Source organism: Uranotaenia lowii, chromosome 2 (assembly GCF_029784155.1).
Source record: "Uranotaenia lowii strain MFRU-FL chromosome 2, ASM2978415v1, whole genome shotgun sequence".
NCBI lineage: Eukaryota > Metazoa > Arthropoda > Insecta > Diptera > Culicidae > Uranotaenia > Uranotaenia lowii.
In genome coordinates, this window is record NC_073692.1 from 80960367 (window position 1) to 81202038 (window position 241672).

General features: G+C 33.7%; 1 protein-coding gene across 11 annotated transcripts; it reads right to left on the reverse strand.

The window, feature by feature from the left end:
* Positions 1–1005: 1005 nt before the first annotated feature.
* LOC129748107 (protein NDRG3) lies at positions 1006–215124 on the reverse strand. 11 transcript variants are annotated; one of them, XM_055742584.1, is made up of 11 exons: positions 199951–201050; positions 126202–126404; positions 91352–91435; positions 56687–56880; positions 43371–43491; positions 43053–43194; positions 38929–39108; positions 38748–38868; positions 38390–38502; positions 30472–30556; positions 1006–11977 (listed from the first exon to the last, which is right to left on the reverse strand). In XM_055742584.1, the coding sequence occupies exons 2-11, from the start codon at positions 126402–126404 to the stop codon at positions 11709–11711; spliced, it is 1512 nt and encodes a 503-aa protein (XP_055598559.1). In that variant the 5' UTR covers positions 199951–201050; the 3' UTR covers positions 1006–11708. The 11 variants fall into 11 exon arrangements, with proteins under 11 accessions (XP_055598559.1, XP_055598560.1, XP_055598566.1 ...); XM_055742585.1 differs by lacking the exon at positions 199951–201050 and adding an exon at positions 185083–185420; XM_055742593.1 differs by having other exon boundaries at positions 11960–12099; positions 199951–201020.
* Between the last annotated feature and the right edge of the window lie 26548 nt (positions 215125–241672).

Below are 241672 nucleotides of genomic sequence, written 5' to 3' on the forward strand. Positions count from 1 at the left end.
TCGGACTCGAAAAAGATACACAAATCCGACTCGAAAAAGATAACCGCCGCCATGTTTGCCACGATATTATTCAAGAAATTAAATTTCGTTGCCTACCTGAAGGCGTTTTAACTATAAGGATATAAAAAGTTTTTTTGATAAATTTCGAAATTTTTGATTAGTTTCGCAATAATAAATGATTTTTTGCCAAAGTATGGTTAGTTTGCAAAAATTCTTTGAACATGTACCTAATTAAAAATTTTATGTTTCAATTATTATATTCTGTAGAATCATTGATCCATTTCTCACCACCCTTTCGGTATGGTGCAAAATTCTGTCCACAGGTTTTAGGTGGCTGTTTCAGTTTTTTGCAAAAAATATAATCAAAATAGTTTTTTTTATCTTATTATGCCTTTTTGATAAAACGTAAATCGGATCACTGAATCGTCGTAAACTTCCAATTTGGTTCTTAGATGATTGGTATCGCTGAAAATGCTTAACTGGTGCGTCTTGTACAGTTTTCCCCTATCTACTCCCTATCTTATCAAAAGATAATGAAGGATGGAAACAATTAATGAATGAATTGATCCTGTGCGTGTGTATATAAGTCACGGCAATTTTTTTTATTTTCTTGTATCTGGGATGAATTATCAAATAGGTTGAAAATACCATAAAATGTAATTCATTTTTTGCTTGAATTTTTTTTATGTAGTATCATTTAGCCCGAGCGCTCTATTCTTTATATCAGGGACGGGAAAGCAATCATGTCATCTCTGGTGCAATGCACATTTCAGCAAATTTTCGGCACATGTTTAGCTCCGATCGGCAATGAAATTTTTCAACCTTTTCTTAGGGTGTAGATTCACTTCTTATTTTAGACAATTCCCGGAAAAACAAACATTATAAATCTATTTTTAGTCTAGTGATTGAAAAGATGCACAATAATTTACCGTATAGGGTAGGGTAGCCGAGCTGTTAATAAGCAAACCAGGAAATTTCGGATCAATCAAGCCCACACACGCCCAATTTGATTCAATAGTTTTATTGTTATTCTCTTTTTTACTTATCATTTATTGATGTCGATAACAGAATGCCCGAATCATTAACTTAATGATCCATTAGTTGATTTTTGGTTTTAAAGAGTTTTATGATCTCGTTACAGTTGCGTTTTTTTTGTTTTTGTTTTTAGCAGTGGATGTTATTGTTTGTTGAATTTATTTATTTCAACACTTTTTCAATATACAGATGTTTGCTGTTTATTTATTGATTTTGCATACATTTACTTAGCCTTCTTTGTTTTTTTTTTGTTCTTCTGCAGTGTTTTGAACCGTTGCGTTCCTAAGTTTTCGGTTTCGGCAAGTTTTCGTTAATTGTTCCATTCTGTCAGCGACTGACCAATAAGCAATACATCTTGTTTGTTTTTGCTGGTGTTAATTAGTAGCATTTACTAGCCTAAATGTAATGCGCGCGCCTCGGCCTCCATGTTTCCTTTTTTTCCTCTATGTATGATATTCTCACTTTTCCTTCTGCTCTACTCCGCTTTACCTTTGACACAGCAAATCATTCACCGGGGCCTTTATGGGTGTTTTTGTTTTTCTGTTTTACCTTTCCTGGGATTTGCTTCATTCAGTGTGAGTATGCTAATTCTTTATCGCTCTCATTGTTACTTTCTTCGATTTCTCGAGCTTTAATGTGTGATTAATGTGCGTTTTTTTGCTTGTTGCTGTTGTTGTCTTCAATGCAGAGCAAATGATAGTAAAAGTTATCTCGAGAGGCATTGTTGATCAAGTTGTTCTCGATTTGGTTTAGTCTTCGATTATCCGCGTTTGCAGCGTGCAATGAAGGGGTTTAAATAGTACACAACTATTTCACACTTGAAAAAACGGGTGGTGTGTTTTATGTTTTATTGTTATCGATTGGTTTTCAATACAAAAAAAAGCCTACACAATAAGAGTAATTGCTTTTACAAATGACGATATGAATAAGAGGGGCGCCGCGTTTCGAAAATCAAAAACTGATTTGCAAAAATACGAAATGCAAAACTTGCATGCTCATGTGCAGCATGTTATCGAATGCATGTGGGTTGGTTTATTTTCCCGTGTGTTTTACTTCATTTTTAAATATCCGTTTCAACGATCAGGCACTCAAGTGAGAAATCAAATTTGTTTGAATTCCTTCCAGGTGAAGGTGATTTTAAGATTTCTTTCTGTTCTGTTGTATGGAGAGTAACTATGATCGGGTGATAATAATCCGTTTCACAAATCAATGAGTGTCAAAAGTCGTGCGAAAGAACTTTATTGTTAGTTTCCTCCTCTCGTGTTTGGTTTTGAATGTTCGGGATTTTTAAGTATGTTTTTGTTTATACTAGTCGTAGTTAATTTCTCAACTTGTCCATTTTATCACATTGTTTAAGAAGTTTTTTTTCGTTTATAAACTATATTATCAACTTTTTTCTTCTATTTGTTGGAGACATTCCGTTTAAAGTTTAGTAAACTTGTCTATTTAATACTTGTTCTTGTTTATCTTTTAACAGATGCTAAAACATTAAAAAGTCTCGAGAAGAATTTCGATGTGAAACAAAGGAAAAAGGCAAACGCTGTAACATGTTTTTTTTTGGTTAAATTTTTGTTGTTGCTTTTCAAATATCTTTTCACTGTCGAGCTAAGTAGCATTTCTAAGCAAAATTAGGGACCATCTTGGGCTACCTCGGTAATTATTGTTCTGATTTAGAAACTATCATATTGTTCACTGCCTTTAGCTGAGTTTTTTGTTGTTGTTATTTTCACTGGATCTAGCTTCTAGGGAATGTAGCCACTAGAAATGGTGATGAAACTTGGCTAATTTATACTGTTGTTGTTTTAGGTTTCGGTTGGGCTGTATATTTCTTCCTTCTATTGAACTGGATTCTGGGCTTAGGGTTACTACAGCAGAAGCTTTCTAGTTCTATGGATACATCTCTACACAGTTAGATAATATGTTAAGTACCTACTACTTTTCAAGGTATCATTGTTTATGAAAAAAATTAAAACGCCTTTAATTTTTTTAAATAAAGAGCAAATGAAAAAAAAGTTCTCTTAAATTAAGTTTAACTATTAATTTTGATTTTCCAACACCGAAAAATTATTTAGTGTTCAGATTTCTGAACTAGGATAAAATTTTTCAAGATTTTATGTCTGAATTCAAATTTCAAAAAAAGGGCTTCATTATTCTAATCTTTTCAATCAAAGCTCTTCATTGTTAATTCTCGAAAGAAGGTACTCAACTTACTTAACATAAGCTGATAATGACAAAAATGACCCACAATTACAACAGTTCTAGCATCAACTTCTCACAGATTTCAAAATTCGTCTGCTTTTTTTCTGTTCTAAAAAAGAGAATTTCATATCAATTACATATTGTACCTACAGAATCAGAGTTCAAATTTAGAATTTCAATACATTAAACTTCAAGTTCTCAGCAATATGTTCTGAGATCTCGATGCTGAGTTTATAAAGAAAAAAGAAATATGAGTTTTTCTGACTCAGAAATTCTGAGTGCTGGACAAGGCGTTAGAAATTCTGTTTTAAGTGAAATCTCATAATAACACTCCAATCTGCGTGTTACATTTGAAATTTGAACCCTTGCTTTGTTTTGATTGAAAAAATTGGAACTCCTCACTTAAATTTGAGTTTATAAAAAAGAAATATGAGTTAATTTTAACTTCTGTGCTGGGCTAGACGTTAAAAATTTGTTTGAAATCTTACAATCACACCCCAAACTCCTTGTTTCATTTAAAAGGAACTCCTCATTTTGAATTTGTAGACACGAATGCCATAATGCTGGTAAAGTGTCAAAAATAAAACCTAAAAAAAAATTGAATTTGGATTTTTGAAATATTTAATTTTTATTCACTTTATAACATTCTGCTTTAAAATATGAAGTGATTCCCCTAATTTTTTTTCGGGAATTTAACAGCAAGGCGACATTCATCTCTAAGGCCCTTCCTTTATTTCTGAGCAGGGGTGCCAGGTGGATTTGACAAAAATCAGGACACCGCTATGAAAAAAATCAGGATTCTTCAGGACACCACTAAATTGATGAAATTATCATGTATCTCTGCTTAGATTGCATAACTAAAGGCGAAATAAAGGTGCTGAAGATGTCTCAAATTATGCAACTAAAGCGAGAAGAACCTTGGATGGCCTGATGTCAATATCGAAAAACACTATTTAAATATCATTTAACCCAAAGATTAAAATGGTTCAACTGTTTTATTAAATATTTGTTTGATTTTCTTACCATTTAACAATGAGTTTAGTTATAGTTTAGATATTTTTTGAAAAATCAGGACAAATCAGGACATTTCAGAGGACATTTTTAAAAAATCAGGACAATTCAAGCGTTTTTCAAAAATCAGGACGGCTTCTCGAAAATCAGGACAAATCCTGAAAAATCAGGACACCTGACACCCCTGTTTCTGAGTCCTGAGCAAAGGTGCCAAGTGGTTTTATCAAAAATCAGGACAGCACGATTAAAAAAATCAGGATTTTTTAGCACACCACTAAATTGATGAAAATATCATGCAGCTCTGCTTGAATAGCATAACTAAAGGCGAAATACAGGTGCTGAAAACGCCTCAAATTAGGCAACTGAAGCGAGAAGAATCTTGGCTGGCCTGCGGTTAATATCGGAAAACATCATTTGTACCAAATATCATCATCGGTTAAACTGGTTAATCTATTTTATGAAAGATTTGTTTGATGTTCTTATCATTTAGCAATAAATTTAGTAATAATTTAGATATTTTTTAAAAGTCAGGACAAATCAGGACATTTTAAGGACCATTTTTCTAAAATCAGGACATTTCAAGTGATTTTGAAAACTCAGGACAGCCTCTCGAAAATCAGGACAAATCCTGAAAAATCAGGACACCTGACACCCATGGTCCTGATCAGTGTTTTCAAACGCGTGATTTGATTTACAGGAGAAAAAACTTAGAAGATAAATTACAATCGAGAATTTCCAGAAAAACTCGAACTTTTAAGTTAAAACTCCCAAATTTTCAATTTTTAATCAGGTATCGTAGATATAAAAAAAAATCGTTATTCGAAAATTATAATCGGTTCGGAACTGTTATACGAATCAAGTAGTTAGTCACTGATCGATTTTAAGTATGACAGCTCACTCTAGCGGTCGCTAGCGCAAACACAATTGCCTTAAGAAATTAAATTTTCAAGTTATCATTCGAGATTCGATATAATTTCGATATTTTGGAATACCTAATTTCTAATTTTACGTTTTTGAATTTATATAGGAAATTTCAACCTTCTTTTTGGACTTTTAATTTGCGATGTAGAGTTCTGAATTTTGTTTCTGATATCTGAAGTTTTTAAATGAAACGATTTTCAAAAAATCTCTATCACGAAATTAGTTTTTTAGAGTCAGAGAAAATTTTAAGTAAATAACATATTGTACCTACATAATCAGAGCTCGGATTCAGAATTTCAAAGCACTGAAATCAAAGTTCTTAGCTATATGTTCTGAATTCTCGGCGCTGAGTTTATAAAAAAGAAATATGAGTTTATTGTAGCTCTGAGAGCTGGACTAGACGTTAGAAAATCCTGTTTTAAATGAATATTTTCATTTCAAATTCTGACCCTTGCTCTGTTTTGATTTTAAAAAAAATGGAACTCCTCACCTCTTTTTAAATTTGGATTTTTGTAATATTTTGCTTTCAGGAATATACCACTTTATAACATTCTTCCTTAAAATATGGGGTGATTTCATTTATTTCCGCTTCCTGAGCAGTGCTTTTAGTGTAAATTTTCAAACATTTATAATGATTTGATTTACAGGAGAAAAAACTTTTGAGATACGTAAAATATTGATAAATAATGAGAATTAAATCTAAAATTTCGTGTTTTATTTGAACTTTTACGTTTAAATATCTAGATTTTTAGTTTTTAATCAAGTATATTATAGATAACAAAAAATCGCCAAAATCTAGAATCGGTTCGGAATTGTTATACGAATCGAGTAGCTAGTCAACTGCTCGATTTTGAGTATGACAGCTCACTCTAGCGGCCGCTAGTGCAAACACAATTTTCTTTATTTCAATTTTCGAGCTACCATTCGAGTATCGATATATTTTCGATATTTTGGATAACTGAATTCCTATTTCCACGTTGTTAAATTTATTAGAAAATTTTTGGCCTAATTTTTGGACTCTTGATTCGGGTTCTCAAATTTTGAATCATGTTTCTGATATCTGAAGTTTTATACGAATAGTAAGTTGAAAATTCTCTGCCATAAAATTTGTCTCTCAAGTCAAATAGCAGAAGGGGGATTTCAATTAAGGCCCTCAGAATCTGAGAAAGATGAGCGCCAAAATCATCGATTTAGAGTTAAGCTAATAAATCGTTTCTTCTTATCTCAATTTAAATCTGCTGCAAAACTCAGATTTAAATTTTTAACATCATTTCGATTGAATTAAAACTGTTCGTATTAAAAAAATAGATGAAAAATCGAGCATCCCGACAACTTTGAAGCGTGTTTTCTCGAAACTATCATTTGGGCACTAATCTTCCTCTGATTCTGTGGACCTCAATTTGAATTTTTGGAAATTCTGATTCTAAGTTTGGTACTCTACTTTGAAAAACCTTGAATCCCCAATTCCTAATTTTAATGAAAAACTTTATTTCTGAGGTGAAACCCTTAATTATCCATATTTTTTAATTTAAAAACAATTTTTGAGCTACCATTGGAGTCTCGATATATTTTCGATATTTGGCAAACTTAATTCCTAATTTAACGTTGTTGAATTTATATAGAAAATTTCACATTCCTTTTGCAAACTTAATTCGGGATCTAAAATTATGAATTCTGATTCTGATATCTGAAGTTTTTATACGAAAGGTTTGTTGAAAATTCTCTACCGTGGCATTTTTCTGTAAAGTCAAATAGCAGAACGTGGAATTCAATTGAGGCCTTCAAAAGGAGAGGGAGATCAGAGCCTAAATCATTGATTTTGAAAGTTTACCAATCGATTCTTCTTATCTTATTATACCTCTGGTGAAAAACTCAGATTTGAATTTTTTTAACACCTTTTCGATTTTAAAATCTGCTGGTATTCAGAAAATATATGAAAAATCGAGCACCTAGACAACTTTTTAGCGAGTTTTCTCGAAACTATCATTTGGGCCCTTATCTTTCTCTCTATTTGATTCTGAGGGCCTCAATTGGAATCCTCCGAAACTGATTTTAAACTAAGAGACCGCGAATCCTCAATTCCAAAATTAAATGAAAAATATTAAGCTCTTAACTAACCTTTAATTATGCATTTTTTCGAACTAATATTTTCATCTTACAAATTTTTCGGCAAAGTGGATTTCAAAATCTGAATTTAAAATTTTAATCTGTACTCAGATTTACAGATCTTCTTTTGGATTGTGAAATCCAAACTTGGATTTAATTTACAAATGCGGTTGATTTTTTTAAAATTGGAAACTTAAGGTCTCAATCTAAATCTTATTCCTATTTTTTTTTTGTTTTTGGAGCTATCCATTGTCCAAGCTATTCCGAAATAAGGATTCTTTATTCAGGATTTGAAGTTTAAATTCTATATATTTTCATAGTTTTTATATTTGTATGTAAAATTCTGAAATTGGATTTGAATTCTCATTTCTTGATTCTACATTATTAATTGTAGACACTGTTGCTAAAGAACTTCCTTCTGAAATTGTAACTCTAGTGAGTTATTCTTAAATGCGAATCCTCAATTCAGAACTGAGTGTTTCATTTATGTTTTTTGAATTTAGATGTTTGAATTTTCATTTTATGTTTTTAAATATGATGTTTTTTTTAAATTTAGTTTCTGAACTCTGATTTTGAACTTCGCTTTAAACATTTATTTCTTCACTCAGAATTCAAATTTTTAAACTTAGTTTTTAATTTGAGCACTAAATAATTTATGCTGAATTGTGTATCTGGATTTTTAATACTTAGTAACCATACTAATTTTTTTGTTTTTGAAACTTATTTCTTTCCGATTAAGGCACAGAAAACGCCTTTCCGCCTTTTCGAAATCTGGGCACTTGCATTTTTTGAACTAATATTTTCATATTGCAAATCATTCTGCAATTTGGAATAACAAATCAGAATTAAAAATTTTAATCTGTATTCAGATTTACAGATCCTCATTTCCAGGAAATACATTATTTATCATAAAAACTGTTGCTAAAGAACTTTATTTTGAAATTTTAACTCTAGTGAGTTATTCTGAAATGAGGATCCTGAATTCAGAATTGGATGTTTCATTTCTGTTTTCTGAGTTTTTTAATTTGAATTTTTATACAATGTTGATGTCTGATGTTTTTTTTCAATTATTTTCCTGAACTTTAATTTTGAACTTCTCATTAAATATTTATTTCTTCACTCAGAACTCAGTTCTAAACTTATAAAAATACTAAACTTATACATCAATCATTTTAAATTTGAGCACCTCTAAAACTTATGAATACTTAGTTCCATACTAATTTTTTGGTTTTAAAACTTATTTCTTTCCGATTCAGGCACAGAAAACGCCTTTCCGCCTTTTCGAAATCTGGGCACTTGAAAATTTGATTTGTAACTTTTAAACGGTGCTATGTCATCTGTTTCAAATCAATTTTCAACGTATTTTTTGGATGTCGGCATTTGAAATTTTACACACTTTTTGGAAGATTTTTTATTCGAGTTAATACGTCAAAAACTCAAATAACTGAGTTTTTTTTTCCAAACTCTGATTCTGAAATTATTTAGCGAAAATCCCTAAATTAAAATTTTTTTGCCAATTTCTGAAATCAGAAAATTTACAAACCACCGGAATTTGAAAAACAAATTTTGATCGATACCCTGAAAAGCCTCTCGTCAAGCATATGATTCTGGATAAGATTCATTTTTCTGTTTGTTTGTTTGTTAGCTCTTCTAGTTCACTATGTACTAAATAGTTTCCCCGTTGTCGTCTCGCTGTCGTTTTTTTTTTGTTACAATTTCTTATTACATTACCCAACACTAACTACATACTCTCAACAACATACTTTTTTATGGTACAGATTTTCTGGTTCCCGGTTTGTTTTGTTTTCTGTTTTATCCTTTTTGAATTTGTTTCTCCTTTGTTGGTAGGAATTAAGCGTAATCCTGATTTTTTTTCTTAACAAAAACGGATAAACTTCGATTTTCGGAAAGCAAACTAAGAGTGTTGTGGTTTCCGTTTTTGTTTTTTTTTGTTTACAACATTATTGGGGGTGCGCACACACGCTTTGCTTTATGGCAGTTTAGTCGGACAATTGAACTTATTTCGGTTACAATTATAGGTTTTCATATAAGTACAGGACAAGGTTAGTTTTACAATTAGGTTTTTTAAAGAGTTGACTTAACTTCTGGGGATTAATTGAACAAGTTTTCTCCGAGGGGTTGTGTGTATTGGTCACTAATTTCTCGTTCTAAAGCCTAGTCCACACTAGGCAACTTGGACTGCAATTTCGGTTGCTGAGACTTGTTTATGTTTACATCTTGGTTGCTGAAGGTCTCCCATACTAGTCGGGAGACATGAGACGAGACGAGTGCAAATGTAAACATAAACAAGTCTCAGCAACCGAAATCGCAGTCCAAGTTGCCTAGTGTGGACTAGGATTAAGGTGTTTCATAATAATTGTTTTGTTGTTGTGTGTTTTTAAATCAATGTGCTTCAGTGTTGTTTGGGGTGATGTTGGGTGCCATTCTCCTAATAAATAACAACAGGTGCGCCTCTATTCGTTTTCTTTGGTATTTCATCTCTGTCTCTGAGTGGAATTAGCTCTGGTTTTGCCCTCCGGGTGTCAGCGTGTAGGTGTAAATTTTTGTTTAAAGATAAACTTTGCCCTGTGGAGAGGAGGTTTTCGTCGCAAGCAATCTTCTAAGTAGTTCGTTAGGTTCAGCCTTGTTTTAAGCTTAGCTTTGTTTTTTTTTCTTTGCAATAAACGAATAAATTTCACTTTATTATTTATAATTTGTTTCACTATTTATGAAGAGAGTTATCATCGATTTCAAAAGATATGCATTATGCTTTACAAAATGATTTGATCTTTGATCATATTCACTTAATTTCCCTTCCTTTTCTGAACTTCTGTGCCTTGCCATTGTTGATTTACTTTTCAAGTTTTACTCGACCCAGTCCACTTTTTAATGTAGTTACGAATTCCTACAAATAATGATATTTTAACAATCAGTCGGTATTGTTTGACGAATTTTATTTCCTCTTGTTTCCAAATTAGATTTTTGATTATAATCTTTCTTTCCAACTTTTGAATTGCTCTGCTGTTCGGGGATTTTTTTGTAGTATCACGGTTTTGCTTATAGTTTTACATTGATTTTGACACTGTCGCCGGTTTTGTGTAGCGAGAGGTTTGGACAATTTGAATTTTAGTAATACAAATTAATAAAACCTATAAATTTATCAAAACTTTCAAGAAGCCTTTTAAGAGGAGTCACTCGAGCAGAACAAATTGGTTGCTGAGGTTCGATACGAGTAGTTCATTAACTGCTCGAAGCGATGTTTAACAGCACTCTCTAGCGGTGGCTAGTCGAAGCACGCGGAGCTGTGTAAAACCACAGTTGATAGACTGTGGTTTTCGAGCTGTCTACTATGATGCATTTTTCGAGCAGAAAGTTCATACAAAATTTAATTTTTCACCGTAATAAATAATACATTTCTGAAAACCCATAAATCTTGAAGATTTTACAAGTGTTATTCGAATTTGATTTAAGATGATTGAATGGGTTGGTCAATAGATTATACCTTATTTCGTTCAAAGGACTTTCAGTAAATATAACAAAAATTCTAATCATCAAAAATTAATTCGAATATCTTAACATTGATGAGAAAAATTCGAAAAGTTTTTGAATTCCATTTGTAAATATCAGTAAAGATATAAACAAAACCAATACCATGACTAGAAATTTACAGACATTTTTGACATGTCGCTTAGAATTCACATATAGGTTCTTTAAAACACCTAGAAGTATCTTAACGGTGAGTTAGAAAGTGTTAAGCGAACGTTTTCGACCTTCTAGGAAGAAGTTGCATCAAAAGCGCTTAGAAGTTCCGTTATCGATAATTTAACCTTTCAAAAATCGATGGAAGCTCCACAGTAATTTTTACGTGACAAGAGTCACCTGAAGCTACCGTTAAACATTTGAACATGTGAACTTCGGAGTTTCATCTTGTAGTAAAAATGCGACTTTTGGTTGCTTAGGAATCCAGTGTCTCGTCAGAAGGGTTGCCAACTTTTTTTTTCTTCATTCAATACGAACTGAACCCCGTTTAATCTGCTCGAGTGAATTCTCCAAAAAATACCTTTCGAGGCTTACGGTAGTTTTAGTAAACAAATTAAGCTTCCATAACTTGTTTCTCACTTTCCTGTCTACATTCGTATCGAAATAATAGCATTCAACAGTACCTTCTCGACCCTATAGCGACGTTTCGTCCACACCTCCTCTTCCTCCTCCTGTACCTGCTGCCACTCACTTCTCGCTTTGTTACAATAGTGATAGTTATTTCGGACGGTCTCCGCCACCGCCTCCACCCTTAGATCCCGGCCACAGGTCCCGCACATTATCGGTGAAACCGCCACCTCTTCCAGGACCCTGACCGTAATCTGCTCCTCTATTCCTACTCCCTCTCCTAGACCTCGCTCTACTACTCCGGAACCTCGCTTCGATATGTCTCTTTTCTAGCATGCCACATTCTCGGGCAGTGGGTTCTCCGTTATCCGGATGGCGGCACCGGTCGTTGCGCTCACCGGCAGATCGTCGTTGTTGTTATCCGAGACACTTCCTAGGGTTCCCCCGACGATGATGACGTTGTTTCCGTTGAGCTTATCGAACTCTTGATTGTTGTTGTTGTTGGACGTTTCGTTGGCATTGTTGTTGTTGTTGTTGATGGTGTAGTTAGTTGTTGAAGTAGTAGTAAGGTTTTTTGCATGCGGTGAAAATGTTGGTGCTGCCTCAACACCATTAGTACGATTAATAGCTGTAGCTGAATAAAGCGAGGTGCGTGTCTTTGATGGGATGATGGTTCGCAAATGAGCTAGTCGGTATAATTTGACGGTATTTATATTTTCTCTGCATTTGGTAGAAAATATACACTGATTACATTTAATTAATATGATTCCGCACAATGTGACATTGCAGTAAGTTTTTCTTGTACGTATTCTGTCTGATTGAGGTTAGTTTTTCGTTCTGATATATTTTTCTATCGAAGAGTTCTCACTTCAGAACTCGCAAAGCACACAATTCAATTTTCAATCTAGAAATATGCTTACGAATGAGACAGAGCTAAAATGAGCATTCGAGAAATCAAAAAATTCAAAAAACGTACAATCGAAAGTAAGAAACAGTTGGCGTAAAACAACCAAATATATAACACAGAAAATATCACATCTAATCTTCGCGGGCGAAACGGTTTTGTTATTAATTTGGATCAATCTCACGACCCTCGGCATCTGGGCGTCATGCTAATCAATGGATATTTTCGACTATTGCTTAGCCTAATCATTGGAAGCTTCCGAAACAATTTGTTCGATCGATCATCCCGAAGCGGTGAGAATTGTATCTTACTTTAAAGTACAAAAGAAATGAAAATGAACTAAATATTGGTACGTACGGTAAACAAACTATACAAGCCAAACTGTTCGAAACGGAAGAAAATCAAGTTCGAAGGAACCGAAAGCAAATCTAGTGCAAGCACTGTTTGATTGCGAGGGGGTGTTTATGAAATCTACCTGTTGAGTTGATACACGATGACCTATTAGAATAGTTTTGATGAAGATTGAGGTGATTCCTAATTTGTGCTCTTGTTGGTGAAAATGAACATGAATTTACATTGGAAAAATTTTGATTATTTATAAAAACGTTGAACATGTTAAAAATGATAGCACTAATTTTACCACAAAAATTTACGCTTCTCTGAGACATTTTGACATTTTGTTTAACCAGGAGTACAGTGTCAATTTAACACTATTGGATGGTTTGCAACTTTCTCCAGGGGTTCTAAGAACGAATTCAGAAAATCCTAATTTTGTAAAATAGCTCTTGATTCTCAGTTTACCGGACACACTTATATGATTTCGAGCACATAAACGCATTCGTAAACTGAAAAATGTTCGGTAAGCGATCGTTATTCGGGATTCAAGGATGTCCTATGATGCCCTTCATTTTGAAATTTACATTCATTCCTTACGCGGTAAGTTTAAGTCTTGTATTTTCACCTAATTTATTGTTTTTACTACTCTGTGAATTGTAGCGTCAAAAACTGATCTTGGGATATCCCAAAAAGATTCTGAAAATAAAACAACAAAACAAAATCAAAAAGTAACCTAGGCAACTACCTAGTTTCGATCATAACAAGCAGAAACGATCGTCAAATGTTGATAAAGTTTCCTAAATATATTTGTTCGCTTAAAGATCTCCCATAGATTAGGTTGCCTGATTGCCGGGTTTGTTCGAATATTTTATTCAAAATTTAGGAACAGTCTGACCTGGCTCGGTTGCCCGGGTTTCATTGAAATTGCCCGTATTTATTTTTTTTGGAAGCCTAAAAAACACGATTTAAATAAAATCTGTTGATAAAATTTGATGGAAATTTTATTTTTAATTTTTTTCTTGATTTTGTTGAGTAATTTATGGTTTTGACAAAATTCGCCCGGATATTGCTCGGATTTTCGGCTGCAATTTTGAATTCAAAAGCCCGGATTGAGTCAGATTTTTATATCAAATTGCCCGAATTTGTCCGGTCCGGAAACGTGCTGAAAAAATCTGGCAACCTTAATCATAGAGCAATACTATGTACCCCTTCGTCAAAGCGCACCTGAGGCCTCTGTTTATAATTTCATCTGGTCCTGCAACTACGCTATATATGGGAGACCAAGTCCGCGCGTATGCGCTTATCGGTCGTACTCATTTACAAGTCAACTCCAGCGTATAATCCCGTCTCTTGTTTCGATTCAGGATTTAGAACTTTCAACAACGACTTGAGTGTGGAATCCCGAGGGGCCCGTTTTCAGGGTTCTCTCGAGACTGATTCACCATTGACATCATCGAAGCCTAGCTACCTAGAGGGCCAGTTGTACAAGCGATTGCTATCGCTGATGATGAGAAGGTTGTCTTTGCATTCTATTCTGGCTGTGAGAGCCAGAGGCATATCTAGGATGCCACATTGAGGTCAGACCTTTATTCGTGATTCGAGGCCTCCTCTTCTTCCCCAATTATCGTGTGCTGCGCCTCTATTGGAATTCACTATTAGAGACAAGACAGTTTACTGGTGACCTCAAACAATAACACCAGCCGTGAGATCCGGAGGAGTATGATAAGCAGAATTTGTGCCTCCTGTGGACTCCACAAGCAAGTGCGATCGAGAAGACTTAGCCCTCAAACAAAATGTAACCGCTCATTAGACCGGTTGTTCTCTGCGGATACCAGACATGGATATTGAGGAGGACCTGCGAACACTCGGAATATTCGAGCGATGAGTGTTAAGAACCATTTTTGGCGGCGTGCTGGAGAACGGAGTGTGGAGGCGAAGGATGAACCACGAGCTCGCGAGACTCTACGGTGAACCGAATATCCAGAAGGTGGCGAAGGCTAGACGGATACGCTGGATAGGACATGTTGCGAGAATGCCAGACGACTTTTCTGCAAAACAGGTGTTCGCTCCGGTGTAAACGAGACGAGCAGGGCTCAATGAGCGTGTTAATCAGACCAATTGGAGCGTGATCTGGCGAAGGTGGGATGCCTAAGAAATTGGAGAGTGGTTGGAGTGTTGAAATGGAAGATTCAACCCAGGGTTCAGTGGTGGAATAGAGTTAATTATTTATTCACTATATTAGTAAGGTTTTACATAGCTACACTCTACACTAGCGATTCCTCCTCCTCCCCACAATTCGCTGATTGGGAATGTTGAATAGCATCGTCGATTGTCGAGCTTTTCCGCAACACAAACAACTCCTTCCAGCCGTAGGAAATCAGCAGACGTATGCTAAACGCAGCATAGTTGAATACCGTAAGCTGAATTCTAAGCTGTTCCTCCCTAACCCTATCCCCCGAAGTAGACGTCATCCAGCTTGGCCCTGGAGTCGGCAGTAAGGTGAGGCTGGCAACTGACTGTCACCCAAACAACCTTCTTCAAAGTGCCAGAATGACATTCCAGCAGTTAAGCTCGAGCACACGCATGCTGACCATGCTCATCCACCAGCTCGACCATTCGATCTCAGCACTGACCAATCCTGATTTCGGATCACGGGAGTCCTTCTTTCGATCGTAATGAACTTACGCTGCTAGCCGCAGCATGGGTCGTAACGGCATCGAGAGTAGCTCTCGGAAACAACTTGTCCGGCCTGGAACATATCGCGCCCTCTTCGCTGCCTATCCTTCGTGCTAGTACCTCTGCATTAACTGGGCCCCCTTCGCCGGGTGGCTCCTCTGGTTGGTGGACTCCTCTGTGCTGAACCCTTCTCGATCCAGCCCTTTTTCCACTTCCAGACGTACCTGGGTCCATAACATGTTTAGATGGCAGCTTCAACGCAGGGTTCAGAGGTGGAAAAGAGTTAATTTATTCACTATGTCAGTAAAATCCTGACATTCATACATACATACACTCTTCATTAGCGATTCCTAGTTCCACCAGCGATCGTCGGAACGTGAATTTCCCAATCCTGAGCATCAACATGGAGGAATATTGTTCATCAGGTTAAGACGTTAGACATAAAACCATGAAAATAAAATAAAAATTAGAGACCAGACCTCTCCTCTAACGACTTGAGGTCTTGGCTCCGCTTGTGTTGGCTCGAAGCCCTCTCCATGGGCCAAATCGTTTGGTTTGTCATGCCAAGTCCAAAGGCGACAAGCATATTCGTGAGTACCCCTTCGTACTTTCTACAGATGAACGCTAAGTGCTTTGGATTTTTGACTTGTACAGATAAACGCTAAATGCTCTGAATTTTCGACTGTGTCACAACAAGTTGAACAGAGTGGCGAAGGCCGATGTCCAAAATAGTGGCGGTTCAACATGATCAGTAAGTTTTCGGTTCACCCAAAAACCGACATTAGGACTTCAGCATCTGGTACGTAAACAGGATACAGTTGGAGGGCTACTAGAGAATGTAGTACAACGAGGTCGATGAAGGATTCTCCGACAAGCAGTACGGTTACAGAAATGAAGAAACACAGTAGATTCTATTCGCTTTGTCATTGCGACAACAGGCAGAACCAGGCTTATTAAAAAGAAGAGGGAACGTTTCTGCGTGAGAAGTGAGGAATATCTTCAACAGCAGACCGATGAGAGAATGGAATAGGGATGGAAGTCACAGTGGTTGTTCTACAAGGGGTTGATTCGGATCTATGATAGTAGATGCAGCGTCTGCAGCGTCTACTTAGATGCCTTAAGTACAGTGACTCTACGTAAGATAAATAATATTTAAAACGAGAACGGCCGGATGCATGACCTCTGATTTGTTAAGGAAGGGTTCAGAATACCGACGATAGATTTACCTCCCGCTCCACTCGTCAAAGCTGGCCTATATCAGCCCTAGTGGTTTAACTCGGTGCCGCTAGGTTATATTCTCGCATCGAAAAAACGTCTTTCTTTGAAGATTTCAAGAAAATCTATTGATTTCGAAGCTTTCTTGTGCGTTCTGGAATCCATCCAATGGGAAGCCGAGCTCGATCTTTCGAATATCCTTAACTACATCATCGATCGCCATGTGCCGAAACATAACGCAGGTGCTAATCTACGGGCTCCGTGGGTCACTAAAGAACTGCGGCAAGTGATGACAGCTAAAAAACATGCCCTTCGAAATTATAACAAGTACAAGTCACTCTACGCTCAGGGCGAATACCTTAACTCGGCATAAAAGAAGAAGCGCTGCTACCAGAATTATTATTGGCTAAAGCGGAACTTCAAAACCAGTCCGAATTTTTTTTAAAAGCATGTCAATATCAGCGGAAAGAAACAAGGCTTCCGTCCCACATGTTTCTACACAACAACACAGCTGATTCCGACCCCGAAATTTGTGAGCTCTTCGCCGGGAAATTCTCAAGCTTTTTTTATAACTGGGGACATTTCTTCAGAGCCACTTTTGCTGACTCCCATCAAACATATTTTTCAATCATCGCTGGATAATGCAATTTTTCCCTCCCCGTGTTTCCTGTCCACAAAAAAGGGGACAAGGATGTTAGAAACTACCGTGGGATATCAGCTCTATGCGCGATATCCAAACTCTTTGAACTGGTCGTTAAAACAGGATCCTTGTTTTCTCTTCTGTTCGACAATTTGCATTGGCATTCAGATATTCTGGCACTTAAAAACAACTTTGCACTTGGTTTTGAGTATATTATCAATTATCAAGTATATTATCAAGATTTCCGCAATCAATTTATATTAATCAGAATGCCAATTTCATACCGATTTTTCTGGAGTAATTACTCAAGCGCTACGATACTTCGGTATAAAATTGGCTTTCTGATTAATATGGTATGTTTATTGTGGAAATCTTGAGTTAATATACACATAATCCAGTGCAAAGTTGCATTTAAGTGCAGGAAAACCTGAGAAAATGCAAATTGAATAAAAGTTCGAAAAACAGCTATCTTTGAAAATTCGTCAAAAATTCTGAGTTTCGTAATTAGACAATCTAAAAATGCAAGAATGTGACGAATTACGTAAACTTTTCAATCCTTTTTTCAAAATTTATCTGGAGTGACTTGAACAAATTTTACTGTTCATTGATTGAAAATTACGGGTTTTGCACCGTTTTTTACATTTTTTGAGGTCAGGTTCTTTATTTTCTAATTAGCATTTCAGTCTTTAAGAAGTAAATTACAGAATTTTACAATTTGCCCGACGTTTCGGCCTTTGATCTTGGCCTTCTTCAAGGGATAACTAAAAAAAAATTATTTTTGGATAATTTTTGTTTTATAAACTTTACAAATATTTTTTCATTTTTCTTGTGTTGTACTTACTTTGCATTATACTGATGAAATAGGTAACGTACACAAAAATTAATCATCCAACAGAAAAAAAAAACATGGAACTATCATCATAACATATTTATTTTTTTCCAGCTATTTTATTTGGAAAGCTGATAAAATTTCAATGCATTTTGATGTGCTATTTTTTAATTTCCGTTGACAAATAACAGAGTTATGTAGCTTTTAAAAATGGTTATTTTTTATTGACAAAAAAATCTAACCGAAGCTAACTCAAAAAATAAAAATGTTAGGAATCTGAAAAATTACATGTGTTTTTAAGTCGCAAAAATGAACCAAATTTTCAATTTTGGGGAAAATCTGAAGACCCCCGGCGCAAACCCGTCAGATAATTAAAAAAATTCCCCAGTATACACTCAGGAACAGGGTTGGCATCAGTCAACTGTGACTGTTGAGCGTCTTGGTCCGTCAAACTCAATTGACTGTTCCTTAAACGCTAGTCACTTCGTTTGCCAGTCACTCATTCCCCAGTCATTTGAAGCTAAAAGAATTTCCTAGTCAAGCAATCGCATTTATTATTATTGTTACTCCTGCCAGCAAGCCGAAGACGACCGAAGACGAAAAAGAAACGCATTTATTATTATTGTTGCTCCTGCCAGCAAGCCCGTTTTAGGTTTTTTATTGCTATTGTTGATCTCTGCCAGCAAGTCGTTCAATTTGTAGTACCTGTCGGCAGCAGCCGATCGAAGTGTAAAGAGCTTTGCCAGTCACTCTCAGGAGAAATTTGACCATGTGTAGGAGCTTCGCCAGTCGCATGACAGAGAAATGTTGATTGTTGTCGTGCTTTATCCGCCATGCGATTTGTGAGGCTCCGTCAATTGAGTACGGTGCCGGTCGTTTGATGAAACAAAACTAGTCGTTTCAAGCGTAACAGGCGAAATTTGCCAACCCTGCTCAGGAACATATACAGTATAATGCAAAGTAAGTACAACACAAGAAAAAAGAAAAATATTTGTAAAGTTCATAAAACAAAAATTATCAAAAATAAAATATTTTAGTTATTCCTTGAAGAAGGCCAAGATCAAAGGCCGAAACGTCGGGCAAATTGTAAAATTCTGTAATTTGCTTCCTAAAGACTGAAATTCCAATTAGAAAATAAAGAACCAAACAACATCAGTCGTTAAAAATTACCAAAAAAAAGAGGTCATGTGCTTAAAAAAATATGTCTGACTAACATATTTGAGTTACAGTTCAGAGACTGTAACGGGGAAAGCTTCTGGAACGAATAAATAATAGCGTTATTGCTTGGAGGAGAAACCACAGAAGTTCATGAAATTTATTCCAGCATTCTTTAATTATAAGTTTATTTATCTTTGAATATAAGCAGTACACAAGAAATATTTTTAACCTTCTACCTTCAGATAGAACACAAGTTTTATTTTGACACACCTTAAGCTTAAAGACTCATCAAACCTGAATATCGACGATCAGAACCGAAATCAACTAAAAGGTACCCACCCCGTAAAAAGCAATGCTACGAAATGGAATGCAGTGATTTGGCGAAAACTCAAACATGAACATGTCATCTAGAAATAAGAAAACAGCGTTTTGGAAATGAAACGTTTTTCGTATGCGTAAAACTATATTTATTTACTTTTATCTTTTATATATATTTAGAAGATTGAGTTAACGTAATGCTGGAAACTTAGGATGTTGAGTAAAACTATAAACATAATAAACAAATGACAACAAACTTTTACAGATGAGTGCTTGAGTCGTAACTGAAATTTTCTTAAACTAAAAATAACCGGGGATAACAAAATTCCGTGGTCCCATGGGTTAACAAAACATGTCCCCATTCTTGGTCCAATCTGGTACACGAAACAATTTTTATTTGGTAAACGAATGACTGACTTACTGCTAACACAAGATTTTAAATACTAGAACTAAACTACAATAATGGTGAACCTAACTCACAGAGAACTTCATTGAAATCATTTGCCAATTTATGTTTTTCTACTGTTAATGTTATCCTCGACTGGGAACACGAGAGAAAAAAACGATTGCAGCTTGTTCCTTATTTTTGGTTTATGACTTTTTATCTGAGGCTGGAATATTTTTAGGAGCTTGAGTTTCATCCGATTGGCAGATGTGGTGGAAATTGAGAAAGTAAAATTTAATACATAAATATAATCAGAAGAACAAAACATACGCTAAAGGCACTTTTCATTATAAACGATTTGGACTGAAGCATTGACTAAAACATCTTAACTACGCGCGGGATTTGATGATTTGAATCGATTACGAAATCTCTAGTTTGGTTTTGATGGTTTTTCAGTAAGATTAAGCTAAAAAGGATCTACAAAGGTTGGAAGTATCACTATCGGTTAGATTATTGGGAGACATAGCGCTTTATGTTACTACATTTTAATAACTAGTATTTATGTGCCAAAGCTGGAATAATCCTGCGCTCGGATGGGGTAAAACTATAGTTGGCGACCGTGACAATCTTTGCTCATACGAAACTCACAAAGCAAACTGCAGCCCATTCATTCAAAATCTTGTTCAACCATCAGATATTGAGTTTCTGTTTCCGGGCGAGAGGCGAATGTATGATGGCACATAACGATTTTGAGGCATCTTCCAAAAGTATTTTTTGAGTTTAACTGTTATCTGTGCATGTGTGCGGGTTTTTTGTTGTTGTCCTTTTCGAACGAAAGGCTGTAAGTAAGTTTCCGAATGTTGTGCGTTTGTTTGTTTCTTTGTGTGATGTGCAATCTACATGATTACGTCTGATTTTCCTCTCAAGCACTTCTCAAACACTCTTCCAGTCACTCTTTTTTGTTTTCGTTTTCAGCGGATTGGGGGCAGGTTTGCATTGCACAATGTAGTTCAGCTAGTAAGTCAAACTTTCTACGGTGCTCGAGCGGGACAGCTTGCTAATTTTGTGCAAAGCACCAACAGCTAAATAAATAAAAAAAACGAAAAAGAAAATGATAATTGGAAAAAAAAGGTTGATGGAATACAAATAATTTGTGAAAGCAGATTAAAGATTAGTGAGGTTAGTAGGTTTGCAAGCAAACAAGGATGAGTTAAAATAACTTAATTTTCAAAACTGTATTTTTGATTGACGAGTTTAACGTGGAAACAGGATGCAGGATTGAACCCAAACAAACAGACTTGAAAGTACCCTACCCTTTTTTCTTAGTGGAAAGTTCACCAGATCTCTATTAATTTTTTTTTGAGTGGAATCAAATTTTGTTGAATTACGTAACCTCAAACAGTAGACAATATTATAAGAAAACATAAGCGAATTTAAGCCCCATATTTTCCAATTTATATCTTGATTGCAGAATATATCAATAAGGAAAATTATTGTTTACAAAAATCAATTGGTTGATTTTAAACTCTGACCTCAGAGTAAGGAAATCAAAACTGAAACCCAGAACTCTGAATGCTTCCAAACTCCATACACAGATTTCCGAATTTCGGACTGAATATTCATAGGTCAGCACTAAGAATTCATAATTAAGCTCTCAGAACTCAAAACTGTAAACTCAGAACTCAAATTAAAAAATTACAACTCAGAAAAGAGATACTTATAAAAAAAACTCAGAACTGCGAGCCAAATACTGAGAACTGGGAACTTTAAACTCAGTGCTCATTAAGGGGTTCTCAAATATTAGAACTGATATCCGATCTTTTAGCTTGGAGTTCAGAGCTCCAAACTCAGTTTTCAAAACTTAGTACTCAAAACTGAGAAATCTGAAGTAAGGATTCAGAATTAGGAACTCAGAACTCGTTGCCTAAAATTCAGAACTAAAATCCAAGAAAGGATAACACTGAACTCAGGAATAAGACTTAGATCTCAAAGCTAAAAACCAAAATAAGATATCTTAGAACTCAAAACGTGTGCTGACAGCCTAAAATTCAGAGCTGAAAACTTAGCACTCAGAACTCAGAATATGTGACTCCAAACTTCGCACTCAGATCTTGGAGCTCAAAACTTTGAACTAAGAACTATGAATAGGCTCAGAGCTCAGAACTCAGAACGCAGAGAAAAAATTAGAAATTGCATCTTAGTGCTTATCAATTGAAACTCAGATTTAAGAACTCAGAACTCACCGCTCAAGTCTGAGAACACAGAACTCAGAAAGGAAAACTCAGAACTTAGACAAAAATTAAATCTTAAAACTGAGATCTGAGATCTGAGTACTTAGAACTCAGAATTGAGAACACCGGAATCAGAAAAGAACGTTCATTATTATAAAATAGGATCCTGAAATTCGAAATTTGAAATTCGATATTCAAAATGTGAAATTCGAAATTAGAAATTTGAAATTCGATATTCAAAATTTGAAATTTTAAATTCGTAATTCGAAATTTAAAACTCGTACCTAATTCGAACTTTAAAATAAGAAATTCGAAATTTAAAATTCTTAATTCCAAATTTGAAATTCAAAATTCGAAATTCGGAATTCCAAATCCGAAAGTTAAAATTCGAAATTCGGAATTCAAAATTCTAAATTCGAAATTCGAAATTCGGAATTTGAAATTCGAAATTTGAAGTTCGAAATTCGAAATTCGAAATTCGAAGTTCGAAGTTCGAAATTCGAAATTCGAAATTCGAAATTCAAAATTCAAAATTCAAAACTCGAAATTCGAAATTCGAGATTCGAAATGAGCAATTTGAAATGTGAAATTTGAAATTTGAAATTTGAAATTTGAAATTTGAAATTTGAAATTTGAAATTTGAAATTTGAAATTTGAAATTTGAAATTTGAAATTTGAAATTTGAAATTTGAAATTTGAAATTTGAAATTTGAAATTTGAAATTTGAAATTTGAAATTTGAAATTTGAAATTTGAAATTTGAAATTTGAAATTTGAAATTTGAAATTTGAAATTTGAAATTTGAAATTCGAAATTTGAAATTTGAAATTTGAAATTTGAAATTTGAAATTTGAAATTTGAAATTTGAAATTTGAAATTTGAAATTTGAAATTTGAAATTTGAAATTTGAAATTTGAAATTTGAAATTTGAAATTTGAAATTTGAAATTTGAAATTTGAAATTTGAAATTTGAAATTTGAAATTTGAAATTTGAAATTTGAAATTTGAAATTTGAAATTTGAAATTTGAAATTTGAAATTTGAAATTTGAAATTTGAAATTTGAAATTTGAAATTTGAAATTTGAAATTTGAAATTTGAAATTTGAAATTTGAAATTCGAAATTTGAAATTTGAAATTTGAAATTTGAAATTTGAAATTTGAAATTTGAAATTTGAAATTTGAAATTTGAAATTTGAAATTTGAAATTTGAAATTTGAAATTTGAAATTTGAAATTTGAAATTTGAAATTTGAAATTTGAAATTTGAAATTTGAAATTTGAAATTTGAAATTTGAAATTTGAAATTTGAAATTTGAAATTTGAAATTTGAAATTTGAAATTTGAAATTTGAAATTTCAAATTTCAAATTTCAAATTTCAAATTTCAAATTTCAAATTTCAAATTTCAAATTTCAAATTTCAAATTTCAAATTTCAAATTTCAAATTTGAAATTTGAAATTTGAAATTTGAAATTTGAAATTTGAAATTTGAAATTTGAAATTTGAAATTTGAAATTTGAAATTCGAAATTTGAAATTTGAAATTTGAAATTTGAAATTTGAAATTTGAAATTTGAAATTTGAAATTTGAAATTTGAAATTTGAAATTTGAAATTTGAAATTTGAAATTTGAAATTTGAAATTTGAAATTTGAAATTTGAAATTTGAAATTTGAAATTTGAAATTTGAAATTTGAAATTTGAAATTTGAAATTTGAAATTTGAAATTTGAAATTTGAAATTTGAAATTTGAAATTTGAAATTTGAAATTTGAAATTTGAAATTTGAAATTTGAAATTTGAAATTTGAAATTTGAAATTTGAAATTTGAAATTTGAAATTTGAAATTTGAAATTTGAAATTTGAAATTTGAAATTTGAAATTTGAAATTTGAAATTTGAAATTTGAAATTTGAAATTTGAAATTTGAAATTTGAAATTCGAAATTTGAAATTTGAAATTTGAAATTTGAAATTTGAAATTTGAAATTTGAAATTTGAAATTTGAAATTTGAAATTTGAAATTTGAAATTTGAAATTTGAAATTTGAAATTTGAAATTTGAAATTTGAAATTTGAAATTTGAAATTTGAAATTTGAAATTTGAAATTTGAAATTTGAAATTTGAAATTTGAAATTTGAAATTTGAAATTTGAAATTTGAAATTTGAAATTTGAAATTCGAAATTTGAAATTTGAAATTTGAAATTTGAAATTTGAAATTTGAAATTTGAAATTTGAAATTTGAAATTTGAAATTTGAAATTTGAAATTTGAAATTTGAAATTTGAAATTTGAAATTTGAAATTTGAAATTTGAAATTTGAAATTTGAAATTTGAAATTTGAAATTTGAAATTTGAAATTTGAAATTTGAAATTTGAAATTTGAAATTTGAAATTTGAAATTTGAAATTTGAAATTTGAAATTTGAAATTTGAAATTTGAAAATTTGAAATTTGAAATTTGAAATTTGAAATTTGAAATTTGAAATTTGAAATTTGAAATTTGAAATTTGAAATTTGAAATTTGAAATTTGAAATTTGAAATTTGAAATTTGAAATTTGAAATTTGAAATTTGAAATTTGAAATTTGAAATTTGAAATTTGAAATTTGAAATTTGAAATTTGAAATTTGAAATTTGAAATTTGAAATTTGAAATTTGAAATTTGAAATTTGAAATTTGAAATTTGAAATTTGAAATTTGAAATTTGAAATTTGAAATTTGAAATTTGAAATTTGAAATTTAAAATTTGAAATTTGAAATTTGAAATTTGAAATTTGAAATTTGAAATTTCAAATTTCAAATTTCAAATTTGAAATTTGAAATTTGAAATTTGAAATTTGAAATTTGAAATTTGAAATTTGAAATTTGAAATTTGAAATTTGAAATTTGAAATTTGAAATTTGAAATTTGAAATTTGAAATTTGAAATTTGAAATTTGAAATTTGAAATTTGAAATTTGAAATTTGAAATTTGAAATTTGAAATTTGAAATTTGAAATTTGAAATTTGAAATTTGAAATTTGAAATTTGAAATTTGAAATTTGAAATTTGAAATTTGAAATTTGAAATTTGAAATTTGAAATTTGAAATTTGAAATTTGAAATTTGAAATTTGAAATTTGAAATTTGAAATTTGAAATTTGAAATTTGAAATTTGAAATTTGAAATTTGAAATTTGAAATTTGAAATTTGAAATTTGAAATTTGAAATTTGAAATTTGAAATTTGAAATTTGAAATTTGAAATTTGAAATTTGAAATTTGAAATTTGAAATTTGAAATTTGAAATTTGAAATTTGAAATTTGAAATTTGAAATTTGAAATTTGAAATTTGAAATTTGAAATTTGAAATTTGAAATTTGAAATTTGAAATTTGAAATTTGAAATTTGAAATTTGAAATTTGAAATTTGAAATTTGAAATTTGAAATTTGAAATTTGAAATTTGAAATTTGAAATTTGAAATTTGAAATTTGAAATTTGAAATTTGAAATTTGAAATTTGAAATTTGAAATTTGAAATTTGAAATTTGAAATTTGAAATTTGAAATTTGAAATTTGAAATTTGAAATTTGAAATTTGAAATTTGAAATTTGAAATTTGAAATTTGAAATTTGAAATTTGAAATTTGAAATTTGAAATTTGAAATTTGAAATTTGAAATTTGAAATTTGAAATTTGAAATTTGAAATTTGAAATTTGAAATTTGAAATTTGAAATTTGAAATTTGAAATTTGAAATTTGAAATTTGAAATTTGAAATTTGAAATTTGAAATTTGAAATTTGAAATTTGAAATTTGAAATTTGAAATTTGAAATTTGAAATTTGAAATTTGAAATTTGAAATTTGAAATTTGAAATTTGAAATTTGAAATTTGAAATTTGAAATTTGAAATTTGAAATTTGAAATTTGAAATTTGAAATTTGAAATTTGAAATTTGAAATTTGAAATTTGAAATTTGAAATTTGAAATTTGAAATTTGAAATTTGAAATTTGAAATTTGAAATTTGAAATTTGAAATTTGAAATTTGAAATTTGAAATTTGAAATTTGAAATTTGAAATTTGAAATTTGAAATTTGAAATTTGAAATTTGAAATTTGAAATTTGAAATTTGAAATTTGAAATTTGAAATTTGAAATTTGAAATTTGAAATTTGAAATTTGAAATTTGAAATTTGAAATTTGAAATTTGAAATTTGAAATTTGAAATTTGAAATTTGAAATTTGAAATTTGAAATTTGAAATTTGAAATTTGAAATTTGAAATTTGAAATTTGAAATTTGAAATTTGAAATTTGAAATTTGAAATTTGAAATTTGAAATTTGAAATTTGAAATTTGAAATTTGAAATTTGAAATTTGAAATTTGAAATTTGAAATTTGAAATTTGAAATTTGAAATTTGAAATTTGAAATTTGAAATTTGAAATTTGAAATTTGAAATTTGAAATTTGAAATTTGAAATTTGAAATTTGAAATTTGAAATTTGAAATTTGAAATTTGAAATTTGAAATTTGAAATTTGAAATTTGAAATTTGAAATTTGAAATTTGAAATTTGAAATTTGAAATTTGAAATTTGAAATTTGAAATTTGAAATTTGAAATTTGAAATTTGAAATTTGAAATTTGAAATTTGAAATTTGAAATTTGAAATTTGAAATTTGAAATTTGAAATTTGAAATTTGAAATTTGAAATTTGAAATTTGAAATTTGAAATTTGAAATTTGAAATTTGAAATTTGAAATTTGAAATTTGAAATTTGAAATTTGAAATTTGAAATTTGAAATTTGAAATTTGAAATTTGAAATTTGAAATTTGAAATTTGAAATTTGAAATTTGAAATTTGAAATTTGAAATTTGAAATTTGAAATTTGAAATTTGAAATTTGAAATTTGAAATTTGAAATTTGAAATTTGAAATTTGAAATTTGAAATTTGAAATTTGAAATTTGAAATTTGAAATTTGAAATTTGAAATTTGAAATTTGAAATTTGAAATTTGAAATTTGAAATTTGAAATTTGAAATTTGAAATTTGAAATTTGAAATTTGAAATTTGAAATTTGAAATTTGAAATTTGAAATTTGAAATTTGAAATTTGAAATTTGAAATTTGAAATTTGAAATTTGAAATTTGAAATTTGAAATTTGAAATTTGAAATTTGAAATTTGAAATTTGAAATTTGAAATTTGAAATTTGAAATTTGAAATTTGAAATTTGAAATTTGAAATTTGAAATTTGAAATTTGAAATTTGAAATTTGAAATTTGAAATTTGAAATTTGAAATTTGAAACTTGAAATTTAAAATTTGAAATTTGAAATTCGAAATTCGACATTCGTAATTCGAAATTCGAAATTCGAAATACGAAATTCGAAAATCGAAAATCGAAAATCGAAATTCGAAATTCGAAATTCGAAAATCGAAAATCGAAAATCGAAAATCGAAAATCGAATTTCGAAATTCGAAATTCGAAATTCGAATTTCGAATCGAAATTTGAAATTCGAAATTCGAAATTCGGAATTCAAAATTCGAAATTTGAAACACGGAATTTTGGAAGAGAACTTTTATTTTTCATTTTGAATTTTGATTTCAGAATTTCTAATGAAAGCTTTTATTTCTGTTAATTTTTTCCGCGTTCTGAGTTCTTGATCTTAGTTGCTCAAAGTTCTTGGTTGTGTGACCTGAATTTTCAGTTTTTACCTGTAAGGTCTAAAGCTGAATTCTTATTTCTCACGAAAATAGTTCTATTTCATATGTTAGTTCTTAGTTCCTAAGTCTGAGTTCCGACCTTTGAATTTTGAGATCTGAGTAAACTTATAACATTCAGAGTTCTGATTTCACAATTATAAGTTCTATATTTTGAGTTCTTCTGAGTTCTTAATTCAGAGTTCTGAATTTAAATGTTAAAATTCAGAGTTTCGAGTCCTGCACTCTGATTTAAAAATTCTCAGTTCTTAGTTTTAATTTCTCAGTTTTTAATCAGAATTCTGTGTACTGAGTTTGCGTTAATTAGTTGATGATAGTTTGGATTTTAGAGTTATGAGTCTCTTAGGTTTATTTTCAAATACTTGAGCTGTAAGTTCTCATTTTTCGATTTTTGCTTTTGAGATCATAATCTTAAGCTCTCAGCCCTCAACTTGAGTCAATCAGTACATTTTATGAACAATTATTTTTTGCAATTAAACTCGAAGTTAGATAGTCGAAATTTAAAACTCAAAACTAGGAATAAGAAAGTCGGAATTGGCCGAAATTAAAAAAAAAAACTAGACATTCTAAACTCGATAGTAAAACTCGTGATGTGAAAATTTAAATTCTCAAACTCAAGACTCAAAAAGACAACTTAGATTAGTGAATTGAATTTTGAAACTCGAAACTCTACAATCGTAATTCGAAATTTGAAACACGAAGCTTGAAATTCGAGACTCAAAACTCGAAGTTCGAAATTCGAAACCCAAAACCTTCAAATTGAGATTCAAAACGGAAGCTTGATGTTTTCCTTGGTTTAAGTAAAAAAAAAAACTTTTTTGATAAATGTTTTGTACAACATTTCAATAAATTACAACATCATTAGGCTCTTCTAGAATCGAGTACGCAATTTGCAATTGTTTAACCATAAACACAGCTCGTTCCCAAAATACGTAATCCTTTCCCTCATCGATCTTCCATTTGATTGACGGCCGACCAGTTCTGTGTTCTCTCCCACACCGGAATTGCGAAAGTTAGCTGAACATCAAACAGCATCCACCCCCAGGAGTAGGGACAAATATTTGCCAAACCGGGAGTGCTTATCAAATTCAAATTTCTCTCTGCCCATATCGAGAATTAATCGACTGGGCGTTTAAGATCGAATTTATTGAATTTTAAATTTTAAAATCTATTACCGAACACAAGCTGTTTCAAAAGTCCATATTTTGAGTTATATTTGCAAACCCCAGTAAACGCCATTTACAATTCCAGGAAAAAATTAAAAAAAAAAAAACAAAAAAGACAGGGACGATTTGGTTCTAGATTGAAAAGACCGATATAGTTGCGTTGTTGTTTTTTATATATCAGTTAACATTTTTTGTTCATTTTTTTTTTCGTCGAGCCATCGCTCGATTGAGAGCCAAAAGCTTTCCATTGACTAAAGCTTTTGTGAGTCTTCGACAAAAACAAAACGCAAGCAATTCATTGAAACACTTTGTTTTCGTTGGTTTCCCGCCTTCTATCGGTTTTCCAATTCCGTGGCTGCGCGTTTTTAGGTTTTTGTATTTTGGTTTTCTCTATCGGTGAATTCTTTTTTGGTTTTCCGACACGGGATAAAATACGTCCCGATAGACTGAAAACCGTTTACCACAATTGTTTACCATATTTTGCTTTTTTTCTAGTCTGTTTTCACTAAGCCTATAAATGTTTTGTTTCCGTTTCCGGGACGCTGTGCCCTACAGATCGATTTCAGTTTTCGTTATGTTGGTTTCTAGTTTTTTTTCAACTGTTTTTGCATGTCAAAGTCGATGTGTTAGATATTTGTTGTTTTGCGCCAAGCTTGCCGTTAAGCATTTATCGTAAGATTTTTTTTTGAAAAATGGTTTATTGCATCAAATGCAGTCACCCAAAGGTGAATCAGAGAGGCAATAAAACCGATTGTTTTTTGATTTTCCCTTTGCTTGTTTCGTACAAAATTGGTAAATCAAGAGCGATCATATTAATTTATAATGAAACCAATGCTATCATTTTATTTGTACAAAAAGTATCCTCATTTCGGTTCTAGATTTTGCCAGTTATATTTTCCTAATATTTCAAAAGGTGATAATTTGCCAACAGTCAAATAAAAACGTATGAAATGTACCACCAACATATTTTTTCCTTTGACGAATGAGCTAAATGATGATTTTGTGCTCCAATTTGAGATTTGTTATTTACTTAGCCTAATATTTTAACAAAACATCATGTTAAAAAACGAGGGAAAAACATTAGCGAACGATACGAATCTATACAGATGGGCACTGAGTGATGGTTTTTAATGAGCAAGCATTCGGTTGACTGTTAGCCTACATCGGGGCTGATCTAAACTCCCTAATTAACTATTAATGTGTTGATGAACTTCTCTTCAATGGATTAATGAATGTGGGGGTGTAAGAAATGCGCGCGCAACTTTTCACTAGTTTTTTTTTTATCGGTGAGTTACTGTACTATTCGATTAGTTCCAATTAGCTTTGATTGATTGATTGAGTTCATTAGCAGTGGTATTTTTTGCCTATTTTTGTTTGATTTTTCTAAAATGTAATAAGTACTAGGGAGCTTTGATTTTACTTTGCGTATGTTTTCTAGAACCATTTCTTGTTTGCTTTCAAGTTTGATTTCTGTTTGTTTTTTTTTCTATATATTTGCCGGAGGATTAGTTCGGTTAGTTGTAGGTGTAAAATTTCTAGCACTTACCGTAGCCTTCGCCCTGCAGGAACAATCGGAATGCCTCGGCCAGCTTGCCGGGTTGCTCCTCTAGCACGAGACCGCAGTCGGAGATCTGACGAAAAGGGGAAAAAATGAATTAGAATGTTAGAATTATTTTTAATGTCATGTATTGTTTCAGCATGATTAGACTTGTCTCATCTTGTTTAATTTTGTTTTTAAATTATTTTACTTGTTTCACCTTTTCATCTTGTTTTGAAATATGTATTTTAAATTTGCTTCATCTTGTTCAATATCGAAAAACTGTTTTTTTTTTGTATTCTTGTTTGTTATTTTGTCATATTTAATTTTATATTGTGCGAAAAATGGCGTTTCGTCCAATACCCAAACTGTGGGGGCTTCATGCGATTTTAGTTATTAAAAACATTTTTAACTTAGACAGAAACTTTCATTACTCATATGGTAGAAATATTCATACCACTTCCGGTGATTCGAAGTATTATTACAATATCTATATACATATTTATTTATTCATCTCAAAAGAAACACCCGTAAGTTATAAAAAATGTTTTAAAATGGGAATTTGAATTCAAATATGAGACACTAACCTGAGTGTGCCCTGATTTTACATCTCGATCGAGAATTGACACTTAATTTCATAACGGTTGTTAAAATCAAGCACTGTATGCTTTTATTAAACATGCAAAAAAGGCTTGGAGCAAACTTCTAAGTTTGTGTATTATTGGAGTTTTAATTGAGCATTCAGAACTCTTTCAAAAGATTGTACAGTGGTGCTCTAACATACGAGTTTTTCGAGATACGAGCCGACCAACAAGTGATTTTCGGCTTTTAGTTACGAGCCATATTCGAGATACGAGTTCGGTTCGGTTCGATAGTAATACCAGCGATGTCAACCTTCCCGATTTTGTCTGGATCTTCCAGGCTTTTTGATCTCTTGCTAGATTTTTATTTTTTGAAATCCAGACTTTCAGATTTCTGTCATTTCTTCCAGACAATTCCAGACATTTTGAAATTAACAAAGTTTTTAAGTTTCAAAATTTTAAAATTAATTTGGTTACATAGAAAGATAAGGTGAAGATGGGATGGCGGATTGGATTGTTGTGTCTGAGTAATATTTGGGAGGAACTAGGTAACAAAAAATAAAGGTCATCAACTAGAAAATTCCATCATCTTCAGACTGTTTCAGCCGTTTCCAGACATTTTGCCAGAATCTTCCAGGCACGCAGTCTCGCCATCACGATCAGTTAGCATAGTGCTTCCGTTGTGATAAATTGTTTAGTGGGTGACATTTTGGAGGTTGAAACGGATTAATGGTAGTTCAATTGTTTTGTATGGGGAAATTTGCTTCGAGATACGAGTAATTCAAGATACGAGCAAGGTTGCGGAACGAATTAAACCCGTATGTCGAGGTACCACTGTATTTGGTAAATGCTTTATTAGCTTTTGAGAACCACCTTTAAACAAATAGATGAATCATGAATCCAAGCATTTTCATGGCTATATTAAAAGAATCATTTAACGATTTGCACAAAAATGTCATAGTAAAACCATAATCAAACATTCTAATGCCAATTGGCTTAATCTGTGTTACTTGGTTCTTGTTTTCCGTAATTGTTCCGTCGAAATTTAGTCCGGAGCATCTCCGTATTTTTAAGGTTCGAATTCTTCTCAAATCTGTCAAATATATTGAGTTAATAGACTTTACGTTGAGTTAGTTAAAGTGAATTCATGCAGAGAGTCTTTTGTGGATTATGCAGTGCATTTTTTATTTTTCTGGGAACGGATAAAACATCGAACATTCCGGCTGTTTCAGTAGTTCAAAACATGTTTGATTCAGCGGGTTTCACTACCTTAGGTTAACCCACCTAGTCCTAGATCATCTATTTGTTCATATGTATAGAGCATACATGGTCTTAAGACTGTCCCTTCTTTTGAACAGAACTTCCTTTGCCAGTTTTTCCATTCTACACTACCACTTCAATATTTAACTATATTTATCTGAAATCATCTCAATTTCATATCTTTTATAGTCTTCCACTTAGTAACCAGTTTCAAAGAAAATTACTCATTTAGGTGACAGCTGAATGCTGAGGGATGATGTTGAAAGATCAACTAAATGATCCGGTGCTACCTAAGACGTATGAATTACTTTCATTTGACTGATTAGAAAAATGAACAATCTTCATGTGTGCTTATAGATTACGCATAGCATAGATATCCTATCTTGTATGAGGAAAAAAAAATCTATATTTCCGGTCGTTTATTCAACTTTAGAGGGTCGCTAGATTAGATTCAAATCTACATGTTATTTTAAAACTACATTTCTTTTAGCAAAAATGCAACAATACTTTTTTAAGACAGACATTTATGTGTAAATTGATAATTTGCTCAAAAATGTAAACTTCTAAAATTGGACTATAATACAAGCAAGTCTTTCAAACACCGGAAGGTGATTCAAGCCTAGACAAAACATCATTAAGAGAGAAGAAAGTATATCCTGCTTAAGGGTATGACTAATTGGGGTACTATTATGAACACAAAAAAAGCGTTTTGAGTGCCTGTTTTTCCATACTAGGAATCAAAAGTATTGACTTATACTCTTTATTGATTAGGTGCAAAAAAAATATTTTGCTGAGATTTCAATCTTAACAAGATAAAAAATCTTAAAATCTTGCAGTATAAAAATATGTAGTCCAACAATAGCTTGTCAATCACAAAAATATAAATAAAAAATCAAAATGATAAAATATGGAAAAGAAAAGTGATAGTACTCGAATACAACTTTTAATTAATTTCAATGCGAAGGATAATTAAAGGAAAAAAAATGTAAGAATTGCCGTAATACTTATATTGCACCCTAGTTTTTTTTGGCTTTCTTACAGAAAGGCATAGCGAACGGTCAGTTGGGGATATCATTAATTAAGGGTCCAAGACCCCACTTTATATATACCAATCGACTCAGCTCGACGAGTTACGATGATGTCCGTGAATTTGTATGTTCCATTAAATCGTTCTTACCACATTAACTCCTATTCCAGGTATCACGATTTTGATGAATTTAATATAAAAAAGTTGGATTTTTTTTTCCTGTAGGTCATATCTCAAAACCAAAAAAAAAAAACAAATTGTTTAAAATTTTCTATTCCATAGTAAATATCATGCTTATGTCGGCTCCAAAAAAGGTAGCCATTTGCTCAGCAGCAGTAGCCAGCAATCGCTAAATTAATTACCGAGGCAATCAAAAATTTGACAAAAAGCTCATCAATTAGCCGAGAGAATCGATCCCACGACATCTATTATGAGAGTTCAGAAGGCTAACACCTTGACCACTAGTGGGCGTTGAGAAATGTGGCTCTCAAACTTAAACAGATTGAAATATGTTGATTGTAAATGAACTCGTTGAATATCAGTTCGCTTAATCTCAAAAAAACGTACTGGCCACCTTTTTTTATATTGAGTTTAGTTATTTTTGCTATCGATTTTCTTTAATCATAATCTTTTTTACAGATTAATAATATGTAATTCAGAAATAAGGAATCCATTATTGTGTCATTTATTTCCAAAGATAATTGAAACTCTGTAAGAAAGCCTCCAATCCACTGATAAGTGTATTAAATCGGGTTTTATATTTAGTATTTTGATCTGGTTATCTAAGAATTTGGATTATTACCACCATAAGAAAATTTTCCAACCAATTTTTGAGTTTCACAAGAAAAAACAGGAGAGTGGGATATCAAAATTTGGTTTTTTATTTTAACATCATCACACTAGGCAAAAGTGTATCCTAATCGAATCCTTTTCCCCCTTTCCACCAATTTGCTAGGATTCAGAGGTTACCTCGGTCCTAGAGCACAAAACTATCCTTCTCTCTCTTTTCAAATCTATAATTTGACTACTAGGACGTGGCCGGAGCCGTTATTGGTGTTCAAGGAGAGAACATCAGTTTTGGATATTGTGAGCACATTCACACTATTCTTTTTACCTATGAACAAAATTGATGGTCTCGGTCAATCACGGAGTAGCAACCATAGGCGATGTGGAATACGTTCTACATATCACTTTCGGGTGGTCAATTGATGCGATCGTAGCTTCACGACAGAATCATTGGCCAGTTAGAGACTTGGTGAAAGTTCTGGAGCAACCGTAGCAGAAAACAGTATCCAAAACAAATGTATCAGCTCACGGATTTCACTTAAATCACCTCAGAATGGATGTAAATTATCAATCTACAATCCATTCTGGCTTCTTTACACGAAATGAGCGATGATTTTTGTCCGGTTGTTGTGTTCTAGTCACTGAGAAATGATGAATTTTCTTCAACAAAGTAGATTCAACTACATATTTCTTTGTTTCAACCGTTTTTTTTCTGTAGATGCTTCCAAGATGAGTGTTTCTATAAAACTTTTATTTTGCAATTTACGGGTTACTATGAAAATCAATGTTTGATCATTCAAACTTACTTTTTGACCAGTCGAAATAACAATCAACGTTCAGATATTCAAAATTCACCTCAATATAAAACACTAAGTTCTGATAACGAAACATTCTATCTAGTGACCTTTTTGACATGTTTTTCATTCGGCAACTGCTGATTGCCGTGGGCAAGTTGATAGATTTTCCTGGCACAGCTTGAACAAGTTCCATTAACACTTCAATATCTGGAAGATCTCATCCCGTTTATGTGTATTTCCTTTATTCAAGTTTTTTTTTTCGTTTACTTACGTCTGTGCTCTTTCAAGTATGTCGCGCACTTAAACCAGACGGCGGCAACGCTATTCAAACCGTATGGAGCACATCTCTCAGATTTCCCCTTTTTTGACAGATTTAAGCTTTTTTCTTCAGATTTGAGCTTTCATCTCCTATGCTCTCAAGGCAAAAAAAGCTTAAATCTGAGGAAAAAAGCTTAAAAACGAGATTCACGAACACTTATTTAAAAGATGTTGGTCACACGATACATAGACAAATCGTGTGACCAACATCTTTAAATAAGTGTTCGTGAATCTCGTTTTTAAGCTTTTTTTCCTCAGATTTAAGCTTTTTTTTGCCTTGAGAGCATAGGAGATGAAAGCTCTAATCTGAAGAAAAAAGCTTAAATCTGTCAAAAAAGGGGAAATCTGAGGGGAAATCTGAGAGATGTGCTCCATACGGCAACCTAGTCAAAAGTGAATCGAAAAGAAGTCTCATACTCATACTCATACTACATACTCCCAAAGAAGGTGCATACTCGGATTGCTCGTCTACACTAAGCTATGAATTGATTGCGATGGATTAACGTCCTAACTTGAGGTAGTTTATTTCAGTGATCTTTATTTACCAAATAAATTGTCGGCTTTTTTTAATTGAAGTCTTGGCGTAAAGGTTCCCTCACAATAGCTGTTGCAACCATTAATCGTCTTACGTAAAATTAGCGTGATGAACCTTGTTCGTGATTATCAAGCACAGTAAAGGCAGTTCCGAATGTAGTTTCCCTTCTTCCATAAACTCGTCGATTTAAGCCAACCAAACTTCAAACTACCTATCCTAGAAAGAGGAACTTGCGTAGGACTTCCATTAGAAGTGCCTTGAAGGTAAAACCTTTGGTTTTTTCCGTTACAAGTAATCTTGATAAGCCAGTTGCCTCAGCATAGAGCTAGATCTGGACTTAGGTGTATTTAATTGCCAAGGAACTGATAAAAGCGAAAGCAGTAATTGATCTTCGGTTCAGATGTTAACTCACGGGAAAATTTTCCTCCGGAGTTGAAAAAGTATGACCTAGCTTTGGACAGACAAACAGGCAAACGACAAGTTCCAGCGACTCGAATGGAACTACAAGATTCAGCAGAAGCAGAAGCTGAAGCAGGTGTTGGAGGATCTTTACCTTACAGATACCAAAACTTAACCTTACACTCGAAATACAAGGCAATCAAAAAAGGCAAAAAAAAACTGGCCTGGATGGGCGATAGAATCGAAAAGTTCTTCTCTCTCTTCTTAAGAAAAACTCGTAAGAACTGTCCAAAAATTGTCTGAAATTTTGGCTGCATCTTACTTGCACTATTGCGAAATCATGACTCAAATTCGGCAGTGCTTCCATCGCTGCATGCTCGACTGAATTTGGTAAAAATCCTCAAGAGAGTCCTAAAGATGAATTTTGTCTTACGAGAAACAAAAACATAGCCTGGATAGACGCCGGTCACACTTTCTGAGTCGCTGAATGGAATCCAAAAGAGAAACAATTGGGTCATAGTGAGAACCGAGAAAGGGTCATTGTAGACGGTGTGGAGCCTTTGGATAATATCAGCCAGCTGCATATTAACCAACTTAGTGCCTCATCGTGTCTCGGGACAACGTCGCGTGTGTGGAAAGAATACTTCACCGATGAGAAGTATTCGAGCAGTGCCGTTCCCTATGGGTGGAAATGTGGGGAAGTTATTCGCGGTATATGAAATAAATTCCGACGACGAACGAATAAGTTGAGTTCTCCGGGGATCATCCGAGCCAAAGTGTAAAATCCTGGAGTGTACTCTGCTTGGAGCTGTCGCCTTCTGGGACAAACACGTGTCTCTTAGGGATTACAATTCGCATTGTAAATAGAAACACACATAGAAAACTATGTGCGCTTTCAATTGGAGCGGTCGGCGGATCATGAGCACTTTTATGGATCTACGGATCGATGTTTGTAATCTACGGACTTTCAGCATTCCTTACGGATTATCAAAAATTGTCAGGGAATTATACGGATAAACAAAAGTTCTACCTGACGACCAAAAAAGGTCATCAAGTTCCAAATCAGAACATTCTACGTTTTTCGCAAAACTTACGGATTTGATAGGTTTACTATTTGGCAACGCTGCCTATACCATGTTTTTTCGTGGCACTCTTCCGAAGCACACAAATGGCGTGTTCTTCTCTGTCAATTGGATGCTGCAAAATCGAGGATCGTTACGATTAAACTGACAATTTGAGTTACCTGCCGTGGACACCTGGCCTGGACTCTCTCTCTCTCTCTCTCTGTTTGAATGAACGAAAAGAGCAAATCCCCCAAGCGTTCTTGGAAAGTGGATTGTAGACAGGACCCGGCAACTTTACACGATTTGTCCATGTATCGTGTGACCAACATCTTTTAAATAAGTGTTCGTGAATCTCGTTTTTAAGCTTTTTTTCCTCAGATTTAAGCTTTTTTGGCCTTGAGAGCATAGGAGATGAAGGCTCTAATCTGAAGAAAAAAGCTTAAATCTGTCAAAAAAGGGGAAATCTGAGGGGAAATCTGAGAGATGTGCTCCATACGGTTTGAATAGCGTTGCCGCCGTCTGCCTGCCGTGGAGCACATCTCAGCAATCTCAGCATCAAAGGAAATTGTAATTGTGTCAAATGTCAGAGACCTCAAGAGGACATAAGCGCGTAGGTGGTTTACGTTACTGCACCATGAGTCATGGATCTCAATTAGCAAACTAAAGGGACCTGGTCGTCCGTTGTGCCTTGGACTAAACTTCAATAAGTATTTTCTACTTTGGCGAACAACTCAAAAATACCATTTGATGCGCAGCCATTAGAAACTGTTATCTCCCAAAAATAAAATAGTTGAGTAAAATATTTTTATTTAACCATGTTTTCTATTCTATAGGTCAATTTTTTATTTAAAAGCCAGCAGCGATGTGTATGGAAATCTTATCAAGTGACACCGTTCCCAGAAACATTTTTATCTTCCCTCAAATCTCTCCGATGATTAAGTTTTTAATTAACCTCGTTTGTCGTGCTCCAAGTAAGGCAAGGTACGTAAATCCTCTTGAAACAGAAAATTGGAAAAAAGACACCAGACGAGAGTTAACTTACTACTACCCGCTGACTGAGCGAAAGCCCGCTCTTTTTTCGAGAAAGTAAATTGTAGGAAAAAAGTTAAGCAGCAAAAAAAAAACTATCCCTATCAGTAGAAGAATTGAAACGCAATTACCTTCATCCAATTAGTCTTCTCCGGCATCAGGCGACCGTTGAGTGTCACCGTATCGTCGATGTGTGGCGATAATGCTCCGGTAATGTTCAGAACTGGCATTTTCAGCGACGGTGCTGCAAAGAAAAACATACACAGACACGGATACATATATGGAAGATATAGGACAGGTGTTATCGATTGTCTATCATAGTGGAAAGGTGGGACAACTGAATGGAGGTGACGAAATATGCGATGGGGGAGGGTTGCCATTAATTACTCATCCTGAAGTTTTCCCTCCACCATGCACATTCCATGGGGTGTCAGGACTTGTGTCCCATTGGGTCTCGGGTGACAAAGTTGTGATACGCCCTCGACTTACCGTTTTGAGGAGTGCCAGATGGTGTCCGGGCAATGTTCAGATCCGAGCGTTTGATGTAGGAATCGATCAGCATGGCCAGATTGACGGGATTTATCGACCGTTCGAAGTTGGATTTGTACAGCTAAAATGATGGACATTCGTTAAAAAGTAAATTTAAGAAAAAAATTAAAGTCGAATCTACCTGAACCAGATCCAGATTGCGCTCCTCTGGATTTCGACCGAAGTGGTGCCACATCAGATAATCCAGCACACCCTGGGTCATGCCTTTGGTGCGGAGATTTCGTGTATTCAACAGCTGGTAACCCCACTCGATCCATCCGGCGGCCGTCGAACTGCAGTTGATCAGACACAGGGCGCCAACCTGAAAAAAATGGAAAGTTTGAAAAAAAAACTGAAAACTAGGAACTCATTATTCGAAATCCAGAATACGAAATTTTGGACTTCAGTTTATATAAATTAAAACGTTTACCATATTTACGTTTTTTTCCCAGTTTTGTGCATGTTTGATTTCTGTCGAATTATTGTTTAATTTCTGTCTTATCCTAGTCTCTTTTTTTCTACTCATTTGTCTCTTTTTGATCCATTTTGTTCTTTCTGTATCGATTATGTTTCTTGTTTTTGTTTCTATCACATTATTAGTTCGTTTTTGTCTCTTTATTTTTGTCTCAATTATGTTTTTCTCTTATGTTTCATTACTATCTAATTTTTATTATTTTTCATGTTTGTTTTTTTCTTATATCATTTCAGTCTATTTGTTTCAATTTTGGCTCATTTTTGTCTCTATTTGCCATTATTTTTGTCTTTTTTTTGGCTATTTTTTGTCTCATTTTAGTTTCAATTTCAATTTATTTAATTTAATTTCTCGGTTTTGTCTCATTATTGTCTAATTTTTGTCTCATTTGTTGTCTCATTTCTTATCTCTTCTTTATCTTACTTTTTTTTCTTATTTTTCCTTCATTTCTATCCGATTTTATCTCATTTTGTCTTATTTTAGCTAATTTTTTTTAATTTGTTTTCATTTTTGTTTCACTTTTAATTTGTTTTTTTTTCTCATTTATGTTTTATTTTGTTTCATTTTGCCTAATTTTACCTCATGTTTGTTTTTCATAAAAAATTTTGACAAATTTGTGTCCAATTTTTGTCTTATTTTTGGCTGTTTTTGTCTCACTTAATTTTCAATTTTGTTGGGGCTTGTTTTTTCTCGTTTTTGGCTTATTGTCTTATTTTTTGTAACTTTTTATCTCATTTATGTCTCCTTTTTCTTTCATTTTTATCTTATTCTTGCCACATTAGGTCTGATTCATTCATTTTTTATCTCTTTTTTGTATCATTTTTCTTACATTTATCTTATCCTTGTCTCATTTTGTCTCATTTATGTCTCATTGTTGTTTAAATTTTTTCTAATATTTATTTCATTTTATTTTTTTATTCTAATTTTTGTTTCATTTTCAATTTTCTTTATTAATGTCTCATTAAGTCTCATTCTGCTTCATATTATGTCATTTTTTTCATGTTTGTCTTTTTTATTTGTATTATTTAAGTCCCTGTTTGTCTCATTTTTATCTCATTCTTCTATTATTGTTTTATTTTTTTGTAACGTTTTTAACACATTTTTGTCTCATTCTTCTTATTTTTGTTACTTATTCTTGTCTCTTTCTTAACTCATTTCAGTTTTTATTTTGTTTCATTTCGTTCAATTTTTTCTCGATTTTGTCTCATTATTGTCAAATTTTTTTTCACATTTTTTACTTCTTTAGTATCTTATTTTTTTTCCATTTTCATCTCATTCTTGATTCATTTTGTCTCATTTCTGTCCAATTTTTTGTTTTTATTTTTACTAACTTTTGTTTAATTTTCATTCATTCATTCATTCATTTCTTAGATGTATCATTTTATCTCCTTTTGCCTCATTATATCACATTTTTGTTTCATTTCTTTTTGATTATTTTTTGTCTCATTTTTATTTTATTTTTATCTCATTTTTTTTATTATTGTCTAATTTTTGTCTAATTTTAAGTCACTTTTAAAAGTTAAAACTCGTTTTTACTCTTAATTTACTATTCTCTACAATTCTTGTCTTTATTTATCTAATTTTTGTTTAAATTATGTTTTATTTCGTTTAATTTTCTCTCGTTTTTGTCTAATTTTGGTCTCATTTTCATCTTTTTTTGTCTCATTCTTCTTACATTTTATCGCATTATTGCCTCATTTTGTATTATTTATGTCACATTTTCGATTAATTTTCATTTGCAATTTGTTTAAGTTTAATTTGTGTCTCATTTTGTCTCTTTTTGCATCATTTTATATCATGTGTTTTTTTTCTTTCTTGGTATTTTTTTTGTATTATTTTTGTTTCTTTTTGTCTTAAATCTGTCTATCTCATTTTTACTACATTTTTATCTCATTCTTATCTGATTTCAGTTCCAATTTTGTTTCATTTCGTTTCATTTTTTCTCTTTTTTTGATTATTTTTGTCAAATTTATGTCTCATTTTTTCGACTCTTTTTTATCTCATTTTTCTTTCATTTTTATCTCATTTTTGCCTCAGTTTTGTCTCATTTTGGTTCGATCTTTGTTCAAGTTTTTTCTCAGTTTTGATTTATTTCCAATTTGTTATTGTCTTATTCATTTCTTATTTTGTCTCGTTTTGCCTCATTTCATATGATGTTTTCTTCATTTATGACTTTCTTTTGTGTTATTTTTATCTTTAACTGTTCACTTTTTTTTTCTTTATTTTATTATTGTCAAACTTTTTCTCTTTTTATCGCATTTTTGTTTCATTCATCTCACATTTTTATCTCATTTCTGTCTCTCTCATGGCTCGTTATGGTCTCAATTTTGTTTCATTTCGTTTTATTTTTTCTTATAAATGTCTAACTTCATTTTGTTTTATTTATGTTTTGTTTCAATTTTTTTTAAATTTTGTTTCATTTTCAATTTGTTTTTTTTTCTCATTTATGTATCATTTTGTCTCAATTTGCCTCAATTTATCTCATGTTTGTTTAGTGTTTGTCATTTTTAAATTTCTTTTGTCTCTTTTTGTCTCATATTTATCTAATTTTGTCATTTTTGTCTAGTTTTTGTCTCATATTTAGTCTCTTTTTAAACTCATTTTTCTTCCATTTTTTATCTCATTCTTGTCTCTTTTTAATCTTATTTTAATTTTATTTATGTTTCATTTTTTTTCATTTTTTCTCGTTTTTGTCTGGTAACTGTCTTTTTTTGTTTAATTTTTCACCGCTTTTAATCTTATTTTTGTCTCATTTTTCTTACATCTTCATCTCATTCTTGCCTCATTTAACCATTTATGTCTCATTTTTGTTACATTTTAATATTTCTGTCTCATTTATATTTCATTTTGTCTTATTTCCCTTCATTTCATATCATGTTTGTCATTTTTTGTCTCTATTTGTCTCATTTTTATTTCATTTTTTAAATTTTTATCTAATTAATAATTATTTGCTTCTTTTTCAACTCATTTTTGTCTCATTTTTCTAACATTTTTTATCCCTTTCTTTTCTCTTTATAATCTCATTTTAGTTTCAATAATGTTTCTTATAGTTTCTTTTTTTATTATTTTTGTTTTGTTATGCATGTTTCATTTATGTATCATTTTATGTCTCTTATTTATCTTAGTTGTATTTTTTTTACAATTGTATCTGGTTCCTGCCTCATTTTGTCTCATTTATAACCCATTTTTGTTTAATTTTTTTTCATATTTTTGTTTCATTTTCAATTTATTTTTGTCTTATTCATGTCTTATCTTGTTTCAATTTTTTGCTCATTTTTTATTTGTTTTATTTTTCTCGTTTATGTCTCGTTTTGCCTTATTTTATGTCATGTATGTTTCATGTATGTCTTTGTTTTGTGTTATTTTCGTCTCTTTTTGTCTCATTTTTATCTCATTTCTGTCTAATTTTTGAATCATTCATGTCTCATTGTCGTCTTGATTTTTGTTAAAATTTTTGTCTCATTTTAAAGTGTATTTTTTTGTAAAATTTAAATGCTTGAATATAATGCGTTATAAGTGTTTGCTTCGATTTAATTTGTGCCTTTTATTCCATATTATTTCATTTATTAATTATTCCATGTGCCTTGAACCAAACCACACCGGATGGAAAAATAACGTGCAAAGGTACCGATAAATGAGTTCTAACTTTTAAATTGCCTGACCCTAAAACCCAGCTTCTATTTCCCTCCGTTCTTGATTCCATTGGCACTCTGGAGGGTATTAATTTCGTCCATCAGCTCATGCAAACTAACGTACCCATACTCATAGTTGGACCACGGAAACAAAAAGCTTACCTTATCGGGGTTGGCCAGAGCAAACCGGGCCAGAATGTTGGCTCCGGCTCCAACTCCGAATCCGATGATGGCCTTTAGGTTGAAATGTGACATCACGAAGAGCAGCTGGGCAGCTAATTCATCGAACGTTGGGTACACATAGCTGGGCGGAAAATTTAAACCAGTAGAAAGTGGGTAACAGAGATAAAAAAAAGAATCAGAAATCAGTCACTGAGATGCCATTAGTAAAGCAGAGCGGCTAAAATTCCACCCCAAAAGGTCCTTTTCAGTAGGTAGGAAAAGCAGCCAGCATCCGTCCATAAAATGTGGTGTACTTACTCTTCCGGGAAAGTGGGAGCTCCTTCTTCCTGACCGGGGGCGTTCACGTGGTAGACACAAAAGTTATCTAACAGGGCACGCATCGATGGGAAGTTGAAGAATCCTGCGAAGCTCGATGCATCTTGTTTGCGGAAAAGAGAAAAAGAGACAGAGAGAAAAATAAAAAAAAGGAAATTTTCGAGAGAGTGTTGCTATTTGGTAACTAAATTTAAGTGACAGAATCGCTGAAAGGACAAATTAAATTATAGAACACCCCGCCCTCATCACTTCATCGTCGACATCTTTCAAGATGGTCTCAAGTTCGGTTATCAACAGTTGCCAAGTGCATAAAAGCACCCGGGTAATGGAAGCAAAACAAGAAAAAAATAGCTTCGAGGAAATGTTCCTCCATTTGTACAGTCATGGTGGCGAAAACTTTCAACAATCTAGGTCATTCCCGTGCTGCCGCCTTCTTGAGTCAGTCAGCCTTGAGGAAAAATGGATTTCGTTTCTCCCGGTTACGCTTATGCCGCGTAATTATATTTGAATGTCCTTCAAGCGTCGGAAATATAAAATTAGATTCAGAAATAAAAGCCTAAATTATAAATATCTATAACAGATGTTTTCTTGGCTGATGGAAAATATTTTAACACATTAAGTAACGCGGAGGAATTTAAGCCCAAAAACACCAACATACTACATTCTCTATCTCAGAAATGTCTAGACCAAACTCTACAAACCAAGTATCTTTGAGATATTGGAAGTGTTGTACACAATTGTGTAGTGTTCCTAATCAAATGAATGACATTTGAGTTTTGCTTCTCAGTGGAGCCCACTCGTTTCAAACAAAAGAACGAGATATCTCGTATTTGGTCCGCAATGTGTTAAGTTTCTTCGTGACAATACAGAAAATTAAAGGTTTTTATCTTCTCTAATGCCCGACGAGCCACGCGTCACCCCAGTCTGCTACTCTGGATCCATGGGAGCAGCTAATAATACATTCCACCTCTGACCTTGGTTCCCATCTCGAGCTGTCAATGAGCTTTCCTTGAATATTCATTTCTTTCTTGAGCGACGAAAACTAAACCAATTGGACGCTATCCGACACCTTATTCGTACTAATGGAAAGAATACAAGAAAGCATTAAATTTTGCTCTCATTTTAGCCTGCAAATCGTTGCCAGCGACAATATTTTCCAGTTCTCTCATAAGTGAAAATTCCCATCCGATTTTTGGACATCTGGATGCCCTGCTAGTTGCAGAGAGAACATGACGATGATTTTCTCACTTGTAGCCCGCGCGGGAGCAAAATCTTATCAAAATTTACAAACATAGCAGATTTTCTATCATATCCGATTTAAACTGACTTCAGACGCCATTTTATACGATCTTTTCACTATGCAGTTGAAATTGCGATTGTAAACAACTTAGGTAAATTGCGATTGTAAACGATTGTAAACGACTCAAGTAAATCGCGATTACAAAACATCTTTTTTATTAGAATTCTCATATAAAAGCCTTCTAAGTGCTCAGCTTTGATTATGGATCATTAAAGTATCCAAGCAACCAAAAGTCACATACTTACATGAATGAAGGATTTGAAAGTTACATACTGGCTGACAAGGAGAATCAACTGCCCTATTCCCTTGACTGAACTAAATGTACTCATTAATGAACTTGAAAGTTGCAAAAGTGCTTTATATGTACGTTGTAAGGGACTTAAGTCACTAAAGGGCACAAAAGTGCTCTAAACGGGATTTAAGGACTAAGTCACAAAAACTGCATTGAGGTGCTTTCTTCCTGGCTGGCTGGCTATCTGGTGGGGCGGGTGCGCCTGAAAAATTATACCACCACATCGAATTTTAGTTTCAGTTAGAACAATATTTAGGTCTTGTGGTAGTGTGTTCGATTCTCACTATTAAGATCGGGGTTCGATCCCAAAGCTGGGCAAGTTTTTTTGTTCAACAGTTAATTCTGATGCGATATATGTAGGAAATGTAGGAAAGAAGCAATTGAGCATCTCATTGAACAAATCTTGGAAAACTTTGAAATCCAGTGCGTGGCATCATGGCGGCTCCATGTACTGAACATAGTAAATAATCAGGAGAAGGTGGTATGAACCTGAATAAGCTGAATAAGAAAGCCGCTGGAAGCTGAATAAAAGGTCATGAAGACTTGTTTTGGAACTTGAAAGCATAAATAAGAACTTAAATTTTGAGCTGCATAGAACGTATCAATGATGGGGCTGAGTAAGCTTTGTTGTACCCGTTTTGTGGGACTTTTGGTTGCTTGGGTATCGATAAGAACTTAAATTTTAGGCTTAGTAGAATGCTATACAGCTTCAAATCAGGGCTGAGTAAGCTTTTAAGTTACCGTTCTATCAGGCGCGGTCCTAGCGCTGGCTCTTGGGGGGGGGTGATTTTCCTATTTTCAAAAATCAGTCAATATAAAGGAACGTTAATATCTAGTGAAAAAACAATTATTTGAGTGAGCGGAAGGAGCGGGGAGGGATTGGGGAGGGGGGGGGTGGGTTGTTATGGTTGCAAATGAGTCTACAGTCTAAGCGGCGCAATGCTCCTTTTTCCCTCATGAATTTCACTGAACAACATGTATTTAAAAAAGTATGAAACAAGAGATGAATAATGAAATCTTTATCAATTTACTCATTTCAATATTCGTCTACACAACTTACACATCCTTTTATTTAACAACCAGCAAATCTATAATATCCACCGCGAAAATATGTTGCTATTTTTTTTTATTTGTAAGTATATCTGGTGTTTGAAAATTGTCACTTCAAGAGCTCTGTAAAGATTTTCTCGTTATGAATGTAATTTTTTCAATGAAAATAATACACACGTTGTTGAGAGATGAAAATGTAGGAAAAAACATTCAAGCTATCTTCATTTTTTTTCCTGAGCTTCTAAATATTGGCGCTTTCATATTTTATAATTTTTCGGAAGTATTTTATTTTTCGTCAATAAGGCCGAAAAACTAATTAACAAGCATGACTAACGGACATTAAATTTTTAATTGGGGTATTTTACTGAATCGTGATTTGGAAATTTAGTATTATTATTTTCAAATTTGGAAACACAATATATAAAATAAACACTTTCAATATAAATTTAGTAGAATAAACCGATTATGAAAACACATTATAAAAAAAAGTGATTAATCTTTTTAATTGTTCATGTAGGTACATACCTTCACATAATTCTTCATTTGATAATAATTTTCTGCTATAAAAAAAATGATGAAACGAAGGGTTTATTCCGAATGTTATACTATTTTATTTAGTGAAGAGTCTCAATTATTTGCAATTGAAATGGCCAAGCTTTCGAATTCAGAATATCAAACCTTAAGCTAAATTTTAATTTAACACTAAACATACCGACACTTTGTATATACCTATTCATACCGCGAGCGGTCAAATGACGGTTTTCACTGTTTTCGCTAAAACTTTCTTGTTTCTCAACCGATTTCTTTAAAATTCATAGTTTTGAAAAGCCTATGATGTGACTCAAATATGTTTTTCAGACAGTTTTCAGCTACAATCAAAAATTTTAAAGTTATGTTAAGTCCAAGAAATTTTTTATGAAATAACATGCTTCAGGAAAATTGCTATAAATCTGTTCATCAGTGCTCGAAAAAAATTTCACTTAGTGCATGAGAAAGCTGAAGTTAGAAACTATATGTTGCACATACGGAAATTTTTATCAAATTTTTTTTAAGATCATGCCCACAAAAAATGTAAAAAAGTTGTGTAAAACCCGTACTTTTCAATCAATTAACCGCCAAAGCTGTTCCTGTTACAGTACAAAAATTTCAAAAAATGAATTGGAAAGTTGACGTAATTTGTCACATTTTGGCATCTTTAGATTTAGTAAAATATGAAATACGTAATTTATGACGAATTTTCATAGGTAGCTGTATTTCAAACATTTCATCATTTCGGATTTTTTATACAATTAATACACCTAAATTCTGCTTTGCACTGGATTTTGAGTATGTTATCGTAAGGTTTAGGCAAAAACATTATATGCAAAAGAAAGAAAATTTCATACCGGTTCTAGTGACGTAACTACATTGGCGGTGCGATGCTTGACAAAAATATAATAAATATATTTCTGAAAGTAAAACCAGAAAATTTGAGCGAATGCTCGTTTGTTTTTTCGTTTCCTTTCACCCGTCTTCGTGTGTAAAATAGCTTTGAGATATTACCACCCGTCTGCCAAGCAAGAATATGTGCTGACTTCTCAAAATTCAGAAACTACTTCACTGTTTTATTTATCATATTTTTGCTAAGCATTGTACCGCCAATGCAGTTACACCACTAGAACCGGTATGAAATAAGCTTTCATTTGCATATAGTTTTATCGCCTAAAACTTACGATAACATACTCAAAATCCAGTGCAAAGCTGAGCTTAGGTGTAGGAATTTTCTCAGAAAATCCAAATTGATAAAAAGAACGAAAAACAGCTACCTTTGAAAATTCGTCATAAATTATGTATTTCGTATTTTACAAAATCTAAAGATGCCAATATGTGACAAACTACGTCCCCTTTCCAATTCACTTTTTAAATTTTCTCTACTGTAAAAGGAACAGCTTTGACGGTTGATTGATTGAAAAATACGGGTTTTACACATCTTTTTTACATTTTTTGTGGGCATGATCTTAAAAAAAATTTGATAAAAATTTCGGTATGTGCAACATATAGCCTCTAACTTCAGCTTTCTCAGGCACTAAATGAAATTTTTTTCGAGCACTAAATAACTGATTTATAGCAATTTTCCTGAAGCATGTTTTTTCATAAAATATTTCTTGGACTTAACATAACTTTAAAATTATTGATTGTAGCTGAAAATTGTCTGAGAAACATATTTGAGTCACGTTATAGGCTTTTCAAAACTATGAATTTTAAAGAAATCGGTTGAGAAACAAGAAAGTTTTAGCGAAAACAGTGAAAACCGTCATTTGACCGCTCGCGGTATGAATAGGTATACCTAAGCTTGCCAGATTGCCCGGTTTTATCCGGGTTTGCCCGGATATTTGATGCAAAATTTCGAGAAAGTCCGGTCCGGCCCGGTTGCCCGGATATCGTGAAAAAAGTCCGGATATTGCCCGGATTTTTTCACAATTTTCACAAAAAAACCAAAAAAAAATCAAAGTTTTTGAGTAAGTTTCAGCAAAATCGATTAACGGTATGGACATTTTCAACGGTTGTTTCAAATAATTTCGCTGATTTACTTTTATAAACCTTTAAATATTTAAGTGTTCCAAAAAGTTTTTGGAAGTCTGCAATTACATTAATAAAATATTAATTTAATTTTTTTTTGCATTTTTCCTTTGCTGTTATACATAATAACACCTAAATTTTGCCCGGTTATTGCCCGGTTTTTGGATTTGAAAAATTGAAATCCATGCCCGGATTTTGCCAGGTTTTTTTGAAAAAATGCCCGGTATTGCTAGGCCCGGATGGGAGTGGAAAAAATTCTGGCAACCTTAGGTATACCACATGCGTTATTCGAAAACCACAACACTTAGAAAAATTTAAAAAACGCAAAAATACTTGCATTTTGAAAATAATAATAGTCCTGTCGTTAAATTTGCGAAAATAAAATTATATAAGGTGTAATCATCATTCAAAGTTCAAAAAACGTCATTTGACCGCCTCCGGTACGTTTAGTGTTAAAATTTCAATATTATTGTGTAGATAAGCTGAAAGCACTAAAAGATCTTCTGACTGTTTAGCATGATAGATTGCCTTGTTGCCGAAAAAATAGTGGAATGATAAGGGGATAGTTTTAATCGACAAGGGAAAAATTAAGCGCATGCAAACTGAATTTGGAAGATTTTAACGTCTCAAACTCGATTTTTTTGTCAGATTTTTTTTCCCCCTTCTTAATCTCTGGCATTCATTAATTTTAAAATATAGCAGTAGACCTAAATGAACAACAACAAATATTTAAAATCTTTTCATTATCCATTATTCATTCAACAATACAGATTAGAGGGAAGAATGCCAAAAAGTAACAAATATCCGAAAAAAATAATACATATTTCGTCTAGATAATTATCTTATTTTACAAAATGGGAACAGATACTTACATCTATTATTTTTTCTCATGGTAAATTACTCACAGTCTTCATTAAAATTAATCATTATGTTAAAATCTTTTTTTCTAAATCTTTTTGATATTTTACACTTTTGCTAAAAAGTGCAAATTTTTTTCAATGAACCTTGTATTTTCAAAATTTATACCGGAATCAAGAGCTGATTAAAAATACAAATTTGCATTTTGTGCTCCTAAATATGTCAAAATCAGTTTTCAAGTTCTTTGTACTTCGGAAAATATGGGATTTGTTTCCTTGCGTTATAGTTTTGAATGCAGATTTTGGGTTCTGGAGATGATTTTGAATCTCTATCGCCAAAACCAATTCCTTCATATTTAAACAGATTTTATAAATACATTTTTGTTTCTTTTTGGCTCTAAAAACTCATAGAGAACGCACGTGAGTGATAACACGTGATCTTTTTTTTTTTTCGATTTATTGTTGCTGAAATCTCTTGAGAAAATTTTTTAAAATTTAAACTTTTATTACGAATATTTTATATTCGATTTCTGTTTGGCAGTACTTGAATTTTTTTCATGGTCATCCATAATATGAATGTTTGATGTGAAACATTTCAAACAGAATTGAATAAAATCAGATCTGAAATTTAAGTTTTTGTTTTTTAATTTCATAATGTAGGTTAATCATTTTTAGTTTATAATTCATACTTCAATGGTGGAAAATTGAGGGTGGAAAAAATCGCCAAAGAGAATCTTTACTGTGATTCAGAATCTGAATTCTTATTTTGCAATAAGTCTAGAATTCCTTGTATTAAACACTAGTGAAAGTAGCACTATACTTTAGATTTTAAAATGAGGTTAACATTAGACATCTGATATGACCTTATAAAGTTTAAAAATTCTCAATAAACCAGCTGTAAACAAAAGAAAAATACTTAATTTTAAATTCAAATTTGTATTTTAATTTCAGATATGTATTAGCTTTTTATTCTTTAAGTGAAGTTTTATTAGAATGATTTTTCCTGATTCTGAATTGATAATTTTTTTTTTAAATATTTTGAAATACAAAAAAAAACAAATGGTAAGCTTTTCGCTGTTCAAAACTTCATCAAAAATGAATTTAATGCGGCATCAATACTTGTTGTTTATTACGATTGAATTTTAAATATTGGTGACTATGTATGTATGTATGTATGTATGTATGTAGTTGAACCCACCAGTGGCTGATAGGTCTTTCGACCCGAGGCGGTACGGGAAGTCTCGATCACACATTCAAATATTGTTCATGCTTAACTCAAAAACAATAATTGCAGCACAACCAAGGGGTCCGTTACCACTGGCTTGGGACAGGTTTGACTCATATTACTCACTTCAAACTGTTCGAAACAAATAAAGATACCTGGAAAGGTCCCTAAGAAACCTATTCCAGATTCCAAATTTGCCGAGATACTCCGGCTGGCTTGAACCCACAATCCATTGTATATCAGTTTTCCGCTCGTTTGATGCCCTGTCCAACCCCCCACTAGTCCCCAATAATAGAGTTAAGCTATTTTATTATTAAATATAATGAAATTTAAAACGATCAATGTTCAAGTGGTACTTAGCTGACTTTATTCCTTTCGCCTTGAAGAAATCCAAGCAATCTACAGGAAAAAGCTTCGACGCTGACACTCTTATTTTTCTAATGTACCCGGAAATAATCTCCCTTGCCAGAAAGATAATAAACTTTAAAAAAATCACTAAAGTTTCTCCACCTTCATCACTGATTCAAAATAACTTTCTTTGAATTTTTAATTCAAATCGATAAAAAAATCCTTCCGGATCTAAATAGACATCTTCTTCACTCCACAAATCGACAAAAATGCACGGATTGAACTCGAATTCTGTTACCGGTTTTCCCGAAAATCTATCTACACCAACATCAAGAATTTTCGTTATGTTTAAGTAAATTAATCACTACAATGACTAACTTCGAAAAAAATCCTCATAATGGAAAACAAAACTTTAATTTATAGACCACAGAAGAAAAACGCGGTCGCGGAAAAACAAACGACCGTTCAAAGCAGTTAAACGAGCATGTAGCTGAATTTTAAATATTGGTGACTAAAAGACAAAAAGAAAGATTAGAAAGTTAGATGGTCGTTTCTTAAACCCCTACTGGAAAACTGATCACTCCGATGGATAATTTGACTTAAATTCAAATTTCTTACAATAAAGGTAATTTAACACTTGAAGGCCATAGGTTTTTTTTTTACTTCTTAGAACGACCAAGATCTGTTAATCCATTAAACATGGTAGAAATTTCTAAAAATAAAGAAAATTGACAATCACATGAATCCGTACGTTTATTGTTTAATGATTTTTTTCTATTGTTTTCTTTAAATCTGAGCAAATAAAAAAGAAATTGTATATTGAAGGCAATAAATGTATGATGACAACAGAACAAATATTTCCATTATTTCAGTGTCATAACCATATTCACCCCCCTATATGACTTTTTCAAATTTGTTATTTCATTAAAATTCAAAACAAAATCAAGAATTTAGAAGCTCCGAATTCGAAGCAAATATAAAATTTATTACGATTTGCTCGTGTTAATTTAGGCATATGAAGGAAATTAGTGACAATTTTAAAAAAGTTGTCCCTACATTTCATTAAAAGCACATTCAAAATCAACTCTCAACAACATACTTTTGTTGAGTTACTTATCAACAAAAGTTATTTGGTATAATTCAGTCCAGGGAATCACAAGTTACAGCTACTTGAGTTTGGTGGACCGACTTTTCCCAATATTCAGCCTTTCAAGTGATAAATTAAAATCTTGTTGAATAAACACCCCCACGGAGTGGAAAATTTTGAAAATTTAAAAACACATCAACTAAGAAAAGTTCCAACTTTTTATAAACATTCGAGCTTTTTCGGGTATTTTATAACGGTTTTTTGCCGCTTGGGGGGGGGGGGGGTGATCACCCCGATCACCCCCCCCATAGGACCGTGCATGCGTTCTATGGAGATTTTGATTACTAAATATTTTTATAAAAATAATCATGAATGGTTTCTTGGTATTCCACGATTTATATTCTGAAGAGCTGCAGCCTGCAGCTGAGAAGTTTTGATGAACCAATTATTTTTAATTTTTTTTTCTTGATTTTTGTTCATTCATGGATTCTTGGATAAAATAACACTAATTTTTCCGGCTCGGATACGTGCTCAATAAACTCTAGGAATCTCAAGCTAGCCATATTGCCCGGAATGTATGAACACGGAAGGATCGGCAAAACATGCAAATTTGTCCTAATTTCAAGCGACCAAGGTTGCCGAAATCACATAAAAATCTTTAATTTCGGTGAATTTTGAGGAAATATTCAGCTATTTAGAAAAAATCACAGATTGCACAGAATTTTTTAATTTTGAATTGAATTCCAAAATTATACTTTTTTTGGCCAATACATAGTTTAGATTTTTTGTTTTGAATTAGAAATATGATAAAATGGGTAATTTTAATTGATTTTACCCAACTTAATTATAAAAACACCCAATTTATGAACTTTTAATGAAATAAAAGGAAATAGCATCACAGAAAATCGTCACAGAACTTTTGAGTAAAATCACAAAAAGTCAGATTTTTTTTCTCAAAAATTAAATTTTTTTTTGGCAACCTTGATGGATGCTAGGCCGAATAGTTGTAAGGCCGAATGTTCATCAGGCCGAATGGTTGTTAAGCCGAATAATCGTTAGAGTAAATGGTTGCCTGATCGATAAGATATCTTTAACGTTTGCCTGAATGTTAGGTCAATAGACCAAATGGTCATCAGAACAACTAACTTTTAAGTCTGAATGGTTGCTAGGGCGATAACACATTTTTAATGCTTGCCTGAATGTCAGACCGAATGGTCGTTATGCCGAATGGATGTTCGGTCGAATGGTTCGAGGAAGAATAGTCGTTAGGCCGAATAGCGAATGGTCGCTAGGCCGACTGGTCGTTAGCTCGAATGGTGGTAAGGTAGAATGCTATCTCATTCAAGGCAAGCATCCTAACCCCCAGTTAAAGGTTGATTGGTTAGATACACATTATTTTATTTTTATTTACGTAGTATTCCGTCTCACGACATAACATGACGAACATAATTCCTAAAATTCACTCGGTCCATGGCAACCGTTCTCCAATTTCTCGGGCACCCCACGTTCGCCAGATCACGCTCCACTTGGTCTAACCACCTTGCTCGTTGCGCCCCCGCTCGTCTTGTTCCTACCGGATTCGTGGCGAACACCTGTTTTGCAGGACAGTCGTCCGGCATTCTCGCAACATGTCCCGCCCAGCGTATCCGGCCAGCTTTCACCACCTTCTGGATACTGGGTTCGCCGTAGAGTCGCGCAAGCTCGTAGTTCATCCTTCGCCTCCACACTCCGTTCTCCTGTACGCCGCCAAAGATGGTTCTTAACACTCGTCGCTCGAATACTCCGAGTGTACGCAGGTCCTCCTCGAGCAATATCCATGTCTCGTGCCAGTAGAGAACAACCGGTCTAATGAGCGTCATATACAGGTTACACTTCGTGCGAGGGCTAAGTCTGCTCGACCGCAGTTGCTTGTGGAGTTCATAGAAGGCACGACTTCCGCTGATAATTCGCCGCCGGATCTCACGGCTGGTGTCATTGTCTGCGGTCACCAGTGAGCCGAGATAGACAAAGTCTTCGACTATCTCCAGCTCGTCGTTGTCGATCGTGACCTTGTTATTACTGGACAAGCGGGTTCGGTTGGTCTCGAATCCGCAGGCCAGCATGTACTTCGTCTTGGACGTATTAATCATCAACCCAATCCTTCCTGCTTCGCGTTTCAGTTTGCGGTAGATGTCTTCGACCGCCGCAGATGATCTGCCGACTATATCAATGTCATCGGCAAAGCAGATAAGTTGACTGGATCTGTTGAAAATCGTGCCCCGCATTTCGCCTACCGCTCGTCGAATAACACCTTTTAGCGCCACGTTGAACATCATGCAGGATAGACCATCACCTTGTCGAAGCCCCCTGCGCGATTCGAATGAACTCGACAATTCACCCGAAATCCGCACACAGCACTGCGTTCCATCCATCGTCGCCTTGATCAGTCTAATCAGCTTCCCGGAAAAGCCGTTCTCCCCCATGATTTTCCATAGCTCGTTACGGTCGATCATGTCGTATGCGGCTTTGAAGTCGATGAATAAATGGTGCGTAGGGACTTGGTGTTCCCGGCATTTTTGGAGGATTTGCGTAATGTGAATATCTGGTCCGTCGTAGACCGTCCCTCCATGAAGCCGGCCTGTTGACTTCCAACGAATCTGTTTGCTTGTGGCGTTAGGCGGCGGAGTAGGATTCGGGACAGCACTTTGTAGGCGGCATTGAGGACAGTGATCGCTCGGTAGTTCTTACAATCCAATTTGTCGCCTATGGGGCATATTATTCCCTCCTTCCACTCCTCCGGTAGCTGTTCTATGTCCCAGATCCGGACCATCAACCGGTGTAGGCAATCGGCCAACTTGTCCGGGCCCATTTTGATGAGTTCAGCTGCGATGCCATCCTTCCCAGCCGACTTGTTTCTATTCATCTGGCGAATAGTTAGATTCCTTAACTTTACTCATCGTTGGGAGTAGCTCCTCTACGTCGTTGGCTACGCCGGCGATGTACCTTCCCCCACCGTCTTGATCTCCTGCATGTGCGCCGTTCAGGTGTTCATCGAAGTGCTGCTTCCACCTTTTGATCACCTCACGATAGTCCGTCAGGACGCCCCCGTCCTTATCCCGGCACATTTCGGCTTGCGGCACGAAGCCTTTGCGGGATGCGTTAAGTTTCTGATAGAACTTTTCTTGGGATTGTTGGGATTGTTGGGATGGTTGGTGATTTTACACATTTTGACGGGTGCCTCTTTGCACTACTGCCGCCCGCGCGGCATTCTCTTCGTCCATCACCCTCCTACACTCCTCGTCGAACCAGTCGTTCCGTCGAGTTCGCTCCACATAACCGATGACGTTCTTCTTCGTTAGATTCACATGACATATAGATTGCTGTAATCTGGAGCTCACGCTCACTCGGCCAAATTTCGAAGAGCGACCGTTTGGCCTAACATCCATTCGACCTGATGTACGTTAGGCCCAACAAACACTCGACATAATGACCGTTCGGCCTAACGACCATTTAGCTTAGCATCCATTCGGCCAAATATTTATCCGGCCTAAAATCCATTATCCATTCATCCATTCGGCCTAATATTCATTCGCATTATAGCGCTATATTTGGCCTAGTGACCATTCGGCCTAACATCCACTAGGCTTAATTTTCTTTCAGCATGGTATTCATTCTACCTTACAACCATTCGACCTAACATCCATTTGGCCTAACGACTTTTTAGCATAACGACCATTTGGACTAGCATCTATATTGGCCTCATTGCCATTCGGCCTAACATGCAGACAAGCTTATTGGCCCAAAATCCATTCATCCTAGCGAACATTCGGCTGAACGACCATTCGGCCTAATGACCGTTCGGCATAACATCGATTGGGCCTAGCGACCATTCGGCCTGATGAATATTCGGCCTGATAAACATTCGGCCTTACATCCATTCAGCCATAAAATATTCTGGTCAATAACCTTTGGCCTCTTGTCTTATTAGGCCTGTAAACCTATTCGTTTTAGCGACCTTGGCCTTAAATCTTTCGGCCTGACGGCCTCTGGTGGATTATCCGAGCCCCCCAAAAAATAAATCAAATCAATGACCAACTTTTACGAAAACCACGAATAATTTCGCATTTCGAAGCCGGTTGTTCAAAAGATAGCTTAGAGAAACTAGAAAACACTCTTAATCAGAGTTTGGTAAGTCATCAAAAGAGAAAACATAAAGCTTGGAGTGAAGATACGAGTGCCTACTTACTTCCGGTTCAGAGTGTTTTTAAGTTATTGTGCTTTATTGTTGGTCTTGAAAACCTCTGCAGGAAAAATAAATAGATTATAAATTCTTGCAACCACCGTAGATTTCTAAAGTTAAGGTAACTTATTATTGAATGGTTTACTTTATCCTTAACGCTCTCCCAAACTTAATAAATTAATACATACTGGAGGAAAGTTTGTTTTAGCCGCAATTCAGGGAGAGTACAAGTTAAATTTATTTTGCAGTCATGAATCATTACAAAATCAAACTTAAGATTAGATACGGCATTCGTTAAAAAACGATGCCCAACACATACATTTCACAAATCAATTAACCAATTGCTTGTTTCTGTACTCACAGTTCAGTCCCAGATCGTGGTACGTCACGATGGCCGGTTTCGTTGTATCGCCCTGGACCGCAACCAGGATGTCGCCCTTGTCGGTGGGAACTCGCCGCAGGTCACACTGGCCCACGATCGAACCCCGCTGATTGGGGTACTGCAGCTGAACGGAGCGAAGCTCGATGTCGTCCATTGGGTCCACTGGCATGGCTCTGGAGGAGAAAAAGGGAAATGGGAAGGAAATGAGAATTTCATTAGCGAAAGAGCAGATGAAACGTTTGGATAATGCTGTAGCCTGTGGCTGTTAGAGGTAATTTAGTATTGTTTTTTTTTTTGTACTCCGTTTGTCGGATCGACGCATTTCGGATGACACACTATTCGGGTTACTGGCTTTTGATGGATTGCTTATCGATTTTTGACGAGCTTTTGATGTCTGACTAGATTACTTGCTAACAAAAACATTTCGCGTGAATCAACTCAAACTGAATACGTATTTGAAAATTTAAAATTTCAAATCAATATGAACGCATGTTTCAACTTGTAACTAATATCCATAAACTGCATAACTATTAAATAAAAATCATCATAACTGGTTTAACAGCTAAAAGCCTACGACAGGGGCTGCAAAATTTTCCGCGAAACGATTACCCCCTAGAACGTTACACAATAACCGACTGTTTATTATCCCTCCCGTTTCCCGTTCCTGGGAAACTTTCTCCCATTTTCACTTCCCCGAGCTACTGAGGAACCCTCAAATAGATGTATCCCCCCAAAGTCCAAGCAGGCGAGGCAAGAGCAAAGAACTTTGTTTTCGAAATCGGGTCGCCATAGCTACCAGCCAATGTGGCGACTTGGTGGGTGCAATTTTTTGCCGCCCGTTTGTCTGTTTCCGTGTTTTCGTGAGCTGAACGGCAGGCGGCGCCACCTCAGTCATCCCCCCTTTCTGGGTGTGCTACCGTTGACTGTTTTGTTCGGCTATCGGAAACTACTAGGTATATCGTAAATGGTGTGGATGATTTTTGCCAAGCGGTCGGAAAATTGCGAGATGCTGACGTCATTGTGGAAACCATTGGTCCAATTGTTGATCGAAATCGTACGATCGGACAACTGTTGAGAAATTCAGTTGTTGAAACAAACAGAATCCATAATCATAAAACATATACAAGTATGTTCCATATCGCTTCAAACGCACCACGGGGTCGTCTTCTACCACTAAAACATTCCAACAAACATTTAACCACAACTCCACTTAAAATCATATTTCTATTTAATTACCCCGGAGAATTACCCTGTTCAACACAAATCTCTCAAACCGAGTGCAAGCAAAAATAAATCGAAATTCAATCACATTCTGGAAAGTGGGTACCATGTGGATATTGTACCCCCTAAAGTACCGCCATAGGAATAGGAGTGATGATGCCAATCGTGAAAAGGCAGCGACATGGAACTTATTCGAATGCAGCTCGATAGCTGTTCAAACATGCATATCCCATCACCAAAACCATCATCATCGGAATCGGAATCGGAATAGGAATCGAATCAAATATTCCACCCGATGCAACTTGACAGCAGGTAGTCGACGACGCGTGTTCGATGCATTTTCTATGATGTTTTCTTTTCGATTGGATTTTATAGCAAGGAAAGAAGTTAAAAAAGAAACTCTTCTTGTAGTAAAGCGTTTTTAAATCGTAGGAGCTCAAGTTGTGATACCATTAACAGAGTGGTTTAAAAAAAACCTAGAATCACTCTGCCATATTCAGCTTATGCTCCATGCTGTCCATGAAACAGCATTTTTTGTAGCATTTGATTGAAATTTTGGATGAATTAAGCGTCTGATTTCTAATTTTTTGCCTATTTTCTATCACTTCAAGTTTTAGTTTTCAATAGATAACTGATCAGCTAAAAAAGTTACTTGAAAAACAAAAACTAACAATACACCATTTTAACTCATTTTTCAATCAAAGTTTCAGATTTTGTGTAGATATTATAGGTTAAGAGGTTAGAAGCTTAGGAAATATAAAAAAAATCAATAGAAAATGTTATAATTATTTCTTACTTATACTGACGTATGTTTGCGGGTCTTTTAAATATTGCCGGACCAAATAAAAGAATTCTAGTTTTTACGCTTGTCACAAATGGGCTACTTTTAAAAGCCTCATCCAAATGTTCTAAATTTAATAATGAAACGCTCTTCTACAAACTGAAAACAATACTTCCGGTAATTTCAAGATACTAAATTTTAAAATTTGACCCAGGGAGTTTTGAGATATGGAATTCCGAGTTTCGGTGTTTCCTAGCGTAGATTTTTTCGTGGTCCTCAATTATTTATAGTCAAAATTTTAAAACTTTGTTGAAGATTGTTAAACGTTCAAACCTCCTTTAAGTTTTGAATTTCTTCGAATTTCCCGTATTTTACTGAACAAGAAAAGAAATTAATCAACCTTTTTTACTTCAAAAAGTCAGTTACAGTCTTCAAAAAAGTTAATGACACAAATCATCAAAATTCACATTTATTCGAGGTGCAGAGAATTCAAGAGCTTGTTTTGACTAATTTGGAGGCAATTGTCATATAACTAAGGTTGCCAGAATTTTTTCAGCACGTATCCGGACCGGACAAACCGGGCTATTTTTATCTCAAAACCTGGCAAAATCTGAGCATTTGATTTCAAAATGGTCGGCCAAAATCCTGGCAATATCCGGGAAAATTTGCTCAAAACCTAAAATTTACTCATAAAAAATCAAGGAAAAAAAAGTTGAAACAAATATTTTTCGCCAACATTTATCAACAGATTTTAAATTGTGGTTCAAGTTTTCTATAAATCTTTCATGATTATTTTTATAAAACTTGCTCAGAAATTTTCGATTTGGACGCATAAATAAAAAAAAATTATAACACAATTTGTTTTTTAAAGTGTGATTTAGTGATTTGTGAATGAAAATGAGAATAAACCCGGGCGAAATCCAAGCTTTTCCGATGAAATCCGGGCAACCGGGCCGGACCGAACTTTTTCAAAATTGTATATTAAATATCCGGGCAAACCCGGATAAAACCGGGCAATCTGGCAACCTTACATATAACCTCTTGTTTCCGAGATATTTTTAGAAAATAGGCGAAAATTCCTCGAAATTTTGTTGATCTTTTTTGGCAAATCTCTAGGACATAGCAAAAGTTTTTAAATAAATGTTTTAAATCAATGATAAACTTTCTCGAAAACCGTGAATAATTTTGGATTTTGAGAAAATAGTTAAACTAGTTTTAGTTTTGGATATTTTTTCTATTCAGTAGAATACAGGTATTTTGATTAAATTTGCAGTCTTAAATCATAAAGCTTTGAAACTTTTAAAACATAAGTAAAATAATTTTGCAGTTTTAAACAGAGTTGTTAAATGAATGAAATCTCTAATAACAAATACATTATGAAGGCATTTTCGAGCGATGTCAGTGTTATTTTAAGGTTGCCAGTTTGCCCGGTTTTATCCGGGTTTGCCTCAAGAAACATTTAAAGAAGGTAGTGCCAAGGCACCCCTGCTCAATTATTGGTACAGACGGCACCGTCACAATCTCAAAAAATTACTAGGAAATTTGCCTTTTTCGTTGATAATTCGAAGAATTTGCGAAAAATTTTCCACTTTTCAAACTTTTAATTCTAGAAGCATTTTTGCTCTTCAAGATCGTTACAAAAAACGTGGATTTTCGAGTAATTTTTATACAAAAAAAAAACCATCGAAGTTTGAAAAAATTGTGGATTTTTCTCACTCAAATTTGCAAAACTTTTAAATGAGTTCATAATCTTCCATGAAAATGTTCAAGTCAATGCAGTTTAAGATCCTTATTACTGTAAAATAATCAAAACACAAATTTTTGAACAAAACCACAATCATTTATTGGCATTTTAATAACAATCATTAATTGATGTTAATTGTCCAACATAAGAATTGATTATAGTAAACCGGTTGGATAAAAATCATGAACACTCAATAACTACTAGCTAGACCCTTTTAAAGCTGATTTTTTTTTCATTTTTGCACGCTTTAGCTTCAAGATAACATTGCATTCATTAATAAAATAAGAAAAATACATAATGCAATCTTCAAAGGACCAAAAAAATTCATAAAATAGTGCAATAAAGGCCTTAAAACACAATCAAAATGAAATTGGAATTCATTTTCGTTCTAAAACGTGTTTTTCTTTGAAATTTCTGCCATTCACATATACATTTTCGATACATTCGTTTTTAAGACGTCACAAAAAATCCAATATGGCTCTCGACACTACCTTCTTTGAATATTCCTTGGGTTTGCTAGAATATTTAAAACAAAATTTGTCCGGTCCGGTCCGGTCCGGTTGCCTGGATTTTTTTTGAAAAAAGCTTGGATTTTGTCGGAATTATTCTCTTTATATGTTAAATCTAACAAAAAAAAACAAATTGTGTACTATTCTTGCTGCGTTTTAAAACGAAACTTTTGAGCCATTTTCATAAAAATAGTCATGAAAGGTTTTTGGAAACCTTAAACACAATTTAAAATTTGCTACAAAGGTTCGATGAAAAAAAAAATTACGAGGTTTTTTTGTCTTTAATATTTTTTTTGGAGTTATTTCTCGGTTTTGACAAAATTTGCCCGAATATTGCCCGGATTGACTATGGCAATTTTTCAATAAAAAAAATTCTGGCAACCTAATGTTATCTGTTGAAAGTTCTAAAATTTAATTTTTGTGTTCATGTTTCAAATATCATTGGTTGAACGGGTGATTCAAAATCGGTTTTTGTTCTTCATGTAAGTATATTGGTTCATCAGTTTTCAATGCTTTTTTCCCTCACCCATTTTTTTTATTCTACTGCATTCGGATATGTTTGGTTCTTGGTAGTAAATACTTAAACATATTAAATTTTGAGACAGGTACATTCATTCGAAGATTTTGAAAATTTTGACTTGACTTTTGACTAGCAAGCTTTTTAAGAAATTTAAGCTTTGATAAAATACGGAGTAACTATTTTTAAAATAAATTGCTTGAAGTTTGAAACTCTAGCTTCGGTAGCTGATGTGGAATGTGCATTCCGATTTTTTTTATTTATGATTAATTTTAGCATTAAACAATTCGGCACGATGAGCACGGAAAGGTATTTTTAAAGTCATCTGTTAAGCAATAAAGGTTTTCTTAACAGGATGACTTTTCAATTATGGGTTTTGAAAACGCTGAATTCTCTGCAGCTTCTTGCCCTGAAAACCTAAAAATGACAAAGATGGTTATGGTTATGGTACTGCATTTCGACATTTTCGTACTTTTTATTTTATATCTTCAAAAAAACATGAATTGAAGTCAAGTATTTTTAAAATCTTTCAAGTAAAGTGGTGTAATTAAATCAGTTCGAAAGACCAATCAGCTGTACTCTTACAAGTTTTTACTTTTCATTTATTTCTTCGTTTTTTCATCAACTCTCAATCATTTTTAATAATTTGTTTTTAGAAAAATCAACGTGCCTGATTTTAGTATGGGATTTTGAAACATTTTGCTCAGGAGAAACATAAAAACCCAGTTTTCCATCAATAACTTTGGTTCCCTTCGGTATAATTTTTTTTAATACGGTTTTTCTTAAAGCCCAGATTATTACAAATATTTCATTTGAAGACTGAATTTCGATAAGAGCTAGGGAAGAGAAGTTATTAGGCTTCAGAAATAGGCTTATTTTTTATTTTAAAGGGTGGTGTTCATAGTTAATGAAGCGTAAAAACTTTCTATCTCAAATCTTCGACTTAAAATGTTGAGCTTCACTCTTTTCTTTTTATTTTTCGTAGTTAGGAGTGAAAGAAAACAACGAATTACGAAAAAAAACGATAGCACTAAATAGTCTCAGAATCTAAATCAGAATGTACAGTATATGCGTACAAACGTTTAAAACAAATTTAAAGCAATAAATTTATCCAGCCAGTTTAAGTTTTAGATAAAATTGACCGATCACTTTTTTAACCCTCATCCTTACCTGAAATTTTTTTCCCGTTACAGTCCCTGGAGTATCAATTTGGCAATCCTGACTTAAAACCGCTATATTGTTCTTGTTTCTTAACTGATTTGTTACAAATTTTTAGTTTTCTAAACCTCGAAACGTAACTCAAATGTGTTTCTCAGACAGTATTAATCAAAAAAAAACTTCAGTGTTCCGTTACTCTAAATCTAAAAAAAACTACAAAAATCTTGATTCAAAAATGAAAGACTGTAGATCAGCAACGAAATGCTTGAAAAAAATTCACATTGTGTCGTGAAAAGCTGAAGTTGAAAACTATACAAGGATATATTTTGTTGATTTTTTTTAGATGATATCCACACAAAAATGTAAAAAGCTTGTATAAAAACCTAGGTTTTCAATCAATAAACTGTCTAAATTGTTTCAGTTAGAGAAGAAAACCTTTGAAAAATTGATGTGAAAGTTGAAGGGCTTTGGTATGCTTTTGCATCTTCGTTTTCAAAATACGAAACTCAAAATTTTTATTTTATTTATTTTTTGTTTATTCGGAATATTATTAGACTTAGAAAAACGGAACACTGAGGTTTTGTAGGTGAAAATTGTCTGAGAAACATAGTTGAGTTACATTGCGAGGTTTCTCAAACTATAAATTTTATACAAATCGGTTGAGAAATAAGAGCGATTTTAATCCAGGAGTGTCAAATTGACACTCTAGGTCTGATTAGTGAGTTTTTTTTGGCCTGGGCTTCCAGGGTAGGGGGAAGTGTTCCTAAATGCGCATGTTGGGTAATACGCGCATACAGCCGATAGACGATATGGCTAGAGATTCATCATATATAATCAGTGCAGTACCCTCAAGGTAATACGCTTTTAACACATGGCATCAAAAAATTAAATTGTTTAATTAAGTCGAAAAAATTTAAAAATTCAAACAAGATTTTTGTCAGTTTTGTTATAATATATTGAAGTTTAATTATTGTACGTACAGGTTCTGTGAACAAAAATTTTAATGGTTTTTCTTTCTTATTCAGCTGGAAATTGGAAATTCAACAAATTGAAGCTTTTGGCAAAGTTGTAGGTGATAAGATATTGGAATAAAAGACAGGTTCTGAATGCCCATATCAAGGCAGGTTAAATGCCTATATCAAGAAAAATAGATTATTCTTATAAATTTTTTACTTTCTATCATTTAAACATTAAATCTACACTCAAATCACGATCTTACAGCGAAAAAAGAAGAACTTCATACTGATCCGATAAAAATACAATATGAACAAAATATTACCATGAAATATGGCCATATGCCATACTTAACTATGTTTCATGCAAAAGAACTAGTGATGTAAAAAATTTCACCAAAATTACAGCCTTGACGTATGCTTAACATCCGTTTGAACCATTTTCAATTAAATAATTTCAAAATATTCCAAGTGTAAATGAAATATAGCTTAAAACATAAATATGCGCATTTAGCCCGCCGGTTTCGGAAATCGGCTATTTTGACTTCTTTTATTATAAAATTATTTTTACAAAAACTGTAAGAGATTTTAACAGAAAAACTACTCTTACGTATAGAAAACAGATGTCCGCTCATGTGCATATAGTTTTCAGACTCCTATCTATTGGAATATGGGAGAAAATGAGTGCTTTCCTTAATATGCGCATATAGCCCGCCTCTCCCCTACGTCCATTTGGATTGAAAACTGTTTTCGTGAAAAATTGTGTGCATGTCAGTTTCTAAACATCAGAAATGGAAATTCTGAATGGTGAGACAACAGTTTAAATTGTGTGTTTATAGAGCAGAAGCTAACCTCAAGTTTTGTTTTTCAAAACTCAATTCAGTCCTTCCCGTTTTCTTAATATTTCAATCATTTGAATATCATAAATTTTCGAAAAATTAATGCAAAAACGAGCGTCATGAAGACTTGAAAGCGTCTTTCCTTGAAGACACTCTTAAGCACGCGTATTTCTTTGGCTATTATGTCCTACATTTAAACTGATTTAGGCTCAACAAAATATTTTCTGAAAAAATTTAAAGCTTTGTTATTTGATTTTTTCAAAATTTTTAAAATAAAGATGAAAAAAAAAAATTCATTCGTTAACATATTCGTTAATTTTAATTTTTCCACCTGATTCAAATAATTTAGATAATATGTTATTAGATTTGTTACCAATTAAACAAATCTAATAACATATTATCTAAATTATTTGAATCAGGTGGAAAAATTAAAATTAACGTATCAAATGAACACCACCAATGTATGTTACTTGCGTATTTTATTTATTGAATCTGGTAAGGTTTCAAATGTAGGTCTTTTAAGCCAAAAATAATCAATGAAAAATTGTATTATGAATTTAAAAAAACAAGCCTTGAAAAAAATGAGCAACGCGTGCCACTTACAATTTTTCATAACTCATTTATTTTATTCAAAATAGAATGTTCGAACCAGTTGTGAGAATATAGTGGTCAGATCAGATTGCAGTTTCTAAATTTCAAGTCTCAAAATTATCGGTTGAAAACCGCGAGATTTAAAAATCTAAAAACGGAATTCCTTAAGTTCATTTAAGAAGGTATGTATATCGCAAGAACAACAAAATTTTTCGAACAAATATAGCATATGAAAAGATTGTATTAATCTTACCAAAATGGTAAATAGCTACTAAAGTGGAGGCGAAACATTTACAAAGAAGATTCCAATGATTCGATTTCTCCACAAAAAGCAAAATAAACGATTTAAACTAATTTGAGTAAAACAAAAAAAATCCTCAACTGAGATTTGGACTCCAGTTTTCCGAGATAGCTGTCTGATATCTCACCACGATGCCAACTCAACATTTGATATATTCCACGCTATAGCTCTTTAGGTGGGATTGCTTTTTACGAAGAAAAGGAGAGGCCGGATAGAGTGTCAATTGAAGGACCGCCCATATATCGTAAATCAGTTCACTTTAAGATAGCTCAAATCATTAATGTCGATTTAGCAAATTCTCAACTTTTTGGACACATTTTTACAAATTTAATAAACTGCTATTCGATAAAACTTTGTTTGGGCCAAGCTTTTCGTAAATGAATGATAGAAAATCACTCAATTTTACCAACGCGTTTACGATGGTTATTGAAAATGTCTTACCAGTCGATTTGGATTATCATTTCTATTACGATTTCATGTTAGCTGGGTAGGATCTATATGACACAAACCGTACTTTCTCGAAGCGATAGCTCAGGAACGGTTAGAATAAGATACATGCAATTTTTTGACTTTTCCTAAAATGAGGAGTTCTACAATTCTTCTCCAGAGTCACCCAGATTAAAAAGGACAATTAGCCATGTTAGTCATATTTGCCATCATAGAGATCCGGATTACTTTTTTGATTATAAAACCAAAACTACAGAATAGATTTTCATAAATACAATTTTGAAATCAATCAAACATCTGCTATCAGGCGTTTCTTAGAAGTTTACGTTTTAATTTTAATGGTCTTCAGGAAACGACCGCAAAGTCAAAAAGTCCTTAAAAATAAGCATAAGCTTTGAACTCAGTAATAAACACAATGGTTTTCAAAATAAAAATTAATGATGCTTTTTTCTTATATTTCTGTTTATGAAATATGACATCGGAAACCCATTTTTTTTTTATTTTAAATGAATCTTTAAATCAGCCAAAGTTCAGCAGACATATTAAAATTTTATTATTTCAACCGGGCTGGTCACGATCTCTGTTCAAAAACGCAATTTTTTTTACCAATTTGTCTTTCGGCTCAATTTTCAGGCACCAGAAAAATTACAATATTTTTTTTCCTTTATAAAAAGAAAGTGAATATGTAGAAAATTCCAAAGTATTATAATTTATGAAAATCGGTTCGATAGTTTTGAAGATACAGCAAAAATAGTAATCCGGGTCTATATGACTATAACCGACTAAATTTCCTTTTTTGAATCGCAAAACATTGTTAAATCTGATAATTTTATACTTTTAATTCAATACACAATATTTTGATGGAAGATGAGCAAGTTTCTATGGGTAATTTTCTTCCTATTTTGCGGCGTTAAAAATATTCAAAAAAACATGCTTCAAAATAATAGCTGTAGACAGCTTTGTTACATAAAAAAAAATCATAAAGTTCGGTTGGAACATATATTGAACTTCTTTTGAAGTAAATTTCGAAAATCGTCAATACAAATTCGTGTAATGATGCCATTTATCTTGTAGAAAAATGTGTAAAAACCTTTGAAATTTCTTTAAGATCTCAAACGTAATCAATTTAATACGTTTTAAATTTACTGCTAGAAATACTTTGTATTAGTACCTTCATTGGTACTGTGCATACAGATTCGAGCTAAATTACAATTATTCAATCCAAATGTGTAACACAAACTATCTATTACAGTTTCAAATTCCTCACTGATTGAAGTCATAAAAACGGAAACTTCCCTCTGTCTTCCAAGAAAATGCAACAGAACTACATCATTGAAAATAATTAACATTATGTAAATTTCGTCGAGAAGACGCTGCACGTATCAAGCTTCGTCGCTGTTTCTGCCAATCGTAGAGTTACCGAGCTCATAAATTTTGCATCCACGTTCCCCATTTCTTGGTTAAAAATCTCGCTTTGAAATGCCACCACCACTCTTGGGATGGATTCTCGAGAACGCGAATGGAATTCGGTATCTAGTAATTCACAGAGCAGCGCGCAAAATATAGCTTTCTTATCAATGTTCCACTTTTCCCAACTGCTCTTCTTGTTGGTGTTTGGTGGTGGCTAATGAAACGTCATTATCCAGACCAATGGCCTGTGATCATTGCTGAAGTGCTTTTTAAAATTGATGAGATTTCCACCATCTTGAACTCGTAACCTCTTTTGAGAGCCATCAAACATTTGGGATAAGTTTTTTTGCGGAACAATTAGGAGGCTCATGAATTTAAACCTAATCATGAATTTTGATTGACTTGAGGTGGAGACTTGAAAAGCTAGAATTCACTTACTTGAAAATGTTATCATTATTTGCATCTGAGATATTTTTAATGTCTTCCGACTTCAAAATGATGATCGTTTCTGTAGAAGCTTTCCCATTTGTTCTAAGAAATGATACCACACAGAAAAATGAAGCGACATGGTTTAATGTTGTTGAAGGCTTGAATAAGTATGACATCTGATGCCATAATTTCTCCTGTTTACATGTTTCCTTCATTTTTTTTTTTTTTTTTGGGAAAATCCCCACTCATCATGCTCTGATGTTATCATTGTATGCATCCAGATAGCACAAAAACCTCTCAACAGCAACATTCATTGCGAGAAAACACATCGTCAGTGTGTAGTTTTCAACCCGTCGTTGTTTTTCGCCCATGACAGCCAGTCAACAATAATGACACGGAAATTGTAGGTCGAAATATGACAGGAAAACGGGAACGATGGATGCAAATTTTCTGCATCGCATAGCTATAGCTGGTTGCAACAGAAAAAGTGTCATTGGGAAAATGATTCGTCATTGTTGGTAATTTATGGTGCCTGCTAGTGAAGTATGACGGTTTTAAGCACCCCTTGGAGCTTTTGTGTAGCTTTTGTCAACAGAAGGTTTAATTTCGAAATGAATATTTTCAACTTTAACGAAAACTTACATATTAATTTAAGTTACCTGGCTTCAAGAGAAAAATGTCCATATAAAACATACACCTTATCTGATAACAAGTTTTAGATTGAAATTTCCTCGACAGAGCAGCAATGAGTTGACATATTGACAACGTGCTTTCAATTTTTCTGCCGCTGCTATCGGTCACATGTTTATCTCATAACAGGCACCACGTGAGCCGTCGTCGTCATTGAGAATATGGAGCATGAACCATTTTCCCGTCATTTTCCCAGAAATGATAAACCTGGTGACATTAGAGAGGAAACCGAACACAAGTAGAGCCGGTATCAACCATATTCATATAACGCAACGCTCCCATGTCATTCTGGCTGGAATGACCCAAGGGCATTCCGACACAACTCGGGTTTAAGCCCCGGATCAGGTACGTTACGTTGATGAGTAGCGAATTCTCTGCACCTGGTTCTTCTAGGTGGGCAAAATTTTGGAACTTCAAAAACTCAAGAGGCTCTTTCTCGACTAGGAAAACATATACGCTTCAAGAATGGCGTATTCGTGTAATGCGCGGATAATAAATTGATTTACCCGGCATCGAGGTACAAAGGTAAAAATTTTCAGTGGGTGTGCGTGTTAAAAAATTTTAAAAAATACTTCTGGAAAATGAATTGTAAAAACAGAAATAACTTAAATTTCTTTCACTTGCAAAAGATTCAGTGCAAATCGGAAAAAAATATTCATTATTTAAGTATTCAGAGGTTTTCTTGAAATAAAAAAAATTAAAATGTTTAAGAATTTTGGATTATTTTAATTTGAACCCGTTATATGCAGTAATCTTTCTTCAACATTACCGATTTTTCTGCACTGTGAGGCAGAAAAAAGGCCCCAGCAAACATTTTTGTAACTAAATATATTCTTATACTGTTTTGATATTACGTTCCATATACATGGAAGTTGAAAAAACAGCATTTACCTACCAAAGTGGAGACAATATACATACAAAGTTTTCATTTCTTTCTTCAGCAACAAAAACTGCAATTGGGCGCTATTCGATACCTTATTCGTACTTATCTGAAGAATTCAATGTGCTCATGATTTTGATCTCATAGCCTAAAAATCGTTGCCATTGACAATATTTTTCAGATCCCATTGATTCTCAATGGTCAATATTACTCAATTCCCATCTGATTTTTAGCCATCTCCATGCACTGGAGAGAACATGACGATGATTTTCTCTCTTGAAGCCCGCATGGGAGCAAACTCATTTCAAAATTTACAAACATAGCGGACTTTCCATCATATCCGATTTAAGGGGGGAGTAGGGTCTAACACTTTCAAAAAATCGATTTTTATTTTATTTTCTCAAGAATTTTCAAATTTTCAAGTCAATCGAAGCAAAACTGTAGAAATTATAGGCCTTTATCTCCTCTTATCTAATACTGCATGAATACTACAAGTAGAAACTTCAAACGCGTTTTTCTCGAAAGCACATTTTTAAAGTCAGTGGACAAAAATAGCAAACCCCAACGATGTTCTTTTTTTACTTTGGGAGATTTTACAGATAAAAAATGGCGGATTTTGTCGTGAAAAATCGTAGTTTTTTTTTTCAAACAGCCACAAAAATTTCATAAAATTTTTTTTAAGTTAAATTAAATCGTTGGGGTCCAGAAAAAAAACTATTAAAATTTGAATACATTTGTTTGGACGATAGCTCTAAAAAAAATTCGTGAAAATGGTGTTTTTTTAACCCGTTAGACCCTACTCCCTCCTTAAACTGACTTCAGACGACATTTTATGCGATTTTATCACTATGCAGTTGGAATTGCAACACCATTGTAAACGACTCAATTTTTCATTTCTGATACGATTTCATGTTTGCTGGGGCTTAAACAAAACCTCATTTATTATTTTTGGGGTGCAAAGTGGGTATTCAAATTTTTGGAAATAAGAATTGACGTCAAACCTCATATATATAAAAGATTTTAGAAAATTCTTACTCCTAAGTTTAATACGGAAAGTTGGATATAAATTTTCGAAAAAAATAGGAAAACGAAAATTTTCTTCATTTTACTGTAAAATATGATTCTTCCCATGAAGAAGTATCAAATTATACTAAATTGAAATGAAAAAAAAAGTTCTATTGAAAGAAAAATATTGTTTAAGTTGATATCAAGATATCCTTTGAATAGTTGTTAGAAAGCACGAGGATTTTGAGCCTTGTGCGTTTTATACTTTCGATTAAATGTTCCGGCAATTCAGGACGATTTTTTTTTTAATTTAAAAAGGACATTTTTTAATTTTTAAAAAATCTTTTTTGAACACATAATTAAAAATTTTCAAAGAGAAATATTTGTTTTTTTTTTTATTTAGCAAATAATTTGAATAGACCCGAGTAAAATCCGGGAAGTTTTGAACAATTTTTGAACATCCCAGTCAGATTTGGCTTTTCTGGAGTTCTTTGCTGGATTTTTAGGTAAGCCTGGATAATATCAAGATAATCTGGTTTAAACGATATTCAAAGTATGAAGCGTTTTACAGTGTAAGATTCATGGATATTAGACCGCTGCAAGATTTGTATGGGAATTTCGAATACTCAAATTATACACCTCCCATAACTTTTTTTTGTTTGTTTTCGCTGCCAGAAAAACTAATAAAATTTTTGGAAATCATCAACCCAGTCCTCGCCAGAGATGCAACTGAAAGTTTCCAAAAATATAATCTTGGATGAAAAAGATTTCTTGATTCTTGCAGTACAACTAATATGAACAAAGCTTAAACCTAACTTGTACCCCAGAAAAAAATTCCATGTTATTAATTTTTTTTTATTCAGCCCTTTTGACTGCTTTTTTGAAAGCTGTGTTACCATAGGATGAGAATAAAGAATATAAAAATAACTTCTTTGCATAGCCAGGGAATTTATTGATTTATATAACTTTTGCAATAAGTTTCATGAAATTAATAAAAGCGCTAGCAAGCAAAGTCTGCCATTTTTTAATACTTTTCAATAGATTTAGATTTTTTTTTAAATGTTGAATGGTTACAACTTTTTCCATGAAATGCTTAGCTACTTTTCTTGTTAGCAAAAAATGAAGCGTTGGAATAGTGAAAACCGAAAATTAATGACCAATTTCAATCTTATCTGAATTTTCTGGATGATTTAAAGTTCAAAAATTTCTTCTTCCATGCTAATTTCCATACAAAATTTAAACACGTTGCGCCAACTCAGGAATCAACCAAAACATCTTAAGTTTTTCACGAATGCTTAGTGACTCAAAAGGCATCGAAAAAACATGTGGGAGCAAAAGTCATTTTTTGTAATGGTCTAATGGGTTTGGATGTTTTACTGAAACTATAAGTTTATGATGATTATGTACATTTAAAACATTACTTTTGGTTACTTTATAAACTATTAGCAGACCCGGTCTGCTTTTCAATTCGTTAAAATTGTTTTTATTGAAATAATCTTTCTTTTAAATAAAATTTCATCTCTATCAAATAGCGAACTTTTTTTCATGGTATCTGAGCTTCTAAATTGTATTGAAGGTTGAAAAAGCCACTATTTAGAAAAAAAAAGTAGGAATCTTCAGTAAAATCTAATATACTCATTAAAGCGGGAGGAGTATTAAGATACAGGAAAATTTGTACATAATCAAAAGGTGTACAAAACTTTATGAAAACACTAATACATTGGTTTGAATATGAGAATATGAGAGTTTTCTTTTTTTAAAAACTTATTTGTCAATTCAATCAAACATCCCACTATGTCAAAACGCTTACGTTTATCAATTTTTAACCATTCTTAGAAGATTGTTGAAATTTTGACAATTTTTTATTAATTTTGTATAGTAGCCCCCCCCCCCCCCTTTTGGAATCGGAGGGGTTTGAAAGTATCATTCCAGGTCTTGAAAACGGCTTTATACCATATTTCAAGTTGATCGGTTCAGTATTTTCCGAAAATTGTTCAAATTGTGTCATTTTGTCATTCAGTCCATTTTGTCACATTCGAAAGTATTATATAAACTTTTTTCGCTATCGAAAACTTAACGCTTAGATGTTATATATGCACTCATTTTTTCGTTTACTTCCATATGAAATACCTGGATTTTTATTAGGTATGTTAATGCATGATTTCTGAGAAATAAAGTTCTGACCATGTGATAAAAATAAATTTATTCTGAATCAGATCATAAGATTATAAACCAATTGAACCCTTTTGTTATGAAACCACTGCACAGTAATAGTACTGACACTCACAATTAAAACTGAAAACCGTGAATGCCTTGGCCACTTTTGAGCGATAAGTTGATTTATGAAAAGTGCGAGATTTTCTCCATTACACATCCTGCTTTTTCGAACAGTATGGGCTAGAACTCTGTAGTAAAACAATTGATTTGAGTCAGAAGACCATTCTTGGCAAATATTTCCTTATCTTTCTATTTTTTTTTTATTTTTAGCACTTACAGGCTTGTACATTTTGATAGAAAGGCAGATAGGTAGATTCGATGGAAATTTATTTGAATGATTTAAAAAAAATCAGGTTCGGTGAAGCATTCAGCTTTTTTGACAAGTATCAAAATTTTACAATTGCAGCCATCACATCTTGTATTCAAACAGCAGAAATCTATAGGTATTCAAACTACGGGCTAAATTTGCATTTTTTTTTAAATTTTAATAGATATGGAGATCCTTAATTTTAACGAGTCATTTAAAAAATCCTATGTCAACATTTTAATTAATTCTATAGATGATGATTTTTATGGCAGCAGTTTAATTTTTTAGAGCCAAGCCTATTCGAGCATATGAAACTAACAAGTAAACTATCAATTTTAGACTGTATTAATGGATTCAACAATATGCCATCAATAACATCGTCATGAAAAAATCTAAAGTCATAATGTTTTTAAATGCCAATGCGTCACAATAAAATTGTTTTTATGTCATAAATCACCTTTAATTTATCATCTTCTTTTTTCATCAGTAGACTGAGTCGATTTGGGTTCATTTTTGAATTTCTCAAACCCTGGGGTCTAATGCCATATAAATTATCCATAGGAAATTTTTCGCTGAATAACTTTGTCCAAGACCGTAACTTTGTATCTAATTAGTTAAAAAAGTTATTAGCTGTTTATCAGGGGTATGTCTTTTGGTATTGTTAGACAATAATTTCAATTGACACCAAAGCTGGGTGCCTAGCGATGTATTGCATGACAACTTTTCACGCAATACTTCACAGGACACAAGCAGTGGGGCCAATTGAATTTGTTGTTTATCAATGTCAAAAGACATACCCCTGTTAAATAGCTTATAAAATTTTTGCCTTAAAGAATACGAAGTTTTGGTTTTTGACAAAGTTGTTCATCGGAAAATTTCCTTTAAAGAACTTATAAATTGGCACAAAAACCGTAAGCGGGCTCGGTCCCACAGAAGAAGCAAAACTGATGTTGATATTTCAGTACAAAATATTCAATTTTCCCATACAAACTAAAAGTTAACTCATATTTACTCATGTAAACGTTACTTAAAAATTCTGCAAAAAATCATGGATGAGTTTTGAACCAAAACAAAGCTTTTTAGTTTCCAGGGTTTGAGAAATTCAAAAATGTCTCCAAATCGACTCAGTCTAATGTATCAGATTTTTTTTTGATTATCCCCAAGTTAGCAATTGTTGAAACTGAGAAATGAATGTTATCAATTTGCATTTGTTTTGCTAAAACAACCGAACTTTTAACGCTTTTCCACTGTCCACCTTAAAAAAGGACTTTTTTTATCAAAAAAGTTTAGTTTTTAGAATATTAATTTAATTCGGGAAGATTTATTGAATCACACAAAACGATCACTCCAACACAAAATTTTCCACAAAACAAAATCAAACAATTGTTCACTTATATTGACACTTATTGAAAAAAGTCAAGAAGAAAATAATTTTGACTTATTCGACAATATCTAGCCTAAGCATGGGCAATTTGATTTAAAAAAAATTAGGTTTATTTTTTAATTGTTAGCTTCCTACTCATACTGAGCAAAAACATTCGATTCAAATAAAAAGAATAATCAGTCTGTCCAAGTAAAAGAAATTTAAAATCGTGATGAGTTGCCAACATCTTCTAGAGCTAAATAGATCCAGTTGGAAATGATAAAAAACGTCTAAGAGCAATTTTGTTGCAATAAAGTTTGATAAGAAATTTTAATGCTCTTGATAGAGATTCAAGAAATAAATTCTGCAAATAAAAGAAAAAAATAAAAAAAATCTGTTTAGATTTTCATTTAAAATTTTTACAAGAGTTTGTGGTAAAAGCAGTATTTTTTAGCATAGCAAGAAACTTCACTCTAGCATCGGTTTCTTTTTTACCTTAAGTTAAAAATTGAAAAAAAAAATCAAACGATCTGAACGTTCAATTGTTGAAACATAACACTACTCAAGTACCTGTGACGTCTATGAATGTGCACATTTCTCTTCAAGTTTGACAAAATTTAATCCTTCGTTTCATAAAGTAACAAATTTACGACATTTTATTTAAACTGTTCTAAATATTGCATGAGGCTAAAAAGTCCTCTTTTTATGGAAATAATATTTCTTACTTCAAGATAACGTTCAATTAAAAATATACTTTCTGTGTTTGATGGTAAAAATAAGACTAACTTGAATCTGGAACATATGGAATGTTGAAAAAACCTTATTTTTCAGATTTTTGGTCTTGTCATATTGAGAATTTTTTTTACTCGAAAAAAATATTGTCGTACTCCCAGAAAAGTAATTCACGTAATAAACACAATTTTATGTTTATCACGATGTTCTGGAAACTAGATTTGCAAAGTTTTTATGCTGAAACTATGATTAGTGCAAAAGAAAATAAGAGTAACCATTTATTTCTTATTGTCTTGTGTTGATGCACATTTGTAATAATAAATATTTAATATTTAATATTTAATATTTAAAACCCGAAATATGTGAAAAATAAAATTTATCATTATTTTTCCCTGCATATATTCATCATTGCACACTATTGAAAAAATTTTCGAGAAAAAGTATAGAATCATGAAATGAATGGTTAAACATACATACGAGAACGATTCAATTCACTTTATTTAGTGATAGTGATAGTTGCACAAATTGGAAATTGGAACAAATTTCTCAATGATAACATTTTTTTGCGAATTTTATATGGAAGAAAAATTAACTTAAATTTGCCATAGTTTGTGAGAAAAGCAAATTCGTTCTTTAAAATTATATCTCTTCTAATCAACACGCCCATAAAGGAAACGCAAAATTTCAAGAAAAGCAATCCAAAAAAAGTTCGTGACGTGATGGGCTGTATCTGTAGAAAACGAGCCTTAGCCAAATCAAAGCAAATTGGAACAGGACATACTGTACAGGTGGTGGCACATTTAGCCCTGAAGAAATGGAGATTCGTGCATTCTCTCATATTTTCTTCATTAGGGGCTGTCCATTAATGATGTCTCGCAAAATTTTGAAAAATTTACCCCCCCTCCCCCCTCTGTCACATATTGTCACAAATTCCGTAACTCCCCTTTTGTATTACGTCACGTTTTCCTAACCCCCCCCCCCCCCCGGATTAAAATTTTCAACCCTTTAGAAATTTGATTAAAAATATTGCTTTTTTAAATTCAACGGTTTTATTTAAAGAATTGAAAAAAAGGTTACTCACTTTTAACAAGCCTTTAATCATTGCTTAAAACACATTTCAATCATGAGTCCAAGGATAATGTTAATGATTTTCCATATCAATAGCCGGGAAAGTCGAGGCAGTAGCTGCAGTATCAGCGACGATGTTGAAACCATCCAAATCTAGTTCCTCTTCTTCAATCCATTCGCAATCCAAATCTTCTCCACAGGTTAGAATAGCCAAGCAATCCTGTTCACGTTTTGCCACAGTTTTAGTGGAACAGACTTTCCTGAGTGTTGCAGTGAAAGTGTTCTTGTGAACTTTCTTATGCTCGTAAAACTTACCAAAAGTGATTGCGTGAGTATTATTATTCAATAAATGAATGATGCAAGTATAGTTTTATTGAGTTTAGGATAAAATTATTTGTTATTATTTTGCAGATTTTTTGTAATGATAAGTGATGTCACGCTCAAGCAGACCCCCCTTCCCCCCATGTCACAAATTGTCACAAAAATCGAAACCCCCCCCCCTCCCCCCCTAACGCGTGACATCATTTATGGACGGCCCCTTAGTCTTTCTAATATCGATTTCCTTTGAATGGAGCTCATCAGTTTCCCCTATCTGTAAAGTATCTGCAATTTTTTGAAAGAATGATCTGAGGATGGCGAAATAACCATAATGGATTTTTTTTTAAGAAATCTATTAGGATCAGTCTTGAAAAGCAAAAACTTTGGATTTAGAAATTTGTGCATTTAAATTGAACCTAATGGTTTAGTGACTGGAAGAAATATCCTTGTGATTGTTCTTTCTTTGAGTGGGCCATTTTGAGGTTTGAACATCTCAACATTTCTTACTTGTTGAAAACGGAGCAGCTTATCAATGGCTGAGCAAACCCCAACCCGGTGGCTTAGAACGGAAAAAATGCCTTGAATGATGTGAAGTACGTATCAGATGAAATCAGCTTTTGACTCCCAGGCTGGGAAAAACTGACATCATGTGGATAGGTGGGTACATACATTGGTACGTATGCCTTTCCGAATGATGGTTGTTGATGTGGAAAATCAGATGGAAAACGACAATCATGTTTCAACGGGCTTTAGGCTCTACAGGGAGACTGGAAAATAAGAGAACGAAATCTGTTGACGGCGATTATCGCACATCGTCAGTGCCAGATTGTTGTTTTGGAAGTGACGAATCCGAACGAGTTGCCACGATACGCACCGATGGCAATGGTGATTGAATTTAATTTTAGACTTCTCATCCGTTAAAAATGGATGCTGGTATGAAACCTTGAAATTTTATTAAATTTATCAAAATTGTCAAGGTTTTTGCCCCGCGCACTTCAGTCTAAGACCACAAACTTGTTCGTTACCCCACATTATTTATTTGAGAGTCATCCACGTTGAAGTTTTTTTTCCCTTACAGCAATAATAAATGGTTAACCCTGGTGCCACAAATTCTGTAGTAAAATATGTAACGCTCTCTATGTGTTTCTCCAGAAATATAACAGCAAAAACACAAACAAACCACAATGTTTCTGCTGCAGTCAAGCACTCTGGTCATCATAAAGATCAACCATTATGCATGCACTTCAACCACGAAGATGTCCTGGCAAGGGAAACTTTATCCTGGCAGTTTGCATACAGAGGGCAGGACAAGGAAAAACTGCACCATACACCATATCACAAGACATAAAAAATTATCGCGAAAAAATATTTACCGCATTCTCGAGCGCTGTAAGATATGGAACGTTGATGACGCAGATCGAGCATCTTCTGTGGCACTATGAACAGAACACTACACAGAGCAAATAGAGCATAGAGAACGGTCTCTCGATTCAGAAGCAGGGAACAACTCAGGGGGATTGTCCCCATAGTCGACATTAATAGTATTATGCTGGCAACACAATGCTGGGACCCGTTTTTTATGCAGTTTTCCGTCCCTTCTCCTTGGGGTAAAGTTACAGTAGAATGAACCGTCACCATGGCTTTTGCGGCGGTCCAGAGAAGTAGGTAGATGTAACGACCGACAATTTATGATTTTTAATAAGATTTAACGTGCTGATAAGATCCGTTGAGGGTATCTTTCCGACGATTGCCGGTGGTCGGTGAGATTCGCGTGTGTTGACCCAAGTGTACTTTTAAGTGGAACTATATGGCACTTTAGTTGAAGGGAAGTAAATACCATTAATGTTATCGAAAGTCACTACCGAGACCAAAGTTTTTGGTTAAATCTGTTCAATAATTTGTAAGCATTTTTAATAAAAAGATCTACAAGAAAGAGTTTTTCTAAAATTGTGCAAAAAATTTTCTATGATAATCTGAACATTTCATAAAAATTCTTTTGAAAAATTTTAAAGCAATTTTTAACGACAACCATTATTTAATTATAAGAAAAAAAAATCTCTAATACACATATATTTTCGATCAGATAAAAGCATTACCTTTGTTAGATTTCTCAAATCTGATGTGCCTACCAACAAAAAAAATCCATTAAGGTTATTCTTGCCAGCAGATGATATCTCTTTTGCGAATTTGCAGATAAAGTACAAACAGGCGTCAATGGTGAGCTTCCCTCAAAGAAAATCGATATTGGAAAGAAAAATGTCAAAAAACGCCATGTGCCGGATGCACGATTTTCGATTTCTTCAGGGCTTAATGTGTCACCATCTGTACAGCATATCCTGCCCATTTCGCTTTGATATGGCTCAGGCTTCAGTTTCCAACGACAACTCCAACGAATTTCGAAGCTTTGATACTTACTTTTTATCTGATTTTAGAAATGTTTCAAAGGCGTGAGGCGAATTCGTGATACACGTGTTGAATTTGGAAAGGAATTTTTCAGAACACGAGTTTGGAAAACTCGTTTAAAAATCTGCTTCATTTAGGTATGTAAAAAACATAATTTAAATTTGTAAAATACTCAATTAGAATTTTAGCTTACGTTATATCATCAGATAAAATTTTTAAAATTTCAATCAGTCAGACTGTTTCAGGATCTGAAGATTAAATTCGAATCCCTTATTTGGAATATAAGTGTTAACTTCTGGAATTCAAATCTGTAATTTTTTTTATAAGAGTTTCTGATGTTTCCACTTCTTATTTGTATTCTAAATATAGTTTTGAATCTTAACATTAAGAATATTTCTTCAATATTTCAACGATTTTCTTTGAAATTAAATTTTCAAACGATTGAATGAAAACAATCAATTTTTTTTTCAGAGTCTCAAAAATAAAACTTGAATAAAATTAAAATATCTAAAATTCCATTCTTCAATTTTTTTTGGATTTTTTTATTCATTTAAAACTAAATTTGAATAAACAAAAAAAAACAATGTGATATGTGATATTAGACAGAGTCGATTTGGGGTCATTTTTGAATTTCTCAAACCCTGGGGTCTTAAAAGCTTCGTCTTGGTCCAAAACTTATCCACGATTTTTTGCAGAATTTTTAAGTAACGATTACATGAGTAAATTTGAACTTTTAGGTTTGTATGGGAAAATTGAATATTTTGTACTGAAAAATCAACATCGTTTCTGTTTCTTTTGTGGAGCCGAGCCAGCTGATGGTTTCTGTGCCAATTTATAAAATTCCTAAGGGGAATTTTCCGCTGAACAACTTTGTCGAAGACCGGACTTCGTATCTTTTTAGGCAAAAAAGTTATTAGCAGTTTAATAGGGGTATGTCTTTTCGCATTGATAAACATGAAATTCAATTGACATCACTGCAGGGTGCCTATCGAGATATTGCATGATTACTTTCCATGCTATACTTCACTAGGCTCCAGCAGTGATGTCAATTGAATTAATGGTTCATCAGTGCCAAAAGACATTACCCTGTTAAACACCTTATAACTTTTTTGCGTAATGAGATACAAATTTAAGTTTTTCGACAAAGTTGTTCAGCGGAAAATTTCCCTTAGGAATTTTATTAATTGGCAAAAAACCATCAGCTGGATCGGCTCCACAAAGGAAACAGAAACTATGTTGATTTTTCAGTACAAAATATTCAATTTTCCCATACAAACCTAAAAGTTCAAATTTACTCATGTAAACGTTACTTAAAAATTCTGCAAAAAATCGTCGATGAGTTTTGGACCAAGACGAAGCTTTTAAGACCCCAGGGTTTGGGAAATTCAAAAATGACCCCAAATCGACTCAGTCTAATGTGATATGTTCTCGGATTGAGTTGGTTTCTTAAAAACCTCTAGACGATGCTTGAGTTTCTATCAATTTCTTAAAAAAAAAAGTAATATATGTACTTATATCTTTAAAAAGTTGATTTTGATCAATTTATATCGAATCTAAACACGATTGTGGTCTAAAAAGTTTCCTTTTTGGTCAAAACGAATGACATAATTTATGCAAATTTTTTAAATGGAGTCCAGGTACCCGGGTTTTGATTTGATATTTTGTATGAAAAAAAACGCAAAAATATGTTAGCAAGAGAAGTAGGCATGTTGCTTGAACGTGTAACATGCGTTTTTTTTTTTCAAGCTCCGCAATTCGATTTCAAAAGTTTTTCAATAAAAATTAAAAAGTTTGTACTTTTCATGATTTTATTAAAATTATAAAGTTTACTGTTTTCATGATTTTATTATGTGTGTCACAGTGATAAATTTCATTTTTAAGTTGGCAGTTTTGGGGAATAATTTGCGATTGTTTTAACTGAAAAGTGGTCAAAAAGTTTGTAGTGAACTGTAGTGCATCACGTTGTTCCCTACGTTATCACTAAGGTTGCTTGGATCTTTCTTTAACTGGTAGTCCAAAAAGTTCAGACATTTAGTATCAAATATGTAGCTTCACCGGATCTTCCTGTAACAAGTCAAAAGGTACCAAAATTCATTATACGCTTTAGTAATCTGGATCTTCCGTGACCAAATCGCTCAAAATAAAATCCGATTTTGGCAACAAGGATATTCCGGAACCAAGCCTCAAAATGTATTGAAAATTCTTCGCTTAATTTATTTGTTTGTTCTTTGAATATTCCAATAACCAATAAGTCGATTAAAGGTTTCCTGGAGCTTGTTTGCGATAAAGTCGAGATTTTGGCTTTTACGGATCTTTCGAGCACAAGTCGTAAATAAATCGATAATTCATTGCCTAACTTTGATTCTCTAAAGATCTTGCTAAATCCAGTTAGATATAAAAATCAAGTTTTACTTACTAGGTTCTCCGGATCTTCCGGAATCAAGTGAGGATTAAATCGAAATTTATTCCAATCACTTAGGTTCTCCGGATCTTCCGAAACCAAGTCGCTCATAAACAGAAGAATATTGGCGTCACTAAGGTTTTCCGGATCTTCCGGAATCAAGTGAGGATTAAAATGAAAATTCTTTACCTCATTGGAATTCCGGATCTTCCGGAACCAAATTGATCAAAAGATAAAAGATTAAGGCGTCACCTAGGTTATCCGGATCTTCCGGAACCAAGTGAGGATTCAATCGAAAGTTATTCCCATCACTTAGGTTCTCCGGATCTTCCAGAACCAAGTCGCTCACAAACAGAAGAATATTGGGGTCACTAAGGTTATCCGGATTATCCAGAACCCAGTCGCCCAATATCCGAAGAGCTTGGAATCGATTTTATTCGGGACCAAGACTTTGCTGAAAAAAGGACAGCTTAGTAAATTAATTTTAGTTTTCAACACTATCACGGAGGCTCAACTGCGCCATTGTAGTGAACTTTATTCAAATCACTTTTGAATAGCTTCCAACAGCCGTTCGAGCTGTAAGTAGTTAACAGAATGACGTTGAATTGAAAATTCTTCCCTCTCTCGGGATTACGCACAGGGTGAGATTTGTTTCTCTCTTTCGTTCAGTTACCAAAATTGATCTATCTATCGTCACAGAGACCAGACGTACAAGCTCGAACAAAAAATCGTCAAAAAAGTGTGTAAAACTTCAAATGTTATCACCAAAAAAATAAGTTAGAAATCGACTACAAGCAGTGCCATTTATTGCGCCGTTTAAAAGTCACAAATCAACTTGAAAGTGCCCAGCTTTCGATAAGGCGTAATCATATATAAACTCACAAAAAATCAAAAAGGGTGTTGGGATTTTTTCACAAGTTTCGTGGGCTAGCTTGTACGTCTGTTCTCTGTGCTATCGTGACTCAAAACAAGTCTGTTCAATGCTTCATAACAGATAAGTTTGTTAAATTCTTTTGCATCATGTTGTTCCCTACAAAGTTGTTGGGAAATTTCAAGTGACCTAATGATAAAATTCGGAATTTATCATCGAAGTGGAAAAGTGTTTGTAAAAGTTGAGTTTTTGAGAAGGGAAACTATTGCAGTTCGACCGATTTCTGCGATTGACCGAAAATTCCTTTAAGAAGAGTCCAAAAGCATATCGAAGACCATGAGACTATTTTTTTTGTATAATTATTCACATGTTTCAAACTTTATTTGATTTTCATAATAAGTTATTAATAACCTTCCAAAGCTGTTCAGGTCAATATGACCCAAAGCAAAAATTCAAAGCACCTTTACTTAATCATCATTTGAAAACACTGAAAAACTAAGATATTTTAGACACCAAGTATATTTTTTGAAAATGATAATCAATTAAACGACAAAAAACCAAAATTGTAGTTCAGAACATCGGTTTATTGCCAGTGTTGGATGTATTTTTTTTAAGTATGATTTTATTTCACCGGAAAGTTTGGGATAAAGGTAAATTTTCTCATCGAACTCCCAAAGATTTCTACATCGTCAGAAAGATGTTTTTTTTGACAATTTCAAATTCTTAAGAAACACCTCATTCGACGTCGCGCGCTCGTCCGGGTCGGTTGTGCTTTTTGGTTGGCCCCGTCGTGTGGTGTATTCGGTTGATGGAACAGTGAAAAAAAAAAGCTTTTTGAAGGTGTTGCTATAATTCCCTAAACATAAACGAAACAGCCCAAATCCTATGTAGTGATTTTTAAATGAAGAAGTGAATGAAATGGTTGTGAAAACAGTATAATATAGTAATTTGAACTATTTTCCGGAATTTGCTAATGTTCTCAACGCGCAAGCGTCGGTACGCGAAAAGTACGGCTACGGGTGCCTTCGGTGGTGACATAAATAGTCTCGCAGGGCTGTTGAGTGAGGGTGCCGAAAAATTAATTTATGAACGGCCAAACAACAAATGGCTGAATCAATGGAAACGTTCATGGGGTCAATCAAATATTGTTAAATGGCGCAATATCAGAATTGATCAGTATAAGGCAATTCAACATTTCGTTGAATTCAAGATTTGTTATTTGTGTGGAAAAATCAATATGGTGTTCTTCATTCAATGAATTTTGATGTGAAAATGAGAAAGTGAAAAAATGACCTGAGTATTGACGGGTGGTAAATTTGAGGCCATTAATAGTGTGTGCTAAGCGCGTATAGTGAATTAGGCTAGATCGATATACAATTTCTTAAAACCCATTCGAAAGTGCATGAAAATTCCAATAGATGGGAAAGAAATCATAAAAAGTTAAATGAGGTTGGTTCTGGTGCAAACATTTTACTTATCCCAACATATTGGTTGGAATGGTTGACGAATTTGTAGCAGATCACAGCAAGCGATGAGCGAAGGTGGGAGCTGCCCAACAAAACCTGGTGAGAAAGTTCCTTTTTTCATTCATATTCTCATTTCTCTTTCTCTTTTTGTCTCCATTAATGATTGATTAATCAATTTGTCGAATGACAGTCTACACCGGGCGAAGGGTGCGATATTGTGCTGTCAGTTGCGGGGTGCGAATCTCCACTATTATTCGGTAGACTTGTGTTGGGAGTTGGGTGGAACAGTTCCAGTCTCTCGAGATGCGTGGGAGACTTATGGCTCAATACCGCGTATAATGTTTGCTGAAACTTACAATATTTGACTGCGTACACATCGAATTATAGAACGCACTCGCATTTGAACATTTGAATTTGGAAAAACGTACTTCATATCGTCAATTACGGTTGTTTAATTTTTATTTTATTGTTGATTTGCTTAATTGTTTGAATTTCAATCCCAGTTTTGAGTCTTTTAATTGATTATCATTTATAGGATCACCTGTAAAATCATTTGTTACATAGCGTCTTATCTTCAATCAATTCATTCATTAGAATTCTTTAGAATTTACTGTTCAAAGTAGTATGCAATATACAAGAGTTGATAAAAAAAAATTATCATTTCATTAAAAAAAATATCATAAATCATAAATAATAACAATTCTTCTTACATTCTTTGTTTCGTACAAAAAAATGTAAAAATTTTGTTTCGCTGATTGATTTGATTAATTAATATTTTCGTATTTTTGGTGTTGGGAATCAGGTTCCAGTTTCGTTACTATGCTATCTCATAAGCAGATTTCGTTCAATTCAATCGTTGCCTATTGATATTTATTTGAAAGGTTCTAACTTTGTGTTACGGTTTTCCTAAAATGTTCAGCTCTTTTAAAAAGCACATGGAGGTCCTACTTCACATAATATTTGGTATTAATATTTATTTTACTTTTAGACATTTTCCGGTAAAGTTTTGTTTTTGGTCGGACTGAGGGTAAAGCTGTGGTAAGATGCGTCAAAAAGATAAGGTAGTGTGAAAGGTAAGAATTGGGTTTAATGAAAAGGTAAGATTTATTCATATAATTTCCATATTTCATATAATATTAGACCAACCAATCACTTGCCAACTGGGCAGATATCTAAACGTATGCGTAATACCTGTCATAGATTAATAACATTAAAAATGTTATTAATTTTTATAACGGTTGCGTAAGTGATTGACTTGTTCATCCAAATAACACATACATTTACACATACTGCATTCATTACATAACAGTTCACACGAAGCCATGGTGTCGGGTATGTGGTGATTTGCATTGAAGATCTGCCGAACTTGTTATCTAAAGAATGCAATTCAGCGCATGCGTTGGCGAAACTGCGGTGAATCCGTGCACCCATGGTGGATTATCTACATACATACATACATACATTTCAAATTCTTAAGAAACACCTAAATACTGCAAAGCTGTCAAAAATTAAAAGCAATTAAGGAATAAAATTATTATATGGGAGTTTTTTCGTTCGAAACCTACTACAGATAACCTGGTATAACAAATCTACTAAATTTTTTAATATTGAGGAATTGGAAAAATGCACAAATGTCATCAGAATCGGCCAACATTTGCGGCTACGGGAACGACAACATCTAACAGATTAAATTTCCTTGAAATAGATATTTTACGAACAGCTTTGAGGAGTTTAAAAAGATTCTCTCTAGAGTTTCATCCCACCGAACATGCCTTTCAATATACGAATAATATAAAACACGGCGAACAAAATCTTCAAACAATTTCAATTTAGGAGCTCGATATCGGTAATCGATTCGGTCAATCTGTATGGGAGAGTGGGGAATGCTGGGTTTCTTTTTTCGTTGTTCCATTACTTCTTTATTATAAAAGATACAATGAAAATAAAAAAATGGCATGGTTTTCTACATTTTCAAGGTATCATAAGGTATTTTTTTTTATTAATTTTTAATAAGTTATTTTCCCCAAATTTTGACTGTTTAAAAAAAAGCAATATTTTTTGGATTTTGAAAAATGGTGGGGAAAAGTGGGCCACTAAATTCAAATTGACCAAATAACATGCAAAGCTTATGAGTTTACCCAAAACTGTGATTACATAATTCATTTCGTAATTTTAAAGCAATTTCAGATGATGAAATAAAAAATAGAGCTGTGTATGATCGAATAGATTCCAAAACCTGGCTCGCGAACGTTTTGGCAAAATTTCTTATATAGGATGGACAAAATATTTTTCATAACTCTTCATTTGGTATAAGAAAACTATGCAGATAGGAAAAACGTATTTTAAGTTCTGAATGTGTATAAAACATAAAAATATAGGTGGTTCAAGATGTGTGGCCCACGATTCGCCACAAGCTATGATTTGCAAATTGGTTGTGTTTGTGTGACTTATTGATGTTTCATCAAAACTTCCTTTTCCACGTGAAAGATCATGACAAAACTGAGATCATAAGCGTATGAGAATATTTTTGTAATGAACTTTAGGTTCTCCATCGATGCAAGAAGCGGATGTTTTTTTAATTATGTAAGTAAATTTTTCTAACTTTTTTTTGCTTAATAAATAAAAGAAGCTTATGATGCGTATTTAAGTCAACAACATATAGAAATATATGCTCACGCAAAGCGACGACAATGGAAGTTGGTTTGAGATTTTTATCTCAACACACAGCTGAGATATTAAAAGTGGCCCACGTTTCCCCATGGCCCACGATACCCCAAAAATCGTTTTGAACAGTTGGAAATGATGTGTGCATAAAGAAAAAAAAAATCAAAATAAAATTCAATTTTTCACTTTTTTCATACATTAATTGTTGCATATTTGTTATTCTATGAAAAAAATGGTTAAATAATTAATTTATGCAACAGAAGTATGCAGCTTCTAGAATGGCCAGCAGTTCTTATAAAAATCATGAAATTAACGAAGATTCCCATTGGTTAGACGAGTTAAACTATTTCATTACCGATTTGTCCGATGAGTACATCTTTTAACTACACATTGGATTCACATTTATCACATTCGATGCGAATTCGAAAAATCATTTTATTTTTTTTGGAAAATCAAGACAATTAAGGACATTTTAAAAACCATTTTTCAAATATTAGGAATATTCTAGAAATTTTTGGAAAATCAGGATGGTCTCTCAAAAATCTGGACGAATCCTAAAAATCAGGACACCTGGCACCTCATAAGGTAGCGCTCTAAGAGCAGCGTCTTTTCTCGTAAAGGTACCAAAAACACTGTGTAAGACTCACTCAGATTTTTTCTCAAAAAAATGTGCAATGTGCAACATGTTTTCCCAAATTCAGGGAGCTTAAAAATAAAAAATCAGGGAAAATCAGGCTAACATAAAATGATCAAGCTGAGTGCCTTTTCTGGTCACCAATGTAAAATGTTATGGAGCTGGTACACAGTACCATTCATTTATTCTTACAAATTAGCTACATGCTCACTGTGACTTCAACTTTAAACGCGATATTTTTTATGTGATGCCTTTAATTCATATTTCCTATCAAAGATTGACCAGCTTTAACACGTTGAACTGACGAATATAGCGTTTTTCAAATATGTGATTTAGCAGTTAATTGAAAATCTACTTTTTTGGGCTTGTTTTATTTATATTTTAATATTTGAGATACAAATTTTCCGTGAAAACCAATCAAATCAGGCAAATCAGGCTTATTTTCAAAAATCAGGAAAAAACGAGGCTTATCAGGATAGCCATTCAAAAATCAGGCAAATCCTGAAATATCAGGCACATTGGCATCTCTGTGTGCAATAGATTTTACCGGAGAAGGAAGTTCTCTTTATCAGTGGATGTGAAGGATCTCGCCCACTCTTACCCAGTGATTTTTAAGTTCATTTTCCGCTTCGCTGTGAAATAAATCCGAGGCGTATGTGCTTACTATCTCATTCATATTTACTGAGCGATTTATCTCTTCCAACCAGGGTTTCCAATATTTTTATTTTATTTTTTTTTTCAAAAATCAGGGAACTGGTGAAATAAAAATAAGGCTAAATCAGGCTACGTGAAAGTAAACTTTATTACAGAAGTTCAGCTCAAAGTGTTGATCTTTTTTTTTTGGTCTTCGCTCTTCATTTTTGCTGTAATATGTGTTGCGAGCCCACTTGATTGAATAATTCTACTGAATCAAAGCAATCTAAAGATTCCCTTTTAGCCACATTTACACTTTTTGTTTTCAGCTTCGGTACCTAATCCAGTTCCTTACTATCGATTTTTCATCACATTCGCAAAAATCAGGTAAAATCAGGCATATTTTTAAAAATCAGGGAAACTCAATGGCTTATCAGGTTGTCAGGCTGAGCCTCGAAAAATCAGGCAAATCCTGAAAAATCAGGCAAATTGGCATCTCTGCTCCCAACACAGCTTAGGGGTAGCAGACGGAAAAAATTACATTCTCTTTTACTGGACAAGCCGATCTGAGGAGCTTTGTCATCCAATATGCCGTATAATTTCAAAAATACTATTTTTACAAGAAGTAATTGATAAAAGAGTCTTGAAATATTCTGATAAAACACTTAATGCTCTATGTTTGCAAAAAATCAAATAAAATCGTACAGTTTGTTGGAATCGACCAAATTCATGTCTGTTTTCACAGAAGTAAACCTTGGCTGAAGCCTTCGACACCATTTCTACCATGCCCTCGATTCTTCAGCTTTGAATGACATGGTCAGATTAGACCAAAACAGTTCAACTTGATTTCAGTTGAATTTTTACAAAATCGTATTTTCAGAAGGATCAAAATTTCTGATAACCCTATTTTAATTTTGGCAAATGTAGTTTTTGTTTATTATGTTTATTTAATGTAGATTTTTTCATCATAACATTTCAAGTCTCTAAATTTAGTGTCTTCCGTGCTATAACAATATTTATGAAAATTGGACGGAAAATCTGGCAGTGTTGCTAGATTCTTTTCACGAAGGAAAGAACGATCTGTTTGCGACATTATAACTTATTTCTCGCTACTCTTATGCTTCGCCGTCTTCGGCAAAGTAATAGCCAGTAAATTCTACAGTAAGCTCCATATAAGTATTCGAATTTTACTTTGCATCGCGTGAAAATGTAATATTAAAAAAAAATTGTGGCATTCTGCGAACAAATTTTCGCGTTTTTCCTTACAAAATTTCAAATCAAAACTGCAGTTTGCCGAGATTGGTTCGATTTGCTGCTAGATTAATTCGTTTTGTATAAAGAGTGTCCACGATGAAATTGCCACACTATGAAATAGCTCTAACTTTTTAACCGTTGATTAAAATTTAATCAAAATTTAGGTAGATTTAGTTAGTAGTGCATTGATAACATCCTGCAAGATTTAAAGTCCTGTGATCAAAACTCGCGGAAATGAAGTCGAAAGCACAGCTCGTGCTTGATAAAATCTTACGCATTCACAAGGATCTCTCGCATCGTTCCATCGCTAAAACTAAATTCTAAATGCAGTCTTCGGATGAAATATTTGTCATGGTTTAGGCTTCCAGAAAAACCGTTTTCAAAAGGAATCGGTAGAAGGGTACCAAAGTTATTGATGAAAAAACTGGATTTTCGTGTTCCTCCCGAACAAAATGTTTCAAAATCTCATACAAACTTGGGGCTCGTTGAGCGACCCCTTCCCATGATCCGATCTGGCCCAAATTTGGCATGAGACCTTGCACTAGGCCTAGCATCAATTTAAGTCACAACAAGTTTGAAATTTCTCATAGAAATTATGGCCGGGGAGAGGAAAAGGTGCGGCCGTTTCCGTCTGGACTGTAAATAAAATACGAGTAAAATAGTATAATAAAATTTAATAGTTATTTTTAATCCCTGAAAATTTGATGGCAATCGAATGAAAACTCGAATTTTGCAAATCAATTATGTGTGTGGCAATTTCATCGTGGACACCCTTTAAAGGAATACATCTCAAGTAATCAAATTACTTATTGAAAAAAAACTTGTCAGGCTTTGGCATCGAACCTCAACCTTCGTGGTAATAATCGAACACCCGACCACAAGGCCACGCCTAGCTGAAGATAAAATTCGAAGTTATGATATATCTGCAGGCGCAGCCACTCCGGAGGACTGAGATAAAGGGAAAAGATACGTCAATAATCACATAAATTGGGCAGCCAATGATTGAAATTGTGGTAATTTGTAGTAATTTGTGCGGGAAAATGAGAAGATTTTAGCTAAAATGAGAGAAATCAGTGCTCAGAAAGAAAGAGAGAGAAAATGTGCTATGGGCGATGGGCGCGTTCGCAGTCCCGGTATACGATTTCTCGTGTGTTAAACAGAGAGAGAAATAGCCTTCACTCCAATTTCACTCCGATTAGCTGTCATTCTTATGGAAATCTGTGTAGGAGTAAAGAGCAGGCTTTATTCTTTTTAGCAGGCCCAATCCCAATTTGTTGCAATTTGCGTAGAAGTCGCGGAATGTTGATCATTATCGTTCCAAATGCAAAGAATTCTCTCTCTATTGCAATCTCTCGACCAACCAAACCAGCTAATCAGGTAGTAAGCACCACAATGCCCTTTTTGCTAATTTGGGAATCCAGAATTGAGTACAAAAGTGTACAATTTTGTGCTCTTTTAGTGACTTAAGTCCCTTACAGCGTTCATATAAATCGCTTTTACAACTTTCAAGTTCATTTTTGACTCCATATAATTGACTCCTGGGAATTGACCAAAATAAGTCACCCAAAACGTACAATAAAATTACTTTTGCAGCTTTTAAGTAGATAAATGAGTAGAAAAATATAATTCACTTACGGGAATTGAGCGGTTGATTCCCTTCTTCAGCCCATATGTAAGCTTGAAGGCTTTACTCAAGTGAATATGAGACTTTTGGTTGTTTGGGTGGTATTTTTTTCCCAAGTGATGCTCTACAGTAACTAATCTATCAATTATGAAATGAACTTTTTGTTTGTTCAATCGCTCTTTGACATTTTCAAACAAATTTCCACCTGTCCCTCAATCTCTGATTGTGTGATTTTCCAGGTCCATAATAATCATCATTTTTCCCCATTCTTTCATCAGTATCGTTTAAAATCGCTTTAAGGTACGCAAAGTGTCTCAATTAACATTTCCAGCGAAATCAGCTGATAGGTACGGATTGCATCCCTTTCTCTCTCTCTCTCTCGATTACGATCTTTTCCTATTTGAAAGCATCAAATATTCATTGAGCAATGAGGGCTGGTGTTAAAATGCTAATGCACAGTGGGCAACATTCATGTTCGCTTACATTTTTTTTAAATTTTTGTCTTAATTTTATCTCTTTTCAGGATGAAATCACTTTTTGCCCAATTTAAAAAAAAAGCCAAGAAAAAAAAGTTTTTTTTTAAGTTGACACACTGTTCTGCAGCATTTTTCCAATGCATTTTTAACGAAACATTATCTGCCCTCAATAACGCTGCTGAACTAAACATGGAATGTTGCTTGCTTTCCTGTGTCGAAGGTCGCGGAATCAGGTTGAAGTTGTCTCTAAACTTCAAACAGCTATAAGGGAACCAGTAGCAGTTTTTGTTGTTGTCGATGTGATAAAATAATATCATGTAGGTTGAAATTTGCATATTCAATACTGCGAGTTGTTCGGATATAATTTGCCCAGTAAGTGCAACTATTGCTATACAATTTAATTGATGTAAGAATAGTTTGTTCAAGTTTATTTTTTGTATTGTCATCGAAAGTACTGCATGCGCTATAATAGGAGACAATAAGAGATAATAAATTTGAATACCTAACTCTAATCATGGTAGAAACGGAGAATGAGAGCTTTCGCGGATTTAGTTAATAAAAAAATGCAATTCAATTCAAAACAGAACTCAGCGTTAAAGGCGTCATCACTTTAATGCACTCATCGTTTAAACCAGTCATAATTTTTTTCAGACTACGGACTGGTTGTTATGGATTAGTATTTTTCGTTTTTTGTTGGTTAGTATTTAGTGGCAGTGGATTTCTAAAAAGCTAGCTTACCCCAACAGGCGCGCTTCCTCGGCAGTGTGAGCTGGAGCAGATGGCATTCTGACGTTGGCCGCTTTTCCGGTTCGGTCCCGGTCCCTGGAAAGCAATAACTCAATACATGCAGAGAGGCCATATACAAAACGAAAACGAGAAAAAAAACAGTGTGCCTTACGTATGGGACTTTGGGGAGGGGCGTTCAAGTAGGTACAATATTGATGGGGGATTTTGGGAAGGAAAGTTATGGAAATAGGGAAAAATGACGATGAATGAAGCCGCTCAGAAAATGAACTGCTGAAGAGTAAAGAGAGCCAATTTTTACCACATAAAAGCATAGTTGAAAAGAACGTAACTCGCAGGATAATAACAGACAAGAAATGCCAACCAAAATTTAGCAGTATTTAGCGATATGAATAAGTATTGTTCCCTGAAAAGACAAATTGGAAAATTTTGACAATTTTGACAATTTTGACAATTTTGAAATTTAAAAAAAAATTTAAAATAAGGCCATTTTGACAATTTTGACAATTTTGACAATTTTGACAATTTTGACAATTTTGACAATTTTGACAATTTTGACAATTTTGACAATTTTGACAATTTTGACAATTTTGACAATTTGACGATTTTGACAATTTTGACAATTTTGACAATTTTGACAATTTTGACAATTTTGACAATTTTGACAATTTTGACAATTTTGACAATTTTGACAATTTTGACAATTTTGACAATTTTGACAATTTTGACAATTTTGACAATTTTGACAATTTTGACAATTTTGACAATTTTGACAATTTTGACAATTTCGACAATTTTGACAATTTTGACAATTTTGACCATTTTGACAATTTTGACAATTTTGAGAATTTTGACAATTTTGACAATTTTGACAATTTTGACAATTTTGACAATTTTGACAATTTTGACAATTTTGACAATTTTGACAATTTTGACTTCTTTGACAGTTTTGACAATTTTGACAATTTTGACAATTTTGACAATTTTGACAATTTTGACAATTTTGACAATTTTGACAATTTTGACAATTTTTACAATTTTTACAATTTTTACAATTTTTACAATTTTTACAATTTTTACAATTTTGACAATTTTGACAATTTTGACAATTTTGACAATTTTGACAATTTCGACAATTTTGACAATTTTGACAATTTTGACAATTTTTACAATTTCGACAATTTTGACAATTTTGACAATTTTGACAATTTTGACAATTTTGACAATTTTGACAATTTTGACAATTTTGACAATTTTGACAATTTCGACAATTTTGACAATTTTGACAATTTTGACAATTTTGACAATTTTGACAATTTTGATAATTTTGACAATTTTGACAATTTGACAATTTTGACAATTTTGACAATTTTGACAATTTTGACAATTTTGACAATTTTGACAATTTTGACAATTTTGACAATTTTGACAATTTTGACAATTTTGACAATTTCGACAATTTTGACAATTTTGACAATTTTGACAATTTTGACAATTTGACAATTTTGACAATTTTGACAATTTTGACAATTTTGACAATTTTGACAATTTTGACAATTTTGGCAATTTTGACAATTTTGACAATTTGGGACAATTTTGACAATTTTGACAATTTTGACAATTTTGACAAATTTGACAATTTCGACAATTTAGATAATTTTGACAAATTTGACAATTTTGACATTGTTGACATTTATTTGTTTTTTTTTCTGTTTTTGTTTTTTCACTGTTCTCTGTTCGCATTTCTCTGTTCTCTGTTCTCTTTTCTCTTATCTCTGTTCTTTGTTCTCTGTTCTCTGTTCTCTGTTCCCTGTTCTCTGTTCTCTGTTCTCTGTTCTCTGTTCTCTGTTCTCTGTTCTCTGTTCTCTGTTCTCTGTTCTCTGTTCTCTGTTCTCTGTTCTCTGTTCTCTGTTCTCTGTTCTCTGTTCTCTGTTCTCTGTTCTCTGTTCTCTGTTCTCTGTTCTCTGTTCTCTGTTCTCTGTTCTCTGTTCTCTGTTCTCTGTTCTCTGTTCTCTGTTCTCTGTTCTCTGTTCTCTGTTCTCTGTTCTCTGTTCTCTGTTCTCTGTTCTCTGTTCTCTGTTCTCTGTTCTCTGTTCTCTGTTCTCTGTTAGCTGTTCTCTGTTCTCTGTTCTCTGTTCTCTGTTCCCTGTTCATTGTTCTCCTTCTATGCTCTCCGTTTCTGTTCTCCGTTCTCTGTTCTCTGTTCTCCGCTCTCTTTTCTGTTTTGGGTGTATCTCAATGATTTACATTAAAAATATTTTAAAATTTTTTAAAAGCTTCCCGCTGATTGTAAATTGAAACCCAACAGATGTCAAATGGCAAAAATTCCTAGCTGTAACCAGAAACTCGGAAAGTCCGGGTAACCGGGAAGGGGCACCCCAAAGTCAAACGAAACAAAAATCAGGGGAAGGATCATTTATGGTGATTAGTATGTGTGTATGTGTTTGAATCGTCGGAATGTTGGGCTAGATTGGCTCGATTTGTTTATCAAACTTTTCTCGAGTCACTTTCCTTGATGAAAAGAGAGAATTTCTATTGTTTTGGTCCCGCATGAAATAGGCGCCATTTGCTGTGTGCCATTCATTCCCATAGGAATGGAAATCGTTGGAATGCTGATTTGGATGGGTTTTTTTTTTGGGTTGTTCTTTCCGCTTTTCCCTCTTTTTTGCTGCGCTTTTTTCTTGAATGATAGCAGCCTGTCAAAATAACCTATCCCGGATATCAATTTGGGCTTCTGTCGAAAGCCGAGATTGGATGAACGTTTTGGCGATCAATGATGGATTCAAGAAATGCTAGATTTTCGGAAAGGGTAATAGCTCGTTCAGATCTGGAGGAAGAATTCGGTACAGATGGGCAATTTTGGGACAAATTGATGAAGCACGATGAATGGAATCGTGGCCACTTAAATCGAATGATTTGGAATTCATGTGAATGTTCGTTTTTGGGTAAGTTAAATTGTTGAACCATGTTTGTTAAAACACTTTATGAATAAACAATAATGTTCAGAAAATGTTTGATTCAACATGGAGATTTAAAGGTATTTCCACGAACCTTCTTTCGATTTTGCTGTTCAAATTTGCTTCTAGTCCAGTTCAGTTTCGCTTTTTCTTTTTTTTTTTACCGACTTTGATATTCGATTCGAAAAGAAAAATGCTATTGCCTTAAGAATCCAGCTGGCGAGCGCACTTTTCATTTCATTTTTTTTATTTTCCGACACCAGAATACAAATGCTTGGAACGAACAGTTTTACTGAAATGCTTTTTCCCTCCAGCCATGATGGAAAATAGAGGAAGCTATTTTCGAATATTTCCTAACCGTGTACAGAAATCAAACGTCTAACAACGTCTCGCAAATATGTATGTATGTACATCTAAATTCGATTTCGTTTTACTTTTTGCTGGAAATTTTTCGTTCCTGGCTTGCAGCAATTGATGCAACCCTCGTCTGTTCCGTGGAAAACATCATTGGGGAGCTTTGACCTCGGGTTCGATTCGAAGAAGTTTGATGGAACTTTTCAACTGCAATTTTTCACTGGAATATGGCACGCGGCAAAGCTGGTTGGCAAATTGAACTATGAGCATTCATATTTTTTGCCCAGCCGGAGGTCGGAGAAAAGCTGCTGATGCCGACAAACTCAAACAGGAAACTATTATCCCCCTATTTGAAGTGTAAGTTGGCATGTTGGGTGTTGCGACTTTTGGATCGCAGGTATTGTGGAAATTTATTTTCCTAATACGTGCTGATGAAGAATGGAAAAATTTATCAGGTCAATTTAGCAAGGCAATTTTAGACTGAAATGATGGGCTGAAAATTTGTAATACGGTATTTCATACTTGGAAAAAATGTTAAGAATTTTTTATTTAAAGATAGAAAAATAAATTGTAAAAATAATGAACTTTGAAATGTTGTAATTGACAATTTGTTATTTGACTCGCCTTTGGTTTGCATATCAAATTAATATTCCAACATTGGATAACATTTTTGACATTTTCGTCATTTTTGTCGTTTTTGTCATTTTTGTCATTTTTGTCATTTTTGTCATTTTTGTCATTTTTGTCATTTTTGTCATTTTTGTCATTTTTGTCATTTTAGTCATTTTTGTCATTTTTGTCATTTTTGTCATTTTTGTCATTTTTGTCATTTTTGTCATTTTTGTCATTTTTGTCATTTTTGTCATTTTTGTCATTTTTGTCATTTTTGTCATTTTTGTCATTTTTGTCATTTTTGTCATTTTTGTCATTTTTGTCATTTTTGTCATTTTTGTCATTTTTGTCATTTTTGTCATTTTTGTCATTTGTCATTTTTGTCATTTTTGTCATTTTTGTCATTTTTGTCATTTTTGTCATTTTTGTCATTTTTGTCATTTTTGTCATTTTTGTCATTTTTGTCATTTTTGTCATTTTTGTCATTTTTGTCATTTTTGTCATTTTTGTCATTTTTGTCATTTTTGTCATTTTTGTCATTTTTGTCATTTTTGTCATTTTTGTCATTTTTGTCATTTTTGTCATTTTTGTCATTTTTGTCATTTTTGTCATTTTTGTCATTTTTGTCATTTTTGTCATTTTTGTCATTTTTGTCATTTTTGTCATTTTTGTCATTTTTGTCATTTTTGTCATTTTTGTCATTTTTGTCATTTTTGTCATTTTTGTCATTTTTGTCATTTTTGTCATTTTTGTCATTTTTGTCATTTTTGTCATTTTTGTCATTTTTGTCATTTTTGTCATTTTTGTCATTTTTGTCATTTTTGTCATTTTTGTCATTTTTGTCATTTTTGTCATTTTTGTCATTTTTGTCATTTTTGTCATTTTTGTCATTTTTGTCATTTTTGTCATTTTTGTCATTTTTATCATTTTTGTCATTTTTGTCATTTTTGTCATTTTTGTCATTTTTGTCATTTTTGTCATTTTTGTCATTTTTGTCATTTTTGTCATTTTTGTCATTTTTATCATTTTTGTCATTTTTGTCATTTTTGTCATTTTTGTCATTTTTGTCATTTTTGTCATTTTTGTCATTTTTGTCATTTTTGTCATTTTTGTCATTTTTGTCATTTTTGTCATTTTTGTCATTTTTGTCATTTTTGTCATTTTTGTCATTTTTGTCATTTTTGTCATTTTTGTCATTTTTGTCATTTTTGTCATTTTTGTCATTTTTGTCATTTTTGTCATTTTTGTCATTTTTGTCATTTTTGTCATTTTTGTCATTTTTGTCATTTTTGTCGTTTTTGTCATTTTTGTTATTTTTGTAATTTTTGTCATTTTTGCCATTTCTGCCATTTTTGTCATTTTTGTCATTTTTGTCATTTTTGTCATTTTTGTCATTTTTGTCATTTTTGTCATTTTTGTCATTTTTGTCATTTTTGTCATTTTTGTCATTTTTGTCATTTTTGTCATTTTTGTCATTTTTGTCATTTTTGTCATTTTTGTCATTTTTGTCATTTTTGTCATTTTTGTCATTTTTGTCATTTTTGTCATTTTTGTCATTTTTGTCATTTTTGTCATTTTTGTCATTTTTGTCATTTTTGTCATTTTTGTCATTTTTGTCATTTTTGTCATTTTTGTCATTTTTGTCATTTTTGTCATTCTTGTCATTTTTGTCATTTTTGTCATTTTTATCATTTTTGTCATTTTTGTCATTTTTGTCATGTTTGTCATTTTTGTCATTTTTGTCATTTTTGTCATTTTTGTCATTTTTGTTATTTTTGTCATTTTTGTCATTTTTGTCATTTTTGTCATTTTTGTCATTTTTGTCATTTTTGTCATTTTTGTCATTTTTGTCATTTTTGTTGTCATTTTTGTTGTCATTTTTGTTGTCATTTTTGTTGTCATTTTTGTTGTCATTTTTGTTGTCATTTTTGTTGTCATTTTTGTTGTCATTTTTGTTGTCATTTTTGTTTTCATTTTTGTTGTCATTTTTGTTGTCATTTTTGTTGTCATTTTTGTTGTCATTTTTGTTGTCATTTTTGTTGTCATTTTTGTTGTCATTTTTGTTGTCATTTTTGTCATTTTTGTCATTTATGTCATTTTTGTCATTTTTGTCTTGTTAGTTTTGTCAATTTTATCATTGTTTTAAATTTTTTCGTTGTTGTCAGTTTTTTTCTTTTTTTATTTTTGTCAGTTATGCATTTTTGTTATTTTTGTCATCGTCACAATAATCTTGAAGTATGGTGTGGTGGATGCCATGAAATTATTAAAATTAAATCACAATTCAAATCCTCCTGATGATGTACTTGTTGCAAAACTAAATGTTTGTTTATAAAAAATCAAATTTAAATCTTAGATCTATCCTCGCGTATGTTCACAATAATGTACCCATATCAAGAGCAGAAATATGTTAAAGATTATGATCCTTCTTCTCCGAAAAGGATTTCAATCTCGGATTCGTATCCTTTTTAAGCTACGCTCACCATTCGGGCTAAAATAATTCAGGAAAAGTCGTTTTCCCCGAACAGGTCGTAAGGTTACACAAACTTTTCCAACCAGAACGTTCCTTTCGGTCATCCGAACAGGAGAAAATGTCCCTCCCGGAGACCATTCATTCTTATCTACCAAATTCCATTCGTTAGGCGAAGTTCTATGTGGGTACAACAGATTGGCACATACTATTCCATACATTCATTCAAACACATATCAGTCGGTATGCATATGTAAGGAATTTATTCTACGTTGCTGCTCTTCTCTGGAATCAAGCGTTTGATAAATGCTGCAGCAATGGCGTGCCAGATTCATATCGCACAAAATTAACACTTGATTCTCCAGTCGTCATCGTCGTCTCCTCCGGCTAATCCAACCACTCAACTGAGCAAGAACACTAAGAACAGCAGCACCGGAGACAATGAATGCATCCAGCTTGCGAAAGATAGTGGTGGCGGTGGAAATGACCTCAATTGAGCACATCCCAAGTTTTGATGGCGATGTAAATAATGCGACAATTGTGTGTATGTCATTTGACGATGACGTTAGAGGGAATGACATTAGGAGATTATAGAGCATCTCGAGGTAGCGTGTTTCACGAATGTTCTTACAGTCAAACGATACCTACTTCAGTTTTTTGGCAGCTTTACCCAGTAGCGACATCAGGGGGGCATACGTAGACATTGAGAATAGTTTCTTCAATTTCACCATTTTGAGTCCTATCGATGCTGATGAAGGTTCATAGTAAGTATTGAACCCGGGAGCAGAAAACCAGCGTAAACAAATCAGAACCGAACAAAACAAGTTGATGCACCGAACTGACGCTCGAGGAAGCTGAGAAGGTTTATTACAAAAGTTTCAGATTTCTGATTGAATGGATTGGGAGCAAGCTTGGAAAAAAACCTTATAGACACCGTCGTCCTCCAAAGATGGTTGAGGCACGGCCTTGCCCGCTTCAAGCTCGGGATTATCAATTGAACCAAATTGCCAGCTGATACACAGATCGGTCTGCCTGTCTGTGAAAACAGTAACAGAGAGAGAGAGAGCGAGTCGGGCAGACGCGATGAACTGAGATAAGGCCGAGTTACAGCTGGAAAAAAGCCGATTGGATGATTGTTTTTATTCGGTTGTTGTGGTTTTTGTTGTAATAACAGCAGCTGGAGAGTTGCTCCGTCTTCTATCGGAATTATTGGCTTTGTTCGTGTGTCTCTGGCTATGCCTGTTTGTTGAGAGAATGAACGACGAGCGGAATCGCAATTACCCCGATGTTATGGTTTTGTTTTGTAGGAAAAGTGTGATAAACACTTTCAGCGAAATGGATTCGCTGTGGATGGCCGGTAACCTTCAGACAACCGATCAAGTTCAATTGATGGAAGGCATCGTCGTATATCAAATGATAAAAATCCATCTTTTCACTTTATTATACCTATCAGAAATATAAAATTTCCTTATCACAGTCTGGGAACCTAATGTTGGTCGATTCAAAAGGACAAAACCATGAAAACAATGTCACTTTGATTCTCAACAGAGTCATTCCTATTTTCTGAGTTGCGGAAAACTTAAAGATTAGAAAAAATACCTTCAGGGATGATGACTTTTGGATTGTCGTATCAGTCTGAGATCCAGGACCTTCATCAGAGGAGAAATGGGTTCCAGTTAATTCTGAACATGTTTTTGACAAAATAGGTTTGGAACAACGTAAAATTGAATCAGATAAAGGTCGGACTTGGGCAAGATCGAATCCCGGTCATGGTATACAGAAAAGGTGTTCGGATCAAATAGTGGTCAACCTAAAATCGCAGTACTTTTTCTAACCATTCATATAAAAAAAAACCTGAACACCCCTCATTTTGTGGGTGTATAAAAGTACGTAGAATGATGCTTCTGTTTGGATTTCGACTGTTAGTTATCAAAATGGCGTCCAAGCAAGAGGAGCAAAGAATCAAAATTTTGAGCAGGCGTCGCAACAATCCAAGCTATACGCACACAGAAACCGTTGAATGCGGCGAATCAACCGGCACCAAAGTAATAAAAGTGTACGGGGAACATTTGTCGACAACTAGGAAGCCTGGATCTATCGACTCATAAGATGGTAGTGACTCCAAATCGTAACGAAAAGCAAAACCTTACGGCAAAAACAAGATCTCGGAAGCTGTATACGACATTATTGATTGCGTAGTAATCGACGGCAAAACCTACGGCAAGGTAGACTACAGACAGCTTTCTCGACAAGCGTAGTATACAGCAACCGGAAGGGGAAAGATGGCAGACATTTTCAAGCATATCAAGAAACTTACTAAGCAGAACCTTAAGAAGACCCAAACAATTGTTGGCAACTAGGAGCAGTTCAACGCGAACTAACGTTCTGCGGCGAAGAAACTAGATGTCAGTGGTGTCAAACGAAAGGCTCGGGAAATTGGACGAGGTCGACCGGAATCTTAACTGAGTATTCTTACGTCTTCCAATGGATGATGCTATTCAAAGTTGAGCTATTCCAAAAAAGGAACCACCAAAAAGTGTTTTACTTCTACAAAGACGGAGAATCCAAAGACGATGTCAAAATTCAAGAATTTTACACGTCGACAAGAAAGTGAAGGGTAGCAGAGGTATTTCAAAACATTAAATTGTCAAATTCTCGAATTTTTTGTGTGAAGAGAAAAAATAGCAGTTTCGTAACAAACAATGATTAATGGTGCCCAAGAAGTGCCTTCCAAAACGAATTCTGCCGATCTTGCAGCAGCACACGAGCTTCTTGATGTTTTGGCTGGATTTCATTCAGGACACTACGGCAAAAAAGCCCTGGAGTGGTATGCAGCCAACAACGTCCAATTCTTGCCACGATGAGCACACGCCCTACAATCCAGTGCACCCGATTGAACAAATAGGGCAATCGTAAAGCGGAGTTTTGACAATTTACTGTTTTTAAATATCAATAACACCTTTCTTCTGTCGTGTATAATTTTGGATTTTAGACATCGTCTTTTGAAGCAAATGCTACAAATTTGTTGGTCTGTGTACTAAATTTTTGAGCGCCGTTTCTCTTGCTTGGATGCCATTTGGGCAACGGAAGAGCTATAGTCAAAAAAACACACCTGTGGCATTAGGTGTTGACTACAAAATATGAGTTTTTTTTTTTTTTTGAGGCAATATTCTAAGAATACTTAAATATTATAACGAAAAAATTAAGTACGTAAGTTTTAGATTAGCCTTGTAAGTGTTCACCATCGTTTGAACTTTTTCGGAGAAATGCACAACTCATTGATAATCATGGAAAGTGCTATCGTTTGATCGGAGAGCACAAAAATGTGAAATGAAATTTGGATCTTTGTAGTGGTAGGTCCTTTGCACGAGTATCCAACCTTCTACAACGATTAAAGCTTTTTTTTATCAGATTTAAGCTTTTTTGATCAGATTTAAGCTTTTCAGCTGTTTTTAAGCTTTCATCTCCAATGCTATCAAGGCAAGTAACGCTGTTCAATGAAGTTTGGTCGAAACGGATAGAAACGGGTATAAACAAGTAGAAATGGATTGACAGTTGATCACTTGTCTGTTTCCAATTGATTTCGACCGATTTCAACCAGGTCAAAACGAATTCTGCTGCCGAGCTGGAACGGTTTCGACTTGCTCCAATTTGCTCCATTGAACAACGACCTGACTAGTTTCTACGAAAACATTGGCTTGTCAGTTGACAGAAACTAGTTGAAACCGATTTTCCCCCAGAAGAGAGTGAATAGAGAGGATTGCCTATTTAGCCTGTAAGTTCTGCAGTGTGAAAGAAATATTGGCAAAGTTCTGAACTGTTGAGAATTTTTGGCCGTTTGACCATAAAATCATCTTTCTCGTGTACCATAAAACAACATTTAGTTCGACAATCACAAATAGAAGAATGCATGACATTTCGTATAGTAGGTAGTAGTCGACTATTGCGTAAGTATTTGGTCGCATTCGTTTGATGGCACGAACAATGAAACTGATAAAAGCAGGCTGAGCAACTGTCAGAGAGAAGATCAATTTTAGGTTTACAAATCTGTTTCAGATCCGGCGCTTCCTCGGTATACACTGATGTACCACAAGGGAGTCACTTGAGACCTCTTCTTTTCATGACTGTTACAAACAAGTTTTTCGAATTACTGTAGGACTTGTTCATGGTGATACCGAAAAACCTGTAATTTTAATCAAAATCCCTGTAAATATTACCGAAATTCCTTTTTACATTGCCGAGATATCATTAAATATGATCATAATATACTTGAACTTTTAACCTATTAATATTTTTCGAACAACCTGCCTATTTTATCAAAACACAGTACTCGCTCGTTAATCGGACGCTTTAAATCGGACACGTTCTGTAATACTGGGGAAGTTTGTTTAAAATTCACGAATTGATAAGAATTCTTGTGGCACCGGTATTTAATGGGCAGAACTGTTATTTCATATAGTTTTCTTAAAGTGTTTAGAGCTCTTAAACTAAGGTTGCCAGATATTGGTTTTATTCGGGTTTTCCCGGATGTTGAATACACATTATGGGAACAGTTCGGCTCGGCCCGGTTTCCTGAATTTCATTAAAAAAAAGCCTGGATTTATTTACTTTATTTATTTGGCCAATCAAACAAAAAAAAACAAATTGTGTTGCAATTTTTTTTAATAACGCCTCCAAAACGAAATTTCTCGAGAAAGTTTTATAAAAATAACCATAAAAGGTTTTTTGGAAGTCTAAATATTATTTCATACCTGTGGATGATTTTTGATTTAAACGATTTTTTAATTTTTTTTCTAGATTTTTGATGAGTAGTTTTTGGGTTTGAACAAAATTTGACAGAAATTGCCCGGATTTTTGGTCTTCAACTTTGAAATTAAATGCCCGGATTTTGCCAGGTTTTTATATAAAATTGCCCGAATTTGTCCGGCCCGGGTACGTGCTGAAAAAAAAATCTGGCAACCTTAACTTAAACTCATTCGTATATACCCAGCAAATATTGTTGTAGCTATATTCTGCCGTTTTGATAAACGTTCCACATACGTTATAGAATGATCGTATGAAAGTTGAAAAAATTTATCTACCAAAAAAAAAACATAGATTTCATTTCAGTCTTAAGCGACGAAAACTATACCAATTGGGCGTTATCCGATACCTGAATCGTACCTATCGGAAGAATGCAAGAAAGCGCCAAATTTTGCTCTCATAGCCTTCAGATCGTTACCAGAAACAATATTTTCTGGTTATTTCATTTGTCAATATAACTCAATTCCTATCTGATTTTTAGCCAACTGGATGCACTGCCGGTTGCAGACATGACAATGATTTTCTCATTTGAAGCCCGCGCGGGAGCAAAATCATTTTCAAGTTTACAAACATGGCGGACTTTCTCTCACACCCGATTTAAACTGACTTCAGACGATATTTTATACGATCTTTTCACTATGCAGTTGGAAATGCGATTATACCATTATATACAACTTAAGTTATCATTTCTGATACGATTTCATGTTTGCTGGGTAGTTTTCTTTGCTTTGTCCTCGTTTTCTTTGTCAGTCATCGTTGATATATCAACAATATGATGAAAAATGGCGTTATTTACTTCGCATCTCCAGCCATCGGACGTTTTCTGCAGTTGGGCGCACCTTTCGGTCCCAACAGCGCCCGTTTTAGAGCGAATGCTGTATTTGAAAAGTTATTTAAATAAAAATAAAATCGAAAAACGGTAGAGTTTACTGAAAAACCTGTATATGTATGGGAGAGTGGGGAATCCTGGGCCACTTTTTTTCGTTGTTCCGTAACTTCTTTATTGTGAAAGATAAAATGAAAATAAAAAATGGTATGGTTTTCTACATTTTCAAGTTATCATAAGGTATTTTTTTAATTTTTAATAAGTTATTTTCCCCCAATTCTGACTGTTTGAAAAAAAAAGCAATATTTTTTGGATTTTGAAAAATGGTGGGGAATCGTGGGTCATCAAATCCAAATTGACCAAATAACATGCAAAGTTTATGAGTTGACCCAAAACTGTGATTTCATAATGCACTTCGTTATTTTAAAGTAATTTCTGATGATGAAATAAAAAAGAGAGCTGTGTATGATCGAATAGATTCCAAAACCTGGCTCGCGAACGTTTTGGCAAAATTCCTTATATAGGATGGAAAAATATATTTTATAACTCTTCGTTTGGCATAAGAATATTTTAAAGATAGGGAAAACGTATTTTAAGATCTGAATGTGTGTAAAAACATAAAAATATAGGTGGTTCAAGATGTGTGGCCCACGATTCCCCACAAGCTATGATTTGCAAATTGGTTGCGTTTGTGTGACTTATTGATGTTTCATAAAAAATTCCTTTTCCACTTGAAAGATCATGACAAAGCAAAGATCATAAGCGTATGAGCATATTTTTGTTATGCACTTTAGGTTCCCCATCGATGAAATTAGCGGGTATTTTTTTAATTATGTAAGTAAATTTTTCTAACTTTTTTTAGCTTGATAAATAAAAGAAATACGCATATGATGCGTATTTCAGTCAACAACATATAGGAATGTATGCTCACGCGAAGCGGCGACGATGACAGTAGGTTTGAGATTTTTATCTCAACGCACATCTGAGATATTAAAAGTGGCCCACGTTTCCCCATGGCTCACGATACCCCACTCTCCCCTACTGAAATATCTGTAATTTTACACAGAATTCCGATAATATTCAGCGGAAAGCTGTAAAATATTCGAAAATGTTTACGAAATTCCTAAAATTTTCAGTAATCTCAGATTATGATGTACAGCGCAATGCTCGGTATTATTTGAGCCTGTAGAAGACACTTTAAGCGAAAAATTTCATTTCTGAAAATCACAGATGGACAGTTAAAGCTCTATAAAACATATGGTTTTGCCTTAGGCATCTTCAGGAACGATGAAACGATATTTTCTAGTCATGTCAAATAAAGTAAAAAATCGGAAAATGTTTAAAAAAAAGTCCATATTAGCAACTGGTCCGGTCAAATAGTTTACCAGATTCACAGTTTCCCAGTTACAGTACAAGAAACCTGTGTACTATTATCACTTAAAAAAGCAAAAACATAATGACAAATTTATATCTTGCATTCGTCAAACGAGCTACAGCCTAGTTGAAATATTTTTAAATATTAAGTTATTAATTATATTATTATAATATTAATTTTTTTAAATCAAGAAAACATTTTGAATTTCTTTAAATGTTTATACTCCTTTCCAAATAATGATCCTTTAGAATCCGAGCAGTTACAAACGTGTGTACTTTAAAAACTATTCAGTTCATCGAAAAACTTTTTATGGAGGAAATGAGGGTGTTATTATGATATTTAATGTAAAAATATAAAAAAATATCATTGATTTCAAGAAATACTTCTACTTTATCATAAAATCCCTTTTTTATCATTGCACACTTTTATCAGTATGTATTGATCTATTATTTTTACCACAGATGCAAAACCTTTACAAAATAATCATACTATTCACAAATTCACCATAAAACATCAATTAATTGGAATCTGTTAGGAACCTTTTCATGAGTAGGCATCTCGAAGAATTTGACCTCTTAAATTCGGTTTCAACATAAATTTCTTTGTCCATCAGACCACATCTGTCACATTGCGTAAAAACCGGTTGCACAGATTGGGATCTATAGAACTGCTCATTTTTAGTTATTTACAGGGTGTTTACTAGACAGGCAACACTTTTTGCCTGCCGGAAACGGATTTACTGCATAGTTAAGGGGTCAGCGTTAAGTTATCCCCAACATCTAAAGACTTTTACCATAGATGAGATCAAAGGTTCCACTACGATGCTTGGTTTGAACCTCGTGAGTATCCAAGAGTGGCTTCTAATACTTCTTAACAATTTAAGCAAAAAAAAGTATCTCAAACATACGTAAATTTTAAAATCTGAAAAAATAGGTTCGATAGTCCTTTTTATAACCAACACAACGCTGCTGAATTTTTGCATATTCGAACTCTTGTAACGTAGCTATCATCGAGAAAAAGTGCCCGGATTCTAAATTATCATAGTTCTAATCTCTCCTTTGAAACTGTTTAATTTTCTGTTTTTATTTTTACACACTCTAACTCAAAGTTAACCTCATTTAAACGTCTGAGATATTGTTTGAGGCAAAGTTCAGAATATTTATTTTAGAATTTATTTCATTTTTGGAATAAAGTTATTTGCCTAAAAGTTTATTGAAGTTATTCCCATGGTGTCAATTCCAATTGAAAGTATCATACAACGTTACAAAAATAACAACTCGAAATTTATAGACAGACAACCTATAAACATAAATTGGCCTAGTTCATATGAATAGCTTATTATTTTGATGCAAGGACAAACTTTCCAACCCATCTAAGCCAAGCACAATTTAGTTACTGAAAAGTGAACGATCAAACATGTCATGAAATGGGTCAACAAGTTGGGGATTAAAGATGTACTTCCTCAATAAATGTCAATTCGATTCAGTTTTCCCTCCAGTGTGTCCAGGCTCTGAGGGAATTGAGTTTTAGAGCGATGAGAAAAAACTTAGCTAGTAACAGCTGCCCTAGGGACAGTTGAAGCTGTTATCGCCATTTGGGCTGATGTGTAACCAAAACATAGCATTTTTGCTTTATCTTTGCTTTGGATTAATTCATGAATTGAGTTTTCATTTATTCGTGATGATTTCAAAAATTTTATTTTTCTAATCCATTAGAAATATTAAAACGGATTAGCTAAAAAAAGAATAACAAATACACATGAAAATAAAATTTTTCTACATATGAAAGAAGTTGTTTGAACCAAACAGATTTCCCATATTCACTGTCCTCTAACACCAAAAGCGATTAGATCCTTTCGAATAATCCTGAGCCGCCTTCCTCGTCCCGGGTTAATGGCCAATGGACATTTTTCCAGGCAGCAGAGGCCTACGAAAATAGGCTGCAACAATCTTAGAACATAAATCACTTGCCGCGATAGCAGCCCACAGATACTGTCAACCAAAATCGATAACTTTTTACTACCACCTTACAACATTCAGTCCTGGTGGCGCTCTGTCTGCTACAAATTTTCCACAACCAATACGGACACTTTTTTCCTTTTTTCTGCAGCCCAGATAAAAGCTGATGAAAAATATCGCTTTCCCGGGTAAGGTTCCATAAATAACAATCAATCTGGGAGACGGCTCCTCGCTCCGGTTCCGAGAATCAACCGGACACAGTCCAACTGTGAAATTTTCCAAATCGAGTTTTGGTGACTGTAAATTAGTGACGGCGACGACGACGACGCGTTGAAAATTCAATTGGGTCATGAGCGGAATAAGGGTGAAGTTACTGACCTGTTGACAGTTCGCAATAGATTCTAGAAGGAAAACAAGTTGGGAAAAATTTTAAGCGAATGTTTTTTTTCTATCGAATTAAATTTTCTCAAGGGAAACCAAAAGATTTCGAGGGAGAGTTTGGAAAAAAAAAATTGAAATTTTCCAGATTAACCGGTCAACGATGAAATCCAATCAAACTTGGATGTAATAAAAAGACAATCTATCGGATGGTAATCAGATTAGATCCCAATTTACCATATAAATCACCATTACTCACAGCATTTTTCTTTCTTTTTCCCACAGTATTAAGGAACAAAGCGGAAAACGTATACTGATATACGGTATCCAGATAAATAATTCATAAACCAGACAGCACATTAAATCCACTGCCTTTTGCAGTAGGGACTCATTTCTCTGAAGGCAGTTCTGCTAACCACAGGCTACAGAACAAATTGCTGAGTTTAGAAAGAATAATGAAATAACAAGAAATAAATCGATTGAGTCCATTTAATTGTAGAAAACATCAAAACATGTACCAACTTTTACATCGAAAATATCCTGTCAGTCTTAAATGGGTATCAAAGACTCATCTGCAATTTTTTGTTTAATTTTGAGATTGTATTTGAAGAACATCCCTAAAAAAACGAACAAAAAAAACTGGTATCACGGATACCAGACCGAACATGTGAACTTTTCCCGGGAAAGCAAAAAACAGTCATCACATGGATCATTACGTAACAGATTTCGGAATCGAAATGGAGCGCGTCCACTAGGAGCAGCATATCCGAGCCCATTCTGCACAGATGTTTGGTCTTAATTTGGCAACGACGCTCAATATTACAACTTGGTAAAAAAGTTTTCTCCATTGAATACAACGTTAAAAAATGTTTATTTATTTAAATTTGTTAAAATTATGACCGTAAAATCTGTAACTTAACGTGGGTTCAGTTAAGTTTGCTTACTGATTATTTTTTATCATTTAAACAGTATTTATGTTTTCAGAGCGAATGTGATAAGGAAACGGTACATGATGGTGAAAAAGCAGTTTCATTTTAGTCCTGCTTATAATTCCGTTAACTCTTCTGAATGTGTACCATCGGAAATTCGTTTTCGATATTGAACCCTAAACGTTCCCCTTCCCTCTTCCAAATTAGAATCAAAGCTAACAGTTGAGTCACTGCAAATATAACAGCTCCTTCCTCTACGAATATGGAATAAATAGTGTTCCACTTGGCAAAATCAAATTTATAAGTAAAATGTCTTAATAAATAAACCTATGATTAAAAAAAATCAACAAAAGTAATATGAATGCATTTTGAAGGTATTTTATTCATCAGTTTTCTTTATTAAGGAATATTGAAAATATTGTTTTTTTTTATATTATTGGTGTTTTAATAAACAATGCAAATTGTTTCTTCAACAATTTGTATTCCCTGGTTTTCAAGTAACTTGGTTCTTTGCAAATAAGTATACCATATACAACAATCACTTTCTCTGTTATAAATGGTTTTATAATTCATTGTTGTCAGCCGAGAATGAACTTTTTTTTTTGATTGTTGTATATTGCGCTAAACAACCATGAACACGAAAATCATAAAACCACATAAAATCTTTCACAAAAAATGAAGTTACTGAAAAAGAACTGGAGACTTGTCAATCTAATTAATCTCAATAATGCATGTAAGCACATACTAAGGTAGGAACTGCGGTGAATCCGTGCACCCATGGTGGAAAACCGGCATACATAGGTTCGACCCCCATCTAAATGGTGTCCAGACATTAGGTTTACGAAGTTGTTGAGCTAAAACTAAGGTTAGTGCAAGATAAACTAAGAGTAAACATTTATATCTAGCTGTCTTGTGTGAGGAACAAAAAGGTTTAACCATTTCATGTTGTTGCAAATTTGCAACAATTAATATTATGGCTTAATACTCGAAATGTGTGAAAATTATATTTTTCCATTATTTTTCCCTTCATGTACACATCGTTGCGCACTATTGAGAATTTTTTCAAGAAAAAATAAAAAATCATGAAATGAAGGGTTAAGAAAAATGCCTGAAATTTTATAAAAATTTGAACAGACTTTCAACAGATCAGTTTCGAAAAAAAAATTCTTTCAAAATCTAGAATCAAATTAAGTAACATACCTTTAGAAGTGTTGCTTCTTATAGATTAAATACACATTCCGTTAGGAGGGTATAAGCTTTTTCTTCTCAGTTGCCTCTCACTTAACGATCAAAGGTGGAATTTAAGACAAAGAATTTTCCAGTGAGATCAAACAAGCTAAGTAACGTGATTTATAAATTGGGAAAATTATAGCCAGTCGATTTTAACACAAACTAGTTAAAAATCACAAAAATCCAATTATAAAATTATGGAATTTTTTTTTGCTGAATTTCTTAACCGCTTGTAACTTCATAAGTCACTGAAAAGTTTTAAATCTTAATTAAATGTTATCAAAAAAAATTTCAATGATTTTTTTTTATTTCCATGCCAAGATGATGATCAAATCGACAAAATTCACTATCCAAACTTAATCGTAGGCTGAACGAGATAAGTTTGAAGAAAAAAATAAAAATGATATCCTGATTCACTGCATTTTACAGTTTTGCTGAACATGTTAAAAATTCCAAAGGAAAACAATAAATAAAACCTTTAAACAAATACGTTTGAATATCAATAAAAAATTTCAAACCTTAACTGGTGTGACTAAATGTCCATTGAAAAATGAATATAATAATCTCGAAAGTTTCACCAAACTGCTAAATGTTCTCGGAAATAAGAAACAAAAATCAAGTGCAAAATGAGTCTAGAATGTTTCATGGAAATGCTGATTAAAACCTTTTTCAGCTCTTGTTTTGGGCTTTATTCAATTAATTACAACTTAAATTTCAATTGAGTAGAATAGGAAGTAGTTATCTAAATGCTATTATAGTTACCTTTAAATTCAAGAAAATAATCAGTCATTGATATCTGATAATTAAAAACATACTGTCATCACCTAGTGCTTATTTTTGATAGCAGTGGAAATTTTTCAACTAAATCATAATTAAACTTTTGTGATGGCATGAATTAGTGCCAAGTTTTTTGCTTAACAGATATGTTTTTGATTTTTCTAATGCCCAATTTATTACATTTTTTATCATCCTTTTCTTTGTTCGAAGAGAAAATAAAGATAATGCCTAACTCCAGGCGCAATTATACTGAATTAAAATTTAGAATTTAATTGCTAGACTCCCTGCGAAAGCTGAAAACAATTCTAGACTAATTTTTAAAGTGAACTTTCTTCTATTTTGCATTATTTTCGACAATCATGGGGGATTCTTAACACTTTTATAGACATTTCTCGTTAAACCTCATGATTATTAGGCCAAAGAATGTTTTTTAAAAATGTGTCACCGTTCGAAGTAATTTGAATTAGCTTTCTTCCGTTTCTTGACCAAAATCATGTTGGAGGAATTCTTCTCCATATTTCAAACTTGAAGATACGTCACAAAAGTTTTCGGAGTGTTGACAAACAAAACTTATCATGATACGAAATTTGTCGATTTTTTCCTTCTTCAAATTACTAATTCTAATTTTGTCAAACAACATAAAGTTAATTGAATTTATATTTTCTTCTACGGAGTAAATGAATAAAAAAGTTATATTTGGATCACATCTATTTTACCCATTTGTGCTCCGATTCACCTCCATGGACATATTCACCTCATTTTACGGTCTGTTTTTCAGACAACACATCTGATTTGCTAGGTAACAAACTTAGAGTTATCTCATAAATGAGCAGAATCATGAAATAATCATGACATGTCTTGTTAATGTTAATGTTCATTCATATCTGATTTTCGTATTTCAAAGTCACAAAATTTATGAAATCTTTTCTTTTCAATTATCATATGATATTAAAAAATTATTATACTTGAGGCTTTTAGAGCCAAATGGGTATAAATGCATCAAAGCTGTTTTTAAGAAAACGCGCTTCAAAATTTCCTGTCTTCCAAATATTTTCTAGAAAGTTATCGTAGTTTAAATGGTTTCAGATTAAAGTTACCAGGTTGCCCGGTTTTATTCGAATTTGCCAGGATATTCAAATACAAAATTTGGTGACAGTCCGGTCCGGCCCGGTTGCCCGGATTTCATTGAAAAATGCCCGGATTTTGCCCGGATTTATCCACGTTATTTGGCGAATTAAACAAAAAAAATGAAATTGTGTGGTAGTTTTTTTTTCAAATTTATGCCTCCAAACGAAATTTTTCAACAAGTTTTACAAAAATAATCATGGTAGGTTTTTTGGGAGCCTTAAATACGATTTAAAACCTATCAAAGAGTTTTTATAATTTTTTTTCTTGATTTTTGTTATTACTCAACAAAATTTGCCCGGATATTGTCCGGATTTTTGGTCGTCGTTGATATCAAATGATTGCAGTTTTTGAATACAATAGCCCGGATTAGTAAGGACCGGACACGTGCTGATAAAAATTCTGACAACCTTATTTTAGATAAAAAAAAAAGAAGATAATATCCTTTAATATGTGAAATTAACGCCAGATAAATTTTAAAAATGGAGAATTGGTCAACACAAAATAAGTGATTTTTTCACTGAGTTTTGCCTAAAACGTCTCATTTTGTCTCGTTTTACGGTAGCTTGAACACCTTGGCATTTAACGGCTGCAAAAACTGACTTTTTGCTCCCATATGTTTTTTCGATGCCTTTTGGCTAGACGCTCAGTGTAAATATGTAGACGATTTGGTTGATTCTTGAACTAGCTTAATACGTTTCAATTATGTATTGAAATTTGTATAGGAGAAGAAATTTTGCATATTAAATCAGATGATTTCGTTGATTCCTGAACTAGCTTAATACGTTTCAATTATGTATTGAAATGTGTATGGAAGTAAAAATTTTGCATGTTGAATTATTTAGGAAATTCAATTCTGCCTGAAATGAAGTTTGTCATTTATTATTATTTTTCTCTATTCCTCAGATTCATTTTTAGCTTACATGAGAAGAAGCTAAGTATTACATTAAAAAAGTTTAACTATTTCAAAATTCAAAAGCTAAATCCTAAAGGTTCTAAAGGGTAATGGTTTTATAAATCAACAATATCATTGGTTATGCAATGCAATTTTTTCGAGCTTTTATTTTCATCCTGCGGTTAAACAACTACCAGGTCAGCAGTCAAAAACGTTAAAATAAAAAAAATTGTAATATTTTTTGTGTATCAATAAATATCTTTTCTGGGGTGCAATTAATTTGTTTACAAGAAATATACTTCAAGAAGCAAGGAATATTTCAAATTCAAGGTTATATTTTATTGAACTTTCAGTACATCTCTGGTGATTTTTAAATCTCCTTTCCTCCCATATATAATCAACTCAAAATAGGAGACAACTCGAACAATTATCATTAAAATGGATTCCCGAACACGAAGAAGTTAAGGACGAAGGGGGGTTTTTATACAATTTTAAACATAACTGGGGAACTAATCAAGCATGTTTAAAAAAATGCCATGAAAGGGATTAATTTGAGATTCCTCCCTTTTCCAGCGGGGTGATAGCAAGAGGAAAAAGGAGCTCCCATCCTTTTAAGCATAACTTTTATACTAATCAAGTTAATAAAATTAAATTTGGTATGGGAGATTTTCGGGTACTAGAAATGTTTTATTAATTCTCCCCATTCAGTGGGAAGATAGGAACAGGAAGGGGTGCTCCCTTAAAATATTCAAGCCAATGGAACCTAATTTGAAATTTGATGGTATTCGATAACGAGAAATATTTGTCAAGAGAAATATGATTATTTCTGACACCACCCTTCTTCCAGTGAGTAAATATAAAGGAGGGACTGGCCCCAATACAATTTTGCTGGCATAAATTTAGAACTATAAAGTTAATAGAATCAAATTTGGACTAAGAAGGTATTTGGGTAAGAGATATGTTTTTCTTATTGTTATAGAACGTTTCGCCTTGAAGGGTAGAAGGGTTTTGTTTTTTAAAATTTGGTTGTAAATTTGAAAGGGTTTTTGAGTACCAGCAGTGGGGGATGGGGAGAGGATAGAAAGGCTTCAATAGATTTTTTTTTGGCACAAATCGAGAAAATCAAACGAAGGGAACCAAATTTTAAAGAGAGATTGATTGCGTACGAACAATTTGAGATCCTCCAAGTTTTCAGGATGGAGACAGGATGAAGGAGGCAGCCCAGCAAACATAAAATAGAATTAAAAACGAATACTTCAGTCGTATCGTATAAAATGTCCTCTGAAATCAGTTTAAATCGGATATGATAAGAGTCCGTCATGTTTGTAAATTTTGAAATGACTTCTGCTCCCGCGCCGGCTTTGAGTGGGAAAATCATCGCCATGGCAACAAGCAGTGCATCCAGATGGCTGAAAATCAGTTGGGAATTGAGTGATATTGACCAATGAAAGAACTGGAAAATATTGTCGCAAAATCCTGCGCTCTTTTGCATTCTTCCAAAAGGTACGAATAAGGTGACGGATTACGCCCAATTGGTGTTATTTTCTTCGCTTTGGAATGAATTAAAATTTAAGCATATATATTGCCTCCATTTTGGTAGATATATGCTGTTTTTTTTTCAATTTTCATATGATCATTCTATAATGTATATGAAACGTTTATCAAAACTGCATAAGAATAAATGCTTCAAAAACGTTTGTTGTGAGGTTTTAATTCAAATGTTATTTGGCATAACTCGAAAACTTATCAAACAAATGGAGTAAAATGTTACATGTGACGTAATTTTGATACTAAAATTATTTCTATGGGAAGGTGGAGAATTTATAAACGTGAAACATACAATTTTGCATAATTAAAGAGTCATAAAGCTTTTGAAAACAAAGTAAACAATTAAGGATCTTGAAATCAAGTGCAGTGGTCAAGTTTCAGAAAGTTTGATAAAAATCATCTTGGTAATGAAATTCGATTCTTCAGCTGCAGTTCCCTTTTAGAAATGGTTTCAATAAAAAACCAGCTTCTCGGAAAACATCCTAGCATAGTTTATTCAGCCTGTCGTAAGACGATTCTTATATGGGATTTTGAATTCCAAGAGCAATTCAAGCAACACTCAGTCTACGCTCAGCTACGAAAAAAAATTTACCAAGACAACCATTCTCACTGACGAAGATAGTAAGTTGCTATCGAAATACCAGTATCTGGAATTTTCTTATACCGTGGTTGAATCATAGAGCATCTTTCGATTGCTTTGATTCTGTAACAAGAATCCACATGAAAAAATTTTTAAGTGTCAAGTTTATCATAAGTTTTTTTGCTTATTCAAAGAAAAAGTACAGTTTTATTATTTATGAAATAGAAATCATTCAAACAGTATCCGGGACACAAATTATGAAAAACCCTCAGACTAAGTCATTTCACCGAGGATACAACATAGGTATATTTCATTTCTTTCTGTTGTTGATTTTCCAGACTGTTGGTTTCGTAATCTTTTTCGGCCTGTTTCTTCCGATTCGACTGTTCTGTCAAAACAACTTACAGACATTGTCGTCGTATGTCGCACTGCTAGGCGGAAATAACATTCATGTTTTCATGCACCCATTCCAAATGCAACCGTTAGATAACTGTTTTGGGGCATTTGCAATACAAGAGACTTTAAGTGGTATATTATCTAGTGGGAATGAATATTGATTTAACTAATTCCTGTCGAAGAACTTCGTCTGTAGCCTTTCTCACTGTAGACCACCGCACATTATTATCTGTCAAAGTTTTCGCAAAGAATTTTTTCCTTTGGAATGCCAAAAAGCCACGGAATCCGCTTTACCCAACAAACAACACAGTTGAGTTGCAAATTGTTTCCCGTAATGAATGATTTCGAAAAGCTTTCAAATGAACAGTCCATTGCGGGTAAGACCAGTGAGCCCCATTTGGCAGTAGCCTTAAAATTTCTAAAGTTTCATGCCTAAGGAAAACGAAGCATTTCGAATTGTTCTCAGACATTTAACTTTTCTTATCTCCAGGTTTCTCCTTTTTTCCCGGTGGCTCGTGAGAACCAAAAATGGGCAAACAAGCGAGCAAGCGAGCGCGCGTGCAAGGATCAAATTAATTAGCAAAGCAAATATTGTCGAAATCTCATAAAACTTTTACGCTCGGCTAGAGTCAACCAATCCGACTATCCATCTTTCCAAATAATATCATCAAGCTCGTGCCGGTGTTCTTGTGGTCGGTAGCTCGAAAAGCTCAACGGCAAAGGAAGAATCAAGCCCATCGAAAGCACCTCCAACTCAAGTGGTCTGGACTAACTCTTCACCGGAGTCGGTCGGGGACACAGATTTCTTTCATCCCAGGGCTTTCCCAGGGTTACCAAACAACCTTCCCTCGAGCCACCACGCACCCACATCTCATTCGGAATTTGGGGGGGTTTTCCACAAGGGGGTTGATTCTGGTTGGCGTGACTAAATGAAATTTACTAATTCCATGGAAGCGCAATAATCTTCGCTCGAGAGGATAAAAATACCTGCTTTCCATCCGAAGACGAAGACGACTAAGATGGAAAATGTTCTGTGGAAAATCTTTGCGCTAAACAGTAACTTTGCGTGGTTCTTCAGCCGGTTGTTCGCTCAGGTGAGTTTTCTCTGGCATCTTTGGGGTTTACAAACGTTGATGGATGGAAAGTGCTCTGCCAAAGACGCTGCCTGTACTTGACTTTTAAGGATGATTGGAATTTCAAATGAATTATAATAAATCTTGAAATCCTTCTTCGGAAAAAGTAAAATTAGAATTCAAAATTTTAATAACAAAATCACGTTCCCTGTGAATATTACGTGCCTGTAATACTGTCAAACTTTTCACCAACCATATAACGATTCTCATAACAACAAAATCAACTTAACCCGAGTGATTGCGAAACCCTTTTGAAAAGGCTACACGAATCCGATACGGAAACGATGGATATTGTGTTTAAATTCAATAACGAAGAACCAAAAAGAGAAAAAATCTACATACGTTGCACAGCTGATCACGAGTTGACACCCATAGCACTTGACAAGACGTTAAGTGTTGTCAAATGAAACATCCAGAAAGTGTCACGACTTAGCAGTTCTTCTTATGTTGTTGCAATATTGAAATTTGGATTGGAAAGCTTATACTTTCCCCACAGACTTTTTATTTATTGGGGTTTATCTATAGCTGCGTTAGACTTGATTACCTTTGTTTTTGAAAATTATATAGAGCACACATTCTGAACGAATGTGGTTCCAGTCTTGAAAAAAAAATGTATTTAAAACACACTTTCATTATAAAACATTTAAAGGAGTTAAAGAGTGTTGCCAGAAATTCAAATGGTTGAATCTTTGAAAATCAATCGAAAAGACGTCTTATTTCGATTGATTTTCAAAGATTCATTAGAATTAAGGTTAGATTTTCAGAGAAATTAATTAAAAAATTAATTAAAAAAAATCTTTTTTTTTTATTTGGAAAAAGTCCATAAAAATACTGACTGCACTGTGCCGAATTTGAACCGAAAATCTCCGGCTTTAAAGGCCAATGCATTACCGACTATTGTGAATACGTGTTCATCGTTATTTTAACCGCAAGTGTTCGCTCTAAGCCACACTGGATCTTCAAGCAGAACCCGTTCGGTGGGTGAAACCCAATTAATATGAGAGAACGCACATTATTGCAAATCCGAGACAAAAAAGAAAAATAAACATAAACAAAGCCTGCGTCGCGATGCGTCTTTGTCACAGAGCTTAAATGACAAGAGTAAATATAAAAAGAGTAAAGCTAAAAAGACAAGAGTAAATATGAAGAGGCGCCATCTGATCCTTTAAAACAATATATAGGGGAGAATGAGGATACTTGATCCCTGGGGATACTTGATTCCTTAGCTATATCTCGAAACTGGAATGTCTTACAAAGATCAAATGTTCTAGAAAAATGTGCAAAAATGAGCAGAATAACAATGCTTGTAGTTTAGAAAATTTTAACAAAATAATTGTTTGAGTATTTGAACTTTGTTTGAAAAATTTCACAAAATGTAACTTGAAGATCTTTTTTCATCACTTTAAAATGATCCTTACATGGGAAAATTATGAAAAAACTATTTGTTCCAATGTATCAATCGTTCAAGCGTAAAATGAACTTCATTATGCCATATTTTCGAAGCAATGGAAAACTCTCGACTTTTTTCAGAAAAAGTTTTCTAAAATGTTGATTATGGGTACAATTGATCCACTAGAGTTGGGTACAATTGATCCCCCTTCCAAACGGCATATTCTTCTTCTGAATTGATCGTTATGATTGCTGATTACGAAATTACTAATATTTATCCAAAAACTAATATTTATCAAACAATTATCTGAAGAAAAGAGCAAAAATAATTAATTTTCTCTTAATTATAAAAAAAAAATAGCGCCTTTAAGTATGCAACGTTATTAGCGTTGAGACAAAGTTATAGAATTTTCTTCTTATGTCTGCTATAAATTGTGAAATGAGAACAAACATGACCAAAATAGTCAATTAACATTTTATCTTGGGGTTTTGTTTAAGTTTTATACACGGATTAGGGCTTCCTGAATAAAAGATCAAGTCTCCTTCAATAGAGGATCAAGTCTCCCCTAACTTCAGAAAAATCGCCATTTTTTTACTCCCACGAAAATGCTTTTAGTTCATCAACGGGTTCAAGTATCGTTCTAATTTTTGAAGCATAGAAACTTGAAGTTAAAAGCTGCCAGAAAATGTCAAAGACGGCGAGTTGCTAAATTTTTCCAAAAAGATATGGTGAAAATAAGAAAAGGGGATCAAGTATCCCCACTCTCCCCTATCCTTTAAAACCATGCAATCAGATCTGTCAGATGCAAGCAACACTCATGGTTTTTAGAAACAAAAGGTTCTCCGACTTTCACAGCAAATAACAGCACTTAATGAGTGTGTTTACAAATATAAGAATATATGATCAGTTGTTAAGTGGTTTGTTGGTAAACAAACTTCATGAGTTTCACAGTTGCAAATTCAAAATGGCCAGAATGACTGAATAGGGAAATTGGTATATGGTAACATCTCTTATATATACACACACTTTGGCAACACTGTCACTTTCGTTCCAAATCTTTATTGTAGCATTTCATAAGGGTGGAACGGCCAAATGTAAACAAAGTGAGTTAAAGGTTCATGTTCATGTTTGCTTAAAAATTAACACGGTTTCATCTTAAATTCACTTAAAATTTTCAAAAAAATTATAAAATTCAATTTGGGCGAAACTCTCTGTTGATGCATTTTTGTTGGAACAAAGGTACGCCTACTCAAAATGAGGTAAATTTTTCTTTTCGTGCAGTGCCAATGGGTGTAACTGAGTTGACCGTGTGTGAAAGGGAACCAAAGGGAACAACTTCAAAACAAATTTGGACTTGACTTTAAATTCAAATATTTCAAACGTGTTTTTCTCGTTTCGAGTTAACTGATAGTTTCGCCCTATTGAGATATTTTGCTGGATCTGTTTCAATAATTTATAAACAAACGAAACTGACACATTGTTTGCTCGATTGGAATGACACTGACAGATAAACGAAATTTCCAATCGGCACACGATGCCTCTTTACAGTAGTTTCTTTATCCAGCGAGGTAAAATGCGCCGCAAAACTGTCTAAAGAGATGTCACTTTTGTCATGGTAACTATTTTTACGACGAAAAAACTTGACTACTACCTTTGTAACCTTTTTTATCATCACCTCTTCCTCCACCACATTGGGTGGACCATTAAATTAAGTAAAATTTTCTCTTTTTTTTAATAAGTTTAACTTTGGAAATGAGCCTACCAGGGAAGGTTTGATTGCAGGTACAAATCCTGCACAGTAAAGTCTGTATTTTTTTCGACGTTTTCCTAATAAAAGTTTTTTTTTCAACTCTCTGATAAGCTAACCATTTTTGAAAAACCCATCTTCCCTTATATATAAAAATGGAGGCATAAATATGTGCGAACACCAAATAGGACTCTTGCAGGGTTCATCCGATTTGGATGCAATTTTTTTTGTTGTGTTCGTTTTCGCGCTTAGCAAAACAAAACGGAGAGATAAATTCAAAAATGTTTTTGTGGAATTTGGTAAATGATTTGTAGTCTTTATTCGTATCAAATAAAAGTCATGGCATCCATTTTCCATTGTTTTTTTTTTCATCCAAATTACCCAGAGCAGAAAGACGCCAAAAGCAATCAAGGCTTACTGATGCCTTATTTACGAAATTTTGGCGCCCATTTTCAAAGCTAAAAGTACATTTCATGTGACACCAGTGAAATGGATACTTGGATGTGATTGTTCATCTTCCGTATGGGGTAAAAAAAACGCAATAGGGCTTTTGCTACACACACATACAACAGGTCTGTTGGGCACACATCAGAGGTTTTCATATGCGACAAAAGAAAAATTCAACTAAATTTTTTTTCCATAAATGAATGCTCAATAAATTCTCTAATAAAATTCAAAAGGAAATTTTGAATCATTTGCTAACAAGTGGAAACGATTTTGTGAATATTTTATTGGATATCAGTGTGGAATTAAGCAAAACCAAATGGAAAATAATTCAACAATCATTGTAATTATAAACGATTCCCCCAGATACTTCGTTGAAATATTCGGGTCTATCTTATAAAATTTTGAACCAGGTAAACGAAGTTAAGAGCCTTCGTCACGAATTTGATTTAAAAACTTCAGCAATATTTGTCATGATTTCACTGGAAACGCTCGTATCCTGTACAAAATCTTCATGTTTTCAAGGAATCACACTAGAAATAAAAAAAAATCACAAACAAGTCAAAACATGTTCTAGCATTTGAAAAATGTGTCATACACAAGAAATCTTTCAATAGTTTTCATAAATTCTTTAAAAAGTATCTTTCTTTTGTCGATTAGTATCCATTTCACATGGGGCTATCACATTTGGTTGCCCAACGTCTTATTTGTACTAATTCGCTGTGCAAAAGCCCTATAAGCCGGTAAGGAGTATATTTCCGAAAATAGTCATTTTTGTTTCCAAACCAAGGCAACATGAACATTTGTTCAAGCAGATTTACCCAAAGCTTGCCAGATTGTCCTGTTTTACCCGGACTTGCTCGGGAATGATTTTTAAAAAATTAAAGGACCCGGCCCGGCCGTCCGGCCCGATTGTCCGGATTTCGATAAATGAATCCTGGATTTTGCAAAATCAAACAAAAATCTTTTTTTTTATCAATTTAACGTATTAAAACGATTTTTTTTAACAAGTTTTAACATAATAATCATGAACGGATTCTGGACGCTTAAAATACAATTTTAAACTTGTTGATGTGATTCGATGAAAAAAATGATTCAAGTACATTTCTTTTAGATTTTTGTTGAGAAGTTCCTGAACTTAGCCCAAATTTTCTTGGTATTGTCCGGATTTTGGATTGAAAGTTTTGAAATCAAATACTTTGATATTGTTAGGTATTAAGATAAAGTAGCCCGGAAACGTGCGAAATTTTTTTTTGATAACCTTTACCCCGTTACTTTTTTTGTTAGTTTTCCTGCCATATTGAAGAATGCCATACTATTCAAGGAAAATAATATTCCACGATATGTTTGAAAAAGTTTTTACTCATCAAAAATAGCTAAAAAGATAAAAATGAATTATTCCATTTTGAAATCTTCTGTTCTTTTTATTATACAACAAAAGCGAATGTCTGATTTATAACTTATGACTATAAGATAACCAAAAATTTTTTTAAAAATATTATCAACTTCGTGATGTCATAATAATTTCATCAATGTAAAAAACCAATTAAAAAATTAGGAAACGTTAGATAATTTCCACTTCTTCCTTTCATGCTAAGATGCTTGAAAACTAAACGAAATTAAGGATATAAATAATGTAAACTTTGGAAAACTAAACCTCTAAATTTTATCCAGCACTCAGTACCAGAAGTCAGAAACAGATATCTGATTCAATAACATCTTCGAACACAAAAAGCTTGGGAAATATTAATTCTTGTCTCGAAAAAAAACATGATCCAAGATCCAAAACAGAGAGAATGAAAAATGGTAAAGATTTGAGAAGAAGTTTTTGGAATTTCATTTCTGATTTTGAATTCAAGATCACACTGAAAAAATAGATTCTTTAAGCAATTCATTTAAGGTTGATGTGAGTAAAAACTCGATGAATATATTTAATGTTCCAATTTTGTTTGTTCAGTGCTTAAGCATTCATTTCTTGATAAATATGCTAATTTTAAAATGGTAGTAAAAAAAATTATGCAAATGCATAATAGATAACGAAAATAAAATGGAATAAGGAAATTTGCTCAAAAAAACAAAAAAAAAAAATATAATTCAAGCATAAAAATGGCGAAATTTCATATCATGAGAAGTGTTGTTCAGATTCACAGCAAATAGTGATATGCCATGTCTGCAAATTTGACATTCGATGAATAACATTTGAAACATGATATTGGCAAAAAAAGAAAGACAGTTGAATAAAACTGCTTAAATAACGACCAATTTTAACAAAACATTCTTTGGGCACTTATCTCGAGGTTAACAGATATTTAACATATCAGTGTCTAGGATCCTCTGTAAATGATGAAAATAATATAAAACGGAAGAAAATTATTTTTTAAGTTTATCCTAGAAGATATTCGCTTTGAATTTAAGCTGAGAATCAATCTTCTTCAATAATTTTTGCTTGGGAGGTAGGCAAAAATATTAACATTTCTTTGAATATGATTGGTTGACGGGTTAAAAAAGGAAAACACGGGGAATCGGATTAAACAAAAATAAAATAGAAGGAAGCCTGACTTTACGGGTTAAATTGCTATAAAATATTTGCGGAGCGAAAAACAACGCACTGGCCCACGTTCAAGATTATGTAAGTTGTTAAGGTGACAGAAATATTACAAAAAATTTCCGAAAAACTGTCTCCATTCTCCCCATTTTACGGTACCAATCCAGATAATATTTATTTCTTTCTGCTTTCTTTCTTATTACTTTCTTTCTGCTTATCTACATGTTCATTATTTTTGCGAAATTCAGAGGCTCAACAAAGTTTGCCGGGTCAGCTTGTTTCCAATGAAAAATAGATGAATTAAGTTAAAGTCTTTAAAAGTAGAGTTTACATATGTCTAATGTGAGTGAGGTTACCAGTCTAAGGTTGTCGATATTTTTCCCACACACAACCGAGCCGAGCAAATCCGGGCTATTTTATCTAAAAACCCGGAAAAATCCTGGCATTTGATTTCAAAATTTTCAATACAGTATCCAGGCAATATCCGCTTTAATTTGGTCAAATCCCAGAAATATTTAACCATAATCAAGAAGTAAAACATTTCAATGAATCATTAAAACACATTAGTAGAATTCAAACGCATTTATGTCTCCCAAGAAATCGTTTATGATTATTTTACAAAAATTTGCTCAAAAATTTCGTATTTGGAAGCAAAATCAAATAAAATAATAGCAAAATTTTAAAATTTCTTTATGAAAATAAAACCAGTCAAAATATGGGCTTTTTTCAACGAAATCCGGGCAACTAGGCCGGACTAGACCTTTTCCAAATTTTGTTTAAAATATCTGTTCAGGTCCGGGTAAAACCACGCAACCTGGCAAGCTTGTTTTAGACTTTAAACAACATAAAATCGTGATGTATCGTGAAAAAAGCTTCATTTGAATTGTAAAAACTAAGAAAGAAATGAAGATAGTTTTCTTTTCCAAGATAAAAAAAATCAATTTTCCCATACAAACATAAAAGTACAAATTTACTCAATAAACGTTACTTACCAATTCTGCGAAAAATCATGGATAAGATTTGAACCAAAACAATGCATTAAAGACCCCAGGGTTTGAGAAACTCAAAATTGACCCCAAATCGACTCAGTCCAATGTTCATCGGCTTTCGACTGAGCGAAAATTTGTCTTGTTTCAGATTTTATTTCCCAATTTCATGGTTTTGAACGGTCACAGAATATACGTTACGCTTTAACTAATCAAAGCTGGAGCATTCGTCCCAAAAATTTTAGGAAAAAGATGATTCGCCCGACGAACGTTAGGTTGAATGAATTATCAGGCTGAATAGGCCGCTAGCCTGAAAAGGTCAAACGACCACAGACTGTTCGGTCGGTTAGACCGCATGGTTGTTTGCCAGAATGGACATCACACCGAATGGTCACGAAGCCGAATAAACGATTGGCCAAATGGAAGTTAGACCGTATGGTTTGTAAGACTTAAGGTTATCCAGCCAAAGATTGTTCTGCCGAAGGGACGCAAAACCAATACGATTTTAGGTCGAATAGACAAATGGCTCAATTGAAGCTGGCCTACTAAGATAATCTTCGATGCTAGACTGCTGACTTAAAGCCGAAAGGACTTTAAGGCATGGATGATAGAACGAATCGTCACTAGATATAACCCTCATCCGCATTAGGGTGTCTTTTTGACACCATTGCAAGTTTGAAGGCTTGTAACTTTTTTCAGAAGCTTCAAAATACAAAAATTTGTTCGGGGACCCTAAATGAATTCAAAAGTTCTTCAATATTGCATCTTTACTTTTTTTATGGACGAACCCTGGAAGCATGGACAAAAAAACTCCCTTTTCCGACTTTTGGTGTCATTTTGACACCACAAAAGTAAAATCTTTTTAAGTCGTTTGAATTATTATGAACTTCATATAAAACTTATATCAATAGAAACCTTGTAATGTCAGTGAAATATGTTTAGAGCATTATATACAGCTAAAGTTACAAGTTTTCTCGTTATAAAGCATGAAAGAAAAAAAAATCTGAAAAAACATGCCTCACGAAAACTGCTGTAGTTCATATGTTACACGTCCAAAAAAATATTTGCCTTATGCATATGAAAGCTGAAGTTAATGCCTACATCATGAAGATAAGAAATATATTTTTAAATTTTTTTTAATGAAATGGTCACAAAAAGTTTAAAAAAGTGGTCTAAAAAACCTACTTTTCATTCGATTGCTAGTAAATATTGTTTGAGCGAAAGTAGAGTTCTGAAAAAAATATGACTACAAAATGTATTAAAATTCCAACATTTTGCTGTCTTTAGATTTTTTAAGTAACAAAAATTGAATTTACTGGAATTTTTTAAAGTTCACTACTTTGCGCGATTTTTTTACAAATTGAAATTTCATCTGTTTTTGTGGTCCACCGTCAGGTTGTACCCGGATTTTCAGTGCTTTTACTTTGTTCGGACCAACCAAGAGTATATTCATTGGAAATCACATTTGATCTCCTTTCTAGTGAGGTGCTACAATTCACGCTGTGAGATTTCACAAAAATATGAAAATTATAAACATAAAATCATTCCTGAATTTCTAGAACTACAAGCACCTCGTCCAGCAAAACGTGTTTGTTTGCTCTCCGAGTAGGTACGGTGGGTGCATGGTGATTTGGTCAGAGAGCGGAGCCAACAGACGAAATAACGATGCGTTTCGTGCATTTCTTGGTCTGTCGGTTTCGCTCTCTGCCCGAATCACCACCCACCGTACCTACTCGGAGAGCAAACAAACACGTTTTGCTGGACGAGGTGCTTGTAGTTCTAGAAATTCAGGAATGATTTTACGTTTATAATTTTCATATTTTTGTGAAATCTCACAGCGTGAATTGTAGCACCTCACTAGAATGTAGATTAAATGTGCTTTCCAATGAGTATACTCTTGGTTGGTCCGAACAAAGTAAAAGCACTGATAATCCGGGTACAACCTGACGGTGGACCACAAAAACAGATGAAATTTCAATTTGTAAAAAATTCGCGCAAAGTAGTGAACTTTAAAAAATTCCAGTAAATTCAATTTTTATTGCATCAAAAATCTAAAGACAGCAAAATGTTGGAATTTAAATACATTTTGTAGTCATATTTTTTTCAGAACTCTACTTTCGCTCAAACAATATTTACTAGCAATCGAATGAAAAGTAGGTTTTTTAGACCACTTTTTTGAACTTTTTGTGACCATTTCATTAAAAAAAATTTAAAAAAATATTTCTTGTCTTCATGATATAGGCATTAACTTCAGCTTTCATATGCATAAGGCAAATATTTTTTTGGACGTGTAAAATATGAACTACAGCAGTTTTTGTGAGGCATGTTTTTTCGGATTTTTTTTTTCTTTCATGCTGAATAACGAGAAAACTAGTAACTTTAGCTATATATAATGTTCTAAACATATTTCACTGACATTACAAGGTTTCTTTTGATGTAAGTTTTGTTTAAATCGGTCTAACACGCCAAAAGTTATAACGATTTGAGCTTGTGGTGTCAAATTGACACCACAAGTGCTGATTAGGGTAATGAAATCTAATGCGGATGAGGGATAATGGATGTTAGGCTGGTAGGACAGTGGACAGTAGGCTTAAAATATGTTAGGCCAAATGAATTCTAGATGGAATAGCTGCCCCATAACGTTATTTGGCTGAAAGTAAGCCTTCCAGTCATTCAGCCTAATATACAATTAACCTAGCTCATTCGGCACATTGACCTCCTATTCAGCTGAACATTCTTGGGACGTATAATTGAATGTCCGTATTCCAAATTCCACCGACTTAAGATATAGATATTTTTTAATTTCTTTTTTATTACATTGACTATTTAAATTAGATGTATTTTCTTTCTAACGCTTTTTGTTAGGGTTGGGGTGAAAAAGGGTCCTAACTGAAGATAACTAAACCTCTAGATTTGAATTTTCTGATTGAATCGTTTTGATGATAACTTCAACTTAATGACACTTGGATTCTAAACTTAAGAGTTTCAATCGAAAAGATTCGAATAGAAACTTTAACATTATAGCGTTATTTTCAGGATACTTAAAATTTAGTTCAATCCGAGGATGGTCATCATAACTTTGGACAATACGACTTGCCTAGTTTGGCTTAAGCGGAAAAAATGTGTAATGATGACAGTCAAAAATAGAAGCCGTTCATTCGCGTGAGATAAAAACTGAGACACATCACAACATAACAGCATGCGGGACACTTCCAATTAAAATCAAAAAATAAATCTCAACTTGCATTCTCAAACAAATCACAAGACGATAATAAAACTTTTCCAAAGTTATAATTAGAGTGAAAATGAAACACTGGGGAGGGGGGAAAATGATTATGGGAAAATGGAAAGGAAAAAGTTTCAAAATAATGCCAAACAAGCCACCTCACCTGCTACTAATGATGTACGGCTGCCCATTTCCGTTGGCACCTTCGAGCAGCGACAGCTTGTCCTGGGCCCCAATCGCAGTTCCGATGACCCGTTTTACCGTTTCCATGACCGATTTGGTGGCGCCCTGCGGTTCCGTCGTCTGCTGATAGACGGCCTGTGGCCCACCCCCGAGCGAAACATAACCCCCGTCTGCTTGGGGCATCTGGAGAAAGTTTTTCCAGGGGGAGGTTTAATTTTTTTTCAAATTTGCGGTTTTTTCGTTGATTTTTTTTTTTTTTTTTTGGTAATTTTACCGTTTTGAACAGATGGGGTGATTTCGATTTTTCGTTGTATTGAAGCAGATTTTTTTTTTCATTTCAGGCAGAAATCGTTTGCGTTTTTGTTTTTTTTTGTTTAATGGAGTGATTGTGTTGTTGTTGTTGTTGTTGGTGTGGTTGGTTATAATTTCGATTAGTGGTGGTATTTCATTTCAAACCAATCAGTGGTCAACGAAAGAGAAAAAAGAAAGAGAAAAGTAAAAACAAAATAAATAATTGTGTTTCAAACAGAACTGTCGTTTTCATCAAGCCTCGGAAGAAGGAAACCAAATGGAAATGAAAAACAAACTAAATCGAATAGACATCAAACAGAAAAGCAGAACAAACACTACACCTAAAACATTGATTAAGTACACATGTTATGAATCATACAGCTAAAAAGTTAAAGGGTGAGTTTAGAAAGACACTGATGCAATTATGTAGGAATTTTAAAGTGTTATAAAAATGTAGAATTGATGAATTTATCCTAAATACCTTTTACCTTGAATATTAAAATAAAGTTCTTTCAAAAATTAATTGATTGAAAGGACGAAGTTGCATATATTGTGGATAAAATTTTTTTCAAAAATTGCACTATCTTTAATTTGTGCCAAATTAAGTGGTTTTGCAGATGGAGAATCCTATTTTGATTTATTTGTCTCAACTTGAAAAATTCTTGTTTTGAATACGAATTGTAGAAGAAATTTTCCAAATCGACAAAATTGACAAAATTAACAAAAATGACAAAATTGACATAATCGACAAAATTGCCTAAATTGATAAAATTGACGAAATTGACGAAATTGACAAAATTGGCATAATTGACATAATTGACATAATTAACAAAATTATCAAAATTGACAAAATTGATAATATTGACAAAACTGATAAAATTGACAAAATTGGCAACATTGACAAAATTGACAAAATTGACAAAATTGACAAAATTGACAAAATTGACAAAATTGACAAAATTGACAAAATTGACAAAATTGACAAAATTGACAAAATTGACAAAATTGACAAAATTGACAAAATTGACAAAATTGACAAAATTGACAAAAATGACGAAATTGACAAAATTGACAAAATTGACAAAATTGGCAAAATTGACAAAATTGACAAAATTGACAAAATTGACAAAATTGACAAAATTGACAAAATTGACAAAATTGACAAAATTGACAAAATTGACAAAATTGACAAAATTGACAAAATTGACAAAATTGACAAAATTGACAAAATTGACAAAATTGACAAAATTGACAAAATTGACAAAATTGACAAAATTGACAAAATTGACAAAATTGACAAAATTGACAAAATTGAAAATTGACAAAATTGACAAAATTGACAAAATTGACAAAATTGACAAAATTGACAAAATTGACAAAATTGACAAAATTGACAAAATTGACAAAATTAACAAAATTGACAAAATTGACCAAATTGACAAAATTGACAAAATTGACAAAATTGACAAAATTGACAAAATTGACAAATGTGACAAAATTGACAAAATTGACAAAATTGACAAATTTGACAAATTTAACAAAATTGACAAAATAGACAAAATTGACAAAATTGACAAAATTGACAAAATTGACAAAATTGACAAAATTGACAAAATTGACAAAATTGACAAAATTGACAAAATTGACAAAATTGACAAAATTGACAAAATTGACAAAATTGACAAAATTGACAAAATTGACAAAATTGACAAAATTGAAAAAATTGACAAAATTGACAAAATTGACAAAATTGACAAAATTGACAAAATTGACAAAATTGACAAAATTGACAAAATTGACAAAATTGACAAAATTGACAAAATTGACAAAATTGACAAAATTGACAAAATTGACAAAATTGACAAAATTGACAAAATTGACAAAATTGACAAAATTGACAAAATTGACAAAATTGACAAAATTGAAAAAATTGACAAAATTGACAAAATTGACAAAATGGACAAAATTGACAAAATTGACAAAATGGACAAAATTGACAAAATTGACAAAATTGACAAAATTGACAAAATTGACAAAATTGACAAAATTGACAAAATTGACAAAATTGACAAAATTGACAAAATTGACAAAATTGACAAAATTGACAAAATTGACAAAATTGACAAAATTGACAAAATTGACAAAATTGACAAAATTGACAAAATTGACAAAATTGACAAAATTGACAAAATTGACAAAATTGACAAAATTGACAAAATTGACAAAATTGACAAAATTGACAAAATTGAAAAAATTGACAAAATTGACAAAATTGACAAAATTGACAAAATTGACAAAATTGACAAAATTGACAAAATTGACAAAATTGACAAAATTGACAAAATTGACAAAATTGACAAAATTGACAAAATTGACAAAATTGACAAAATTGACAAAATTGACAAAATTGACAAAATTGACAAAATTGACAAAATTGACAAAATTGACAAAATTGACAAAATTGACAAAATTGACAAAATTGACAAAATTGACAAAATTGACAAAATTGACAAAATTGACAAAATTGACAAAATTGACAAAATTGACAAAATTGACAAAATTGACAAAATTGACAGAATTGACAAAATTGACAGAATTGACAAAATTGACAAAATTGACAAAATTGACAAAATTGACAAAATTGACAAAATTGACAAAATTGACAAAATTGACAAAATTGACAAAATTGACAAAATTGACAAAATTGACAAAATTGACAAAATTGACAAAATTGACAAAATTGACAAAATTGACAAAATTGACAGAATTGACAAAATTGACAAAATTGACAAAATTGACAAAATTGACAAAATTGACAAAATTGACAAAATTGAAAAAATTGACTAAATTGACAAAATTGACAAAATTAACAAAATTGACAAAATTGACAAAATTGACAAAATTGACAAAATTGACAAAATTGACAAAATTGACAAAGTTGACAAAATTGACAAAATTGACAAAATTGACAAAATTGACAAAATTGACAAAATTGACAAAATTGACAAAATTGACAAAATTGACAAAATTGACAAAATTGACAAAATTGACAAAATTGACAAAATTGACAAAATTGACAAAATTGACAAAATTGACAAAATTGACAAAATTGACAAAATTGACTAAATTGACAAAATTGACAAAATTGACAAAATTGACAAAATTGACAAAATTGACAAAATTGTCAAAATTGACAAAATTGACAAAATTGACAAAATTGACAAAATCGACAAAATTGACAAAATTGACAAAATTGACAAAATTGACAAAATTGACAAAATTGACAAAATTGACAAAATTGACAAAATTGACAAAATTGACAAAATTGACAAAATTGACAAAATTGACAAAATTGACAAAATTGACAAAATTGACAAAATTGACAAAATTGACAAAATTGACAAAATTGACAAAATTGACAAAATTGACAAAATTGACAAAATTGACAAAATTGACAAAATTGACAAAATTGACAAAATTGACAAAATTGACAAAATTGACAAAATTGACAAAATTGACAAAATTGACAAAATTGACAAAATTGACAAAATTGACAAAATTGACAAAATTGACAAAATTGACAAAATTGACAAAATTGACAAAATTGACAAAATTGACAAAATTGACAAAATTGACAAAATTGACAAAATTGACAAAATTGACAAAATTGACAAAATTGACAAAATTGACAAAATTGACAAGATTGACAAAAGTTACATAATTAAAAATAAATGCCAAAGCTTTTGACAAAATTGACAAAAAAGGAATGATTAAAAAAAAATTCAAAAAAAAATTAAAAGAAAAAATAACAACTTTGTGCCTACTGACAATTTTTTTTTTTTTGAATACAAATCTTATTTAAAAATCTCATCCAACGCATTTTTTAAAAACGATTAGGGAATCTAGAACCATTTTTAACAATACTTGCGAACAAAGTACATGAGTAAATTTTGATAATTTTTACTTAATGACTTATTTTAAAAAAAAGATTCCAAACAATTTGATGAACAAGCTTTTTTATCAAAAATTATTTAAAAGGCCGGAACAATATTGAAATTTTGTTTTGTCACTTGGAGTTAAAACATCTCAAAGTAGGGGAGGTGGGGTTTTGGGGTGAGGTTGTTGAAAATAAGCCAAATTTTCAATAAATTTTATCAAATTGGATAGTAATTTTCATGCAACAAGCTTGCATACAATCTACATTGCACAAATTCGAAAAAAAACTAGATATTTAAGAACAAACATTTGAAAAAATCTCGAATATATACTGGGACAAAATTCCCATTATCTAAAGTTTGACATTCGTTCATTCAGCAGGTTTAAATTTTTAAAAATTTATCGAATTATTTAAATTTCTTATCGACTGATCCAGTAATGTTGAAAAAGTTTCTTCGTGATTTCAGTTCAAAAAAAATCATGAATTTACTACATTTAGTTTACAACACCGACGTTTTTTTCATGACATGATTTTTCAAGTCTAAAATCGACGAAAAACTTTTTCAACAAATTTATCGAATTTTTCAATAAAAACCTCAAACTTTTTCTTATTTCCCCCTTGGGGATTTTTCGACCTAAAAGTTTCTAGAATTTCTAGTTTCTAAAATTCACAAGATCGCTGTTATAAGGGTTAAATCTCTTGATCATTTTCCTGATTGAGCGTACTGATAGATTTCTAGAATAAGTTTTGGACCTGAAATGATAAAGTGCGTTTTAAATTCGAAAAATAAAGAAATAGTCTAAGATAAGGTTGCCAGTATTTTTTCCACTCCCATCCGGACCTAGTAATTCCGGGCATTTTTTCAAAAAAAAAGCCTGGCAAAATCCGGGCATGGATTTCAATTTTTCAAATCCAAAAACCGGGTAATAACCGGGCAAAATATAAATGTGATTATATATAAAAGCAAAGAAAAAATGCCAAAACAATGAAAATAGTATTTTATTAATGTAATTGCCGATTTCCAGAAACTTTTTGAAACACTTAAATATTGAAAGGTTTATTAAAGTAAATCAGTGAAATTATTTGAAACAACCGTTAAAAATGTCCATACCGTTAATCGATTTTGCTGGAACTTACTCAAATACTTTGATTTTTTTTGGTTTCTTTGTGAAAATTGTGAAAAAATCCGGGCAATATCCGGACTTTTTTCACGATATCCGGGCAACCGGGCCGGACCGGACTTTCTCGAAATTTTGCATCAAATATCCGGGCAAACCCGGATAAAACCGGGCAATCTGGCAAGCTTAGTCTAAGACATTCTAAAAGTTTATCAAACACGTTGTGACAATCTACGATTAATATTTTTATAAATTTTTTTTAAAGACACTTTCAGAATTGTCATTTACTAAAAGACAATTGAATGCATATGCATTATTAAAAATGGAAATTTGAAGTTAAAAGGTAACAAACTGCAAAGAAACACATCAAAATAACATCCTTCACTTATAATAACAGCACAAAGATACAATCAATCGGTTATTATTAAAACTATAAGTTTTCATTTTTTTCTATTTAAAACCACAAAAATGATTTTTGAGGGAGAAATAATATAATTTTGAAAGATTAAAAGGAAGAGCTTTCTTCCCTTAACTTAAAACGGTATTTTGTTTTTGAGAGAAATGGTCATAGAGAATTCGTCATTAAAACAACACGCTTCTTTTTTGGTACTTTAAAATTAAGTTTAACCCTGGTTCAATACATAGTTCGATTCTATGAACTTAATAAAATGAGTTCCCTTTTTCCTCTTGGCGATATGGTTTAAAACGAAGTTCGAACTGCGAACCGAAAACTAAACCCATTTGTGTCATTTTTGCCAAACTGCATTTTGAGTAGCTACGAATAAAGGCATGAAAAAAGCTCAAATTGGAGTTGTCCAACTTAATTTTGAGTATGTCAGTCAGAATTTAGTTTTGAGATTGCTCAGTCAAACTCAAATTTGAGGGATGCCAATGAAGTGCTATTTTGACCGTTGTTAAAACATGAACAACGATTCTATGAACTAAAGTTGAGTTGCATTTTTTCTCCTTTCGATGGTTCAAAACGGAGTTCGAACTGCGAACTAAAACGAATCTCATTTTTCCTTCGGCGAAGAAGCAAATCTGAGATCGATCTAATAAACTAAAAATTGAACCCTCTGTGTGTATGTTGAACTGAAAGCACTTATTGAGCTCGGCTGCCGAACTGCATTTTGAGTAGCTACGTATAAAAATTGGTCGTCAAACTCAGTTTTGAGTACGCCAGTCAGAACTCAGTTTTGCGGGTGCCTAGTCGAACTCAAAGTTAAGAGCTGACACCAGAGTGCTGATTTGAACCAAAACAACTTAATTTTGAGTTTGCAAAAAGGAGCGTGAATGTTTTTGTAAACTTTCTACAGTGTTGCCAGTTATTTTTACAGCAAATTCCCGAATTTTATTTATTGATAACAATAAAATTTTCTTTGCAATTTTTACCTTTTTGTCAAAATTTTGGTTCTTAAGCTTTTTCAACAAAATGTTAAGAGTTATTTTTTATTTGAATGAATCTCAATACATTAAAGCTTGGAAATGGAAAATTGGAGGTTTAAAGCAGACCGAAATATGAGCAATTCATATTCTAAATCGAAAAAGCAAGTATAATAGACTGAAATACATTTCTTGGATCGATTTTTGCTCTAAAATATCTAAACAAATTTCTTTAGATGAAAATATTTGCACGTGAAATACACGAGTCTCAAATGTTAATAGCGTTTAGTTCGGTCTGGTCGAGTTCAGACCAATTATGAGTGAAATTTTTCAAAATTTGCTCGTATAAATTGATCGAAATTCTTTAAAAAATGTTCAAGACCAACCCACTTTCTATAATTTTTTTTAAAGAATAGTGCGTAGAATCTCCTCTAATATGTGTCCTCTATAATTTTTCTTGAAAATTTACCTATAAGACACACCGTGAGGTGTTTAGTTCTGGCACCTCGCAAAAAAATTAATTATTTTATTTATATGATGCATTATTTCACAAGGCCAAAAAAAATTGCCTTAAATTTACAATTAATTGTGAGTAATTTTAGAGAGCTAAGTTTGGCTTTTTAGGTTCAAGAGAATTTTTTTTTCTTTTAAAAAGGGAAAGTGTAGTTCAAAATAATTATTAAGTTTGTGATCAAGAGAATCAGCTTAAGATAATGGAAAGAAAAATTTCAATTCAATTTTAATAAATTAATCTTCTTCAGAATAAAACAAATGTTTAAATATTGATCTTATCATTTCACATGATTTCTGTCAAAAACGAAAATTCGAACAAATTTTCAAAAATGTATAAACCCAAAAGTTTTTTGTTAGTTCATCAGTAATCAAAGATTGATTACTCTTCGACATATTAATTTTTTTTTTTAATTCCTAAAGTTACGGATGAAATTTGACAAAACTTCAAATTCGAACTCAAAACTCTTCAAAAATCGGTTATGCAAAAATTATTTCTTTTCTGTTACACTAGTTTACAAAAGTTACATGAAATCGTGAAGTTTATTAACTGTCAAATATTTCTGATGTAAAATCGGGTGCTGAATCCGAAAATAAAACTCTAAAAAACCTCAGTAGAACAGTTTTTAAGATATGCTGCAAATGTGGAATTTCAGAAAAAAATAGTGTTGTACTTATGTAAAAATATTTTGGATTTCTCGACAGAAAATTGATATTTGTTTTTTGTATGTATGATATGTAAAACAAAAAAAAAGATATGTAAATCCTATGGTTTTTTTATTCAAGAAGTAAAGTTTTGAAGATAAAACTTTTTCTGTGCGGATTTCCTTTGTATCCACAGTAGTTTTTGATCACAACATAGATTTTAACTATTTTCCCATAGGACTAATATTTTTTCTATGGATGTGATCGATTTTTTCTAGCCTATATTTTAAATAATTCAGCTTAAAGTGCACTTAGTTGATTAATATTCCAAGCAACAAATCTATTACCCTCTACTAGCGAATATTTTTACTACTACACCCAGCAATTAGTGCTCTGGCGATATGCGTTCAGGATTAGTTTAAAAACATGCTCGTGTTCAGCTGCAGGTATTCGAATCGGTTGATCGTAGAATTGTAGGTATAGGTATGGTTATGCACTAGAAGTATGGTAGCCGTGGTTTATTCGCTGGAAAGTGTATGTCACTAAGTCACTAGCTCGGCCCAAATTTATAAAAATAATTTGAAAAAAATCAAAAATATTCAAAACAAAAAAAAACATTTTGGATTCAAAAGCCTTTTGTTACCCAGATGAAGTATTCTCTTTAATAAAAAAAATTAGAATTATTAAAAGAAAATCGAGTCAACCTACTGCACGAAAAACTGAGTAGCAGAATGCAATTACATTGAGTGCAAAGCCAGGACCCTCGGGCAAAGGACAACCACTATAATCACAGAAACGCAAGAACACGCGGCCGCCGGTAAAGCTCGGAAGTTAAACACTTGCTGCAGCAGCTTCAGGTATAATGAAATCAACAATCCTAGAGTAGGTGGCAGTAGTGGATGCTCACTTCATCGTCGAGTGGAGTGGAAGAAAAGGACATTAATGGTAAGTGACACGTCGTCGTCGTCGTCGTTAGTTTAGGACTTCCTAGCAAATAGACCAAGAAGCAACAGTTGCACCCATTTTACCCCCAGTCCTCTAAGACTTTTGAGTCCATAAACCCATAGGCACAAAATAGCCGAAGAGGTGTACCCACGTTGGAATTATGCAAATTCAAGTATCGCACTGTGACTTCGAGGAAACCCGACAATAAACATGCAGAACAGAATTGATGGCGAGTGGCAGCTCAATCCGCTTTCTACTGACTCCCACTAAATAGCAACATCGCATCGGTCTCAACGTCACCTTGAGGGCGGTGCATTGGACTGTGACTATCTTGACAATCGTCACATTGAAGCGTGCACGATTAGTTGAGATGATGTTGATGTTTGTTCAGTCGGAAATAAACAGATCTTGTGTTCAATCAGATAAAATTACCAAGAGGTAAAGCGAAGATTGGCTGGAAAAAATAATTTTTTTTTCTCAGGGTTACCAATCTTAGCTGAAAGTTTTTCAATATCTTTCAATCGATTTTACAATATAATACAAACATATACAAAACTCATCCATGATTTTTTTTAGAATTTTCAAGTAACGTTTTCATGAATAAATTTATACTGAACGCACCGTCTTTTCGCTGACATTTGGGATACTGCAACATTCCCGGCCGACTGGATGCAGGGTATCCTCGTAAAGGTCCCAAAGAAAGGAGACCTAACAGAGTGCGGTAACTGGCGTGGCATAACTTTGATCTGTACAACCCTTAAAGTACTCTGCAAAGTGATCCTGAACAGGATCCAGGAGAAAATCGACGCTACACTCCGACGGCAACAAGCTGGATTCCGATCCGGACGATCATGTGTGGACCACATCACAACGCTACGAATAATACTGGAACAAATCAACGAATTCCAGGACTCTCTTCTGCTGGTGTTCGTTGATTTCGAAAAAGCATTTGACCGACTGAACCACGAAAACATCTGGGCTGCTCTTAGACGACGAGGGGTCCCAGAGAAACTAGTCCATCTCATCGAAGCACAGTACGAGGCATTTTCGTGCAAGGTCTTGCACGACGGTGTCTTGTCCGAACCAATCCCGGTAACTGCTGGAGTGAGACAAGGATGTATTTTGTCACCGCTGCTTTTTCTCATCGTAATGGATGAGATCTTGACTGGATCGATTGACTGTAGACCAAACCGAGGATTGCCGTGGAATCCTTCAACCATGGAGCAACTGAACGACCTTGACCTGGCAGACGATATTGTTTTGCTCGCCCAAACACAACAAGACATGCAGAGCAAACTCGACGACCTCACCGAAAGCTCCAAGGCAGCAGGTCTCAAAATCAATGTCGGAAAGACCAAGTCGATGGAAATCAATACAGAAAATCGTTCCAATTTCGTGGTAGCTGGACAACAGGTTGAGACAGTGGAGTGCTTCCAGTATCTTGGTAGCCAGATTACGCCTGATGGTGGTACCAAGAAGGACATCGAAACCCGGATCAGAAAAGCCCGATTTGCGTTTGCGAGTCTCCGAAACATCTGGCGGTCACGCCAGATCTCTCTACGAACTAAGATCCGAATCTTCAACTCAAACGTCAAATCCGTATTGCTGTACGGGTGTGAAACTTGGTGCACATATGCGGTGACGACGCGAAAACTGCAAGTTTTTGTGAATCGCTGCCTGCGGAACATCATCCGCGCTTGGTGGCCTGGCAACTGGATCTCAAACGTTGAACTTCATCGCCGGTGTCATCAAAAGGCGCTAGAAATCGAGATTCGGGAACGTAAGTGGAGATGGATTGGGCACACGCTGCGAAGAGATGAAAACGAGATTTGCAGAGAGGCGCTTGACTGGAATCCAGATGGGCATCGAAGAAGAGGCAGGCCCAAAAGCTCGTGGCGGCGAAGTCTAGCCGCTGAAATCCGCACAGTTGACGAGAACCTTGGCTGGCAGCAAGTGAAGACGCTGGCTCCGGATCGCCAGCAGTGGAGATCTTTTATCTCAGTCCTATGCGCCGGTCAATCGGCGCTGGACCCTTAGGTAGGTAGGTAGGTAGGTTATGTTTGAACAGGAAAATTTAATATTTTGTACCTAAAAAGTCAACACTATTTTTGTTTCTTATGCGGAACCGAGCCTGCTAATTGTTTTTGAGTCTTTGTATAAATTCTTCAAAGTAAATTTCCCACTGAACAACTTTGTCCAAGATCGTAACTTCGTATCTTATTAGGAAAAAAAAAGTTTTTAGCTGTTGTATAAGAGTATGTCTTTTGGCATTGAAAAACAATCAAATCAACTGACATCACTGCTGGAGCCTAGAGAGATATTGCATGACTACTTTTCCAGTAATACTTCGCTATGCACCAGCAGTGATGTCAGTTGAATTGATTGTTTTTCAATGCCAAAAGACATACTCTTATATAAAAGCTTACAACTTTTTTCCCTAATAAGATACGAAGTTAAAGGTGGTTAAAGTATTCGACAAAGTTGATCTGCAGAAATTTTTTAATAAATTGTATAAATTAACACCCATCAGCAGGTTCGGTTCCACAGAAGAAACAAAAATGATGATGCAAAAAATTGTGGGTGATTTTGAACCAAAACGGACCCAGGGTTAACGAAATCCAAAAATGACCCCAAATCTTCTCGGTCCACTGTTTGGGTGATTTAATCCTGATCTAGGACAAGATTCTGATCTTGCTTCCATTTTCGATCCGGCAACTGGTAATAATCCTGACTTCGATCTAGATCCCGATCTCGATCTTGAACTCAATCTTTATCCCGATGTTGATCTTGATCTTATACGTTGATCCCGATTTAGATCCTCATCCTAAATTCGGATCTTGGTCCTGATTACGGATTCTCGTGAAAAAAATAAATGTTAACATCATTGAAATCACACTAAATGGAAAAGCAAGCATTAATATTGATTTTTGTAGTTTTGAGGGATCTACATTTATTCTATCCATATCTTCAGAACGACCTGAATTTTGATCTGCAGAAAAATCAGGATATTGATCTAATCGCACCCGGAAATGGAGTGGAAATAACCTTTTATACGAGCTTGCTCGGATATTTTATACTAAATTTAAGAAAGGTCCTGATGCCCACAATTCTATAAAAAAAATCTTGAGTAAAATATTTTACTTGCAAAATCAAATACAAAACAAAACCGAGTCATTATATTTCTTAATTTTTGCCCTCATTTTGAAGCAAGCACATTTTCTTGATTTTTTGTTCAAAAATTCTTTGGTTATCAATATATTTGGCAGGATATTTTCCGAATATTGAGAATTTTGAAATCATATGCCCAGATTTTGCCAGGCTTTTAGATCAAAACAGCTCGGATTTGCCTGGGCAAGACAGGTGCGTGAAAAGTTCTAGCAACTTTAGGCTAGGACAAGGTTGCCAGTCATTCTTCCGCACGTATCCGGGTCTCCCCGAGGAAGAATGACCTTAATGGGTTAAATTCCTATAACAAAAAAAAGTATCCGGGTCTGGTAAATTCGGGCCATTTCATCATTGCAAAATCTGGCAAAATCATTTTATCATTTTCGTCCCAAAATCCGGGCAATATCTGGGCAAATTTTATCAAAACCCAAGAAGTACTCAACAAAAGAATTTTGTTTTTCATGGAAACAAATAAGCTGATTTTAAATCATGTATCTTGATTCCAGAAAACTTATCTTAATTATTTTGTTCAAATCTTTTCGAAAAAAAAACTTTTTTGATCTTTGCATTCAAGAACTCAATTTAAGTTTTCGTCTGATTTTTCAAAAAAAATTGAATAAATCCTGGCAAAATCCGGGTTTTTTTAAAACTAAATCCAGGCAACCGGGACGGCCCGGGCTTTTCCCAAATTAAGTGTCAAATATCAAGACAAGTTCGGGTAAAATCTGTCAATTTAGCAATCTGGCAAGCTTAGACTAGGTGATTTAATAAGAATTCCTGATACAGTGACAATTTTTCTTTAGTTTGCAATTTGCGTGTTTCAATTTGCACCCTTAACCGTTGCTATAACACAATTCACTGATCGAAAAGGGTTATGTTCAATTTGAAAACTGATCAAATTTTGTAGATTGGCCCCAAAAAACTGTCCTGTGCAAAATTTCAGCTCAATCGGGCTTGATTAAAGGGTCAAAGGGTTTTTGACCCTCAAGTATCATCTATTAGAAAACCTAATAAATTTCGTCATTTTTCAGAAAACCAATGCCGACATTCAATAAAGTAGTTTAATGAAATTTGAGTTTGAAAAATTTATTCACTATATCTAACAAATCAAAAAATAAAAACAAATTTTATCGTATTTTTTTATTTATGCCTCCAAAATGATTTTTTTTGAGAAATTTTTATAAAAATAATCAAAATAGGTTTTTTTGGAAGTCGATTTGAAATCTGTCGACGGGGTTTGATGAAAAAAAATTTTTTAAATTTTTTTTCTTGATTTCGTTATGAATTCCTGGGTTTTGACAAAACTTGCCCGGAAATTTTGTGTCGTCTATTTTGAAATTAAATGGTTTTTATATAAAATTTTCCGGATTCATCCGGGCCGGATACGTGCTGAACAAACCAACCTTAACTAAGACCATGTCCACAAAACATATATGCATCGTTTTGATGTTTTAAACGTTTTTTACGTTTTTTTCCTGGCTTGTGTGAGTATTCTATTTATTGGGGAAAGGCAAAAAACAAATAAAAAAAACTGGGCACCAATTGAAAAATGCATTGTAGCTTGACTACGAATGTCAATTTTTTCCCCTTTGATAAATTATTACAATTTTAAACTTAAGTATGGAAGACTCAAAATGCATGGCCCTCGAGAAAACTTTGAAACATCAGAAAGTGAATCATTTTCAATTCGTACGCAAGACATTCAAAGAAAATGTTACTGACAGTTCGTGAAATTTTTGCAAATAAAACTGAAGTATTTTGATAAACTGCTGGTTGGTAAAGTTCAGTTTAATCTTATTATAGCTCGATCAAATATGCATTTCATCACCATTAGACATTCGGACATACATATACAAAAAAGTATTACAATTTTTTTTATCAGGTTGACTTCGAAGAATAAAAACTGACAGTGTATTTTGGATTCCAAGTCAAAAATTATCGTTTTTTATTCCTGTATCTATGCATTACCATTTAGAATTGCAATTTTATGCAAAAAATGACTAATGACTTCATTTTGCATTTATTTGCCTTCGTTATACGTGTGTTTTTTAGTCTATTAGCAAACAAACTAATAACTTATTTGACCAAAATGTGTCCTCTCTTTACAAAAAACATGTATCTACATATTAAATTTGATGAAAGTTTCCCACGAATCAAAATTTTTTTACTAAATGTTTTATCGAAACATCTATGGTGATTAACTTTTTGAAAAGAAGAAGGGCTCCTAACTTTGTAGGAACAATCCTCAGCCTAAAATTTCTCCACGCCAATAAGACTAGTTTGCAAAATTTAAAAAAAAACCGTAATTTTCATTAACCGGCCCTTATTTCTTATGTAAAATCGGGCGCTAAATCCGGAAATTAAATTCAAATAAAAATCTCAGTCAAACAGTTTTTGAGTTATGCTCCATATATGAAATTGTTGATAAATAAAAAAAAAGTACTAGTACTTAGATTCTAATATTTCGGACTGCATAACAATAATTTTAGTTCTCTTTTTTTTGCATATTGAAGGTGATCGTAAAGCTTAGTTCTTTTAGAAATGGGACAGTTACAAATGCGTGTATCTCAAAAACCATTCGTTTGAACGAAATACTTTCTATGAAGAAAATGAAGGTAATGTTATGATATTTCATGAAAAAATTTGAAAAAAAATATTTACCGTTTTTTGTTTAAAAAATTTCTACTTTATTCTTGGTATCTCCCATTGGCCGGCGCACACTTTTTTCAGTCATGGTATTGATCAGTTTCTTCAACTTATACTTCATAAAATCTATATTTTAGGTGGCTTCACCCTCTTTCTTCAATTTCTGATACTTTTCGGTCCAATACTTCTCTTTGAAAAAAAAAACTGGAAGCATTTTAGTGGAAACAGTTGTTTCGAAATGAACAAATTTGAGTATTTTTGAGCACATTTTTGAAAGTTTTTTTTCGGTATCGGTTTTACAGCTTAAGAGATTTGGAACTATCAAAAAATGGTTGTTTGAGGTTGGATTTCAATGAGTAATCGCTAGGCAACACTTTCAGCTTATCGGAGAAAATTGTTTTGGACATTTCAGCGATCTACCCTTAGTTTTTCGTTTATTGAAAAATAAAAATGCTGGTATGAGACTTGGCTTCCTTGATGACCTTTAACCGTAGTTGCCGATCATGTGCTTCACTCCAATGCTTGATTTGAACTTTCGGGACATTATTGACAGTGTTTGCATATTTATTCACCACAAAAACTCAGTAATTCTTTGAATAATCAACGGTTTTGTCAGCTATCAATTTGATAATGACGAATTTTCAAGGAAACTGTGCAAAATTATTTTTTTCTTTTTCTCTTGCATCGTACATATCTCAAAAACGCGTAAATTTTAAATTTTGAAAAAAATAGGTCGAATAGTACTTTTTATAGGCAACAAAATGCTGTCAAAATTTTTAATATCCAATATCTAGTTAACGAGCTATTAGCAAATGAAAGTGTCCCATTTCTAAAAGAACTAAGCTTTATTGAACATCGATCATCTGAACTACACTTTTGCATACAATCAAGAAATTTAAAATATCTTTTTTATTGCTGGACTTTTCAAAGCAATTCATAATAAACATTTCAAGTGATTGTTTATCAAAATCGGCTGAAAGTTCTAAAAGTTATGGTTACTCTACCATAAAAGTAATATTTGCATGTTTGAATAATTTAACGACCGCAGTGTACTAATCTTAATATAGGAAGAATTAAACATGATCAATCTTACTAGCCAAAAGCTAAAATTGATTATTAGCTAATCAGAAGGTCACATGCCAAATTTGAACAAAATCTGACTAAAAGGAGTTATTGCTTGAGTGAATGTGATGCTAAGGTATTTTGCTCGAAATAAAAAAAACTGATTTTTCATGAAAAACTTTTTTTCTTCATTGACTGATTACTGTTTTTGAATATTTTTCTTAAAGCCTAATTTAAGACAAACATTTTACCAGAAGACTGCAACACGATTGGACTTGAAACAAAGAAGTTAATGCGATTTAAAGATTGTATTTTGGCCGCAAATTATCTTCTTACACGCAATGGGTACATTTTACACATTGCGTGTAAGAAGACAATTTTCGACCGATGTACAATCTTTGAACCACAATAACTTTTTTGTGTTAAGTCCAATCGTATTGCAGTTTTCTGATGAAGTGTTTTGTCCTAATGTAGGCCTATAGAAAATTATTTATAAAAAGCTATCGGTTGGTGTGAAAAAAGTAATCAATGAAAAACCAGTTTTTTATCCTCTCGAGCAAAATACCTTAAAATCGCATTCTCGCTTGCGACTCAAGCAACTCTTCCCCATGGTCAGATCTTTCTGAAATTTGGCATGTAACTTTGTGGTAACCTAATGATCAATTCTGACTTAGAGTAAGCGAGATTTTTCATGTTTATTTCTTCCAAAATTAAGGTGCTAGTCTTAACTACGGTTTGTTAAATTATTCAAAAATGCAAAAAAAAAAAATATTATGATAAAGTAACCTTTACTTCTTCAATTTTCAACCAATTTTAATGAATAACCCCTTAAAATCTTTCTTTTGAATTGATTTTTAAGATCCATAGAAAATAAGGTTTTTTAATGTGTTTCGCTTTATTCATTTTAATTACCATCATTCACTTATATCAACAATACTGTTGATCGTACGCAAAATTGAAGCTCAGATGATCAAAAAAAAATTTATCCACCTTCAATATGCGAAAAAGATATTTTAAATTTTTGTTATGCAATCCAAGATATTAGAATCTAAGTAAAAGTACTTTTATGTTTTTTCCAAAATTAATATTTCAAGCATAACTCAAAAACTTTACTACTGAGATTTTTTTGAATTAGTTTACTTAGTTCAAAAATGCTGTAAGCAAGTGTAATCAGTAACCTGACATAACAAGCCTTTTATAGACACTTGCATTTTGGCAGAATTTGCCTAAATATTGCACTGTTTTTAAGTTGAAAAATTGAAATCCAATACCCGGATTTCGCCCGGTTTTTTGGATAATAATGAACCATTTTTGACTTACCAAGCCAAATCTAGAGGTAAAATTTGACAAAAGTCCTGAATTCCGCGATCACAATTCCCCAAAAATCTGTCTGTTCACTTATCAAATGACCGGAACCTTATTTTGAAAATTAACATGATTTTGAACCACGTTCACCTTTTTTTCGTGATAATGTTTCCACATAGTTTTCTACGATAATTTGGCTGATTTTTATGGCAGCAAATGTTTTAATCTACATTAATAACTGTAGAAGTTATTTTCTATACCGCACAACACTTCCAATATCTGTTAATGAAGTTATGTTTGATAATTTTTTTATATCCTTAGCTGTTTATTTTCTCTAAAACTGGACCAGATATGCAGCAAATTGCAATGAGCTCATATGAAATTCCGTTTGATCAATCAGAATCGCTCAGAAGCTCGCTTGATCTTTGCCTGATCAATTAATGGACACGTTCAATTCACATAAAATTGTTTTAGGATTGGAAGAAATTACTCTGGTATACTTAAATATAACACTCTTGCCGATTGAAGTTTAGTTCAATTGTAGACATGTATTAAAAAAAGAAATCAAGTGACCGTTTGTGAAAATCAATTAAACGGATGTCATGAAAAACGTGTTTACATCTCCCTTTTTCCGAACTTTGACACTGCTTCAACTAAATGACTGACCTCCAGCAGTCGTTGCCACAATTTAGTTCGGTCACAGTAAAATAATCAACAATTGTCATTAAGTCTAAAATGGGGTGATAAACAATCGACTTAATGTCTCGTTTCGATTTCCTCTTCCAGTAAATGAAATTACTGTTTAGTGGGTGCAAAAACACATGTCGCTACTAATTGCTACTGTTTTTGGGGTTTCATGCAGCAAAACTAATGACAAGAGATTTGGGAATTGTTTGAAACATTTTTAGTACAAACAGGAACAAGACAGGATGTTGATAATTTCAAGATGATTTAAGAATGCTTTGTGCTTTCATATAGAAGGGTTATATGTAACCGACGGTTTAATATTGATTTTGTGGAAATAGACTCGGCGTTATCATTTTCATTTGTACCATTTGATATTAGTGATGCCAGGCTCGATGATATCTGTGATATTTAAAGTAAAAGACATGTCTGAAGAGTGCCTCAAAGCGCTCCTAATGCATTTATTTGTCCCAAAACGATGTGCCCTTCTTTCAAGTCACCTTGCTTGAAACCTTTGTCAGCTTCCATCGTCGGTCAATCACAGAAAATATGATTCGACCCTGCAGAACCTACCACAATCAGTCGACACCGGAATGGGCAGGATTAATGCAGATATTACGTGCTTAGGGCCGAGCCGAAGACACAAACAAGTTCCATTAACCGGATAAAACTTGCTTTCTGACTGTGTCGACTCATCGCCATCCAGGCGCTCTCATTGGTGGATCAACTCAACTTCGGATCAACAACAACGCTCTCACAAATCTTCCTATAGCCGCGTGCCGCCGGCTGATGGTTTCATTGAAGTGGCTGACTACCTTTCGTTGTGACTGTTTTGTGGCTGAGGGTAGGATCAATAATGACTGGGATTCATGTTTCCAATGATGATAAAATCTGTCATATTGACATTAAACGAACCTTGATTGCGCGCAACAGCATCTGGCCGGCTGTTCATATGAATGTGGGTTATTTCAGGCTGTAGAAGGTAATTTAAGTTCACTTTTTACATTTGCAATAGTGGATTAAATCGAACGAAAACAAAGCTGTTTCAAAGCTGAATAAAATGTGTTGCTGTTCAATATTTCAATTTGTGTCACATTCGGAGATATACGATTATTGGTAACTATATATAGCAGAACAAAATAACAATCACTTCTAGACGACTGAACTTCAGAATTCCAATAAACAGTCAATAATACGGAGCAATTTTGAAATGGTACGATGGATATGCAGCAAATGCAATGCATATTGATTATTGCCATTGAGGCAACTTGTTGAAAGATTTATTACCCTGCTTATTGCATACTATTAGGCATTATTCGGTTGATACCCCTCATGGGTACAAATGAAACTGATAATGCCTAGAATACTCCAAAAAAATCAATATTGGACGATGGGTTCTATTCTATACTTCTTGAGAGCAAGTCCACAACTTCCCCACATCGACTTAAAACGATAAACTTCTTTTTCTGGTACCTATAAATATGTGTCAAACAAGTCCCGAAGCTCCTGTCATTGATTGTGCGACATGGAAACCCAAAATCTGTAGTAATTAGTAATGACATGTGTTTTGACACCAACCAAACAGTTATTTCCGTTATGGAGGAGAGGAAATCGAAACGAGAGACATTATGTCGATTGTTGATCACCCCATTTGAGACTAAACGACTAGTGCCGAATATTTATTGTGACTTAACATAATTCTGCTGCTAATTGATGGTGGTCATTAATTTTTGATCAAGCATTGTCAAAGGTCAGAAAGAGTGAGACGCTAACACGTTATTCAATACATTCGATAAATTGATTGTCAGCAAACGTCCTACCAACAGCTTCTTAAGTTTAAAATGTAAAGTGAGTGGTTGAATAATTCTACTGATCCAAAAAGAACGGAAATCTTTCACTACTTTAACCCCAATCCGCTCTTGAGTGTCAATATTCACTATTGGAAGTTTGGCGGCTTGTTCCTTCGTTCGAGTGCAAGCTAAAAAAAAATTCTTGGGTACCGCTCAATTAATTCATGAAATCTTTAATTTTGCAAGATTTTTTTTTATGGACGCACCCTGAAAGCTCACACCTTGACCTTGAATGTCGATTTGACACTTCTCGCCTAAAATCGCTTTATGTCTTTTGTTTCTCAACCAATTTATGTTATCTTATTTTAATCGCCGCTGGGATAAATTCAAACAAAAGCCCTGCTCACATTTTCACCAACTATTCAATTTCTTCTACCCAAAGCGCTCTAGCTTTGATCTTTCCACCTATAATACTTTCATGTTCTTTCTAAATATTCAACCTTGAATTTTCACAACTCGCCGAAATGCCAAAAATTAAATATGAATCAACGAATTTATACAAAATTCAAAGTTTTGGAAACCTCGTAATGTAACTCAAATTTAATCGTAATTCAAAGTCAAAGAAAAAAAACTGAAAAACATGCTTCGGAAAAAAGACTGTAGATCACCTACGAAATGCTAAAAAAATTTCACTTACTGTACAAGAAAGCTGAAATTAGAAACTATACGATGCACTCAAGGATATAAATTTTTGAAATTTTTAAGATCATATAAAAAGTTATGTAAAAACCTTACTTTTCAATCGATGATCCGTAAACATTGTTTAAGTCACACCAGATACATTTTTAAAAGAGGATTGGAAAGTTGACGTAGATTGGCACATTTCGGCATCTTTTGATTTTCGCAATACAACCACAGAATTTTTGACGAGTAGTCAAACTTAGCTGTTTTTCAAACTTTTTGTCAATTGTCTTGCGTTAATATACTCAAAATCCAGTCCAAAATTCATTAAGTGTTAGAAAAACCGAAAAAAATCTAATTGTCATAAAGTTGGAAAAACAGCTATGTACCTTTAAAAATTCGGCAAAACTCGGTGTTTCGTATTTTGAAAATCTCAGGATGCCAAAATGTGCCAAATTCTGTCTGTTTTCCAATCTTTTTTTTTCGAAATTTATATAGTGTGATCCAAGCGGTTTTTTTTTTCATTGACTTTGAATATGGGAAAACTGAAGTGTTGAATCTGAATATTATCTGAAAATTATATTTTAATAACATTACTAGATTTCCAGAGTGTCGAATTGACACTACAGAAACTCTAACGGTTTCAAATTTCAAGGAGGAATAAGGGTTAACTCTAATTCAGGAGGAGTTTCAACGAAGATCCATGGAGTGCAACAGTGTCAACGCTCTTGACTAGCGACTAGCGGAAAAAACTCACAAATAAAAAGATCCGATGAGAGAAAAGATGAGTGTACGAGAAAAAAAGAGAGCCGCAAACAAAGTTGAGCTGGCAGCCACACGCGTTCTCTCGAATGAAATTTTCTCTCAACTGTCAAGTTTACCAAATTAACGTCTGTTTCTGCTTGTGCGTTAAAAAATCAAGTAGGTAAATTATATGGCTTTAGATCTTTTGAAATCTGTAGCTTAAACAATATAACTCTCAATGGAAAGATGGATAACGATAAAAATTGTTAAACATTTTTGGCTCCAAAACTATGTAGTTTGCATAACATTGTAAATTTTTTAACTAAAAATTTAAAAAAAAATCACACAGACGAATAGTTGAAAAACAGAGTCATATCCCTAATTTCATGCCTATTTATATGTTGAGTTAAAGCATTGAAAATCAAGGATAAATTAAGGGTAACTTTTCTCTTAAAAGTAAAATTAGACCTACATAAACTTGACACTAGGGTGACCCTTAGCTATACGGAGGTTTTCGAAAGCCAAAATTTCACTGCTTCCACTCCTTATATTTATCTTTTTATCAAGAAATGCGAAAAAGTCTCTATGGTTATTTTAACCGTTTAATAACCTACATGAAGCTAATCGACCTTTGCTGATGCAAATAAACAATCACGAAATGGAACGAAGTCTTTGATTTGGGCTAAACTATTTCAATCACATAAACTTTAAAATCAAGCTACTACACGATGTCTTAAAATGCCTCGATTTGACAGTCCTAAATATCCGGCTTTTTGTCACCGTTTCTACCGTCGTCATTGAAAAACATTAAAAACAATCAGTCGGTTGACAGAACTGTGATGGTTACGGCAGGGTCGCCTGTTTGCCGACAAAGGTAAAAATTTCCTTTGAAAATCCAAAATTTAATCCGGCAACACTGATAAATTTCAAAAATTGGTTTAAAAGAAGATTTTAGGCTTAAAAACAGCATTCTCGAGAACTTTAAACAGTTTTAGACTTAGCGAAAAAAAAAAATATAAAGACCTTTTTTTTTAATTTCCTTTAACGATTTGATATGGGAGATATGAGAAAACTGAAATTAAACAAAATTATCTGGGATTTTTTTTACTATCTGAAAATTTGTGCAAAGGGTCTTCAAATCTTCCCCAAAATTGAAAAAAAAAACCATCGCAGAAACCAAAACATTAAGAAAAGTGGTTTAATTGTTCCCAGGATTGTGATTTTGCCTAAAATTTCTATCAATTTTTTCACGTGTGTCTAAATGCTTCAAAATGTTCTCCAAAGTTGTAACTCAGCTTAAAACCTAAACGCCCATAAGTTTGTGTGGTTGTACGGGATTACCTGAAAAAAAAAACGATTTTTTTTTTTAAATTTTAACTTTTTCCTGTTGAAAACACAGGTTTCAGTGCTGGAACAAAGGTAATTTTTATTCGTTGTGTTCGTCAAGTCCTTGAATAGCTACTTATCTAGCAGCAGTATCTTCTGCTGTCCGGAAAACGTTTGCTTGCCGGAGGATCCGAACCAAACGGTGAGTTTCAACATTTCCATAGGATGTTCCACACAATATGAAAGTCTTTGGAGTTCGCCTTAGCGTTATCGCAATGAGATAACACTTTGGCAGTACTGTTTTATCATTGACGTATTTCTTTCAATTTTGCATTTAAAAAACCTGAACACCCCTCATTTTGAAGGTGTGTGTGTGTAGAATGTTGATTTTGGTATTCACACTTCAGTTGTCAAAATGACGTCCAAGGAGGAAGAGCAGCGTATCAAAATTTTGCTCGCGCATCGCGAAAATCCGAGTTACTCGCACGCAAAGCTGGCAAAATCGCTAAAAGTTGCCAAATCAACCGTTACAAATGTTATTAAAGTGTTTGGGGAACGTTTGTCGACAGCCAGGAAGTCTGGATCGGGGGGAAATCGAAAAGCGGAAGCCGCTGAGACGACAAAGAGATTTGCCGGTAGTTTCAAGCTAAACTCTAACCTCAAATAAGCGGCAAATAAGCTGGGTGTATCGTCTACAACCGTGCATCGAGCGAAAAAACGAGCCGGACTATCGACTTACAAGAAGGTAGTGACTCCAAATCGCGATGATAAACAAATTACGACGGCCAAAGCGCGATCCCGGAAACTGTACACGACGATGCTGACGAAGTTTGACTGCGTGGTAATGGACGACGAAACCTACGTCAAAGCCGACTACAAGCAGCTTCCGGGACAGGAATTTTATACGGCAAAAGGAAGGGGAAAGGTAGCAGATATTTTCAAGTACTTGAAACTGTCAAAGTTCGCGAAGAAATATCTGGTTTGGCAAGCCATCTGTACCTGTGGCTTGAAAAGCAGCATTTTCATAGCTTCCGGGACTGTCAACCAAGAAATTAACGTAAAAGAGTGTTTAAACGAACGTCTGCTGCCTTTCCTGGAGAAACACGGTTGTTCCGTACTGTTTTGGCCGGATTTGGCATCTTGCCATAACGGTAAAAGGGCCATGAAGTGGTACGCCGCCAACAACGTGCAGGTGGTTCCCAAGGACAAGAACCCTCCCAACACGCCAGAGCTCCGCCCAATTGAGAAATACTATGCTATTGTCAAGCGGAACCTAAAAAAGACCAAAAAACTGCTAAGGACGAGCAGCAGTTCAAAGCAAACTGGTTTTCTGCGGCGAAGAAGGTGGACAAGGTGGCTGTACAAAATCTGAAGGCAAGGGTTAAGCATAAGGCCCGGAAATTCGAAATTGGAAAAGCGGAAGCCTAACTGAATATTTTTCCTGAATTTTATGCTAATTAAACTTGAAAAAGAAATTTAATTTGATTTTTCAAATAAACGATTTCATTGATTTACACGCGTTTTCCCTTGACCAAATTTTGAACGAAGTTTTAGTTTTCTACTTTTCCTTACAAACAGAAATAAATTTAATTTTATTAGTTTTGGGACTTTTCTGTTTCATTAACCATAAATCCACCAGCCATTGTATCGATCGCATACCACCATGTATCTGGTGTTCCATGATTCATAAATAACACTAGTTTACAAAATTTTAAAAAAATCGTGAACTTGATTAACTGACCAACATTTTTAATGTAAAATCGTGCGCTGAATCCGATAATGAAATTCAAAAAAATCTCAGTAGAACCGTTTTTGAGTTATGCTCCAAATATGAAATTTCGGAAAAATTAATAAAGTTCTTGTACTTAGATTAAAATATCTCGGACGGCATAACAGTAATTTGAAATCTCTCGTTTGCATATTGAAGGTGAATAAATTTTCTATCGATCATCTGAACACTGTTTTTGCGTTTGACTAACAGTATTGTTGATATTAGTGACTTTATGAGGAAAAAATTTATAAAAAACGTATTTTTTTAGAGAAAATTTTGTTTCTACGAAAGTTTTAAACTCGACGGTAGCATTTAAAAAATCTGATTTTCTTTTGCTTCTAAATGTCAATTTAAAACGAAGATTTCAAGTGGTTATTTATTAAAATAGGTTGAAATTTGAAGAAGTTATGGCTACTTTACCATAACTGTAATTTTTGCAGTTTTTAATAATTTAACGAACCGCAGTACACTTATCATAGTATAGGAAGAATGAAACATGATAAATCTCACTCGCACCAAGTCAAAATTATTTATTAGCTTACCAGAAGGTCTCATGCCAAGTTTCAGGAAGATCTGACCATAGGAAGGGGTTGCTTGAGTCTCAAACGTGAATAAAATTTTGAGGTATTTTGCCCGGAAGGAACGAAAAATACTGGTTTTTCATCAATAACATTTTTCATCACTAGCTGATTGTTTTTTATGGTTAATTTTCTTAAAGCCTAAGTTGAGACAAATATTTCACCCGAAGACTGTAACTCGATTGGATTTGAAACAGAAAAGTTATTTCGGTTCAAAGGCCGCAAATTTTGTCCAACACGCAATGAGTACTTTTTACCCATTGCGATTTATACGACAATTTTCGACCAAAATACAATCTTTGAACCGCAATAACTTTTCTGTTTCAAATCCAATCGAGTTACACTCTTCGGGTGAAATATTTGTCTCAACTTAGGCTTTAAGAAAATTAACCATAAAAAACAATCAGCTAGTGATGAAAAAAGTTATTGATGAAAAACCAGTATTTTTCGTTCCTTCCGGGCAAAATACCTCAAAATTTTATTCACGTTTGAGACTCAAGCAACCCCTTCCTATGGTCAGATCTTCCTGAAACTTGGCATGAGACCTTCTGGTAAGCTAATAAATAATTTTGACTTGGTGCGAGTGAGATTTATCATGTTTCATTCTTCCTATACTATGATAAGTGTACTGCCGGTCGTTAAATTATTAAAAACTGCAAGAAATACAGTTATGGTAAAGTAGCCATAACTTCTTCAAATTTCAACCTATTTTAATAAATAACCACTTGAAATCTTCGTTTTAAATTGACATTTAGAAGCAAAAGAAAATCAGATTTTTTAAATGCTACCATCGAGTTTAAAACTTTCGTAGAAACAAAATTTTCTCTAAAAAAAAGCGTTTTTTATAATTTTTTTCCTCATAAAGTCACTAATATCAACAATACTGTTAGTCAAACGCAAAAACAGTGTTCAGATGATCGATAGAAAATTTATTCACCTTCAATATGCAAAAGAGATATTTCAAATTACTGTTATGCCGTCCGAGATATTTTAATCTAAGTACAAGAACTTTATTAATTTTTCCGAAATTTCATATTTGGAGCATAACTCAAAAACCGTTCTACTGAGATTTTTTTGAATTTCATTTTCGGATTCAGCGCCCGATTTTACATTGGAAATAACCGTCAGTTTACTGAGTTCAAAAATGCTGTAAACTAGTGTAATTGGAACCATTGCTCATCGTCGTTGTAACAAACGAGGGTAAGTATGTAACCATTTCCAGGCCATTGTTCTATTCATTCATGCATAAATTGTCGCGCTATAAAATGCATATTTCAGACCATTTGCCTTCCGTTCAGTTTTACAAATGCGAGACAGATGCATTATGCTTATCTCATCCAGCTTCGAAGTATTTCTTTGTTCGTTCCCCAGCTCAAAGCCATTTCTTTAATTTACTAGATCAGTTTTATTTCAACCAGTGCAACCACAAAGCAAAACCTCGGCTGAAGATTATCTTTATAGGAATCGTTTTTTTCTCTGTGCTGCAAAGTGCAGAGTGCAAACTACTTGATCTTTAAACGAACCGTGTAAAGTCAGTCGGAATAAGCTCTCTCCCTCTAGGTTTGATTCTGTTCTTCATCTTAAGGGGGAGAAGAGCTTTGTCGGGAGTTTCCTTTTTATTGCACCGAAGACGCGTAGCTACCTACTTGAGAGATTCGAGTGAGTCATTCAGACGTCTTCGCCTTGGTCGCGATCTGGTGATGGTTATAAAGTGACAAAAAGTGACTTTCGCCTCCAGGGACAAATACCGCTTGTCGTCTTTCTGTATGTCGCGAACTTGTAAAAAGAAGTGTAAAGCTTTGTGTTCAGGCTGTAGGGCGTAAAAATTATTGACGATGAAATGATTCGTTTGATGGATATTGTCAGCAAGGAAAAAGAATTGAAGACTATATTGATTGGACGAATAAATTTTCAAAATCGAAATATTTGATTTATTTTATGTCGGAATCAAATTTATGTCTGGTTGAAAACTGATACTCAAACGCCATATTTATGAAAGGTCATTATTTTTGTTTTTAATACAGAATTACGTCTTAGCTCAATAGTAGTACAAACATGTGCAGTCCTCCCACCAAGCGGCAAAAAATTAGTTACAAAATACACGCGAATACTCGAATTTCTACAAGAAGGACGGAAGGTTCCTCATTAGCCTTTTTTTTTGTATTTCAAAGTATTTTCAAAATCGAAGGAAAATAATCAACTCAAATCAGAACAAAATATTTTAAGAAAAATTTACTTTGAAGATGAAAAGCTAATAGGGGAGAGGCGGGCTGTATACACATTTTAAGGAAAGTACTCATTTTCTCCAATATTCCAATAGAAAGGAGTCTGAAAACTATATGCACATGAGCGGACATGAGTTTTCTATACGTTAGAGCAATTTTTTCAGTTGAAGTATCTTACAGTTTTTGTGAAAATAATCAATATATCTAAAAATGAATGTGTGTCTGTCTGTCTAATCCCTATAGACTCGGAAACTACTGAACCGATCATCGTGAAACTTGGCATGTGAGGGTTTTTGGGGCCGGAGATGGTTTCTATAATAGTTAAAACCCCAACCGACTTAAGGGAGGGGGAGCTCCCATACAAAATTTGTAGTTTTTCAAAACAAATTAAAGTCATGACATCCATTTTCTCGAGATTTTTTTTTCCTTTGGGAGGTTTATTTTTCGTCTCCATGGTCGAGGCGTCGCAAACATACGTCGCGAGAGGATAGTGACATAGCATACTGATCAGTGGAAATATTTTGGCGCGTATTTCTCATCCAAGCATATTTTCAATGCACGTGTTGGCGATATGAAGCCTTGATGTGATTTTTTTTCTACTTCATTCCTAGCTCATTTGTACAGCACATGATTATGAATGACGCCTAGATGTGATCCAGATTGATATTTTGCCGATCGAATAAAACATATACATTTTTTTTGCCAAAATCTGAAATTGAAAAGTCATGGCATCCATTTTTAGACATTTGCTTTGTTTTTCGTCTCTATGGTCAAGCAAACGTCGTCGCAAGTGGATAGGAACCAAAGCACACTGTTCATTGATCGCTGGAAAGAATTAACAATTAGGTTCTTGTTTCTCAACCAAGTACCTATATTTCCTTATGGTGTTTGAGGCGGCAAAAAGTAAAAAACTGAACTTTATCGGATCGCTTTTTTATTTTTACTAGTTAATAACTTTATATTTAACTAAGATATTCCCAGTTTTTCAACTCATTATCTTGAAAACTGAACGCACCACAGACATCAGACTTTGAAAAATTGAAAAATTTATATGATGAAGAAAAAATTTTAAACCACATATATTTCTATGGAAAACATTATTTTCTCAAATTCAAAGTACACCATATGGAAGCTTCTATTAAAAGCTATCATTTGAACCATTCAAAATTTTTACACACTAAATTGATCTACACACTTAATCTTTTCTCCTGTGGTCGGATCGATTTCGTCCTGTATTTTCAACAGCTGAAATTACAGGACGATTTCAGGACAGCAAAACAGCTCAGGAAAAGAATTGTCCTGTAGGTTCGAAACGAGTATCTCCTGTGAGCTCGAAACGGGTTTCACCCGTTTGTCGTGAATTCTGCTACCCTCTCCCTTAGTTCTAAATTCTTTTATTTTTTTAATTGCTTTCAATGCACTGTTCAGGAAAAAAATACAACAAGAAGAATATATTTCAAGCATTTTATTATATTTCACCTTATTTCACTAGTTTTGCACATCTCAACGCTTTTCACTTTCAAAACACCACAGACGAGACAGTCCTCTGTAAACAAACAAAAAAAAGATTTTCACTACTTTCGTAACCAAAACGCTGAATGGCAATCAAACTTACCTACGCGCCCGGTGAACTATGGAATTTAAAGCCTTGCGCTCCGGGTCCATGTCAGCTAGCTGAGTCGATTGGCCAACCAAAGCTTCCAAAACGGGGGAAAGAATCCTGACCAATGGTAGAGTTTATCCACACAGCCGTGCTGTTCTTCAATGCAATGCGTTCTTCGCAGCCTCAACTTAAATTTCAATTAACACTATTCTATAACCATCAATCAATTAAAATCTGCGCGAGTACCGGCCACCAAAAAATTAACAAATAAAACGACAGTAGGTAACCGCAAAAAACGACAAGCAGAAATGGTTAACGGTTATAACTTTTTTTTGCACTGGTGAAAAAGAGAGAAAAAATCCTTTTTTAAACATGGGAGCAAGAGAAAAAAAATTACAAGAAATGTGTCTCCCGTGATTCTGGAGGACACTGTCTCGAACTTACGGGGATAGTTCAAGTTCCTGTGCACTCGAAGAAGTATCATCCTAAATTTCAGGAGAAATGAAGTATCACGAGATACGGATGAGAATTGGTTTGAATTTCGTGATAATTGAGCTATTCCCTGTGATTCGAAAAATCGTTATCCCGAGCGGAATAAATGCAATCTTAGTGTGTATGATTAAAATGAGTAAATAAAGATTTTTTTCAAAAGTCAAAAACTTTAAAGCCTTGCCAAAAAAAAATCCCCGCATTTCCCCATACTCTTTTTACAATCGAGATCTAGTTTAAAGTCCTAAAAATACAATGAAAGAGATTCCAGGCACCTTAAATCACCGTTTTTTTTAGATATAGTCAAATAAAGCTGCAAATATCATGCAAATGGGTAATTTTTACCCATTTATGAGTATAAATTCAACAAAGTTGATGTTGGTTTGTCAAAAAAAAATGTATCTCATGTTTGATCAATCATTTCACACATTTTTCTTCAAAATTTTCAAAAATAACAAAATAGTCTAAAACACCTAATCGCCTTCTAAAACTTTTTGCCGCCTCATTGTATGGAACTGCCCCATAGTGGCACGTGGGGGCGATACGCAACCTAGATATGTTTTTTTCTTGCTTAATTGTACACAGCACGTGGAAATAAATGACGCCTAGATGTGACACGGATTGGTATGTTATCAATCGAATCAAAACTAATTGAAAGATTTGTAAAAATACTTTATTTGTTGTCCATATAGCATTTGTTGTCTAAAAAATATAAATTTAGTTCTGATGCTAATGAAATAACGGTATGACACTTTGCGAACAATTGAAAAAAAAAAATACTGAAAGTAAAAAACTTTTATACAACTTTGAAACCCATTTCTCCACAAGGTTATTTTTGAATCATATTGATAACAGAACAATGAATGAGATGTTTTCTACAGAGGTAGATCGAAAACGTTTTGTTGAACATGTTAAAATGTACTTAACTGAAAAAGAAGATAAAAAAATCCGATCCAACACATGAACTGATCAAAAGCCTTTTCTTTAAATAAGATAAGATAGGACTGACGTGTGCATAAGTGAAAGGTATTAGTGAAATAAACTGATTTTTATTGACCAAAAGTGAGGGAATTCATTTTCCGAAACAATATTCATTCAAGGAACGCTAGAGCATGTTCAAACCTTCAACTTTTCTCTGTTACAAAAAAAAATAGAAAATTATGTTTTCTTCAAAAAATTGTTAATATGACCCAAATACACAACTGAAACGAGTTTAGAAATGAAAATGGGAGCCATTTATTTTAAATTAACATGAAAAGTGTTTTATGTGTTACATGGCTGCATTGAAGAGACTTTTGATCTGCTTCTTTTTTGAAAAGTGAGACTCTAAAACTGATATACAACTGGAAGGACAATTTTTATGAAAAATTTTTAGTATACTTTTAAAGTGTTCAAAACAATATTCCCTCCTGTCAACTTACACGGTTTGGCAAGGGCAAACGTCGAACTTTTAAGAAATTCATCTTAAAAATTCAATGTGTTGGAAAGACCAGAAGGGGTATTCGGAATGTTGAAACTGAAGCGGGTATTTAAATTCTTAAATATCTTCATAAATGAAGGTCATTTGCTTTGAACAGCATTTGTAAAAGTGGAATAACAAACATAAATTTATACTACTGGAATACTGCAGATATATCAATGAAACTTGATAAAACAAACAAACAGAAATACGTATTAAATCCATTTTGAAGCCATTACTCTGACGCATCTGAAAATAAGCTTTCTATTTACACTTTTTTGAATATTTGACTCTCAAAGAGAAAATAAAAAACGCGGAGAAATGATGCAACTGATATTTTTTGCTTCAATAAATTTATTAAACAAAAGAAATTTGCACTGTATAAAATCGATAATTTTCATACAATGAAAAGTGCTGTTTAGGAAAACTTCAAGCTGTAATGTCTCATGTCCACGAGTTTGGCATATGGCGAAACATTTTTTAACATAATTTTGGCGCAAAAAGGATAGATATTCAAACTGCTTCGAAGGGCGAGGATGGTGAGAAAAGTTGTTTGAAAATGTTTATTAAAAATCCTTTTCATCGTTTTTATTTTTCAAATTTCTATAGCTTATTTTTTCAACTCCAAAAAATACACCATCTAAAACTAATCAGGAGCTGGAAGTGCTCATAATACAGAATATTAGGAATTTACTAATAAAACTGTCCCGATTCACGCTATTGATCGGTTTTCAAAATTCTATCTCCATAAAGTACATTATGCAATAAATTCCAATATGCGAATCTTTTTCTTTCAATTAGAAATTTATGTAAATTCGAGCCGGGTAAATCAGCCTACCTTCTTCAAGCAGTGGGTGACAAAATTGGAGAAGATGGGGGAGCTCCCATGTAAGTTTAAGGTAAAGAGCTTTTCAAAGAAGGGACCATATTTTATAACCGGATTTTTTCGTAAACGATTTTTAAGGAAAAATAGAAAAATCATGAAACGAAGGGTTTATATTGAAAAAGCATGTGAGTTTCGAAAATCATTAATCAAATGGTGAATTAAATGTAAAGCTAAATTTGAACGATTTCTAAACAGGTTTTCATTTCTATTTTCTAATGATGATTCGAACCAAAAACCAAGAAATCTAATCTCGATCAAAAAACGAACACACACATATAGGATCTCAGTGAAACTTCATGTTTCTTTGAAGAGATCTAAATTCTACTTAAGACTAAAGCGTACATCTTTCAAGGATATAATGGCTAGCATCTTATTAATGCTAACACCACCAACCCACAGAAAGAGTACTTTGTATGCCGTGACCGAGACTCGATCTCATGACCTCTGGCTTAGAAGACTTGAACGCTATCCTCAAGGCCACGGTCGGCGATCAGTTTTGTTTCTATTCCCCTTTCGGGTGTTAGGCTCTCAGATATGATCATTTATAAGATTTTGATATTAAATTTTTTCATAATAAGATAATAAATTTCTCGTTGAAATAGATAGAAAGATAATAATTTGAATATGCTCTCCAGCCCTGAAACCATCATTTCGTAAAAAGACTCTTTAACCGTGGTTTTAGTTTGTTTGTTTTTTATCTTAAGAAGTGACAAAAACCTGATTCAACTTTCTAGTGTAAAATAAAATTTAGGTTCTGCGGTAGCGCTAGGGGTTCGAAATTCGTCTAACGGAAAATATCTTACAGCTTCCTAAGAGCAGCATCCCTTCTACTAATGGAATTTTAATATTACAACACCTTTGATGGCGCGGAAATGTTGCCTCTTCACGTGAGATCGCCTTGCGTGTTGTAAGCTACATGCATATGTAGTAAATGAGAGCGCGCGTGGGTTGATTTTTCCCCAATTCATCCCCAAAGTCTATTCACCATGAAAGAAAAAAAGGGATCGAAACACTTTGCTACTGTTGCCGGGATGAAGCCGGGAAATTGAGTTGGCTTTACAAATGTGTCTTTCTGTTAAAGAGCTTTTGTCGTCGTCTACCATTTCTTGGAAAATTTTCCCGTGTGATACCGCAACCTATCGGGTTTCCTTTATAGAGGAAACATTTGTTTTAAAGTTTTTTTTTGCTGTTCTCCATTCTTTTCTGTGAGAAAACTATTTTTCATTCAGCTTTTGTGTGTGAAAAATTTGTTTCCCTTATACAAGCTTACATTTCAGTCGAAGCGATAGCATTTCCGAGCGATTTGCTGCTGAATTCCGCTCCATACGAAGCTCGGTATCGACTAATATGGTTGCACAAACAAACCGGCTGATGATAAGTGAATCATACAGCTTGAGATTTACGTACCTATATATGGACTTCACTCTTATTTGCTGGTGACAGTTAATTAACAGTACCAGCTACCCCGTATCTATAAGTAACTAGCAGCTGTAGTTGTTCTTTGTTGAAACTTCCGATTACGCTCTGAAAGACAAATGATATAGAATATGTCTCTTCGGATTATTTGTCTCATTCATTCATTAATCATTTTATGCGATGTGATAATTGTTTATCCTTAATTGTGAAATTGAGGTTTGGGATACTGTTTCAAAACATTTAAATATGTGTAAAAAATTGTTGTTGTAAAGCTTCAATATTGAAGCTGGAACACCAAGAGCGATACATTTAAATCATCAAATTTTATGAGACCTAGTTAATCAGGGTCCGGAATTCTTCATTAAGCAATAAAAATATAAGTTTTCTCCACTATTAACCTTCCGCTTGTTCATAATCCTTGAAAAGGGACGTCAAACGAGGTGAGACCTCCCCGGCGTGATAAAATAAACGAGTTCTCATCAAGATGGAATAACTTTCTCCTTCCTACTCCTCCTTCTCTCATGCCTGCCTACCCACTTCCGGCTTCCGTTACGCCTATTTTCGCTTCCATCCTGTGAAGTCCTGTCTTTCATACTCATATACCTACCTGAAAACTTTCTCACTCGCAACAAAAGCCGGACTCATTTGCATTAACATTTTCCTCGGTAGTTTTTTTCAGCCGTTTTCATTCCTCCTTGAACAAAATTACATAATTCCCGCAAGATTTTAGGCATCGTGTTCAGTTCAGGCTCACGTTTCCCAAAGTTGACCGAAAATGGTCAAAAATGTATCGGGCGACTGGAAGGGGAGGAATTGCGAATGGTAGACCTTCACCTTGAATTGTGTGTTCGGGTGTGACGGGTCTTATTTCACCTCAAAGTAAAATTAATGAATTTCAACAGGCCCGCTTAGCAATCCTACTTGAGAGGACCGATTCGGGAGGTGTTTGGAGAAGTTGAAATTGAGTTACTCACAGGTCACAGTGCTGTTGGTAGAATAATTTTAAAAAAAAATCGGTACGGCTCTGACTGTATTTATGCAATTGCTCTAGGGCGGTCCTTAGGCCATGTTTTAACTTGAATCTTCTTTTGAAAACTATCAATTCTTTTTTTTTAAACTTGCAACAGCTTCCTTAAAATTTCGAGTCAATATTCAGAGTTGATAAAAAATTAAACTTTGTTGAGCCACCGTACTCCATAATAAATAAAACCAATCCGATTCGGTGGTTTTCAGGAAGTCTGCTGTACAAGCTGGACTAGGTCTTCTCAGACCCAGTACGTGAGAAGTTAAACTAATGAGCTGGAATCGGCCAGCGGAAACCGATCCACGGGGCATTAACCGAGAAATTGTACATTCGATTACGCGATATCCATATTTATTGGAAACCTGCCGTCAGCTGAACGACATTGACTTTTTAAGGTTTCTTAGTTATATCATAGATTTTAGTACTGGAAGGTAATACTTCGTATTGAATTGTTTGCTTACGATATGAGAGCAATTAAAATATTTTTGAACATTCGTCATTAGTGTGCAGTTTGTTTTAGAATTTGAAAAAGATAAAATTTAAAGGATATTTTTTGGTATTTCTGTAATAAAGATGAAACATTTTATGTTTATTTAGTCTACTAACCTATAAATGGTTAAAAAAATAATTTTTATCAGGAAATTATCTTAGTCGTCTTTTCGGTAACAAAACTTGAGTTTGGATTGATTTAACATCATCTGACCAGACACAAAAATTATTCATTAATCATTCGAATATTCCAATAAGACTACATATGTGGTATTTGGTAGGTAGATCATGGGCGTATGACCGGGTGAGGGGGGGGGGGTTTAAAACCCATTTCAAAGGTTCTGGTTTCATATTAACAAAATTTTATTAGTATTTCTGTTTTCATACATCAAATTCGGTATCCTGATTATAATTCTTGGTTTTTGGTTCGAATTATCATTAGAAAATAGAAATGAAAACCTGTTTTGAAATCGTTTAAATTTGGCTTTACATTTACCAAACCATTTTTTAATCTACACGCTGAATAATTTTCAAAATAATTTTACAGTATTTTTCATGTAAACTAAGCATTTGATACATCAAATCGATTCTACGTGTGTCCTGAAGTAACTCCTTCACTTTAACGTAACTAGCGAATGAATTTCACGTAATCTCTACGTGAGTGTATTTCGCACATTTTTTTTCAAGCGCGTGGTTGTAAATTCTTATTTGAAGAAGGAATTGTCATCAAGACTTGTTTACTTGTTGGAAAATTATTGAGGACAACCTGTTTTATAATTTGTCGGGTAAAATGCAGACATTTTCGCATTCCGAGTTTTTTGGCAGAGGGTAAACAAATGAGTTATCTACTGGACCTAAACAAGGTAAGTTTTTTATCATTTAATAATTTTTCTCATATCATTTTTTTTTTAATTTTTCAGTATTTCCCAAATCAACACTGGCAAGAGCTTCTGCAATTGAGGTTTTAACCACAATTTTAGTGTAACGGTAGTGTGCAGGGATAAATTGATAGTGATTATTTTAACAAAATGAAAATAAATATTATTAACAAAGAAATTTAATTTCAATTCCTTTAGGGTTGCGTTGATATGTTAATTTCGTAGCATTTAACGTGAAAATCAATTGGATCAAATTATGAAGTTTTTCACGTATCCACGATGTGCAGATTATTTTGCGTGTAAATAAATTGTTTGTTCAAACATAGAGGCTCGTCATATTTCTGGTACCATTGAAAAACGATTTAGAACATCAATTTTATGTTTTTTCAGGGACCAATAGTATATTGTAGAATGATTGAGTCTTCTCACTCTGTCTTCGATAAAAATAGCTAATTATAGAAAAAACACCTTTGTTACCGTGCTCTTGTTAGTTTGCAACATTTTTACCAAATAATTTTAAGGCTAATTCTATAGATACAATTTTTATTTACTTTTTAATCCATTATTTTTAGCGGTAACATTCGTTAATATTTCTTAAGACAATAAAGTATTAGCAGATTGAAAAAGAAAGAGCATATTTCACGGAGCATAAATGAGAATTGTGATACTTTCAAAATTTAAGGTTTAAGTCCCGATAGAAAATCATTTTATTTTTACTGTCCTCATGTTCAATTAGACTATTGCGCTCTGTTTTCTGAAATTTGAAACAATAATCACAATTCCTTTTTTTTTGCAGAAAACATTGTAAAATGATTAACTTGAACTGTTCACTACGAAAAAACTGAACGTGAATTTTTAGTTGGGGAGAAAAATTTAAAATTTAGCTCAAATTTCAATCGCATTTTTTTCGTTTGCATCTTTTTTCACATGTGACAAATTTGCTCGGAATGACAGTATAGCATATATATATATATATATATATATATATATATATATATATATATATATATATATATATATATATATATATATATATATATATATATATATATATATATATATATATATATATATATATATATATATATATATATATATATATATATATATATATATATATATATATATATATATATATATATAACAAAAACCAAGAAGTTCTGATTTTATTAGAACTTTATTGTTTAAAAAAAGTGATGATATCTCTCGTAAACCGCCGAAAATAAGTAAATTTAATAAAATCATTTGCAATCATGTATTCAATTTGTGTTAAAACCTTTGATAGTGAGATTTTTGAAAATCTTTCCATAAAAAAAAGTTGAACTACAGGTGAGCTGAATTACGTGAATGCATTACTTTTCTTGAATTCCTCCTCTTTTTTTCAAGTTTCGTTTAAACATAACATGATTTGAATATCATTCGTTCTGGGCCAGTGTAGAATAATTTCAGTGATTAGATAGAAGTTAAGCATATGAAAATATCTACGAATTCACATCACATTTTTGAAGTCACAATAATAATAAAAAATAATTCTTTTCATTTATTTCTTCATCCGGATATGTAGGTCTATTTTTTCCTGAGATTCGTGAATATAGTTTAGCGAGATATAGAATAACAAAATCTTTCATTTTGAATTCATTGCACAATGCAATGACCGTTAACTTAGAAAAAAATTTCGACAAAGTTAAACTTTTACATACATAAGAAGACAAAAAATATTCTGGACATGGAACTAGAGCACTTCAGAGCACTGCAATGTATGCACTTAACCCAAAAAACGATATTTTTGAAAAAAAGAAATCCCAAGTTTTCACGCATTTATTTCGTGGAATTTAAATCCTTTTATTACCCCGCTTCTGAAAAAAGTGAATCATGATCGAATGAATGAAATCTGTGCTTATGTTTGTAAGACTCAATTCTTGCCTTGGCGTGTCAGACAGGCTACGAAAATAAACACCCAACTGACATAGCTAGAGCACATGGCAAAGGCATGCAACTGGTGAGACGAGTTGAGGAAGTTGTTTTGAGTTCGATGCTCAATCTCCCGTTAATATTATTTTTCCTTGTTTCTGAGACAATTTCATCTTATTCGATACTGTAGGATGAAAATCCCTAAAAAAAACTCCTTTCAATTTTTGGCTAGAAGTCACCTACCATCGGAATTGCGCGGCAGCAATTCGAGCATGAAATAAGCATGTTCTCAAACCTTTCCAGTCCGTTTAAGTAGTCTTAACTGATCGATTTTCATCATATTTCTGGTGTAATTTTCCAGCTGAGCTAAATAAAACATCGATGGAAGCGCACTCTGTTATCGAAATTGCTCGTTGATTTTCGAGCAGCCAAAAATCGGAATCGAGTGCCCAGTCAGCTCTGACTATACAGACTGGACAATCGATTTCGTTTGTTGGATAATTTCTTCAGCAGTACGGAATATCGATTCCAGAGTGAGCAACGATCGCTTTCAAAAATGCTATCCCAGCTTCGGGGAAAAATTGGCAATTTCCACGGTACAATCGAGCTGAACTGGTAAATTTTTCTTACAGGGAATTTTCAGACAAAAAACATGAAATCGTATCAGAAATGATAACTTAAGTCGTTAATAATGATGTTGGGAATCAACTATCATACGATCATTCTATAATGTTTATGGAACGTATATCAAAACAGCATAAGAATATAGTTACAAAAATGTTTGCTGAGAAGGTTCGCAATACCGACGGTAAGTTGCAGAATTTTCCAGAAAATGTTCGGATTTTAATTAAGGTGCTTGGAATCAGAGGGGTGCAAGTGCCTTAATGAGTTGTGAAGGTGCTCGATTTTTCACATTTTTTTTCGAATTCTAGCAGTTTTAATTCAATCAAAATATTTCAGAGGGGGAATGACCCTGCGTGGTTAAGCTCCTCTTGAAATAAATAAAATTATCTATCAATCAAAAAAATGTTCAAGAAATTTTTAAAAAATCTGAGTTTTGTACCAGATGTACATTGAAACCTGAAGAATTTTTAGGTATACTTAACTCAAAATTGATGATTTTGGCACTTGTACCCCTCTTATCCTGAGGGCCTCAATTCTAAATGTCATGTCAGTGTGATCGGGACAGTCTGTGTAGTTAGTGATGGTTATCCATCAGTTCACATTTGGTGCAATGCACGTTTTATCTCATTTTAGGCATAGAGTTAACACCAATCGGCATATCTATTTTGCAACCTTTTCTTTGTTGTACAAACGTCAAAAATAACCAAACCCACAATTCTTCGTATTGTTTTAAATCTTCTATCAATTTTTTCTCTACACATCTACAGTTGATTATCAAATGTTCATAAAAAACATCTACAAATGATTAAAATAAGAAGACAAAAACAGGGTTAACATAAACGGTTCTCTACAAACTACTGAACCGTTTATTTTTTATTATGAAACATGAAAATTTTTGTTTGAAAAGGTTTGTGATTGAATAAAGGATGTAAAATCTTATAACGATGTCATCACAATGCAATCGAGCTGTCATTTTAACGAATGTTTCATTACCGATTACAAGTTATCATAACAGAAAAGAGTTCTCCAAGCTTCCTCTCCGTTCAAAGATGAAATTTACTTCTAGCGTTCAAAATCGTTTTGCTTCGAGCTCGATTTCCTCTCAGCCTGGCTTAGCTATGCTCGCTCATGAAGTTAAATTTACGGCATATTTATTGAATAATAAGCCCCTGTCGTAGAATCAGTGGTAGAATTGCTACTGTCAGCTTTCAGCTCGCACTGAAAGGACACAACCGATTCGTTTCTGTTCTTTCACAAGTCGATGTCATAAAACTCAGATGAAAATACCTAACAGCAAAATCTAGCTTCTGTTAACGATGTTGGCTGGATTTGATGTGCCTTAAAAAAATAAAATAAAATGCATGTTTTGAGGTGTCGCAGTATTGCGAAAGAAAGTACCCCGAATGCAAAACCAGAATCAAAACTGCAGTCAGCTTCTCGTGTCTCATGTTTGCTGCTGCAGGTTTCGGAAGACTGTCTAGTTAGTTGTGGTGGATACCCAATGACCCGATTGTGGTTTCCAGTTAATCTTCTACCAGTTTTTTTATGAAGAAAATACCGCAACTACGAGCCCTGGCGCAAGAGGCACTAAACCAGTAACGTTAAAATGGAACAATTTATATGTACGAACCTCGGAGAAGATTGAATCTCTGCGGCAGCGGTGTTTTGTACTTGTTAGCCCTTTGCAGGATATCCTGCTGTATCTTTGTTACCTCCTAAAACAGTTAGTTCTTGTTTCCTGTCAAAAACACGTGGCTCCTTCTCGTGGATGAATGAAATTTGGAATGGAATTGCAGAAGCGCGCTTGTTTGTTTTCGGCTGCATCTGGCCCGGTTGAAAACTGCAACGGGCGTTTTCGTTTCGGTTTAGTAATTGGTGGAAAATGACTTGGAGAATGAAAGTTCTGCAAGGAGATTGATCGTTTCCTGACCGTGACAGGTGTCGCGTTTAAGCTGCTCGGCATGAAAAGTTGTTTTCAAGGGTAAATTTAATTTGGAAAATAGGGCGATCAGTATATTCAAGACCACGCAATTCTTTAGACATGTTTCTGACTCATTCTATTTTCTACAGGTATCTGGAAAGTTCTCTCAAAACAAAATTATTTCACAATAACGCCGATTCGATTTGGTTTTCGCCGAATCAACCGATGATGAAGCATACATTCTGGTTCTTCCAGAAAGATGTTGAAATTTCGAATTAGCATTTCGGTCACGTTTCCATTATTGGACTATGAGTCTGTGCTGGATGAAAAGTTGAAAATTAAGGAAACAGCGACCTCGCCAGTTCATGATTGGCAGCCGGGTGCGGCAGCCTTGCTTTAACCAAAAAAAAACCTTGATCTGAAACAGTTTCCCGATAATTCGGAATAAAAGCATTTCGCTCTTTGGTTTTACTTCCGAAAATGACACCTGCGGGGCTCAAGTTTTTCGAAAGCCTCGTCCCAAAAGATTGAGACAGCATAGATAAAAATTCGACTCGAAATCCACTTTGGTTCAGTTGGAGCACATCGTGATGTGTGGTTGATAATTTTGGCATTCAACACTAACTAATCACGGCCATTCAGGGTTTAAAACTAAGTAAGGCTCAAGTTACACGATAATGTTTTCATTATCCAGACAATTTCAACTCGCTCGGTAAATAATAAGTATAGAGCTGCTCGAAATGACTTACGTGGGTTGGTCAATTGTTGTTGCTCATGGACTGGAAATTATTGATAGTATTTATTAGCACCTAGTAGCAGGTAACGCTGCACCTGACTAATACATTCAGTCCCACTTTGGAGCCGGGGTGTTAATTATTAGCTTCAGGTAAGATCAATTTTCAGCTTTTTTGGTGTCATACTTCGACATAAGGAAACTAGAGGGGGTGGTCCTTAATCAAAAATAGAAATTAAATTAGAACGACCAAAACGAAAAGTGCTGATATATTTGGTTTTTTGCGGGCTTTAAACCTTAATTAAGTTTGTAAATTTTACTGGTCAGTCGCTTATAGTTATAGATTATAATTTCTAAAAAAAAAATTATTTATAATGTCAACCCCAGTTGACACGTAAGTGTCACCTCTGGAATCTAGAAGCGAAGCGAACGTGATTGATCGGTGTGGTCGTCTCTAGGTGAGTATGCGCTCCGTAATTTGCGTGTCAGAAAAAAAACCAGATCTCGGAAGCTCTAGGTCTCAGGTGCTACTACGCATTGAAAAAATAATGATTATTGTCGAAAACACGCTGCCAGTATGAAAGTTTTTGAATCTTGACGATTTGATAAATGGCGTTCGAGAAAGAATTAACAAAAATTGAAAACGAAGGAACAGAAAAACATATGTAAGACTTATTAAACAATAATGTTATCACAAAAAAAAACATTTGAAAAACAGTTTGTGTCGAGAGAGAATTGTGAGTTTTCAAAAATTGTGTTAGCGTAAAGTTTTACAAAACCGTTAAGGGCAGCCAAAATGAAGATTTACTTTTGTGGATTAAAATCACTGATTAACGCTGATAGAACTACTAAATAGAGCAAATTAGAAAAAAATCATTTGCTTTAACTTGTGAAAATCAATAAATAACTAACCTACAAAATCAATCCAATTAAAACGAATTATAAAATTTTCTACAGACGTAATTGAAATCCTTGATCAACTTATAAAAAATAATAATTCTGACAACAACTTTTGAACATTTTAAAATGGTTTTGAAACCAATCTGTGAGAGACTCTAAAACTTGATTGTTCCTTTGTAAAAATCACAAAAGTTTAGCCTGACATAACCCCAAATTTTTGAGAACTAATTTTAAATTAATAACATTTTGATGACTTATGTATTCAAGCTACGCTTAGATATTCGTTCGATTTCCAGCAAAAATAAAAATTGCTGGAAACGTTCAGCAATCTATAAGTTTGCTGGAAACCAGGTAACAAGATTCGGTTTCCTAATTTTTCCAGCACTTGAGCCAGATTACTAGAAAATCAGCTATCGATCAGTCTAATTTGGAGTTGTTGTTATTTTTCCTTGCAAGTGGAGAGAATGTTTGCATTTTAAACAAAGACAGCGTCGGTGTTGCAAGGTATTTGAAAAATTATTTTATTATAGGTATTTTATCATTAATCTTTGTTTTCCTTCATATTTTTGCGATAAAGGAACCACATCACGGATGGAAGTTAATCTTCGAGACTTGGAGCACAGATTGGTGCCACTTCACTACCAGATTATTATTTCTATATAATTTCAATAAAATTTAGAAAATAAAAAAAAATCATACTTTATTTTCATTAATTATAGCTTAAGAATAGTTGGTATTTTGGGTAGGGAAATTGAAATTAAAGTAAGAATGAAAAAAATTGCAGGTTGTTTTTGAATTAAATTGCTGATTTCCGTCATTCAAGATAGCTGATTTTCCAGCAATTCAGTTTGCAGATCTGGAAATTTTGCTGGAGAACCAGCGGGTTAAATACCAGCAAAATTTGTTGGTTTCCAGCAATTAAAAATTTTCTTTGTGGTGTAGGACAATTATCTTTTTCTTTCACATTTTTGTTGAATTCAGTTATTCAATGTTTTTGATAACGAAAATTTAATGTCAAAATTGACTGTACACTCAGGTGCTGTGGGCATGTTACTTCAACTTTACACTTCCATAACTTTTAAGTGTAATGAAAGTTTTTACTATCAAACTTCCTATTACACTTACCTTTTTTTAGCACCTTACCTAAGGTACCTAACTTTACCTTAGAACTTACAACTTTCTCAAGATTATCTGACAAGTTTTTACTTCTATTGATTTTAAAACTTGAAATTTAAGATTTATACAAAACGGACGTTTACAAGGGTGAGGAAAAGTCCCCATTGATTGGAAGAGTTTTAATGAAAAGATGGCTTGCAAGAGAACAAGTCCCCATTAATTTGAAGGGTTTTAGTAAAAAGATGGCGTGCAAGAGGACAAGTCTTCAATGATTTGATGAGTTTTAACAAAAAGATGGCTTGCAAGAGGACAAGTCCCCATTAATATTAATAATTTAAATCAGGGGTGAGCAACCCGCGGCCCGCGGGCCGCATGTGGCCTGCGAGACCCTTTTGTGCGGCCCGCGAAGCTTTTTTCAAATTTTTTTTCCATAACTTTTTTCTACAATGGATTGTTGGGAAAATTTATATGACTTGATCAAATATCAAATCAAATCAACTTATCTGCATTTTCCTCACAATCAGTCAGATTGTTAACTTTTTTCTGACATTTTAAGCATTTATGTTGTTCTGTTCAATGCATAATTGCAATATTGTTTATTGGCATAACGTTATATTGGAGTTTTATTTTTATTCAGCATACATTTTTCCTAATTATTTACGACTTTGAAAAGCCAAATCCAGACAAAAATCGGAAGCTACACATGATGAAAGGAATTGCGAGGTCCGTTACAGAAGTCATTATTTTCGTTTCAAGCTAAATAAAGTAGTATGGATAAAAATGTGCTCAGCGGATTTTTTTAAAATAATTTTATACAATTCGGCTAAAAGGCTTTTTCTGTTAGCATTCAAATACTGACAAAAAATTTAAACCAAAACCTTGTGCAATATTTTTTTATTTCTGAATATTAACGAAAATTACGAAAGTTTAATAATAAAGCCTGAGTGAACGATTTTAGATTTTTAATCAACATGAATCAGCCGTCATCAATGTTATCGACAAAATTTATTAGTTCTTGATGAAAACAAAAGATATATAAAATTATGTGATTCGACCCAAAAGGTCATTGCGAATATCTGTGATGCTTTTTTTCAGTAATTGGTAAGAAAATTTATAACAAACATCGATAAATTCAGTTATTTCACTTATAATATAATTAACTCATTCGACATTATCAAAGTAATAAAATAGCTTTCAAAATCCTATCCCAATGATATCTTAAAAAGATTAAAATTACAAAAACCTGGATAAAAATTTCAGAATCAAGAATTAAGTTTGGAGGATAGTTGTTAAAAAATATGTAAAATTGAACATTTTTCTGTGATTTCGACAATTGTTTTCAACATATCAATGCCATGATCCGATACAGAACTTCAATTTAAAAACGGGGTTATTTATCGGTTGTAGAGAAAATATCTAGGCTTTGAGGACAAGTTTTAATTGTGGAAAAAAAATCACAGAAAGTCAATAAGCGATTCAACATCCAACGCTAAGAACACGGTGATTTCTTTGAAAATATATTTTTTATACGATTAGTTATCACTGTGGTAAGCTCCAGAAATTTTTTAAATGGAAGTGATGACAAATAGTACTATCGGTTTTAACAAGAATGTTGTAAGAACGAATGTTCGCCAAGAAGTATTATTGAAACCTTGAGAGAATTTTAAAATGGCAAAGATTCAGTGAAGTACCTTTTAAATATGGGGTATTTAAAAAGTCGTGTTGAATTTTTGTTTTAAAACACGTGAATTCGTTATATTTTTCCAATTTCTGATTTCTTTGTTCCTAAAATTTGTATTCCTAAAATATGACGTAAAGCTCTGCTAATTAATAAAAAATATATTTTATGTGCGGCCCGCCGACAAAATTTCAAAACTAAATTGGCCCGTTGGTTCAAAAGGTTGCTCACCCCTGATTTAAATGAAAAGATGACTTGCTAGAGGAGAAGTCCCCATTAATTTGAAGGGTTTTAATGAAAAGATGGCTTGCAAGAGGACCAGTCCCCATTGATTTGAATAGTTTAAATGAAAAGAGGGCTTGCAAGAGGACAAATCCCAAATCATTTGAAGGGTTTTAATGAAAAGATGGCTTGCAAGAGGACAAGTCCTCATTGATTTGAGGAGTTTTAATAAAAAGATGGCTTGCAAGAGGGCAAGTCCCTATTGATTAAAATAGTTTAAATGAAAAGATGGCTTGCAAGGGGACAAGACCCCATTGATTTGAATAGTTTAAATAAAAAGATGGCTTGCAAGAAGACAAATCTCCATTGATTTGAAGGGTTTTAATTTTTTTTTTCGATTATAGTCGTTTTAACATCTTTATGTCATTCGCGACGTATATCAACGATGAAGTTGGCGGACAAGTCATTGAAAAACTTATCCGGTACAACTGTGATCGATGTTTACTCTTGGGCTCGAACTCACGGACTTCGGCTCAGAAAGCAATTGACTTGCCAACTGAGCTATATCACAAGCCCTGAAGGGTTTTTAATGAAAAGATGGCTTGCAAGAGGACAAGTTCCCATTGAGTTGGATAGTTCAAATGAAAAGATGGCTTGCAAGAGAACAAGTACCCATTGATTTGAAGAGGTTTAATAAAAAGTTGGCTTGCAAGAGGACAAGTCCCTATTGATTTGAAGAGTTTTTATAAAAAGATGGCTTGCAAGAGGACAAGTCTCCAACGATTTGAATAGTTTAAATGAAAAGATGGTTTTCAAGAGGACAAGACCCCATTGATTTGAAGAGGTTTACTAGAAAGATGACTTGCAGGAGTACAAGTTACCATTGCTTTGAAAAGTTTAAATGAAAAGATGGCTTGTCAGAGGACAAGTCCTCATTGATTTGAATAGTTTAAATAAAAAGATGGCTTGCAAGAGGACAAGTCCCCATTGATTTGAAAAGTTTATATGAAAATATGGCTTTAAAATATGATTTTAAAAGTTCGAAAAAAAAAAGTTGGATTGTAAAAGGACAAGCCTCCTAAAATATTTGGAAACTTCAAATGAAACATTTCTCAAAACAGGACAAGTTATTGTTGCTTTTAAAGCCCTCAATTTTTAAAGCTCCGGTTAAAAGATGGATTGACCAGTTTAAGTCACGTGTCACTTACAATTTTTCCTTGATAGGTCATCTCAAAAGGTCCTTTGCCTTATTTGAGATAATGGAAATGACATTAAGAAGCAAAAAAAAACAAATTTTCGTTTACTCGTTTTCAAGAGTTGAGAAGGAGACGAATGTGGTGGATAAAGGCAAGAGGACAGTAGTGAAGAAAAATACTTTTAATATTAGTTAGGTTTACTATTCTTGAAAAGTTATTGAAGAATCTAAATCTAAAATTTCCTGGCATCACGGAATATGCACTTGAATGAACTGCAACACTTGTAAAGCTCCCGTTGATCGAAATCAGCGGAATACATTGAACAGACTTCACTCGGAGAGTTTTGAGTGAGTGTGCGTGTGGAGAAATGTTATAACGGAAAGACAGAAAAAACTATCATTCTTTTGGCGTCTTTCGAGAAGGAAAGTTTGTGCGCGGTTTGGCTTGATGAGTTTCGAAAATCTGTGTATTGGAAATTTCTTTATGGGTCACCACAAATAACAGTGGCGAAAAGCGCCCAAGTTTTGTTTTGAGAAATCTTGAGTGCGATGAGAAAAACTTGGCCTCGCAGCCATATCTCGTAGTTAAAATTTCTAACAAGGATCAAATGTACTATAAAATCGTGCCAAATGGATCGTATGAACTTTTCTGTAATAATTAGATCTTCCATTTCTGGACATTCGGGCAATTAATAACTTATGAACAGTAGAACTTGATTTGAAAGGTACATTTTTTTTAGATAAAATGCGTTACCAAAAACCTACACGACTAAGTCAATTGTTAATATTCTGTTATCATTTTAGTTATGATTTTTCCTCTAACTTTCAAGCAAAAGCAATTCATCAGACATGACAGAAAACTGTTCCCCCACCGATCAGCTGCTTTGGATGGAGTATATTTGGAAGTGATGAAAGAGTAGACCAATGTTTTGCTTTGAAGAAATAAAATGATCTTCAAGATTTAAAATAAAGTTTTTCACTAAAAACTCTTTTGAAATCCTTATGGACATTGGCCTGAAAAAAATTTTTTTTCTAGAAACAGACCAAATTTGATCAAAAAACTAACCAGTTTCTTGTGTGAAAACGGATCAATTTTGATTGGAAAACGGATCAATTTTGGCGTGGAAACGAACCGATTGTTTTGACAGCTCACTGGTCAAAATGTATCGTCATCAGGAATTTTGTGTCACCAGGGCACTGAATTGAATTGATTGAACGAACCGAATTCCGACCGGTTTTTTCGATCCGGGATGAGAAGTAATGTAGAAGAAAAAAAAACTATGGACTTCCTATTTATCGATTTTACTGGACTTTTGACAAAGGTTAAGGTCTCCTGAACGAAGGTGAAGGAAGTCTCCTTTAACGTTCTTAAAAAAATCCATATTTTTCCGATCAGACAGAACAATGCTTCTTGTTTATTAACAGAATGACGCACCGTCCTAGTTTTAAAAGCATAGGAATTTGGAATAACAAGCTGACAGAAACTGTCAAATAGGGCGAGTTACTAAATTTTTCAAAAGATACAATGAAAACAAGAGGATGGGATTCATCTTTTCCACTTTTTCCGGTAGTCTTATGATGTATTTATGATTAATTCGTGATTTATTGAGGATATTGAGGAACACAATTTTTAGCTCAGATGATTGAAAGAAGAAAAAAAAAATGGTCTAACGGAACTTGTTGGAGCAATGCATGGTAGGTTAATTTTTAGCTCGTATTGTCACATTAACTTTATGCCTAGCTGGCTCGACACTTCTCTTTTTTTCAACGTTAAATTGTGTTGAACTGCACTCGCGACGACCGATGTTTACACCGCACCGATGACTGTGGACTAATGAACCGCTAATAGAGAGTCGCCAGTGAGAGAGAACGTCAATTCGCTATTGTTCTAGAATCGGCGAAGAGTGAATTCGTAATGTTCACTGGAATTGTTGCCAGTTGAACAGATAAGAAATCATTAGGGAAGTGATATTAATATGACGAATGGATAATCCAATATATCAATCACTATTGTAACCTGACCTTTATACATGATATGACGAGAAAAAATACGATTATATCATCAGTTTCCCTTACAAATAGTAGTATGTTTTATTTGATACCCCAAAAAATTTCTTTTATGTAAATGAGTTGAGATGTAATATAAGGTTTCGTTAAATGTTACAATTCAACAGGAATGATATTTTTAAGAATCAAAATGTGGAATTCAATGTTTTCATCCTAAGTTCAAATTAATGCCTTCAACCCGAACCACTTTATACCGTGTCATCAAAGAGAGTCATCTTTCTAACAGAAAAAAAAGAAACCGTAGAGACCTACTTAGTAGATAATTAAATTTTACCAAACCGCATCCCAAATTACAACCGTCAACATCACCGTAAAGGGTAGGACCATCTCATCATTGTCACCATCATCGTTCGTCGTCAGTCAACCCCAGAAAGAACAAACGATGGCGCTGGTTGGTTCTGCGGATGAAATTGATGGCGATTCTGTCCGATGCAGAAACACTTTCGCCATTTCTCCAAAAGGATGTTCCGGGAGTCTCTAGCGAGACCCGGTGAATACGAAAATTATACTTTATTTTATTTGCTAATGTTCGGAGGCCCGGAATGACGTTGATAAAGTGAATATTTACATCCAGAACCCATTCCGCCCTATGCATGCTTGCTTACATATCAACCAACTATTGAGGCAAAGTTTTCCTCGGCGGACGCCCACGTCATTCGACAGCCCCGTGTGGGAAAAACGTTCCGGACCACCATGAGGTGTCATATAGATATTTTTCTCCCGAACCCGGACGACAGTAGAGGAAAACCGATCCACTAACCATATAAATACATATGCTGACCAGGACATAGAATGGGGGGAAATCCTTTTGGTCAACGTCCAGTGCCAGAAGGTTAGATAAATATGACCCATCATGACCCATGTCTTTAGGGCAGCACCATCAGAATGGAAGGTTCTTCTTTCATTATTAGCTGCTGCCGCTTGCTGCTGGTATTTCGGACTTCGAGATTCCTGACAGGACAGTCTCGATGACAAATGCTGTTTGTTGCTTCGGAACCAACTTGTCATTCTCTTTTGGGGAGTATTGCATAACGTTTGTCGGGACCCGTCCTGTGACGAGGCTGGACATGACACGTCACACTCCGGGTGATGTTTGTCATATAATTATCGCTATTGATGCGCTCGAGAGGGTGGGTAATTGAAATGTGTGATCTGTCTGATTAGTTTGAAGCTGTCAACAATCCAATATGTTTTATTCAAAGCTAAAATTTTAGATTCCCTAGAACAAGCAAGATGGTTTGATGTTGTAGGATAATAAGGGTCACAAGATTTGAGTTCGATTTCGGCTGGCAATATTCTTCACATGAGTTTATCACATTCATTTTGATTTTCTTGTTAAAAGGGTGCAAATTAGGGTGCCAGCCAAATGGATCATGTCGAATTTTTCAAACCGACCATATAAAATTTGTAGATAGGTCCAAAAAACTCAACTTTGACAAATTTGAGGTCAATCGGGCTTGATTTAGAGGTTCCTCAAAGCGCACAAATTTTCGATTTTTTTTACCTTCGAAAACCACCAAAGAGGGGGCCGAAGGAAATCGCCAAAATTGAATTATCAATTATTATGTCAAATGACTGAAAATTGTAGAAAACGTAAAAATCTGATAACTTATTGAAAAGAATTTTTTTCAAAAATTGACTTAAAAATTTCCAAAATTCGTAAGAGGAGACCAAAAAAAAAAATAACTTTAAGTTTAGATGCCAAATGACTTCAGAATGCATGACACGTAAAGATCTGGTGTTTTCCCCCTCCATGAGGTTCCAAAAAGCCAAGCGAAATGTTCTTCGCTAAGCTCAAAGTTTATAATTCCTAATCAACTTTTAACGAACGACGTAAATTATTCAAGTGTAATAATCTCGACTCAGATTTAAAGCAAAAAACCTTGAAATCTTAATCCGGCTCTCAAATTTTACTACATACAGTTCTTGAAAAACTTTCACACTTGTTAATAGAAATTAACAAAACCGTATGGAAATAAACTCAGAATTTCAAAAATTATTTTTCATCTTTGATGGGTCGTAACTTTTAAAATACTCAAAATAACGACTTCAAACCCGTTGAGTTTTGCTATTCGAAATTAAATGTTTTTAGTTCACTGAATCAATAACTGCAATCCTCATTTAAAAAAAGTCATGCATTAAAGGATTAAATTATTTTTCGCAAATTGCAACGTTGATATAAAGTCGCAAAAGCTTAAAAGATGGATGAACAACTATAATCGAAACAAAAAAAATGATCTATTAAATGGTCAAAAAGGTTGGAAATGATTGATTTACAATCCAACTTGACCACAATCATCGATCAGATTTTTAAACGGTTCTTTTTAACCTTTTTTTCGCGATTTCTTGTTTTGAACGTTCAAAACAATCTTTTGAAATATGAATCGTGTCACTCTACAAAATTGGTTTTGGTCCAAAGAGATTTTTGAAAAGATCCAATTTCTACTTTACACCATCTTTCAAGGAAATGATGGCCAACCCATAGATAAAATTCTATACCGTGAGCGAGACTCGGTCTCATGACCTCTGACTTAGAAGACTTCAACGCTTTCCTCTAGGCCATGGTTGGCGAAATAATGGGAAAATCCAGGCAGTTTCCAAATAATCCGGGCATCTGGGCCGGACTGGACTTGTTTCAAATTTTTCATTGAAAACCGCAAAATCTGAACTACTTTTTCTATCATCATCGGTTCTGAAAATCGTGGTTACATAACAAACAAACGCGAAAGATAAACTTTCTCGCAAAGAAAAACACGTTGGCCTACCAGTTAACATCGTCCCAAACGGCGAAAACCTTCGGCAGCAGCATTTCATTAGTAAAATGGTTATTTCTAATACAAACGAAAGCTCACACGAAACAGCACTCAATTAACATCTTCCCAAGCAGCGATATTTATTAGCACCTTCTTCACCCGGCCACATTCGATTGACACCTTCTTCTAACTTCGTTTCACTAGCCTATAAGCATTATTCGTTCATATTTCGATCCCCAAATGGCAGTTCGAATGACGGAGGACGATGGACGACGGCGACAACGGAAAAACGCCAAACTTCAATCGATTTATGTTGCCTACGATGTTATTATTAGTGTCGAGGACTTTTTTCATTCTGACGTCCGTCGTTCCAGTCGGTCTTTGCATAATCATGCAAGAGGCGTCCTACACTAAAAACAGCATACAATCATGCTGCATTTCGCTTTGAAGGGAGACAACACAAAGTTTCAACTTCCGTCATCATGGAATGGGGGGTGGAAAAAGCATTACAAAACTGAAAAGGTGAGGAGGAGGAATGAAATTCAACCCAAAACATAGAGCATTGTTCCAATTTTTCCCTGTCTCTTCTCCTTTCGAGACACCCACTTTGGGAGGGAAAATTCAAATGGTGTAGCATAACACTGCCACAACTTCAGGGCGAATGTAAGCATCGGTGTTCTGAAGCAGAGGTTTCGTGGTATTGGTGCAGAGGTTTTCCGGTTCCTGTCAAGATTTTCAGCAACATAAATTTTGCTGCATGGGCTTCCAGTGGCAGAAGAGACCAGTTGTATGTTTTCAGTGATGCCATCTGGCTGCCTGTTGTAGGTTTGTTTTCATATACTTCATAATTGATCGAATCAATTATTTGAGGTACACCGTGACCCAGGTGAGTTGGGACGTCAAGCTATTTTAACGAAACTGTGCTTTATTTATTCAAACTTACTATGCAGATTGTAAAATTAAATTATGGTTTTGGCAATATATGTCGAACAAATATGATTTCGAAAATACAGATTGTTCACAGCGACTTTTAGTTCGCAATTTGAACTACAAAGATGAGTTGATGTACTTTATTCTGAATATCAATTACTAGCTAACGCTGGACGACAAATTGTCTAATTGAGACAATCCTCACATTCAGCATAGTTTTGGAAAAAAAAAACAGCGGAAAAACGACGGATCACTTGAGCATTGGACCCTATCGTGGGTTTACATAGACTTTACATCGGCTTTGCATAGACTTTAAAAACGAACACAAACACATACAGGATCTTAATGAAACTTCATGTTTCTTCGAAGAGATTCCTTTTTCTTAACTTTAAGCGTACATCTTTCGAGGATATGATGGAGCATCTTACAAATGCTAAAACCACCATCCCACACAAAGTGTACTATGTATGCCGTGACCGGGATTCGATCTCATACCCGCTGGCTTAGAAGACTTGAAGGCACTCCTCTACGCCACGGGCTGCGACCTAATGTTTAAACAATAAACTTTATAATAAACTTGATGTTTAAACAATATTTAAATTTATTTTTCTTTTGGGTAATGAGAAATTGTGAAAAATATGTACATATTTATCTTGGAATAAGAGGAAAAAGTTGCGTATGGCCGGAAAACATAGATTTTTTCAAAATGTAGCATCCCAGTCAAATTTTTACCATCTTTAACATCAGATATAAACAAAAAATGGCCCTTAAATTAAATTCATTCCTCGGCTTTTTTCACGATAGATTATCAGTTATCATAGAACATGTGTTCGTACTGAAACAGAAAAAAGTTGAATATCTTCTTGCATTTTAAGTATTAGTTGTGAGTGCAGTTTGATTCAAAAATGTTATATTGGTGTTTTTTTTATTCAGTTTAAATTTTTTTTACATACTCTACCCACAGAAGAGGTTGCAAAAATTCAATGCCGATCGGAGCCTAAAATGTGCTGAAAAGAGTACTGCGCCTCGACAAGGAATCCAGCTCCAGTTCACTAATAACCTCCCCGACATCATACCACTAGGCCAAAGTCAGATGAAATTTGTCAAGCTGTAGCTCTATAATTCAGTTGATTGCATAGAGTTGAATTCGCTGCTAGATTCTACGACAGAAAATGCTCATCGTGCCCCGATCAATGGTACTCTGTTTGCCTCGAGTCAACAATTGAAACTTATACCTACCCTGATCATCTTCGTTTAACGCAGCCAGCTCATTGCTGATTGATGATCTTTCATTTCTGAACCTCAATCAGATTAATACTGTCAGTAACGTCAACGACCGAATTCTAGATCTTCTTTTGGTAAATTAAGAAGCGCTTGCTCAATAATGTTCTATTGGAAATGCAATTAAATCGCTAGTATCCTAAGATTCGCACCACCCTGCCACTGTCATGGCTATCAAAAACATCTCTATATCAGACTTTCATGATAGCCAGCCATCTAGTATACTTATTTTCAAAAGGACTAACTTCGCTCAGCTGAATGCAGCGCTGATTAACTTCAACTGGATACCAATCTACCAGGATCACTCAGTTGGCGATGCTGTTTTATATTTCACGAGTACCTTGAACACTTTTTTTTGGAATAAGTGGTTTCTAAAAAATAACATTTCCAAGAAAACCACCATGGTCCAAAAGGCATCTTCGCAAGCTGAAACACAGGCAAGCATCAGCTTTAAAAATTATTCCCAAAACTGTAACTACACAAAATACACAATACACAAAATCTGCGTTTACTAATGCTAGTAGTGAATGTAGGAGGTTTAACTGAGCTCTATATTCAAGGTACTTATTACGCATACGGCGTGCCCCAAGGCAGCAATCTTGGCCCTCTACTAAATATTCTCGATATTCTTCAACGACGTGCTGATTACTCTACCCATCGCATCCAGATAAGCCTACGCTGATGACCTTAAAATCTTCGCCCCCATCGGAAAAGAATCGGACTTTTTACTTCTGCAGAATATTATCGACCTTTTTAATATCTGGTGTCATAATAAAAGCTAGTGTCGAGTCGTGTAACCGTCGAGTAATGCACCGTCATCATCTCTTTTAGTAGAAGAGTCAATCATATCTCTTGGAAGTATAACAACTGCGGTACGCCCATAGAAAGAGTCTCGAAATTCAAGGATTAAGGTGTTATACTCGACAATTCACCTTATTTTGGCAACCATTACTTTTACATAATCTTGAAAGCAAACAGAAACCTAGGATTTATGACAAGGGTCTTGAAAGAATTTCAAGACTGCTACTGTCTTCGACCTCTATACTTTTCTCTAGTGAGATCAATTTTAGAAACTGCATCGTTAGTCTGGAGCCCACATAGCTCGTACTGGTCCAAGAGAATTGCAGCCGTTCAGTCCAGATTTATTAAATACGCCCTCCGTATCCTCCCATGAAACAACCCCCAGGAGTAAATAAGCAATTTTAAAATGGATTAAAGAAAAAAATAAAAACAATTTGTACATCATGAAACAAAACGTACATTAATGGTGATATAACGATATTTGGAGCTTATTTTCCGGTGCTCAAAAACTTTTATATTTTTTAAAACAATTTTTTTTATCTTCCTGTAAAGATAATAAGAATATTTCTTTATTACTGAAAAATAAATACTACAGGAATTTCCAGGAAGCATAAACCTGTTCCTCGGGATTTTTTTTTAGAAAAAACGAATTTTTATTGTAAAAGAGGGGTGCATAGTTCGCCCCGGGTGCTCGTTATGCTCTCATTTCGCGTATGAAGAAAATACTATGATTTAAAAAAAATAAGAAACAATGCGATAAATCATCGTTTAATTCAAGTAAAATGACCAACTAAGAATGTAAACTGATCATTTTAAACTTGGTTGATGTGGTCTGAATGAAACAACGAAGATCAAAGATTTGTTTTGTATCCCAAGCAACCAAAAAATGTCGCTAAACAGGTAAAAAACTTACTCAGCATAATCAATGTGCTGAAGTTCGTTCTATTCAGCCCAAAATTTAAGTTCTTATTGAAACTTTGAAGTTCCATGACAGATTTGAACGGTCTTCTGTTCAGCTCACAATTATTCTCATTTATTCTCACAAAAAAATCTCTCCTCTCCTCTCTTACTTTGGTCCATCTTCATCCATCTTCATTCCTCTACACACCTCAATACATCTTACTTAATTGCTTGGGTTTTGACTTTGTTCGATCGATACATGCCGGCACGCACGCCAGTTCTGCTTCACATTTGTTTTATTTGCTTACTTGAGTAACCAAACAACCTAATGAAAAAAAGTAGTCCTGAAACTAGATTTGAACCGCAGCCCTTCAAGATGATAGCCAAACACGGCATCTGAAATTCAAAGAGGGTGATAAGCTTTCCTAGAATACCTGAAAGGGCAGCCAGCGGCCAGCAGCGAATGCGCATGTTAATCATTACTCAACAACATTACGAAACTCCATATGAATCAAACATCCGTTCAAATAATATCGGTTTAAAAAAATGAATTTCTATGTTTATAAGTTTTACGAATAAAATTATACACATGTTTGAGTCTGTTTAGATGTTTCATTCATGAATTGCTTCAACTGACTTTCCTTGTGTTCCCAGCTAACATGAAATCGTAATAGAAATGATAATCCAAATCGATTAGTAACACATTTTCGATAACCGTCGTAAACAAGTTGGTATTGAGTGAATTTCCATCATTCATTTACGACAAGCTTTGCTCAAAAATAGTTGAATCGGATAGCAGTTTAGTCAATTCGTAAAAATGTCTCCAAAAAGTTGAGAATATGCTAATTCAACATTAACGATTTGAGTGAACTGATTTACGATAAATGGGCGGTCCTTCAATTGACACTCTCTCATGTCTCTTCCTTTGACCGATTCATAAAAAGAAAATCTCACCTATAGAGCTATAGCGTGTATCATATCAACTGATGAGTTGGCATCGTGGTAGGATATCGGGCAGCGAACTCGGAGGACTGGAGTTCAAGTCTCGGTCGGGGATATTTTATTTTCTTTTATATTGCTTTTTGTGGGAAAATCGAATCGTTGGAATCTTGTCATTGTAGATATATCGCCTCCACTTTTGTAGCTATATGCTATTTTAGTAAGTTTAATACAATCTTTTCATCTGGTTTATTTGTTTGAATAATTCTGTTGTTCCTGCTTTATACCTTCATAAATGTTTGCTGGGTTGTCAATTCATGGTAAGTAAATACAGTTGGACGAAATTTTCTATAGTGAAAAAAATATTTTCTTCTCAAAAACAATCCTTCGCGAGTTAGCTTCAAGTTGTTCTGAGCTACAAAAAAAATGATTTATTGATTATATGCCCTTTTGTGATGTTCGTCCACATTTCATAATCATGAAATGACGGACATTTTTCAAAAAAGGCTATTTGAGGAATATTTTGGAACTTCAAGTTCAAAGTGGTGCGTTTGACATGTCACAAACATGGCTATTTGAGACAAATTTCGCAACTATCATGTTCGCATTCGAAAAACATCGGTAACAATTCCCTTTTCCCTTTTCCCTTTCCCTTTTCCCAATTTCCCTCTCAAACTTTGAAGGCAGGCGTTTAAGTAGATATGGGACTTTTGGTTGCTTGGGATATTATTGAAGGATTTTTCTGATCTTCTGCAAGGTCATCATTTTCGTCCAAAAGTATGCCGGAAACTTAAAGTACTAGCCAATTTGGAAAAAATCCATCAATATAAAACCATTAAAAAAGATTTTTTTTTTGTCTAAGACGTAAAGTAACAAAAAAAATCGTTTGAAATCGGTCCATGCATAAACAAACTTGTAAAGTAAAGACAAAATGGCGGTTAACCCATAAGGGATACTCTATATTTTCAAGATAGCAAAGCCTGGTATTTTTGTGACTTGGCCCAATGAGTTAGACAGTTATCTGTGATGCAATTTTGAAGAATTTTATATCAAATTGAAACATAATGGGTCACTAGAAAATAATTAAAATGATTTCCTTTCATAGACGATATCATAACATTTGAAAAAAAAAATCACCAAAGTCGAGATAAATAATGACATGAAAAATTGTGATTAAAGTACTTTTATATTAAAAAAAAATATTTAAAATAAGACCGAAATTTCAAAGGGTTGTACAGATTGCTCTAAAATCTGTAAATAAATAGATTTTTTTATAATTTTGGCTACCATGAGCGGAGGTGTCTTGGAAGTATGCGTTAAGAAGGTTGAATTTGCCGAATTTTAAATGCTTTTATCTATTTGAAGAATCAATCTACCCTCTAAAGAAATGGCGTTATGAAGTTTTATTTTCTTTTTAGGTGATATATCGCAATAAAAATCTGAGATAATAATTATCCTCGTAGAAAGCTTTAAAAAACATGAAGACAAATCTTTTTGTTTTATTTTGTTAAATTTTCTTTAAAAAACGAAGCTGTTGATTTGAAAATCAATTATTTAGCACTGTTATCTTACTAATGAATCATCGTCAATTTTAAAATCACGATGTGAATTCGTAGTTTGTACTCTTCTATATAAAGACGTCGAACATATTCGAACGTCTTCATACAAAGTTGTTATTTTAATTAACCCTAATCCGTTTTTGAGCCAAACACTATTGGAAGTTTGGCAGCCTGTGACTTTGTTCGGATGCAACCAAATAAAAATAAATTCATTGGATCCAACGAATTCTTGAAATTTTTAATTTTACATCACTTCTTTTTTATGAACACACCCTGAAAGCTTAGGAAACAAACTCCCTAATCCGACCTTAAGTGTCAATTTAACACTCCTCACTTAAAACCGCTATATCTCTCTAGTTTCTCAATTGATTTTTACAGTTTTGGAAACCTAGTGATGTAACTCAAATATGTTTCTCAGAAATTATTCCTCTACAACACATAAGTTTTCCGCTACGGACTGCCCAAATCAAATTTAACTTAGAGTCCGAGAAATCTGAAGCTAGAAGCTATACGTTGCATATACGAATATATTGTTTTGAATCTTTTTAAGACCAAGACCACAAAAAATGTAAAAGAGTGGTGTAAAACCGTACTTTTCAATCAACGAGCTGTCAGATTTTTTAAGTCGCACCAGATAAATTTTGAAAAGAGGATGGGATAGTTGACGTAATTTGGCACATTTTTGCATTTATAGATTTTCTAAATAATAAAAAAAACAGAATTTTTGACGAATTTTTAAAGTTAGACGTTTTTGATCTTTTGGTCAATTTGAAATTTCTCAGATTTTCCTACACTTAAATTTAACTTTGCACTGGATTGGATTTTCGCAATAAATCGATATTTAACAGAAAGTCAATTTCAAACCGATTCTAGTGGCGTGATTACATTAACTTTTTAATGTTGTATGTGATGATGATGATGATGATGGCCCTCCACTTTCCCCCGTACATGGGATCTTGGGCTGGATTATCTTGTAAGATATTTTGTACAGTCTCCTCATGTTTGGTCGGTTTTTTAGTTTGCTGGTTTTCTGTGAATGTATTCCCATGTACGTCCATCATTGCCTTTTTTTATCTGCTTTTTATTTTGGTGCTATTTATTATCAACTTTTGAACAGGGACCATCTGAGAGAAGGGATATTTCAGGGTATTCAACCCTTCCCACACACACATGAGTCCAGGAGAGGTCCAGGTTTTAGGTGAATAATATGTGAGAAACATATTGAAGATAAATTACGAGGTTTCCAAAAATTTAAATTTTTAAAAATTGGTTGGGAAACAAGAGAGATGATGAAAATTTCTGAGACGAATATCATAAAAATGGTAAAACGACTATAATCGAAACAAAAAAAATGTATTTTTGCTTAAAAAGCTTTCACCGGAAGAAATACAAATTGGTTAGCTTAAAAATAATCAATAAAACATGCAGGAGTGAAACTGGAATGAGTTTCAAAAAAACAAAACATGGAAAATCCCCCTTTTATCGTTTTTTCTTTAGAAGTAAAAATTGCTCCACAAACGGCAACCCTGCCATCTCGGCAAGACGACTGTCAACCTGCTGCTCGCGCGTGTTGTAGTGTTGGTGTTTCGATTTTTCCAATGTTTGGGAAAATTGCTCCCCGCTCTCGTCCGACGGTTTTCACGTGTTTGTCCTTCCCTTCCACTTCCTTTCTACTGCAGGATGGCTAGAAAATTATACCAACTGGTGCTGGCTGACTCAGAATGAACTCTGCAAAAGTATCTGCTACCAAAGCAAGCTGTTTTTATTAATTTTTTTTCTCTGTACAACTTGTATTTAGATGCTTTATATGTGTGGGTGGATGGTTTGTACGAGTCCTACAAATGACTCGCTGGACCCCGCACTCTTATGTAACCTTCTTTGTGACTTTGAGCGATTTTTTTTATTAGCTACCACTGGAATGGGTTAAAATTGCCTAACCTAGTTTAGCGGATGCACAATCGGGCTGCAGCCAATGAAGTGGGTCTGCGTTAATCTTCCATCATGGTTATTTGCCATCAAGTGTAATTTGGAAAATCGATGCGGTTTCCGCGAAGCAAAAGCAGCGCTACATTCTAGGCTTCTTCTAGCGAGCTATTACACAATGCCTGGCTGCACAGATGCTGAAGTGCTAGACACTTCAGAAAAAATCGAGCTCAAAGGCCTAGACAAATAGAAAATCCTACCAAAGCCAGTAACCATTTTGCCAACCATCGTAAACTGCAATGACGACATCGAACCGAGTTGTCTACTCGAAAAGGGTTCCATTTTTCTAAGTATTTACCTTTTTGCAAATCTAGAACACGAGTCGAAAGGGGGCCAGATACAATTTTTCACTGCTTATCTCGAGTGGGACACACGCACGGTACACTTTCAATCGATGCACTCCCGGAAGGAAACGCGACGACGGATTTTTTCGACCGGAAACGAACCACAGTGATTACACCAAACTTTCGAAGGGACACAAACCGGAAGGACAACCGGGAAAATCGCACGAAAAAGGATCCTGGAATCTGGAGCTTCCGATTCGCTAGTTGTGTAACGATTACACAAGGCTCGACTTTAGTCCGACGAAAAAAGGATTCCACTTCTGTCCTCTTTGGGGTTTTGCTGTTGCTGTCGCGCTGCTGCTGGCTGCAAGAATGACAGTTCCAGTGAAGGAGCCTTTTTCCCATGAAACCACCAACACAACCATACGCGCACAGACGATATGTATGCTTGGGCAAGTGTGTATGAGTGTGTGGGAAGGCTGCGGAAAATTGGAGCCTTTTTCCGTCTATCGCTTTTGGAGGCTTGAGCAGGAAATTTGCTGGCTCACGGTAAACTGACAGAAAGGACTTTCTAGTAGCTATGTAGGATGTTCCCTTTAGTTAGTTGGGGCCTCAGAACCAATACATTCTTGTGAAGTGGTCACAACTGTCAGTCAAAGTTTATTTACTTTTTGATTTTGGCAGGAAACTATACCATATTGAAGGTTTTCTACAGCGCTGCTGAAAGAAAATTTAGGCGCGTATGATGTCACGTGCAGTGGAAGTTGTAAAAGAATTTAAGAGTTAAACTGACATCCAGGATATTTTTCGTTTGTGGAATATTGTTCATCCAATGGATACCACAAAAATATAAAAGAACACAATCATCATTGAAGTTTTCTTGATGAAATTAAATGTAATTTCACGAGTTGATTGTTGTAACTCTAACCACAAACTCATCCAGGCAGGAAGTCGGAATAAGAATGCATTTTGATCATTTCCAACTTATTTATCAACACTGAACTGATATAGAGCCAGTTGCCCTACTTTGCCCTACGTGGCCCTAAATGGACGGGAGGATTATATCTTTCAGGAAATTTATTCATAATTTATGATCTTATTGAAAGATTCACAAAGATATGGATAATCATAATTTCCATCTTTGAACCTACTGTTCCTATTTTGATACTGAACTGATGCCTTTCATTGAACCTAGAACTCAATTCCTATAAAACTGGATTTTTTAAAAAGTAAGATTTATTGAAAAAAAAAAAAACAATAAATTACAAATGTAATCTACAATTAAATATTATCATTAAAAAACATTACAGCTTTTCAACTATTAAAACAATTTTTTTTAAATTTCTGTTATGAATATCTCAAACACTTTTATTCCCCGTCAGACCTTTTCAAATTTATCAGCTTAAATTTTTTTGTGTTTACTCACTTGTAGTTTATTTGCGTAAAGCTGACAAAAAATGTTAGAAATGTTCAAAACTGGATCTGGATTGCGCCCAACAAACGCAGCTTGTTGATTTTGTGGTACTGAAACAAAGTTTTTGTGATGTCAGGTCTAAAAATGGAAGATTAAAGTCGAAAGTCTTATTTTCGGACCCTTCACAAATTTTCCGGGTTTACCATGGATTTTCTTTTATATTAGGAAAAATAGGTTCATATTCTTTTCATGGAAAGTAATTTCCATTTAAATTTTGGCTTGGCCAATAAAAATGTGATTTTTTACTATACACTCTCATTTCTTATAACGCGCCCACTAATTGAGCAGTCTAATTTACCACTGTTGAGGAGGTATGTTTTCTAAAACGTTGAAAACTTTATCAGAAAGACTTTTTATTGCAAAAAGCGGTATGTTGGATCTCAACAATATTTGTCACTCTAGAAGCAAATGACGAACAAGCTTGTGTGCAATCTTGCAAAGAATTCGAAAGGAAATGATTTGCTGAATGTTGCTAGTTCTATGTTTCCCGTTGTACTATTGTTATGCGTATGCGCGGGAAGAATTGTAATTATGGATGAAGTTGAAATAAAAACTCTCTTTTTAAGTTCGACGAATTCGAGGCAAGTTGTCTTTTTAATTCCCTCCCGAAATGGTCTGCCCAAACACGGTATGATAGGATTCAGGAAGAAAAAGAGTTCGTTGTGTGCATAGCAGTATCTTATCCTATGCTAGCAAAATGAATTATTGACATTTTTCGGTATTTTAGGGCTGAAGTAGGTTCTAGGTCCAAAAAAGAAGCACTCACTCTACTGAAAGTTAACCTAAAAATAAATTGAACTTGCTGCTAAAAGAAAGTCAGCGCTTCCACCAATTAAGATAACCATCTTATGAAGAAAATTGTTGTGACTTTATAATACGTTTAATACTTCAAAAAATTAAATCAAATATCAATATGATTGTAGGTACACTTTTTCAAAAAGTATTCATAGAATATTTTGAATACTTTTGGTGAAGGTTCAGTCTAAAATAATAGCCAAGTACCAAATCTGGAACAGTAGGAAATAAGCATCAATCAAAACATTGTGTTTCTTCCAATTGACTCAAGGTAGAAAAAAAACAAGATCACAGCGCCAGTTCTTGTGGTTATAAAACGCTGTTTCTGGGCTTAACCTGCTAATGAGTAAAATTGATCCTAAAACCTAAACTAGTTATAACTATATAAGCTTTCGTTGTCTGGAAATTTAGATTTCCAGAATATCAACAATATTACTCAAAAAAATTTTTTTGTCAAATAAACCGAACTGATATTTAAGAGTTCGAAAAAAAATTGAAATTAATTAACTGGATTAAATTTTTTTAAGTTTTATCCAAGTAAATGAATCCTTTCGTCACAATTGCATCAAATCACACATATAGTAGTGTGTACCTTAGACCGCTGCAAAAAATGACTTTTCGATCCCAATTGTGTTTTCGATATCTTTTGGGTTACTAAACATCACTGTAAAATTTGAGATGATATGGTTGATTGCTGAATTTGCGCAACGCGTTTCAATTTTGTATGAAAATAGAAATTTTTGGTATTTCTCACATAAGAATGATTTTCTGATTTTATTTAATTGAACATGGATCCTAGATTCTTCGATTTTTTAAATGATTTTTTGTGTAAATTCTATTTCGGGCCTTAGAAATTCTTGTTAAAAAATTCTCAGTATCAGGATCATTTGGTTGATAATTTCGATCTTCAGAGACCCCGCTGTTTTTGGAAAGGTCTAACTTCTTAGCATTTTTTCAGAAAATTAGAAATATCAAATGATGAAAAAATACCGAATAATTTTGAGATATTAACAGCCTTTTATAAAAAAAAACTATGGACTCCATGTTAACAGTCATCTTGTTATGTAAAATCTCGTTTAAACCTTATTTAAAAGAAATTTACTTGAGAGTGATTGGATCGGAGCAATACTTCATGTAAATTTAATGTGGGGTGTTCCTCTGCAAAAATATGAAAAAAAATATCTCAAGAAATATATAAAAATATTCTTCAACCCTTTTTGGCAATGAAAAAATCCTTTCAATGCAAAGAATTTATAATGGACTTAAATCTGGACAATGTTCCAAACTTTATGAAACAAAACTTGAAAATAGTTCTTGTTGCTTTTAAGTACCGTCAAACGGGGCATCATGCAACAGCAGGGTTAGATGCGACATTTGTTTACCACAATACTTATTTAAATTATAAAGTTATCATTTCATGATGACAAAATGATCATGACATATTTACTCACATCGTGAGATAGTTTTTTTAAGTTTTTGATTCTCTTAAAAAAAAATCGAACAATAGATGTACAAATTTTCAAATTTATATTGCTTTATTTATGCTAAGCCAACACTGTTGGTGTTGAAATATTTTTCGGAAAATCATCAATCATCAATATTTCCAATATTTAGTTACCAGTCATGGCTTAAATGCTTCAAAATGCAAATCAAATATTCACCTTTTAAATAACTTTTTACTCTGCGGGAATATGATTGTTTTGTATCACCCGTTTGATAGTTTCAAATTTTCATCCATCCATACATAAGTTTTAATGATTTTAGCTTGAAGATTTTTTTGTAATATTTTTAACCTTCAAATGTTGCAGCACCCTTATGCATTTTCTTTTAAAACATTTTTGATAGAAAAGTTTAAAATTTAATAAGAACAAAACCAAACATTTATGGTTCATGACATCACAACTACACAAAAAATTTTAAATTTTCAAACGTTTTCATTTGATTGTTTATTAATAACAAAGTTTTTTTGCAACTCATCCCTTTTTCTTAGTAGAGTTTAATTCGCATGTTTTTGAAAATTTAAAATTTAATGGAGAACCGATAATTTTACAGACAACGTCAATTTCACGTCTATCAACCTTAAAACTTTTTGTGTACGAGGAGTATGTTTATCTGTAGATGTTGAAATTTTTAGAAGCCATTGAAGTGGAAAAGTGTTGTATGATGTCCCAGTTGATGGTAAAATTTATTCGCTATAAAGTTTATTCGAAAAAAAAAAATGAGAGGGATCTATCAAATGTATGCATGAGTTATCTTATTTTAACAAAACTTGTTTGATAATTCAATCAATCATCTTATAACATGAAATTTTTAATGTTTATCAACTATCAATGACTATCATGTAAAAATCATTCGAGCTTAGTCAACTACATATTGGGTTATTATATATGGGAAAGCCTTTTCACAAAAACGGAAAATGCTTTGAAAATATTTAAAATATTGTAACTTTTTAAATTGGATGTGTTAAAAATTGAATAAATGTAGTTTGAAAACTCATGAGTTTCAAGACATTTTATATGGATTTTATATGGGACATTTTTAAGGGGGAGGGGGCCCTTTAAAAATGGCAGATGTCTTAAAAATATCATTTAAATATCACAAAATTTGTACAACAATACGATAAATTATCCATGATGTAAACGTTCATTGTCGTAGAAGATTCGATGAAAATTGTATGAGTTGGGATTTTGAGGATCAAAAACAACGAAGAACAAAAGCCGTGAATATCATGAACTTCTCGAAAAAGATACAACGGCTAACCGATACGACTTGAACCCGCAATCTCCGCTTTAGTACAATGGTGCGTTAGCCAATTACACCAATTTTGATGAAAGGCATATTTTATGTTAATTTTGTATTCGAAGTTGAAGTCGGAGCGGTTTGAAAGTATTGAACGTATTGAACCCATCTCTGACTCCAAAAACTCATATACTATGATTCACATTTATCGGATCAATAGCTTTCAAGTTTATAGGGAACAGACAGACAGACAAACGTTGTTTTATATACAGCGATGAAAGCTGATCTGATAAAAATCTCGCCTATACAAAAACATAAAACGGCATTAATATATCAAAAATCATCTTATTACGTTGAAACTCAGATCTGGGAAAAATTAAATCGAAGAAATTTGAAAATTGTTCAAGTTCTATCTCATTTTATATGGATTGTACAATGTACAGGGGTCCCCCTATCAACCATGGACAAAGGAATTAAAAATAATAAATAAACTGAATATGTCACAACTGGTCTAACAATACACTTAATCATCTCAGGAAGAAGAAGTATGTATTTGTAGAAACTTTGAAAGATATAGCAACAAATTTGTATGGCTTGTGCCATATTTTTGTGAAGTATTTGTATGGGAGCCCCCTTCTTTTTAATGGGAGTGATTTACAAGTATTAGAGAAACCATCTCCCACTCAAAAAACTCTCATATACCAAGTTTCACAACGATCGATTCAGTAGTTTTCGAGTCTACATATAGGGAACAGTCATGCATGCAGACAAACATTCATTTTAAAATTTAAAGAGGAAAAAAGTTGTGTCGTTTTTAAACGTGCAGATAGTTTCATTAGGAGGTTAAAAAAAATTATTGAAACGTTAATATAAATGAGCCTTAATGAGCACTCTGCGGGATTCCATAGCAATTCTTCCTCTTCGAAGTTAAAATTCAATTTTAATATAATGCAGATTGTAAATTATAATTTTTGGAAATATAAAATTAAACATGATAACCAAATTTCCAATTTCTATTGAATTTAGAACGTTAGAACGTTTAGTTGACAGTAATGCCAAAACGTTGGTAATGTGTCGCAAATAAATAAAAAAAACAGACGGTTTAAGATCCTTGAGATCTTTCTTATATATAAATATGATATTCTGGAAATGTATATTGTGACTTCTTAAATCATAATTTTTTTTATCGATTCTGGAAAATACAATTTCTTAACTTAACGACTATCTGTTCATAAGCATTTTATTAACTCTATTTTGTATGGTAGAATATTGTGGGCCAGACAAGCTATCAAATGATTTTTAAGGAGTAGATTGTACCTGTCAAAATGTGCCAAAAAATAAAATACAGTTAAATAGTCATTACATGATTTTTTATGTAAAACAAAAGTTGAAAAACTGTCAAGAAACTGCAGCGAAAACATATATGTATTTTTGAAATTACGTTTTCGATTCTATTTGAACCCAACAAGAAGTACATATGTTCCTTCAAATTGATTTTCATGCATCAGTTTTTTTCAGTTTCACTCTATACAAGAACAGTGTTTTTAAAACTTTTTTCCAATCGCTCCTTTTTGCCAAATTTTTTAGCTTCACAATCCCTGGATTTTTTTTTTAATGAAAAATGATTCATAAAATAGTTGAAATTGCCGTAAACGTGTTCACAAAAATCAGTAACAACAACTGATTTCACAATATCTTGAAAATAACACTTTTATAATTTTTTTTTATACAAAAATTTAAAAAAAAATCTGTTATGTTCAAAAAAAGCGTCTATTTTCGACACGGCTTAAATGTGGCGTTTCGTTGTGCTACAAGATTTGATCATTTTATTGCAAAAGTCAAATCAGATTTGATATTACCACCCTTCCGAGCCCTTTAAATAAATGCACTTCATAATGCAAAGTTTCATTACTAAACAGATGGAATATGGACCACTTTGATAGGTTATCTACAGCTTTTTTACAGTATTTATTAGGAATTTTTTCCGAATTTGAAAAATTTTAAAATGAAGTTTTGTAGTGGCACATCATATCTCAAACTTAAAGTGAAGTAACGTTACATGTTTTCCTATAGTCTAAAGTTCGTTCTAATCGAGGCAAAATTTATAATTCCATTAATTTTATAGATTTAACACACACAAAAAACAGGTAACTAACTGTCACAGGGTCATACGTGTCAATTTGACACTCTGAAGTGCATGAGAGTTGAAGTAAAAATTATCTTTTCATACTCTACGATATACATCATGGGTAGCATAATTGAAAGTTCAAGATTCAAAAAATAGTTATTCATGCATCAAGTTACAAAAAGTGCATTTTTCTTTCAGCACGAGTCGTGCATAATAACGTCGAGTGCTAAAAAAATCTAATTTTGCTACGAGTTGCATACACAATTTTATGCAAAGTCGAAAAATTTTCTCGAAAATTTATCCATTAACCGACAAGAAACTTACGTCAACAAATAACAACATGCTAACGACTGAAAGTTTATGATCAAATAGGTAGTGAAATATACTTTTGAATTCAGTGCTGAAAAGTAGAACTTTTTGAAATTGTTTTCAGTGTCGAAATGATCAATCAGTGTTTAAGATTTGCATAAAAGTTTTTTGTGTTTTAATAATCTTAAAACGTCAACAACACTGCCTACAAGTTTTCTATCGAGGCAATGAATTGAATAAACAATTCTGATGAAAACTTAAACTTAAACTTTCAAACTTGATGAAACGGAACTGACATAGGTATGCTGGTGTGAAAAATTTTAAACGTCAGTACACGTGACACAAATGCTACTATAAGCTACTGTAGTCTACAGTCGGTACCTTTATGCCCATGTCCGCATGAAGAAGAGCACAAAAGTATACTATCTACATGTGTCTTTTGGCATATAACTAATTTCGTATGGTGGCGGCAAACAACTGTCCTTGTCAAACTCCTCCGGTCAGCAATGAATTTTTAATGAAGAATTTCACTCACGTTTTTTTCGGTTTTTTGCTGTTTGGTACTATATGCCTCGTTGTTGGAGTGATGTTTGTTGTTTTTTTCGCTGCGGTTTAACGGGCAGCTTTGTGTGGTTTAGCTTCTGCGGTGAGTTTGGAGAATGAGTGGACTTTTTGGAGGGAAGCGGGGAGGTGGTGTTAATTGATCGGTTGTAATTTGGACATAAAAATAAATTTCTAAAATTAAGCGTATAAAGCAACCATTTTTTAAGTTTGAATAAAAAAAATCGAAGTGCCTGATATTCTCAAAATTCCCCTGAGCATTTACTGTTTTTGGATTGTACGAGTACCACCATCCTAAGAAGGAGACAATCTTCCAATCTTTCAAATGTTCAGATATCATATGTTTCGCCAACGAATCTTCAAAGGGCCATCGGCAATGTGGTTTATCAAGTTCGAAATGAGAAATTTATAGCCACCCAGATTAGATATGAAACGAACAGTTTTCCAGATGCCGAGTATATCGTGCATCGTGCATCGTGCATTATCTTGGGATGGTATCGAATCATGCGTTGCAGAAGCAAAAAAAAAATGAACGATACATTTCGGCTACCCAACATACATGTGGAAGATAAACACTTCTTAGATTTAAACGGGGACACGATGAATTTGCCACGACTTTGGAGTGTTTAGCAATATGGTGATCTGGATTGAAAACACAGAGACCAAAAATAAGTTAATCCAAAATTGTGAGGTTTTAGATTTCATTAAATCCGATTCCGAAAGATTCAATAACAAGGAAATCGTCAAAAATGAACTAAACACAATAGATGTTACTCCTAATTATATGAAATGTCGGCAATATCAATCATAATAACGAGAAATTTATTGACTTCGGAGACTTTGAATGCTCAAACAAAAAAAAAATCTACATACCTATACTGTTTAACCTTTTAGTAAAAAACCAGTCTGAATTACCAGAGAAACTAGCTGCCACGATCCTACAAAAATTAATATCAATTATTGCTTAAGTTTTCTATTTTTTTTCTTGGAACTTTAAGAATAGGACATTTGTTAACTCTGGGATAGTTTATGTTCAGCATTTTTCAAATAATATTACAAAAAGAAATGTTCATGCTTCCAGTTACGAAATCGCAGTCTTTCTTTTCTCATAACAAACTTCACAAGTCACAATTTAATGAAGATCATTTTATTAGAATATTTCGAGACTGATGAGGGAATAATTTTTACATCAAAGCAAAATTTATGAACATTCAACGATTAATTTCGTCAGTGTTGCTTGATTCTTTTCCGAAAAAGAACACTCTGTTTGGAAAGTTATAACCTTTCTATCTCGTTTCCTCAAAAAAAAACCCGATTTAATACACTTATCAGTGGATTGGAGGCTTTCTTACAGAGTGTCAATTATCTTTGGAAGTAAATGACACAATAATGGATTCCTTATTTCTGAATTATTTATTATTAATCTATAAAAAAGATTATGATTAAAGAAAATCGATAGCAAAAATTACTAAACTCAATATAAAAAAAGGTGCCCAGTACGTTTTTTGGAGGATAAACGTATAAGTTCAACGAGTTCATTTATAATCCAAATAATTCAAACTGTTAAAGTTTGAGAGCCACATATCTCGACGCTCACTAGTGGTCAAGGGGTTAACCTCCTAGACTCTCATGCTAGATGGCGTGGGATCGATTCTCTGCTGTTTTATGAAATTTTTGTCAAATTTTTGATCGCCTGTGTAATTAATTTAGCGATTGCTGGCTACTGCTGCTGAGCAAATGGCTACCTTTTTTGGAGCCAACGTAAGCATGATATGTTCTATGGAATAGAAAAATTTGAAACAATTTTGTTTTTTTTTGGTTTTGAAATAAGTCCTACAGGAAAAAAAATGCAATTTTTTGATACTAAATTCATCAAAATCGTGAAACCTAGAATAGGAGTTAATGTGTTAAGAACGTTTTTATGAAACATACAAATTTCCGGACATCATCGTAACTCGTCGAGCTGAGTCGATTGGTACCTATAAAGTGGGGTCTTGGACCCTTAATTAATGATATCCCCAACTGACCGTTCCCTATGCCTTTCTGTAAGAAAGCCAAAAACATGTACAATTAACATAGCAGTCGATCTTGATCGAAATTTTTAGTTTTTTTCATACAACATTTGAAATTACTCGCGTACCTTAATAAAATTTTAAAATCTTAGAAACACAACACACACGATCAGTTTTAGACCTCAGGTGCTTTAAAAAAAAATACACCTTCACATAATAAGCGTATTTTGCATATCCACTTTCTTCTATTAACATTTTAAACCAAAATAGAACGATCAATGTGACCACAATAATCTTCACTTGACATTTCAATAGTAACTAGGACATTTCGCATCAAACTGTACAAAAAAACATACTTAACACAAAACCACAAACAAAAAGACAGGACAGTCTGACGAAAAATCGACTAATTTTCGCAAGAGTGATAACATTGCCATCTGCTGGTGATATTGGCTACCAATTAATTAACATTTTAGAATGAATCATGGTTAACTATGACAATTTGGCGTTTACGCAAGAGTGTAAATAACCAATTTATCATTTAATCAGAAATATTGGGATATTTTGTTTTACAACTTAATCATTTTTTTTTTGCTTTCCAGGTGCGATTGAGATTGTTAAACGATTGGTAACGAGCAACAAATATATTCGCGTACTTAAATGTGAAGTTTTCGATTTTCATAGATTCCAGGGATACAAAAGTATCCTATTCGTATTGGTTTACACTTCTGAAAGTTGTGAGAAGCAAAATTGTGAATGTGATTGTTCTGTAGAAGAAGAATGCCAAAGCTGGTTAAAATCCTCTATAAATAAACAAACTTTAACTATTTAACTAGAATAGAATAGAATGTTCTGTGCTGCTAAGTGATGAAAGTCAGACATTATTTTACTCTTTAATATTGATTTTAAAAATGAATTCCGGAAAGTTCCTCTGGCTAAAATGATTATCGTCTAGCTGATCCGCCTTAATACCAAAACTGCAGATTAACTCATTGTTCATAATTCCAAATTTACAAAAAAAAAAAAAACAGGTAAAATTCTCCAATCAGATCGGATTTTTTTCATTTTCAGATTCAAACTTACAAAATACAGAATAAGTCCGCGCCTAACCATCACGCCATTGAAACAGAATCGCAAAGAAAGAACCCAAGCAACCAAAAGTCCCATGTCTACTTGTATTAATATTATTCAGATATAGAAGATAAGTTTCGAATGGGATTAACAATTTTGCACCCAAATGATCTTGGCAAGAGTCGTCACTTCATCCACACATAATCTAAAAACTTCTTCACACTGTTTCTCGAACGTTTCAGCATTTCTGGAACCTAAAGACTTCCAAAATGTAAAAAAAAAAATCTACATAAATCTTATATTTCTCTTTTTAACGAAATTTGTGCAAACTAGTAGCCTTAGAAGGCTACCATTATCGAGAATTTATAATCCAAAAGCAGTATACTCTAGTGGCGAAATCGACTAGCTGTTGACGATTTCACGAAGAATGAAATACGAGTGTCCCGTCTGTTTGTCTTTGATGAAACGATGAGAAAAAAAACTACTCTCAATCTACATTTTGTTAAAGTCTTCTTAAGTTTTAAAGGTTCAAACAACTTAACATGTCATTTTAATTAGGCAGCCTGCACCACTTAAAATCGGATCGTTTTACCTTATTTACCGCAGCGCCTCCAGCTGTCAAACCAAGAAACTAATGACAGCGTTTTGATTTATAAGGATTGTTTATTTAGTGGTGTAATTTTTTTCAGGACATCCGTTTAAAAATTATCCAAGATGGAATGCGAGTGAGGAAAAATAATTCTGCACAACCACGTGGCAAATCCTGCAGTGTTGCCAGATTGCAAATCACTCAAATACGTGGGTTTGACTAAAAATGAAAAATATACTGATTTTGGCAATATGAAACTTGAGAACCTTTTAAGTTTTGGTCGGCAGGTAGAATTTTCGTTTATCAGCATAATCCCTTTAATTTTTTTTTTTCAATAATCCGGAGAAATCCGTAGATTTCTAACATCGATCCGGATTTTTTTTTTTGCCAGGACTTTACCACTTTGTGGCATTCTTCCCTCCCCATCGATCCGTAGGTCCGTAGAAATGCTTAAAATACGTAGATATACGAACAAATCCGTAGATCTGGCAACGCTGCCTATATGGTCAAGAGTAACAATCGCTAGAAGACGAATGACCAAGTTGGATAAAATCCTCTAAATAAAATAGAATAGAATAGAATGGCCCCCAAGGCATTCAAACTCTCGAGATCCACAAATCCAGCGGCAGCAATTATACCTTGACTACCTCAGGAGGAATGTTCCAGATAGATTCAAATTAGTTTTTGCGGATAAATTTGCCCGAAAGCTGATGATTTGAAAAGCCATGTTATATATTTGATAATTGTAAATTTGGCTGATGAAAGAATGTATAGACAATAGACCGCTGCAAGTTTTGTATGGCAATTTCAAATTCTTGAATTTTCACACCTCCCAAAACATTTTTTGGTTGTTTTTGCAGCCAAAAGTGCCAGTAAAATTTAAGGAATTTTGTACGGGAAATTAAAAAAAATTAATTCAAAATTCGCTAGAGATGTACTGAAAGTTCCAAAAAATATAACTTTGGATGAAAAATATTTCTCGAATCTTGCAGTACACTTCATGTTAAGAAAGCACAACCCTAACTTGCATCTCAGAAAAGATATTCAGTGTTAAATAGTTTTTTTTTCAATTTTTTTTAAATTTTGCGTTTTTGACTTCTTATTTGAAAGCTGTATTCCATAGCATGAGGAATAAAGAAATCAACCAAATGATCTCAAATTTTACACTGATGCTAACTAACCCATATTTCATTGTAAAAACGTATGGGAGCAAAAAGTCATTTTTTGCAGCAGTCTAATGGACAAGTTTAAAAAAAAATGTCTTCAATTGATTCCGTTTATTCTAAGGTTGCCAGATTGCACAGTTTTATCCGGGTTTGCCCAGATAATTAATACAAAATTTGGCAAAAGTCCGTCTCGACCCGGATTTAATTAAAAAAAAAATCCCGAATTTTTCCCGTATTTATTCACTTGATTTGCCGAAACCAGCAAAAAAGATTTTTGTTGTAAAAATCTTTATTTATGCGTCCAAAACGAAATTTGTTGAGCAAGTTTTATAAAAATAAACATGAGAATTTTTTTTTTAAGTTTTAAATACGATTTAAAAACTGCTTTTAAAAAATCATTTTTCACGTTTTATTTTCTTAACTTGTGTTGAGTAATCCCTAGATTTTCACTAAATTTGCCCGGATATTGCCTGGATTTTTTGTTAAAATTTTGGAATGAAATGTCTGGATTTTGCCAGGTTTTTAGATAAATTAAGCCGGATTTGTCCGGCCTGGGTAAGTGTTAATAAAATTTTGGCAACCTTAGTTTATCCAGTCATTCGAAGGCTCCGTGAAGTTCTAGCCCGATTAAGCTAGCTGCCACTTCACCTGAGATAAATTGTAAAGGTTCCAGAGGAATAATATTATTGTTTTCGTATACAGTTTTAATCCACCAAAATTCCCACAGTTTCTTCTCAGAAAGATATTGGGCAATAATCAAGCGTACATTGAAGAAGGGTTTTAAATCAATTAAACCATCATCAGAAATGGCAAAGTGGTAGAAAAAATGGCCGATGCTGTTGATGTTATCATTTTTGTTTTGTAGTTTTCCTTAAAAATTTAATAAATACCCTAAAAAACGTATGTTTACCAATTTTGTACGTTCTTTCCTCATGGAAATTTCAGAAATTGTATGTGACCCGATTCAAAATAGAGCAAGCCTTCCTTTATTAAAAATTAATCAAATGGATCTTAACAATAAAGCAGTAACTATGCGCAAAACTGATATCTGACGCTGGTGAAAAAAGAAACAACTTTACTCACTACAATCTAAGAAAAAAACAACGAGAACCTATCGACTGAGTCGTTCATAAATCACACTGATAAACCGCGAGTGAGGTTCTCAGCCAGCCTTGCATTGTTTACCCATTATCAGTTCGCTAAAACCCCGAAACGAAAAAGCTGCATCAATGCGCCATTTCTCACCAGACAAAACAGACTTCTGCGATAAAACGGTGAATTCGTAGTTGTTACAAAAGTAGAGTTGAGCCCCAACCCTCTAAGATTGTCAAGGCTGCTTTAGTTTTTTGTCAAATAGGAAACTGAAGCCAGTTGGGTTGATTCATAGATTTCTGTTGTATTGTAATCGGTAATTGGTGTTTTTTTTTTTCATTGATAGTAGGCTGTTAAAAGTTTGTATCGCTTGAGACTGAAAGAGTCACGTGACAAACACAAAACAAAGCTTCGCTTTGATTGGAAAACTGTCAATAAAAGACAAGCTTAAACCAAATGAAATAATGAGTCGGTATCTTCTCGATGAAAGTTGGAAGTGGGTTGTAGTTAGTTCGATTTCTCAGAAGCAATAAAACTAATCAACGCATCTGCTCTCAAAAGCGAATTAGGCTAAGGTATACTTGGAGAAGGCAACTATAGACGGTGTGGAGTTACTATACTCGCATCCCAGAATGATTGGGTTTCGTTTTGACATCCATCACTCGCCATATAAACACACACGCACACGCTTTTATTTTTTTTGTTAGATACTGTTAGAGGGTTTCTAAAGGCCTAGAAATTACGGGAGAGTTTTGGTAGTTCAAGAGTTTTCGGCTTAAGATAGCGGATTATACACACTAATCACCATACATGAGAGAGAGTTTAACTAACCTAATTAGAGATGGCTTCATGATCTAGGGAGGCGTGGGAGGTACTTGGTTATTTTTCGTGGTGGTAAAGGAGGCTTTGTTTTGAAGGCTTAGATGGAAGTTGGAAGTAAACATACCTTGATAATTGCTTGAATTAAGACTCGAAGGTTACTTTGATCGAGATCCTCTGGTGTTTTGGTACCGAGTTGCTGAGCACTGACTGCACTTCTTGGCGTTTCGCGTTTCCTGCTGACCGTACGTGTTGATTACTGCGTGTATGTGTATGAGGAATTACACAACCTTCGACTCTTGGGTTTCTCCACACCAAATAGTATCCAACGGTTTGGTTGTGGTTATTACACTTTTTTTTTATTGTAGATATTTTATTCCGAGAGCAACACTCACGATAGATAAACCAAGAGAGCACAGCAAAGAATCACCCCACTTTTCTACACACTTCTTAAATAGGGCTGAACGAGAACTCGAGCTGCACCTGGTTTCGCTCCACGTTACAGTGAGGTGCCTTTAATGGATCAATAAATTTCCTAACCCAAGTCACACACTTTTCAAAACTCAATTTGCGGTGTCCTCCTGCTGGAACAGAAAGCCCTCACGCGAGCTCGGAAAAACAATTTTCCACACTTTGCCACAGAGGAGAAGAGACACGAGAGGTCAAGCGACAGGCAGGGAACAGAGCTCGCCACGGATTGTGCGGAATTTATTACGAACTTGCACAACCCAACTCAGTAGGCCGCACTGTAGAATCTCGCACACTTGCAACTACCGGAGACTCACTTCCCGATACACACTTTAAAACTAGCTAGACCTAGACGAGGCCACCCCACGAAACTACACTGTGCAACGCCACTAAACTTCGATGCACTTTCCACCGAACGATGGTCGTCAATTCAAAAACTTTGCTGCTGTTGTTGACTCCAAACGGGGGGCCGCAGAAATGCTTCCCAAAATGACACACCGGGGAAATTAAACTCACTCCTGGCTGACGAATGACTGACTTGCCCAAGGGACTCTCCCGACTAGCCTGGCTAACACACCACCAAAAGAACACCTGGGGGACGACAAACGACTAAAGAACGGCAACGACAACGTGCGTCTATTCCTGAACTCGGTTCCTAGCACTCTGACTCTTAAACTTCGAATGGGACCAGACTTGTAGTCGATATAGTAAACTGAGTAGACTCACTTAGAAACCACCAACACACACTCACATAAGCAAAGAACCACGCAAGGCGTGTAAAAATCAGCTGAGAGCACCGTGTTTGACGGTGAGATCCTTGGTGACCACCGACGAATCAAAGTGTTTCGACGATATCTGCGACTGAGGTGCACGTTGAATGGGATAGAAAAAAAATAACAGAGCGAGTGAGATTATTCTCTCATTACCGTTCTCCAAAAGAGAGATAAACAGTGCGATTGACAGCTGTCACATGCGAGTTTGACAGGCAGCTTTGGGTCTTGTGGTGAACTTTGAGTTGGGTTTGGGCTTTGTGGTGAAAAAATAATTTAGTTACCTAAAGTGCCACCCATCGAAAGTCATCTCACATCTTACGAATTATCGAAAAAAAATCAATAAACAGTCCACAGCTTGTTTGCAGTAAATTTAACAAAACAACTGATTTTTTTTTTCGAAATTACTGTGAAATGATCAATTAACGATAGTCGCCGTCAACGATCGATTCAACTAAGACAGCACTAACACACTCTGGTGGAAAATTCCAGAACCTGCTACAACAGAGTGGGTACAACAAAGAGGTGAATTTCAGTAGTTGTTTCGCACCAAGTCGTGCTGTACCCACATCTTGAAATTGAAATCAAAACAAAGCTAACTGAAATTGGAGTGAATAATCAAAAGTGTATCTTAATTTTTCTTCCTTAGGTGATCGATTGTATCCGCTGGGCGAAATATGTTGCAAGAATGCCGGATGACTGTTCTGCACAACCGGTGTTCGATAAGAATCCAGTAGACATTAGTCAAGCAGAAGCTTAGCAAGCAAGTGGACCGTTGGACCAAAAGAACCGTGATCAGGCGGATGTAGGATGCCAGAGAGATTGAAGAACGGTGACCAGGGACAGAGTTATTTGGAAAACTACGCTCATCACGAAGAATTGAAAAAGCTGATGAGCTTGTAACAAAAGGATAAAGCGATCAGAAAACTTCAAGTAAAGTACCAGCTCAAAATATTATTACCTGGATAAGATCAGAAAAAAGAGCTAAATAGGAGGATGAATGGCAAGGTAACCAGCATCTGTTTCTGAGGGGGATAAAATGTAAAATTTTATGCTGAAACAGGGTTACATGGAACAACACGCTCTTACCAAGTTGAGAATACAGGGTTTGTCCAGAAAGTAATAGGACTAATTGTTTTCCGCCGCGGCTTTACTTCGGAGCGTGCGCGCGCCAGCTGGATTAGGTAGAGGACGTTCTTAGCTAACGAACGAGCGGTTGTTCGGTTGTCCCCTAGCAACGGAAGAATCAAGAGATCCATTTTTTGCGATATGTTTCTGTGAGTGGTGCAAGCCGAAAATGCAGCATTTGTTAGACCAGAGGTACACGATTAAATTTGGTGTGAAACTCGGAGACGTTTGAAATTACAAAGCATGCTTACCCAGATGTTGCTTTAGCAACAAGTGGTGTGTTTCGCTGGCACCAAGCCTTTTTGGAGGGTCGGGAAGAGGTCTGCGATGAAGACCGTGCTGGAAGACCTTCGACTTCGACTAACACCGACAGTGTGTCGGCTTGCACCACTCTCAGAAACACGTCGCGCGAAAATGGATCTCCTGATTCTTCCGTTCTAGGAGACAACCAAACAACTACTCGTTCGTTAGCTAGGAACGCCCTCTCGCCCAATCGGCGCGTGCATGCTCCGAAGTACAGTCGCGGCAGAAAACAATCAGTCCTATTACTTTCCGGACAAACTCTGTAGGACTTACAAGAAGAATTACAGCTGACTGTTAGATTTCTTTTAAAAAAACAGCCAATATAGTAGGAGAATGTAGGCGTTAAGGGGGGGGGTAGGGTCTAACGGGTATAAAAAAAACACCATTTTCACGATTAATTTCTGGAGCTATCGTTCAAATAAATGTATTCAAATTTTTTGCATTATACAAAGCATTGTTAAAAGAACATTTAGTAATTTTTTCGTAGAAAAATATTGAAAAATGAGCCGATGACGGAGCATTTTCGAGGATGCCTTTTAGAAAACAGGATTTGCGGTGGACACTGTATCTCAGTACAGAATCATCTGAAGTCAAAAAATCAGAGCAAAATATTTTTAATAGATGTTTTTCTGGACCCCAACGTTTTTATTTAACTTAAAAATATTTTTATGAAATTTTTGTGGCTGTATGAAGTAAAAACTACGATTTTTCACTTAAAAATCCGCCATTTTTCACCTGTAAAATCTCCCCAAAGTAAAAAAATCAAAAAAGAAAAACGTTGGGGTCTGGTATTTTATATATAGAATATATGTTCCAAATTTGAAAAGAATCGGATAAGTAGTTTTCAAATGACGATGTCCACGGACTTTAAAAATGTGCTTTTGAGAAAAACGCGTTTGAAGTTTCTACTCTTGCTTTCTTGCAGTATTAGATAGGAGAAGATAAAGGCCTATAACTTCTACAGTTTTGCTTCAATTGACTTGAAAATTTGACACAACATTCTTGAAATGTTTAACAATAAGAAAATAAAAAAATAAAAAAATCGATTTTTTTAAAATGTTAGACCCTACCCCCCTCTTAAATGAAAGAAAAGCAGTGGCATAGGGCATCGCAACAGCATTGAACACGACGAATCTTTGTTCTTAATATCTTTATAAACCGATCCAGTTCCTCAAAAGTGCAAACCTACTCAGCTAGGTTAAGATGTACAAAAAACGATGCTATTTCATATTTCAAAGAGGCAGAATGCCCAAGTTGGTTAAAATCCTCAAAAAATAAACAAAAACAATAACAATCCAATGTTCATCAAGTTATGTCGTAAGACAAAATAATATTGATATCATTTTGAACCTATGTAGGGAAAAATGCCACGAAGTGATCCAAATGGGCCCAACAATTTTCGATCATTCTACGCAACTACCAACTAATTGATTTTTTTTAAATTTACGAAGCCATTTCCGCCTCATTGGACTTCCCAGCAAACATATTTATTGGTATATTTCTCAACAAACTTTGCTATACGTTTCATATACATTATAAAATCATCTTAAATGACTCGAAGAAACAGCATTTACGTACTAAAGTTGAGGCAATATACATACATATTTTTAACTTCTGGTTTAAGCGATAAGTGTTGTAAAAATTGGACGATATACAACACCTTTTACCGTACATCCTGACAGTATGCGAGAGAGCGCAAGTTTTGCTCTCATTGCATGCAAACCGTTGCCAGCGACAATATTTGCTGCTTCTTTCATTGGACAGTTTATTCAAATGATCTCTCTGATTTTTTGAAATCTGGTTGCACTGCTTATCGCAGAGAAAACAACCAGGTTGTTTTCTCACTTGAATCCCGCACGCGGGAGACAAATTTGCAAACATGGCGGACTTTTGTCATATCCGAGTTGGTAGACCTTAACTAACCATTATTACGATCATTTACTTGGTTTGGTAGGAATTACGATTCACATTAACATTGTTAACGAGTTGAGCTGACATTTCTAACGCGATGTTATGTTTGCTGGGTTCGGGTGAGAGGAATCGATTTTGAACAAATTCCTTCTAACTCGGTCTGATTACTTTTCCAACAATCCACTAACAGCTTTTAAATGAGCAGTCAAAAACGCTAAAAATTAAAAATAAATGTCTTGAAATATATTTTTTGCATAACGTCGAATATATTTTCATGTTTAACATATTTAAAAAAAACAAGAGAATATAAAAATAAACAAAATCAGCGATTGTGTTAATAAGAGCCTGTTTTTCTGTTTTTTTTTTAATTTAAGACTCTATATTGACAGTTATTTGTTATTTTGAATAAAACATGTATGCGAGAACGAATAGATTGACAATTTAATGAGTTTTACCATATGATTTTATTTTTAAACAATTTGGTACATTCGAAATAGTCCTTGTACAAAAAATATCGTTAAATACGTTTGACATAAGAACTATTTACATCAATACTAAAAAATTGAGTAAGATCAGAGGACGAATTACAAAATTCAAAAACAAAAATGATGAACTATGTAACAGGGTATAACTTTTATATATTTTGCCTTATGAAGGAATATATTCCATTTAATGTGACATTTGTTGTCCAAAGCCATATTCCCAGCATACATTTTCGTAACTATATTCTTATGCTGCTTTGAAAAACGTTACATATACATTATAGAATGGTCGTATATGAAAGTTGATAAAATAGCATTTACCTACCAAAGTGGAGGCAATATACATCGGTACTTAAATTTTATTTCTTTCCAAAGAGACGAAAACTACACCAATTGCAGACAGAATATGTCGATGAATTTCTCATTTGAAGTCCGCCCGATCAGAAGGAAAAAACAAAATTATATCAAAATGAGATATTTTGATACTGATTTTTTTTTCTATCCGAATGAGTTATAATTCAGTACTCGTAGGATGTTAAAATATCTCAAATTATATCAAGAAATCTTTACGATCATAGCTAAATTATATCAGTTTTTGATATGCTCCTATCAAGATTATATCTCGTTCAGATAGCATAGTTTGATATTTGGCAGAACAAATCCTATCACATTTATAACTTATCAAGATATGAATGCTTCGAGAAAATTTTCTAGTGGAATGTCAGTAACCCACAAAATTTGCTTTAGGCATGCTCCATTTTTGGTTGCCCAAAAATTCGATTCAATTTTATGAATCCCGATCAGAAGGAAAAAACTAAATTATATCAAGATGAGATATTTTGATACTAATTTTTTCCTATCTAAATGAGTTATTATTCAGTACTCGTAGGATGTTAAAATATCTCAAATTATATCAAAAAATTTATGCGATCATAGCTAAATTATATCAATTTAAGATATGCTCTTTTCAAGATTATATCTCATTCAGATAGCATAGTTTGATATTGGACAGAACAAATCCTATCAAAATTATAACTTATCAAGATATGAGTGCTTCGAAAAAAATTTCTTCCTAGTGGAATGTCAATAATCCACATTGTATGCTAAAAACATGCTCCATTTTTGGTTTCCTAAAAACTGGATTCAATTTTGCACGGTTTCAATGCACGGTTTGGGCCGTTGACTTCGATGTCCGTGTTTCATAAAAAGTTGCACGTATATCAAAATATGATATAATCATTTTATTTTGGGACAATCCGAAAAAAATCTTTATCATTGAAAATTAGCTCAATAAAAATAAGATATAATTCAGATTGGAGAAACTTAAAATCTAAAATTTAGAGTTCTTAATTATAACTGAATCAGATGTTAATATCTTGGTGAGATACGTTTGAGTTATTATTTTGATATGCTCTCCTGATCGGGATCTGTTGAGCGAAACTCATTAAAGTACAGTTTGGGCCGTTGACTTCGATGTCCGTGTTTCAGATTAAGTGGCACGTATATCAAAATTAGATATGATCATTTTATTTTAGGACAATCCGAAAAACATCTTTATCATTGAAAATTAGCTCAACCCTTAAAGTCTGTCAATCAGAATTAGATATAATTCAGATTGGAGAACCTTTAAATCAAAATGTTTGAGTAATTAATTATAACTGAATCAGATGTAAATATCTTGGTGAGATACGTTTGAGTTATTATTTTGATATGCTCTCCTGATCGGGCGTGCATGAACATAATAATTTCAAAACTTTAAAACATGTAGGACTTTCCATCATATATTTTAAATGACTTCAGACGACATTTTATTCTATTTTATAGCTATGGAGCTGGAATTACGATTTGCAACATCATTGTAAACGACTTAAGTTATCATTTCTGAAACGATTTCATGTTTCCCGATCTGTTATACGATAGAAAACTATATTTTTTGAATATGAAAATGAAAAATCTATCATAAAAACTTTTCTGTAGCTGAGAATTGGACGGAATCTAAAAAAAAATTACTAAAATTTATAAAGAATCGCTCCAATTAAAGGAACCTACATTCCGTAGAATAGATTCAATAATAATCAGTTTTTCGGTTTTCTCAGTAGTTAGCTAGCTCTCGTTTTCTAGCTTAAGCATAGATATCTCTTAAACATGTATAATGTTTCCTTAGATACATAAAAGTGTTCAACCCCTGTCGATTTGTGCCATTTTACTTACGTGTATGTATCGTGGCGCTGAATAAGGCTGACCAATGGCAGTTTACGCAGCAATGAATGCACTAGTTTCATAGTGAAAGACACTTTTTTAACTTGACTCACGTAATCATTGTCCAAATTCAGAATGAAACGAACTAAAAAATAGAAAATATTGGCAAACCGATAAGGTCTGATCATGGACAAACTTGGACCAAAACTAACTATTCTAATGAAATGGAATTGTTGTTAAAATATTTCACCAACTGAAAATTGTGGTCAAAATGATGATCGAAAAATAATGGTGGCGACCCCTAGTTTGAGGAATCAAATATATGGACAAATTAAATGTGTATTTAATTTGTTTTCATGAACAGGAAATTGCTAATGATAAAAACTACTGTTCTCATTCAGTTGAAGTCTTTTTACGATGTAACTATGTTTTCGAAATATGTTTCTGGTTATTACTGAATGATTCAAGGGATTTTTGAACTCTCGAGTTTCAAAAATATAATTTAATAATAGTTTTCTTTACAAAATTCGGGATCCCAAATTAATTTTTTTTTTCAAATCAGATCTCTTTATTAGGTTTATGCTCAGCTTGCCAGGTCGTACGGATTTATCTGGGTTTGCACGGATATTTAATACAAAATTTGGGAAAATTCCATTCCGAGCCGGTTGTCTGGATTTTAATGAAAAAAGCCAGAATATTGCCCTGATTCATTCAGTTTTTTTTCCAAATCGATCAAAACTGAAATTAAGTTATTATATTGATTTAAAAAACCATAAGTGAAAGGTTTAAAGGAAGCCTAAAAGATAATAAAAATGTTTTTTTTAATCATAAAGTGTTTTTTACCATGATTTTTGTTGAGTAATGCCTGAGTTTTGAGCAAATTTGCTTCGATATTGCCCGGATTTCTGTTCGACAATTTAGAAACTAAACTCCCGGATTATGTCAGGTTTTTAGATTAAATAGCCCGGATTTGTCCGGCCCGGATACGCCATGACAAATTCTGGCATCCTTAATTTTTACATAATGATCATGTTCTATATAGATATAGAACAACAATTTGTAGAGATATGTGACTTGAAAGAGCGAAAAAGTGCTGAACTTGCCGGATAGTGATAATGAATTATTTGTAAGCTAATTAAGAGTGTAACTGAAAAAAACGTTATGAACTGCACTTCGACCTCAGTTTAACTTCAAGTTATTTTGAAGCTATGAAGATTTTTTTTGTTTATATGAAGTTTAAATCAAACCTAAGTGTGATAATCTTTCGGTTTCTTTCCAATATTTAGGAAGCATTAAAGGCTTTTCAGGTAATTAAACAACTTTATTTATAAAAACTTTCAAATAAGTTTGGTTTCGTTTGCTAGACTTTAGAATAGAGGGATTTATTTTAATCTGATAAAAAGTCTATTTTTCTATATTTTGTTTTGACGTATTTATTACTGAATTAATTTTTTTTATACAAAAACAGAGTACCCAGGTCCAAGATTAGAATTTGAGCAGTTATGTTGAGTATTCTCAAATCATTAAATTTTAATTGACGTGAAAAACTTGTTCCATAAATTATCAGATTTAACCTTTTAAAAGTGTTGTCAAAGAAATTACTCAGATATTCATAGAAAAATGCCATTTTTGAAGAAATTTCTTTTCGAAGTACCTATCATCACCTAAATATAAACTCCTTTCAGAAAACTCCTTCTAGATAACATTTTTTTTTTGTTTTACATCAACTTCAGGCAATTAAGATCCATGATTTCTATATCAAGAGAGTATTAATATCTACATATATATGAAATTGAAGTGGTTTTAGTTTCGAATCGGAAATAAACTCCAAATTTTACTTGAAAATTTTCAGCAAAAATATTCTGCAAATTTGTCGGTACCACGCAGATACTTTCTGAATAAATTTTGAATGTAATAATTTTCATTAAAATTTGTGATTGTAAACTGATTTTTTTTAATCTAGTAAAATACCACTTTGAACGATACATATATGAGGCCCTTGGAGTCAAAGGGGTATAAGTGCATAAAAGCTTATTTCGAGAAAAAACGCTTTTAAATTGATGTGTTTGGCCTTTTTCCATATATTTTTCGAGAATTTCAATTTTTGCTCCAAATGTAAAAGTATGTAGATAAAATTCTAAAAATCCGAAAAAATCTTCAAATATAGTTTGAAATGTGAAAAATCGTTTGGCATTTTAACCCTCTATTGAGTGGACAATGAATCCGTGGAGAGAAAAAAAACATTTCGTCAACAGAAATAGCTTTGCTGACCTTTTACTAATCTATTTTTGCTAATAAATGAAATAGTTTTTACCGTTTAAATAGTGTAAGAAATGAGATTAATGAAAAAAAATAATATGGTTTTTTTTTTGTTTTAACTAATGTACATAATTTTAAAATGTGATCCAGAGATGGGTCTTGACTCAAAAATCCAGCTAGCGAAGCTTCACTTGTAAAGAAATAAATCCAACTGTGTAATTTGGAATTTCAGGGATTAAATTAGATGAAAAAATATGTTGAAAATATGCCTTGTTCCCAAGTAGGACTTGAACCCTCTATCTTTACGAAATATATAAACGAAATATAGGAACTTTGTTTCGAAATGAGGGAACTATTACTCTCAAGAAAGAAAAAAGATATCATAGATGTTAGAAAACAGCATCCGTGGAACATGCTAAAGCTGTCATCGTCAACTGTTACTCACATTGTCTCAAATCTACCGCATTTGATCAACTTCATTCGGTTTTGCTTACATGTATAGTAGGGTGTCCCAAAATTGCTCACCATCCAAATGATAAATAAGGGTGTTAAGAACAAACTTTTATAAGGGGCCAACTTATAAAAATCATGTATAGAGGTTCCGCAAACGCGATGATTGAAAAAAGTCCACTTTTCAAAGATTTTATTTTATAAAAGTTCTTGGACCTAAAATTTTTATAAATTTACAAATTTTGAATTATTTTTAAATTTTGTTTGTATTTAAACTACACGAAAAAAAATCAACAAATTTGTATCAAAATTACAAATAAGCAAGTAGTTTTGAGAAAAAAATTTAGTCCTAAATTTTTTTTAATAAACTGCCCAAAATGTCATCTATTTTTTAAATATTTAAATTTTTAATTTTAATTTTTTCTGGGAAATAGCTTGCTGATTTTTTTTCTTTATTTTTCGTTAAGCTTTTAATCCAAACTAAATTTAAAAAATAAAGATAAAGTAGGGGAGAATGGGGATACTTGATCCCCTTTTCCAATTTTCACCATATCTCTTTCTAAAAAAAATAGCAACTCGTAACCTTTTACATTTTCTGACAGCGTGTAACTTCAAGTTTCTATGCTCCATAAATTAGAACGATACTTGAACTGGTAGATGAACTAGAAACATTTTCGTGGGAGTAAAAAAATTGTTATATTTTTGAAGTTAAGGGATACTTGATCCTCTATTGAAGGAGACTTGATCCTTTTTTCAAGAAGCACTCATTCTTGGAAAAAAAACCAAACAAAACTCAAGTTAGAATGTCAATTGACTAGTTTGGTCATGTTTGTTCTGATTTCACAATTTATAACTGTCAGAAGAAGAAAATTCTATAATTTTGTCTCAATCCTAATGACATTGCATACTTAAAGGCGCTATTTCCATAACTGAGAGAAAATTAATAATTTAATACTTTTTCTCCAGAAAACTGTTGAATAAATAATCACGATTTATGCAGGAGAAGAACATACTGTTTTGAACCCTAGGAATCAATTGTACCCATCGTCAAAATTTCAGAAAACTTTTCCTGAAAAAAGTTGAGAGTTTTCCATTGCTTTGAAAATATGGTATTATAAATAGAGTGTCCTACCCGGGATTTCCCGGTCGGGAATTCCCGGGAGTTGAGAAAATTAGGGATTTCCCGAATCCCGGGAAACTCTTATAGAATCCCGGGTATTCCCGAAGCCAATAATATGTGCTAAATTACTAGAAATTCACACGATCGTAATTGAAAAAATGAGTCAAATTGAGCAAGGAGAAAGATATGCCTACCTTGATGGCTTAGTCTCAAATATTATTTTTTTTCCTCAATCTGGTTAATACATTGAATTATATAAAAAAATTTTTTCGGCTAGAAAACTTAGTGTAAATGTAAAAAACTATAAAATCAAACAATTCTATTAATGAAACGCTCTGAAAAGAATCAAAATTTTCTATTTTGCCACACCCATAATTTAGTACTTCCGTTTCGAATTCTGTTGACAGTAGCAAAATCATCGGCAAAGAAATGACATACTGTAAATTAAATGGATAGTTATTTGTAAATTTACGATATTTGATAAATAACCTGAGGTCTAGCTAACTAACTTCTATCGATAATGAAAAATCGTTCTCAATTATTTCAAATTTTTGCAGCTAGAATAAGATAAGTTTGTCGGTTAAAGCACTTTGGTTTTGAGTGTTGAGTTTGCTTATTAAATTTTTTAGGCGTTAAAAAAGTTTTGCAATGCTACTAACTAAAATACCATAATGATAAGGATTCGTACGCAGTAGATGGTTAAGATCTTGATGTAGAAATCTTCATTTTCAATTTTTCCCGGGATCCCGGGAATTCCCGGGAAAAGGATCATCAGATTTCCCGATTCCCGGGAACGCTAAAATGGCCGGGAAATGGACACTCTAATTATAAAGTTCTTGTTACACTCGAACGATTGATGTATTGGAATAAATAGTTTTGTTATATTTTTTCCATGTAAGGAACATTTTAAAGTGACGAAAAAAGATTTTCAAGTCACATTTTTTTAAATTTTTCAAATAAAGTTCAATAACTCAAAAAATTATTTTGTTTAAAATTTTTGAGCACTAAGTATTGTTGTTTTGCTTCAATGGGCACATTTTTCTAGATTCTAGAACATCTGATCTTTGTAAGACATTCCAATTTCGAGATAAAGCTAAGGAATCAAGCATCCTCATTCTCCCCTATACAATTTTGTGAAAATTTCAGGACCCAGATTTTTTTTAAATCGAATCTTTAAAAAAAGAACTTTTTTCAAAGATCTCGTTTGCGGAACCTTTGAACATGGTGTTTTAGTTGACCCCATACAAAAGTTTGTTCTGCATATTTGAATCTACCATTTGGAGTGTGAGCTCCTAGATTTTTTTTTCAACGCAGAACCCTTTTCAATTGCGCAATCGACTTCAAATTTCGATGGAGAATTTCATCAAAATGTATGAAAAATCAATACTGATACTCTTTATATTCTAGAATATGTCTGCAGTATGCTAGATAGCTCAGAACTGTAGAATTTTTAGTTCCATGAATGATGAATAAGTTTGTAGAAGATTGTCACGCGATTTGAGTTTACTGTGACGATATATTCACAATTTAATGTGTGATTGTTTCGCTATTCCTTGATATTTCATTTATTGTGTAGGGGTGCATTTCAGTAGATTAAAAAAATTTAAAAAAATTGCAAATTTATTGACGACGATATGTTTCTAATGAATGATCGAGAGCTTAATTCAAATATGATATTACAAAAATTCAAGCAAAACCGGGTTTGAGTCATTATAAAATATGACATTTTGCCAAACGCACAAAGTATTTATACATAAATCCAAATATCTCGGGCTACGTTTAATAAATTTAAAATACTTTTCCTGAATATTAAAGGTAAATAAACCTTCATATTTTCAACAGGAATTGACTAATGAGCCCGTGAGTTTTTGATTTTTAATGAAAAAAAAAATGTGAAAATGTGAAAATCTAGTCAAAAACCGTTGCTCAAATTTCAATGTTTCTTCAATGTATTTTTTTAAGTTTTTTTTATCATAAACCCACAGACATAAAAAATACTGCTAATCGTTGACACAACTGACTTAAACGAATGATAGCAAATCCATTCAGAAGAAAACAGATTTAAATTTGATGAAATTTTGACCGAGATATTTGGATTTACGTACAAAAATGTTTTATCTTAAAGTGAAATGAATGAACACAATTCAAACTCTGAGAATCTAAGATTTTTTAAAAATTTCAGTTTTGAATTCAGCGCCCGATTTTACATTAGAAACAAACGACAGTCAGTAAATTTTCGATTTAAAAAAAAATTCTAACAAAGTGTAATGCACCCAGATACCATACATGAAATATCAAAGGATTGCGGAAAAATAACCCTACTGCTAGGAAGAAATTGTTTCAAATACAATTATTTCTCGAAGTATAGTTCTCGAATTATGCAAAACACTTGAAAAGGAGTCCCGTCCCCCTACCCTATCTCTCCATTGGATGGAAGGTTGAGTACTTGATATTCAAAGAAATGTTTTTCGTACTCAAATACCCTCTGTTGTCAAATTTGGTTTAATTGGCACGATAATTTCTCAAGATGTGAAAAAAATGTATGGAAGCTTCCTATCCTTTTATATTGCCCCCCCCCCCCCCTTAATAAATAAGAGGCTTCTATTTATTATATAAAACTTTTTAGTTTTCAAATACTTTCACTTGAAAAATTTGGCTCCATTTGCTCACCAGTTATGCTAAAAATGGTAGAGGAGCCCCCCTTCCTCTTCTTTTTCATCCACCTGTTTGAAGGAGTGAAGGAATCCAAATATTCATAGAAGTATTTACCATACCCAAATACCCTTCCATACCAATTTTGTTTCCATTTGCTGGTATTGTTTTCGAGTTACGCAGGCTTCTCCCCACCATTCCTTCCTTCCCGCTGGAAGAGGGCAGGTGTCTCAAATTGCCATAGAAACATTCCTGATATCCAAATACCCTTACACGTCAAATTTTGTTCCATTTGCTTGATTAAATAGTTCTCGAGTTATGTAAAAAAATGTAAGAGAGCCCCCTCCCCTGCTTCCTGTCTCCCCTTTGGAAAAAGGGAAAGGTTTCAAACCATCATATAAAAATTCCTCGTACCGAAATACTCTCCCATGCGAAATTTGGTTCTCGTTGCATGATCAGTTCTCGAGTTATGAAGACTTGATATCTTTATTTAGAGACCACCTTCTCCTTCTAGTGAGAAGGAGGGTTCCCAAATTATGATAGGAACCTTTCCCAAGCTTTCACTTGCCAGGTTTTACCCAAATCGGTTCAAAAATATTTGGGTGTATAGAGAACAGACAGACAGTTCTGGCTCTTTGGAAAAACTGGTGTCCATCATAGTAAAATTGAAAAAAAAAAACAGAGTCTCATTATTGAATTTCAATTTTATCGTCCAATTTTTTTGAAGATTATGAACTAAAAATTCAATTAAACCTGTCTCCGTTAGCATGTGAACATTAATTTTTAAGTTTATTTACATATTGTTAACACATGAACCACCACCATATTTAAATCGCCATACTGAAAAGATTTTAGATTTGTGAAGTATTATTGAAACGATTTCTGCCACTATTTAAGTTTTTTTTTTAATTGGTGGATTAATTTCCTTAAATAATTTTTGTGCGATGTATTTTCTGTCATCTGACATCATCACATTTTTTGCATTCCTCGATCATTCCACATCTCGGGCATATCAACCTGTCATGTTACAGCAGGTCGCACGAAGCTCTCATTTTCCGTTTCTACCATGGCATGCAGTTTGTTTGTAAGTACCTATTTAGCAAGTAATTTTTCTTGTTTTCTCAGTACAGCTTCATCAACAGTTTGAAGCTAAATAGTCCTTCTTGCGTGCTTTTGGACGCAGTTATTTTATGTTGCAAAAAACATAGAAGTAAAGTAATCATAAGGCTACTCACGACGGTGTTTCGATATGTGGCACTGAAGTTAACGACGTCATGTTCTGGCGTGATGCGTGTTGATGATCTGGAACCGGATTCTGGCCAGGAGTCGATCGATGAGCTGATTATTTTTTGCCTCCTCTTCTGCGTCAAAACACTTTACTCTCCAACAGCTGAAAACTTTTGGCGTTAAATTTTGCGATCCCTTTCTTGTCGCCTTCGCCAAACTGGAATTTTAACTCCTTTTTTCTCTCTCTGGATCACTAACTTGGAGACAGCACACGTTGTTTTATGCAAATTCGCTTTCTTTTCGATATTGACTTTTTGGTGATTTTTTCTGCAATAAACTTAAAACACTTTTTGTGACGCTCTTCGCTGGCCTTTAATATCACTCATCTAACTAAACGATTCCTCTCATTTAGGAATAACCCAGCCGGCTCACCGGTTTTAAAATAAGGCACTTTAAAAGCGATTAGCCTCGAAATCACCATCAGGCACTTAAAGCACATGGACGAACACACATCACCGAATTCTGACCAAACCGGGCTTAAAAATTGCAACTGCAACTCACTCAACTACCTAAATCAGACCTTCTCGATCGCAGGTAGAGCAAGAGTGAAAACCTTCATTTTCATTCCAAAACCTCCGAATGAAAACACCGAAAATTGCACCACTTCGATTGGTTTTCTTCAATTTTCTCCCATAAAACTTCAACACTTTCTTCGACGTTGCTCTGTTGATGCGCAGCCAAAACGCGAATCAATGATCGTTCAATTCCAAAACGAAAAATTGCGCGTGCGTCCGATCGGAATGTTGCGTAGCTGCGGACTGACTGCGTTAAAGCGATCGCTCATTTGGTAAGTAAGCATAAGCAAGTTAGCAAACGAGCGAGCAAAGGACTTATTCAATAAAGGTAAGTAGCGGAATGTTCTTGCTGACAACACTTAACATCAAACCACTCAAAAGCAAAAGTCTTCTAACTGAGATAAGCAACACCACGATGAGTTCATATCTGAGAACATCAACTTGCAACAAAGTCGTTCTACGAGGGCAATGCTTATGATTTAAATGAAAACTGATTGTAAAAATTGTCAAAATTGTCAAAATTTTCAAAATTGTCAAAATTTTCAAAATTGTCAAAATTGTCAAAATTGTCAAAATTGTCAAAATTGTCAAAATTGTCAAAATTGTCAAAATTGTCAAAATTGTCAAAATTGTCAAATTTGTCAAAATTGTCAAATTTGTCAAAATTGTCAAAATTGTCAAAATTGTCAAAATTGTCAAAATTGTCAAAATTGTCAAAATTGTCAAAATTGTCAAAATTGTCAAAATTGTCAAAATTGTCAAAATTGTCAAAATTGTCAAAATTGTCAAAATTGTCAAAATTGTCAAAATTGTCAAAATTGTCAAAATTGTCAAAATTGTCAAAATTGTCAAAATTGTCAAAATTGTCAAAATTGTCAAAATTGTCAAAATTGTCAAAATTGTCAAAATTGTCAAAATTGTCAAAATTGTCAAAATTGTCAAAATTGTCAAAATTGTCAAAATTGTCAAAATTGTCAAAATTGTCAAAATTGTCAAAATTGTCAAAATTGTCAAAATTGTCAAAATTGTCAAAATTGTCAAAATTGACAAAATTGTCAAAATTGACAAAATTGTCAAAATTGTCAAAATTGTCAAAATTGTCAAAATTGTCAAAATTGTCAAAATTGTCAAAATTGTCAAAATTGTCAAAATTGTCAAAATTGTCAAAATTGTCAAAATTGTCAAAATTGTCAAAATTGTCAAAATTGTCAAAATTGTCAAAATTGTCAAAATTGTCAAAATTGTCAAAATTGTCAAAATTGTCAAAATTGTCAAAATTGTCAAAATTGTCAAAATTGTCAAAATTGTCAAAATTGTCAAAATTGTCAAAATTGACAAAATTGACAAAATTGTCAAAATTGTCAAAATTGTCAAAATTGTCAAAATTGTCAAAATTGTCAAAATTGTCAAAATTGTCAAAATTGTCAAAATTGTCAAAATTGTCAAAATTGTCAAAATTGTCAAAATTGTCAAAATTGTCAAAATTGTCAAAATTGTCAAAATTGTCAAAATTGTCAAAATTGTCAAAATTGTCAAAATTGTCAAAATTGTCAAAATTGTCAAAATTGTCAAAATTGTCAAAATTGTCAAAATTGTCAAAATTGTCAAAATTGTCAAAATTGTCAAAATTGTCAAAATTGTCAAAATTGTCAAAATTGTCAAAATTGTCAAAATTGTCAAAATTATCAAAATTCTCAAAATTCTCAAAATTCTCGAAATTGTCAAAATTGTCAAAATTGTCAAAATTGTCAAAATTGTCAAAATTTTCAAAATTGTCAAAATTGTCAAAATTGTCAAAATTGTCAAAATTGTCAAAATTGTCAAAATTTTCAAAATTCTTAAATTCTCAAAAGTCTCAAAATTCTCAAAATTCTCAAAATTCTCAAAATTTTCAAAATTCTCAAAATTCTCAAAATTCTCAAAATTGTCAAAATTCTCAAAATTCTCGAAATTCTCAAAATTCTCAAAACTCTCAAAATTCTCAAAATTCTCAAAATTCTCATAATTCTCGAAATTCTCAAAATTCTCAAAATTCTCAAAATTCTCAAAATTGTCAAAATTCTCAAAATTCTCAAAATTCTCAAAATTCTCAAAATTCTCAAAATTCAAAATGACAAAATTGACAAAATTGACAAAATTGACAAAATTGACAAAATTGACAGAATTGAAAAAATTGACAAAATTGACAAAATTGACAAAATTGACAAAATTGACAAAATTGACAAAATTGACAAAATTGACAAAATTGACAAAATTGACAAAATTGACAAAATTGACAAAATTGACAAAATTGACAAAATTGACAAAATTGACAAAATTGACAAAATTGACAAAATTGACAAAATTGACAAAATTGACAAAATTGACAAAATTGACAAAATTGACAAAATTGACAAAATTGACAAAATTGACAAAATTGACAAAATTGACAAAATTGACAAAATTGAAAAAAATTGACAAAATTGACAAAATTGACAAAATTGACAAAATTGAAAAAATTGACAAAATTGACAAAATTGACAAAATTGACAAAATTGACAAAATTGACAAAATTGACAAAATTGACAAAATTGACAAAATTGACAAAATTGACAAAATTGACAAAATTGACAAAATTGACAAAATTGACAAAATTGACAAAATTGACAAAATTGACAAAATTGACAAATTTGACAAAATTGACAAATTTGACAAAATTGACAAAATTGACAAAATTGACAAAATTGACAAAATTGACAAAATTGACAAAATTGACAAAATTGACAAAATTGACAAAATTGACAAAATTGACAAAATTGACAAAATTGACAAAATTGACAAAATTGACAAAATTGACAAAATTGACAAAATTGACAAAATTGACAAAATTGACAAAATTGACAAAATTGACAAAATTGACAAAATTGACAAAATTGACAAAATTGACAAAATTGACAAAATTGACAAAATTGACAAAATTGACAAAATTGACAAAATTGACAAAATTGACAAAATTGACAAAATTGACAAATTTGACAAAATTGACAAAATTGACAAAATTGACAAAATTGACAAAATTGACAAAATTGACAAAATTGACAAAATTGACAAAATTGACAAAATTGACAAAATTGACAAAATTGACAAAATTGACAAAATTGACAAAATTGACAAAATTGACAAAATTGACAAAATTGACAAAATTGACAAAATTGACAAAATTGACAAAATTGACAAAATTGACAAAATTGACAAAATTGACAAAATTGACAAAATTGACAAAATTGACAAAATTGACAAAATTGACAAAAATGACAAAATATAAAATTGACAAAATTGACAAAATTGTCAAAATTGTGAGAAAAAAAAACAGACTATACAGAATACATTTCTTTGGCCTTTTCTCAAATAATTTCTCTCCAGAATGTTATAGTTTTCTTCCTATTGGTGACGGTCGCCATGTAAATAAAAAAACTTCATATTACAAAACTGTCGAATTGGAACTAATTTTATTAAATTTGCTGTAGTTTCGATTTATTAATAATCATGTTGAAGTGTATTTATGTATTCAGAAAATACATTTCAGATTGCTTATGAGACACTTTCGATTAATTGAGTGATAAAGAATCTTAAGTGCCATCAAGATTCAAGATAGATTAAGTGCATTCATGGCTATACTTCAAGTGGAATCCGGATTCCCCGATTGTGTTTATCATATCAGCAGTTCATTTTTACTTCCGTCGATTGACAGGGAATTCCATTGGTTAATTTCTGTTTGAAGTTAACGTTTGTGATATTTTTTTAAAACTTGTATTCATGGTTTGATGAATACAAATATGTCATGAACCTGTAAGAATTTCTCGTAGATTTTTTTTGTCAGAAATTTATTCCGCTGTTAACTAGGGTGTCGGTGTCCGATAAAAGAAAGAAGGTTTAGTGAATTCCTTTATTTTTTAAGCTTAAAGTTTTCTAACTTATTTACGCACAAGAACAAAAAAAAAACTCTGAATAAGGAGAATCCCCTCATTTGATTGTTTTTTTTTTCACCTGACATCAACATGGTTGTTGTGCGATGTTTTAGCTTGTTTTATCTACTGGTCGTTCTGACCAATCCTTGTAGTTAACGGATGAGGATGGCAGAAAAAAAACTCGTTCAACTCAGAAACTTTATATTCTGGTAAATGTCTTAGAAAGCCAGTTCTTCTGGGATGTTTTTTTTTCAACATAAATTATTTTTTTCAGTTCTCCGGACTATTTAAAAGGTTGCAAAGGTCTGAGTTTCAAAATTTTATTTCTTGAGCTCAAACAAAAAAGATTCCAGACACGTGGTTAGCTTAGAAGGTAAACAAAAGTTCATAAGTCTCGCTTGTTAAAAACTCCTACAACTACCTTGCCTCGCCGAGGCGACTTCTCAGTATTATTGAAGCTTCGCGGAGTTGTGGCAAAGGGTAAATTTTTGGCAGGTGTAAGAAAGATGGTTAAAATGTTGATGGTGCTCGAAGGAGAACTTGTTTTTTTTTTGTTTTCATCTCCCTAGCCATTTAGTTTTGCCTGGGGCCGAAATGATGGAGCCATGTTTGTACCTTTTTTTGCGAAGTCGATGTCTATTAATAGCTTCGAAAAATTGCATAATAATGGAATAAATTCTCCGAAACTGGCTAACGAATATCGTTGAATTGGAAGGACAAACATTTCATCAGCACGTCTAATGGTGAATATCAATTTGAAACATTTTAAATTAACAATTTATATGATGTTCAAATCTACAACAAAGTTAGTTTAGTTTGATTAATGTAACATTGAAAGTGACAACCACGCTTCGATTTGTATAAACAAACCAGACAAGTTAGTAGAATAATTTATAATTCATAGCTCTTGCGTGCTATCGGAATTGCTAACAGATATTTGCTTTTCATCTGCGAATATCTATAAGTCGGCTGAATGCTTAAGTTCCATCCAAGTCAAGTGTGAGCCCCAATGCAAGTTCCTCATTATCCGCATCAATTAACCGACCTGCTGAATGTGATATTTCCGATGATCGCACCCAACAAAGTTAACTCGCAAACTCTCTATCAGCCGCTTAATTGACGCCCGCTTGTCCCAGCACTGATAGCACTATTCTTAGTATTCAGTTGAAGATGAGACTCACAACTAGTTTTTTTTTATTTCAAATAGAATCGTTACCCAGATGATTTCTAATTTTTTAGAGCTTCAGCGACGTTGAAACAAGCAATGTTTTAGAGGGCTTCGTAAAGATTGCATTCTAAAGGAAAGAAATACAAGAAGTAATTGCATTGTTGAGACGAATAAATGTTCTCAAAATAAAATTCCCCTCGTCGAACGATCGTGACTGGAACTCATCGGCTGATGCCTCATTTGAGCACAAACTTGACATCGTGAAAGCCAAATGGGATTTTGCTGCGGATGTTTTGAGCAGGTTACTCGAAAGATTTTCAAACTAGACGATCATTATCAAGAAAATGGATTGAGAAGGTTTGCGTCCGATGTTATGAAATTTATGAAAATTGAACATTTTTTTCTAGAATTTCGAAATATCCAACCACTTGAGTTAAACGTGGAAAAGTAAGCTAGGATTTAAAAACGTGCAAAAGAGCTTTCTATCCTACTAACGATTTATTCACTAAGCCGATTGAACTTTCAATACCAACTGACATGGCGACCGTTAAAATTGGTTTGCCATTTTTACAAATTTCATCATGTTTTTCATCATTTTTGTAATTTTTGTGATTTTTGTAATTTTTATCATTTTTGTCATTTTTGTGATTTTTGTGATTTTTGTGATTTTTGTCATTTTTGACGTTTTTGTCATTTTTGTCATTTTTATCATTTTTATCATTTTTGTCATTTTTCTTCATTTTTGTCATTTTTGTCATTTTTGTCATTTTTTTTATTTTTGTCATTTTTGTCATTTTTGTCATTTTTGTCATTTTTGTCATTTTTGTCATTTTTGTCATTTTTGTCACTTATGTCATTTTTGTCATTTTTGTCATTTTTGTCATTTTTGTCATTTTTGTCATTTTTGTCATTTTTGTCATTTTTGTCATTTTTGTCATTTTTGTCATTTTTGTCATTTTTGTCATTTTTGTCATTTTTGTCATTTTTGTCATTTTTGTCATTTTTGTCATTTTTGTCATTTTTGTCATTTTTGTCATTTTTGTCATTTTTATCATTTTTGTCATTTTTGTCATTTTTGTCATTTTTGTCATTTTTGTCATTTTTGTCATTTTTGTCATTTTTGTCATTTTTGTCATTTTTGTCATTTTTGTCATTTTTGTCATTTTTGTCATTTTTGTCATTTTTGTCATTTTTGTCATTTTTGTCATTTTTGTCATTTTTGTCATTTTTGTCATTTTTGTCATTTTTGTCATTTTTGTCATTTTTGTCATTTTTGTCATTTTTGTCATATTTGTCATTATTGTAATTTTTGTTATTATTGTAATTTTTGTAATTTTTGTAATTTTTGTAATTTTTGTAATTTTTGTAATTTTTTTTAATTTTTGTAAATTTTGTTATTTTTGTAATTTTTGTAATTTTTGTAATTTTTGTAATTTTTGTAATTTTTGTAATTTTTGTAATTTTTGTAATTTTTGTCATTTTTGTAATTTTTGTCATTTTTGTAATTTTTGTAATTTTTGTTATTTTTGTAATTTTTGTAATTTTTGTAATTTTTGTATTTTTTGTTATTTTTGTAATTTTTGTAATTTCTGTAATTTTTGTAATTTTTGTAATTTTTGTAATTTTTGTAATTTTTGTTATTTTTGTTATTTTTGTAATTTTTGTAATTTTTTGTAATTTTTTTAATTTTTGTAATTTTTGTAATTTTTGTAATTTTTGTAATTTTTGTAATTTTTGTAATTTTTGTTATTTTTGTGATTTTTGTAATTTTTGTAATTTTTGTTATTTTGTAATTTTTGTAATTTTTGTTATTTTTGTTATTTTTGTCATTTTTATAATTTTTGGAATTTTTGTAATTTTGGTAATTTTTGTAATTTTTGTAATTTTTGTAATTTTTGTAATTTTTGTAATTTTTGTAATTTTTGTAATTTTTGTAATTTTTATAATTTTTGTAATTTTTGTAATTTTTGTAATTTTTGTAATTTTTGTAATTTTTGTAATTTTTGTAATTTTTGTAATTTTTGTAATTTTTGTAATTTTTGTAATTTTTGTAATTTTTGTAATTTTTGTAATTTTTGTAATTTTTGTAATTTTTGTAATTTTTGTAATTTTTGTAATTTTTGTAATTTTTGTAATTTTTGTAATTTTTGTAATTGTTGTAATTTTTGTAATTTTTAATTTTTGTAATTTTTGTAATTTTTGTAAATTTGTAATTTTTGTAATTTTTGTTATTTTTGTAATTTTTGTAATTTTTGTAATTTTTGTAATTTTTGTAATTTTTGTAATTTTTGTAATTTTTGTAATTTTTGTAATTTTTGTAATTTTTGTAATTTTTGTAATTTTTGTAATTTTTGTAATTTTTGTAATTTTTGTAATTTTTGTAATTTTTGTAATTTTTGTAATTTTTGTCATTTTTGTAATTTTTGTAATTTTTGTTGTTTTTGTAGTTTTTGTAATTTTTGTAATTTTTGTCATTTTTGTCATTTTTGTAATTTTTGTAATTTTTGTAATTTTTGTAATTTTTGTAATTTTTGTAATTTTTGTAATTTTTGTAATTTTTGTAATTTTTGTAATTTTTGTAATTTTTGTCATTTTTGTCCTTTTTGTCATATTTATCATTTGTGTCATTATTTTTAATTTTTTTTTTTCATTTTCTTCAATTTTGTTATTCTTGTGATTTTTTTTGTTTTTGTCATTTTTTCCGAATGTTGGATATTTTTGTCACTTTTTATGAAAATACCTCTTCGAAAAACATTTTCCAGTTTGAAAAGTGTTAGGCTTTACGACAAAATAAACCACTTAAATAATCTGTTGATTATTGCAGCTCACGCCTCGTGTTCTACTTAACCTATCTTAGTAGATACTTAAACGGGCTGACGCAAAAATGCCCTACTAAATTTTTAGCAAAGCTGCTGCTGCACACCCCAATTTACATAATGCATCTCCGGTCGGTGATTCTCTGTCTGGCGGGAGTAAAATCAGCATCGGACAATAGCATCCGATTAACGATTGATACATTTCCGGTGCTCGCGTTTGCGTATAGCGCTATGCGCATTCACCTTTTCCATTGATGCGTAAAAAGTTATTTATTCTTCCTCGAATGTTATCGAAAATCTGCCGTTTCCTGTAACTTTGACCAGAGGTTAGGGAATATTTTCCACCTTTTTCAAGCTTAAACAAATTGAAAACCTGATAAAAATTATAACTTATAGGAAATTTAAGCCGATCGTAAAATATCTAACTTTTGTTTAAGGTGATTCAGAACAATAATAAGTTTTATCGCAATGTTTTCATCTTGCTTAAGTGTTTTTAATTCAAAATAAAAATTTATTCAATATTTTTGTCTGTTTTATTTCTTGTTGTTGCTTTCATCCAGTTTTACATTATGATGTTCCTTTAACACATTACTGATTAGACTCATCGTGTTTAATTCTCATGACATCTTCCAAGCTACTTTCTTATTTTTACTGCATTCTATTGATTATTGCATGTTTACTTGCTTCTTGTGATTAATTCTAAGACATCGAAAACAATTAAATTTTCACTTAAAATTCAAAATAACACATATTGATATCGAACAGCATCATTTGTGAACCATTATGGATGCTGTATTTGTTAATCAGCATCCATAATCAAGAAAAATTTGCGTCAAATCTTTTTGCTTTGGACATCGTATTTCTTCATCTTCTTATCGGCGCTTTTCGTATGGCTCTCCTGTTTAGAACATTTACTCATATCGAGAAATTAAATCGGAACACAAACATCAGCCTCAACAATTGACACACAAGATGAAATTGCTAAACAAAAACATCAAAACATTTCACATCAAACATCTTCTTATTGATTTTGTTCAGATTTCAGCCCCATCAAAACCATTGCTGGCACATTTTTGACTGGACCTTCCAACATATCACTTGAACGATCGTTTACGATCAACACAAAAACAAGAATAGAATGAAAATATAAAAACGGCAATAATTACAGGTTACGACCCCGAAGCCGCATATGCAAATACCGAAAAAAATACCGAAACCGCCGTTGAAAATTTGGAACCCACGAGATATCCGTTAACCGAACCGAGCGCGAAATAAGTTATCCGGGAACTGATCATCAGACTGAAGTGCGGCAAAAGTTAACCGATAGTTTGAAATGAAAAAACAAAAAAATACAGAGAGATACGGAGAGGGAGATTCAATCCAATGATGAGAGATAACAACGCGTGCGAATAAATCAACGATCGGTGGATAACAAAATCATCGCAAAATGAAGTGTAGACTCGAGATCGTGAAAGGTGAATTTCGTTGGAATAACTATTTCCTCCTCAGATTCTTGAATTAACTCTGATTTTTTGTCATTATAATGATGAGTTCAGTGATTATTTTTCCTTGTAAAATACTATAGTAAAATTGTTTCCTTCATTTCAAACGTTCGTACCTTGACAAGAGGCTCATTGAAATCGCCCAAATGTTGCCAGTACCTGTTGCATATTTTAAGGCGTATCCGTCTCATCACACGAAAGTCTCTTTCTTCGGTATTATCTCTTTCTACCCTGTGAACTGGGGAAAGAAATCAAGAGAGAGAATCGTGAACTTGCTGTCGGATGAATCCACAATCATTGATGGCAATGATGAATTCAAGCGTCAAGTGATGCCAAGTGTAATGATTTTCCTTTATTTATTCTAATTTTCTTTTTAATATTGTGCAATATTAATGTCAAATCTCATGGTGCTTTTCAATTAAATTCATCCTATAAGTTATATTATGATGCAAAAAAACAAAAATTACACATTTTGTTTTACTTCGATTATAGTCGTTTCACCATATTTGTGGCATTCGTGATTTTTATATCAACGATGCAGTCGGCTTACAATTAATGAGAAACTTATCCGGTACAACTGTGTTAGATGTTTACTTTTGGGCTCGAACTCGCGGACATCGGCTCAGGAGGCAACTGACTTACAAACAAAAAAAAAAACAAAAAAAAATCAATAAAAACTGTCAAAAATGACACATAGAATAATAACAAAAGATTATTTTAAGTAAAAAGTGATAAAATGTGAAGAAAAAACCGGGTCTATAGCATGACTTAAAGAAATGCTTTTTTTCAACACTGTGCTCTGATCTATGGAAAAAAAATTATGTCTCCGTGCTTGATCTAAGCAGGATGCAAGAAAATCCAAGTAAGGTACTGTGGCAGTCCATAAAACACATTGCGGTCTGGGGGAGGAAGACTGAATAAAAAAAGAAAAAAATCTTTCAAACGTCAAATTTCTATCATCAATCTACCGATCAGTGCGAAGGTTCAAAATTTAACTTTCTTATTTAGTGATTTTTAATAAAACTTGTTTGATGCTGAAAAGCAGTGATGGTAAATTTCGCCCGCCACGCTTGACCCGACTAGTTTTTTTTCATCAAACGACTTGCACTGTTCTCAATTGACGGAGCCTCACTACTCGCATGACGGATAAAGCACGACAACAATCAACATTTCTCCATCATCGACTGGCGAAGCTCCTACACATGGTCAAAATTTCTCCTGAGAGTGACTGGCAAATCTCTTCACACTTCGATCGGCTGCTGACGACAGGTACAACTAATTGAACGACTTGCTGGCAGAGAGCAACAATAGCAATAAAAAACTGAAAACGAGCTTGCTGGCAGGAGCAACAATAATAATAAATGCTTTTCTTGTTCCTCTTCGGTCCCCGCATGTAGCAGTATCATACAATAACGATCCCCATTATCTTCTTCCCAAGACACCCAAAAGATTCCCTTTATCGTTTTTGGATTATTAATGAACGATTAAACTAATCGTTTTTTCATGAAATGGAATCGTTTAGACACAAATAACGATACAGGGAACGGGTTGTTAAGTAAATAAACGATTCATTTTTTTGCTTTTTTCTACTTGCTCTGAAGCGAGCTTTATCATACGTGGAATCTTTACCGAATGATCGTCTCATAAGAAAAAATAACGATACAGCATATCGTGTAGTGTTGATAAATAGATCAAAATTAATCATTTTAATTCGATTTTCGGGAACAATGAAAAACATTTAGTTCAATTTATTATATTTATTGTATTTGTAGTACATAAAGTTTATCTTAACATACTTATCAAAAAACTTCCAGCACCTTCCGGATGTTCCGAATAACGCCTTCCGGATTATGTGAATAGCGCCATTTTCATGGGTGTTGCCTGTTTTGGCCATATTGAGGAAGTGACTACTTGGTCGTGGGTTCAATCCTCGGTATCTGTTTGTTGCTGCAGCAATTTCGGTCGATTCTCCAGCTACCAGCTTCGCACAGCTGCTACGTTGGTGTTGCTTCTAGCAGATTTCGGCTGCAGGGTTTTTCCTCCGAACCTGAAATAATGTTCAATTGAGACAGATTATGAAGAATCGTTCTAAGAACAAAGTTTGTTTTCACGTGCTGTAACTTACCTCTTACCTTGCGCTGTTTTGATTCCTCGGAACTCCGGATCTGGCCAGAACCACAGCCTGTTAAATTAACGCGAACTCTTTTGCTCGAAGTATTTTTTTTCCCGAAATCAGACCGCGTGTAGTCTGACAGCAGAAAAGTTGAAGCGTGTTGCTAAAATAATGATTTTATTTTCAAAACGATTCATTGTATCTTTGAGAAATAATTTTTAACCATTTCAGCGCGTTGCAAAAATAATCGATTTATTTCTTAGAATATTAATCGTATCTTTCATGAATAATATTATATCGGTTTCTAGCTAATGCACATTGGCCCAAGACACATTATGGAACGCTACTATTAATGTAATCAGAACGGAATAGTATGGAAGATATGGAGTATCGTATTGAGCTATGCGGGTCGTCTTCGGCTTGCTGGCAGGAGCAACAATAATAATACATGCGTTTCTTTTTCGTCATCGGTCGCTTGAATGCGATTGCTTGACTAGGTTATTATTTTAGCTTCAAATGAATGGGGAATGAATGACTGGCAAACGAAGTGACTGGTCGTTAAGGAACAGTCAATTGAGTTTGACGGACCAAGAGGCTTCACAGTCACAGCTTCACGCCTCATGACGATGACTTTTGCCAAGCCTGCTGAAAAGCACTTGTTTGCATAAAACAATGATTTAATTAGGTTTTGTTTTGCTCTGGCAAATTATTGCATGATCAGGCGTATTGAGTCGCTCAAATTTCGTCAAAGTTTTGAAGCTGATAAATAAAAATGATTTGATTAATGGTTGTTCTAAAAATATAGCTTAATCTAAATTTAGCACCTTAACAACTGAGTTACATGACTCGCTACACGAAAGTGATCATCTAAAGTTAAAATTCGAACGATTACAAATCTTTTCAACAATTGCTAACTTTTTGCCGAACAGTAAAAAAACGATACAGAAAACGATACAACAAATTTCAGTCTTCCTCCCCCAGATTGCGGTGTGTTTTGTAGAATGACAAGAGAAAAAAAAACCAGAATAATGCAAATTTTTGCATAGACAGAAAGAAAAGCTTTTCCGGGCTCATTTCCACCAAAAATTCACTTATAAACCCCCAATCGCCCCCTCCCATACAATTTTGTTGAACTTACGGTTTTCGAATCCTCCAGAAAAAAACGTATCCTGACAGCAGAAGATTCTGTTGCACCGTTGACCAATCAAAACACAATTTGAGAACAATAGCGATTGATCATTGATTATTGCTGATGACAGTAGGAGATGATGTACACGGTACAAATGTCTACAACATCACACTGTAAAGCAAACCTTCTCAAGCTGTGGTTAACAGTAACGCTGCAGTGTTGACAGATAAGAGTGAGTAGATTTATCAGAATACTCATTGAGAAATGAGTACTTTCCCGGTTAGGAAACATGAGAAGTGAAAAGTGACAAATAGCTATCGCTCATGTAATGAATACTATTGAAGTGACTCTAGACGAACGAAACTGAATAAAGATTAACTCTATTCCACCACTGAAACTTGCGTTACTGTTTTTGAAAATTTTCGATTTAAGCTTTAAATCAAGAAAATCAATATTAAAAAGTAAACAATCCGTTAAAAAACAATTTTCGATGAGAAATCAGTTTTTATACTTCTTCTGAACAAAATGTTTCAGTATCCAATTCGCACTTTAGACTCAATGCGATCTCACTTAAATTTCGGACATTCTGTTAAAATTAGGTTAAAAGTTTAATACTAAATACCCTCTTCAAATAACCGTCAACAACAACTGTTTGAAATGAATAATCATAACTTCTACAGTTTTAAACCCATGATGATAATTTACTTCTTTTAATGTGTGGTTCAAACTGATTTTTCTGTTTCTTTTTTTTAATCTAGTCTAAAACAGTCGATAAATTTGCAAATTTTCCAAGGAAAAAAATGCTTTCCCTTTATTTTTTCCGAATCGAATTTCAGACTGCTCCAATGCTCACTTCTGCCACTCTTGTTTACTGACTTAGTGAAATTTTTGGTTTGATTCAAAATTTGTGCACTTGTTGCTGTTTTCCAGAAAAAAGCATCTTATTTTTCGAAAATTATGAAAAGAGGAGCTCACAATACACAGAGTTTAAGGTTAAACTATAAACAACAACACCCAGCAGAAATCAGCTATTTGAATGTCATTCGGAATGAGCAGGGTTGTATCAAAATCGTGCTTAGTCATAATGAGACACCCTATTTGTCAGAAATGTTCATATTTATATTGTTGATCGCATCCTCACCAATTGCTTAAAAAAATTTTAGTAATTTTTTATTTAATTTAATTTCTTTCACTTTGACTTTATTTTTTCATTTCATACCCATTTGAAATTTTTTTTTTTTTTTTTGGTTTCTGCCGCGTCCCACGATCCAGATTAAACATGTCTCAAAACCCCGTTCATACCTTCCATGTATTATAAAGATATTGATTTACTTTCTCTGTGAACATTCAAGTGATATGACGTGTTTTATTCCAGGCCCAGCTTTCGCCCGCCTTGTGTTAATATTTCGTGTCGGTTTGTTTAATTTTTATAAAGATGGAAGACGATAAAAAAGTTTAACTCTTCGATGGGAACAATTATTAAAGTTTGCAGTTTTCGCATGGAAATTCATCTGAAAGAAATCTATCTTCTGGATTATATCAGTGCGGAATGTTTGATGGTTTCTAAAATTTATCCTTCTGAACGTGTTATAAAAATTCGAGCGGCAAAACGGAAAACAAAAGATTTATAGTTTAGGTTTATAGGCCCTTATAATTAATACAGCTGATTTTCTGCTAGAATATGAGAAGTAAAAGCAAACGTTAGCAAATGTGGTGATCCTCACACCTTTTTTTCCGTCGAATAACTGCTAAATAACCTTCGTCCGTTCGTAAGCCGCAGCCCGTGGCGTAGAGGATAGCTTTCAAGTCTTCTAAGCCAGCGGGCATGAGATCGAATCCCGGTCACGGTATACATAGTACACTTTCCATAGGTTGATGGTTTTAGCATTTGTAAAATGATAGCCATCATATCCTTGAAAGATGTATGCTTAGAGTTAAGAAAAAAAGGAATCTCTTCGAGGAAACATCAAGTTTCATTGGGATCCTGTATGAGTTTGTGTTTGTTAAAAAAAATGTTCGTTACGAGTATGAGACTTCGAGTTGTTTTTCCTTAATAATCGAACGCTATTCAAAGCTGTCTGAATAAGTCACAAATACTCTCGAGCCTCACATAATCAACAAGACATGTACCGAAAAAAGGTATTCGGCGAACGGCCGAATACCGAATATTGACCTTTTCAACTATTCGACCAAACGAATATTTTGCCGAATTAAAAAAGTGCTCATTAAGTTAGAAAAGTTTTAGAAATAGAGCTCTGATAGTTTTTACAAAGTTTTTTTTATGTGTAATAAAATCCAATCGAAAGGAAAACAAATTGATGATAATTTTACAATCTTATCAGACACCGTTCGTTTTAACCAACGGTGTATTTTTATGCTTCTGAAGCCATACTACACAAATGTTGTGTGTCATTTTAAAACAGAAAAATGAAGCAGAACTGCAAATATTCAAAGATTGTTGTGAGATTTCTGCGAGTAAGGTATTTACGGATATAGTAGGATTATCAGAGGGGAGCAGACCTTGGGTCGACCGTAGTGCACGCGTTATTTTCTTCCGTCAAAAATTTTAGAAAATTGAGTGTTTCTGGTGGAAATATGTGGATATTAATGAAATAACCTAAGGGGAATGTTGATAATAGATTCCTCCAAGTGGACAAGTTAAATTCTGGGTTTGATCCGCTGAATCAAGTGTGCTTGGTGGAGAAGCCAATGGTGTTTTAAAACGGACGGGTTATTTTAGTGTCGCCGTCTTTGCTACTTCATTTGGTTCGATTATGAGCACATGAATCGATGTCTCTAGTGCTAGTGTATCGTTTATTATTGGAACATTGTGAAAATTTTGTAAATCTTCTAAACGGCATCAAATGAGAATTGGAAACAAGTGAAAGCTGTGTCATATGAAATTTTCAATCAGCACCTTTTGGAGACGATGCAATTTGGAATCAATGAATATTAAGACCACGATCCGCTTAAGCGAAATCTTTGAGAGCAGACTGGAAAGAGGAGGTCATTATCAACTGACAGAGGCCAGATGTTCACTTTTTGTTCGTCCGTTCCATAACGTTCATTTCGTTAAAATTTTGTTGTATTTCGTTAAAATAAGGATTGAAGTTTGAATGTTTCCACCTTGAATTTTGAATTTTTCTCGCTCACCAAAATTCTGTCCATTTGGTTTGACGGATTGATAGTTTCGCATTTGGAGATTATTATACTTTATTTATATCTAGGGGGAAAATGTTTAATTAAAAAAACTTTTGAATTCTAAACAGACCTCGAAAGTTTTTATGTTCTATAAATATTATCCGAATCTCTCTTTTTATTTTCAAGAGCGAGTAAAGGCGCTTAATCCTTGGTCGATGATTAGAAATGATTGTACATTGAAATCCAAAACAGTTTAACTATTTATTTATTTTATTTACTTAGTATTCCGTCTCACGACATAACTTGACGAACATAATTCCTATAATTCACTCGGTCCAACCGTTCTCCAATTTCTCGGGCACCCCACGTTCGCCAGATCACGCTCCACTTGGTCTAACCACCTTGCTCGTTGCGCCCCCGCTCGTCTTGTTCCTACCAGATTCGTGGCGAACACCTGTTTTGCAGGACAGTCGTCCGGCATTCTCGCAACATGTCCCGCCCAGCGTATCCGGCCAGCTTTCACCACCTTCTGGATACTGGGTTCGCCGTAGAGTCGCGCGAGCTCGTGGTTCATCCTTCGCCTCCACACTCCGTTCTCCTGTACGCCGCCAAAGATGGTTCTTAACACTCGTCGCTCGAATACTCCGAGTGTACGCAGGTCCTCCTCGAGCAATATCCATGTCTCGTGCCCGTAGAGAACAACCGGTCTAATGAGCGTCATATACAGGTTACACTTCGTGCGAGGGCTAAGTCTTCTCGACCGCAGTTGCTTGTGGAGTCCATAGTAGGCACGACTTCCGCTGATAATTCGCCTCCGGATCTCAAGGCTGGTGTCATTGTCTGCGGTCACCAGTGAGCCGAGATAGACAAAGTCTTCGACTATCTCCAGCTCGTCGCCGTCGATCGTGACCTTGTTATTACTGGACAAGCGGGTTTGGTCGGTCTCGGATCCGCAGGCCAGCATGTACTTCGTCTTGGACGTATTAATCATCAACCCAATCCTTCCTGCTTCGCGTTTCATTTTGCGGTAGATGTCTTCCACCGCCGCAGATGATCTGCCGACTATATCAAGATAAGTTGACTGGATCTGTTGAAAATCGTGCCCCGCATTTCGCCCACCGCTCGTCGAATAACACCTTCTAGCGCCACGTTGAACATCATGCAGGATAGACCATCACCTTGTCGAAGCCCCCTGCGCGATTCGAATGAACTCGACAATTGTATGTATGTATGTATGTATGTATGGTTCCCCCATCGGTAGCAAGGTCCTGCCTATGTCTGTGTGGCTTGGCCTTTGAATTGACTTCTCGGGCTTCCACGGCCGATGGTTCGTCGAGAGAAGGCATCCAACCCTCAGAAACCTACAATGGTTGGCAATCCACTCCGCTTGCAATAATTGCTTTGGGTTATCCCCAGATGCATTCCCTCTAGTTCCCAATCCCCGATATGAAAATATAATTCAAATTAAAAATAATATTCTACATATATATAACATAAAAATTACCTGATACCTGAAAAAGAAATAATAGTTAACTTGAAGGGCAGTAAATTTTATGTGAAAAATACTTTTAGGTTAAAAAATTTAAATTTAAAACAAAAAGTTTGAATAGTAGTTTGCCGTATTATTAAACATAAAAAGTTTACAAAGAAAAATCAACGCTGTTTGCTGTCTTTTTGAAATCAGATTCAATAATTTCGATGAAATTAAAAATGTGTTTCAATAGTTTTTTTTTAATTTAACAACATCAAAAATCTTTTCTCTTATTTAATATGTATTAATGGAGGTTCCAAAACAAGGAGAAAATTTTCAACTATTGACATAACTAATAATTATTAGTGAAACTTCTATTCTACCAAATGATAAATCATTTTAGATAGTAGAAAAACCAAAAAACTAATGTAATTTCTTGCTTTACAAACATTTGATTTAAATTTTTTTTATCTCTAACAATTGCAAGTAAAAAAAAATCAACAAAAGAAAATTTTGATGCTAGATTGGCTACGTCATATAATTATCTCAACTTATGAGGTGAACAATAAAGTAAAATAGATGGAACGCTCTCACCAGTTTCGAGTTTTCTTTCGTTGGAAATTTCCCGCTTGCTGCGATGGATTCGAACACGTCCATACATGTTCTGGGCTGGGTTTATGTTGCGCACTCAATCACTTCACCCAAAAACGCAAACGGTTCGAAAAAAAAAAACATCAAAGCAATCCGCGCTTAGCTAACGCTTCGTCATAGCAGCAAAATCGAAATTACACACGCGAACGTGCAAAGTCCATTTTTCGAAACCGCATTCTATTCCATTCCCAGAACGAACACGAAAACATTTTCTTTTTTGATTCTAATATTGTAGAACTTTGCCACACTCATCAATCTTCGCACAACATATGCCTATAATCGAACAACACAATCTGACTTCCGAAGCTACCCAACCCAAATTAATAACACAACAGCCGACCTGGCAGTACCGAAAAAACGAACCGTACGCGACAAGACCACGACTGCGTCTGGGATTCGAATGAACTCGACAATTCACCCGAAATCCGCACACAGCACTGCGTTCCATCCATCGTCGCCTTGATCAGTCTTATCAGCTTCCCGGAAAAGCCGTTCTCGTCCATGATTTTCCATAGCTCGTTACGGTCGATCGTGTCGTATGCGGCTTTGAAGTCGATGAATAGATGGTGCGTAGGGACTTGGTGTTCACGGCATTTTTGGAGGATTTGCCGTAATGTGAATATCTGGTCCGTCCGAATCTGTTTGCTTGTGGCGTTAGGCGGCGGAGTAGGATTCGGGACAACACTTTATAGGCGGCATTGAGGACAGTGATCGCTCGGTAGTTCTCACAGTCCAATTTGTCGCCCTTCTTGTAGATGGGGCATATTACCCCCTCCTTCCACTCCTCCGGTAGCTGTTCTATGTCCCAGATCCGCACTATCAATCGGTGTAGACAATCGGCCAACTTGTACGGGCCCATTTTGATGAGTTCAGCTGCGATGCTATCCTTCCCAGCCGACTTATTTCTATTCAGCTGGCGAATGGCTTCCTTAACACGTTCGTCGCCACGTCACCCATATTCGGCAGACGGGTGTAGTTCCTGGGGGGCCCCGTCATATCAAAAAGCAGGTGACGCTCTCTTACTTGGGTTTACCGCTCAGCTTCGCCACACGTTTCAAACATTGGAGTTCTCCCTCTTTGCTTTCTCTCTCTGAAAATTTCTTTGGGCCCGGCTAGCAAAACTACCAAAATGAGCGTGGCGACGAACGTGTTAACTTCACTCATCGTTGGGAGTGGCTCCTCTTCGTCGTTGGCTATGCCGGCGATGTACCTTCCCCCACCGTCTTGATCTCCTGCATGTGCGCCGTTCAGGTGTTCAACGAAGTGCTGCCTCCACCTTTTGATCACCTCACGATTGTCCGTCAGGATACCCCCGTCCTTATCCCGGCACATTTCGGCTTGCGGCACGAAGCCTTTGCGGGATGCGTTGATTTTCTGATAGAACTTTCGTGTTTCTTGGGAACGATGCAGCTGCTCCAGCTCCTCGAGCTCCTCCTCCTCCAGGCGGCGCCTTTTCTCCTGGAAAATTCGGACTCGCTGCCTCTTCCGCTGTCGGTGATTTTCCACATTTCGACGGGTGCCTCTTTGCACCACTGCCGCCCGCGCGGCATTCTCTTCGTCCATCACCCTCCTACACTCCTCGTCGAACCAGTCGTTCCGTCGAGTTCGCTCCACATAACCGATGACGTTCTCCGCAGCACTGTTGATGGCTGTTTTGATGGTATCCCAACAGTCCTCGAGAGGGGCTTCGTCAAGCTCGCCCTCTGCCGGCAGCGCTGCTTCGACCGTTTGCGCGTAGTCTGCCGCGACCTCAGGTTGCTTCAGTCGCGCGATATTTAACCGAGGCAGGCGCCGGTTTCGCGTGTTGTTCACTACGGAGAGTTTTGGGCGCATCTTCACCATCACCAGATAATGGTCAGACTCGATGTTGGCGCCCCGACAGGATCTGACGTCGATGATGTCCGAGAAGTGCCGGCTGTCGATCAAAACGTGGTCGATCTGTGATTGAGTTTGGTACGGTGATCTCCAGGTCTACTTGTGTGGGAGGCGGTGCTGGAAAAAGGTACTACGTACGGCCATTCGTTTGGAGGCGGCGAAATCTATCAGTCTCAGGCCGTTTTCATTGGTCAGCTGGTGCGCACTGAACCTTCCAATTGTCGGTTTGAATTCCTCCTCCTGGCCGACCTGAGCATTGAAATCCTGATGACGATCTTGATATCATGTTTTGGGCAACAGTCGTATTCACGTTCCAGCTGCGCGTAGAATTCGTCTTTGTCGTCACCGGTACTTCCGAGGTGAGGGCTGTGCACGTTGATGATGCTGATGTTGAAGAACCGGCTCTTGATTCTCAACCGGCACATTCGTGAGTTGATCGGCCACCACCCGATCACGCGCTTTTGCATCTTTCCCATCACTATAAAAGCTGTTCCAAGCTCGTGTGTGTTGCCGCAGCTCTGGTAGATGGCACGACCATCTGGGTACGTTCGTACCGTGGAGCCCTTCCAGCATACCTCCTGCAGCGCTACGATGTAGAATTTGCGGCTCTTCAATTCGTTGGAGAGCACGTGGGTACTGCCCACAAAATTTAGAGATCGGCAGTTCCATGTTCCAAGTTTCCAATCGCTAGTCCCTTTTCGTCGCGTGGGTCTTTGTCGATTTCCATCCGAAATTTGTTGTTTGTTGTTCGTTGCTTATGTTTTTTGTAGTCACAGGCTCGCAAGGCCCGCAGCTAACCCCACTATCTCGCAGGAGGACCGTCGTGATGTTGCTGTTTTGGGTCCCGAACACCACCAGGACGTTGTTGCACTCCCCACGCCGCCCCTGACATGGAGAACAGACGCGTACGAAGCCCCCTGACTCAATCTGCATGCGACCAAAGCATCCACCGGGGTTGGGTACCCGATCTCCGCTAAGGTTGCTCGCACCCCAGCTAGCACCACGGGGAGGTAGAGAATCGGAGTTGCAGACAAGAGGTGATATGACCACTACCCGAAGGTTGGGTGTATGGGGTCTCGAGTTGCACATTGTCTACCGTTCACTAGCCATCAAAATATATAAGTTTGTTGAATATGTCAAAGTCCTATCACTTCACTCTCTGGAGTTACAGTCAAAGTAAAATAAATCTCTTGAAAGTTCTTTAAACCTGACACGTTGAAGATTGGATAAAATGGTTCGCAGTCTTCGAAACAAAGTTGTACTAAGCCACGATCTACAATTGTCTCTCACATAATAATGGTTTTAGAAGTTGCTGAAGCCCTACAGAAAGCATTTAGTGAATTTTATTGGCAATTTTGGAAGGCTCGTCCATCGAAAAGTGCACGTTTTCACAACACCCCCTCTTTTGTGATTATTGTTGAGGATAAGCGGAACCATTTCCATTTGAAATAAGCGGGGGAATCGGCGGAACTAATATAGATTTGAACGATTGAAAATACACTTTTTATATAAAAATTACCTATTTTACTTATAGAAGAAACGTTGAAAACATTAAATTTATTTATAAAGTGTTGTAGTTTGTTTTTAAATATATTTTGTTTTATTAAAAGACATTAAAATTCGATTTTTCAAATAATTTAAGTTCCAAAACAATTAATGGAACTAATCTGTTAAATTTGGTAGAGCACTAAATTAGTATTTGATACCACATAAATGAATGATAGAACCGGTTTTTCCAGTACACAGTACACATGGTTCCGCTTATCCTCAACAATAAACACAAAAAAAGAGGTGTTGTGAAAATGTGCATTTTTCGATGGACGAGCCTTTCAAAATTGCCAATAAAATACACTAAATGCTTTCTGTAGGGCTTTAGCAACTTCTAAAACCATTATTATGTAAGAGACAATTGTAGATCGTGGCTTAGTACAACTTTGTTTCGAAGACAGCGAACCATTTTATCCTATCTTCAACGTGTCAGGTTTAAAAAACTGTTTTTTCAAGAGATTTATTTTGCTTTGACTGTAACTCCAGAGAGTGATGTGACAGGACTTTGACATATTTTACAAACTTATGTATTTTGATCAGATAAACAACTTTGTCGAAAACATCAAAGCCCTAATTTGAAAAACAGAAAAGATAGCATTTTTATCTCGCTATCGGTGGACCCCTCGGCAAAAATTTTGATGCTAGAATATGCTCCATGTTAAATTGATCAATGTTGCTCAAGACATCAAACGTCTTTCTCTTCATCCCTGGGCGCTATTAATTTCGTACAGCTAGATTGATGTTCTGCACCACTGTGCTATGATAGCTAAGGCTAAGACTGTGAAAACAAAGCTACGAGGGGTCGTTCAATGCTGTTTCGCGTGCAACGAAATAATTACTGTTGAAGTAATGTAGCAGTTTAATTGCTGGACCCTGTAGTATATGCGGAAGCAGATCCATCCTTTCGGAGGCGTATTTATAAGATGTGTTGCCATAACGGTGAAATTTCACGAACTTCCCATCTTAAAAACTTGATATCTCCGAAACGGCTCATATAGTTTTGAGTGAATGAGTGATTCTTATGTAAAATTTCACGTTGAATCCATTGGCACCATCAAATCAAAAATAAAAGTGGGGGCATTTTGAAATAATCGCAATTTATGTTTTAAAATGCAAAATTATCTAGTTTGGCAACACTGCCAAAATTTTTCTATCAACTCATTTGATAGCTTATAATATATTCTTTATAGGGATGGTCTTATCTTCTCTGTGACTTCTACCGTTTTTGAGATATTAAAAAAACAAAAACAGTTTTTTTGGCAAAAATTGCCAAATTTTCAAAAATGGGGGGGCTGCTATTTGAGGGAGGGTGGTCCGATTCCCCGAAAACTTTGGATTTTTTTATTAACGTTACAATAAGTCACCCTACTGATTTTGAGCAAAATCGAAGAGGGTCGTTGCATTGTCATGGTCACTTGGTATGGAATGACCCATTATATCTCCTTCGTTTGCTTGAATTGGTAGCAGTGATGTCGACCTTCCAGATTTTTTCTGGATCTTCCAGACTTTTGCCAGACATTTCTTTAGGTTTCCAGACTTCCAGACTTATGTCATTTCTTCCAGACATTTCCAGACTTTTGAGTTTCGACATGAATTTTCAGACAAAACAATTAAAATTCAAAATTTTCGTCGCAAAACGGCAGGAAATGATTCGAATTAGTAATTGCAGAGTGAGGAATGCCATGAAGATGCTAGTAAAACACGAAGTAAAGCATAAAACGCAGTATCGGCGACATTACCACAATAGTATCAGGCATGGATTGTGTATAGACTGTATGATTATGTGAAGTAATAAGTGTGATTCCCTAGATTGCAATATTTATTGCGGTCTGGCGATGTGGCTCAGCATAATTTATGCTTCAGCCACCTGGCTAGAATTAGATAAACTATTTCCCTCTGTCTGTTTCCTACGCTTGGGTTAGAATCATTGGTAATTTCCATCACGTTTGTTTGGTTTGATGCATAGAATGAAACCAAGAAGAACGATGGAAATTACCAATGCGTCGGGTGTTTATCTTTAACTTTGTTTATATTTATCTTTAACTTAGTTTATGCTTATCTTTAACTTAATTTATGATTCCGCGCCGGTCTCCCGGTGCATAGGGCCGTGAGAAAGTACCTCCACTGTTGACGATCCAGAGCCAGCGTCTTCATTTGGTATAAATAAAGTGGAACGAGGTTCCAAAAGAAGTAGTCTTAGTTCAGACATAACAGTGGACACTTCATTGAATCCGAAATATTCTACAATTGGTGGCAGCGGTGGGATGCGGTGAGAATTTGCCACTTGTGGTAAATTTCCTCACCGCAGACCCAGTTAAATAGTTTTTGAAAAAGGTGCTTAGATGTGCCAAAAGTTAAGTGACTCGTGTAATTATTGGCTTGGACATTTGATTGTATTTCAATCGTCTAAAATAAGTGAATTTTGGACTGAAGCCGCGTGAATCGGATAAGGCAGCGTGAATACTAATTCGTGAAAAGGAATTTATTGATACATCACATCAAGGACAATGTGCCGAAGTAAACATTCTAATGCGGATTGGAGACCTTCGTGTAGTTTAAAACGAAGGAACAGTTGCTAATAATGTGCTTAATCTATGATTTTGAGTCAAAACGCCAGTTCGGACAGGGAAGGATCGTTCCAATTTCGACGAAAAACTTACATTGTGTTTTCGCTGGACGGGTCCCATCAGTGACGGTGTGTGTTTACGAAAAGTTTCTCAAGTGCTTCATGTGTAACGTGGAAAGGCCATTGGCGCAGAGAAAAAAAATCGAAAGCGAAACCAACCAGCAGACGAAACTTGCGGAGATTGCGGCAGTGGCAATACAAACAGAAAATTGAAAAAATTTCTCTGAATTAATAACAGCCGAAAATAGACGACATCGAAGCAACGACGATAACGACGACGGCCAACGAAGAAGCAGCAACATGAGTAGTCGGTGTTGCTGGAAGAGGGAAAAAGGATCAGGATCCCCGTCGACAAGAAATCTACATCGGAGAAGTAGCAGTATGTTATCAGACGACAGACAACAGCTCTCGGATGTGTGCAGCAGCAGAAAAAAAAATGTATGAACTCTAAGAAGAAGCATGGGGGAAGCAAAAGGGGTGAGTAATAAAAAAAATCGTAAGCATGTGAAGTTAAAAATGATAAAAAGAATAACAAATTTCGGCGCTCGATGGTTTGACAAGAAGTTGCTAGAAGAGAGATTCGTTTAATAGCGTACGAATGCGGCGGAATCGATTACCAGGAGAGCAGGAGGAAAGAAAATCAGAAATTATTTAAAAAAATAAACACAGAAAATTGTATTGACTTTAGGGCTAATTCGCTACTATTGCTACATTTACCATTTAAACACAAACAAAATACACCATTGAAAATTATAACGAAAAAACGAGCAAACATAAAGGATATTGAAAACCGAGCATTGCAATGCTGCGAATAAATGCAGATCGAACGTTTAAACAAAAACTGCTTGAATGAAGATAATGATGACATAGGCTGGTATGATTGAAAATCAAGCGGAATTACATTTATTTGATGATTAATGATAGATTGTTGGATTTTGGTTCTTAAACATTTGTTGGATTTTGGTTAATGAACACGGGGAAACACAAGTTTTTAATTCGAACGCAATTTCCAGGGCCAATTTTTGTTTTTATAAAGGCCATAAAATATTTATCTTTGGAACTCGAAAAAAATAAAACATAAGCGGAATGATTTACCCAAAATAGAATAATTATAAAAAGAAAATAATAAAGTTGAGTGAATCCGATGCTTATCATAAGTCATCAAAAAGGGTCCTCAATTCTAATAGGCTAAAATGCCGGATAAATTCCAGCTAAAATGCTGATGACGGCATTGACCGTTTAATAATGGAAAAATATCCATTTCTTGTTCCCAGCAAAATAAATGCTGAAGACGGCACTGACCGTATTTAAAATACCTGCCATAAAAAGGTGGATGAAAAGAAGAGATTAAAGTTCAAAACGGAATTTCCGAGGATAATTCACGTTTTGATCTTAAAAAAAAAAATCTCCATAAAAATTTAAAAAACAAAAGGGTCTTGACACCGCACAATTTTATTTATTTTCAAAATGCCATAAGATAATATTTAATTTTTTTTACTGTCATATATCGGGTAAATTAATTTCCTTATGATCAAGATCATAAGAATTTTTGTATTTTCAACTTGAATATCATATTTCGACCAATGAGAGGCGCCAACTCATTGGAAGAATATGGTTTCAAAATTGCAATACAAAAGGAAATTAAATTTAATGCCTTGACGTGATTTAGTACTGCAGTTCTAGTCACAGATATATTGACGGAGCAGTAAGGAGTGAATTTTTATTTTTTTTTTAAGTTTTCAAATTTGTCATACTTTTGAAAACTTATTTTTGGAGGGTTGAGGAGGATGACCCTAATGTTGCTCGACATAAAAAACGTTTTTGAGATGAAAAAAAAAACATCAATTATTGAATGAGAAAACTTCAATTGTTGGCCAAGAAAAGAGCCAGATTTAAGAATAATTAAATGTCATAAAATAAAAAATTGTTGTCCGCAAGTGTTTAGGACCGTTAAGGGTGACACCTTCTGGCCCTTAACTGTAGGTATTATAAAAAAAAGCTAAGTTAGGATCGTTAAGGGTGACACCTTCTGGCCCTTAACCGTAGGAATTGTAAAAGTTTAGCTCAGGATGATCAAGGGTGACGCCTTCTGGCCCTTGATCATAAAAAAGGGGGTGAGTAATGTGGCTCAGCATAATTTATGCTTCAGCCACCTGGCTAGAATTAGATAAACTATTTCCCTCTGTCTGTTTCCTACGCTTGGGTTAGAATCATTGGTAATTTCCATCACGTTTGTTTGGTTTGATGCATAGAATGAAACCAAGAAGAACGATGGAAATTACCAATGCGTCGGGTGTTTATCTTTAACTTTGTTTATA

Coding starts and splice junctions, on each gene's coding strand:
- LOC129748107 (XM_055742584.1), bottom strand. CDS start 126,404: ATGCCCCAAGCAGACGGGGGTTATGTTTCGCTCGGGGGTGGGCCACAG. Junction 91,436..126,201: donor CCGTACATCATTAGTAGCAG/GTGAGGTGGCTT, acceptor ATTGCTTTCCAG/GGACCGGGACCGAACCGGAA. Junction 38,869..38,928: donor GCAATCTGGATCTGGTTCAG/GTAGATTCGACT, acceptor CCATCATTTTAG/CTGTACAAATCCAACTTCGA.